The 244,727-nt window shown below is 42.1% G+C and overlaps 13 protein-coding genes across 17 annotated transcripts; 7 read left to right on the forward strand and 6 right to left on the reverse strand.

The window, feature by feature from the left end:
• Positions 1-5,962: 5,962 nt before the first annotated feature.
• LOC108115910 lies at positions 5,963-7,182 on the reverse strand. The gene is made up of 2 exons (XM_017227547.2): positions 7,077-7,182; positions 5,963-7,023 (listed from the first exon to the last, which is right to left on the reverse strand). The coding sequence occupies exons 1-2, from the start codon at positions 7,180-7,182 to the stop codon at positions 5,963-5,965; spliced, it is 1,167 nt and encodes a 388-aa protein (XP_017083036.2).
• Positions 7,183-25,159: 17,977 nt separating this feature from the next.
• LOC108116067 (calnexin) lies at positions 25,160-29,590 on the reverse strand. The gene is made up of 9 exons (XM_017227778.2): positions 29,207-29,590; positions 28,281-28,619; positions 28,101-28,172; positions 27,868-28,001; positions 26,989-27,577; positions 26,786-26,926; positions 26,310-26,438; positions 25,995-26,237; positions 25,160-25,930 (listed from the first exon to the last, which is right to left on the reverse strand). Exons 1-9 carry the CDS (start codon positions 29,357-29,359, stop codon positions 25,886-25,888), a joined length of 1,845 nt encoding a protein of 614 aa, XP_017083267.1. The 5' UTR covers positions 29,360-29,590; the 3' UTR covers positions 25,160-25,885.
• A 52,926-nt stretch (positions 29,591-82,516) lies between these two features.
• On the forward strand, positions 82,517-82,882 carry LOC108115963 (chymotrypsin-elastase inhibitor ixodidin). Its single transcript, XM_017227600.2, has one exon. It carries the CDS (start codon positions 82,526-82,528, stop codon positions 82,808-82,810), a length of 285 nt encoding a protein of 94 aa, XP_017083089.1. The 5' UTR covers positions 82,517-82,525; the 3' UTR covers positions 82,811-82,882.
• An 8,028-nt stretch (positions 82,883-90,910) lies between these two features.
• Positions 90,911-202,599, forward strand: LOC108115970 (tyrosine-protein phosphatase 99A). Its single transcript, XM_017227609.2, is given in 20 exon segments — positions 90,911-91,287; positions 96,385-96,839; positions 130,096-130,265; positions 132,592-132,718; positions 133,140-133,263; positions 137,961-138,142; positions 140,438-140,625; positions 144,771-144,885; positions 187,315-187,518; positions 188,933-189,213; positions 190,524-190,640; positions 192,707-192,846; positions 198,415-198,704; positions 198,848-199,188; positions 199,253-199,419; positions 199,484-199,854; positions 199,857-200,038; positions 200,097-200,365; positions 200,519-200,793; positions 200,983-202,599. Coding segments are annotated over 19 exon segments (4,230 nt in total). The 5' UTR covers positions 90,911-91,287; positions 96,385-96,724; the 3' UTR covers positions 201,555-202,599.
• Positions 202,600-202,718: 119 nt separating this feature from the next.
• On the reverse strand, positions 202,719-206,568 carry LOC108115972. Its single transcript, XM_017227615.2, has 5 exons — positions 205,623-206,568; positions 204,946-205,566; positions 204,556-204,885; positions 204,390-204,501; positions 202,719-203,480 (listed from the first exon to the last, which is right to left on the reverse strand). The coding sequence occupies exons 1-4, from the start codon at positions 206,490-206,492 to the stop codon at positions 204,391-204,393; spliced, it is 1,932 nt and encodes a 643-aa protein (XP_017083104.2). The 5' UTR covers positions 206,493-206,568; the 3' UTR covers positions 202,719-203,480; position 204,390.
• Positions 206,569-206,840: 272 nt separating this feature from the next.
• On the forward strand, positions 206,841-207,959 carry LOC108115930 (tRNA-uridine aminocarboxypropyltransferase 1). The gene has a single exon (XM_017227566.2). The coding sequence runs from the start codon at positions 206,920-206,922 to the stop codon at positions 207,904-207,906; it is 987 nt and encodes a 328-aa protein (XP_017083055.1). The 5' UTR covers positions 206,841-206,919; the 3' UTR covers positions 207,907-207,959.
• LOC108115931 (signal peptidase complex subunit 1) lies at positions 207,902-208,458 on the reverse strand. Its single transcript, XM_017227567.2, has 3 exons — positions 208,346-208,458; positions 208,145-208,291; positions 207,902-208,084 (listed from the first exon to the last, which is right to left on the reverse strand). The coding sequence occupies exons 1-3, from the start codon at positions 208,367-208,369 to the stop codon at positions 207,962-207,964; spliced, it is 294 nt and encodes a 97-aa protein (XP_017083056.1). The 5' UTR covers positions 208,370-208,458; the 3' UTR covers positions 207,902-207,961.
• A 195-nt stretch (positions 208,459-208,653) lies between these two features.
• On the reverse strand, positions 208,654-211,006 carry LOC108116108. Of its 2 annotated transcripts, none has more exons than XM_017227829.2 (4): positions 210,906-211,006; positions 209,628-209,988; positions 209,312-209,379; positions 208,654-209,255 (listed from the first exon to the last, which is right to left on the reverse strand). In XM_017227829.2, the coding sequence occupies exons 2-4, from the start codon at positions 209,951-209,953 to the stop codon at positions 208,894-208,896; spliced, it is 756 nt and encodes a 251-aa protein (XP_017083318.1). In that variant the 5' UTR covers positions 209,954-209,988; positions 210,906-211,006; the 3' UTR covers positions 208,654-208,893. The 2 variants fall into 2 exon arrangements, with proteins under 2 accessions (XP_017083318.1, XP_017083319.1); XM_017227830.2 differs by having other exon boundaries at positions 210,832-210,994.
• A 428-nt stretch (positions 211,007-211,434) lies between these two features.
• Positions 211,435-211,779, forward strand: LOC121530365 (protein Diedel-like). The gene has a single exon (XM_041819336.1). It carries the CDS (start codon positions 211,435-211,437, stop codon positions 211,777-211,779), a length of 345 nt encoding a protein of 114 aa, XP_041675270.1.
• A 1,933-nt stretch (positions 211,780-213,712) lies between these two features.
• Positions 213,713-214,057, forward strand: LOC108115905 (protein Diedel-like). Its single transcript, XM_017227540.1, has one exon. It carries the CDS (start codon positions 213,713-213,715, stop codon positions 214,055-214,057), a length of 345 nt encoding a protein of 114 aa, XP_017083029.1.
• Positions 214,058-215,467: 1,410 nt separating this feature from the next.
• LOC108116043 (F-box/LRR-repeat protein fbxl-1) lies at positions 215,468-219,694 on the forward strand. Of its 3 annotated transcripts, XM_017227740.2 has the most exons (8): positions 215,468-215,551; positions 215,922-215,961; positions 216,358-216,585; positions 217,719-218,043; positions 218,107-218,725; positions 218,782-218,949; positions 219,012-219,215; positions 219,274-219,694. In XM_017227740.2, the coding sequence occupies exons 3-8, from the start codon at positions 216,502-216,504 to the stop codon at positions 219,407-219,409; spliced, it is 1,536 nt and encodes a 511-aa protein (XP_017083229.1). In that variant the 5' UTR covers positions 215,468-215,551; positions 215,922-215,961; positions 216,358-216,501; the 3' UTR covers positions 219,410-219,694. The 3 variants fall into 3 exon arrangements, with proteins under 3 accessions (XP_017083229.1, XP_017083230.1, XP_017083228.1); XM_017227741.2 differs by lacking the exon at positions 215,922-215,961 and having other exon boundaries at positions 215,472-215,551; XM_017227739.2 differs by lacking the exons at positions 215,468-215,551; positions 215,922-215,961; positions 216,358-216,585 and adding an exon at positions 217,206-217,450.
• LOC108116041 (protein TRC8 homolog) lies at positions 219,596-224,709 on the reverse strand. 2 transcript variants are annotated; one of them, XM_017227738.2, is made up of 7 exons: positions 223,724-224,709; positions 222,426-222,996; positions 221,677-222,217; positions 221,440-221,614; positions 221,027-221,208; positions 220,764-220,964; positions 219,596-220,705 (listed from the first exon to the last, which is right to left on the reverse strand). In XM_017227738.2, exons 1-7 carry the CDS (start codon positions 224,139-224,141, stop codon positions 220,364-220,366), a joined length of 2,430 nt encoding a protein of 809 aa, XP_017083227.1. In that variant the 5' UTR covers positions 224,142-224,709; the 3' UTR covers positions 219,596-220,363. The 2 variants fall into 2 exon arrangements, with proteins under 2 accessions (XP_017083227.1, XP_017083226.1); XM_017227737.2 differs by having other exon boundaries at positions 221,027-221,223.
• Positions 224,710-237,904: 13,195 nt separating this feature from the next.
• On the forward strand, positions 237,905-238,658 carry LOC108115956 (NADH-quinone oxidoreductase subunit B 2). The gene has a single exon (XM_017227593.2). The coding sequence runs from the start codon at positions 237,966-237,968 to the stop codon at positions 238,602-238,604; it is 639 nt and encodes a 212-aa protein (XP_017083082.1). The 5' UTR covers positions 237,905-237,965; the 3' UTR covers positions 238,605-238,658.
• The last annotated feature ends 6,069 nt before the right edge of the window (positions 238,659-244,727 follow it).

The raw sequence follows: 244,727 nt of genomic DNA on the forward strand, positions 1-244,727 counted from the left end.
GTTCGTGTTTTCTTAGACAAATGTGTCCAATTTTTGTGTTGTACTCGGTTGTTTTCCCATTTTCTTCCCACTGGCCACAAAGAAAGTGTAGTACGCGTTTACCATGCGACCGGCATCCTCGATCTACAGATCCTCGGATCCTTGGTCTCAAGTGGTCAACGCTGGGAAAGACAATCACAGACAGTCTAATTTGTGCGCGGGCCACTTGAGTCTGGGAAAGGAAAAGAAAGGTTGGGCGTGCACCTCTCGCTGGACAAAAGTGAAGGAGTATTTATTCCAAAATCTCCTGGACCGCCAGCAGATGCATTTGGCTTGCGTGGGAGTCAATTTTGTTAGGGCCAATGTGGGCACGATGACGCAAGAACAATGTCTTCCATAAATGCACTTTCTCACGGCCCAGAGTAAGGTGTCAATTTTGGAGGAAGCAGAAAGAGGAGATTCTCGATGTGACTTTCCAAAGGGCAACTAGTTTATATTCAATGGATGTAGTAGATGAAAGACAAAGGTAATCCATTAGCCAGGTTTAACTTTAACTATGTGTATTTTTATGTAATTGCAATGTATCTAAGGTGGGAAATGAAATCTCTTTGCCATGCACATGTTACTGCCTTCAACTTTAACCTGTTGGCCAGGAATTAAGTATTATTTATGATCGCTAGCGACATTTTATGGCCATTAACACCGACTCTTCCGGTCGAAAAGGTCGCAAGGTATCGTAAATCAATGAAATCCCGATCAAATAACTGCGATATATACTTAGCACAAAGGTTCAGATACGAAGGAGATTGCATGAATGGAAAGCGGTGAAAGAAGGAATTTCGATTTGGACACGGATGTGGCAACAATGTTGCTAAGTCTGTGCAAACATTTGAAAGTTTGCTCAAAGATAAGTGCAAGCCGGGCTGTTCGATAAGCGTGGCCTGTGGAGGAGGAGCTCTGGACTCGGGGTCTCCTGAGCCGGGTCGATAGGGCATCTCGCAGATAAAGTAAAGTAAGGGTATATCAGTTCGAACAAAATCAAGAGAGAGCGAAAATGAGATTTCTGGTGTCCCAAGGAATCCGCGTTCGTTTTCGGGCTGGTGATAAAAAGAAATGTAAAAACCTCTGCTGACTGACTGCCAAGCGTTGTTTGTTCGATAAGCAAATATAAGATACGCGGACATGGCACAGATGCAGCGCAGATACAGATACATTTGGTCGGAAGATACGAGTGCCGGTCGACAGAAGTGGGCAAACATATTTGAACTTAGTTAAAAGCGCGTAAAAAGTCGATAAATGTCATTTATCTGTTTGCATAAATAATAATAAATGGTCAGGGGAGTGGATGGTAGATGGTGGGCTTCTTAAGCGACGATTTCAGTGAGAATAAGTTTGAAGTTTAAAGTTTATATGTCTAATGAGGTCATCTATGAAATATTAACTCCATGAAATGATGTTTACAATAATCTAATTTTGTTTCTCTGTAAAGTGCAGAGGAAATATGAGTCTGCGGGTTGCGCAGAAACGGAAACCGGAGCGAGTGCAGCAGAAACAGCGGCAAAAAATGTATTAGCGCCAGCTGCACCCGAGTGACGTCACCGACAATATCGGCCCCCGTCTCTGGCCTTCCCACTTTCCGCTTAACCCGCATGTGTGCGCCACTGATAAACCGAGTTTTTATGAATGGAAGAAACGGATTTTTGATTGCTTTATAACTGCCGTTTCGTTATTTGCCGCTCCTTATCAATGGCACCCCACAGCAGCGCTTCTTTTGAAGGCTGACCTTGAGGGGGATGCAGAGAAGAAAAAGAAGAAAAAAGATATAGTCATATGAAACCAGATGATATACTCCCCAGACGAAAGTGTGCAAATAATGGGGAGCCAAAAAGACATGTGTGTGTATCTGCAAATCATATTTTATCTCACTACGGAAACGACTGCGACGTGCTCCCAGTAGAATTGCTCGACTCCTCCGGTTTCCCCTCGATTTTTAGTCAACAATTCGCTACAATTCCAGTCGGAAATTTATGCAGACTTATCGCATATATATATACCATGCATATATGCACATATATACAAGCATTTGTTTGCGAATTTTTCATTTTATTTTATTTGATTTTCTGCTTCTTTCAATATTTACTAACTCTGGCGCGTGCTTTGGTTTGTGAATGAAGCGAATTATGTGCTATATATAGTTGAGAATCTGCTCCGATTGATCCATTATTCAGGCTTTTGAATACTCTATTGATTTGATTTATTGGCTATGGAAGGCCTAAGATATATATTTTGCTGAGTTGTCATTAAGTTAATCCCATACAAAGTATAGTATAGTATACTAGGAAAGGTTTCACAGATCTTCTTATGCGAAAAACCTTTTTTATTTAGGAACTAAAACTTGTATACCTTTTTGTACTTAAAAGACAGCAAGGGTATTGCATGCTTTGATTTAGGAAAAGGTAAACTTCTCACTGTTCCATATCACACAGCTGCGTTTGTATTTCAGTTATTTTGCGTATCAAAACAGTTACGGGTATATATAAAAAAGTAACCCATAAAATTCCTAGAAATAACCAAATGAATCCATAAATATCAGTCAAGGCGGCAGGCTCAACCGCATTCCGGGCTAGTCGGCTTTTATCGTTGTCGGGTCATCTCTGAATGGGATTTCCTGGCCACTCCCTGCCATTGACCAGAATCATTTATTGAATGGCCAGTGCTCTATCTCTAAGATATTCCTGGAACGCATTTGGATGACACTGGCACAGTGAGAAACGCAGTCGCAGTCGCAGTCGCGGCCTCTTCAAAAACCTTTCGAGCCCCCGCCTGGCTTTCAAGCATCCGAGGGTTTTATTATACTTAACCATCGCGGACAAAGGTTGAGTGCTCGGTTTTGGATCTGAAAACCTAGAAATTATGCCGGGACAAAAGTGTTGGAATTGCGTAGAGAAATTGTTTGGGAAATATGAATTACAAGCCTCTCGAAGCGAGTCCAAAACTCCCCGAAGAGTTACCTGCCGCGCTCTGCACGGGTTTTCCCTGTTATGCAAGGCATTGTAACAGGTTACAGGCTTCCCAACTCCGGTTATTGTTTCTATAGAGACTTTTTTAAGTGCCTGCCGTAAAAAATCATCGTTCTGGTTCGCGCGATCCTTGAAGTAGGTGTTAAACAAACGGCAGCCAGATAAGAAGCTGTGCGGAAATCGCCTCAAGAGGCAAAAATCATATCAGAAAAGGGCAATGAAAGGCATCCAATGGGGTATTGGTGAAAGGAGGAGTTCGTTTAAAGAATCCTTTATGGAAAGTAACTTCTGTTTAATTTGAGAGGCGACTTAAAAGTGCTGCCAGAAGGTATCTTGTGGTTTTTGTAAGGTTTGACCTTAGAATATTGGAATTCTGAACACTTCTGGTCATATTTCCAAGGGGTACTGCTGTTTTTCTTAAGAGAAGTCCTTAGAACTCTTGTAGTTTAAGTACTTTTTGTATTGGCTATTCAGAGGACTGACCTTAATACTCTTTTTCTTTAAGCACTCTCAACATGATCATATTTCCAGCCATTATGTTTGCTTTTAAAATAACTTCTTAGTCTCAATAGCCTTGAGTTTTAAGTATAATCAGTAATGTTTTTACAATATTTTTTAAAGAAGTTTTCACCTTTTTATTTCTCATGCCATAACCAAAAACAAATGAAAATCTTGTTACAATTTCCAGATTTATTTGTCCCGCCTAAAAAACCTTTGATATTACATACCTTTGACAGAACACGTTTTAACTATTCCTTTAATGTCCATTCATTTGGCTCGAACAAAGCCCATTTAAAAACCCATTTCATACAATTAATAACAATAAAATCACACTAAAATTGCAACAACACCGCACACCCCCAACAAGGCGGAACACAAAGGACACAAAGACCATTGTCGCAGGATCTGATCCACTTGCCACTGAGGCCGCTATTCAAAGTAACTCGTAACTCTCGTCGGCCCATTCAGAAAACTCACTATATGGTATATATATACAGCCGACTATATAGACAATGGGCGTGGCTATGCGCACTCGACTTCGAAATCCAAAGATCTAAGAACACATTGCACGTGCGTGAGTGCAACAATTGTCCGGCGACCTGCAATTGTGTCATGTCCTGATCTCCTGTTTGTCCTGCAATGTCCACCTCGTGTACTCTTTTTCCATTTAAAATCAGCGATGTGAAAATTTCTCAAAACGTGACTCTTGTGTAGTTTTTTCCTCAAAGAGTGGCACATTGTTTGCGCAGTTCATTAGTTGCCAGGACTCGAGTTCATTTCCGTGGACACGTACATGTCGGAAAAATGCCGCCAAAAAATAGTAGGGCGATTTTTCGTGCCAAGCTTTACGGCCTCAGCTGCGGTTGAGTGTCTTTCTATTTTTCTTCTTTTTTTTTTTTGGTAGTTTGGTGTTCCAAACATTAAACTAATTTATCACCAATATATGCCAAGATCCTTGGGCACAGGATGGGCTGGGAAAGGACACCCCTTTCGGTGGGAATCGCTCGTGTGTGTTGGGCTTTTGTGTCTACTTACCATAATGAAAACATTTTCAAATATTTTATGCAAAGTCCTGACATGACCTTTGCCGAACCTCAAATGCCGCGTCTCCCGTTGCGCTTGATGTCCTGTCCTGAATGGGAACTGCAACCATATATCTCCCATCCCATACCATCCCATCCCTTACCGGTTCGTAATTTGCGATCTGAACTAGTTTTCGGTATAGCCCTGTCATTATGTAGATTTTCTAGGCTGCGAGTACGCGATCGCCCCAAATCGGAATGGGAATACTTAGTGGAATGTTGTTGCTGCTAGTCGGGATGTTACTCGGGTTTACGGGGGTCATCAAGCCTGGGATTTGTTCTCACAGGAAATATGTGAATTAGACCATAAACCTTGAAAGCACAAAGGGAACCAGATAACGATCCAGCCCAAAATGTATCCACCGGCAAATGGGAAAAGGTAGAACACAAAGCCGCAATTTGGCTGGTGAAAATCATCGAGGTCGATCCATTTGCAGGACCATATATATATATATAATGTATCTCCGCCTCCGCCTCCGCCGCGATGACTGACTGCAGGGTTTGACTGTCTAAGCCGCAGGTACAGAGTGATTAACCGCCGAGCTATTGCCACCGCAATTAGGATCGCATCGGGATCGGGTACGGAATCGGGATGCCCGAGATCCCAATAAAAGCCAAATTGAATCGAGAACGGGAACTAGTGCAGGACCTGTAAGGATGCAGCTGATAATGGCAAAGAATTGCGTCGTCACAGGTTCACAGAGTTGGCCAGCCACTAGGGGGAAAAGGTAGAACAATTTTTTAACATCAAACGAATAAAGGTCGCTCTCGCACACTCATATTTACTTTGGTAAAAAGGAGCTCCTGATTTGTTGCAAGATTTCTCTGTAAATGGCATAAAAAACCGTTCGAGAAGCAAGGCGACAAGCCGTGGGATCGCTGCGGCTCTGGCTGTGGCTGTGGATCGTTGTTAAGATTGTTAATGGCACCCGACCTGTTCACGTCCACGATCACAATGTTGGACAATTAACACGGCCAACAACAAGAACAACCAGCTCTTTGGAGGCACATCCTTGGGAATGTCGGGCAAAACACAGGGGCTAAAAAGAAATCAAGGCCCACTATTTTTTCTCCTTTATGGCATTCTCTGCTCTCATATGAATTGTTCATATTTTGTGGATCATTCAAGAAGGGCAGTGCCGCCGCCATCAGCTGATCCAGGGGATTAATTATGTTGACAGGTTGCTGCAATTGGAGTGCCCTTGGGTTGTGTTAGGGTCTAAATGTGATCGGAAAGTGGAATTAACTTTTTTTTAATAATATTTTCACGTTCCTTTCAAGCAACTCCTTTGATATTTTCCAGGAATCCTTTCGGATTCCCCCAATTTGTTGAGGGTCAAGCCTATTTCATTGAAAACATTTCGTTTTTATATAATAATGTTAAATATTCTTAGAAGTTTTACGGAGATGGAAGTTAGGTAGATATTTCGCGTGCTCATGATCCACATAGTCCTTGATAGTGGGTCGATTCCGCATCTCCTCGGGCTGCAAATCCACATAGCACTTGGTCCTACGATAGGCTTCCACATTTGTGAAGCAGTGGTGGACATAGTTCTGGCCCAGAGTGGAGAGCACGAAGGAACGCAGATCTGGATTGGAAGGCACATGGAAAACTTTTGTGGGAAGAGGAACTTTGGGAGTAACAGGCAGCTGGGGAGGTAAAGGTTGGCCAGTGGAAATAAGAGGTTTTTCCGAAGCGCGAGGAGTTCCCAGATTCTTTGGTACACTTGGCTTGATAGATTTGGCGGCCCTGGCTGCCTCTTTTTCTCTTAAATGCAGTAGAATCTGCGCGGCCTTAGGAAGCCACCTCTTGTGTGTCGTCTCGACATCCGGACTTTCGAAGTATCTGGTCCATCGGGAAACTCGATCTTTTGTGGTTGCCACATAAGCATAGATTCTTTCTACTTTTTTGGGAGGCACAGATTTATGGTTGGGTTCAACCAATTTCTGAAGGCGTGCCGATCTGCGAATTGGTTGGACAGGACTCTTCTTCACCTTCTGAGGGACGCTGCCCTTGGCTTCCTCTTTCTTGGGCGTCAATACAGGTGGTTTGGGAGGTGGCTTAACTGGGGATTTTGGTTTGGCTTTATATTGACTACTTCCCTTATTTTGATATTTGGCATTCGCCTTGCGGCATTTTAATTCGTGTCCCTTGATTAGGTGGGGACTCGACTTGATGGCCTTCTCCATTGAGGCAGTTCGCGTATACAGAACCATGGCGTAGTTCAAGCTATCGGAGCCGTTCTTCACGCTAACCCACTCCAAGTCACCGAAGTTGCAGAAATAGTTGAACACATCGCGATGGGTTATGGATTGATGTAGATCCGGTATATACATCCGCCGATCGTTCTCCGGTTCGGGAGGCAATCGTTTCGGTGGTTGGACTACCACTTTCCCAGGCTGTTGCGGTGCAGCCTCTGACCTTAGGGACTGAGAACTTGCTGAGAAAGTTGGTAATACATATAGATTAACTAGTCTCTGATTGTTTACCCACTCACTTGGACTTTTCCCACATTCGTTGGCTCTAGAGTCTGTCTGCGTTTGTAGAGCATCTTCTCTTCTAGCTCTTTTAGGCACGGAACACGAATCCTGAAAAACATGTTCGTCCCTCGGATAACTGGGTAAACCCACCGATTTGTGGGGCACCACCAGAGACCCTATAGAGGCTAAGTTCCAGGAATTCTTCATGATTACCAGTTGGCAGAAGAAGTTCTAACAATTTCAGTTCTCACGACAAATTAAGTCAAAAGCTACTTTGATTGAAGGCTACATAACCATTTTTGCTAAGTAGTACCGCTGTTCTTATAGCATTAACAGGAAGTTTTTATTATCAATCACATTTTACCTGACCATAAAACCTTTCTCATAAAAAATTGCAAAATCAGATCCCTAATTTTGCTGAATTTTACCCAGAATCTAAAGCCTTTCCCTTGAGGTTTCCCTAAGACCTAAAAAGTCAAACCTTCTCACACCTTTCCCATTGCATAAATATAAATTGCATTTTCCGACCAGCGAGGCCTGGGAAAGTTCCTCCCCATTCAGCACAAGGAAATGATTTGGCAAACTCGGCACAAATATTTTCATTGGAAATTTAATAAATATTTTATGAAGTCAAAGGATGCAACTCGAAGCCCCATTCAAGGTCCCCAGAGTGTGTGCCGTGCATTGAATGAATATTCGTAACGGTCGGTCGGTCGGGAGAGATTGCCGATTCATAAAACTGTTGCTACCAAATCGTGGCCAAATGAAAGGACCCAGTAGGCCGAAAGCAAAAACTCAGCTGGAATGCGTTGGCAGTTTGAATGTCGCCTCAGGTGACAAATTGCAAGGCTTGCAATGCACAGGTTGCACAGGTTCTAAAAAGGACGACTCAATGTCGCGGCAGGTTCCGTCAAAACGAGAAAAAAAAAACAAAATGTGCCATTTCGCACCTCCATAAAAACGTGCCCCGAATGGGTTTCCCTGCCATTTGGCATCAATGAGACTGGCGGCCTTCGGTTTTGGTTGCATAATGTTTGACTGCTGGGCGGAAAGTTGCACATGGCTTCTAATGTGCGATTTGCATTTGCAATCGGTCAAGGGTAAAAAGGATGCGAGGTGATGGGCTGAATGCTTGGTGTTTACCCAACTCGCAGAAATCAGGGCACATCCTTTGCACAATCCCCGATTTTCACATCCTTTGCCACCCAAGTTACGTAAGCCATAAACAAGTGACTGGCCCTAATAGACTTGTTGCCAAGGCCGCAAGAGATCGCCTCCTTCTCACGCCTCGACTGCATCCGGGACTCTTCAATTTCCAGCTAAAAACGCGGCAATATCCCTCAGATACTCGGATACTGAGATACTTTATGCGGACGTGAACTTCATTCATTCATCCATTCTTCATTCACCCGCAGACAATAAGGACACAACTAGCAAATCTCTCTCGAGCACTTCAAGGAACAATGAGGAGCCCAAGCAAATTTCTGTACGAGGACATTCGGTGTTCTCACGTTCATTCCACTGATTTACTTCGTTTTTGGGTGTTTTTTTCGGCTCTTTTTTAATGTTGGCTTAAACCTCAAGTGACCGAGGGTTTGATGATGATGATGATGATGAGCTCACAGGGAATTTGCAAAAAAAAGTAAAAAAAGGAAAGCGGATACTCAGCCACTCACCCGGGTGTCCCGGCATCCTCATCATCCGCCGATCATCCCGGATATAGTTCGATATTTTTTGCGAGCTCGGTGCTTCTTTCACAACGCAATTCTCTGGAATGCCCCAAGAATACATAATAATCAGAAGATAATGCCGTTGATTATCTCGGGAATGTCTATTCATCGCTGGCGCTGTGTCCTTCGAGTCCTGCCGCCTCGGATTTCCTACGCCGTGTGCGGCCTGCCAAAAAGTGAGAATTTATGAGGTTTTCACAAGCAGAGAGTGGTGAGGGAGTTTCCCTAGAAAGCGATTGGAGCTGGAGCTGTGCGGTAACTGTGGGAAAACTGCATTTTCCGGCCTGACTTTGGCGTTTACCAGGAATTTCGACTTTTATCACGGATGCGATGTTGTCGCTTGTCTCCAGTCGTGAGTCTCCCATTGTTTGGACAAAACACAATTTAATTTGATTACAAATCAGAGAGACAGACATTTGCATTTAAGACTTTTCCCATGCCACCCCGGTGCCCGCATCCCTGCGATTTGGTCAAGACATTATGCAGTCGCTCGATAAGCACGAAGTCTGTGTCATTGTCGCCTGATGAAGATGAATGATGTAATAATTCCGTCATAAAAATTACGCAAACTCAGTTTGCTCGGTTCGTATCTAACTGCAGGGTGGATTTACTCGCACTTTAACTTCATAGCTTTAAGGCGAACCGGACCAAATTAAAGCTAAGAACATGGAAATCCTCGGCCAGCTGCCAGCTCAACAAGTTCTGAATGCTGTGTGCCTGTACATTTAGGTTTTCATTTAGAACTGGTTTACTCAGGCCTAACCCCATCATATCCATTTACATTTATCGCATTTTCCGAAAACCCCGAGCAGCTTTCATGTCTGATGTTTCCAAAAAAACGTCAGTTTGTCGGTTTGTCGGAGCAAGAGAGGAAAATCGAAAAATCCATTAGCATGCTCAGCCAGGCAAATCCATCATAAGCCATGCCTAAAAAAGTACTTAAATCTCCGTTCGCCTTGACCCTTCTTGCACAGTGTATCTCATGGATGCGAGTCGTGCATCCTTTTTTCTCAGAGATGGATACTTGTTTTATGTCTTCGTTTCGTCGGCTTGTTGCCCTCGCCTCACCTTTCGGCTTTCTGTTTCTACAACTCTGTTTTCTTCGATGGATTTTGTTTTGATTTCAGTGTCCGTTCATTCCCATTCCCTGTTCCCGATCTTCTATCTTGAAATCCCCCATCCCCAAACCAAGCCCCATACCCATACCTATTCTCAAACCCATTCCCCCATTCCCTTTTTCGATTCTTCTTTCTCGCTTGTAAAGTCAAAGTGTCGAATTGTAAAGATCAGTCACCTTTCGGTGGATCGCCTAGGCCTCTACATACTCGTACATAAATGGATGTGTGCATATGTAAGGCATCCCATAGATACATAAACATTTACATTCCTGCCCCCTTTCGACGCCTTTTTCAATCACTGAAAGAAAATGGGTTGTACTATAAGGAAATCTGTCTAGGTTTGCGGGTAAGGTACTAGTAATAGATTAAAGTTGAATATCAAAAAGATTGGCAAATAAGAGCTTCCCTTAAGAGCCTCTTTTTCTGACCGTGCATTGGAGCCCATCTGTACCCCTTTATTATGGCAGGAATGTCGCCTGTTTCCTCTGCGATTCCACTGTGTAATCACGACCAAGATCACTCCCTACCTCCCCAAGACTCCATCCCACCACATGGCACATCCCAGTTCCCAGTTCGGTTCAGTTCGCAGCTCTATGGCTGCACGCTTATTTGTTTGTTTGTGGGCTCCAAACTGGTACTGGCATCCGTTCCAGGGCGTTCACTGTACACGAGTACAGTCCTCTCCTGCCTTGGTGTTTTTCCTGATTTTTCTCCAAAGGGCGCACGTCCAACAGGTTTGTCTAGTAACGAGTACGTGCAGCGCTCCCCACCGATTTTAATGCTTCTGTTGGGTTCTTAGAAGGCTGTTGTTTTCCTTTCGGCTCTATCTGAATGCCGATCGAGCCCCTTTCAGCTGGGCTAGGAATCAAGTTTACTCACCTTGCCGCATCGCTGTTTGCCAACATTTTCAATGTTATGGAATAGAAACGCTGGCGGAAACTCACTGGAGGAAATCGTTTTAATAAGCCGATTTGCTGCCGGCCAAGACGGAAGGAAGTTGACCAAATGATGATGCGTGGAAAATATTAAACAGTGGGAAAAGTGTTAAAGACCTCCAGTAGATGGGTATATTTGAGGAATCATGAATTTTAATGCGGAAAAGACATGAAAATTGTCGGATAATAATGTTTTGGGGGCTGACAAATTGGCTTTCATTAATAGAAAAGCAAGGGAAAGGTCATTCAATGCATATTAAGAACCTTTCTCTTATGTAAAAGAAGAAAGTTGAACATGTTTAGGATTTCATATGTTTCCCTTATTGATTTCTAACTTTTATGGAACCTCGTTAAATTTTTTAGTACCTAATAACCGTTTTGTAAACCAAAGTAACGCCCATTTGGCCAGACGAGTGTTTCGCCCACGCCGGCGATGCCAAATTGAGATGCTGCACTTTATGGCTAATTGATTTTAATCTCGACTGCCTCCTTGGTGGTCACCAAATCAGCACTCAAATCCCTATACATTACACTTAACTACAGGAAAAGCAGAAAAAAAGAGGCCAAAGGATATATCACGATAAGGTGGACATTTTGCGCATCATCATCATCTTAATTTTGGAGAGCAGGTTCCAATAGGAGATCTCTCTTATTTTCCTGGACAAATAATTATTGCAAACGCAGATTAGTTGTGGATGAATGGCCACAGTGATCTCTCTAGCCAGTTATCAATGGCACCCACAGTGAGGTCCATTCTGCTGTATCTGAAGTTTCGGATCTCCCAGATGATAAACGCTTCAATGAACGGGACTGTCAACAATGAGGAAAAATGGAAAAACTGAAAAACGGAGAAACTGGAGGGAGAGCTGCAGAAAAGGATTTCATTTAGTTTATTTATTTTCTTTGCCAGTCAGCTGACCGAACCGAGTCTTTCAGCCCACTTGAGGTCCAGCCGTACCGAACCCAAGATAATATCTGAGTAACTAACTCCACCTCCTCGAGGATCGTTGCATGGATTTTTCGGTTTTCCGTTTTTCAAAAAATCTGTTATCTGGGGTAGAGCAAAACGGCCGAGGACAAAGACATTTTTTGGCGCTCTTTTTCTTGGGTTGGATTCTGGATTCCTGGTCAGTAACAATTTTACTGTGAAAGGATTTTTGAGCGACCTTTTTAGAAAAGGATTTGCCGCACTGCTGTTCATTTTTCGTTGGCCGCAGGACCAAAGCCAATAACTCCTAACAGTGTGTGCGCATTTCGTAGTTGGTATCTGCTAACTCACATCGGCTTACGGCTTATATTTCCATTTCCCATTTCCTATTTCGAGAATTTGCATGCGTAGGCTGAAACAATATTCCACCCACACACAGATTCGGGAATATTCATTAGGGAAAGCCAAACAAAACCAAACAAAACCTCGACCAAGTTAGTTATTCTCTCGATGCTTTGCTAGCAATATTTTCAAGTTAAAGCAGGCTTATCCCGGGCCCAAATCCCTACCCTGCTGGCTCTATTGTAAATTGATTAACTATCCACAAAAGTAACCTGTAGTTGTTCAGTTACAGTTCGGTTAAGAGTTCGACTTAGATCGTGTTCCGCTGCCTATCTAGGATGGATCTGGAACCCGAGACCAACCAACCCGGTCGGCCACACATGCCGGACCAATATGACAATGTCCATTCAGTTGGAAGTAAATGTGCGAAATGGCTTTGTTCCCATATGAGATCATCTGGTTTTTGTTGTGCAAAATTCGAGCTGGCAGATGCCAACTAGTTTTCCATATACTCCTATACCTATATGTTCTATCTACATATCGATCCATTGAGCAATCTGTCGTCAAACAGTTGCCGCCCTAAGTCCTCGTGCTCATCCTCGGACAGGTTCGGCTCATATGCAAATTATGTCCAAATTGTTCAACTTCCTGGAAGCCCGCACTCAGCCAATAGCTCTATATTGGTATTCCAGTTCTGGTTTTTGTTTTTTGCACAAGTGTTTCCAGGCCACCGGAAGTTTTTATGAGTTTTTCCGTGGAACTTGAAACAGTAGCTGACTTGCGTAATGTTTCTGCTGTCCTGAGGAATTTATTGTTTTTTGATTTTAAGTTTTATTGTTTGACAGGACCTAAGCTAGTGCAGATCCTTCAAAGCAAAGGCGGCAAAGATATATGGGGAAAATGCATAATAGTTTTTCACACTCTGCCGCTAAAATCCAAAGGTTGCTGGATTGCCAGCATTTTGACTCGAATGTAAATTACTTTGATTGTTTAAACAGAGTGTTAAGAGCTAGAAATGGCTTTTGTCTTTACGGATTTTATTATCTTTATGTGTTCTTAAACGGAAATTCAACTAGTTTGCAGGGGAAAGGATATCTCGTTTCAGGTAGAGGTAGAATGAAGATTTTTTCTACTTTTCAAACAAATTTAGTATCTCATATTCATAAATAAGAAAGCTAAATCAATTCTTTTGCTTAACAAACCAGTGTCGGTCCATTTGAGTTCGCTGTGAGCTCAACCTGAGGTTGCAACTTCAAAGATCTAACCGCAAGGATGCGAAATCTATGCAATTTTGCCATCTCATTGGGGCATGCTAATTCCCTTTGGTTAGAGACCCAAAGAAATGAGTTGTAAATGAGCAGAAGTAAGTTTCTGCAAACAAATCCTCGACAGTCATAATGTCCTCGAACAGCAGGAGTGAAGCTGTCACAATGCTTTGAGGTGGATGCGGATTCCGCTGGTCGATCATTAATAAACCTTTTTGCCAGGAGCCAAAGATCGAACATGAAACACGCCGACTTTCTAACGTTCTAATGATAATATCATCAAAGGATTTTCAATCCATAACGGTAACCAATCGACTCGCAACCATATAGATATAGGTATAAATCCTATCTTTAGATGGAAATCAAACAGTAAGCACACGCCCACGACCACAACTAACAAGCCGTGAAATTATTTTTTATTTTTCGGGTATATGTATCTAATGGGCGATGCATAAATCGGTTGGCTATGAAAAGGCAATTAAGTGAGGGCAATCAGAGAGTGGAGGATCCTTATGAAACTGGTTGAATGACCCCCGAGATGATCGTGAGAATCCGAGTAACCCTTCGATCAAAGGGACTCTGAAGAGGTTACACGCTAAAAATTAGATGACTGCGTTTTAGTGTGTCATTAAAATCGGACTATTTGTCTGCGATCTCTTTTTGAGTTTTTCCCCGTATCCATCGATTCTAGACCATTCCACTTCACATCCACTGCTGGCCGAGCTCAGTTTTTCCGTTAAGGAATCAAAACATATAATTTTCCCCCACCTCGAGAAAGGGAGAACCAACAGGTATATGGAGTGAGGGAGAAGTAGAGCTAAGAATCTCGGGACATAGAAGAAAATCCAATACATACTACCTGTACATAGAGTCCCCGGGCAGAACAATAGAACCTGTTTGTGTCGGTAAGGAGGGGAAAGTCCAACTGGAATATCGGGCTCTCATATAAGAAGACCTGCTGAGATTTCCTGCCACAAGGAAATGGGAAAAACAAACCCAAAGAGCCGAAGGATGGGCAAAGGAAAAATGATAAATGCCAAGCAAACAGGTTGAGGACAGGTAGCAGGAGGGGTAATGGTAATCTCAGTTGCCCCTTGGAGGTGGTGGAATCAGTAAACACACACATCTCTCTCTCGGTAGCCCCGCGGCCCAAGATCGAAGCGAGGCCTGCACGTGGATGCCCAGGATCCAATCCCCTAGATGATGAAGCCTTTTCTTCTCTATGCCCACTGCGCACTGCGCACTTCCAAACGTCAAAGACCCAATAACGAGTTTTGTATTCAAACGCAAAGAAAACGAGTTGAGGATCTTGTGGTTTTTATGGGGGTTTGGCTTTTTCACAGATTACCAAATTATTTTCCATTCTTCATCGCTGCGCAGGCGTTCCAATGTAAACGGCCAAACAAAGGAGCCCAGGCAATGTGTGATGTGGCTCCTCTCAGTTGGCCTGGGAAAATCTTGAAAAAAAGGCCGTTTGAGGCCGAGTTTTGGACATTGGACCCTAGACATAAAAAACTGATTTTTATATGAGCTGGACTGTATACTTAAGGCCCAAACGAATGCATTTGTAATTTCATATCTGCATTTATTATAGAGTCCCCTTTTTATAAGTGAAAGTTGTGATTTTAGGATCCAAGCATCATCAAGATAAATAAGATCTAAGAGGTGATTTGATTTTTGAATTTAACTCAGCCTCGAGACTATATGTTATTTCTAAGGCTAAGAAAGGATAGTTTTCCTACTCCTAAATCCCAATTTACTGACCTCGGACAGCAGACATAAACATCGCATTTCAGATGACCCGACCTCTTGGGAATGTTTTCATTTCATTGGCAAGTAAATAAAAGTCTCAAACACATGTGGACAATGTTGCAGGACAACGGCGGCATAAACAAAACCCGATCGCTGGGTTTAGGACTCAATAAATTGCCGCTGATCCTGCGAAGTCGCGACTTTTGACCCAAAGTCGAAGACAATTCACTGGACGCTGCTAATGAGCGACTGCTCAGTCGAAAGGTTACTTGAGATCTTATCAAAACAGGAGACACAGACTCAGAAATCTGACAGGATAACGGTAGCGGCGATCGGTTTTCATTAGATACTCTTTGGCGCTGCCGCTCCGTTTTGTTTACGGCTATGTGTTTATTAGGGGCACCCAGGAAAAAACGGAGCTGAGTTACGAGCGGTTCTTGAAATCCGAGTCGCCAGTGCGGAATCCTTGAAGTGGTCAACCGTTGGAAACCCGGCCATATGTCGTCGTCATCCTTGTCCCCGTTGATATATGCATGTTTTCATCCTTCTCGTCCGTTTCTTCGGGTCTCCACCTCGGGATCCTTTGCATGTGGTGTTGATTGAGCAATTTGTGTGCTGCTTCATGGTATTTGGTATATGTAGTGCTAGTGTGCTCATTGATTTGGAAGCTGTCAGCGTGGTTGCTCCAATTTCATGGCCGATTTGCTCAAGTGCATTCTAATTAATGATCGAATCGGATTCGGCTTAAGAGCTATTTGGCCATGAAATTTGAGGACATCTGGTGTCTTTTTAATTAAGGATCAAGGTTGCTGTTGAAGAAAGGGTTCGTGTGTTTAACGGTTTACTTAAAGGGTCGATTAGTGGATTAAGTTTCGAGGCTTTAAAGTATTACTCTTAAAGTTCATGGAAATCGCTTGAGTCTGGGAAACCTTCTCGCCTTCAGAGTATTAAGTCCCAAGTTCCTTCGAATCTGTTAATTTACGAGGGAAAACATTATCTAATATCTATGAGGCCACCCAACAATTGCTGGTGACTTGAAAAGATCATTAGCAGGAATAAGATCGTAAAAATTCGTGACACGCGAAAATAATGCAAGTGCCGCCCCCACAAAATCGGACCAAGACAAGCCCGGACAGGCATGTAATTGCAACATGGAGGAGTCGGTGCCATTACCCGCAACCTGACCTGATGGATGGACCTCCCGGGAAATCAAAACGTTCAATTGCACACAATTGCGGCTCGAGTGGCGTGCAAAAGACAAAAGGACGACAGAAGGATGACCGAGGCAACAAATTTATAGGGACACAAACACCAAACACGGGCCGACTGTCGGCGTTTTAGAATCAAATGCACTGCGTCATCGGCGACCTCAGCAACCAAAATATATCATAAATGCACACAGGTTCTTGAGTCGCCTTTTCTTCTCAGAGGTTTTGCCGCCCTTTTATGATTTTTTTTTATACTTTCGTGTGGGGAAGGGCTGCTGGTGGTCGAGCCAAATTCCTGGAAGCCAGCAAATACAAAAAAGCCAAGCGAAAATATTATGAGAAAAAACACAGGGAGTTATTAAAGGAGTTCCTGGCACTTGTTAATGCTACCCCACTGCTATTTACACATTTTTTGATATTTTTTTCGTTAATATTTATTTACTTTCCTAAAGGATTTGTTTGCCTTGAAGGCTGTTTGATTTTCAAGGGATTTTCCTGGCGGTGTGAAGGAAGGCAAGCCGATTATGATTTGCCACCACACAAGTCGAGGTCGAGGCTTGGTAACGCGGGTTTTATGGAGGATTTCGGCGCTGGACTTTGACTAACGTGTCAAATTGACAGCAGGACACTTTTTCGACTCCGATCCTGGTACAATTTCGCACGGTCTGAAGGGAATACCTGCGCCTAACCCACGCAGCGATCGGTGCGGGGTCTCCTGCTCAGCGATCCTGGTCCTCGATCCAGGCGATCCAGACATTGTGCTCATTAAGCGTTCTCCTGGCTGGCGCCTATCCTGCGGAGTCCTCTCAGTTTGGTGGCTTTGCAATTAACTGCATTGTCTTTCGGGCCGGGCACACGCGCAACGAGTGTCCTTTTTCGAAAGGACTCTGCTGCGACACTCGCAGTGTTTTTCACATTTTTTACTCCTTTGCAGGGAAATCTAATCGCGTTTTGCTCCTTTTCTTTTTTTCCTATCCACCCGCTGCTTAATTGCTGGGATTAGAAAAGTCAGCACCCAGGACACAGGACACATCTACTCCAACATATGGCTAAAACTCTTGCTTCGGCGATCAAGTAGCTGATCGCCAACGCCCCCCAGTTAGTTGGCGAAAAAGAAACGTTGGCCAAAACATGTGCTGGACAAAGTGCTCCTGTGGAAACGCCCCTCGATCTATAAATATTTTATTGATTTGCCAACCCATAAAAAGAGAGTTCGAAAATCAGGAGTACCTGATCTACCTGCCAGAAGGACCGATCCTGTGCACTTGAACTAATTGACAATTGAAAGGTGAGAGATTGCAGTTAGCTGATAGGACCAACGGACCAACGGATTTTTGCCCTTCTTTGTGCCTCGAATTTATTGCGTTTGTCGAGAGGTTCGTCCTTTTGTTTTCGCCAGAGGTTTCCCACTGATCGCACCAAAACAAAGTGCCAGTTTCTACCTCTGACATGGACTATTAATTTGATTTTATGTGCACTTGCTCTGCCCCCGCCGCCTCGATCGTTTTATGGCAGTTTAATATTTTTGCGCCTCGTCTTTGTTCCAAGGAAGCCACACAGGGACCTCCAAGGTTCCAAGACGTTCTATAGTATATGGTTTATGGTATATGCCTTCTCAGAGCGACCTACTTATAAGGTTACACATATATACAAAGATTGATGGTGTAACTCGATCGCTTTTTGGCAACTTTTCTGTGTTGAGCACATGTTGCTACGTGCCTTCAAAGCTGGAATCCCCTCAAGTGTCCATTGATGTGAGCTTCCTGCTGCTTCGACAGCTACTGGAAGGATTAAGTGCCCTTTTAATGTGGGAACATTGTGATGAGCACGTATATTATGGTTATCTTCTGGTGCAGTGCTCAAAATGTATCAAATTCAGCCAGGTTCCAGTGAATCCCCCCAAGAAAATTGTCAACAAATTGGGAAATGGTGTGGTTGCTCTTGAAACTCTGGGTTCATTAACACTCTTCTTATGTATTGAGGATAAGTGCTTTGGATTGATCGATAAACAAGCATTAACTGGAACAAATCATCTCAGTATATGTCAATGAAATTGATGATCCTCTGGAAACGTCCAGCTCAGAATCATTAAATTGAATCAAAGGTAATGGTTTTCGGAAGATATCGGCCCTTGGAACCTTTTTGACATCGTTTATTCATTCTCAAAAGGATATCTATAACGAAACTACTTTATGAAGATTTCAAGATGGCTAAATATTAACCAACTTTCCATAAGGTTTCTTCATGTTGGCCATTGCAATCCACTTGTAATTCTCCCATCTGGAATTCAAAGAAATAGATCATTGCAAACCCAAGCTCAGCCAGCTGGTGGTCAGCTAGGACCACCCCAAACGGGTCAAACTTTCCGGCCCTTTTGTGCAGCGGGCGGAACTTCCCACCGAGCTGGTTCCACTTGAAAAGGTTGCCATATGGCGGCGCCTAGATCTTGCCACTCATAGCAAGTCCTAGCCTGTTTCCGAAATTAATAATTGCAACATTTCGCGCTAAGTGAAACCAAAAGTACAGAACACGGAGTTCCATTGGATTTCGAGTCACACATGGAGTCCAGGAGTCAGTTGGTGAGTTTTATGGGTGAATTACCAGATCGGCAGGGGCGGCGCAGCGTGAACTTTAGAAAAAGGGCCGAAAAGGACAAAAGCAAACAGAGTCAAACACCCACCCATGTGTGGGCCAGATGAGAGGTCCTTGCGTGCGTGACCGTTACAAACAAGCCGGCCACCCGATGACTCAGTGCTATCTATAGTCCTGCCATACATGTAAGTCTAAGGATCAAAACGCGGGTGCGCAGGCGCGCGTCAGTTGGTCTGCAAGTCCTAACCCTTAAATGCAGCCGGCAAACGCGGAATTCAAAAGTCAGGACTAAAACTCGAGACTCAAAACTGAAACACCCTCGCCCAGTAAACCACCCTGTTCTAGTTTAAAGTAATGCCCAAAAACTACACCTATCTAAAAGTATAAGAGGGCAAAGGCAGCCGCTGCTGGCGCGCCCACATTGCCCAAAGTTGTTATCCTAGAATATTTTTATTTTAATTGTTATGCTGATGTTGGCACGAGCCAACATATGTCCTGAAAAACATCCGTGTGGAGTGTCATTGACTGGCGCTGCTGTTGTTTTTTTGGCGCTCAATTCTTGGCAGGAAAACTCCTGCGATCAACGCGCTACCGGGGGTTGTCATTTCCGAAGGAAAACTGTTAGTTCTGCCACCGCCACCGCACCACCATCCACATTATATCACCACCACCACCAACTGCAAGACACCACCGATCATCAGAGCGCGACCAAATTATGCTCAAGTCGCTTGGCTGCAGCGCTTCGCTGGGTTTGGGCCAGCGTTTGGGTTTGGGTTTGCGTTTGGACCTTCAACTTCGACTTCCAGCTCGCCTTCTTCTTGCTGGCGACCTTTTGGGCCGCGTTTTTCGTGGAGTGGGAATGGGCCAAGAGCACGCGCTTCCACAACCATTTCCTCAACTTCCTCGAGTGCACCCGAAATGTAATGAGTTGGCTATGTCAGGTGCATATGAATGATGTACTGACAGAAAAACCCTGTTGCTTGATGATAATTGTTATGAAATGAAAGTATGTGCAAGGACATAAATAGCTATGGGAAACGATCAACCATAATAGTAATACTAAAACTCCTTAAAATATTATCAAAAACCGATATAAAAAGTCCTCTATGCTAGACTTGGGAAGATTAGATCTTTAATATTATATTTTTAGCCTTCAAGACATCAGCCTTAGCAACCATTTTTCTCACTGCATCATCGAAATGACCCCGACCGCGACCCCAACCCTAAATACGCTATGAATTTTCTTATTTTCCTGCTCTCTCGTTTCCTCCTGTAGGCTTAGGCTACCCGTCTCTTTCTCGATAGCGTAATTACTGCGGCCAAGTCGAAGTTTTTCCTTATGGGCCAGGTCAAAGAGCCAAACAGCCAAAGAGCTGCGACATCGACTCCCGAGCGGTGCTCATTAGACCAAAGCATTTCCAGGTCGCATAGAGGGTGCATAGACATCTGTACGTAGCACGAGCTATGTCCTTATGTTTAGCGCATTTCGTTGTAATAATTTGAAATTTTGATCAGGTGTTTCTTTTTATGCATTTTGGCTTTCTTTCCGCTGGCCAAGGGAAGGAGGCGGGGTTCAAAGGGGAACTAGGAGCGTTGAGGTCGTCGGACCGTGTAACGCAACAGCAACTGCAAGTGGCTGGCTGTCTTGGCTCAACAATGCTCAACAAACGGGCAGGAAGCCCGACCAGCCCGGGCAAAAAGCGCGCAATTTCGGGTGGTTCTTGAGCTGGGCTATTTAGCATTTGAACCGTGTCGTGGTGGGGTCGGCTCAGAAATATGTCTAGAGTCTGATTTCGCAAGAAAGCAGGTGTGGACGGGTCAGCTGGAAATGTTCCAACGGTAGCCAAGCGACACAGAAATGAACATTTATTTGAAGTTTTAAGTTATAGTTTTAGTTTTCATTGAAAAACCTTCATATCAGCCATAATAATATTGAAATATTTCTCTTTGCTGAAACTTCCTGTGTACCCAGATACATTCTCAGATATATCCTCAAGACAATGCCCACACTACACCCATTCCTTGAGCACAATCTGCTTCGCCCACTCTCCAAGATGTGGGCACTCCTAGTCGATTCTCTTGGCAACATGCCGGTCCAACCTGATCTGCTCCTCCTTCGTCGGCATCGCTATGAACTTATTAAGCAATTTTATTTTTTGGGCGGCAGACGCTGCATAAATATAAGTATTTCGTTTGCATGGGGAGCCTGTGTGTGCAGACGATGAGTGCACTGCGAGTACTAATGAGTGCCAGATCAAAGTCAATTTCGGGGCCCACGTAAAGTCACGCAATATTGTGTGGAGGCAGGATGCCAGCCAGGATGGAATCAGAACAGGGAGCGTCGACTTGGAGAGCAAGGCAAACCACTTATTACCTTCTGCGAAAGTCTAAGAACGTTAAAATGAATATTCTCCTTGAATACTTTCTTAGGGTATTTCCCCAATCGACTTTCTGCATTTTTGATGTCTTCTTAATTTGTTCTTGCAATTGCAATAAGTTCTTTTGTTGTCTTCGGGAGAGAGGAAAGCGTGCAGCGCACGTACCTACAAAATTATGATCCCGGCAAATTGAGTTCTGGCTGAATGGGTTTTTGGGAGTGCTCACGAAAATTGCCGAAAAACGACCGAAAACGTGCGATCCAATCACAGGCACATGCAAATCGAAATTTTAAGCTCGAAAAAAGGGTTTGCGGTCGGTTCTAAGTTGAATCCTACTGAAACTGATCCGCTTAACTTTCCTGACCGGAAAGTGCATTAAAAGCTGACCAGCGGACAATGGCTAGGCATTTGGAAAGAAGAGGTTAAGCCAGGTCCAGTTCGGTAAAACAAACAACTCGAGGGCAGGACAATGGGAGTCCCAGTGCAGGCTTTTCTAATGCAATTAAAATGCCTTGTGTCGTAAGTCAAATGCGGATCGAAGCGTAACCCGTTGGTCAAGCCAAGTGTTTGTTTAGTTGCGGTCAGTTGCGTTTGCTCAAAGGATCAGCGGATGGGATATTGTGTAACTGATACGGCGGCTACTTTTCAGCAAAGGGTCAGCGAATCGGTCCGGGGCATCGAAATGCTGAAATTAAGCGTTAAATGGAAAAACAAAAGCTTAATCTCAAGAACAAGGCAATGAAAAGACAAACTAAGCGCCACACAAAGGACCCATAATTGCGAAGGGGTCATTCATGCATTCGCGGCATTGCAGGGGTTGCAACGGGTTGCGATGGTTGGGTGGGTCTGGTCAAGTTCGGGATCGAGATCGGGAGTAGAAAATCGGATCTCGATGGGGTGGACACTTGAACTCGCAGCTCTGGTCAACGGCGCATTTATGACAGCAACCGGTTTTTTTCACATTTCACAAGCTGCGCTTATTTGCAGAAGTTTTGACGGTGGCCGCGTAATGAAGATAAACGATTTACAATAAAATTTTATTGTCCTTACACCACCGGATTGCCCGTTTCGAGGAGCTGGTCAAGGATATTAATGATTGGCTGACCACCGAAAAGGGACCAAGACGCTGGCCATGCGGGACAGGACCCGATTAATAATGCATTCAAAAAGGTGTCTAATGCGCAAATCCTGTTTAGATAGGATACCCAGCATAAAGTCTACAAGTAACAGGATGTCCTTGGCTGTCAAGGATATAGTTTTGATTTTTTTGCCTATTTGATTCGCTAAGTTAAAGTTAAATGAGGAAATGCTCAGCTGTGACATCTGTAAATCTTGAAATGGGTTCTTTTCTAACTGCTTTCAGCTATGGGTTTGCGGATGATTTTAGAACTATGGCAATAGGTATAACGCCTCCTTACCTTTCTAACGATATTTTTGTAGTTCTTTGATCCTATATTTCAAGTTTCGAGGAAAAGCCATTTGCTGTAATATATTTCCCCATTATTAAAAAAAAACAAGAAACTAAGAATATATATAGTTTTTATTATAATTTTTTTTGTTTTTAACAACTCTTCCGAAGTTTACTAAGATGGTCACCTTAATTATACATTTCTACTTGACATCATGTATTGCGTTGATTAACATCTAGATATCTACCGCTTACATGTAAAATAACCCAAAAAGTACTGTCGATAGGCGCTAGATGGAGCATGCGTGTGTTGTGTAAAATTCAATGTAAATTCGCTTTAATTATTTGAAATTTAAAAAATTGAACCAAAACTGATAGGAAAATTCAGTTTTATTTAGGCAGATTTAATATTGAATTTAACAAATTTTGTAAATTAAAAATAGCAACAGTTAATTTTTTGGGACAACGTTTAACAACTGTTCTAAATTAAAAAATCTATTGATAGAAAAGGATCGTTATTTTAAGCAATCTAACAACAGATTCATAAATGGTTTCCAAAAAATTTCTTAAAGATTATCACCATTTTTATTTTGCAAAACCATTGCAGTTTCTAGAAAAGCTATCAACGTTCCAACCAAATTAAGCCACATCTTAAGAATATTATTGACCTCTTTACTAACATTTTACTTCGATTATTTTTTTTTTTTAAATTACATCAAATCATAAAATCATGATAAATTAAAGGCGTTTCAATCTGAAAACCTTTTGAAATTCAAATATTTCTTATATTAAAGCTTTTTCTTAACTTCAATATGTAAAGCATTCAGTTTGAAATTCGGAGTTGAGATGGATAATGCCAAGTCATCTGTAAGCGATAATCCCTGATAAAAATCAATAAAACCAATAACGAAACCAAATAAATCTTCAATCTCACATAATTCCTAACGTAAGACATTCAAAAACCAATTTATTTTTGTGAATTTTTATCTGCTGCACGTAATCTTTATTATGAAATTGAGCCTGCAATGCTCGTCAATTAATTGATGGATCAAGGGGGAATCTCGTGCCTGGAGCCTTCCGCGATTTCATCGGATAATGTCCGGTTTAATTGCACGGAACTTGCCAAAATAGCGGGTAATGAGGGGGACTCATCACATTTTTACAGCAGAATATTGCAACCCTCGGGGTCAACCCCAAGATTGTCAATTTGCAATGGGGTTGATATGGGGTATACTCTTCTCAAAACCCTTACATATGGCGTGTTATTTTGCTTACGCATCGATTAGCATCTAACTTCAATAAGGTCCCCCAACATTTGGGGAACTCCCTGGAGTGTCCACTGCTGACCCATGCCAAAAAGCCGGCTTTTAACCAATTCTGCTCACTCGGAAACTGGAGGCACTTAAAAGCCCTGTGAACTGGGGAGATGTGGTCTGAGATCTCAGTTCTATTTCCATTCGTTTTATTATGCTCGAAGGGTTCAGAAAGTCGCTGCCTTTGACAAACGAAAACGTATATATTTTTATTAAAATTAAAATGCTTACGCAAACCGAAGCAACGGGTTGGTTTTGTGGTTTTTACTTTTTTCTGGGGCTTTCGGGTGCAATGGCAACCCTTGGAGCCTTTGTCTATGCATGAATTATGGGGATTCCCCGGCTGCCGCGTCCTAACCATTTTATATTAATATACGGCGCAGTCTAGCCGCAAAATTTTAATCCTTTTAAGTGAGGCCGCCGCCAGACATCGGCAAATCGTTTAATCTTTTTATTGAATTGCCCTTCGAGTTTTAGGCCATCGAAGGGATTGGGCTTTTCGCAGTCAAGTTCACATCTGCTTGGCGGGCATAAATCTGATTTGCAATGCTACTCCCTCGTCTCCGGCGTATGCAAATCGTCATCGGTTTACTGTTGTCATAACAATTCCATTAACAAGGCCCGCCAGTCTGGTCTGGAATATTTATGAGCATAGGAAATTGAATTGAATAATTCAGAGCGACAAAAAGGAGGCCTCTAATGCACATGTCGATTGTATCGCTCCCGAAAATGAATTGGATTGGCAAGGGTTTCCTTCCATTTTTGCTGGCTTTTCTTCGTTTGCAAATTGTAGTTAAATGTATTGTATGCCCAACGACAACCGCCATCCGCCAGCCGGCAGTCAGATCAACCAATCAGCTAAATAATGAAAACATTTTTGGGGAAATGCCCCAAAACCGCACGAATGCAATGTGTCTGGTCTGGTCGACGCCACACGCACCATCGAGCATAATAAATCCGATTCGTATCTGATCTATCCCAACATCAGGGGTTGACATTTAAATTAACACCCACATGCTAATGTGGAGTTACTTGCCTCCTTTTGGGGGTTGAACACCAGGCCGGATTCTCCTTAGTCCTTTCGCTCAGCTGCTGGCAGTAGGTTGTATATAGAAAACGGCTGTTGCTTTGGTTTTGACATTTAGTTTTATTTTTCGCTGTAAATTTTCATCGATACAAATGAAAATGGAAACTTGAGTATAACTATCATACTATTCAATTTCGTTTAAATTACATAATATTAAACTAGATGTTTGCCATTAAATTTCTCTGCTATAGTTCCCTCTTTGTTTGCTTGCTGCTTTTGTTTTCGTTTTTTAGTTTTAGTTTTGTTTCCCTCAATTGTCTAGTTGGTGTTTTTATTTTTACACAAATCAAAAGGGTCTGATTGGGGATTAAGCACTTCGACTAAACTCTATAAAGCAGGCTGGTTCTGTGGAAGGGAAATATATATGTATATATAGAAAATATATATATGGGGGCGACAGAAGGTCGAACACAACAGAAATGCAATGATAATACAGCAAAAGTACGTACAGAGTTGACTAAACCGAACCGCGTAAACTAGTAAATTAAATTAGAGACTTCACTAGAATCTGTGTGTTTACAGTGTGAGAGTGTGTGTTTATTTCGCCATTTGTGTGGGTGTTTCTCCATGTGTGTGAGTGTGTTTGAGAGTGTTGCTTGGTTTGAGGGCGACGTCGGCTGCCTTGGCGAAAATTCAACATAAAAAAAGTATATTTGCTTGGACATTTGGTTGTTTTTCTGCTGCCGCTGGCATTTGGAATTGGATTAAGTTTTTGTTTTAGTTTTGCAGTATTTGTTTTTGGATTCGGCATCTGAGGATGCCTGCTTTACTCCTTGCGCGCCTGACGCTTGCGTGATTTTGTGGTAGTTTCCTGAAAGGTATAAAGTTGATGAATGTTAGTTTTATGAGCAAGCTATACTAGTTTATAATCCCACCTCAGTCTGTGCTGGCTCTTGGTTCTCCTCGGCCTTGGTCTCCTCTTCTTTATCATCTAAATCAGACTTTTGGTTCTTCTTGGGACTAGCGGACAGCGGTGTGCTCTCCTTGCTGGAATCTCCAGCGGCCCTTTCGCCGGACAGATCGCTCTCCTCACCCTCTGCCTCTGCCTCGGGCTCATCATCGGGCTGTGGTTCGTCGGTCTTCTTGGCCTGGGCAGCAGCCTTCTTGGCAGCAGAGTCCTATATTATTGAGAGTCGTATTAGCCCAACTGATAGAAAGAACAACCTAAATAAAAGCTCAAGCCACATTACCTGACTCTTAGCGGTACCAAATCTACAGTAGATGGTGATGGCAACCAGCGCCACAATGGCCACCAGACCAATGCCCCAGATCGAGGGATAGGCCTTGGCTAGCTCGACTACCTTATTCACGAATGAGTCCTATGAAATGAAAAAGCCAAAATAATAGCAGTAGCAGTTACGGGTGCTGGGTGCAAAGGCCAAGATGAGAGTGTTCGTGTGGGTGTATCGAAAGTATTTCTAATTTAAGAGCGCAAAAAAGACCGTGGCCAACCTCTTTGGCGCGTCGGTAGAGATAGAAGACATAGCAACTGGCTGGGATGAGCAGGTACAGGAAGTACAGGGCCCACCAGCCGGGCTTGTAGTTCATGCGGCGCATCAGGCGGTGCCAGAAAGTTTTCTTCAGATCGGATAGAACAGTCTCTCGATTATGATTCTCTGTATGTTTTTGTGAAGGGAAAAGGAGAAGGTTAGGGGACTGAACTTACCGATTCGCGGTCAATGTAACGTCGCTTGATGTCAAAGCTGTTGGCGGCAAAGTCACGGGCCACCTCAACGTCGTCGGTAATGATCAGGTTGTCGAAGAGAATGTCGCTGGACATGGACCACAGCTCCAGACCCACAGCGCTCTACATTAAACGTTACATATAGTATACTGGACAACTAAGTCTATTCAACAATTTCCACTCACAATAGGCGTCATTTGGAAAGGCTTGAGATCCTCGAAGAAGTCCGGATTGGCAATCTTCCTGGGGGCCCACTTGCCCTGGTAGTTGGGGTTCTCGATCATTGGTGCACGCCACTTGCCCTTGTACTTGGGGTTGGGGATAAGCGGAGCCTTCCACTTGCCACAGCCGGCGGCCTTCTCACAGATGGGGTTGTCCACCAAAGGAGCCTCCCACTCGCCGTCGATTTCGGCATCCCAATCATCGGGTTTGGTGGCCGTGGGATCAAAGATCATGTCGGGCTCATTCTCCAGCCAGTCGTTGGGCATGACGGCATCGGCATCCGGCAACTGTGGTGGAGCATCCTCGTCCCAATCATCAGGCTTATGGGCAGTGGGATCTGGGATCTTCTCGCGCTCATCCCAAGCTTCTGGCTTATGGTCATTGGGGTCGTCGATCTCCGCTGGCGGGTTAACTGGGGGCTTGAAGTCGGTCAGTAGGGATCCCTCATTGATAATCTTGTGGTCCACGCGAATCTCGAAGCTGTTATCAGGACGGACGACCAGCTGGTAAAGATGGGGTAGCTTGTCCTTGAAAGGCTCCTCCAAACGGTTCCTAAAAGTAGATAACCGAATGGAAGTACGATTAATATAGTCTTTTGAAAAAGTCATGGAATGTCATGGCAAAAGCAACTGGTATACAAATTTGCGAACAAAGGTGATATTCCGGGATCAAAAGCAGTCTAACAACTATTTTTTGTTAATGTTCTTTTTTATCGTAAACCTTTGAACTAACTAGTTAATGAGTGGAATGAGTCGTCACATAGAAAAATTATGACGCTTGAGTGAGCTTTCGACGCTTCATTTGGCATCTCACGAAGATGTGATTTCATTTAATGGACTCACTTTGGCTTGTTGCAATGCTTCTCGGTGATGGTGCCATTAATTGGATTGACGTGCCGGAATATGAAGTGCATTTTCACATCGTTGCCGCACTTGTCCGGACCAAACATGATGGTATAGGGTGTCTTGTCATTGAACTACAAATAAACAGATTGGGATTCGGGGGTTGTTTATGGTTTATGTTCTTTGGGGTTCAGGCGGCTATGATCTATGAGGGCATTGCCCCCCGTACTTACGGCTTTGAGCTGTTCCGTGTCTTTTCCGGCGGACAGAAGCTTTAAATACGAGCCACCGCACTCCTGACCCTCCTAAAAAAAGAATAAGCGGGGAGAACGAGAAGTGGGTCAGTAAGCGGGTATTAATTGGATTTGCCCGGCCGCTGATGCAATCCCAGAGCCGTTCGGCGGGTGACGAACCTGCAACGTGACCTCGTACTGCACCACCAGCGGTTTGTCTTGCTTGAACTCGAAGGGCTGGCGGAGGGGGGCGGATATGGCCGCATGTTTGGCCTTCGACTTGAGCACCAGACCCAGGTCATTCGCCCAAACGATGCGCTGCGGCGACTCCCAGTTCCAGATGCCGTCGTACTTCGAGATCTCCTCAGCAATGTCGTCCTTCTTGGCTTGAGACAGGACCCACTTCTTCCTGGAGGCCTCCACGTCGTCAAAGTGGTCCGCGAAGTGGAACTTCTTGGCATCGATCACTGGGCTCTCGTAGGCCAACTTATCATCACCTTCGGCGGCAGTGGGCTCTTCCTGCAAGAGATATGTTAAAACATTAGATAAGGTGCCATAGAATCCGAAACACGCGGTTGTCAGTGGGAGAAAGTGATAACGAGAGAGGAAAACGGGTGTCAGAGTGAGTTTAAACTGGAGAGCGCTGCACCAGTGGGCATACAACTAGATACAAAATTGGCAATTATTATTTTGTTGACCTTGGCTGTGGTTTAAAATGTTATTTTAAGTACTAGGATGACACACAAATAATCAAAAAAATAACGAACATTTCGTTTCGCAAGAGTAATCTCTATACAACTCTGATGTAACCTGTGGAGTAACTGATTTGAGCATTTTTAGGGCTGCCATAAAGAGAGCTATCTGCTTGACCTCATCTGTGGGTAAACATTAAATTTTCCCTCGCATTCGTGTATGTCGGTGGAAAAGTTAAACACACTCACATGCTAATTGTGGGTCATAAAGTGAAAAAGCCGGCCGCCCCCCGCCCCACGCTCATCCTCATCACTTCGCCCATGCTCATTTTTTCGTTCTAGTAGCTTCTTCCACTGACGTGTACCTTTTTTTCTCATTTTTCTTTATCTTTCGTATCGCAAAGCAGAACTAACCTGAACATCTTCCACATATCCATCCTCGAAGTCGTCGGAGTCCGATTCCGGACCCAAATCGACGGCCTTAGCCGTACTTATCAGCAGTAAACCGCAGGCGAAGAGCAACGCCAGCGTTGCGCCCCGGTTTACTCCCATCATTTTCCTCGCCATTTTCACCCACTTTTTTCCTCGTTCGTTGGGTTTTTCACTCCGCGGAAAACCAGGTGAAAGAATTAGCGTGTCTTCTCCACTTGCGCTGCTTTTCAACAGTTTTCCCGGACTGCGGACTGTTGCGGTAAAACGAGAATCGAGATCTGGCACGACGAACTATTTGTAATTAAATTATACATGTAAATTATACATTTTCTGCTTCTCGCTGCCTACTGAGTGGTCAGTGTTACCAGATTGCCGAATGCCTTTTCCACTAAAAAATCTCCCTTTCCCCTAAATTCAAAAGTTGGCTTGTGTTTTAAATTATTTATATAAAAATCTTAAATGTTAAGAATAAAAAATACAGTATATTATTTAATAAACTTTATCGAATGTCGCTTCGTTTGCCCTTTTTTGCGTGCTAAAATCTTTTCTAAGATTACAGCCCCTACATTTTTTTCTGAGCATTGGTTAAATTCATCTTAAAATGACGAACATCTCCACAATATGCGGTTGAAGGCCCTTAATCAGAGAAAACTAAGTCTCATTGCAAAAGCTTACCAAAATCAATTCAGCAACTCAAAGATGATGATTATTGAGATATATCGATTTTCTTTCCCCCAGATGCCTTTCGAGGTTCGGAGCTCCGATAAGAATGTAGCAAGGACTTGGCCCCGACCACGCTTAAACGTTGCATACTTTTTACCGCCTGTCATAAAGAAAACTCAGCTTCTTGATTTTCTAATAGGAAAAACGATATAATATTTATTCAGATCAAAAATGATAATTATTTCATTTATTTTAAAAACTAGCACCACAACTTTTGATTACTTATTACTTATTACTTACTTATTACTTCCAAGAAATCCTAGAAACTTGCCAATAACAAGAGATATATTGGTCGGCTAGATTGAAAATTGTAATGATCGAATTTCTAGATCATAAACTGCTAAAAAACACTGCAATAAATGGTGTTTGACCTTTGTTTTGGCCAAAGAATGATATCACACCTTGTAAGCATTTGCAAAAATTAGGCTCGAATTTAAAAGTGATATTTTCACACTAAACCCCTTAAAATTATTCTCATAACAAAAGAACTATTGGCCAGATTATAGAGAGGGATACATCGCTGAACTCGCCATGAAAAATCTAACAAAACTGCATTCCAGCCTAAAAATGTTTAGATTTGACCCATTTTGTCAAAAAATCATGATGTAACCCCTTATCAAAAATGCAAAAATTGGCAAAAAATTTAAAATTTCCAAATCACATTGAATTTTTTGTGGAATGATAACTAGATCATAAGCTGCAAAAAAAGGTGCCAATAATGACTTTTCGACTTTTTTTGGCCGAGTTACAGGAGGAAACTGACTAAGTAATTGTTAAATTTTAGTAAAAACCTAATTTCTACAAAAAATCCTTGAAATTTGCCAATAAGTGATGTTCATCTGGTTGTAGTTTGAGTTTGTAGTTCGACTTCCTTTTGATTGTAAATTAAACTTGCAATATTTCGATTGTTTTTCAGTTTTGGAGTTTCCAAAAGAAAGAAAACTACAAAATTACAAAAAAGTAGTATTTTCTAGAATGCAAAACAGATATCACTTTGCCTTGTTTCATCAGGGGAAATCGATCGACATCGAAATTAATATTCCTGTTAAGTGCCATTCCATTGAAATATTGGCATGCATTTGTTTTTCCAGCGGACATATCTGAATCAAACACTTAGTGGCATAAAAGAAAACTTGCATGTTGGCAATTATTTTAAAAGCCCGCCGGCTCAATTAATTCTCCACAACGGCGATTGCTAAGCCCCCCAATAAACTTGATGGTTCGCGAAAGTTTCCCTTTTGCTGTCTGTTGCTCTGTAAAATAAAGTGGCCTGCATTTGAGCATAAAATTATAATAAAAATTCCTGGCTTATTGAGTGGGTATGTGTGGGAGGAGCCATTGAATGCCACGCCTTCTTTATACAGAGAGAAAAGTGCAGCGGACGTTAGGTTTTCATAAGGTAGAGAACGTTACTGGTGCTCTCCCTTTCTTTATTTACATAATCATTACAAACTGTCTTAATATTAATAGATGTTGATTATGAAATCCAAATTGAGAAGGTTTTTGTTTCAGTGTACATCCTGTACTGTGGCAACTTATCTGCGGCACGCGCATCTCTGCTCCTCCTTCTATCGCTGCCACTGTTAGTTTTTTGTTTCCTTTTTTATTTTTGTTTGCAACTGCATACAAAAAGCTTTCTGTTTAATGGAATATTTAACACAATTTAAAAAGTTTTTTTTCTAAAGACAAACAAAGACTCGGAAGCACACACATGTGGGTGGCACATACATATACATATCTATATAGTGTATACAGTGGGTGGCTCTGAAGATGAGGCAACTTTTGTTGGAGCCTCCGGACTGAAGAAAACTTAACACGTGCACACAGACATTTCTCTTTTTTTTTATGGAAATTGTGTAATGACAGTTAATGAGGGTACTACATAAACAGACACAAGCACACCACCCACAAACACCTTGCAAAAACCCCCCAGCCCCCACTCCGCCAGTGCATAAACATCCAGTGTTGTCAAGTGTTCTATTAACAACGAGGCCAGCTTACCAACACTTGAGCTGGATTTCTGCTGACGATGCCCACTGTGGAGAAAGTGGGAAATTATAGTTATAGTTTAGAAATATTTTTGACTAGAACTCAACATGGGTACTCTACATTCTTAGTTTAAACATAATCAGATGGTTAATCCAAGAACTTAATCTTGATGTAAAAATTGTTATTAACTTTTAAGAGCTCAAATAGTAGTGCAGAAATGATTTATTCAATCTTTCTAACCTCTGTCTTTAATCTCTATAAGTAAAACTTTGAAAACTTAACCAAATCGGTGCTAATTACGAATATGTAAATCGCTTTTCAGATTCCCGAAAGCTTTCCACTTCAAGTTTAAAACTTCTGGGTAATTTATAATAACATTTACCTAGCACATAAATATCCTCGCCGGGCGAAGAAATTAGGGGCGAGCGGAGGAGCCAGCTCCCATTGTGCTCCTCTCTTAAAACAGCAGCTCTTGTCTACACGAATTACTCAAAAAACATACTTAACACACTCACCCCCTCTCAAAGGCATTAATGGGCGGGGGGTGGCGGAAAAGTGGGGCTGCGACTACGGGACATCAATGTTGATGGCATACCAGAAAAGTTTTGTTCTAAGCTTTTGGACAGCGCCGTTAGAATCTCAAACATTTTCACCTGCAAGCAAATAGCGGAAGAGAGGTGTTTTCCGGGGGCTGCTGGAAGGGAATTGGGTGGAAAATGAAGAGCGGGTGGGCCACGGTTTTTCTGAAGGGTAGAAGAGGGAGGGGAAGTATCCATGTGTGAGAGAGTATCAAAACATATGAAGGAAGCGCCGCTACAAGCGCACGAATTCAACTTAGTGTGTACTTAACTTCCGTTACATGGCCACCACTACACCTACACACACTTCACCTACACCATAGCACACACATCCTTTCACACGCATGGCCAGCATGGACTCACATATACATACACAAGGGGAAATTTGGAGGTTATTCATCAGCATTTTGGTAGAGTTAATAGAAGAACCTATTGCATATTTTAGAGAAGAAAACTCTTAGAAAACTCTTTTAGAATTCCTATAAAAATAAAATATATTGTTCAATATTATTAATAAATATTGTTAAGGCTTGGTAAAAAGACCAGAAAATCTATTTTTCGCAGTGATCGTGTTTGTTTGTTTATGCCAAAAGTGTTGTAAAGTGCGGCGCTTTGTCGGCAGGAAACGCTGAAAATTTATTACCGGACAATTTTGCCGGGGGCATAAAAAAGAGAGCCCACCGAAAAGAGGCGGGGCAATGGGCGCCCAGGGGGTCGGAAGAGACCAGACCCCCAACCCCCCAAAAAACCCATACACATGCATATGCATAGTTTGCTGGCCGTAAGTGTATGCAAACATGCCTAAAAAATCTGGAACAGTCGAGGGGAAAGGAAATGCGGTGGGGGTGCCGAGGAAAATGTGTAAGCAGGCGGGCCATTTTCCATTAAAAATTCAAAATGCCCGACGCCCGGCCCGCCATTAACACCCAGGATAGATGTGTGTTTGAGAGTATCTGTGTGTGTGTTCGGGGAAAACCCCTTCAGCTTCAGCTTTTCCCCGTTTTCCTTTTGCTTTTCCTTTTCTCCGCTTTCAACACCTCGTTTTCTCACCTTTCCAATGGCAAGAGCTCTCTGTCCGCCATTCACTGTGTATGTTGAGGAATTTGCAGCGCCGTTAAAACTGAATTGATTTGTTATTCATGTTTTCTGACTTATGGCCAACACTTTCGGCTTTCCGCCTACCATTCAATTGACGTGGCCAATGGCGCCGACTCTTCCCCATCTCTGCCCAACCAACTTCGCTCCCCTGGAAATAGTGAAAATTTAATGCAGGCACCTGACTTCAGGCACGGATCGAGGTACTATTTGGCTGCAGAAGAAGGAGAAATACCTCCTTATAATTTAACTCAGTTTTTCATCATTTCTGGCATTAATAGGTTGGTTCATTATATCCTTTAAACATTAAGTTTATTTACTGAAAGTTGGTGAAAAGGTATTACTTTATCCCCTCTAAACCGCTCCTGGGCTCCCCCTTAATAGCTGGGTTGAACTCCAGCCTTTGGCTTGGATTTTATATTTATTAAATTGCCGCAAGGGGAGCATTTAGTGCATGTTTGTGAAAACAAAAAAAGGAGAGCTAGGCGGGGTTACAGACTTATATAGATGGTTGTATACACTTGCTAAATAAAGTTTATGCCTTAAAAAAGTAGTTTTAAATGTGGGTTTTATACATAAAATAGCATGTACATCCTGTCTGTTCTTAACATATTTGTAAACCCTCTAAATATTATTTCTAAAAAACCAAATCAAATAAAGTTTTTAACAATTTTTGAAAGAGAGAAGAAATACCTTAATGAGTCACCATTTTAAGGGTATGTCGTAAAAAAGAAGGGCACTTGGGTCAGAAGTGGCCAATAGCTCCGTAATTTGAATGGCAGCGGACCTGCTCGAATGAATTAAAATTCCATATTATTTTAGCCGCAGAAAAAACAGGAAAATTTTAATGAATCAGCGGCCCGAGATGTGCATAACAAGTGTATAATTGCAGTTTAGTGCATATAGAAAAAAGGTTCTTCAATTACGAAATCCATTCAGAGAGAGGAAAAGGATTAATTTGCCGAGTGGCCTTTTAGCTAATTCGGAATGTATTCAGATTTCAGGCCATTAAGTGCCAATTATATTAATTTTGAGATTGAACCTGCGGCTCTTTGCCGCATTAAATAGTCATTCGTTGTGGCAACTTTTTAGCAGTCAACTAATTTGCATTCGTACCTTTCTCGTTTTCGTTTTCATTTGTCGTTTTCCGGCCTGACAATTCTTTCTCTCTTTTTTGAGTTGGGCTTGGGGAAAATGTCTAAATTTTAATCACCTCAGTTGACAAGTCAAGACAAATAAAAGCGGTTCGCAGTTGGGCCGTGAAAGGGAGTTTGGGGAAGGATTCTTGCTTTTTGAAATAATAAATCAGGGCATAGGCGAAAATATTTAAATTTAAATGTTACGGGGCCGAAACGTAAACAGGAGCCAAAACTCCCGGGGGCGGCAGTCACTTTCATTATTGGAAATATAAATCACTTTCCTTGCCGGGAAAACAAAGTCGGCCTATACACCCTTTGAGCGGGCTAATGGGTGGGCGGCTGTAAGGCTGGAGGTAGCCTCTTGTTTGCTCTCCATTTTTTCCCCCGTTTCACTCTGCGGTGAGAGGGCTCTGCACGATAAAAACAAACAAATTCATAGCTAATAAAATTGCTAATAAATAAACGAGAATGGCGTAAGCGCAAAAAAGGGACACACGAAGCGAAAACAAAGCAGCCGCAAACAAAATATACCAACAAAGAGTACGAAAAAATCCTCATCATCAGCCCACACACACACACACAACCACTCACCTGGGAGAAGGGGGTGGAAAAATTGGAGGAGGTGGAAAAATAATGTAAGGCTAAAGCGACGCCAACCTGGTGGCCGCATTGACCAACAGCCAGCGGGCATTTTTGGTGGGTGGTTGGGCGAACAGGTTAGCAGACATTGCATTAAACAGGTAATGGGTTAAGAGGGCGGGGGCGTGGCCCTTAGAGTCGCGTGCGCCTCTGCCAACAATTGCTGCACGGATAAAAAATATGTGGAAATTAAGTAAGAATAATGTAAATGAGAAAAGTTTGAAAGGTTAAGAAAGTTCAATTTTTAAGTCGATACAAACTAAAAATATTACTAGACTTAAGCTATATATTTATGATCCTTGCTTAAGGGATTTATATTTATGATTGAAATATATATTGATCTATACTAAGAAGGTTTATCCTAATTATCCCTTAACCAAAGTTCCTATAAGTAGAAGGGAAACCCTTATTTTAAATTGGAAATTCCTCACAAAAACATTTTTGAACCATAAACATTTTTCCCCGTGTGATCGTTTTGGTTTTTTCTTTTTTTTTTATGATTTTACTTTTTTCCTGTTCTGGCCTTGTTGCTGTTGTTATTTGCGGCGTTGGTTTTTCAAAATTTATTACCAAAAACCGCACATGCTTTTTTAACTTTTCCTCACAGCGGTTGCCGTAGTTGCCTTCCCACATTTTTTGGCTGCAAAATTTTTAATCAAAAGAATGTTGGCCACACAAATCCAATTACATTCTGATAAGGAATGCTTAGCCAATGGCCACATTTGTTCTTATGCAAATCAGCTCAGTTTATTAGCCCTTTATGGTGTTTTCCTTGGCTTGATGGTTATTTTTCTGCTTTTTATTTTTGATAGTCCACCGCAGGTGGCGGAGCATGAAAAGTGTCCAGGCTGCAAAAGCAGATCGGGATGGTTGGGATGTCAGACAACGAGGGTCGGGTCATCATTCCCTGTCCCGGCTCATAAATCTTTGGGATAAAAATCCGCTGAGGGCAGCGAAAGTTGCCACTTTGTGACCCACTTACAGCCCGCTTTTCACTGCCGCCAACTGGCTAACTGACTGACTGACTGACTGACTGGCTGGCTCATAGAGGTCATAATTCCCATGCAATTTCAGCTTTTGTCCCCGTTTAATGACTGACAGGAAGCCTTAGTGCTCGTCTCCTAACAATTTGCATTTTTATGGAATTGAGACATTTGACGAGCTCGAAAGACGCCCGTAGATTGGATATGAGCCAGAAATTAATGTGCAGCATAAAGATGGCCTCGTCCAGATTGCAGATCAACTTTTGATGACAACTTGCCGAGGACAAGTTCCCTTCTTATGTTTTATATATACTAAATATGCAGGGAATAACTAGGAAATGGCCAAAGATACAACCGAAACAAGAGGTTAAGCCAAAAACAAAAGCTTAAACGGGGAAAAACTTTTTGTTAGGTTCAATATTTCCTTTTGTCCTACCCATTAAATGCTTGTATTATTTAGGGATAGCGATATTGTGTTTAGCTCCTAACAAAGGACTTCACAAACATGTCTACTTAAAGCCTTAGCACGACCCCAGTGAGCTGTAAATAAAAGAGGGAAACCCCAAGCTTTAATGCGAAATTAATAAACCAAAATCAGCTGCTAAGCAATAAACTAAACTAACATAGCCGGCTTTTCCTTAACCCAAAGGCGACCTAAATAAAACACACACACACACACACCGCCGAACACCCAAGGTCGTTCTAAGGCGCGCAAATAAACCAACGGGGCGTGGCACGGGGGCAGAGGGGCCCGAAAAAACCGCAAGAGCAGAACGGCAAACGAAATGTGAAGGAGCCGACAAAACAAACCAAAGACAAAACAAAACACAGAGTCAAAGGAATAAACCAAGCAAATAATCCTTTAGCTTAAAAAACCAAAGAGACAGGACTCGTGGAAAAATAAAGATGGAATCGGTGGGTTTTCGAATATGAAATGCCCAGTAAACGGGATTTTACAGGAATTATTAATATGAAGGTAGTTTTTGATATGAACCTGAATCTAATCCCGAACTTCCAATACCACTAATCATGTAAAAATGAAAATTGATTAAAAATATAGGAAAGTGAACATAATCTAAGCTGTTCAGGATAAGAAAGATACAATAACTTATCTAAAACTAATAATGTGATGATTTTTTCCTTAAAAATATCCAAAAACACCATATACCCCCCATTGATGAGGACTAAAAAACTGAAGTGACAAGAAAAGCTAGGCTAGGCCATCGAAAGAGTGAGAATGAGAGATATAGGACGGGAAAAATAGGTCGCTTTTATTTTGTTTTTCTTTGTTATGTCAGCCTTCACTGGGTATTTATTTCGTTTATTTTTTTCGCTCTTCTATCTATCCAACCTTTTTTTTTTTTAAGGCCAACTCACAGAGAGAGAAAAAGAGTAAGAGTAAGGGAAAATCCACACGGCCGCATTATCCTTTGCTTATCGCGATGTTCCCGCGACCCTCGAGGTCGGTGGGTGGCATTGAGAAACGAGGGGGCGTAGCCCCATTTTCAGACTGCTCGGCATCGTCGACGCTTTGAACTTGTGTCTTTTGATTCTGATTTCGATTTTGATTCGGATCCGCATCCTAACGTCCGCCTGTACATATTTTTGGCATTAATTTGCCTAAGTGTTGTCCTTGGTCGGCGCGTTAAGATTCCTGCTGACGATAGCCGGGCTAATTTTGTGTAATGAAATAAATTAAAAGTCGGTAATAAACACAAACTGTCAGCAACAACAATCAGGCAGCGACGTCATGGCAAATGAAGCGAGAGAGAGGGCAGAGAAAGGAAGGGGTAGAAGATTGGCCGGGCAAATTGGCTTGTTAATGAATCATTACGCATACGTCACGTTGTGCATGACAAATGACACAAGGCGGTAGAGTCGTTGGAGCAGAAAAATGAAATGAAAGCGAGTGACTTGCAAAAGGGGTTTGCCCTTCTTTACTGTTAATGTTTGGATTTCATTTCTATGAAATATTCTATGAAAATCTAAATCTAATTATAGCTTTTAAATACTAATAAAAGAATGACTTTAATCACAAAATCTTAACCACCCTCAGCTAACCCAGTTAAAGGATTAAAGAAAGACTTCCATATGTGGGTGAAAACTTGGAATCAGCTTAAGGTCTCAGGAACAGCCAGAATGAAGTGGAAAATTCAGATGAGAGGCGGCAGCAAAGATAAACACAAAGTCTGCATCCAGCTCCAACTCCATATATTTCCTCTCCCAGAATCCCCCTTTCTCTCTCACACACTCTCTCCCCCTCTTTTTCACACATATGCATGAGCGCTTTTGTGCACACAATTTGTTCAAATTGGGTTCGGCCTTGCTGTCGAATGTTTAGCCAGCGAAAAGAAATGGCCGCCATCTGCATTTCCGGCTATATTTCCCGGAATCCCCTTGGTCCGTCCATACACACCAACACACACACTCTTACACATACAGTGAAATACGTGCTCGTATGCTAATTCAAAGCCAAACTATAAATTTGCGAGCTGGCCGCATATTAAAACGTTTAATTCAATATGGAAGGCGTTCTGCTATTCAAACTTTGGCCATTGCTCGTTCCGAGTCTCGGTCCGTCCACCAGTTTATCCGTCTGTGTTTGTTTAGGCAAAAGCTTAGTCAGGGACACATATGCTTAACCAGGCTGGTTACAGTCTTGAAAGATAGTAACTTGCCATCTAAGGTATGGGAAAATGATAAGGCAGATGGATTTTACTCCAAAATTATGGATTTATGGTGAAATTTCCTATACAACCATATTTTCTTATATAATAATTTGTGAAGATCATCTTAAGGCAGCTTAAAGCTATAAACATCTATGACTCTATGTCCACATACTTTTGTAAATCACTGTTGTGGCCCTACTGCTCAAGTGGCATCCACTTGTCTTTGTCCTTGGGCTGCGCTGGCATCTGCGAACGTGCCGCCCCTTGCCCGCTTATAATCTCATCTGTGACACTCGTTGAACTTGTCGCCATTTAGTTAAATCAACAAAAATAATTTCGTCCAGAGGAGCTCGTTCTAGTCACCCCTTCGACCGGCTATCTCCCGGCTACACACATGCCCCCAGCTCACATTGGCTAGAGAAGGCTCACGTACTCCTGTCCGGACGGAAGTCGGAAGTAGGAAGTCGGGTATATCTTGTCCGTCGCTCCTGCCACATTAACGTGACTTTTGCAGCGCCCAGTTTTATCAGCATAATTTAGTTTGTGTCCGGACTTTGGACTTTGGACTCTGGACCTCGGACCCGTTCAGCTGCGGCCTGCGGTCCACTGCATTAGTTAGAGCGTCCTTTGTGCTAACTCGCCCGGCTAGGCGGTTAAGGATATTAAATCGCCTCCAAAGGGCTTTAATTAAGCCTCCTCTGCTATCGCCAGTGAATTATTAAAGTTCTGCACGCCAAAAGAGCAACGAAAAATATTAACAAATTTCCCAACATGCACATTTCTGTAATTCAGTTTCGTTGGCGGTCGAAAGTCGATTTTGTCGACCGCCCGCTGTGATTTGCTTAATCCACTGAGAGAAAATGTAGGTCGTACCAGTAAAATCACAAACTGAAAGGAAAATCTTAATAGTTTATATTTTTAAGAATATTTTTGCACTGTGCTATTAGCCTTGCGAGCCACTAGCAACAGGCAATCAACGGTTGGTAACTTTGTATTTTTGAAGTAGTTAATAAGTCCACCTGGCAGGTGGGCGATGAAGGGGTTTTCGGTGCGGAAGGGGGCACTGCCAACAGCCATAAAGACGCTGACTAAGTGCAGTTGGCCAAAAGCAAAAGCGCAAAGAGGAATTTCGCTAAATATGCCAAGTTATGAACTCAATTGGCGGCCTCTTTAGCCGTCGAGAAGTGCGCAAAAGTTGGTTAATAAAATCACAGCTGAGTGTTAATAGGGATTTTCATAAGGGGGAAAAGCTTCGAGACAAAAGCCAGTGACAAAACTATGATGAGATGAAAATGGAAAGGGGGGGACTCTACTTGGCACGACAATCAAACCGTAGAAAAGGCAGTCAGTCCGGGAAAATTTTCCAACATTCATCGAATAAGAGTCGAAGTCTTGTTCCTGCACTTGCCAGAGCTGACCTCATAACGGCCCTGCTTATTAAACGTTTGTCCTGCGGCGAAATCTTAGCAAGGCTCTGGCTGCACCTACCCGCACTTTCCGACCATTTCCACCCGATTTTCCGCCTTTGCCCGCAACATGTTGGCAAGGCTAAAGCCAAAACTGTTGCGGATCGGCTTTCGCGTAATTAAAAATTGCGGCTAGCGTTGGCCAGCCGACCGTGCAACCGTTTTGCCGCCCCCTCCTCCCTTCTTAACGCTTTTCCACTTTCCCGCAGGAAAGGCAGGAAAATGGCTGGGAACAGCGAATGGGGGATCGTCCTGCGGTGGGTCCTTTTCTGCTGACGCTGCCCTTAAATGCGCTTTTTAGTTTAGACCAACGTAAGAGGTTTTAGCTCGCAGCGGGTGCCACGCCCCTCTCATCCTAACGCCTCCCCCTCCCAGGTTCTAGCCACGTTGAATAATTTGCTTGCACACAGCAAACGAAAAAAAAAAAAAAAAATGGGGGAACAAGAATAAAAAGAATATTTCAAATTAATTAACGCTAATGAAAATGTTTAAAACTTGAAAGTTGCAGTCACTCGAGTGTGAGGGGTGAGAGGAGAGGGGGCAGGGAGAAGGGGGCCATAAGTAGAGAGGAGAGGGCAGTTGGCCAGGGGGTAAGGACTGCAACTAACTTGGCTGTTTGTTTGCGCCTCAGACAACTCGACGAAACTCGGAACAGAAAACAAGTTTCCGCTTCCGATGTTGCGTCTGCACGGAGCAAAAATGGGGTTTTTAAAATTGGGAAAAAGTTTAATTAGATTTCTCGTTATAAAAATTTAATTTTAAAACAAAATCAAGTTAATTTATAAAGTAATGAAGAGCAAACTGATTATTAAAATGTACAATGAGAGTTTTTTCTTTACTTAACTTTTAGAAATGAATTTTTACGAATGATTTTTACCCTACACCTCTTTTTTCCTGTGCACCGCCACTTCGACTGCTTATTTCCCATCCACAAACTGATAGTTTTCATTGGCCGTGGGTAGGGGGGAAGGGAAACGCAAACAAAGCTCCGTGGCAAACTTATTTGTTTTTACACGAATGGAAAACGCTGCGGCTGCCCAACTGTTGCGCAATCGAACACAAAGCAATTTTAATAAATTTTATGGCACATTTATTTGCATGGCACCTGGGACGGCTCGCTGGCCCCGGACCGTTGCCTTCGAATTATTTGTCGAGTACATTCCACATTGCATTTCCTTTTATTAGAAAATGCTATAATAATTCTTGGCAAAGTTCAGTGCGCATTGTTGTGCTGGGAAAACTGGGAAAACAAAAGAAGCTTTGCGCGAAAGTTTTCTATTTTATGAAGAAGGGGAAGTGCAAGCTGAGGAAACTGGACATTGCACGAGGGTCATAAAAACAATGAGTGGAATATATATATATATATATATATATTATATAAGCAATTTTCGCCTATGAGTGCCAAGCTGAGAACTCTTTCGACCAGAAATTGATACCAGCAAGTTTTCTTCGTTTCGAGAGACTTAACAATAATTGGCCAACTCAAATGGCTGCAAACTTGGCAAATGGAGAACGAGAAACTATCAGAATTTGTTTTGCAGCATTTCTTGGATTTTTTAAGGCTTCATCGGAATAAAAATGTTAATTAAAATTGGTATTTAGAATATTTGTGTTCAATAACGATGGCTTTTGGCCAATTGTTTAATCTTAAAAGCCGATGGCCAGCATTTTTCTGATTTTCTCAGCTTTAAACTTTTCTGGAAAAGACATTTTGCTTGATCATTTAAAAAGAGTGAACCTTAGCCATATTATATTAATTAATTAAAAGCAGGGCACTCTAGTTAAGATAAATACAAATATTCAAGGACCTTCAAGAACTTTTCTCAAAGAAGGGCTTTGATGCTCACTTTAATTGCACCCTCAATGTCATGGCCAGGGACAAAGTACTGTGGCTCATATATCAAAATTTGAAGACAGCTCAGTAGAATTCACCTATTCAGACATCAAAAGGCGAACCCACACAGGGCACCGAATCCTTCTCCTGACTCGTCCAAGGAACACAGAACGTGAGGTGCGTGTTTGTTTTGCTGTTTGCTGTTAGCTGTTAGCTGGCCAGTTGCAGTTAGTTTGCCAGCTGAGATGTCTGAAGTCTGATGCCTGTGGTGGTGACAGTTAAAGTGGCGTTCCGGCAGCATCATACAACCAAATAAATGCCGTGCAAACTCAGCCAACGCTAGCGGGGATCCTTGTACAGTGGATAGGTATCTAAACTTCATTCTAAATATTATTGCTTCCAAACTAAATCGATTAACCACTTTAATGCGATGCAACCAACTCCTTTTCTCTTATAATTTTAATAAATTTATTCCATATTTTTAAGTTAACTATCACCAAAACCACCCACAGTACAACCTCCCTTTCGGGTTAAACAATGCACTTTGCCATGGCTAATGGGCTTGTCACTGTCCAACGGAGGCTGCCAGCTGTTTTGGTACCTTTCCCCGGACAAATGCATACACCGGGCACCATAATCAAGTAATTGTTGGCGGTGCACCTGCCCTAGCCCTAGCCCTGGTGAATATCGCGCATACGCCGCGTGATGCCGCGCTGGAAATAAAGGATCCGGGATTAGGCTTTATTTCTTGCTGGTTGGTCGTTCGGTTGATTTAGTGCCCCCGCTTAGAGGGCCCGACAATTGTGAGCGACGCAACCGCTGACACTTAACTGTGAAAAATTGTGAATTATTATGGCAGTTTCCTCCCCGCATCCCCCCACACAGCCCGTCACATTTTTGTAGGCAGGCGCCAGTCGGTGTTCTTTGGGATTTCCTTTGCCTGTTTATGGCTGCGATTTGTTACGCACAATGGTGCGTGTTGGCCACAAGCGTTTCATCGGCCACGGCTAAACCACAACAATCACAGGCTCAGGGGTGAGCCAGCCATCTTCGATAGGTCGGTGTAGTAATACCCTTATGTGGCTATAAGATTTACGGCAAGATAATAAACTGCAGTAAAATTTAATTGCCAACAAGCATCGCCCTCAGCCTTTTTACTTTGTATTAAATACTATTTTATTAAGCGTAGCAAATTCAGACGGAATAGACAAATTAATTCGATATTTGTTTCGATTTAATTGGGTTTTGGATTTTGGGTTGAAAGTGTTTGATAGGAAACTTGAAACTGACTTTGTAGCTAAATGAAAATATGAGAATAAAAGTGATATCCTTTTGCTATTTATCCATAACAGTTTTTATTAAACTTGATTCCTAGCCAAAATAAAAACAAGTTTCCATAATCTTACTTAAAAAGATTCTGCCACTTGTGATGCCAAATTGAAGTTTTTGGAAGATTTCCAGACATTTATCTTCGTCATAAATTTCTTCTTTTACGAGATGTCAAATTTTAAAGATTTCCCAACTAATCGAGGCTAAGATGTTAGAGTTTTTAAGGCAATGATTTTATTTTTCCCACGTTTAACTTAAGTTTCTGAATATAATCAATTACTTCACCACCATGACTGGCCAACTTCTGGCCGAAATTAAATAACCCTCTGCAAGGGCATGTAGCCTTTTCTAATGAGGGAGAGGGGGTGCATCCTTCGCTGACTGGTAACTGGTAACTGGCAGTCAGGTGGGTTGAAAGGCCAGCAGCAGGGTAGCAGGCAGCTCGGGTAAACAAATAATTCAAAGTCATTTGTGCCATGACTTGGAGCCAGTTGCCAGCTGCTCCTCCTTTGCTCCTTGGCTAAGCTGTGATATCGCAGAGGGAAAGGAGGGAAGCCAGAGCTGCTGGCCAAGTGTGAAAAAAGTGTCAACGCTTTTTGCCATGTCGGGTGATTATGACACTAAAGAGGGGCTCTGATCCGGGGGACCCAAAGACCCATTGGCCAGGTCGAGTGTTTCTGTTTCTATTTGCTTTTGGATTTCTGATTCGTTTGAGGTTCTGCTGGAAAATAAACGGATTTATGTGGCCTATTCGGATTTTCGGTATGAAGATCTAAACCTTTGCTGATGATTGGTAAGCTTGCCCAAGGATTAGGGCCTATTCGGAGTATCTATCAAGTTTTGGTAGGAAGCTATTCATAAATCAGGTGAATCTTGGCTTGCTTGCTCTTTAAAAACCTTTACTAAAACCTTTCAAAATATAATTAAAATGGTCACTTTTCGTTGTAAGAGCTACTTAAATAAATCGATAGAATACCGCCTTGACGCGTCTTCCTTTGAGCCTTTTGTATGCTTTGCATCTGCCCCTGCAGTAAGTTTAAAATATTCTTGGCCCTTTAAGAAGGACGACCTCGCTGCACTGGCACACCCATTGGCACCGTTTTAGACATAAACAGTGTTTACCTTAAAAAATGGTTCAAGCCACCTTTCGTGTTTTGGCTTCCTTTGCACCTCGTCGCCAAGTCCTTTATCCTTTTCCCGCACCCACTCCGCTCCCCTACCAATTCCTTTTTCGTTTTCTAGGCTGCTCCTCATGCTGTTGGCCTGGGCAAACAAAAAATCTCATTAATCCATTAAGTATACGCCAAGAAAAAGTTCAAAGCGTCTGCTCACACACACACACACACACACACACATTCTCGAGCTGGCAAGGACACTTCTCAGCTACCGTGTGTATTATAGTAATGTGAGTGGCTGTGTGGGTGTGGGTGTGGGTGTGGGTGTAAGTTTGTGTTCAGTGTGAAAGAAAGCCTTTTGGGAGCACTAATGAGTTTGACATTGTTTCCTCCTAACAAGCAGCAAAGTTAGCACGAAGGAGGGGGGATCCAAAATCAGAGGAAGCCGACTGCATCGCCAGACATTTTACCTTGGCATCTTTTCGGCATTTCTATTACGATTTCCGAGGCGGAGACTCGGCGAAGTCCCACAAATGAATTTCATTCCATTTTCCACATCTTCAGCTTCTACTTACGCTTTTTTCACTAATTAAAACCGTGTTGATAGCCGTTTTCAATTTGGCTTCCGGCTGGAGCTTAAAGTCCATTGGTTTTTCCGAAAGCTAGTTTAGATTTCAAGTAAGTTGGTTTTCTGTAAGCACAGGACTAGGATTAAGATTAAAGGATTATATAAAAAAGGAAAATCTGCTTATTTCTGGTTGAGTCATAATAGGAAGTCCCTCGGAAGATTTGAATTTTTCTTATCCTTGTAAGAAGGATGTTTTCCCCTAATTAAAACCCTGTTGATGGCCCTTCTCAGCTTACCCTCCAGCGGAAACTTAAAGCTTCTAGGGGAACCGATTTCGCAACCGTTTACGGTTCACTTTTTTCACTTTTGCCGGCATGAGTAATGTCTCCCTTTTGACTCATTTGGTTACACATACACACACACACACACACACATCCACACACACACATACTATATATACTACGGCATCAACTCATGCATGCATAAATATCCGGGATGGAAACTACGCCAGGGTCTCCTTTTCCGGATTCTCTGACTTTCTGCGCATATTTCGGCTCTGCCGGCGTCGATTGTAAATTACGCCCTAATGCGCCCATTTGTATGCTGCAAAAATTGCTGCTTATTGAATATTTAGCGAGCTACCTGACACAAACTTCCCGCCGTCCTTCGCCTAATGAACTCATTTGGGATTTCGCATGCGTCTCGTGCTTTAGACTGCACAAATCGCGTTGGCGTGGGTAAAGAAAGTCGAAACTTTTTGCATTTTAAATAATTAAACAACAAAAGCCAGTCGGGTTGACACGCCCCCCGCAGCTGTTTGTGATCCCTTTTTACTTTCCTTTCTATTTGTTGTTTTTGTTTTTTTCTTTTTGGCTTATTGTTTGGGCCCGATTGCGTATCACATTCGGTTGCCAGGCCAATGAAGAGTGACTGACTGGCTGACAGGCGAAATGAGGCGGGATTACGGGCCAGATAAGCGCTAAACAAGCAAATCAAGCCCGAATTTTGCCCACGGCCAGGTGACATTGATGGCAGTTTGGCCTGATTCCAGACAAGGAATTAATCTACTAGAAAAGTATCAGATTTTCATTTTGGATAGCCTTTATTTTTAACCTCCTTATGGAATTTTCATTGCCTCTTTTCGGGATTTCCTTGGTATTAATATAGTTTTTTAGTTTCTCATTTAATTGGCAATTTGCTTTAAAGTCCCTTTAAATTTACTCTTTCTTTGCGATTTCCTAGCCTTAGGGATAGAAATAGTTTTCCATTTTTTCTCTAACTTTCTTATTTATTAATGTTCTAAGATATTGCTTTAGATTTTTTAGCATCTCTGGCATTACAACCCCTTATAGAGAAATGGGAGGCCTATCTAATGCCCAGGAATTTGATTAGTTTTGAGCACTGTTCAGAGAATCACCAGAGAAACCCTTGCTTGTGGCAGGACATAATTAGAATGAAACTTTACAGAAACGCCTTTTCATTCAGTTGCGCCATTGTGTCTTTCCAGTGAAATGTCATTTAAAAATAACCTCCGCCACCCACAAACCCACACATTCTCAGCTCCCGACTCCTGTGGCCCGTCTGGCAATCGATACTTCATTAAGATATCGTGCTCCGGTGCCTAGACGCTTTCCGTTTACGTTTCCCTGATTACTTTGCATAGTTCCTCCTTTCGCTTTGGCTTTGACTTTCCTTCTTATCTGCCTGCCAGGATTCTGAACTTGGTTCTTTGTCTTTTGGCCCGGCTGGCAAATAAATCGAAAAATCGTATTAGAGGCCCGAAAATTATTTGCCACCGGATGTGTGCCCATCGTCGGAAGTCGAGGCCGTTGGTCTGATGGTCTGAGATCCCGGTTCCCGGTTCAGTTCTGGGTGTTAGTTTCAGTACCAGTTCTAGTCCAAGATCCCCAGGACAAGAGGTTCGAGGCCTGTGTTTATCACATGAACACAATCAAATTAGCGCACATCGAGTGCAAATAAGCAGAGATAGGCCCAGCTGGCACCGAACAGTCTGTTGGCGTTAAGCGTACCACTTGGCTAAAACAGAAACAGTTAAGTCTGGAAATTACTTAATTTCAATCATTTGCTTTTAGATGAGAAAAATAAAGCGTATTTGCATATCGGTCTTGTTAGTAAAGTTATAATAGAAACACAAAAAGGAAAATGCTCAGTTTTAGCAATAACACAATTTTCCCCCTAAAAAAATTTTATAGCAGAGGAAATATTTGCCAGAACATAGAGTGCCATACATCGTTGAACTCGTCATCAAAATTCTAACAAAACTGCATTCCAGCCTAAAAATGTTTAGATTTGACCCATTTTGTGAAAAAATCATGATGTAACCCCTTATCAAAAATGCAAAAATCGGATAAAAATTAAAAATTTCCCAATCATACTGAAATTGTTGTGGGTTGATTTCTAGGTCATAAGCTGCAAAAAAATCGCTTTTGGATCTTTTTTGGCTGAGTTATAGGAGAAACTTACTAAATTCATGTTCAATTTCACCAAAAACCTTATTACTTTCAAGAAATCCTAGAAACTTGCCAATAACAAGAGATATATTGGTTGGATAGATTGAAAATTGTAATGATCGAATTTCTAGATCATAAACTGCTAAAATCAATGCAATAAATGGTGTTTGACCTTTATTTATGCCAAAGAATGATGTCACACCTCGAAAACATTTGCTAAAATTAGGCTCGAATTTAAAAGTGATATTTTCACTCTAAACCTCTTAAAATATTTCTTATAACAAAAGAACTATTGGGCAGAATATAGAGTGCCATGCATCGTTGAGCTCGTCATGAAAAATCTAACAAAACTGCATTCCAGCCTAAAAATGTTTAGATTTGAGCCATTTTGTCAAAAAATCATGATGTAACCCCTTATCAAAAATGCAAAAATTGGCTAAAAATTAAAAATTTCCAAATCACATTGAATTTTTTGCGGATTGATAACTAGATCATATGCTGCAAAAAAAGGTGCCAATAATGACTTTCCGACTTCTTTTGGCCGAGTTACAGTACAAACTCACTAAATAAATTTCACATTTTACCAAGAAACTGACTTTCCTCCTTAAACTCGGGTATTTTATCAAGACAACAGAAATATTTGTCAGAATATTGAATATTTATACGTTCTTGAACTTTTAGTATAAATCTTAACCAAACAGCATTTAAATTTGAGAATTGTATTTTGGGTTCCCTTTGGAATATGGAATGTCAAGGCCTAGTCGAACTTCCATTTTCGAAGAAGTTTTTTTCTAGAATTATTTTATATCCCTTATCAATTTCTGTCAAAAACCTAATCATTGCATGAAGCATACAGAAAAGTTTTCACTTGCCCGGCCAAGTGGCTCTGCCGGCTCATTTGGCAAGTTTGTTGGGGGATCGTTTCTGAGGTGGCCCGCCTGGGGTCTGTAGATGTCTTCTGAGGCAGCGCCTCTGAATCCTGCTGAATCCTCCTCCTCCACTGCTGGTTGCCCAACGAACTTCGACGAGAGTGGGGGGTCCTGGGAAGTGAAAACTGGGAACTGAGTGACTTTGTTGCCACTGATTCTGGGGCTCCTGCTGGCGGGGATGTCAGGACTTTTGTTGGCTGCTGTCAACGGACAACTTCGCTCTGTTGCAGCTTGCAGTTGCATTTGCAGGCAGTCGCCTGACAGCTCGACAGAAAATATGAGCAGCCAAAGGGCTTGGGGACCGAGATGTGGAGCTGGGATGTGGGATCTGAGATCTGGGAGATGGTGGGGATATATGGAGTTCACGGAGTACGGGTATGCTTGTCGCCTGTCACATTGTTGTCATGTGGCTGCCATCGTGCAAGATGCCTGGCCTTCGTTTAATCAACATTACTTGTGCTTAAATCAATTAAAAACTAATTACGTTTCATGCCCTGTTGAGCGCAACTTTGTGGCGTTTCCACATTCCACGGGAATTTCGCTCGAGCCGAGAAGAATCCTTTGAGTCTGGGCGCCCAGGGGCGTTAATAGAATCTCGCCATATTCCAGTGCACCATTGCCAACCTGGCCAAAAGCCTGTTAAGGCCAAAAAGCCAGTGCATCTGCTGCTTTTGGCTTTGACTCATTTGGGGAATTGCAGCTGGCTGCTTTGGAGTGCAAAAATTAGGAGACAAAGGACGAAGGTGCAAAAGGGATCTCAGGTGCGTGTCCTCGGGTTTATGACTGCGAAATTCCAGGTGTTTTGGCGGAGAATACTAATTACAAATATTTTGTTGGGGTCTTGCAATTGCGGTTTCGTGCTCTCAAAGTGCTTATATTTCTAATTTTACAAAATTCAACAACTTTGCCCCATATTCATGGCATACTGAATGTATTTGCCTTGCAATTTCCTACTTAATGTAAAGCATATCAAAGTTAATGCTTAAAAAACATTCTAAACTAATAAACTTCTTGTTTTAAATTAGTACCAAACATTAGGAAAACCCATAACGTTTACATGACATCCGAAAGGTGGGTCCTCTGTCCCATTCAAATAACATTTTTCCTGTGAAATATTTAGCTTGTAAATTCCTGGGGGAGTCATTTAGTATGTCCATTGGTAGCCGCAATTTAGCCTGTCATTTTTCTCCCCATGCCACGCCCACCAAACATAATTACAGCCCTTCAATAGAGGCCGCCCTCCTGCCCAGAGCAACCTATCTAAACTGCAGCTAATCACAAGCTGCAAGCTGAGTAGCTCATAAATATGCATTTACACTTTTGTTCCGAGGAGTTGACGTATTAATTTTTAATATCCCACTGCCACTGCCGCTGCTGCTGCTGCTATGCCTCTGCCGTTTTCCAAGTTGGCAAGTGGACAAAGAGCGCCGGCTAATTAGCCAGTTCGCTCAATGGCCAATTGCCACGCAAAATCAGCCAAGGGTAGCGACTAGGACAACTACAACGACAACGGGGCCCAAAGACCGCCATCCGCCATCCGCTATCCGTAGTCCGCAAGTCCGCACTAAACACAGCGTTTAAAGCCAAAAAATAAACAACAATTTAGTGCAGATTAGCGCCAAACACACAGGTGAAGTGAGGGCAGGGGGTTTTTGGATACAGGTGGATGGATGGATGGTAGCTGGGAGAGAGGGGGCAGTCGGACAGGGAGACGCCCTTTGTTTATATTGTTGTACGTGTGTCGGCGTGGTGCCATTGTTTCAACGTTCTGCCCAGTTTAGGTGGAAGGCAGCCAGGTAAGTGGAGCAACGGGGAGGCAGGTGACATTAGGCTCGGGTTTGAATGGAGCTCAGGCTGCTTACATGCATTGACTGGGACTACGACTGCAGAGAGCGAAAGGGGATCAAGATTCAGGGGAGTTTCAGCTTGAGAAAATATATTAACTGATAATCTCCTGCAATTTCCATCTCCTCTGCCTTCTACAAAATACTCCTTTCCTTTTAAAAAACTTGAATAAAAGTAAAATGTTTTTCTCTCAGTATTTAAAACACCAAAAGGGATGGGCCAAAAAGGCAGGGGATCTCCCTTTAGTTTGGCTAATTGCTTGAAGAGCACACAACAATGGGAAATGGCAAATGGCGATGGTGATGAAGGCAATGGCAATGGATGTGGCAATGGCGATGACGATGGCGATGGCGATGGCAAACTTCCGTTTCCGCTCGCGCTGCTCCTCTCGTAGTTCTTCTTGTTGTTCTTGTTGTTGTTGTGCAGCTGCGTTAAGCTGGCAAACTAATTAGATTCGTGCGCCTCATTGGGCCACTTTTGATTTGTGCCCCACTGGCATTTGCCACTCGAAGGAAGTCGCAACTTTCTCCTACTAGACAGAGATTATCTGAGCAGCTGGCTGGCTGCTTCCTTGGAAACTTCAAAAAAAAAGGGGCTGCATATTTGGTTCAAGTTCGTTTGGAAGAGTTGGGCACCGATTTTTCATCAAATGAAATGCACAAGAAAACTGCGCCAGAACAACAAATAAAAGCAAATGCGACATGTGGCTGGCAGGAAAACAAGACGGCAGAAAAACCCCAAAAGAAAGTTCAAGCCAAGCCGCAAAAACAAAAAACTTTATGCCCCCCAAAAAAATGGCAAAAGCAACAAACAAAAAAAAAATAAAAGAAAAAAAATTATGCGAAATTTAATTTGACTTTTGTTGTGCTTTTGGTAGTGGAGCTCAGGTTCTTGTTGTTTTTGTTACTGGCAGCCACTTTTGCGCTTTCCATTTTAGTTTCCTGCCAGCTGGCAAATGCAGCAAGCTGCGCCCAGGGAGAGCGAGTTTTCCCTTTCCCGCCCAACTCTCTTTCCCTTCCTGAAACTCGTAATTTGCCAGCTTGGCTTGTACACACTTAGTTTGTATTATTTAGTTGCAGTCGAAGGGAATCGGAGTCGGAGGGTATGGTAGGGGTCCTTCATGTGAGCAAGAAATATGATTATCTTATGCATGCTCCGCACTGCAGTGGGGGACTTAATAAGCCAAAGGGCAATGCCAAAATGATGGCCCTAAAACGATTTGCAGTGCCCATTAGAGGAGGTTGTCCATAACTTAATATGACAGTTGGGGTCGCTAGGAAACCAACCAGGAAAAGGGAAAATTGATATAATATAAGATTAAAAGTAGAGTCCACTAAGTTATTGAGTGTTTACTTTTCTAGAAAGAAAATTAAATTCATCAAAGTGTCACCTAGTTCTTAAACCTTATGATATATCCTTTGATACTAGTTTCACAACCAAGTTAGTCCTATCTAAAGTAGCAAATTATAGCCAAATAAGTACAACTGTTAGCCGCCATTTGTGGCAGTTACATTTCTTGAACGAGTGCTGGCAAAGTGGTTTTATATGTCCCTCGTAAATGGCAAATGCATACGCCAAGTTTGGTTACACTCTCGGGTGATTGGCGTCGAAAACTTCAGGGTTTTAGCTTTGATTTATATTGACAATTGCATTGGCAATAAACGTGTTCCCGGTGATGCGACTCTTGGCTGGCTCACACTATTCACTTGACTATTTTTAGGGGAAATAAAACCGCTTTTGCTGCAGATTCTCATCCTGGCACTCGGATTTCTTTTGTTAACCCAAGGAGAGCAATCTGTGTGTGTGTGTGTGTGTGGGTCAATTAATAATTTATAAGGGTGGAATGAGCTGGCGAAGGGTTGGTGGCCGAGTGGGTGGCTCCATGCAATATGCATAATGTGTGCCCTTTGATTTTCTGCTTTGGCATGCACATTTATTTATATTTCATTTTGGCGCTGCTGTCCCTTTCGGTTTTCTTTTGCTGCTTAGCATTTCCTATTTATGTCGAGGACCTGGCTAAGCATTTCGGATACAGGATCTGCTCGGTTAAGGGCTGGGGGTTGGTTGTTGCAGGGGGTGGTTTCCCCCTGCTACGTATGGGTGTGTGCTTGGCTATGTGTGCTGCTGCTGCTGGGGGTCATTTTGTTTTCGTTTTTGCGGCCAGAGACGGTGCGAGTATAAAAACTAAAAACAAGCAGCGTCAGCAGCAACGTTTTATATTAAAAACAACAACCGCAATGGTGCACTGAAAAGGAAAACTATTTTTGGCAAAAGCTATCTATGATGATTTTATAAACTTATCTCACTCACAGAACTTGACCTTCTTTCTATTTCATATATCTTTGCCTCTCAGTTTTATCTCAGATTTTAAGTTTATAATCTGATATCAACTCTTTTTCTCTCAGTGCAGCAACAACTAGATTCTGAATTCGTTGGCGGGCAACAACAAGGTTGGCGGAGGAAAAGAAAAATAAAGTATTTACACTCGCTTTTAGTGGGTCCGATGGCCCAAACACCCGCCCCCCCGCTTTGCCCATTTCACCATTTCGCCCACCCACTTTGGGGCATGTTTTCTAATTTTTGTGTACGCTACTTTCTGTTGCACGTTGTTGCATTTTATTTTTATGTCGCACTCATACGCTTTTGACTTTTAAACTCCTCTGTTTAAGTGTATTTAACATTTTCTCTAATGATACTCAGACCGAGTAGCATTCTGTGTCCGTCCGCCTGTCTCTTTCTGCCCCAGTGTACCTGTCTCTTTCTCTATCTCTGTCGCAATAAGCCGCTCTGCAAAGTTGGTAAGTGGCAGAGCTTCCCGTTAGCTGCGGTTGGCAGTTGTCAAAGTGACCTCAAAGAACAGGGAAAGATGGAATCGCATGTGAGCTCATCTGTAAGTGTGTCGCCATGGCCCCCTGTTCCCGTCTCTATCTGGATAGACTCCCTCTCTCCCTCTCTCTCTTTCTCTTAAGAGCTTTTCTTGTTTTGAGCCTGCATATATGAGCGTACAGGTGGGGTACCGAACCACCTGAGCCACCCACACCCAGCTAATGCATTCGCTTTTGTCTGTTTATTCATCTACTTTAATGAGCCCTGCCCTCAAGGCCAGCTGTGTGTTTGACATTCGGGGAAAATGCGCTTTTCTTTTGCAATCCCATTGCCGCCTTTGTCGTTTCTTTTCCGTGTCAGACAAAAATTAATTAAGTTTTGATAGCATTGGTAAAGGGGACTTAAATTGATTTCTCAAAGCTTATTAAATTCGATGTTCGTTATGAGAGAACCTGAGACCTGAGAATAAGATAAACTTTAAAACGTTAGTTTTATTGGCCTAAGAGAGGTGTAAGTATATGTAAATGTATACCAAAGAGATACATATATATTTTCCTTTCGGAATCTAAAATCGTCAACTTATAGTTTCTGGTCCTAAGAACATGGAAAAGCTATCACAGTTTTGACCGGAACTGTAGCATCCATAGGTATAGGTATATATCCAAGGCAGCCTTAAGGCCCTCAGCGAAATCGAGCAATCACAAATGGAAATGTCGCCAATTGCAGGTGACGTTGTTGCATGGCAACAGATACAGATGCACGAAAACGGCGACAGGTGATGCATGTGAATGGTGAGTGAGGGGGGCGGCATAGGGCGGAAGAACGAAATAAGGACATTTAGCAGGAGATTCGGGAGGTGGCAACTGCACGGACGGGCTCGCGTTGATGAAGTACGCACTTGCAGCAACTCGACAACGGCAACTCATTTGATTTACTTTTCATTTCCGGCTGCCTTGCAAGTTGCAACAACACCTCCACACCTATACACCAATACAATGCACATGTGTCGTTGTCACACACACACACACTGGCACACTCGAGTCCTCGAAGCTGAGCGTTATGCAATTATAACTTTTGTCATTAGCAACTTAAAATGCAAATTGCTGCAATGAAGCGTCGTCAACGTTGTCGTCGTTGTCGTTTTAGTTGCCTTTTTGGGCACTACTCCTCAGTCCGCAGTCAGTACTTCACTCCCAACTGATTTGGTACTCGGGATTTGGGGGTTCCCAGTGGTGCTTTTCATGCTGATGCACTGTAAAAAATATGGGCCATTCATTGACCACAGTTCATTTGTATTAATCAACCATTCATTTATAATTTTATAGATCATTCCTTTGATTTAATGTTGAACTTACGAAAGTGTTTGTTTAGAAGAAATACTTTAAGCCACCCCTTTTTCCTCAGTGTATAGCTTCTGGCAGGGCGTGGCATTTGCCGTTGTTTAAAGTGTTATGACTTAAGTTGCTGTCGTTGGCTTTTAAACGTTATCTAAGTAGCTACCACAGCCCCATATCAGCCATATGGTGGTGACATGACGTCCAAAAGTCAACTGCCGCTTTACATACTGGCATTTTCTTTTGGGGGAAAAGCTGGAAAACGAACGGGGTTCTTGCCAATTAGCCATCTTCGTCGCTGGTTAATTTGTAAGAGTTGCGCGCTTTTTGTGCAACTGCCATAAAGCTGCCACTTTGGGTTTCTCCGTTTTTTTCCTGCAGTCAGTGTTTTGTTTTTCGGCGATGGCTGCGATGGCAACATGCAACATTGTTGGCGAAAAGGTGGAAAAACTATGCGCAAGTTCAACAAGAAGTAACCATAAAAGTGCTGAGTGCACCTTTGCCTTCTGGCTCGGTTGAGTGAAAGTCGAGCATCCCTTTCTTTCTTTGCCATTTGGCTTCCATTTCCCCATGGTCTTTTCCATTCCCTGGCCAAAGTCACGCCGAGGAAATTAAACAGGAAGTGCGCGGATTTTATGCACTTCTTCCGCTGAACAGTTAAATCATTAAGGAGCGGTCCATTGCTTATAAATAATTCGGTGTGTGGCCCATAAAAATGTGTAAGGGCTAAGAAGGATGTTTTACGAGGCATTTAAATGCCGCAAATTGAGCTGTTTTCCCTGGTTCACTTGGCCCACGAGACTATAGTTCATAATTGACTGACAATCCCTCATGTCTCGCCGAGAACACTCATCATTCCTCACAGATCATTGACGGCTCAATCGGCCTTCTTTTCTTTTCCACATCCACATCCACAGTCATCCAGTTCATTGGGTTTCCTTTAGAGTTTTCGGGACCCATTGTGCCATTTCCCAATCCCATTCCCAATCCCATTCCGGGATATAAAAAGGTCAGGGGGCAACTAGTGTCGAATGCTGTTGTTGAGTTGATTAAATTGGTGTTAAAAAGTTTAAGTGGCTGTCGGTACAATGTAGGACAGTAAAATTTCATAGCCTACTTTGCCGCATCTCCAGTTCAGTGTTTTTTTTGCATTTTTCCTTGCTGTTTTGGCCATAAAAGCACGCCGCTAACGCTAACGTGTGTAGTTCAAGTGCGCACTTTTGGCCCACTTAAAGGGAGGTGTTTTGCCCTATTCCCGGCGAGTCCTTGTCTTTGCCTCAACCCCTCGGATTTTTCATCCGCCCTCCCCCAGTCGAGTTAACGGTTAACGGCTAACGGTTGTAAGCTCACGGATATCCTCAATCGTCAAGCTCCCTTGAACTCCAGCAGATAAATTACACTCGCGAGCAAGGTCAAAGGATTTGTTTCAGGATTTTATCTTGCTGATTGATTGCAATGTCTAAGAGTGGTTAGCAAGATCAGTATTGAAAATAAAAGAAAGCTAAAAATCAGTTAAGAAAAGGGTAAGAAAGGGTTAACTAGGGATATAGTAACATCACTATATTTAAGATTATTATTTAAGAAGAGAAGTTAGTTAAAAATATTGCAAAGAAGCTTAGGAATCTTTCAAAGACAAAGTTCAGATCCACTTTCTTCTGTCCTTAACCCCAAACTCTTCTTATAAGGATCCCATTTATCAATATCAGGTAACTTTGCTGCCATAACTCATCCACAAAATCGTGCAGTTCAGTGTTGTTGGGCAACGCTGACTGCGGATATAAGCTTACGACACGTGTCTGGGCTGTCTAATTGGCAAAACGAATGAATCTATTTGGGAGGAGCGTTTCTCGCAGCTGACCACTGCAGCTCCATCCCCTTTCCGCCCATTTTCCACCCACTCTCTGTGTATCAATGCCCCCCTCCCCCGATGATTTCCGCTCCCCAGTCGAGCATTTTCAATTAGAGGGCGAGGTCGCTTTCGATTTGCGTATTATTTATGGCGTCCGCAAATCGTGCACATTATTCATAAGCCCTGAGAGAGAGAGAGAGGGTCGGCTTAATGGCCAAACTGAAGAGGGGCAAATTGAAGTTGGTCCACAAGGGGTGGCTATAACCATACAGCAGCTACCCTTCATTGTCGAGGGCTAAATAATCTTGAAGAGCGCGAACAGTTGGCTTAATTCCACTCCTGTTGCTGCTCTAAAACTACGAACTTGTTATTAACTGATGAGCATGAACTATAAGATTCTTTTATTAAAGTTCAATCTTAGTGGCTTTGCATTAGTTAAATGAACCAGCCAGGGTTCTCTCAAAGATCGGTGGGCGTTCAAATTAAGGGTCTTTAAACTGACGTGCGCTCCTTGCGGTCGAGTGCAACTCACCTGCATTCCGGCCCAGATGCGCGCTTATATCCGCCGCAGACTCTGCCACGGATCCACAGACAGGACCATGATATGCGGAGTTGCAACTGTTTGCCAGCCACTGGCATTCATTTCCATGTGCGGCATTAGGGATGTGCGTGAGTTTCCGCTTCGAAACTCAATCAGCAGTTGGTGGGCCCAAAACGAATGGTTTTCGATTTTGTTAAAGTTTCCGCTAAGGGAAATTTAAGACTTAAATGTAGTTGGCTCTTAACTATTGGGTAAAAACTGAATTCGTGCTATTTGAAAGGCTTTTAAATGATTTTGTAGGCAGCTCATTTCAAGTTCTAGTCTATTTAGCGATTAGAAGGAGTATTTCTAAATATCAAAAGTAAAAATTTACAAACGTCTTTCAAATCCATCAGCACCAATCGACCACCTCTAGCTGCAGGACCAACAGGTTGACAGGAGCGAATAGGATGTGCCGTGCTGCTGCCACTGCCATTCATTTTAAGGGAAGGGGAGTACCTTTCAAGCACTTAAGACGACCACACAGCCCAACCAAATGTCAGCACACAAATCCACCTAAGTCAGCAGGATATATGGCTGCGAATGGGATCCTTTACCTGGGGCTATCTTGGTTATATGGACAGTACTCCAGCCTGCAACTGACAACTGCCCTTTAGGAACTTGTGGGTTGAACTTCCATAACATTGATTGAAATTATGTTCATTCTGGGAATCGAAATTTGAATTTTTTAAATATGCTTGCTAGTAATGAGGGAAGCCGCCTTATGATTTGCTGTTTCACTTCCATGTCATTCCCAACAGTCATGTTATACTTAACAGGCTTGCGATTGCGCAAATGCTATTTGCATGCTCTTAAATGTTAAAAAGCAATGTTAAAGAACAGGGATTCAGTCCGATTCCAGGTCGTTCCCCTTTGGACTCAGAAAGTAGTGCACTAGGTAATGGTTCGCATGCCAAGTTCACATTTCGGCTGGAGATAAAATATGTGTTTCTCACGGCGCCTTAAAAGAGTTTTTACCGCCACCCACCTTTTAGCCCCGTTATTTTGGCAGCCATAAGGTTGCATGTTCGGCCACAGTTTCCCAGGCCTCAAGGAGGCCCTTAAATACCCGTACATACAGTGTATATATGTACGTACTATATGGCCGGGCACTTGATAAAACCTGTTGAAAGAGGGGTCGTTGATTTATTGACTTGGCCGGGGGACTTTCGACAATATTTTAATTAAAAACTCTTTCATATTGGGCCGAAGTTTGCCGTGATTGCACAGGTTTTTGGTTTTATCATTATTTTTTGGACTCACCGGCCGGCCGGGCCGACTCGTATTCCCTCAAGTAATTTTTGGCCAAAGATGAAGCATATCGGCCGAGAGATGCAGACACCTAATAAAACTTTTGCGACAAGAGCCGGGTTTCGAGTGTAACGAAAACAAAAACAATAATTTTCGAGTTTTCCAGCAGAAAGCCAAAAAAACAAGGAAAAAAGAAAGCAGAAAAGTCGAAGCTGAACTGGACCATCGTCTCCCTTTCAAGGATTCTCCGTCTGTCATTGGGACATTTGCAGTTTTCTATTTGCCATCTTGGGTCATTGTTGTTGTTGTTGTTATTGTTGTTGTCGCTGGAAAACTATTTGCCATCTCGACAATTTCCCGCACGTGCAGGGCATCGCAAAAGCGAAGTTTTTCGATTGCCAGAGATGGAAAAGCGGAAAAGTGGGCGGACTGGCAGGTGCAATATTTCAATAAAATATATTTACGTAAAGTAAGAAAAGAAACTTTCGATGATTTCATATTTTTCCAACCATTGAAACTAAATTGGCTGACTAAAGGAATCCCAAGACCCGAGTCTTGAATCCTAAATGTGTGTGTTTTCCTTTGGCTTGTAGCTAGCTAAAGCTAAAGCGTTTTTAGTTTACCGTTAGAATCGGCAATTAATAACAATTAGAAGCGTCTAATTGCGGATAATACATAACTCACCGGCCGCGCTTATATGTATCTATGTATCTGTGTATCTATGTATCTATGTATCTCGTACTTTGCGAAATAATTTATGCCGAAAGCGTAATTAAATTAATTAGGATTAACTTTGGCTGTGCACGCATTAAACTAGCTTTGATTAGCTTATGTTCCTGCATACATTTGACAACTTAGACATGCAGATACAAATGTATCTGTGTGTGTGTGTGTGTGTGTGTCTGGCTGTGTCTCTGTCTGTGCGAGTGAGTATCTGTGTGTGTGTGGCGCACATGTCGCACACACTGTTTAATCTGAATGTTGGCTTTGGGTCGCTTCGGTAATCATAAAGATGGAATAAGCGATGAGCTGTCTGCATGTGCCAATTTGGTTTAGTTATGCTCACGCATTGTTGTTGCTGTTGTCCTTGTTGTCCTTGCTATCGCCATTGTTGTGTTTGTTGTTGTTTTTGCTGGCTACGTGAATGAACGTTAAAGTGAATTGATCCTAGTTTCGTTGGGTATCTTTAATTCGGGGTAAAGGAAGGTTAACGTACACAAAAAATAATCAGTTTTGGTTTTTTTTACTTAATAAATGTTTAAAATACAACTATTATATCAGAAACTAAGTTGTCTCTTCTACCTTTTCATTATTTACTGAAAACAAATTGGATTATTTTGCAAATTTGTGGTTAGAAAATACTTTCTTTCTGCCCCAAATCGAATATGATTATTGGCCATAATTCCTAGCCCAAATCAGCAGTTTGTTACCTTAAAGCTATCAGATTTTTAATGATTTTTGCCACTTGCAAGCATAAATGAATGGCAGCCTCTAAGATTTATTTGAGCTTTCTGTGGCAGTTGGTCAGCTGGCTAGCTGGCCGGCTTTTTCTAGTTCGGACTAGCTGGACTGGTCTAATTTATGTCACGAATAAATGTGTCGCAAATCATTACGCGGGAAATATTTCTATTTCTTTCTCATTCCGTTGCTTTGCCATGTGATTGTTGGAGTGTCGGGGCGCTTTATTTAATGGCTTGGAAATGGAAAAAATAAACAAACAAACACGTAGAGGGTAAATGGGAAATGGGGATATACAGGGAGTGGCTGCGATGACGAGGCATTAGAGTTGGAGGACATCAGACGAACGAGCCACCTAAATATAGACACAAATCACAAAAACTCGGCAGGCAAAAGGAGCAAAAACAAGACAGGACCCATTGTTGATGTTTTCGTTGATGTTGCTGTTGTTGTTGTTGTTCCTGTTATTGTTTTTGTCTTTGGCGGTGGCAGGGAATGAGCACATTAAATCAAAAGTGGTGCATAAAGCAGAAACAGGAGCAGAGGTCACTGGGTGGGCGGTGGTGCAGAGTTTACATGGGGCAAAGAGCATCGAGTTGAAAACACAAGGATTAAAGACAGCAAAGGCGGCAAAGGACGACGAAAACGAGGCAAACGTTTAACGCCTGCAGGATATTTATGATCATGAATTTTCTTATTGTGCTGCTAGCTGCTGTCATTGCACTCAAACAAAAACATCGCCAGCCTTAGGAAATCAAATTTCAAATTTTAGTTTTCTGAGAAACTATTTCGATGTAGATAAAAAGCCAAGTCTATCTACTTAACCTTCAGTCTGCTTTAATAAGTTTAAATATGGAATCAACATTTATCTTGGCATTTCTTCGAGTGTGCTGTTGTTGGCCTTGTCTGCCGCCTTGTCCCCTTGGCCCCGAAGTCTAAACGATTTATTAAAATGTGCAGCAGAAGGAGCAGCCTGGCGAAAGAGCAGGAGACAGACTAACTGAGGAGCGTCGTCGAGCGGACAGCTGAAGAAGCCCGAGTCCTGAGGAGCTTTGAGAAAACCCCAGTAGCCTCGACCTCCTTTGGCGCTATATTTGGACTTCAGCTCGAGCTCCCAGTTCGACGGCATCGATGGAACGCCGCGCCCACCAACCGACAGAAATGAGTTATAAAACTTCAATAATCTGAGCGAAATATTTATTCATGTTTAGCACGCAGACGAGGACGAGACGGCGATGGTATGCAAAGAGGGGAGGAGTTGGTTGGCTGTGGAGGAGCCTTGGAGCGGCCATTACTTTATTTACATCATATCCTGCAGGATGTGCTTGCCACACCGTGCTCACGACTGTGTGGCGCACTTACAGCGAATCAATAACAAAATAAATCGTTTTACAACCGCAGGACATTGTATTGTGTTACACAAAAGATTGCCAGCGCCGAGCTACCCAAAGGATTCGATGGATTCGTTGGGTGGCCGGGCTTCTCATACTGCAGGGAGCAAGGAGGGCAAGGCGAAAGGATAAAGGAGAAAGCAGAGAAAGGAAGCACGGACTCCTGGCAGGGCCAATGAAAGCGAAAGAAACGAATCGAGTCGAATCGAAACGGAGCGAAACGATACGAATAAATACACAGGGAAATCTAGTAGGTTATAGTATGGGTTTGTAATAATAATAAATTAATAATAAATAAGGTACAGTAATACCTTATACAGATGGTTTTGGAACCTTTCCAACTTTTAATTACTGAGACTGCAAACCTTTTCCTTTTCACAGTTTTCGATACAAATCTCAAATGTAGAAATGAGAAATGCATTTTCCTCCAGTGCACGACTCCGACAACAACAAATAACAATGCCAGGCACTCGGCAGAGAAAACAAGCAATGAAAGGATATTATAGTAAAAGTATTTATACAGCGAAAGGGACAAAGCAGCACTGAGGACCGTACTGAGCTCCGAGCGGAGCACCTAGAACACTGAGGTGGTAGATGCACTACGACGATAAAGTGAAAGGAAGTAGAAAGTATAAATCGTTGCAATCAATTTTCGCTATGTGCTAGGAATTGATAAACTGCCCCAGCTGCAGCTCTCCTCCATCCAGCGATTGGGGCTACTCCAGATCCAGAACGAGTCCTGGTTCTCGGAATCCGAATCGGGTTCGCCTGTCAGCTGCAAGTTGCCAGTTGCCAGTTGCCAGGTTCTATTTGGGTTACCCACATACCGCAGAAAAGTGAGAACTTATGGGTCACAATGGGGTGGCTGGTTTGTTTATGGTGTGCCCCGTTCAGATTGTGCCGTCTAAACAAGCTGGGACTAATCCAGGCTTCGATTTTGATGAATTCCCTCCAGGCTTATGACGTACGCTGAATACGGAAAATCGCTTCTCCCCCACAGATTTTGATTTGGACTTGCCATGGTAGCTAAAAATATGAATTTAATTCAAGGACTCCGGGATTTAGGGTTACTAACTTCTTGAATAATAATATTTGTGGAATCTCCACTGATGAGTGACTTTAGAATCAATATAAGGAGAGGAAACTTCACGACATTCCTAATATCCCGTGACCAAAAAACGATTTCAATAATAAAATAAATTCGAATAAACTCACATCACTCAAGCATGAAATTATTTATAAAACCATTACCAAAATAAAACCAAAAGTAGACAATAACAAGTGCGATGAAATGAAAAACTAAAATAAGTATCAGTTTAAGGCAAATACAAAGAAGTTGAGGTTGGAACCTGAAGCTACTTGTACTTGGCTGTAGTCCTTCCGAGAAAACGATATGAGAAAATCACTCTAAAATGATTTGACATACGGAGAGCGGGAAGAAAGAGCAACGTGAGATGTGGACGTTGACACATCCCGGCAAAATATTGTGTATACGCCGCGTTGTACGCACAATAAAAGCTAAATTTATATATAAAAATGGCGGCAGCGGCAGCAGCAGCAGCAACAGCATCTCAAACTGCGACTGCGACGGCGAAATAAATATTTTATAATTTAATCAACATAAAAGCAACAAAGCCGGGAGACAAAGGGCGCGGCGCGACTGTTCAGCCGACGCGGCGGTTAAGTTAAGGAGACAATAAAAACGGAGTCAAGTCGCAGGCCACACACATATGCACATCTATATATATATATACTATATATTGTATGTCGCGCGATAATGCTTAATGATAAGCGGAAGTCGGCGAGGGAATGAGATATATAGAAATGCGAATACGAAATACTGGCGGCAATAGGCCAAGATGTTTATCACACGAGTGAGACAATAAAAGCGGAGGCAGCCTTCAGCCTTTAGCCTCGCTCTCATTTTGCACAACGATTTTCCACAGCCATTTCCACATTTCCCATTTCCCTGGCGGGAGGTCGTCGACTGGCGCTGACAAATGGACAATGTCTGACAGACGACAGGCCCGTGAGCGCTTCGAGTTGGACAAGTTTATATTTGCATTTATTTCTATTAGGCGCACATTTGTCAAAAGCTGTTTACGAGTATGTGGTGTCCATGCCCCGTCTACCGAAAAGAAAAACCAGATCAAATCTCACAGACGTCTTTAAATTCCTTTTTTTTTTAAGGGTATGAGGGGGCATGGCTGATAATACTTTAAGGAAGCCCCCTTCCCGGATTCGATTGCTGCTTTAGACAAACGGACTCATCAAAGTAATAAAATATTTATTCGGTATTGTTGTGCACTTTTATTTGACATCATAAACAAAACCCACAGAAGTGTAAACAAAGCTCGGAAAACGTGTTCCTCAGTAGAAGTTGCTGTTGTTGTTGTTGATGTTGTCATCCTGTGACTCCTGTTGTTGACTTATTTAAGACATAAAGTGCTCACGAACAGAGACACACACACACACTGTCACACGAGTAGAGTATCGACACGCTTACGTGTGGGCGTTCCTAAATTTAACGCCTTTGTACCGGAGGAAATTCGCAAAACACAGGCAAAGGGAAGAAGAAAAAAAGGAGGGAAAACAAAACAAAGCCAAACAAGGAACCAAGTCAAAAACGCATAAATTGTTGCCCCACCAACTGCTGGCGTTGTGTGTAAATGGTTCTTGACATTGCTCTAACTTGGCCGGGATGTTTTCCTGTTTCCTCTTTTGTTTTTGTTTTTGTTTTGGCTTCGATTCGAATTCTGGGATTGGGATTGGAATTGGGATAGGGATTCCGATCCGATTCCGATTCCGATTCCATTGACCTCGTTGCCGGGAATCTGGCTGATTCTACAAGTGCCGCAGAGGATTTTATGGGCAACTAGGCTTTGCAGCGTTTAAAATTTAATTTACTAACTCGTCGTCTGGGCTGGCTTCGGGGACTTTGGCTTACCAGAAAATATGGTTTCCAATAGAAGTCAAGGCTGGCTAAACTTTGGGCGTCTTTAAAAAATGCTAACTATTATTTTGACAAGTTTAAAGTGTGAAGTTCTCAAGGAGCCAAAAGAGAGTGAGTGCAACTCTGAACGCTAGTCCGTTGCAACTCTTTTAGGAGCATGCTAATTTGAGGCACTCAGCATGGCTGCTGCTGGCATATCATTATCCTATTTGTTTTTGCCGCCCCATCGGATGTCCTACAGACCGCAATTTGTACTGTAGTTACGTATGCGTATCCGCAATCTTGAGAGCCCGTTCCTACTGTCCTTACTTTACCAGCTCCTTACTACCTCGTAGCTCTATCTACTCCGCCTGCTGCCGTGCATTTTATTCCGCCTGCTAAGCTCCATATGGTTTAGATGAGTGAATAGATGAGGAAGCAAAAAGGAGCAGCCAGCGGTTTCTAGACGTATTTTTTCTGTTTACGTTTGCCCCTGAGCCTTGGCGTGCTCCACCTTGGTCCTTGCCGACGCTCTACGGATCCTGAGCGCTTCACACGGAACCACAGTTTCTGCCGGCGCTACTGATTCCGCTGCCGGGCGCTTACGTGCCACGCATATAAATTATTGTATCTCGAGCGTATTAAAAATGTACGAGTGCTCATCTTGTTATCCTGTTGTGTAAGCGGATTATGTCAGGCATAAATGTCATGCGTTGGAAGGACCGCACTTTTGCCGCCCTCTTTTCCTCACATTCACATTCTGCATTTACCTCGCCTTTTGTTTTCCATTTCGTTTGGGGTTTCCCCCAACCCTTGCTCCTTTATTTTGATCCGCCGATTTGTTCAACAGTGTTGTTCTGCCATTTTGAATTACATGTGGCATGTAGTGGTGTTTTACCCCCAAGCACTATTTGCCCCCATTCCGAATTCACTTTTATTGAAATTTAAAACCGCCGCCAATCGACACACGATGGCCCATAACTTGCGCTTAAAAACCGTAAGCCGTTCATTTTGGGAGGGCCATTTTGCCATTTGGCCATTTGGCAGTTTCCTGCTTCGAATTTCAGCAATTTCGGTCAATAAACCCGGCGAGTGGGTGAGCGAGCAAAAAACGTATGCAAATATTACCCCGTTTTCGTGTTTGCATTAGCTCAATTTTTATTGTCCGCCCAGAAAACGCAAACGTGGTTCGGAGTTTTCGGTTCTGCGGCGGCTTATCGCTGCCATATTCAGTTCGAAATCCAACGGAGGCCCTAATGAGTGCTATATACCTACAAATATACACCATATATCTGACGATTTGTGGGCGTTGACTATGGAGCGAACTCGAGTCGAGCGTATTAATTGCCAGAAGTGAATTCGGGAATCCAGCAGTTCTGGAATTCGCTGGCTGCCTTTGTTTGCATTACATTTGCACGACAATAATTATTCGCATTTTGATTGGATTACCTGATCGAGTCTCTCGGCTGGAGCTACAAGTTAATGCTTGACAAAGCGGAAGGAGCAAATAATTCCATAATTAACTGGGCTCGCAAAAAGGGCGGCAAGTGAACCGAAAATGTGGCAATAATGAGCCAGAAATCACAGACCGTCGTGCCGACGAGGCAGCAATTATTCTGGTTTCTGGACAATGACAAGAATATAAAGAAGAGCGAAAATCCAGGAATGTTCTGATTATGATTATAGATATATTAAATGTATATTATTATATAATTTAATATGAAAGAATACTGACAAAAGATGGAACAAAGTTAACCTTTCATCAAATTAACTTAAAAGATTTTTAAGGATGATACTTTTAAGTAGGAATCCTTTCCCTCGGCTCTATGTATTTAAATTTCTGGCCTTTGTGGTTGGTTCCTCAGTTCTTATCAACAGCAATGTCCACTTGAAGCAGAGGAACAGGACGTTCTATGGGTCTACAGATATGCCATCATGGCATAAAGCCCTAACTCTCACACAAACACACACACTGGCAGAGAGAATGGAATCGCAGGCACTTGGTCAGGCCAAGTTGTTGTTGTTGTTGTGTTGGCTGTTTGCGTGTTTTTGAAGCGCCTTTGAAATTGGCGCTATCGTCACAAAACACACACAGACAGAAGCATACAGAGGCACACATACAGACTCACAAATTATTTGCAGCTTATCAGCGCGTTGGCCGTTGTCCATTTTTATGGCCATTTTGTTTTGTTTTCGTTTGTTTTAGTTACTTAGTGGGGTAAAGGGGGACGTTGGGGGCGGATGACGCGTATGGCAGATGAACCACAAAGTGCTTACACACAAGCACACTCACACACACACACAGAGAGAGAGAGAGAGAGAGATACCGAAAAAAAAGGCTGAGGAGGCTGAAGGACCCACCCACTTATCGCTTTCAGTACAACGAGGAGCAAGGACATCACTTGAAAATTGCCTAAGTAGTTTTCTCCCCTCATTTTTTCCTCGTCCTTGTTTTTCACATTGTTTTATTCTGTTTCCTTTTCTGTTTGCTGCCTGCTGCCTTTGACCTCCGCTCACTTTTGCTTTGTTTTACGATGGCCCGAAACATTCGGACAGGCCCCGAAATTGATTGTTCCGCACATGTCTCCTGCAAAAGTTTGGCCACAGAAAACTATCAGCAGTTAACCACAAATATGTTTACCCCAAAATGCTCAGATGTCATATGTAGATTGATAAACCCCAAATGTGCTTTGTCAATAAAGTTTTCAAGTCATCAAGTTGTGGAATTTCGATTAGATTGGGTGACTTCCTCGGAATATGTGTCTAAACTACGGAAAACTAAAAACCAATAATTAAAAAATACATATCTGATGTGTCTCAGAATATTAACCATCAATTTCTAACCCATCCTCATTTAGCCTTCTCATCTGGTCTATCGCAGGCATATGTCAAAGAGTGTCATTATTCATGGACAGCCAATTGAGTGGCTGATATTGCGGTTGCCCGGCTGTTGATTGAAACCCAAAGACGCTGGCCAGGTCATGGGTCAACAGTGTTGGCCATCAATAAATCGGCCGCTGATTGCCGCCCTTGAATGTCCTTGCTCCTTGCTCCTTGCTCCCTACTCCTTGGGCCATGAATCGTTATTAAGTGTCGCCGCAGGACTGGGCAATTGCGGAAACCCTCCTTGGCAATTAATGGCGATCGATCGCAACGGCCAACGGTGCGTATGCGCGACGATGGGCAAAGCAAACGGCGCGGCGCATTAATTAAATGCGTTCATTGAGTATGAATGCAAATGCTATAGCATCTCATTATGCGGCACTTAAAGTTCTTAACTTTTTAATAATCTCAGCGTATATGTAATCTGCTTAATGTTGTCAGAATAAAACGGAAAACAACAATGTGGGGAAAGGACAAAAAAGCGAAATAACGAAAAAACGCAAAAAAACGACGACGAGAGCCACTGGCAAATAAGTTAAAAAGCATTTAATGCAGCGCAAGCATTAAAAATAAATAAAAAATATGAAAATCCTCAACGGCAGAAAGACAGCAGGCATTCATAAATTATTTGTATTTAAATGAGGCTGCCACTAGGCTGTGGGTTTGTCAACGCGCCTGTCCGCAGCCCTGTCTGCGGCGGCTTTAATTAAATTAAATAAAATAAAGGCTGCGCCGATGCTCCACGGCTGCAATCTGGGCGAGCCAAGACTATTGCCGTAACTATCTTAATGGGAGTTGTGTGAGCCATTTACGAGATTCTTGGCAGCTTTTTAACTGCCGCAACGTGAGCATTTGCCACATGGAGCGATTACAAAGGACCGGCAGCGTGTTGTTGCCAAGACACTGGTGCAGAGTGCAAACATCCCCGCAGCTGCCACCTCTTTGATAAGTAGCCGAGTTTTGATTTTTCATTTACATATGCTAATTAACCCGCCGAGAACAACAACAAAAAGCGCTCGTTGGCCAGGCAACTGCAGGAAACAACAAGACTTGAGGATTCAGGACTCAGGTCTAAGGATTCCGGGGGACAAAGATACCGAGACACACGCAGATTCCCCCACAAGATGCTGAGTGGCTTACGAATATCATATTAATTAAGTGCAGATCACACTCCAAGGTAAACACTCTGAAAATATGGAAGGAGGGTGTGTTTTTCCTCTTCCCAAAACCTCTTCTTCCTCTCCCCTTCTTTTGTGGCTTTTCCCAGATAACGAAGGATGCGGTTTGGCTGAAGGGGTGGCTTGCGGCTTGTCGAGGATTCTTGGCGGTTGTGTCGCATTATTTTTTGTCGGCCTATTTACTCAAAGCAAAACCTAATTACATTTGCATAGATAATTTCCAGAAATTTTCTTTTATTGGTTAATGGAAAATGTTCTCGCGTCGTGCCTGGCTGATGATTATTATTGTGACAATAATGTGATGCCTGATGGCCCCGAATTCGCGAATAACAACTTGTCAATCTCACTCGCATTAAGCCCCAATCAGCAGCTGTTATTCGCCTGTCTCCATTGCAATTAAATTCGGGAAAATCTCCTCAAAGTGCTGTCGGCGTTTTCCAACAATGTTTTCCTGTCGCTGCCCATCAATTTTTTAACACTAATAATTTGACTGTTTCACAGATTTCGGTTGAAAAAATGCCTGGCTATATGCAGCATCTATTATATATAAAAAATATCAGCAAAAACTTCAGAGCTTACAGTTTGCAGTAACTACATTTTGTTTATATTTTTATTTTATCATTTTGTAGCATTGAGTCGATATTAAAGTGCTGACTGAAGGCCAAAAGATTATTCAAAGGCAGATATTTCTGGTGTCTTTGGCACAAACTTTCTGGCCAGCAAACACAAACAATTGACAAAGTTTCGGGCTCAAGTGGTAAATAATACAATAAATAACTTTCCCAAATGAATTAGATGTGGCCCAGAAACAAAGCCAGCTGGAAAATTGTGGCTGGGATTGTGTACGTGCCCAGGAGGGAGTCGTCCTGGAACTTCATAAATTTCTTATTTTGCTTTAAAGAGCGACAGTTTTTCCGCCTCCCCAAGTTGGGGGCCCCGCTCCATTTCCACGGTGTTCATTGACCGCAAAACGATTTTATGGCCTCGAATGGGCCGGAGAAATCTGTGGATGGTGCCATAAATTCCGCACTCCGTCAGGTAAGACGGAGAAGCTATGTTGATTTGTGTGGAAGAGGCAATTAAATCCTGCATTCGCTTCTAATGCATCCTGTTTTCGGAAACCCAAAAAGTTTTCGGAGGCCTTTGGCATGATCCTGTGATCACAGAAAAGAACAAGAACTGTTTTCCTTTCTTGGGCAAATGAAAAAGTTTTCTCGCAACTGGAAAACTGTTTACTCATCTGCCTGTTGTTAGGCTGCCGAAAGTTTGGCCAACAATTCTGGACAGTTGAACCAGTTTGACAATCAAATTCTAGGCAAAACAAATTTTCCAAGGTGCAGTCGGCAACTGTGTCTATTCCTTCTGCCAAGCAAATTACTGGCACAAAAAGAGAGCAACTTCTGGCTGTTATTACATATTTGCATTGCCGAGTTCCGGCAACTTTTCTTCTCTCTAAAATGGCAAATTAAATGTAGAGCAAATTGAATTCAAAATATGTTTGCTGGGGAAAACAGCAATGCATTATTTACCCCTGGGCTGGCTATATAGTAGCATTTAAAAACGCATCTGCAGATTTCATTTACTTAATTAACAACTTGCCTTGCCAGATGGCCAATCCCGGATCCAAAGTCAAAGCCAAGTTTAAGCTTAATTAATATTTGTTTTGAGTTGGGATCTGGATTCTAGATTCTGGTATCCCGCCCTGGGCATTCCCATGAATTTGTAACAATTCATTAACATTCAAGAAGACCCATCGGAACCATCGTGTGTGGAACTGCAGCTACGAATATGGCCAGGAATAAATATACATTTCCCAGTCGAGGCCCCTCTGGAAAAACCCTTTCGGCACCCCGGCTTAGAGCTATAAATAAGAACAACAATGCGACATTTTCAAGGACATTTTCCTTGCCCAGCTGGCCAGTGCCGCTTCGGAATTCGGTTTGTTTTCTTTTTCTGTTCTCGTCCTTTGGGCTGGGGAAAATTTATACGACTTGCTAAAATTGCACATAAATTAAATTTATGTTTTATGAGCGTTGTCCTTGCCGCTGTCTTATTCCCTGTCCCCTTCTGCTGGGCCTGGTTGTGTTTTGTTTTGGTTTTTCCAGTTTCCTTCTTTTTTTTTTTTGGGGTTTTTGGGGCCTAGTCCTGTTTCTAAGTTTGCTTCACGTGCCGGAAAATCGCATTTATTTAATACGCACAGTAAATTTTCAGCACTTGGAACTAAATAGACGCACATTTAGTGCCGCCCCGATAGGTTTCCCTCCTTCTTTCTACTGCCGGACTGAAGATTTTCCCCCGATTTTCCGAGTCTGTCTGAGCCCCTACATGACATTAATAATTCACTTTGCGCAGTCAATTTGGCCAAATCGCTTTGGCTATTCGAGTGGCCGAAAAGACAGGCATTTTTTCACTGTTCCATCGCTTGATGTTCATTATTTTTAAACGTTGCTGACAGTTGTAAATCTGTCAGGCTTATTAACCGTTAAACGTCACTTAACTGTCATTCGTTGGCCATAACAATTCGACGAAAGCCAGCGGCCGAGGGCCAAGTAAATGGAGTCCGGCGACAAAAAAATATGTGCATAATTCTGCACCAAAAGTTGTACATAAATTGTATGGATAATACAGTGAGTGGGTGAGGAGGTGAGGAAAACGCTGGCGGCATTAAGTAAGTGGGACTTTTCCGACCCCCACCCAGCTGTAATTATTTTCCACGTCTTTATTACATTTAAATGCCAATTTATTGCCTTCGATTAAATTATGCCCCCCGGACGAGAAGCGGGCCATATATATAATATTATGGAAATGATTTACTGGTCCCCTCCAGGATCCTACACAGACTTTTATGGGCTTACCAAGGGATAAAGCCAAGGTCTGATCAAATGTGGAATATATTTGTTTGGAATGACAATCGAACTTGTGTTAATAAATACAAAACACAAAGAGTCTCTCCACCGAATCGAAGGGGGAAGCTTAAAAGGCCTTTTGTGTTTATAACATTTCAAAGCCGATTTACCCGACTGCCACAAACCTTTTAGTTGGGGTTATTTCATTAAAAGCCCAACAAATAGCATATGAAGACAGCAGAAATATATGGGGAAAAAAAGGAAAGCATTTCCCTTTGCACTGCAGAAACAAATACATTTTCATAAATCTGGCAGCACTTTAATAATTTCCGTTTATCTCTGGTAGTTGCAGCTTGTTGTTTTTATGGGCCTGCCCGACTTTTCCACTTTTCCATTTTATAAATCGCTTGACACAGCAGCAGCAGCAACAAGCAACAAGGATCGGCCAAAGTACAAAACTAAACAATGCCGGCTCAGTCTGGGAATCAGATCCAGAGGCGGAGGCTACTTTGTAGCCATGTCTGTGGCAGCAAAAACAAAATCAAAAAAACGAAATAAGGATGGCTATTCCTTTACATATATATGTATGTATGCAGGAATATGAAACATGGCAATAAATATTGTGCAGGCATTAAACGCTGCCTTATTTCATTTGCAAGCCTGTGAGGAGGCATCGAACTGCCGGCTTCTATCTGTGAGATTGGTCGAGTGTTCGAGTGGCAGGAGCAGCTTTTCTTTGTCGGGCATTTCCACACCATTAAATTGACAATGCAATAAAACAGCCTTGCTCCAGATGCGTTGCATACTAGCAGGACTTTCAGGACTCTTGCCCAGCGGCATTAATAACACAAACAAACATCCATCTCCTGGCGGAGAGCGGCCAGTCTACGTCCACCCCCTCCAACCGCAGTACTTTACACGCCAAATTAAGTAAACTAAATGGTTACAAATAGCTGACCACGCCCAGGCCCCTCTGGCCATCCTTTAAAACTCTTATGCACAGGGAAAAATAATCTGTTATTCTGGGATATTTCTGGTTAAAGTCATGTTATAAGTTTTTTTTGTTATGAAATGATTTCTTTTCCTAAAAGAGAATCAAAAATCTCTTAAACCTATATTATATATAATATATACTCCTTTTGATTTTCCCTCTGCATTATCAATAAAGCACATTTGTATGCAAAGCCAGTGCAGTATTTCAAAAGGCGATCCAAGCTTCGGCTGCCAACTCATTGCCAGATATCTCTTAATTCTTAAGTGAAGCGGAGCCATGGAGTTACGAGGACGAGGTTCTCAAAGGGAGCAGAGTGGAGCAGAGCGTCCGACTTCTCAGACTGCTTAAATATTTCAGCACACGAAACAAGCAAATCGTTTAGTGCGCCCAACTTCCGTTTGGTGAAAGGCAACGGAAACGCTGCCAGTTGGCCCCCACACACACGCACACATTCTCAGATAGCCAGGACATGCAATCACTGCTGCATGTGTTAGTGTGTGTGTGTATGTGTGTTGCACATAATCGCAGCTCACTGCCCATTGAGGCACTTGCAATATGTCAGCCCACAGGACGACGACTGGCTGGTCAAGATACCAAAACGAAAACGAGTCCTAGCACCACTTTCATGGGCCTTGGCATCGTCCATCGACCATCGACCATAGACCATCGTCTATCCACCATCCACCATCTAAAATCGACCATCCGACATCCGATGGCCAACACATTCGACGGCTTTTGTAGGCCTGGCCGACAGGAACAACAACGAGTAGTACAAAAGGAGCCGGCAAGATGAAGCCAAGCAACTTTACATGCAGGTCCAAGAGGTGTTGAAAGCAATTGGCGTTAGAAAAATGTATTCAGCACTCCTCGCACTCAATGCACTGAGGGAAATTCTTATCAAAAATCATTAATTCCTTTATTAAGAGTAGATAAGTCAAGATAAGATATTTGATTTCGAACTAGATAAGCATTCTTAACCCAAATCAATCTTAAATACACATCACAGCACTAATTTCTCGCAGTGCACTCACATGCAGAGGGCACAAAACGCATCGAGGCGTTGACAGCGTTGACGAGACTGGGGGCAAAAATGGAGAGAGTGAATGGGGAGGCAATAGAAGGAGGTGCTGGGGGAAACCAAACGTGCCTAAAAATCCAGAAATTTTCTAGCTTGCAAAGCGTGAAAAGATAGTTTGCCATCAGCACTAAAGACCGCTCCTCGAACGCCGACTTTTCAGACACCACCCCCTTCCCCCGCCCACTGGAAAAACATGCCCAGTCCACTGATTTTCCGCATTTCCCAAGTCAATCCCCCTGGCTCTAAACCAACACTTTTACCGCCTTGTGGGCGTGGCCTGGTAACGCGAAAAAAGGTAATTTCTCTTTGAAGAGCTCGATGGTATGGGGAGTGGGTGGTGGTGGTGGTGGTGGAAATGAATTGCTAGAGGCTGGCTCGCAAGGAGCTGCCGCTGTGTATGTGTGGGTAATGATTTTCCATACACAATTTGTGTGGCTCCAATATGCAAAATAGTAGACCATAAAAGTCAGCCGCCTCCCAGAGGTGTTAATTTAAAGGGAATGTCGGTAAAGGATCAAGTTAGGGGACTAGAGAAAAACTTTAGGGGGTTTTCTAGTTGACAGTTTATTACACAGAGAGAATATTATGAGTTTTATGAGACCTTTTTAAGGAGATATCACATCAAGTGCGTTATAAGAAATGTTTAAGAGGACGTCCTTAACTTTAAGGACATTCCTTTAAACAGAGTAAATCCCAAATTTAAGATATATGTTAAGGGATACTAAAATCTGAATTTTTCTTTGTGTGCCAAACATTTGGTGACTCTCAATGAGTGCAGCGGAAAGAAAGGATAAGGCATAAGGCCAAAGTGGTTCATGGAAATGCCCCCGACTTATGCTGATATGGCAACCAATTTTAGGCAGCTCGTTAGTGGGCCAGAAACACATTTCCAGGAATCGTTGGGGCCAGCTTGATTGGACACAGAGATGATTGGAGTCGGATTGATTATTTCTCAGGGCAATTTAAGTGGCAGTCAAACAGGGCTCCATCGGCGTATCCATCATCTTCGCCGGAACGGAAATGGCTCCCCATACAGTGTTTGCCGGCGAAAAGTTAACTATTCGCCATAATCGAAATGGCAGGAAAACATATTTCGCTTTCTATTTCGAGGGCCTACGCAGCCTACGCACCGGGAGCATGCCCTCAGGTATCGTTGTCAAAAATAACAACATCAACTCAACTAACTGCCAAAAGAGAAAAAAGATCAACAAACTGTGGAAAGGGAAGGAGCCTGGGAGTAAATTACAAATTAAATCATAAAACGGAAGTGACAGCGTGCACAGCGCAGAGCACAGATTTGGATTTATTACGTGACCAGAAACATTAAACGTTTTGCCATTAACACACGCGCTTTGGGCCAGGACTTGGTGTTTGGTAGAGGAGATAAGCAGGGGCAGGGGCAGGGGCAGGGGGCCGAAGGATATAGTGAACAAGGACATGCCGTGTATCCGTATCTGTATCTCTGTATCTCTCTGAGCTAGCTGACCATGCAAACCCAGTTACTCGCTTAGCCACGTTAATTGTTTTTGGCCATTGTGGAAAATACTAATATTGTTATGGAATTAGTAGGAATGGTTATCAACTTTATGGGAATTGTAGTTATTATTAATTAAAAATGCCAAAAACTATGCAACTAAAAAGAGAAAGAGAAGATATATTTACATTTTTATTTCGCCGGAATCGTTCAGGCATTTGAACATAACCGGGCGTTTATCAGGAAATTAGTTATGGTACTATGGGTGTACCTAGACAAAAGAGGGAAAGAGAAGAGAGAGAGCAGCACTAAAGTACTGCCTACTTTTAGACACCTCTAGAAGTGAGTTTAAGCTACACTTGATAAGTACTGCCTTTGATATTTATCTTATTTATTGTCTCGTCTGCTATCGATTGCCTTATCCTTCGTATTAACTCCTTCAAAGAAGTCCATTGTTTGGCTGCCAATTATTTCGAGTTGAAATCTTACAGCTAATGAATTATGCATTCGGCCAAACACTCTTTGGGCCGAAAACTTTGTTTTGCGGTTGCCAATGACAACTCGGCTCGGTGGGGGTAGCCAATTATTTTGGGCTTCTTTATCGAAGCTCCGGAAGCTCCAGCAGTCCAGCCGCTCATTATTCACTTTATGCATCAGTTAATTCCGGCGAACGAAACACGTCTGTGCCTCCGTGTGATTTGTCAAGCACAAAAGAGCACTGGCCAAGGTATAAAGTAATTTCCATTTAATTGACATAATTGCGCACACTTCACATATTTAATCAATTGTCAAAGCAGCACGCACACACACTACTTACCCGACACACTCACACACACACACTTGAAAGTACTCACACACACACACACACACACTGACGCAATTGTCTGTTGCTCACTTTGCCGTTAAGCTGACAATGACAGAAATGGCAATTTTATTGGCAGGCTCTGGCTAAATGGCCACTGGCATAGATAAATATTTGTTGGCTTGCCAAAGCGCGCTCCTCTCACACACACACACACGCACACCCCATACACATACACATACAGGGGAGGGGGTTTCCACACGTTCACACTGCTGAGCCAAAGCTTTCACTCAAATGTCACCTATCGCCTCACCGACACCACACACACACGCACACAAACACGCACACATAAACGTCCAGCACTCGAACTTCAACATCTGTTTACCATACATCCCAATATGTGTACGATTATGCACTGGGCGAAAATTATTATTAATTATTTTAATTAAGATTTTGGTTTTATGGTTTAGGAAAATGCAAATAAAGAGGATTTTTAAGGAGAATTAAGATAAGCCTTTTTACCATTATCTTTCTCTCATCACTTTTTAATTTACTTTTGTAATAACCCATTAATCGATTATTAATATCGATCAGTAAACTATCAAAAAGGGATCTCAAAATAAAGTTAAAGCCTTTACCCGCTCAAATTTCTCGTAGTGCCAATTTGTTTTGAGACTTTGTGGCTTCAAGCATTGAGATCTCCACACCGCACTGACAGACAATCCCGGCCGGATCTGGTGACTGTTCAAATATATTTAACGAGGACTTCCCGATTATGCCGGCTGATTCGAATATTTGCATATGTCTAGGGAACAAAGGCCCACTGTGCTGTTAATTACCCGGCATAAGTGCATAAATATGGCTCAAGTCGAAAGGCCCTGCGCACACAACTCCAGTGGCCGCTGGTAATTCCCAGCGAAACTCCAGGAAAAAGAAAGAAATGACCAGGAGCGGCGATGGCGGCGGCGTGCAATAATTATGCATTACGGTTCATTATCGCGACGATTGCGGCCACAAAAGGCGATGCCGGCAATTTAAGGCTCAATCAGCGAGTGACCACAACAAAAGCGGCTGCCCAGAAGGCGAAAGAAAATCACTTTAATTACGATTAATTAATGGCGCTTTAAATGGCCAATGCAGCGTAAGTCGTTGCAATTTATTTGCCATAACGAGAGCGGCGGCATCAGGATGGGCGCGCTGTCTGTCACTTGGCATATTGGCATATGCAAAAAGTTCGCTTCAGAAAAGTGTCCGAAGCAGGAGCTCAAGTCCTGACCCTTTGAAACTAGCCGAAAACTAAATTTCAAGGCTCATTGCGTGCACATAATGTGGCCAATGTGGGGGAGGTCCTGCCAGGACCCTCTCAACCTTCGGCCAGAACCCCGTTGTGATGTGCAGTGAACCTCACTAATGGAGCGGTCACACACACACACACACAGACGAACCCATTGCCAAAAAGTTTGACTTTGTTTGGACGGACGTCTGATGTTCGGTCTTGAAGGATCAAGGAAAGATGAGAGGACCAGGAGTAGGACTAGGACTAGCCGAATTTGCATATGAAATACAAAAACGTTAATGATGCGTAAAATGATTCTGTTAGCTTGTAAAATTGGAAGGCATCGTTTTTCCCCCAAAAGTCAGCCCATAAATGAATGAGCAAATTCTCGTTGGCCCCGCAGACCGGCAGACGTGTAAGTCACTTGTTAACCTGTTGATAAATTGATGTCCCAACATGCCATCGATGCGAATTTCACACGCATTTGATTATCGATTGAAAAGCCAAAAAAAAAAAAACCCCCCGAAAGACCTCCCATCAAGAAGGTGGGCGGAAGAATATTAAAAAGCAGCTCAAATCACATGCAAAATTATGAAAAACGAGCTCCAGACAAGAGGTCCCAAAGGCGTTGGCCCGACAGCCGAAACAGCTAAAACAGGTAAAGCAGGTAAAACGAATGCGAATGAGTCTGGCGGGAAGCATAAATCATTCAAATGCGAAAATCAGTTAAAGCATAATGCGGCCATAAGAATGTCTGACTGTTTGCTCGGGGAAAACAATCAAATAAAAGGCTGTGCAGTGAGAAAATGGGAAAATATTTTGGATTCTTAAATAAATAAAAGACGAGGGAATTCTAGATAAGAAATGGAAATTAGATTCAAATATTTATTACTAAAGAAACATAAACTTATTTCCTATAAGAAATTATCAACGAAAAGACTTTTCTTCCTGTGCCAAATTTGTTTATCTTAACTTTGGCTTAATGAAAATTGAGGATTATTTCATTGGCTTCTGGCCTTGAATTTTAATTACCACCTATCGATGATAATTCCCAGAAATGTAAACAAATAGTTGCGTGTTTAATTTAGCCACGATTTAGTGACTCTGCCATTGGCTTTTATAATTTATGGCTAAAAATAAACTTACCTATTTGGTGGCCTTGATTTTGGACACGGCTCGGCTTGTGACAGCGGCTACATGAATAATTTAAGTGAAAGTAGCAACTTTTGACAACAAATCCAGTGACTAATTAAAGCCAACGTCGGATTTATGTGTCAAGCGTTTGTCAAGCCAGCCAGCGCGGACTGACTGTCACGGCTGGCAGTCAAAAAGTTGCCACTAACTTTTCCCCTTTCCCGCTCTTCCCCAGGACTCTTCCCTTTCTTTCACATCCTCCTCAGGCCTTTTTCATGCTGCACACGGTACTGAAATGCAGCTGTGCGATTAAATTAATAACTGCAAAGGATTAAAAAACTAACAGCCATGGCAAGGACATGGCGCCGAGCCAGCTGCTCCTCTCCTGCGTTAAAAAAGTTACTTTCGCTGCAGCTAAGCTTTCGCAGGCTGACTTTGCCCCTTGTTGTTGAGGGTGGTTACTGGTAGGTACTGGCGGTACTGCTGGTACTGCTGGTGGGGCGGTCCCCAGGCTCTCATTTGCATAATATTTACTTATGAGCCGCCTTGAAGCCGCCCCGCCCAGCTGCCCCTCGAGCAGCAGCATGGAAGAAAATAATTTGCTAAATTATGTCTTAAATAGTTAACAAAGTTTGCACGAAAATGTGCGGACCTTTCCTGGCCAGCAGATTTCCCAGCGATGAGGTAAACAAAGCGAGTTGCACGCTCCCCGAACTTGTACTTGCACGGCAGGAAAAACTCTTTGGTTTCTTACACGTTTATTTACTGTACAAGTTAATATGTGTCTTGCCAATTTTTATCAGAATTATAATCTTGATTTCTTCTTCTTAAATATCATCTATAAATTTTTATTTAATTCATAGAATTATTTCCTTCAATGTACACCTCTCAGTGCAATCTTCATCTTGGTAGCAGATGCAGCTAAGCCCTTGTTAATTTACTCCAGCTCCCCATTACCGCCGGAGGACAAACAATGGCTTTGATGGAGCAGCAACTCCTAGCCAATGCAAACAAAGATCAGGACTGCAAACGACGTGACAAACAGTTCGCCCTTCGATGGCCATGATGGTCGAAAACTTAAACTAATTCGCTTTAAGCGAGCTTCAGATGCAGTCGACCTCTGCTTCAGCCTCTGCCCGGCTGGATCTTCCCTCTGATTCCCCTGCAATTTTCCGGCTTATCTTCACATGACGCCGGTTGGTTAAGGGAGGCATCAGAGAGAGGGAAAAGTGTGGGGCGGGAGTACTCACGTAGACCGACCCCCAAATCGTAAATTTCGCCCCGAAAACTTTCCATTAAGAAGCTCAAAAACAGATACGCAAAGTTCCGGAGTGCTCATCGCGGGGGCGCGACATTGGCCGTGCAACAAATCACGGCCCGAAAAACCCAATCCCAATCCTCTGATTTCGCAATCCCAATCCAAAGACCAGACCAGGCATAATGGAAATCCCGTTGAACCTGCCGCGCGCTGTCCGGCGGAAAATTCGGGGAAATGAGGAAAAGAAAAGAAGGCAAAAAGGAAAAATAGACGTTGCAGGAAGTGCACGCAGTCTGTTAGTCGGGAAACGAATATCATAATTTACTTTGTCACCCGCTGCGAATTAGCGTGCCAGCCAGCCATGTGTGTGTCGTCCGTACTATATATATATACAGATTTATATACATATATATAAACGAGACTGGCCACGCCCCTCAAGTGGGCAGGAGGCCGACTCAGCGTGGCGCTTAAAAAGCCGGAACATTTTAAACAAAAGCCAAGCTGAAGGCTCTCGAACTCCAACTCTCGAAAACTTTCGGCGCAACCACTTAAAAATTTTGTGTGCGCTGACTTTAACATACGATAAAGGGTCCGTCTGTGGGGAGGGAGGTGTTAAGGGGGGCGTTGGGTGGTAAGAGGGTGGCCCGAAAGACGAGCAGCCATTTTGGCATCTCCAGCCAGACAAATAAGCCACGTTGCAGGCTCAGATTGCAGTCGCTGAACGAGATGGCGGCGGGTCTTCTCGCGCGGCACTTGGAGAAAAGAGATGTAAAAGTTATGACTCAAAATATGTTTAAGAACTGAGAAACTAATTTACTTCTTGGTTATTATGAATACCATGAATACTCCCCTTTAAGAATGTGAACTTCAAAGGCAAGTCCCTCTCCTTGACCCATAATTATCGCTCAGTGCACTTCCTTCCGCTTTAGCCATTGGAGTGTGTTAGTCTGCGAGTTGGCCACAATGCAAATTAATAAAAAAGCATTTGAGGCTGAACATTTTTACCAGCTTGGCTAATAAATAACGCGACGGCGACAGCTTCATTTGTTTAAGTGCCTGACAGAGTGGAACCAAACAAAAAGCGCTAAAAACCGCGTTAAAAACAAAAAAAAAGACGGCGGCGAGAAGGAAAAGTAACGAAAGTGGAAAAAAACTGTCAGGCGGCGTTTTAATCGCTCCATCAGCACGGCTCATGCATATTCAAATAAGCGGACCAAAATATCTCAATTTGGCCGCGGACTTAAGTGCACTATTTCGGGCCGCCCCAGAAATATGAAAATCCATTTGCGTGGCCATAATTAATGGGCAACACACTTTGGATTCGGGATTCAAGGTCCCACGGAGGAGATTGGTCCGGCATTAGCAGCCAACAAATTATCCCTGATCGAATCGGAGCGCCGCTCTAATGCGAATAAAGCATCGAATACTTTTTATGATGTTAGCATTCGATACGATTACGAAACAAACACACACACATTTTGGCCAAGAATGTACAATCCATTTGCAAAGTCATCACGTATACGCCACCGCTCACAGTGAGAGCGGAGATGAGGAGGGATGAGCTGGGCAGCTTTGCTCACTCACTCACATGCATTTAGATTGCTTCGCCGGCTGATTTCATTTTTATTCTTCCATGGGGCCATTATTTCCGTTGTTATTTGCCATTATGACAATTCAGTTAGTCAAATTCCGTTACGGGCTTAAAACTAATTTGAGATTAAGTTCCGAGATTCAACCGCTGGGGGATTTTCTGCAAGCATTTTTGTGCATCAGCACACCCAGGGCAAAGGAAGTCGAAGGCGAAGTCGATGTCGAAGGAAGCAAACGGAAAGCGAAAATGTAATAAGTGATTTACATGCCTCGAAGGAATTCCACCGCAGGGCATATGAAATCGAGAAATCGTCGAGTCGATGCCAGAAATCGATACTTCATTAAGATACAACCGAAAGGCAGTATAGTCTTGATGCGATGCTATGCTATGCGATTCGATTCGATTCTGTTCGAGCTGCGGAGAGTCAGGATAGCAGAGCCTAACGACCACGCATCGTTGCCTTCTGCCGTTCCATGGCCTATCTAAATGGTTAGATAGATGACTGATATGAAAGACGGAATCATGCCGTTCGCTCTAGCCAGCATTTGCTCCTCCATCCCTGAAAATCGTGCACCCAGACTCTAGCAGCCTCCATTAAAGTCATGGCAATGTCGAGAGTTTTCCAGCCTTTTCATTGACCCTCAATATTTTGGCCCAACCAGAGTGACAAGTTCGCTGCGAATGCTGATGACAGGCTTGGCCACTCTAAAAGGGCTTATGCACTAGGAAAAATGGCTAAAAAGAACTTATTAAAAAGTCTCTCTTTTTCAAGGAGAATTGTGGGGAGTTTCAAGTTTATGTTCTCAATGAAAATGTAAACAAAAACCTCTGTGAAAGGCTTATAGCATGAAGGAACATGTTTAAACCCTACTAATTGTTAATTCATTTAAGCCAAAATACTATAGAATTACTATAAAACTATTGAATGTAACGATTTAAAATGCATTTTTTGGCAGAGTGCAGTTTTGATATCAATAAAACTGAGGGTAATAATTCACATGGGTCGACAATATCACGGATTTATCTAACTGAATTTTTCATGCGCAAATTTCGGTCGCGTATCAAATGCTTGTCGGGCCAAATTGAAAATTTGTGGCCTTTTTTAATGCTGTTGTCATATATTATGAAAATGTTGTGCTCCTGCTGGCCAGTCTGCCTCACAGCAACTGAATTAGAATGGGTTAATGGGGCGGTGACCTTAAAAGCGGGCCAGCATTCGCCTATCCCGAAAGTACGTGCATTTATGTAGAATTTTAATTATTTAAGCTGGTGACAAAATGACAACAATCGAGGGACGGGAGACCCACAAATAATTGCAGCGGAAATTGAAATTATGTTTTGCTTGGTCTAATTTTCATTTGGCTTTGGGTTTGGTTGGGGTTTTCCATTTTCGCTTGGTTAGCTGCAATTTAAATGTTTTGGTCTCTGCATTTAAGTTGGGTTTTTGGAAGGAATGAATGATCTGAATGGCTTAAAGCCGATTAGGTATGTCTATGAATTTGAGTTGCATAAAGGGCTTACACGTGGAGAAATTAGCATATTCCCTAACCCTTAGAAGTTCTTGAAAATTTTAAAGATAAATTAAATTTCCCGATTCAAGCTTGAACTTGTAACGCCCATTTGCATGTTTTCATGCATATTTGTTTTTATGTTTTCGTCATTAGCTATCTTAATATTTAAATTAGCTATGCACCTGAGACTGCATCTAAACTAATGGCAAAATGATAAATGATTTTGAGTATAAATTCATGTTAACGTGGCCTTAGTAGCTCAGTTACAAAACTACCCTCAACAATGGCACGTTGTCAGCTGTATATTGTGGTTTTCCTTATGGCCATTTCCCTTTTGAATAGCCAGGCAGTAGAAGGTTCGCTTCCTAGGATTCTGGGATTCTTCCTTCGCTGTACCAACGATGAAATGGGCTCACTTTGCACGGCCTGTGAGAGGACCTGTGGTCAAAAGGAATCCGTAAACTGTGTGTTGAGCTGCAACGTAGGATGTATTTGCCAGACAGGATGGATACGGAAGAATAACGTGTGCGTTCCAGTGGCCCAATGCGACGAGAAGGACTTAAACTAATGGGTTAAGTCAACAGGTTTTTCGTCTTAATTATGTGGAGTTAAGATTAAAAACTCAATTAGAACATTCTAACCTGGATGAGCGAAATCAAATTTCACAACTCCCGCAGCGTTAATTGAAGATTCCTCAATAAAAAACGAATGGAAAAGTGGAAAAAGGGGGAAAATGCAAACTCGTTAACCCATTAAACCAAACGCGGGACTCATGTTTGATCCCTGTTTTTCTGTTTTCCTTTCGCAACGTCGACATCGACGAGGGGAAGGGAACAGAAGAAAGACGCACATCCAGCGAAAAGCTATTAAGACATAAAACATTTCCAACACCTTCCCGGAACGCCTCCGAAAATGGAAAAATGTGGGTGGGGCTGGGGGGGGTGGTAAAACTCACACGCAGAAAGAAATAGGAAGTAGCAGCAAAATGAAATGTTTCTAATTCAACGAAACGCATTTCAACGTAATGAAAATGGAGAAAAGGACCGACAGACAGCCACGCCCCCAACTGCCGTTGACATTTTTTCGAACCTGCCGTTGACTGACAGTTGGAAAAGTCAGGTCGGGGGATGGGGGGAAATGGTGGCAAGGCTGAGAGTGCGGGCGGAAGTGGGCGGGGTCCAAGGACATGCGTCGCTGGGCGTGCAGTTTCCTTGCCTTCCTGCCATCATTGCCCTGCTCGCAACACTTTCCGCTTTTATTTTATAATATGAACAATTTCCTCAGTTCGCCTTTCCATTCGAATCGCTGCCACTTTCGTGAAAAATGCACTTCAAAACTTTTCAATTTGAGGAAAGGAGCGTCTCGGATTCATCGCTCATTGCTGTTGTTGTGTCGTCCTTCTCGCTAATGACAATACACTTGTACTTCGTCCTAAGTGTGTGTGCGTGTATGCCTGAGTGTGTATCTCTCTGTGTGAGCGCGCATTTACGCTCTTTACTTATTTGATTTACGTTTCATTTCCGGCTGCCATATGCTGCCTCGCATACGAATTCAGCCAAGGAAGCAGCGTTTAGCTGCATCTCTGCAGAGAGAAAAAGTGAAGAGAAACAAACATCTTAAGAGATTGAAAAAGTAACTCAAGTTATGGAAAACGTTAGAAAAAAATGTTAACAAAGGATACAAAAAAGAAACTAAACACTTTTTAATATTAGAAAATAAGTCATATTCCCTTTTTTGGTTGTCTTTTTTCCAGTGCATCTTTCAGTGTGTGGCACTATGTTTAAGTGTGTGAGTTTTAAGGCGACACATACTAAAAGCCCGGTCCCGCTATCCCCCCCTGCACTCATACTCATACACTAACATACACACCCATACATACACGTTATGCAATTATAACTTTTGTCGTTAGCAACTTTAAGCAACTTTAAACGTAAATTGCCGCCGTGAAGTAGCTTTTGGCGCACGCTCTCAAGCTCCGCCATTCACCCACACATACATAGACTTACACACACATACAGATAGAGGGTTATAGTTTGTTGTCGGCTTTAGAGGAAAGTGTGTGAAAGGTGTTTTATTGAATTAAGTGGGTTTAACGGGATTTCTATAATGCCAGCGACAGTCGGCAGAGCTGCATATGTATTTATTGTAACTACAGTTGCTAGTTTTCCACCCCGGAAAATGGCAGTGAGCTCGGTAGCACGGAAACTGTGGCACTTTCGGTTAAACTTTCCCAACGCAATGCATATTTTATTTAATTTTTTTTAAGAGTTGCCAAACCGAAAAATGTGCAAATGATGAGGACTTTTCGGGGGCCCAAAAAGTTGTAAATTGTTTGCCAACAGTCAAGTGGCAGGGAATAATTATGCAAATCAAGTTGGCAACACAAAGGCTAAGGTGTTGCCAAAATTTCCACAATAGATACTACAGAGACTTATTAGCTAATCAGTCCGAGTCGGTTAGAGTGGAGCCAACTTGACCACAGCTACACTTCCGACCATAAACGTGTGGGCCTTGCAGTTATAATTAATGGCAAATGTTTTCCTTTTTGCTTTCTTTTTTTCTCTTTGAAACAGCCGCGTGTGGCATGCAAACCCCATTTTGACTCGAAAGCCTGCTCCACTGCAGTTATTTCTCATGTTTTGGCCGCACTTGATTGCCTTCACCTTTGCCACTAGGACTTTTCCAGGACATGCAAAGGGTCTGATGCTCGCATTAGGTCCATTTACATTCGTATGTCGTGTTCCTGTTTTGTATTTAATTCGGGTTATCGGGGTCTCGCTTTTTTAAATATCTTTTAAATATTAATAAGCCATTTAACTGCCACAACACGTTGATGCATGGGGCTCAATTAGGCTGCAAATAGCTCGAAATTGTTTGCTTAATAAACGTCATTCATCAAATCGACACGTACTTTTTTCATGAAAGTTCGACAGCCAGCAAACACGCAAAGTTCGTGTCGATTTAACCCCAAGACCGCTCCCGATGCAGGTCAAGAGGGGGCGTGCCAGGGCCTTGACAGCTGGTCATGTAAGTGAAACACTTTCGGAAAGTGGCCCTTGCTAAGTGAATTAATATTATTTGATTTCTTGCATAATTTTCATTAATTTCTGCTGGCAGAGCTATGATCGTGCATCAAAGGCAACCTAATTTGCCACATGCCGCGGATCTCTCGAGATTTCCATTCAATGCTCTCCTCTTTGTTTGCAGTGGCACTTAGCATCGCAATTGACGTCCCGTCTGCAGGGCACCCTTGCCGTCATAAAAAACAATATAAATATTAATGCTATTTGCGTAACAATTCAATTCGGCCGAGAGGGTTCGGGGAACACTTGGCCGCTTCACACGAACTCCATTCAGACATCGAAGTAGCGAAGAAGCGGCAACGAGGCAGCGGGGCAACGAGCCAACGGGGTGTTGCATATTAATCACAGACACTGGCCGAGGTACGAATGCCTTATATATCAGCCGCCATAAATTCACATGCTACTGCACTGAGAAAAATAAACTATAAAACTATAACTTACTGAAACTGTTAGCAAAATCTTATTAAAGAAGAAACTAACTCATTTTAAGGTTTAATCATGACTAGAAGTCATAGGAGAAATGACTAATATTCCAAGGTATATCACATATTTGATTTTTCCTCTTGCAATCCCCCACGTTTTCCAGTGCACAAAGGCAGGAAAAAGTGCGTTTGTCGTCTGGAAAACCCACAGTGCAGCTCCCTGGGCGGGCCGAACTGCCGAGGGTTGCACTCGTTTTAGGCTGTAAGCCGATCGAAATACTTTAATCCACTTCACAGTGACACTGAAATTAAAACATACAAACGGGCCGTAAACAACCCCGAAATTGCGGCAAAACGAGAAGGAATCGCAGGATGAATGGGATGAAATGTGACGGGGAGGGGGGAGATTCAAATTGGCTGCCATCGCAATTATTCATACGGCGGCGACATTCATAAAATGTCCTCGCGATGCAGGCAGTTGCCGTTAGGCGGCCAGGCACACCAATACACGTACAGCTGCAAGGGACTTCCCCGGGACTGACGTCACTTTGACAGTTGAAACACAAATGCAATTATCACTTTATTTTAAACGATTTATGTGCAACACGGCAAACTCACTCTCGCACACATATAGGACATACGACAAACTCATACAGACAGAATTCAGGACGCAGGACATGTAGACATGACAACGACGACAGCGGCAAACGGAAGCGGAAATGGCAACAAGCGCAGCCACCAAACGAACGGCCCGATGTCCGCCGCCTGGGGAATGCGGTCAGAAAAGGTGTGTGCTGGTCGCCATACAAATACCTGGGATAAAAATACAAAATAGTGGAAAATGGAAAACACTGCGATCGATGTTGCGAAAGGCAAGTTCTCTGTTTCGCGGTTTGTCACTTCGACGGAGTTTCCAGTTTATGCTGTCATTCCGAACTGGGTTAAATTAATTAAAGCATTAATTTCAACAGCTTTCAAATTTGGAAAATTGATAATTGCAAACGAATCATATTTCTGTGTTTGTTCTATAATCATAGAGATAAGCCAGAAAGTAATTTTAAAATCCATGAACATGGCAGGCACAGTCAGAGGTATTGAAAGGGCAAACTAATATTTAAAATAATCACAGATTACAGGATTATTAATATATTTTAGCTGAAAGGAATTTCATTTTCATCTATTGAATTTTATTTCCTAAAGGTTATTACCTCAAACAGATATTGTCTATATCTTTTCATCGCCATCAGTTCATTGAAAGCTGAAACATATTGCTTCTTTCTTGCCCATTCAAGCTTGAAGTTTAGAAAACCTTACGAAATGAAAATAAGAAAATAATATTCAAAGAGATGGAAAGAAGCGATATGCTTGTGCAATAAATAAAACCAAATTGCTAAGAAGACTAACCGAAAACATTCTCGTTTCTCTTCATTTGGAAAATGAAATCCTACGCTTGGCTTGTCTAGAATTTCAACAGCCCATCAAGTGCAGAGTTTCGACTTTAAAGTTTTTGGGCATTAACAATGTCCATTTATATTCGAGACATCCCTTGAGGTTTTTTTGGCCAGTGATGTGAGTGTAATTTAGGACATACATGTCCAACTTGACAAGCTGGAATGTGGATTTGCCTTCCATTCTGCACTCGGTCACTTATATTCCTGCTTATCAATATTGTATTAGGCTTTGATCTGGCGTGCCGGTCTGCAATTGCAGCAGATTTCCATGAATGGCAGTCAGCTTTTTTGCGACGCTGACTTATTGAAATTGACAGAAGGTTAATGGCGTTGAATGACGCTGAAATTGAGGCAGCAGCGCCGGCAATTTAACACCCCGCTGGGCAGTAGCTAGGGGGCGGGAAGCGGTAAGCGGCAGGGACAGGGGAGGCGGGGCAGGAGCTCGCCACATGACAGCGATTCGCAACAGCCGCTTAGAGTTGTGATGTGGAGAGCGGGAGATTTGCGATAAAAAATGATTGCACATGCGAGCGTTTTGGCTCGAAATTGCAGCATTTGCGGCATGGAAATATATTTAGAGATATATATATGTAGATAAATTGGAAACCAAAGGGGGTGAGTCTGCTGCTGGAGAGACAATCGGGCACCCTATGCCCTGGATTTGCACTTGCCGCTCGGCTTTGGATTTGGTTTTGGTTTTGGCGGGTTATCAGTGGCCCTGGCCATAAATCACTGTCAAGTGTCATTCGCCCTCGAAGCAGCAGCAGCTCAGTATCCGTATCCTTTATCCCAGCCGAGAAGGAAACTTTTTCCACACACACACACATCCATAGTCATAGCCGTACTATATATAGATATACGTGGATGTATGTATGGAGAGCGGTATCAACTTACCACGAACATGTGCCCGGGGGCAAAAAGGTGCAGCGCCGGAAGCTGCAGCAGCCACTCAAACGCGACCGAGGACATGGAAAATGCCTGGATGTGGAATGGCAAAAAATCGAAAAAGTTGCTAATTAAAGTTTGTGTTTGCGCCGGCAGGGGCCATGAACTTCGCCCCCATGAACTTCCGACCCCCTCGGCGAAAGTGTTATCCCCCAATGTCATCTGCAATTGCTCGAACTACTCCTTAAGCTACACTGTAAAAAAGATTTTATAATGGAATCCATGCTAGGTCTCGGTGAATCAGAACTTGATTCTATCATGGAATTTCTGTTTCTGTGCACTCTGCCCCATGTCTTTGGACGCAGCTTGCGTTCGACACGCTTTGGTTGGCATTTCGCTGCGCTGTCAGTTGGCGAAAAACCGCAGAGCGAGTGACTTTCCCTACCCTCCGAAGCCATGGCTAATTTCCGCTATTGTTCATAATTTTTATTGCCCTTGTTGCGAATTAGTTTCGGTTTCGAGCGATGCCAGATCCCGATCCCTCATCAATGTTGCACTTTTTTGCAATTTAAAATTTGTTATAAATCGTCGCTGGTTTCGTTTAGGGGTTGATCCTTAATGTTTCCCTTTTGCTCCCTTTTCAGAGGCGTTGACAACGGCAGCAACATGAAGAGCCTGCGATTACAGGATTGCGAACACGATTGCTCTACTGACTTCCTGGGGGTGGGTTTGCAGTCATGGATTCGGAACTCGAGTTGCATCAGGATGTGTTGGTGGGGGTAAGTACATTTGCCATTCTCATAGCTATTAAATTGTGGGCAATTGACTGACTGGAGGGGGCGTGGCCATCGTTAAGGGGCAGGTGCCTGGGGCACCAGGATAATTGCGGAAGTTGCGGGCTGATCGGCACAACAAATTATTGGGTTCGATTGGCAGTTATGTCTCAGATTGCAAAAATATTTTTAGAAAACAAGAAGTGATTTAGTAAGTCATAGCTTTTAAGTCTTATTAGTTTATAAAAAATATATATTATTAGGTTATCTTTCTAACTTCCTTAAGTAGTTAATTCATAAACTATGCAATCTTAAACATTGTGTTGAAATCATAAATCGATCTATTTATGAAATGATCTTACATATAATCCATCTTCTATTTCATAAAAGGTCTTTGAAAGTAAAGGTAAATGTTATACTTTAGTACTTTAGCAAAGCTACAGAATATGTTACCTACAACATATCAATGTTATGTTTCTATTTCAGAAAATGTAAGTTCAACATTCCGAAAATACCAATCGAAACTGTAAACGGAGAACAGAACACTCCTGTTAAGCTAAGCATTCTATAGCATAGTCATGTCGACAGTAATGTTATTAGTTCTTTAAACGTTAATGTTTACGTTATCGAATGTTAGCTCTAGAAGTTTTCGTATGTTACAGAATGTTACAGGAACTGCCAGGAGAAAAATCATGGCTAGTCTCTGTAATTTCAGAATTTGTTTCGGCTCAAAATATTTTTAAATAATATGTTATCTCTCAAATTTTTAAAGTAGTTTAAATAATTAGGACAACAAGTTTAAGTAATTTAATCTGTCTGTAAAGATAAAATTTAAGCAGAGCCTTATGACTTAGCAGGCTAACAGGTTTTAAAAGTCAGACTTCATTGGCTAACACTGCAGACTAAACATAGAAATTAAACAGTCCAGCCACCCCTACCTTAACATGCTAAATTCGGTAATAGACCTGTGTTCTGTTTACAGTCGAAGGCAATAACTGATAAAGGACTCGATTCGTTATGTTAGCAGTTCACAGACAACAACATTCGCAAGGATTAAGGGGTTGTTCCTGTTATGGTGAGTGAGTTTCGAAATGTTAAGGATTTGTGTCTTTAACAGTTCCTGCAAAATATAATTATGTTCGAAAAATTCTCCTTTAACATAGTTTAAGGCTCTGTTAATGTGACTCAATGTAGGACGCTTAAACCAAAACAGGACTTCGGCATCACTGCTAAAGAAATTCAGGGGCTAACATGACTCGGAATCCATTAAATATTATGTTACATATTATTATCATAATTATTTTCAGAAAGAGAATAGAAATAATGTGCTCATAATGCCAAATCTATGTGATTATCTGCCAGATGTTTATATAATTGCTTAGGATTAATGTCTATTAAAACGCTGATTAAATGTTTTCGGTATTAATCAATAATTATTACTCAAAATAACGGAATTATATATTTCATAAATTTAACAAAAAAAAATAAAGCATTACATTATTAGAAAATAATAGAAAACAATTTAAAAGAAAATAACGAATACAAGCTGAGGTCCAAACATTCTGCAGGACTTTCTTGTACTGCCTCAGATTATCCTTAAGCACTTGCCGCCTCCATTCCCATTCAGTTCGTAGCGTCACCTGAGAGGCTTGAGCAGGTCGTGTCTGCCAAAGAGCGGTTCTCTTATCAGTGATAAGACCACCGTTATTCGGAGTGGAAACGTGGTGAGTTTCGGAGTTGAAAGTGGAACAGCAGCTCTCTCGCACTCACTATCACTGGCTCTCTGAGAGAGTTCTTATGCTCTCGGCAGGACGAAAGCCGAAGCGTCCACCCGCGCACAAATCTAGGCAACAGACAGCAGAGGTTCGGCACTTACGAAGAGAATGCCGTGTGTGTGGTGAATGCCGCTGGAAACCCGAAGGCGGCCACGAACCAGCGACCTTATAGAGGGTCTTCTGGGCGGTAGTGGTGGTGGTGCAGCGGCGGCTTCTGGCTTTCAGCTGGGAATTTATTTGCGCAAAAACGAAGCGGCTCAGTTTCGTGTTTGTTGTGCGCTCGTAAGGATGTGTCCGCTGGCGCTGCCGGACTTCGTGCGTTCGCGTCGCGTGTGTGCGCGTTTATCCTGACGCTGAATATACCTCAGCCAACGAGGCCAAAAGGGCCACGAGAAAGTGCTTCGAGCCAGGCCAGTAGCCAGAAGCGAGAAAAATCGGGCAAATATATATCTCTAGTGAATGCCAGAATAATCATGCATATTTACAAATGATCGAAAATCAAAGAAAATGAGGCAGTCGGTGTCCAGTTCCGTGTTAAGTTTTTATTTGTGTTCGAGTGCTTGGCGAGTACCAAGATCCCAAATACCGACGATCTCGAGGATAAACCACTAACTTAAAGAAACACTTGTGTTGCAGAGAATAAAATATAGCGAAAGGTGCTTATCCCCAAGATTTCCTTTGATTTTCTGGCTGACCCACAACCATAACTAAACGATTTTTAATCGAGGCAGATAGTAAAATAAAATTCCAAGCTGGTACTGCAGCACATATTTAGCATTTTCGGGGGGACGACGACTTGCTTTTGGATTTATGTTGACCCACTTTGCAGAGCGTTTTCCCTTTCAATTTGCGCCTTGCAGCGAGTTGGCCAAGACATTTTTGGGCAACTTATCCCTCGGCCATCTCAGTTAATTAGTTTAATTAGTGATTGTCGTGGGCGGTTGGTTAGTCGGTTGTTCTTGGCCAGGCCGAAGAAATTGGTTTGGCATTTCGAGGGAAAATAAAGACCCTTTCGGAAAAAAGTTTTATTTTAAACTGCTGACCCAGGATTCGGTCATGCCCTGCCGCTAATAGCCGACATTATTGTTTGGGACTTTTCGGCAAGGGGGAGGGCCCAAACAAAAGGCCAAAACACCCGATCGACTGTATATGTGCCATTGAACAAACACCAAGCTGGAGAACCCTTTTTGCGCCATTTCTCTTAATTCCATTGCTGCCATTTGTTGGGGCAATAAAAGCCAGCCAGCGACTTGAGACATTTCGTCGGCAAAAAATATATATAAGAAAAATAAAAATCAAATAAACAACAATGGCTGGGAAAAACTAAAATAAATTTATTTGCTTTGCCACTAAATTTGCACTGATTTCGGGCAACAGCGCGACTACACTTTCGCATTATGTTTGCCCCACTCAAAAAGTGTTTGTCAACACAGCCAGCGGAGCGCAAAAATGGTTCTTGGACCTCCAGAAAAGCCATCCTGAAAAACGAGAGTGTTTGTGTGCTTAACCTTTCGAAGGAGAAGGATTTTTGGCCAGAGTGTGTGTGTGTGTGTGTGTGTGTGTGGCACTCACACGTTCCACTATTTTGGAATTTGCGGCACGTGCCCAAATTGCAAACATCAGCAAATAATAAAATAAATTCAGCCTGCACCCGGGAATCTAAACCGAATTAGTCGACTCGAGTGTCCTTTTCAGTGAGTTTACAGTAATGCTTACACGATGATTAGGCGTATGTGGCTGGCATGTGATAAATTCCGTTGAGGGGTTTCGTGTAATAATTTCATTGTTGCAGCTCTGCAATTTATATTGCGCTTTCATGGCGGCAACAATTGCTGTTGCACTTGCAACAAAGGCAACTTGTTGTTGGATGAGAGTGGGGTTGGCTTGCTTTCACCACCCTTCTCTTTGTGGCAGCACTTGAGTCATGCAGCCACTGCAGTTGCAGTTGCACTTAAGCTGCTGCTGCTGCTGCAGTTGTTATTTCTATTTATATTTTCCTCTCTATTTTTCGCACACCCATTGTGCAGAGTCTGGCGTTGTAATCTCCATCTATATGTGCCACCAAGTGGAGACAGTATTGTTACCACTTGACACGTGTTTAGCAGACTTGGTCTTAGAATGTTTCGTAAGAAAATTTAAGCTGACTTAGTCTATATTAAATGACGTCCTGCCAGGACATCGCGACACCTGTAGCCGTGCTAATTAACCAAGTCCCAGCATTCCCATTCAGCTGACTGCTTTCCTTTCATGTCAAAGCATTTAATTATATTCCTGCATTTACCAGCTCTAACTTCAAGCTCCACTCTTTCACTTTTTTTTACATATATTTTTTACCTTTTTCCGTTGGACTTTGCCTGATTTATTTATGCATTTACCTTTTGCGAGTTGCCCGCGGAGGAAGCTGCTGTCATGCCGCTGGTTCGTTGTCTTAATTCATTTTTTATTCCAACGTAAATAAGCTGTAAATTACAACTTCTGCTGCTGTTCCAGCTGATGTTGCTGTTGCTGTTGCTGCTGTCCTGTGCATATTTTGTATGATTCTACTCCGGCAATTCCCGGGCTGCTTGTTGCCTTGCCTGCCTCGTGCTGTATGCCGCGTGCCTCATGGCAAATGCAGTGCCATATTTTTTCGCTTTTCACAGCCGAACTGTTTTTTCCTCTGCACTTTAACAAATTTTTATTCTAGTAGCTTCACAGATTTATATTATTTGTATAAATTTCTAAATCAGTTTATAGTTTAAGTCAATTTATAAACTTTAAGTTTTCGTATTAAAGTCATAAATCATCCTCATTTCCGCTTCTTTTTGCTTATTTATTTCATTTTTACTTTTCTGTTATTAAGACTTATGTGATGTATGGAAAATTACCCTTCAAAGCAGTATAGTTTTTCACAATGCCCGTTTGAAATTCAATGAACTAAAAATCATTCTCGCTCAAAAGGCTTTCCTGCGGTGTAATTTTAGAAGCATTTATGGCGGATATATAAATCAAATAAAAGGCAAATAAATGTGGAAATCTATATGAAAGATTGATAGATATTTCATTTTATATTTAATAAAAAAAAATATATATCATATTTGATATTTTTTCTCCGTGCTGGCAATCACATCTCCCGCTGCTTTCGGCTGGCAGCTACTGCCTTTTGCTACTGTTTAATTTAAAGTTGGCCCCCGAAAGGGGAGCCACTGCACTTGGTAGTGGTGTTGTCATAACTGCAAATCGGCTACTGACATCCAGCTACTTAACGCTCCTCACTGTTTTCCGCTCGCTGTTTGGGGCATTCGGGCATGAAAGCGGCTCGGAACTGTCTGCGGACCCAAAGGGGACTAATGGCCAAGAATGGTTGGATGGATGGTAAGGAAAGGAAAGGAAAGGAAAGGAAAGGCAGGGAAAGGGTAGATGGGTGGCCTGGTGGGGGAGTGCGTTTGGAATTATGTGGAAAATTGAGAAAATGTTGCTCAACTACAACTACTAGTTCCGAGGCACTTTAATTGCCACCGGGCACATTGCGCCACTCTGCAATCCACAACAGGTCATTACGAACTGGATTTAGGGTGGTGGCAGTCGAGGAAGAGCGCCCCCTCTCTGTTTTTGTATTTTCCGGAGGTTTGGCCACTGACTGGCTGAAACTTGTTGAGTGACGACCGACCACTGACGGACTACCACCGGAGATGAAAATGTTTTTCCAGGGGGCAATTGTCGTTAAGGTGCTTAGCGTAAGGCGTTGACTATTTGAGGTTGTCTAGCCGCGACTATTAATGGGCTTCTCGGTTCCATGTCTTCATTAGACCTTTACTTTTTCGAGCCTCGTTGGGCCTGGGCCTGGGCCTGGGCACTAATAATAGCGATTAATGTGGTATCAAGAACAGCAATGCCATTCCAATTACATATTTTTGTAGGTAGTTCTTAATTGTTTACTAAGTATAGTAACTGTGTGCTTGGATATTTGCATCTCAGCAATAGAAAGTTTCAGCCTGAACATGATTTTAGCCATGTAAAATAAATTCAAAAATTAAACATAAATAAAAAGAAATTTGAATACATTTAATGAGAAATATAGAAAAATCAAATAAATCATGGAAGTTGTGGTTAAAATTTAACTGGAGGCTTTGCAAACCTCGTTGGTTCTTGTGGGAGCAACCGCTTCTTAAGCAAAGGAAATATTTTGTATGCACAAAAGTATGCAACGATTTAATATTGCTTTCGTTTTTTGGTTTTTTGGAGAGAACTCAAACAAACTTACGTTAATGTTGTTTCCTGGCCACGAACGAAACCAAACAACAACAGCAACGCTTTCATAAAAAACTTATTTACACAAACTGGGTTTTTGTGCACGAATATCCAGCCAGGCAGGCTCACTTTCACACACACATTGTGGTGTTCGTGAAAAAGTCAACGTGTTTTTCTGCCCACGTAAAAGCCGAGGGTGTGTAATATGGAAAATAAGTTCAATTACCACCTGCGGCAGGTATAATATTTTGCCGGGACTCCTTTGATTTTTTTGCGAATCAGAGTATTGTTGAAAATGAAATAATATCGGGAAAGGGCTCAGTCCTGCTGAAGAGTGCTGTTGGAAAATTAAAAAGTGCTTCTGTTAAAGTTGAGAGATATCTGGGAAAATCTGTGGTGGGAAAATCGTTCTGTTTTCATTGAAACTTGCCGTGAAAGTTACAAATTTGAACTTTAAATTTTAACGTCAACACAAAAGGGGATCCCCTGGGTGGGACGAATGGGCGAAGGGGGCTAACGAAAAATAAACTTGCAGCCTGCAGCAAACACATTAAAACAAAGTTTTTAAAAGCAACCACAACATTTACGTCATGTGCAATGTGCGGCGGGTAGCGATGTTGTGTCAGTGTTTGTTGCAGTTGCTGTTGCACGAGCTGCTGCCAAAGTTGAAAAGGGGGGCGCACTGGCGGAGCAAGGAGCAGGAGGCGTGGCAGCTTTAAGGCCAACTCTTCTCAACCTCCCTTACCATTTTTATAGTCAAAAGCCAAGTTGTTTGGGCCAACAGCAATCGCCATTTGCTGCCACATGTTGTAACTGTTGCCGCATTAAATGTGCAGCCCGCCTCCGGCGCATTTCACTTTTACTATGAACAGCCCGTTTTTACAGCCCACCCACTCTCGGTTGCACCACCCGCTGCACCATCCTCCGCAGCACCCGCGCCAACACCCACTTTTTGGCTACATTAGTTGACTGCACACCACCAGCAGAGATTTCACTCCATTTTATGCTGTCAGACTTCCGAGAGCGCCGCTGTTCTCGCTTGTTGTAAAAATGCCAAATTCATTTTCAGCATATAAACTTTGCCACACACACACACACACACACATAGATGTGAACACACATTCGCGGGCTTTATGCTCCCTGCTGTTCCGGACTGACATCTTTAGTTAATTTCGCAGCCGCAAAAACTAAAACGAAAGGGATAGAGTCTGCGGGGATTTTAGGAGACCGTAAAAGTCCCTTGAATGGAAAATTGAAAAAGCAGCCGGGGCATATGTTATGTACAAGATTTGATAGAAAACCAAAGAAGAATCTTTCACTTAGCTTAGTTTAAGTAACAAATGTTAGTTGACTCAAAAAATGAGGTCAAATTTAAAAAAAAAGAACAAAAAATGTTCCCCAAATAAAGTTTCCCCAGCAAATACCCTCAAATTGATTGAACGCAAAAATCAATCGCCAGCAAATCAAATGTGATCCTATTTGCACAGAATTTAATTTTCGTTTTCCCTCTCTCGTTTTTGCAGCTCGTTCAAAATGATCACCTAAAGCCAAAATCGGTGCAAACAGAGAGAAATATAAAGCAAAAAACCGAATCAAACTGGAATAACTAAAAACGCAACAGCTCATAACGCAAACATAGTTTAATTGGCATTCGAAATAAACAAAAAACAAATGTAAATTGATTTCGGAAAGCCCAAGGGCAGAAAACTAAAACAAAATCTAACTAAATTCAACACACAAAAAAAAAAACAAAAACGTAACTCAAACCACCGCAAAAATTGCTTTAGATTAAAGAGAAAAGAGAAAAATAACCGGAGAAATCGAAAAAAACATAAAACCTACACCCAAATCGCATCAAACAAAATGACGCTGCGCATATCGGCCGAATACGGAAATCATCGAGGGCTCATCATTCCTGGCTTTGTGCTGCTCCTGTTTCTGGCCACCTTGCCTGCCTTGCAAGCAGGACGAATCTTCGGTAAGTCCTGGAGAAATAAATGTGAATTTTGAGGGGATGCCATCAAAATTTCTATCACTTGTTGTTTGCCCCACTAATTAACGCGGGCAGTTTGCAGCTAATGGAATTTTTAATGCCACTTTGTGAGGGGAACCCACTCCTTCCAGCAGTACTTAGCCACCCCTTCCTGCCCAGGCAGGACCTTCTTGACTCTGTTCCTTGTATTGGTTTCGGGTCAACGGAACTCATTGACACGGCAAACGGGACACAGAGAGCTCATGTTCTTTTCGTATTAATTATAATTACAGAAGGTCGCCTTCTTTTTTATGCCGGCAGTCGGCAGTCAACGTCGTTTACATTAATGAGGGACGTCAATGTCAAAAATAAACAAAGGCCTCGCACTCTGGCTTTTTGTATTGGAAATGCCAAAGCCATGTTCTTTTTTTTTGCCATTGTTGTCTTTTCCTTGGTTGTGTGTGTGTGTATGTGTGTGTGTGTGTTTGTCTGCATTGTTGATGTAATGAAAATAATTACATTTCTTGTACGTGGTTTGTAATACCCAGCAGAACAGGAAAAGTCACCAGATTTCGGGCCACATTCCGAACTAATTAACTGGCAAATAAATAAGTAAACATGGCAACAGTTTTGTACACATGGCGATAATTTACATTTAATTATGGCAGCATAACTAGTTTTCCGCCAGAGCTGCCAGAGAAAGGGTTGCTCTGCCCAAACATATACCCAACTTTCAGCTGGAGTCTCTAATTGCAGGCAGGTTTTGTCTGTCCGACTTTTCCGCCTTTCCCTCCAGTGTGTCATTAGATTCGGTCACAGAACAGAGCACACCAAAGCACAGAATACAACAATAGTGGCAACAACAACAGTTGCTCTAGAGAGCAGTGAAAGCGGACACAATTCGGAACTGCAACTGGAAAACCAAAACTTTTGTTGACACACATTTTTTCACGGCCCCAAAAAGTGTGCTTCGAAAATGTGAACGCAAATGAGCGCAGTTCGCTCTTCATCAAGAGCTGCAATAAAAAACCGCTTACAAAAACAGTCGCTAACATAAAAAGCCACCGCACAGACTAGAGATGACTGTTTGTGTTTCAGCAAACATTTTAATTTTTTTGGGATTATCCTAGACTTGAATAGAGTTAACCATTGCTGGCAGGATACTCTTTATATTAGGCTTATCAACCAAATTCAGGGAAAATATATCTTATTCTTTTTTGTAATTATGTACAAGTTAGAAATCTTATTGATAATGAAAGCAACTATCTAAAAATCTATCTACTAAAATATTCAAAATATTTAAAATGATAATTTAGGCATCACTGGCACACGCACACTAAGCCAGAAATGAAATCCCAATTGCAGATGCGAGTGTGTGAGTTTGTGCATTGGCATTAGGTTGCCAGTTGGCGGCGCTTTTTGTCAGGCATTTTAATGTCTGCTTCAGCCGCAGTTGAAACAGAACAGCAATAAAACTGCAGGACAAACACACACAAGCACACACACTTATACACACTCAGCAACCGCACACACACAATCACACATTCATATATAGATAGATCCGACCATGAAAGCGAAAAGTTTACGCGCTTGTTTGCTATAATTTCGATTGTTTTCACTGCAGCAGCAGCAGAGGCAAAAGCAAAAGCAACAACCATTGCAGCAGCCTGCCACGCCCCCAACCCCCACACACACACACAGATTCAGATTCCAACGCCTTTCAGTTCCCAGGACAATTGTGCACCATTCTGCAGCAATTTTCGTTTTATTGATGTGCATTGCCGCCATCGCAGCGAAGTTTGATGCTGCAACTGCAACTGCAACTGCAGAACACACACACACACACACACACACACTGACACTGGAAATAAGCTGTATAAGTAGAGCACACTTTTACTTTACTTTTGTTTGCGTTATGTACTTTCGGTTAAGTGCGAGAAAATTTATGAAAAACTTTTGAAAATGTTTTCGCAATTAAAGTCCCGACGACACAAACAAAGCGGTCTTCGAACAAAACGGAGTGTACTCGGTCTACTTTTCACTGGCATCTAACGCTTTTTCATACAACTGGCTTAAGTGGGCGTGTAACTGCAGCTGGATGCGGCTAATTGTTGGCATAAACGATGCCACCCAGATTGTGTTTTAGATGCAAAGGAACAAAGGGCCTTCCTGCTGAATCCTATCTGCGGTGCTGGGGTAAAAATCAACCAAATTGGCCATCTTCTGGGAACTTTTTATCTCGAAAATGAGAGTCTTTAAGAGAGTTCTTTCTAGAATATTTCACTTGTTTAAATAACTTAAGATCTGATATTAGCAGTAGATTTAGTGTGAAAAGAACAGTTTATCTTTTAAATTGGTGACTAGAGGGAGAAGGTAACTAGAGAGGTGGTATATTTTACATTTACTAATGATTAAATACCTTTATTTATGATAAATAAAGACCTCTTAATATGATGTATAAATAGGAAGTAGCTACCTGTAAGAAAAGTCCCTCAAGTTCCAACTTAAAGCTGGTTTTATGTTTACTAATACCTAGAAAATGCCCCATTTTTCTTCGAGTGAGTGAAATACAGATCCACTTTCCTATCAAGCTGATGTCAATACAACATAAACTTAATGGGTAACCAATAAAAACAATGGAGGCAGAAGCGCCCATGAATAAGTCAGACAACTGTTTGGCCATCTCGAGCATGCGAATAAGTTGAATCGGCAATTCCTGGCATCAGGACATATTTATCGGGTCTACATGGAGAAGCCACGTGTGCTTGAGTTACCTGGTTGTATTTTTTTTTTTTGTGTGTTAGCCCCTGGGGACCAGACACATTGTCTTTCGGCCATTTAGGAATAGTCAAGCATTAAGCGCAAATTGGTGAATTGAATGCTTGAATGGCGACTGCCATTGTTTGCGGCTATTAGCCGGGTTAGAATGTTCTTTTTGGCCAAACCCAAGGAAAAAAGCCCAACTGCCAGCTCCTTTTCACACATCTGCAATTACATCGGCAAAGTGTATTAGGCGCACGTCGCAAATCGTTTCGCCTTTGTTTTTAAATTATTCATGTTATGGCTAAGAGCAAACAGCGATTTAGGACTCCCCCGATTCGAGGCACGCACTTTATATTCAGCTCATTACGACGACGCCGAGCCAATGGCGACATCGTGGGGCTAAAAATGCCGAGATTTTATTTAGTGCGGGCGACGTCCTCGGCGGCTATCCTGTCTGGAGTAATTTCTTTATTAGATTCATTCAGGCCCTCTAGGAAATTCTCACTTGCCCGGGGCCCGAAGCGAAAGCAAAAGCCAAGGGGAAACGGCGAGCAACAGAGGCTAAAAACAATTTTCTAAATTAGTTTTTGCTATCCTAGCTCCCAGCGAACGAAACTGCAAAATAGCAGAAGAAATTGTTTAAGAATTACATGGAGTAGCCCAGTAGCCGGCGGATAAAAGTTAGTTCTGCATATCCTTTAATAACATACAGAATGCTTTAACCCTGAGAGCTTAAATTCCAGCCTTTGCCATACATTTTACACTCGCAGATAAATCAACAAACCCACCAGCCGATGGCCTTACCTTACGGTTATGAAATATTCAATAAAATATAAATAAAAAGACTCGAAAATTTGCGGCTATTGGGTATTTTTGCTCCTCTTTTTTTTTTGCGAGGGACTCGCGGGCGCAGCTTTATGACAACAAATTTTAATCATTATAAAATATACAGGAGCGTGGCAGCTCTCGGGTGGCCCAAAAAACACGTCCAATCAAAAAATGCATCGAATTTTCACCTGCTTCCATTATGCAATGCAAACAACCGCCAGTGTCTGAATATATTTCACTCTCTCTCTCGTAATATTTTATACACATTTTAATTAGTGTATAATTAAGTAAGTAAAAACGAGCACGAAGCGTGTAATTTCCAAAATAAAGTTAAACTTTTGAGTTGATTTAAATATCCGATCTCTCTCCTGTCTTATTTACTTTCCATGTCGCTTTTTTAAGTAATTAATTTGGAGTTTTTAAATCAAGTTCATCGGAAGTTCCCCTTTGACAAGCTCAGTTTTTATTTACTGTTCCCCAACTGGTAGCTCTCTATAAGTGTGCTAAAATAACTTACAGTTTGCCTTGCACATCGGCAAGCAAACAGAAATGGCAAATCCATTCGCATTGACAAACTAAAAGTGCAAACAAGAACTGCTTTGACATTTGTTTGGTTTGCCACAGCAACGAGTACATGGTAAATAATGCGGGATATTTGACTTTTCCAAAAAAAAAAAAAAAAGAAATAGAGGCAACCCAAAATGGAAATAGAAAATAGAAAACTGAAAACATAAAACAGAAAATAGCTCCCCCGACACGGACATGCCATGCATGTCATCAAAATATGCCAGAAACGGGGGCCTTTTCATAATTTATGCGGACAGGGCGGCCACAAACACAAAATAATACAATGCCCATATAGGAGTTTAGTGAATGTGGAGAAGCCATGCACAATATGGTTGGCAATTTGATGCTGCTTTGTTGCACGGCCGCCTGGCCATTGGCATTTTCAATTAATGGAAAAATGTCAGCGGGACTTCTCTAGCCAGCGGCCAAAAATAATGCACGAAATTGCAGCGCAGCCCATGGAAAACGACACATGCATATCAATTAGCAGGGTGCAGGTGGGGTCTACGAATCAAATTTGATTATTTGCCACGATTCATTGCAGGGGAAAAATCTGAATCAGAAGAGAACCAATCAAGCGATCAGCGTACTTGAAATCCGATATTATGTATACGCCGAGTGGACGAGATTTCTGCTTGTTTGCTTCGCCATTTACTGATTCTACGGCTGGCCGGTCAACTATGCCAGCAAATTCAATTAAAAATCAAAATGGCAAAGTCAGAACATGCAACTGAATATGCATTTATATCTATTTGAATGATTTGTAGCTAAAACAAAAAAGGGAAGAAGATATCTGCAAAATATTGGCAAATAATAAAGCAGCAGTAAAAACCAATGAAAACTATTTCAGCAATGTGAAAATTAAAAAATCTCCTTTGCAAAAAATAAAGCAAAATGTTGTCAGGACGAGAGAGGGGAAACTGCTTTTTTTTTTGTCCTAGCCATAGTGTAGTTTCGCAGGCGAAAATTGCAAATAATATTTTACGCTTTTTACACAAATTTTCTAGGACGCTGGCTTTTGTCGGTGTTGTTGCCGGGTTTATTGTTGGATTTTCTGTTCTCGTCGTCAGTGTCGTCATCCTCATCCTCGTTATCGTCGTGGCTAGCTTTGCATATCGAAATAACTGAGTTACAAGTTTAATTAAATTTTAGTAGCAGTGGCCAAAACAGCATATTCTGGCTGGCCAGGGATATTTTTGCACGACTACAATTAGTAAAGAATATCGTTATCAACAGCAGAAGGCATCTCTAAACTATATATATATATATAGTGGACATGACAGACTACATCAGTCTCTAAGCCAGTTAAAAAATATTCCATTATGTTACCAAACAAGCGGAAATTAAATTTTCATTACAATTGTCCTGGGCAAAGAGACAATTAAGCCATTGGGAAATTATGAAATTTATGCAGGTCGTAAATCTTTAACAAAGTTTCGGGACATTTGCCGCTCGAAAAAGCAAATATAATTCCCTCAATGTGGGTCATTAAGCAATTTAATTGCATTTAATGTTTATTTAGGCAACATTTCCAACCGAACGGCAATGAGTTGGGTAAACAACAATAATTGATTAGACAATCAAAATTACATCTGTAAATATTGATGGCTAAAAATGCATTCGACTGGGAATATTCATTGCGAAAATAATAGAAAACTCTGTCAGTTTTATATAAATTTCATTTACGGTTGACTTTATTCCTTGGCAACTTTAAGAGCAGAAACCAAACTAGCCAGGCCATGGACGCAGTTTCCTTTGTTATTCCTTGGGCATCATCATGGGCCCATTATAATCCCGGCTAAGCTGCAGCGATTATTGTCTAAAAAATTCATGTATTTCATTATTAGCCAGGTTGCCGGCGGCCCAGCATTTCCGGCCAGCTCGTCCGCCCCACCTGCGGCTGTTCATTTGCTGTCATAATTTAATTTTTGCCACCAGTCCGGAGACCGAACTAAAACTCACACAGACAGACAGGGCAGAGGGAGCAGGTAGTGGGGGGCACATCCTGTGATGATGTCCGACTCGTCCTTTTGCTTTTCTGCCTTCGGTTCCTACTGCTCCTGTTTCTGCTTTTGCTTCTACGGCAGCATTGTCTGCTGAAAGTCAACATAATCCACAGAGTCCCAGGCTCCGAAAATCCCAATGTGGTCGCCGCTGTGGCTCATTAATCCATGCAGCCGAATGGTAGCCCTCCACATGGCTTGTTTTGGTTTTGGTTTTTGCCCTCTCACTCCTACAACTACTAAACTGCACTGGAAAAAACTAAGTTAACTTTAATGTTATGGAAAATAAACTTAGTTTATATCCTTTTAAGAGTATATCACATATCCTTGCCTTGGAATGCCTTTAAAATTCCCGCAAATTCACTACTCTTTTCCCAGAGTGTTCACTGCTCTCCCATCTGCGTTCACCCATAAATCAGCTGCCCGCGGGCAGTTCATCATCATCATCATTATCGTCGCCGCCGAGCTCCGGCAAATGAGCGATTCCCCATCTGGACTCCGAAATTAGTTGCGTTGCGCGCATGAATGTCACCATTTCTGTCGCTCAATTTGCTACACAAATTATAAACACCAAATGGAAATTGTAATAAAAAATGTGACAGAATCACGGACCGTGAGCCGTATCCTGTCCAAGGATCCTTGCAATAGCCGCCGGCGCACGCAAAAGGCTGGGCGGGCAACTTAAACTTTGCCGAAATTGAAATGCCGCTGGCTTATTTAAGCATTTATTTCGGCGACGGACGTCGAGGCGGAAAGTCAATAATGAATAAACTTCCTCCAAGCAGCCAGCGCACAGCTTTAAGAGTCGGCGGCTAAGTGTAATGAAATTCGCATAAAAATCATTTCGCCACTGCCGGAAAAAAGAGATGTTGACCGACTTCAAGCTGCGAAACAGGACAATGGCAATGGAAAATGTACAGAAAATGAAGAAGTTTTCGATGACTTAAAGTTGCCTAAGGATTAAAGGGATGGCACAGAGTATCCTTTTCTCTTATTTTTGTTTTTGGCTTACAAATATTAACAAAATATTTAGTAAAGGTAGTTTAATGCTGTATAAGATATGGACATTTCTCACTGTGCAATTATAAATCACTAGGAAATTGCAGCAAATACCAATCGCTCTCCTCTAGTTTTGGCCACTGTGCAGGCCGACTTTGGTGGCCATTGCAGCTGGTTGGCAAGTGGCCCAGACTTTGCGTTTTTGCAGACGGATAAAGCTGGCTTGGCCAAGAGCAAGACCAAGAGCAAGAGCAGAAGCAGAAGCAGGGCCAGTTCGTGATGTCGCGCCTATCACAACCAATTTACTAACGAAGCAGATAAATCCAATTTCTGGCCGACAGCAGCTTAGCTTTCCCACTGCAGCAGCAACGGCAAAAGCAAAAGCAACAGCAAAAACGGTCTTGAAAATACAGCAAATAATAAATAAAAAAGCACTTCCGTTTGCTGGGGACAATTTCCGTTTCCGGTTGACCGGCGCCTCAGAATATTAAGGGGGTGCTGTTCGGCTTATTAAGCTCATCACCGAGAGTTTATTAGGCTCTTAAAGCGTTTAGCAGAGTGGCTGAAAAAAGTTATCAAAAAAAAAGAAAAGAGCCGCGGTGGTTTTCTTTGAGGCCTTTGTGTGGCAAAAACTTTGATCAGACTTTAAATTAATGAAATGAAGTAATTACAAAGTGCGAGAATGGCCAAGTCAAAGGAAGCACTCTGGCAGATTGGAGTGCGGTTGCCGAGATGAATCCAACTCTCGACTTCAAAACACCTTTGGCAGGAAACTGCAGCCAACAAAGAACGGAGAAGTTGCATTTTTCTCCATCAGCCACAGCCGCAGGGGGCTGGAAAATGCCAGCCAGGATCTGAGGAATCCGTTCTATTTGCAGTTCATTGCCGAGAATTTTAATCAATTGCAGCCGGCAGCAAGGCCCGGCTCCTTGACCGAAGCTCTTCTTGCCTCTAAAGACATTTTAATTTCTGCTACAGTCATTCATTATTGTTCTGCATTCGGATTCTCAGTGAGTTATTATGCAAGTTGCAAAACAATTTGATACTAAGTAAAAGCAAAAAGCGCAGGCAGGAGCCGGCAAAGCAGAGCTCCAAAGGAGCAACACATGGCCTGGACATGGCACATTTATTTTTGGGCCGAGGATGGAAAATGGAAAGTTTTAAATTAAATTTCATCTAGCACTGTGCGTGCAAAGGCCAAGATGCACCAGCTGCAGTCTGACCCAAATACCAGGCCAACTTCCCTTCGCCACTCTTTCGGTCCTCTTTCAAGCCGCTCTCGATGGATAGATAGATGGAGGGTTTTTGAATCTTTGCCAAGTGCATGGTTTTCAGTCTGCTTTGGAAGCTAAGAGGGCTAAAGAAGGGACAATGGGATACCCTTTAAAATGATTTACTTTACTAGAAACTGGTATACCCTTCTATCTTTGAAAGTTAACAGATTATCATTTAGTAGGCGAACTGATATTTTACAGATTTAAATCGAACATAGTTTAAGAGCAATGTCAGAGTTTTCGATTTCCCATCAGCTTGGCTTAAAGCCACATCGAAAACGAAACCAAAATCGAAATCGCCGCTGGGCGCTGACTTTCATCATAATACAATTTTTATAATTTAATCAAGCTGAGAGCTGCATGGCATCATCGCCCGATGTGCAAATAAAAATAAGTGCGACAATAAAACAAAAGCCAAACAGAAGCGATGCCGTGAGTGGAGATTAACAATGGAGGCGTCGCAGTTTTTACGACCGCCGAGAATGAAGATGGGGCATGGGGCATTGGGATGCCATGGCATCCGTGGCACGCATTTGTCATACACTTTTCGGGGCAATAAAAGGCTGCCGACGAAGGGTTCCCCGTCGGCGGTGAATTTTGCTTTTGTTTCCCGCTTTTACGGCCGTCGCCTGTCAAAGGGAATCCCTCAGCTACAGATACAGATACACATTCGCAGATAGAAACACACAGATACGAGCACTGGCAGGCGTTTTTAAAGCGCTCTTTTGAGCTTTGGCGGGTCATAAATCTATTAATTTTCATTACGCAATTACCAGCGAGCTGTCAGAAGGTCAACGTGTGTGTGTGTGCTAATTACATGACAGCTCCCCCGATCAATCAAATTCCGGGCATATAAACTGGGCCAGAATGGCCTATGAATGTGGTGATTAATTGCCCGTGGATATGCACAAATTTATCATATAAATATTAAAGTGGAACTCACGATTTTTCAGGGGACACGAGCACGTGGGCTCACAAACACAAAACCAATTCGACAGTTAGTCGGCTTAAATCTCCCATTCCTTCCTATCATTCTATATATATATGTAATTGTTTGTATCAAACATTTGATACCCATGAATATTTTAAAAGCATTTCGAAAATTGCTAACAAAACAGAGCCAGAGCACGAGCACGAGCGGAAATAAATGCAATACATTTGAATAAACAGGCTTACACATACTTAAACAAATGCACATGTTACCATACATACGGTTGGGTGGTTATCTCTGATCCAGTGAGTGTGTGGGTGTCCCTGTGCGTGTGTGTGGGCCATGTCAACCACTTGTTATTTCCAGGATGAGAAGGATGTTCGTTGCTGTGCGTACAATTTATATCCGATTTTAATATTGAATTTCTGCTAAGTCAAAGCCAAATGAACTTTGTTGTTTGGCTGAGAGGAATCGGGAAAAGGGATTTCGCCAAAATGGGTTGCCAAGGCAACTGCAACAGGGATTATCTGCCAGTGTAAGCCCGCAGTTAATGCACTTGAAGAAAATGCTTTTAATTTTTAATTCAGTAAGTTTAATCTACTCGAAAACTGAAAAACTTTACAACTAATGAGATTATCTTTTAAAAATATATTTTAATATCAGTTTAAAATCAGTTTTATCCCAGAAAAGGCAATAAAAATATGAAATGATATCATTAAGCTGTAAATTTTGCTCCGTGTGGCTTTTCTTGTCATTGTCGTCGCAGGGAAATCGCAATCGGATATGATTTATAAAACATTTATTCACATGCCCGACAATGGCCTAACAAGCTCAATCATTGTGCCTATTTACCAGCGATATATCTAAATCGGGCCGATAATGTTCACATGGGCGGGCCAGTCGCGTTGCCAACGAAATTTGACTAATTAAAGCGCCATATGAATGGGCCCATGGCGAATCGGAGTAGTGTGCCTTTCAAAGGAGCAACTTGCTCACGTAATTGCCGGGGAAATCTAATCAGACTTTCTGATGTTGTGTTGCCATTAGGGGCATGCGTATTTCCTTTTTCCCAAGTTAAACTTCTCGCATGTTGGGCCCACGCATGGGCCACACAAATGGAAATGCATAAATCAAATTGTTAGAGATTGGTAACCAAGCAGAGATAAACGCGTATTATTATGCCGTCAGATGGGGACTGGGACTGGGACTGGGACTGGTTCTGGGGCTCGAGGAAAATGCCTGGCCGGGTAAGGCCGCTGATTCATGTTTCTTATCATCCATCAATCAATCGGCAGGGCAAGGATATTGTGCCATTATTAATAGTCCCAGCCTATGGATGGGATGTATTTAAGCAGCTCGAAGGAGGCCCCAGGCTTTTCCTGCTGCTCAAAACTTGCGAAACAATTTATCGAGCGGAACACAAACACACAAATAAGTGGCCAGAATACACGTACTGTATGCAGAACTGCATGTTCACTAGGGTGCCTCATAATATATAATATAATAAAATTTAAATTAAAAATTACTTTAAGCTTAACAACATTTAAAGGTTAACTTAATAATGGTTAATAATTTTTAATAATAAGATAAATAAGAACTAAGAACTTATAACTCTAATAGCCACCCTATGATTTCCCGACTGCATCACATAAAATTTCGCAAACATCAGAGAGCCACCCTACTGTACACAGATGCAAATTGATGTCGACAGGCAGCCCAAAAGGCGTTGTGTTGGCACAACTGGAAAAACTTTTCCCGGGCATCAGAATGCCGAGTGCCAGGCCCAGATTCTTAGGGATCGAAGGGGAGAAGGGGCCCAAATGGAAAATGGGGGTAAATGTAGAAAGGAGTAAACGGGGTGAAAACCTCACAGACAGCCCGACCGACCGACCAAGACCAAGTATTGTCCTGGTGGCCAGGCCACTTGGCGCATTCCAGACAAGTGAAAACTTGATAAACTGGGTCAGTCCGTAAAGGGGGAGGGGGAGCGGTCGAAGGATGGGGCCCCTGCTTATGCATGAAAATCAATCTAAATGCAGGCCACAAAGCTGTGCCAGCTTGCTTTCCAATTAATGCATTAAGAGCTCACCGGAAAGGCTCACAGGCGGAGTGCATCGACTGCCCATTAAATTGCCGATTAGGTGTGACTTTAGAATGTGTGTCGCGGTGCCGGTAATTTGACTCGAGTCGGTCAACCGATATCGCACCCACAATCACTCCCTCTCAGCCACAAAAGTTATTCAAGTATTTTCTAGAGTCTATAAAACAAGCTCTTGGTTTGGGCGTAAAAGTGGTTCCAATATTTAACAAGATTAAAAGTGCAATTTCATATTTTTCTTAAGTTAAATACTATATATTTTATTTACCTACTTTTTAAGGAACTTTTTCTTGAATTCGAACAGTAGTAAAGCCAATATTTTCCAAGTGCATCCTCACTAGGGGGTCATGCAAATGAGCCTGTGGCGAAATGCAGACCGAAATATAATACAGTTTGCACGTTGACCGCAATGCGCTCCCCATTCTCTCTACCATTGACCCCCTTTCTGATTTCTACTTGCCGGGTGGGCGTTTTGGCCAAGTCAAAGGCAGCTGGTGGCCCGCAGTAAACGTTGACCGCATGATTTGTATCTCAAATGGGCCACAAATGGCCACAACACACACTCCCAAACACACACAAACACAAAAACCGGAGAGCTCATAGAGAGTGGCCAGTGCAAACATTTATTGCTAATTGCCGAAAGGACATTTGCATAAACTTAACAAAACCCAAAGTTTTCCATGTAGGCAAACAAACAAACGAACGACAACTTGACCACACACAAATGCACTGGCCATCAGGCCATCAGACCAGGCCAGGGCGTCTTCGAGGCGGTGGGCGGTGGCTTGGTCGCCGTGGGCGTGGCACGTGCAATTTGCCAGCCAATCGAGGAAACCACCGCCATCGACACCCCCCAAACATCCACACCCCAGAACCCACAGCTATAAACATGATTCAATTTGCGAGCTGCACAAACTTTAGTCGGTCCCTCAATTACCAGTTTATAATTGATTTCCCCTAGCAGTTTTGCAAGCGAACGCTTTTAAAACGTTTAAAATGGCCAAAATGCTTTCGTTTACCGATGATGTCGATCATTCGAAAGCCATTTGCCGTCAAATAAATGTTGGAGAATTCGAAGCATTTGGCTGCCGAATTTAGTGAATTGGAAATGGCCTTTTGCCTCTATACCGCCACCCCCATCCCCCCTAAAACAGCAGCTCAGCAGTTGCGTAATTATAGCCGAGTGCAGCGGCACTTGTGCATTTTATTGGCTTTAATTGCCGGCGTCACACGCGGCGTATGAGTAATGGCAATTTAGAGGCGCCTCGCACGAACATTTTCAATACACACTCCAGCTATTTGTTATGCAATGAATGCCTGTCCTAAATAGGTGCCGAAGAGGGGTTGAGTGATGGTGCAGGGAGAAAAAATATCTGACTTTCAGGGACATCACTAATACCTAACAACCAATGTGATATCTATGAAGGGAGAAAAGCGTGTGACTTAGAATATATTGTAGCATACATTTGGGAGCCTTTGCAAATGATGAAGCACATATTACTCTCTCTCTGCCTTTATCTGAATAACATTTCTCTCAGTGTCACTTTTGGTTAAAGGAATAACTCCATCCAATGCCTGTCCATTTGTCCTTTTATCGCACACGCACATAAATTGACCAAATTAATGCGAAAACTGAACACGCGCCGAGAATGGAATGGAATGGTGGTATGGTGTGAGTATATGGAATGGATTGGAGAAGGCAAAGGTTGGAACCGGCATGTGTTTTAATGAAGAGCTTGACGCTGGCTCCTTTTTCAGACTTTCCCTTTGACTTTCACTTTCGCCTAACGATGACATCAACGGAGGCTTTCCCCTGACAAAAGATTTGGCTAAGTGCCCTTATCAAAGTGACAACAGGCGCAACATCGTTTTGCCTTTCTGTCTTTCTTCTATTAAGCCCCTAAAGTGACGATACAGTGGTCATAGGTTATAACGAAAAAATATCCCTTAAATTCGCTAAAAAATAAATGGTAATCGTGTATGTAGATAAAGGAAGAAACTCTCAAGTAGAACGGTTTCTAGAGGATCTTTTTTTTGAAATAAAAATTCTTAAAATTGCATTTATTTGCTAGAACACCCACTGTATCGCTTAACCTCATTTCCCCTTGCTTTATTCTGTTCTTTTCTCATCTTTCGACAGCCCGAAGCCATGCAATTTCAATTCCCATTGGATTATATCTTGCATTTCAGCACGCACTATGCATCCTGGGTTATTGATAAAACTTTCTGGGCTGCTTTTCTCGCCCACCCACAGCAATTATAAGGCCAGCAACAATTTGTTTATGTGGCAATAGGCTAACCGAAGAGCGGAGAACAAAAAACTATTAGCATAAAATGCAGCGCAAAAATACAAAATACGAAAAGGAGCTTTTATAGGTTTTGCAGAGGGTCGGGGAGGAAACGACGCTATACGAGTATAGCCATGTCTGGCTGACTTTGCCCCACATAAAGAACAGGAAATTGTATTTTTATAGAGATAGAGGGAGATAAGCAGGGGAAAGCGAGTAGCAGGGAAATGAAAATCTGCTTATGAAGTCATTGTGCCGCCAATGTGGATATCAAAACCACTGAAAACCGATGTTGCTGCTGCTGCTGCTGGTGCTGCAGTTGCAACTGCAAGATTGCCGGCCTGTTTTAGCTGCTTTTATTTCCGAAATTCCTAGCACAGCTTTCTCCGGCTTCTATTTGCCATTTAAATGGAAAATTTCGAGTGGCATTTGCAAACAAAACGTGGCCGAAAACGCGGCGAAAAGTGGGTGAAAATAAGCCACGACGTCTGGCCGGAAAACTCGGGAAATTACATCGGGGCAAAAGGAGGGAACAGGAGGAGTGAGAGTAGTGGGGTATGGATCTGTGCCCTCTGCAATTTTTGCAATTACAAGCCGGCAATTTTCATTGTTATGGCCGTAATGAAAATGGCTGAAACCATTTTTGGCTTAGCCCGGGCATTTTATATTAATTAATATTAAACATAAGCAGCGAAGTGCAAAGGGGGGGAGGATGGTGAAATGAAATTTGCATTTTGACGCTGCAATTTGATTGATGAAAAATGTAATTAGTTGGCTGACAAACCGAGGGTGTGTGGGTGAGAATGTGTATGTGTGGGTTGGAAAAGCAAACGCATAATTGCGAAAATTCCTCGCATAGCTAAGTTCGGAATTCTCAGCTTCGTGGCAAGTTCCAAAAATTAATGACAAGTCCACCAGCTGGCTGAGTGAACTGTCAGCATTTGTCTTGGCCACAAGTTGCCGCAATTCATTTGCAGAAACGGAAGTTTCGTGGCACTGACCGCAGGAACTTTTCCGGAGTGCCCAGACTCCCGGGCACTTAAACTACGGAATTTTCTCCACTTCCATATTGACATTGAGTCCGGTACGGTCCGGTGGCAGTCTACTAAAAGGCAAGGCAAATAAAACTCTAGCTGTTTTGTGGTCATTTCATTATCGAGTTGCAGCTGCAATCAAACCGAATGCAACAAAATAGTTTAACACCCCGGCGCCGGAGTGAATTGCCACGGAAAAATGGCAAAAATGGCTACAATGCCACTCGGCTTGGCTTTGTCCTGTTTAATGCTGTTAGCAGGGAGCTGCAGCATTTGTTTACTTCAATGTCATTCAGGCTGACAGCCTGAGAAGGATGATGCAGTGAGAGAAACATCCTTTAAGTCAGTTGGGTGATAAAATACTTAGTAATTTTGATAATATATGGGAAGTTTCACAATATAAAGGTAAAAGGCATTAATAACTTAGGATAAACATTGAATTTTTCCATATTTGTAATGGTGATGACTTGACTTACAACACATATATTGCTACCAATATCTCTAGTTCCCCATTTCTCTCCGTGTAGTGGCCAATCAGTTGACTTGGCTTCTTCTGTGCTGGCGAATAAACAAGCCAAAATCACAAAAAAAAGAAACGACAGGACGACGACAGACGCAAACATTTTTGGACTGCAAACTTTTTCACTTTTCGCCTCGTCTCGTTTTGTATCTCGCGTTGGTTTATTTTTTAGCGCCATTCGCATTTCATTTTGATAAATGGCAGCGAACCGCCCACAGTCACCCACAGTCGCCCATGGCAGCCCATTAAGCCAACTTGGCTGCAGCTTGCTCGGCTGACCCAAATGATTTCGGTTCGAACAAGTCCGGTCACTGCAATTTAATTACTGTTTATGCATAATGATCGTTAGTTTTGCCTAATTAAGCACCACTCGCCTGGCAACGATAACATTTTGCGAAACAACGAAACTATTTTTGGGGCCTCTCTGGCTGTCAGTTGTCGGGCAACACCTCAAATTGAAATGGAATGGAATTGCATTTTGGGGTGGACAATAAATTATGCAAATCAAGCAATTACCTGGGTGGCTTCGCCTCGCCTCGCTTCGTTTTCGTTTTCGTTTTTCGAGTATGACCAGGACATACTCTGACTCTCCATTAGTCGGACTTTGTCACCTGTCAGGCCGCTCGGACATGCAGTGCAAAAACATTTACCAATTTGCATAAAATTTGTATGCTCATTTGCTAAATTCACAAATTAATTGCCGTCACACTTGCACACGTTGCGCATACGACGCGTGGCCGGGCAGTAAATTTACCACTGCCTAATGAGGCAGTGACCAGGCCGACCGCACATGGCGATAGTTATTGAAAGTTTGAGAGCAAAGCGCTGTCATGCCAAGCCACACCAAACTCGATCGAATGGAAATTTGCACAGGCAAAAAGAAACTTTAGTTTCAGTCAATCATTTGGATTAAGAGATAGCAATCCTTACTTAACTTTAAACTAATCAAAATCAATTAAAATCACATTACTTCTTTACTACTTATGTTCGACAAGTATCACATTCATATCTCTCTAGTGTTATTATAAACAATAACCTTTTTATGTTTATTCTGCTGTGGCTGTGATTATTTAGTTAGTAGACCAATTAAGTAAATTACATATTCCAGTTTGCAGTTTAACACACAAACTGTTAAGGTTTCCCCTTTGTATGCTTTGGACTCGGACTAAAACTTAAGCCACTGCTAAGCTGCTGCTTAAATATAAAGTAAATACCACCAATTAATTGGAGCAGCAGTGATTTTAAGCTGGCTGTCACCTGCTGGGCGTCCCATTCAAGAACCGCCTCGAAATGTAATTTCCTGAATTGCAGTTTTGAATACACAATTCGCCCATTCAATGGGGCTGTTCCACGGCAGACGACGTGCTTATTGGAGTGACTATGGAGTACTTTCTCCTTACCTCCCACACACACACTCTCGTTTCGGAAAAGGACTCTGAATGCTCGAGTGGACAGGTAATGGAAGCTGTCAGAAACTGCGACATCACCGCTGTCAGTGGCTTGTGTTTTTTTTTTATATTTTTGTGATATTCCCTGGCAAACAAAGAGCGGAACAAGGAAAATATGAAAATGCGTGGAAGAAAAGAAGAACTTATTTGCCCAGCCGTATGCAAATTTATTCACTTGGACGCAAATAATACAATTTCAATGGCATTAATGAAAACAATTTTCATAAATGAATGAAACCAACAAAAAGCGAGAGACATTCAACGAGCCGCATCAAATTTGGCTGCATGCGAAAGTAGCTTAATGCTTAAATGGCAGACACTTCCTTCTCGTATTTTCACTCAAATTTCATTCCCATTCGCAACTGTACGCAGCAGTTCAAGGAAGTACATTTGTCATAATGAGAAAAATAAGTATTTAAATAAATCTCATTGAATGTAAATTCATATTAGTTTATGATTTATTGTGATTTTCTCTGGCATCTGCAATTATTCAAATGATATTTATGCCTTCTGATGCTTATTAATTAATACGGCCCAAGGTGTAATTATTTATTATGAACATGTTTGGGGAATTAATTATCTGAATGTAATAAATATTAAAGCTAGAAGTCTGTCAGATAGCTAAAACCAAAGGATAAATCATAAAATTAGCAAACTTCTCTTAGGAATATTAACTCGCTTTAACATGGCTTAATATATGTTAATCTAAAATAATAAATTCAAAATAATATTAAGAAAAAATCCATAAATCATTATTTAATTGAAAGATATATTGATTTCAATATTAAAGTTATTTTTCCACGTGTTTGTACACTTTTTTATTTGGTGCCCTGACCAAAGTTGGACACTTGAAATTTTTGAGTATTCGAGGCGGCGGGAAAGTTTGCAGACGAATATCGAACGGCAGCTGGATTAGAAGTGGGCGGCGAAAAACTGCAGCTCATTGGGGCGTTTATGGGCGCTTTGGCGTAATTTCTATTATTTTCCATGGCCGGCTATGGCGCACTCAAAAAGCAAACAATTAAATGTCCAGACTGCGCCCGTGGGCATGCTGTGAACAGAACAAATTGAGGTCAGAACGGGTGAAACAGTTGGCAGGCAGGGAAAACCAGCGGCGCAGGGCGAGAGGAAAACCCAAACAACAGTTAAAAGAAAATTGGCTACCACAAAATGAAGTCGACTGGGAGCTGGTAGCTGGTAGCTGGAAGCTGGAGACCTCAAGGCTGTAGCTGAATGGGAATGAGATGCTGGAAGAGCGGAAAACTGGGACCTGGCCATGGCCACACGCCAAACACTTGTATTTTGGGGTCATAAAAGCAGGGGAAAATTGTGCTAATTAACCCTAAAAGAAAGCTTTTTCCCAGGCGGACGTGTGTGTGTGTGTGGTAGCCTGTCCTAGTCTGTGTTTTCCTCTGCTCTTCAGCGACTGCATTTAAAATTATTTTGCACATTATTGCCGCTCATTGTTTTTATAACCCAATTATTATACAACAAACTGGGCGGCTGCTTAGAGGCCTCGACTGTTGGCAATGCGAAAATAGCTTTTATTATTATGCTGGCGCTGTCAAGTGGCCATAACACGCATACGACACGTTGCCCTGGCACACAAACAGTCCAAATATGAGTAATTAGCCGTAAAAATACAAACAATATAATATTTAGCATGTGATTACAGGTTGCTATCGTTATGATAGCCATGCAACAGCAATGAATCACAAACAATTTGCCGACTAACAACTTTTAATGTGTGTTGGCAGCAACAAAATAAAACCACATACCCAGGACCCTCACGAAAATAAACAAAGGACCTATGCAAAAGCCTCGGCAAACGAAATTCCGGAAAAGAAACCGTACACCCGGGCCAAACACCTAAACAAACAGCACGTGGTCCCTCTCCTGAATGGCCCTAATATTGTTTTTCGGCAGGAAAAACAGAAAACAGAAACAGAAACAGAAACTCCGGTGCCCAGGACCCAGGTCTTTAATAATTTCACTTGATAGTTCTGCGGGGGCAGGCAGAGAGAGAGAGAGAGAGAAAGAGAGTGGGGAAAGCAAATATATAAAAGTGCTTATGCAGGGAATTACTATCAAAAAGGCATTAAGCAGCCATATGCGGCAACGATAAATGCGAGCAACTAAATTTAAATTTAAGCGGTTGCCAGGCACCGCCAACACAGCAGTAACACTTGAGTACACTTGGGGAAAACGGGTTGTACTTTAAATAATATGAAATATACAAAAGATGAGAAAAAAGAGTAGTAAACCAACTTTATGGCTCAAAGTACAGATGTAGTTACTATAATAAATACAAATTTCCAAACAAATTTCCATTTTAAAGTTTCTCTGCGTGCCTTTCAACGTGGGCAGGTAGATAGGTAAGACATACGTGTGCACTCACAGCGGATGTGCGTGTTTGGCAACTGACTGGCTGCCACCTTGCCACCTCGCACACCCAACTTTCCAACTTCCTAATGCCGCAAAGTCATTTGGCGGCTTATGTTGCGCCTTTCGCAGAGACCGACCGACCGACAAGCAAACAGTATTGAGTTAAGGTGAAAAATATGCAAAAGGCAAACAGCAGTGCCGAAAACAAAACCGAAAAACGGAAACGGAAGTGGGGGCAAAACGGAGAAAAAAGAAACGAAACGGGGGAGGCGGGAAATCGCACGCACAACGCAACTTGCCGCCGATCATTTATAATGCGTTTGCTGTGGCACAACACGGCGTATGGGTAACACGATTTTTCCCCCCAAAGCCCATAAGTTGTATTTGGTGTTTGTTGTCACTGCTGCGTGCGTGGCTGCCATTAGCAGAGGTTCGTTTAACGCCTGGCCAAATAGGCCCGTGTTGTCCTGCAGACAGGTGAACGCCCGATTCTCTGGATTCTAGGAATTAAATAAGGAGACTGTCTGCTGTTCATCAAACGTTTCATTTTTGCCCGCCCAAATTCAATTAAATGCATACAATGTCTAATAGAGCCTGTCTACATCGGCAATTTTAAGGAATTTTCAGCTGTTCAGGTAGAAAATTCCAATAAATTTTAATTTCTAAGAATTGGATTTAATGGTTAATGAAAAATTTGCACACCACTTCATAACTGCTTTGAATATTACTTCTAACGTAAAATAAAGTAAATACGAGTATATAGTAAGAAAGACTGAAACATATCGCATTGCTAAGTCAATTTGAGTCTTGCAGAAACATCCAGAAAGGATGTACCTTTCTCGGCTTCTCAACTTACTCCATCCTCATTATTTATTTCTCCTTTGACTTTCCTCGCCTGCAGAGCTCATAAATAGACCCTCTCGCATTTCAACCATTTCCAGACCCAGCAGAACGCCAACGCGTTCGCGCTTTTCTCCTCGTCACTTCTCGCCGACGCTTCGAGACGATGATAAATTAATTGGTTTTTTATTTATGACGCCATGGGAAGCGGGGGTATTGACACTCGACATCCCTGGCTTCTGAGTATTTTGGCAAATTGTCGCTGCTTCGTTGCTGTGTTGATGTGTGAAAGGCTCCCCTCCCCTGCCTGCTTCTACTTTTTCTCATGAGTTCATTTCATTGCCTACTAATTGATTTACGCCCAGACGCTGGCTGTCATCGATTGATTGGGAGCAATAAACTGCTGACCTGGTCCGGTGTTCAGGGCCAGATTAAAGACGGCCAACAGCTGCGCCACTTGCCTCTGACAATTTATTAGCAAATGTAATGAGCAGAGTTTATTAGCCAGCCGGCTCGTGTTTGCATCTAATTGAAATTTACATGCACACCGGACATTCGAGCATATCCTGCCAACCACTCCCCTGTGTGCGTGTTTGTGTAGGCAGAGCAAACAATTGTCATCATTAAAATAACGGCCAGGATGCACACTCTCTTATATACACACACACACACACACTATGGTGTATAGACCACACAAATGAGGCTAGTTCATGAGCATCGTTCGTGTGCATCTGCCGAACAATAAATAAAGACAATTTGCAGCTGCAATTATTATGAGAACCGATAAGCCAGCTAAGCAGTTCAACATGTGCTTCACATGGGGGCCATAGAAGCTGGCGATATACACATAAAGACCCCCATCTATGGACAAATCTGGGTCACAGTGTCCCCGGAAATGTTAAGCAGCTGCTGGAATTGTTTGGCCAATAGCCACTTAAAGGCACATGAAGAAAAAATTACTTAAAAGTTAAGAAGTTTAAGGGTTCATAGAGTTACCATGAGGAAAAATGCAAGGTAAAGGTGTGGAAATTATATAAAAAGGGAATTTTCATTTTTAAATTTTAAAACACAACTTAATTCTAGAATGTCTAGAATTTTCCCTTCGTGCACTTTCCCATCAACTGATGAAGCTGCAGCTTTAAGCTGTCACCATTGACAGCTAACTCGATTCGTATGAGCAAACAGGCTGCGTTCAACTTCAAAGTGCCTCGAATTAGTCGGCAGATGCACAATTATTTAAGGCCTGTCTGGGAGAAATGTTAAGTGCTCTGTGGTCCGAGATGGAGAACTTTGAATGCCAGAGTCTGGTGTCTCTTGAATTGCAGGCGAGTTTGGCATTGGCCCGAGAACTTGTGGCCTTTGCCTGTGGCCGACCAATTTCGAAAACCAATTTGGCCAAAACCAGGGGAATGCCTTTGAAAATACCGGTAGAAGCAGAAGCAGCAGCAGCAGCAGAAGCAGAAGCAGCTGTTCAAGCAGCATATATGACCATTCAGTGTCATTAGCCTGAGGCTAAAGCTAAAGCTGGACACAGAAATTAGACTAATGAAAACAAATGGATATCTAGATTAATCCAATACTGTCGCCTTATTTATAGACACAGGGGAAATAGAACGCCAAAAAACGGCTCTGTCACTGCGACCCACTTGTGGGGGGATTAGTTTTTCCAAGGCAAACCACTTCATTAGCAAAGCCACAAAAAGTGCACATCATCGTTCGGGTTGAGCCAAAAACGAAATCAATACCAAAGTGTTGCCATTAGTGGGACGATCTTTTCCCTTTGTTTTTTATGCCCCGCCATCACGCGAGCTCACTCCCCTTAAAATGATGAACTCCGCACCAGCTGAGCTTATAAACAAATAATCATGGCGCATTTTAATGAGCAAACCAAGCGCTTAATAGTTAATGTTTGTAGGGGAGGACCCGCTGGTGTCGCTATGTTGCAACTATTGCTGCTGCCTCATCCGTCTGGCAGCTGCCACAGCACGCGCAGGCAAACAAGCTCCAGATGAGTGCCAGACAAGAGCCATTTGCATCTGAAGGCATTTAAGTTTCGCATGCTCTGTAATTAAAATAATAAACACGCGCAAAATGCATTAGAAAATTTAGCCGAGAGCTTAACAGCCATGCCCCCACCAATGTTGCGTCCCTTTAAAATCAGCGGCAATAACAACAGTATGTTTTGCCTGGCGGCTGAAAAGCTAGACAGCGGCTCACGTTGCGTATACGCAACGCTTGACATTTGTTTGCTCTGCTAAAACGAGGAATCTCAACGAACGAACGGTCTGTCGTCCTTGTGTCCTGATGTCCCGTCTATTTGCACAGCAAGAGCGTGCTATTTGTGTTGGCTGTTTCACTTAGAGCGCGTTTGCAACCTGGCCTCAGGTGCACCGTTCCCTTATCCCCTTTGACCCCTTCGAATGGGGCAAAAACAGCAGCCACAATGCGACGAATGGATGGATGGAAGGGTGGGTGCTTGCAATGGCCCATTGTGGTGGCATGCACCACACACTTGACCTGCAAGAACAGGTACAATGGCAGGTGCACAGCGGGAAAATATATCAAATAAGCTGAGATTTCTAAGACATTGAGCTTGTACTATGTTTTACAGACAAGTTGATTGATTTCATTAGAATAAGTGATCACATCACAGTAAAGCTAAGCTAACTAATTACCCACTTAGTGATTCATTTGCTTAGCTATTTCTCTCTGTGTAAGGGATAGAAAACTAGGCCAAGAGCTGAAAATGCGGGAGAAATCAAGCATGAGGTGTCGCTCTTCTTGCTCTTCGATGTTTGTTTGTAACAATTCGCCACAAAATTCAATTCTCGCAAGTGCAGCGGGCATCTGCACTCTTCCTCCGCCTTACTGCCATTTACCCTCTTCGCAATTTCAGCATTTAAATGTTTCCAAGTACTTAGCAAAAATGTTGCTGCCAGGCCAAAAAAGCCCGAGGGCAACACAATGAGACACTTTTGCATTTCCGTCAGTCACACGCAAACGCACACATACAAAAACCAGTGCTTTTGCTAAACACTGTGACGAAACAAAATATAAAAAATTACAACAAGTGGGTGGATGGGTGGAGAGGCTGCAAGAGTGGATGGGGCGTGGCCGAGGTTGACTGAGTGGTTAGCTGCCTGCTATGGGGCATTACATCTGTAGACGTCAACTGTGTCAGCTAGCTGATGTTGCTGCTGTTCCTGCTGCAGATGTTGCCGCCGTTGATGCTGCAGATGTTGCCGCTGATGCTGATGCTGAAGCGATGTGGAGGATGTTGCTGCTGCGGCGTTGAGTGCGTCTGTCGACGCTCGAGTGTATCAAACACAACGCAACATCAGCTGCATACTTTCGCAGCGAGTGTGTGGGTGCACTTAAGAGTCACTGTGTCAGTAAACAACTGACCCACTTCGTGATGAACAGGCTGCGCCACCACCACCACCATCGTTGCTACCACCAAAAACCAGTAATAACAACAACACAGATGCACACTCTATTTATCATATTGCACGCTGCGTAGTACCCACAAAGCGTAGCATACTTTTTTGGGCAACAAAAAAGCGAAACTACGTCAGTTTGAAATAGGAGGGAAATAAATAGAAGTGCTGACACTTTGGCTAGAATTTAAATATTCAAATAAAGATTTTCATTTACAAATATATGAAGCCATATCAATTTCCCATTGCCAGTTAGAAATCCCTCTAAAATGGAGAATTTCTTACTAACTTAATTAATATATTTTAATTTACTTTTTACTTTTTATGTTCGCCAAATGTGGCAGCACTGATGAAAAACAGAAAGGAGAATTTTAGATGCATAAAATATGCGGCATTTAAATAGCGCAAAAATATCTATGAAAATATTTTTGCTGGCCAGACAAGCCGTTCCGCCGCCTGTGTTTGCATTGTTTTCATTATTTTCATTCGTGGCAAAATAAATACGTTTCCCATTATTTTCTCTCCGTGCGCTTGTGTATGTGTGGGTGTTAGTCGGTTGTAGGAAAATTTTTGAATTTTCGCTTTTGCCAGATAACAGGGCATAAAGTGGAAAGCCGGAGTAACTGCTGTGATCCTGAGCGAACATTTTCCTTTTGGCATTTTGGCAATTTGTCAGCGCTAATTTCACGTTGATTATCCTGCACACACATCTATATACCTACATATATATATATATATATTTATATGGATTTATATTTGTATGGGTGCTTTTTGTATTATATAATCATGACTGCTCCAGTTTGGCTGTTTTCTTTGGTTTTGCTTTGGCAAGCATTTTGCCGCTGACAATTAAATGAATGTAAGATAAATTGTCGCATTTGTTTACAGTTCAACTTGTCGTTTGTGTTTAATTTAAGCGGAATTTGTTGGGTTTTGGCTGCTCAGCGGGAGAATTGGTTAAGGCGGAGACAGAGGAATCGGGATCGGGCCAATCGACAAGATATATATATAAATATAGCTGCCAGTTAGCTGCCTTAATTTATTAGGCCAGCCGGCTTCGCGGCATTCGCCTTGCCGCAAATATTTCGGCAAGGATGAATCCCCCAGAGTCGGGTAATTTGTTGTTCACTTCGTTGCCCAATGCCAGTGGGCGATGGTTAGAAAGAGGCGTGGCTCTTGACTGAGAGTGTGTGTGAGTCTTTCTAAGTTACGAAGCGAAAGTTTTGTTTAAGTTTGTGATCTGAAGATTGCTTTATCAATTTGTTTTTACACTTCAAAATTAGTCTTGATTTTATTAGTTATGAAAATAGGTAATTTTTTAATTTGAGCTGGATTTTTAAAATGTCCTTTCAAGTCGCCATGCTTGGCTGGCTAGCCCGCATTCTCAAATTGCAAATTCAGATGCATGCGGGCATCCATTAGCATAAACTTTAAGGACATCCGCAAACGCGCAGTGACACGTGAACCGGGGCGGAGAAATATTTTTAATATCCTGCGGCGGCAGCAACACTTGCAGCACGTGGAGAGTAGGTCCTCGAAGTTCACGGAGCATGGACTGAAAATCGCGTAAAAGCCAGCGGCGGGCCAAGCTCTTTAATGACGACCGGCAGTTAAGTAATTTTCCTTGTATTTTCCGGCGGCGGCCGCACGCTAGCGCCTTTGGCTTAATGCGCTTGTACCTGTTCACAGATCCTGTTTCTGTTTCAGTTTCAGTTTCAGTTTCTGTTGCCGTTGCCGTTGCTGTAGCTGGTTTTGGTCCGGGATCTCCAACAGCTGCAGCCCGCACTTTGCCCCAGCTGTTGCTCCTTCGGCGTCTGCCAATGGCCTTCGGTGTCATTTGACTCGCAATTACCACCCACTACTGGCAGCCACCACTCCACCACCCACTCGAAGAGGCACCTCTAAGTGGCCCACTACCACGGCCACTCCCACTTCTTCGTTTTCTACTTGAGCACAATGTAAATTTGATTATCGCTCAGGCAAATATTTGTCAGCCACTCACCAAGTGGCCGGGGTGGGGTATGGTGTGGGATTTTCCTCGGGTAATGGGGGCAGCTGGATTGGCTGCCAGCTTTGTTGCTGACATATTTATCTAGACGTTTGCCACTGACATTTTTGTTCACTGCCAGCCAAGCTTTTGCCCTTCATTTACACGGTGAGAAAAAGGGTTGCTAATGGAATTTTAATTTAGATAAAGTAACAGATTAACTTGGTTGTTACTCTTAAATGAAAAGGAACTATCTTTACGGGTAATAAAAGATATTTTTGATGATAAATTTATAAAAAATATAACAAAAATCATGTCATCTCATTAGACATTTTAGTTTTTATCTTACAAATTAGAGCAGAAAACTTTCTTTCTGTGTAGTAAAACCCGACTTTTGTTTAGCTCGTCATGATTAATTAAAACTTGCTCCCTATTTTCGGATGTTGTTGTGGCATTTGTTGTTGTGCTTGTATTTGTTGTATATCCTGTCTTTGGTGTTCTTGTTGTATTGGTGTTTGTTTTGTTGTTTGGAACACTGAACCGGCCAGTGTGAACATGTTCCTTTTTTACCACGCAGCTTTTCAACAAATTACAGCAAGGCCTCTCTTGTCAATTGGTGGGGTGAGACAGGGAGGAAGTGGGGGGGGTTTGAACGGTAAAACTGGGCGGCAGATAAAGGCTGTGCTCAAGTGGGCGGGTCAGGGCTATCGTATCTGAAAAAGAGGCGTGGCAGTGGGAAAGTTGCGGGCAACGGATTTTGGACTCATTAGGCTCGTTCACTGTTGGTGTGAAAATTCAGCAAATATGTATACAACACTGCAGGATGTGTATTAATGTGTGTTAGTGTATATGTGTGTGTGGGGGCGTGCTCTGTGTGTTGGTATGTGTGTACGAGTGGGCGGGTGTCTATGTGTAAACACAGGGCTTAATGAGAAAAGAACTTACTCTGCTGTTTGAGTTTGGTTCCTGGGACTGGGACTGGGTCTGGGTCTGGGTCTGGGTTCCTCTGTTTCCGCTTTTTCTCTGTCGCTTTTTGTTTTCGGTGATGTCGGCGGGTTTTATTTAGTTTACACAGGTGAGGTGTTCGTATACCACCCACACACACACACACACACACGTGTAAGTGTGAGAGGTGTGTCTGTGTGCGTGTTTCAGGTGACAGACATGCAAACACAGCATTGTAATTTCTTTTCGATTCCTGCTCTCTCCTCACTGCGGTTTCAAATTAAAATCCAATTCATTTCCATTGCAAATAGCGCAGCCAAAGATAATTTCCAAGATAAAACCATTCACTATGCCAGAGCATTTCCCTTTAATCTTAAAATTATGGCGAGTTGAGAAAACAATAAAAGCTTACCGCCGGAAAAGCATAAAACAATGGCCGATCCATAAAGAAAATAACTGGCGATTTAAATTAATTACCATGAACTCGGCGTAAATCACGGTTTTTTAATGGCCAGCAGTAAAAAAAAATAAAAATAAACTTAAAATCGAGCTTTATTCTGCGTAGATAAACTAGTTTAATGGAAAATTACTAAACAATCGAAGCACGGCTTATGATGGAAAATCTAACAGAAGGCTTACGACAAAAATGCTGAAATCGTAAAAATAAAAAAAAAAGATTATGCCTTTCATGAAATTAATTATGCTGGGATTGTTGCGTTTTTATTTGATTTTTTAATGCAAATAGATTACATTAAATATTGCATGAAAAATCAAACACAAAGCTTCTGGATAACAAAATGTATAGAAAACAGGAGCTTTACTCTCTTACTTTTTTTACGCAATTAGTTTTTACATTTTTAATTTGATTATAAGTAAGGCTAGAAAAAAAAGAAGATTGATTTTAAATTTCTAGCAAGTTTCACAGGAAATATATTTATATTTTTATGGCTTTTATTTTATTTTCAAACTCGTATAGATCATGTTTAGGAGGGGGCCATGAGAGGAAATAACGAGCAGCATCAACATTGCTAATTACTTTCTCATTATGCAGGCTATTTAGCTTTAATTACACTAAGCTCCAAGCCACGACACACACAGACAGACACAGACACATAGAGACAGGCTGACAGCAAACCCCACACACACACACAGACACAGGGACACATGGAGAGCTCTTCTAAACTAGCAAAAAAGCGCTCAAATGCTCGAAATTCGCCGGGCAAAAGTGGCAACAGCATTTGAGCCTTTCACTTTTCACCTGCCTCGGCTTACGGCCCTCGGCTTTAGCCGCTGGCAATTCCAATTTACAGCGCAAAATGTTCAGAATTTTCCATTTGAATTTTCGGTCTGTGAAAGCTGGGAAACCTGGGCTGAAAATGGGAGAAAAGGTGGGTAGGTAGTAGGTGGCTGTGTGTGTGGCCCGAAAGGGAAACGCTCTTGTGCGCCAAATTGGCGGCTCTCGGCTGCGAAAAATAAGGAACATGGCTGCAACACACACTGGGCGCGAAAAGTATGCAGCCATAATGAGGCGAGCTGGGTATATCCAGTGTATTCTTTACGATCAATTTTCAGGTTTTCAATCCCTTTTCAGCTCGCCGGGGGTTGGTTAATTATATCAATTTAACAAAGATACCTGCAAGTGAGCTTTCCCACACACACCTGGTTAAGGGAAACTCTTTAAATATCAATACAGAAGGAGAAAAAAGGTCACAGAAATAAGGATAAATATTTAACAACAAATTGTAGATGTAAATGCTAGGCTTTAAGTACTATTTTTGAACCTTTTCTTAACTTTTTCTGTAGATCTTATCTTAAAACCCATTAAAACAAGAAAAACTCTTAGAAAACTATAATTTTTTCAATATTTTGAAACTCAAATGACTTAAAATAATATTTATTTACGTTATTTTAAAGCATCAGGTGGTATGTACATTTCCAACTGCTGACCAATTTTGTTTACTTTCTCGCCGTGCATGTGGGAGTTGCTGCCTTTGGTTTATTTGCATTTTAATATGGCCCGTTTATTATGGGGCTTTCATATTGTTGTAGGTATTTATAATATATTTCCCCTTAAGCCGCATTTGTGTAATGAAACGGAAGGGATTACCGCTGGCCGCTGACTGTCGGTTGCCCCGCAACCCGAAATCCGCAATCCTTGGGCCTTTTGCCCCGCGAACTACCCGCCCACTCATATGAAATCGCCCCGAAAAAATAAAACCCCACACGTAACCCTTAACCCTCTCCACATCTTGTGGCCCGAAGTTTAACGAAATTGAAACACATTTGCCTGACAGTTGCCATCAGCTTGGCTTCAATTTGATGTCAGCATTATTGACTGATCCTGGGGGGGCCTTGCAGACAGGGCTTCTCTGCCGTCTGGATCGCATATACATATGTTTACCCAAGGCTGAAACACTTCAAGTTGCCTAGTTAAAGTTAAGTGTTCGTGGGCGGGGAGCTGGAGGAACAGGGCGTGGCCCTGCTCAATCATATTTCACATTCGCCACTTGTCAGCTTTTATCTCGTTTTCGTCATCCCAAGAAGTGCCCATCTTATATGCCAGCATCCTCTTCCCTCAGCTTCTCCATCCCCTTGGTGGGTTGTCATAATTTCATTATTTGCTTCGTTCAGGCATAAAAAAAGGGATATTGTCTGGCTGCCTGTTGTGTGTGCAAGTGTATGTGTGGGTGGTTGGGTTGTCATGAGCACGATGATGCTCGCATGTCCTTCCCGTCGATGTCTGCACACGCATTTATTCCTCAGCTTCTGTGGCAGTCGGCAGTTGGCGGCCATCGCAGGATGACAGAAAATGTCTATACAAACAGCAGACAGGACGACAGGACGACAGACAGACGGATAGATGGGCAGCCCAGCCCAGATACGCACCCACACGTCCCAAAAAGAATTGCAATTGATTTTCGGAAATTCGAATTTCATTTTTTCAAGGTCCTTGAACTACGAATATCAATGGGACTGGCTAGCCAGTCACAAGAGCTTAAGCCATTTAAGTTCGTCCTGTAATCAGAAATCCTCTTTGAAATTTATGATTTTTAGATAAATGATACAAATACCTAAAAGAAATAAACAATTCCCTTGAAGTTAGACCTAAAAAGTTGTATCTTTGAAGGATATCCTGAAAGTTATATCAACTATTTGATAATTATTTACATTTCCCTCTTCAAAAATCCTTTAAAAATATTAAAATATAAATATTTCCGATTTATAACAATTTAAGCTCTTATTCCCAGAACGTACCTCTTTTTTTTTGAAGTGCCCATATGCCTGGCACATCCTTTTTCAGCCAGTTGACTGACTGACGCGCTTGCCACGTGCCTCAAGTTATGAGACTCGACGGCCAGGGAGTTGAGTTGGGCTGAGCGGCTAGCCAAGTGTTGTCCACCGCCCAACCAACAGAAACTTCAATTTTAATTGGATAATTACTCATCCAATCCGGGCTTAAATCCCGCCTGAAATTGATGCACCGCACCGGGGTGGTTAATGTGGGCAGGTTAACTGCGAGCATCCTTATTCAAAGCTCCCTTTGAACCCGTGCCGTTTGCCCAAGTCTGCGGCTCAAGTGGCTGGCTGCCTGGTATTTTTCCCCCTTTTCGTTTGGAAAAATGCATCGCAATGGTTTCCAAATAGATGCACTCGAAAGTGCAACTTGTTGGTGGCACGCACGTAACCGCCTCCACAGACCATTCACAAAATGTACGAGATATTCTCGTACAGAGACAGACACACACACACACACACGCAGAGATGACACACAGGAATGTACAGAAATTGAAAGCCAAATACGGCAAAGTTGTTGCCAAAAGGGTTAACTGTCGACCGACTGCCAAATGGCTTTCCATTCACAAGCTTCCCTGGCATTAAATGTTCCCCAAATCGATGCAGTTGCATGCAAATGATCCCTCAAATTCGAGTAGTTTGCAGATGCAGATATAGAGGAGCAGCAGAGAGGAGCAATATTATAAGGGAGATACTTCTGTCGAGTTCCTCAGCCAAGCTTAGCCATGTACCACAACATCGGGGAGTGTTTTTACAGACAATTGACATGGCAACGGGTCAAAGGAGCTCACGAGATCCCAGGACAAACAATCAGACGCGGCTAAGTGCTGTTATATTTGTACTGCTGTTACACAGGGGGAAATCTTTCAAAGAATGTGTACTTCTACTTTCTATATAGGAAAGAGTTTTCATGAAATAAAAATCAATCAAGGCCATGTTAGGCCCATCTAGTTCTGCTGTTTTAGTGATTTAACTATATCTAATATACTAAATCAAAGTATTTTACAGTGCACTTAACTAAGGGTGGGGGTTGAAAATGTTTCCGTTGAAGATGAGAGCTACGAGCTGCGAGCAGCGAACCATGAATTCAATATTTTCATCTTTTATGCGCTCCGGCGAGTTTTCCGCTAGGATTTCAAAGGCTCGGATACTTCGCCATGGCAGCCAGCGAATCGCAGTGGAAATCCCACTGTCTGCCCATCCGTTGATTAGAATCAACATAAATAAAATTAATTGTTGCCGGTCGACTCGTCGGGGGTTGTTGCATCCAATTTGATTATTAGCTCAATCCAAAGCGAAGCCAACCCGGAAACCGAAGGGCGGTCCCATTCTGGTCCGACTACTTATTTCGATTTTGTCGTTGGCTAATTTTCCTGTGGTCGAAACCAAGTCCCTTGGGCACTCGCTTCAATGGCACAAAATAATTATAATTTATTTACAGCGCCCGTCTGCCTGTCTGTCTGTCTGGCTGGCTGGCTGGCTGGCTGTACGAGTATGTCTGCCTGTCTCTAGGACAGTTTGAATGTCGCTCTGTTTGCTGCTTAATTGCCAACTTCTACTGCGAAAACGGTTTCGGGGCAGTCGTCAAAAAAGCCCTCCTCATAAATTGTGTGCAATTGTTTCCTGAACTCGGGGCCATTGCATCAGGAAATTAAACAGCGATTCGCCCTCTGTTCCTGGCAGTCCAACTCATCTGCATGCAGCAGGCGAAATATGCAAAAATCCCACGCCCCCATTACGCCACTGAAAGAAACAGGGGGGGAACTTACAGAACCAAAAGATCTAACCTGATAGATTCTGAGAGATGCATTTTCTTGCCCAGTAAAGGTTTTAATTAATATTTTGGGATCCTTCATTATTTCAAGATTTTTCCCTTTTCTCTCTATGCAGCCATTGAAAGTCCTCAGGCTTCCATGCCGCAGTCCAAAATCATAAATTACACAAAAACTGACCCAACAGCGAATGTCGTATTTCGAATTATGCAAAATTCCAGCAACTTCGTTCGAAACTGAAATATAATTTCAGCTGCGAGAGTGCCAGAACTCGAGAGACAATGAATCGATAATTTATAAATACTCCGATGATCGTGGCTTAGGGAACAAAGGCAGCACTCATTTTGCCAAACTCGTAATGGTACCAAGGGGCAAAAGGGTCCGAAAGTGCATCAAAACCGAAAACCGAGAACCGAAAACCCATTTGCTCGATGGAGAGGGTGGTGCATGACCAGCTAGCCCACTCGAAATGCAGTCGTTGTGGCAACCAGTTGAGTTGCAACTGCCACTGCCAATGCCAGGGCTAAATGGTGGGTTTTTGGCTTTGGCATTGGCAGTGGAATCGGTTGGGTTTTCAGCATGATTTCTCAATTGATTGAAAGTGGCATCGGATCGGAGTCAGAGCCAGAGACGGAGACGGAGCAGGAGTCGGCGTCGGAGCCATGTCATGCCATGCCTAATGCTTATTACCAACACTTGGACGCTTGGCAATTTATGCAGATGCAACTGGAGATGCAGATAGAGATGCAGATGCGAATGCAGATTCAGCTGCCAAAGCTGCTTATGTCCGAGTTGCTTCTTGGCCAACTGCCCAGTGGGCAGTCGATTTGTTGTTTCTATAATTTTAATTGGTGCTCCTCCTCCGTCCGTTCGTTGGGCGGTGAGAAGGCCAGGGCATTTTTGGCAATTTCCAAAACAAATATTGCTCGAAAGGATCTGCTCCGGCATGCATGAAGTAGTGCCCGACCACCTTTGCTCCGGTACCTCGGCACTCAGGTGACCAGCTGGGCAGCTGAGCAGCTGGGCCACCTACCAAATAGTTTAGAGCATGAAATTGCTTTCACCACTGGCAACTGACACACAGTGCATGGGGATTTTATATATGCTGCACGATGGGAGGAGCAGACTGCTTGGTTGGAAGTGAAGCACAAACTGTGAGCACTGCTCCGTAAACATGTTATGTAATTAAAATGCCTTGCAGATATTTTGCCCAAACATTTTGCGGCTGCTTTTCGCTTTTGTGTGCCAAAAATATTCCTTTCCAAATAACTTGAGCTCCTCTTTTATGAGCGGCTGCCGCTCGCTCACAGCCCCAACTTTCTCAATGGAATGCCCCAAATTCTGGCAAGCTTTCACCACTTTTCCTTCTTCTTGGTGCATGCAACGAGTACATGTTGAAAGAAATCTACTACTACCTAGTGGGTAAATCTTCCTCTCTTTTTGGGTTAAAAACAAAACAAGATTTCCAATATAGAAAATTCAAATTAAATGTTAATAAATTGAAGATCTGATTGACAGTTAGAGAATAACAATTATTGAATCATGGAAACTATTTAATTTCATATTTCATGTTTTTGCAAAACAACACAAATATTTATTTGCATTGATTTTAAAACAAAAGCTGGTTTAAACCTCATTTAAAGTCAAAACAGAATAAATACCAATTTCATTTCATTCATCAATGGTAAATCGTATAAATTTCCTCTCTTGGCTTAAGTTAATAACCAATATTTATATAATAAAATCATTAAACTAATCCATTTGGAGTGGCTTTGGATAGCCTTCTCTCATACTTTTTGCACCTGTCCACGCTGACGTTAACACTTAATGTTTTATTTATTCCTTGCAGACGTCGCAAATCGGGACTACGTTAAGGTGAATGCCGAGGCGGGCAAGAACGTGACCATTCCGTGTCCCGGGGTCAACGAGCACTCCCTGGTGGACACGCTCGTGTGGAAAACGGCGTCGACGACAATCGCCCAGTTTGCCAATCGGATACCCCTGCTCCACAGTCCAAGGGTGAGTGTAAAATGATATAGTATGTACTGAGAAAAACAAGCTTTGGGAAAAGTGTTATAGGATTTTTCTACATTTTAGATAAGAAATATTAGCTTTTAAAGAAGATAATTCAGATTTATTATAACCCTCGGAATTAAAAAAAAGATTAAAGTGTCAGCTTTTAAATTTTTTATATTTTTTTTTAAATAACAATAAAGTTTTAAGTGCAACTTTTTACTGCCTGCGATTATCAAATAAGATTAGCTCATTAAAGATTCAAGATTTATTCTGCTTCCTGCAATTTTCGCTCAGAAATGGCCCTCCAGTGTCATATCAGAATTCATTTCGACACTTAGAAGGAGCTCTGCTCCCCCTGGACAGGCGAACACCCCTAATATATAGGGCCCTATGCTGGTGCAAAAACGAAGCTGTTAAAATAATTGATGGCCGGTTGCCGGGCGGCTGTTTGAACTTCGCCATCCGCCGTCGACAGCGGCGATGACTACAAGAAAGTGCAGCGAAAGTCCCGACAACTAAGTGGCCATCATTGGAGGAGCACAAGGGGATCGGGGTCACCCAAGTGCAGTGCAGCCGGCGCGGCTAATATATTTTAAATGTTTGATAGTTGCACTAAAACAAAAGCGACATGGCGCAAAAAAATGTTCAAGTGGCTGGCAGATGGCAGAAAAAGGAGGGCCAGCTAAGGAGTCGAGCGGGCCAAAAGTGATTGCAATGGCCTTAAACGCACTCGGGGGGCCATTGAGGCGGCGCAAACAGAATGATGAAGTTGCCCCCTTTCGTTGAGAACAAGATGATGGAGAATCCAGAGATGTCTGCACAGTGAGAAAATCTCGTTTAAGAAAATTAAATATACCAATATGAAGGATTTCAGATTTGCTTCGATTTGAAAAGAAAAAAACCATAAATTTTAAATAATATTTTTCCATAATTTATTGAAGATTCTCAAAGAGTAGGGTAAATTTCTTCCCAGTGCATGGAAAGGCTTCTCCTTGAGCTGCAGGAGAGGGCTAGCCCAGCTATGTGTTAAATGGCGGACTGGGACACTTGAGCTGCAGCCAAAGTTAGTCCCAATCCGGCTTCGGAGCTCGGTTCGCATTTCTTGGCCCGAAGTTTCCTGCAAGTGCGGCGGCTGCTTCTTGGCCCGGCTATTATGTGTATTAAAAGTTTTTCACCTTGGCACAGTAGCTGCTTCATTTTATTACAGCTGACACATGACCCCTCGCACACACACACACACACACACAGACTCAAAGAGAGAGCTCTAGGACCCTGTTGAGCTATTAACTTTTGTTTTATGGCCGAGACTAGAAATGATTCATGTTTGCCCAAGCCAAGCGGACTAAGGAGATCCACTTGCCCGAAGGACGAAGGATTTGCCTCTACAAGTTTCTGTTGTTTTTCTTCCCTCCTTTTTTTTCTCTCTCTAGATTTTCTGGTCATGTAAGGCCAAAAGGGCGATGAATGTAATTAGAGTTTACTGGGGAAAATCGCATAGGAAATTAAAAATTCCACATGGTAAATTTCTGGCAAATATTTTTCGTCCTCTGTCTAATAATGCCTGTCGACCGAACCATTCAGCAGAATGCAATCGACCGAAACACATACACATATGCATATGGAAGCCAAGGCTTTAATTTGAGGCCAGGCAAGCGGCAAAAGATACAAAAGTAAATAACAGGGTCAGGCATGCGAAGATAAACCAGATGCACTCCATCTTACTGCGATAGATTGCTGGCCATGTGAATGAAATAATTTAGTTTTGCCATTCGAAACGGAAACATAAATTCACCAGAAATACATTTGCTGCATCGCAGTAATCTGTGATGGAAATCCTTATTAAATTTGGCCCAATTCTCTGGTAGAGACAGCGGGCAGGTATGCCTTGCAGTTGCTGGCAAATTATTTTCGGGCTCATGCAATTTCCAAATTTTCTGCAAATCACAATGGAAAAACAAACAAATCTGGAATGAATTTACTGCCAATGCAACTGGCTTTTTACTCAAGTTAGGAAAGACACATAGTTCAATTATGAGCAAGAGCCGGCATTTCTGGGCAAAACAAATTTGCCAGAGACAGGAAAAACTTTTAGGCCGGGTCGATGACAGAGTTCCCAAATTTGTTTTCGTTTTTGTTGTCTGGTCGGTCAGACACACATATATGAGGTATGCATGTATGTAAGTCTTCTGACTATTTAAAAGTTTTCCCTGCCCGAAAGTGGAAACCCATGTCGGTCGTCCTGTACGTTGTCACAGGCCTTGAATATCTAGATTTTAATTTTCAGATCAGACAAACGGAGTTCTAATTAAGTTCCCTCATCTCGTTGCAGATACAACTTTTATCGGACAACTTCGGCCTGCAGTTTTCGCCCTCGTTAGCCAGCGATACCTCGGAGTACACATGCCTAGTTAACGATCGGCATATCCCAGAAGCCATTGTCGATTTACTGGTCCAGGGTGAGTTTTTTATATTCATTAATAAAAGAGAGAGTGTCATGGAAACCTCTTGATTTTTTTGATTTTTTTTTATGTTGATATTTATAATCCTGACCCCTTCTCAAGGGTTTCATTACCTGCAAAAGATTTCATTTAAAATTCCATTCTCAAGAAAGTTTCCATCGATTCCATTGAAATTTGCACTCTTCACGTTCATTTACCCGCTGCCTTAATGAAACGCTTAACTACTTTAATGATTTTTCCGGTTTACTTGGCCAACATCTTCATGGCCCCCCAGATTCCATTTCCCGATATGTCTTCGCTGCTCTTTATTTCTGCATCGATGCCAGACTCTTGTTTTCATTGTTGTCGCCCTCGCCTTGACATGATTTCCATTTGCATTCCACTGATAGCTGGCACTTTTCTCGTTTCTTCCCTGCAGATGTGCCCGATCCGCCGGAGCGGCCATTGTTGATAAGTTTCACATCACGCTCGGTGAATTTATCCTGGGCGCACTCCCAGCATCCGCGGAATGCGCCCGTCACGCATTTTATTATTGAAACGCGGTAAGTGTTGCCACAGCCAAGAATGAAGCACCAGCAGAGGTGCCAACTAGCAATATCAGAGCTAAGTCTTGAATGCAAAATAAAAACTAAATAGATCTTTGATTTAAGATAAATCTTTTAAGTCAGAGCTTAAGATTTGATTTCAAATTTGATCACTATAGAAATTTATACATTTTATTTTAAGACCCTTTACCAATTACTTTTCAAATATCAAGTTTTTTTTTAAACTTGTCATTAAACTAGATCTTTAGAGATATGGAAACAAGCTAGTGGACCACCTCTTGCCCGCTAAAATGGTTTGTTTTAAGCTGATGAAGTGTCCGTTGGTGGGGTGGTACTTGGGCGGTTGTTTGAATGGGTAGCAGTGGGTTGTTGAGTGGGTGGCGAAGGGCGCCGAAGAGCTGTCTGTGGCGATGATGGACGCGCGGCCATGATTGACACATGCAAAGGCGCTTTGCCAAAGGATGCAACTGCGGCTGACCCCATTGCGCTAATGAATTAGCGAGCAAAAGCGAAGCTCTGGATGCACACCATCGCCATAATGCGCCCATCAGCGTTATTGGGATGCTTAGCAGTTGGCCACGCCCACAGCTTTGACTTCGAACCGCCCACCTGATTGCCTCGTCTGCAGGACGAACGCATTCAATTAAATTCATGTGTTTACGGCTGGCTTAAGGGTACACCAGCGGTGGAAATATTAGGATTAAGGGTGACAGGCATAGCTGGCAATATGTTATACTAGGAGAACTCAATTTTCTATTCCCGGCAGAGACTATAAAACAATATTCTATCGTAATTTAATGAATACTATAAGCCACCATCAAAGTACAGCTATATTCCTGGCTTCCACTGTAAATCTCGGACCACAAATTCCGCCCACTGGTCCGGCGGTACTTTAATTAATATGTAAAAGGATGGCGACGACATGCATGACTACGGGGATACGCACTTCACTTGTGCTCCATTTAAATAGAAAAGAAAACACAGGCTCGTGTATAAAGCCATCTGTGCATCAGAGAGAGAGAGTCTGTGTGAGGGTATAAAGGGGGGTTTCCCCGGTTTAAGTCGAGCATATACACCCAGGCACATACGCCAGCCATTGTACGGCACTGGCTATTTTCCGAATAACTTGAACTCAATGCGGGGCATGAAATAAAAAGCGAGCGCCGCCAACGCGGTACAAAGGCCAAGCGAAAATGTGGAAAAAAAATACCAAAAAGCGAAACTTTTTCAATAAATTTCCATCAACTGCAGTAGCGCCGGGCCAAAGAGGCAAGGGGGTTGGGTGGCGGCGGTTGGGGCAGGGGCGTGTCCTCGACAAGACACTGCGTTCTCGGCACAATCGATGACAGCCAACTGGAAAGCAGAGCCTGCGGTGCATTTATGCAAAATAAGAAATAACTGCACCCACACAAACACTGAAGGAAATGTGAACACGCGCCGCCGCCTGCCAAGTGTACATACACTTGGAGAAACTTTAGGAAACTTAAATATTTTATATTTTTATGTTAAGACCTTACAGCTTTATATTAAAAATTTAGAGTTTAAACATGAGTTGTTATTAAAATGGGGAAGTATATACGCTTTTTCTCGCAGTGCATGTTCAGCTTATACGCAGCGTAGCATACTTTTTTGGGCAACGCGTACACAAAATGAAGCTGCCCCATTGCCATCTCATTCTCCGGCGACGTGGAGCTGTAGACTGCATTTTATGTAAATTCCCATCGACATGGGAGTGAGTTGAGTTCTTGATGCTGTCGAGGACCCCCTCCCCCACTCCCCTTATTTCACATCGCCTCTTATTTACATTTTCGCTTGATTCGGTTTATTTGCGCATATGGAAAGCGGGGAATGAGGGGGTGGTCGGACGGTCCCTGGGTCGGTGGTTCAATATGCACATGAGCTCCTATCGAAATTGAAAGACGCCAACGTCAACGAGATGATGATGATGATGATGGTGATGGGGACATCCTTACGCTGGATTTGCCGGCTTGCTCCCATGCAATTGAAATGGGCCGAGGATGAGGACCAGTTTGAGTATGAGTTGTCCTGTGAAGCGTTAAGTCTATCCATAAATTGCTGCCCCTCAACTGTTGCACAGCCAGCAGGCAGGATAATGTCATCAGTTGGCGGATCTCTGTTTGCATATATGTGCGAGTACATATACTGCAATACTGGTATACTCTTATGCATTGATGTTTTGTATTTCGCATATTTCAGTGGCATAACTTTCGGTCAACCGAAAACTGGGCCAAACTCTGCGGCCTCTTGCCACTCCGCAACTGACATGTTTATCAACTGCTGCGGATACTGTTTCTGTTCAATTCCCCATTCACCAAAAACCAAAAATAGTGGCAAAAAAAGGAAAAGTGTCCATATCATTATGCGATGGTTGCTGCTGATGATTCAGATATTCATTTTTTTGCCCACGACAACTCGCTCAGCTGCATTTTCCGTCACCTGATTTCGATTCGATGTTTATTCAGTTTCTTTTTGCATTGGTTACACGAATAAAATTAATTAAATCTTACGCTTATGAAAACATTTCCATTCGCTGGCTATTTTTTGTTTACTTTATCATAATGTAAAATACCTTTAAAGTTATAAGGGAATGGGAAACGTTATCGTAATGGAAACAAGCGAAAAACAACACTGCTTAAAATAAGTTAAATAAAGTATTTGTTTGCTTAAGTCATTCAATAATAATCAGGAGATTTAAGCCTCACGTTTCCTTCTTTAAGTTACTGGAAAATACTTCGCTACTATTACATAAAATACAAAAATATTATTGATACTTCTTAAGTCTCCAACTCTTGTGTTGTCCCCATAAAATGTATATTTAACAGTCCTGCCTTCAGCACAAAAAATACAGGCATAAATTGTGGCTTTTTAACCAAGTTCCTGACTTATCTGCCAAGTGCTACGACCACTATTTGTCCATTATCTTTAAGGACTCGTGCGGCAAGTAAATTGTCCTGTTTCAACAACTCGTCCATGAACCTGGCTTGGCCCAGAGCCCTCGGCCGTGTAGAAGCGATACACCCCGGGAGGGCAAACAAACACAAACTCTCCCAGATGCATAAATAACTCATATTCATTTGCTTAATATGAAAAAAGTAAGCAAACATTTTTAAAGCAGCTTACCAGCAGCGAAGAAAAACAACGTCAGTGGCATAACAGCAAAAAGCATTCAATACATGCCCGTGGAAAGGCCGCAAATTTATTTGCCATTGTGGTTACTTTGCCGGCGAATCTCTCCCCCAATTTTTTGTTCTTTGTTCGGTCGGGGTTTCAGGACCAGGTCCAGAACATTTTTCATATGTTTTTCATTCGGGCCAGTTGATGGGAGGTCCAGGCCTGCCATGCTTCATAAAGTCGCCAAACAATGTTTTTTTTAACCGAATGCAACGTGTCCGGAGGACCGATGTGTCCCAATGTCCCGATGCCCCCGATATTCTTCGATATATATAGATATATGCACTATATATATGCACCCACTAAATGCCCATTGGCAACGCAAACAGATGTGCCCCACTCAACGCGGAAGCTGCTCGCACGCATTTATTAATTTTAATCATTTTTTTGACACAATTTCCGGTGGCCGTTTTTTTTCGGGGGGTTCCCATTTATTGGTTGTCGCCATTCATGAAATGTTCAACATTTTTCATCGGCTCATATTTAAACAATTTTTAATCACACCATAAAAGCCGCACCGAATCGGTAAGCCCCATTAAAATCAAACTTTAGACGACGGCTCGCAAAATTTATGTACGAGGCCCCGAAAAACTGAATGTGCCAAAAAATATGCTAAAATTATGTGAGTTTAAACCAAAATTTACTACACTTTGAAATGTGCCATGAAAAATGTTCATTGTGCGAGCGGCTGCCAGTAATTTATATGCGCAGCAACAACAATATCAGCGGAATACGAATATATATATTGTCCTTTTTGTTGTTGTTGTTGTTGGGTATATAGGGTATATACATAGGTGGGAGTGTGTACTTTTGTATGGCAAAAAGGGGCATAAATATTTTAGTGCCTATGCGCGGCACACATTTCAGGAACGGATCCCAAAAAGGGCGCAGCCACCCGCAAGTGTCATGCAAATCCGCATCCGTTTTATATAAATTTTCATAATGCATTTTATGCCCATGGTTTATGTATATTGGAACCGCTCTCTATCTCGCTCTCGCTCTGTCCTTATTACTCATTTGGCTGGCAGATGGCAGACGTAAAATATAGATTTCTGGGCTTATTTATATGGACGTGCTTGTGCGCGGCAATTGAGCTGGTAATTGCAATATAAATGCACAATAATGAAATGATTCGTTCAAATAATTTGGCCGTTTCAAAATGTTTTGTTTGCTCGCGTCCAGTTTGCTCGATTAATTGTTCATTGAATTTCCCCCGCTGAATGACTCATCAGCATCCACTATACATTAATGAGGTCAATAATAAGCCTTTGAAACTGCCAAATTGACGCAGTTTAAAGGTGCAAGGTAAATACAATGGAGTTTAAGCTAAGATTTACTTTAAATATCACGAAATTCTTGGTTTTAAGTATTATTTTTATGAAAAAGTAAGGTTAAGTCTGTTAAGTTCTCAATAAGATGGTTTAATAATCATTCTATATTCTTCAAAAATATTCTTTTTATTATAAAATTTCTAATTTGATGATTGATTCTGGCATTTTCAGAGAGGGCGAGGACGGCATTTGGGAGCAACTGGCCCGGATCTACACAAAGACAAATGCTACGTCATATCAGGTGACCGGGCTGACGCCCTTCACCGTCTACAGCTTTCGTCTCCTCGCGGTCAACAAGCTGGGAATCAGTCCGCCGTCCAAGGAGTCATACTACATAGTCACGCTGCGTGAGGGTAAGTCCTTTTTCTTTGGGTCCTTACACACTTTATTGGCGGCAGGATCATAAACTATTCGCGTAGGCGGTTCACATAACATAACGTAACGTATAGCTGTGGGCAAAATTACGCGACACATGACATAACAATTTTTACAATCGCATTAATTTTTCATTTCAATTCCAACGACTTGGCCTGACTTTTAAGTGCCGTCAATGAAAAGTTGTCACAGGCTCGCCCAGTTTTTCACCCACCTTTCCAGCTTTTCCGCAACTGCCAGCAATTACGGCCTCATAAAGACGAAGTCTCCTCACGTTGTATACGTTTAATTATTTTTCCGCTGACGGTAGGCCATCCCCAGGATCTGCTAGGCCAGGTGTGTCGTCATTTTATGTGGCTCCTCAGCTCCTCAGCTCCTCGGCTCCTCTGGCTGGGAAACTCCTCCCGCATCGCATCGTCATGCTGGCAATGACATTAACTGCGTCCGCCAGTAACCCAAAGTAAGCTACAAGTGCGGTCATCAGAATAGCTACCGTTTCATAAGTTAAATCAGTGATTACAAACTTTTCACTTGCTTTAAATCAGCGAGTTTCTAACCCTTGAAGTTGCTAAGGATCTTTGCTAAGTCAGAAAACGTTTTCCATTTTTATTTACTTTTTCCAGATCTTCTTTAAGGAGGTGACCTATTTGGTTTCCCCCAACTGTCTTCTTGTGTCACTATGCCACGAACACTTAAATTTTAGAGGCAGCTTCCATTTCATTAACATGCGATGACAAAGCCTAGAACTCCACATCCTGGAAGTTGGAGGAACTACAGTCGAACTATGGGTTAACCCTTGAGTTCCGTTCTGCTGGATGCACTAATTTTGTGGCGAATGCCTGAGAGAGCCGTGTCATTCGGCTGACATTTCACCTGCCGCTGCCGCTGCTGCTGCTGCTGTTGCTGCCACAGACAATGATTAATCGTAAGGCCGTGCGTGTCCCACATATGTACGAGAATAGTATATGCCCCCCGCATATGTATAAATGGACTCCAAAAAGTCACAAACTTTCCGTAGGCTTTAAGAGCGCGAGACACATTAATCAAAGGCAAAGTAGCAGTAGCAGCGGCAACAGCGACAAGCTATTAGCAACACATTTGTCTTACGAACATTGGAAATGACTTTGCTAATGCACAGGGAGAAATAATAGTTGAGATTCTTAAAGTTTCTAAGTCAGAATTCATATATGGTTGCATAAGCTGCACTTATAAAGAAGTTTAGAAATAGTTTTTCCTTTTCTTTATGATAGCATAAAGACAATTTGACTCCATGACCCAGTTTTCTTAGATTTCTCTCAGTGCAGGCTGTTCGGTTGGGTGTGAAATTCCATTTATGCCGCACCCACAATGGAATGCGACCCAAGCTGCCGAAGCTGCAACACATGCGGTTACAAATTAGTCAATAGTGTGTTGCTGTGTCCTCGTCTTCTGAGCTCATTAAGGACCTTTTGGCCCTCCTAGAGAGCTATGTATGTATGTGTATGTGAGGGTGTCCTGCGGTCGCCGGCAGAGTTGCCAATTTGTATAAATTAAGCCTGCGGCATGCATAAATTAACCAACGACACACATACCGGCTCTTTTCGGCTGGGAAACGCTGGGATACTGAGCAAATCCTAAATCTAAGCAGCGGAAAAGCGAAAAGTTTTCAATTTTCAAAGCAAACTTTGGACGCGGCATCAATGTCAAGCCGAAAGACACAAAATATCTTTTAATTTATTTATAAATTCATTGAGGTATGCGAGGTATTTCGCCCTTCTTTCGTTGCTGGCAAACTGCCAGATCATCCTTAGCCGGGCACACCTGCTACACTGAGAAAATATGACATTTCTGGAGAAAACAAACCCAATGGGACAAGCTTTTCAGTTCTAGAATATATCAAATGAAGTTTCCTAAAGAGATGAACTTTTTCTTTGAGTGTACCTGGGCGACACACGCATCATTTAACCTGCGAGTAATTCCCGTAGACAAGGCCAAAGAGGGGATGGTTGCGAATAGGAAAGAGGTCCAAAAACGTAGGCGCAGAGACCCTGAAGCCCACTCCCAATCCCGGAAAACGGGCCGTGGCACTTGCAACTTATGTTGCGTGACAGTGACAACTTGACAATGCCACAGACAACGTTCCGCTTTACATGACAGGTCAGAGAGTTTTTGGGCGAAACTTTGGCGCAGCGTTTTTAATTTCGAATTTTTGAGTCCTCCGCTGGAACTTTTCTGCCAGCCAAAGTTTCTGGCCTAGCCTTAGCTCCTTCATTAACCAACTTAATCTCTTACAGCTCCCACGGGCAAGCCTATACCAACAACGGCCCACAATACGTCCTCCACCTCGGTGTACATCTCATGGAAGGCCCCGCCGCCGGATACTATACTGGGCGAGTTCCTCGGCTACCGCATAACATATCGACCACGCGATCGGGATCCCAACGATACCAAGGAAATCTATATCCGCGACAACACCGTCGAGGTAAGTCATGAATATGTTCCGAGGCGTATTTAGTTGTACAGGCCAAAGATAATTGAATTTCACGATTTCTGACACTTTGCTGTATTGTGAGCGAAAGCCAGGGGTAGAAATGCAGTGAGAAGAATTTGAATTCGATTTATTAACTATTTTTTATATTAATATTAGCTTTAAGTTGAGTCAAATGTAATTCAAACAAACTATATTTACATTTAAATATTTTATTTTAAGTGATTTTTTATTTCATTTAAGCCCACCCATTTATTTACAGTGCCGCAATAGAGGGGCCACATTTCGTGTTCCGCCTGCAGCGTCATTCAATTTCGCTTTGGTTTCGGTTCGTGTCTGTCTGCCTTGCCACGTGCATATCATTTTCTTTGCCACAAAAACTCGAGGATTTTCATTGCGATTGCGAATGCCAGCGTTCGAGTTCGGGCTTAAAGCTGGTCGAAAAATGTGCGAGTTTGCACCCTGTCATTCGCCGGCTTAAAGTCACATCAGCGGCGTATTAAAAAGTAATTTACACCTGGAGACAAGCAAAACATTTCCCACACACACACACACACCTGCAAGGAGTGAGGGGTTACAAGTGTTTTTCGTTGGCCATGGCCACCTGTCAAGGTGTTGCCATATCTCGTTTGGGGACCCCGCCATATCAGTGGCAATTTGTTAACGATTAGTTCTCAGCTGGGGCCAGTTGCTACTTGTCTAGGCCAAAAACCCGAAACAGTGGGTGTGTTCCTCCATCTCCGCGGGTCTACATTGTATCCTTCGGTTAGTTGGGCACGCAAGTTGGCTAATGAACTAGGCAATTGGGGGAATGTTCGGACAAAATGGGGCGGACCCAATACAAATAACTTGGGAATACCTTTCAATAAAAGGAAAGTTTGGCCAAAAGCAAACCAAACGCTTAATTTTAGTTCGGTAAATTATGCAGTGGCCAACTGTCAACTTGTTAAGTCCTCTTTGGGCAGTGTTGAGTCTTTTAATTTAAGCTCAAACTAAAACTAATTCTTGGTTTTTGCTTTCAAATAATATTAAACTAGTTTCACCTTCTTGTTAGATACTAAATCTAAACGATTTTTGACAAGAATCGCCTGACTTTAGATAGACTGTTAGTCAGCCCACGGGCATAATCCGAACCGCTGGCCATTTCCGGGGCTCTTTGAGCCAAATTCTAAAGTCGAGCTCTGGGAATGCATTTCCGAATTTGCAGCTGCATTCCGGATGCACTCGCCAGCTGCGAGGCGTTTGGCTAAAATATGCAGAAATTATTAGCGATAATGCTCACGTACGACACTCGGCGCGACGGACTTTTCAAAAAACCCAAAAAAGAAGCAGAAATAGAAGTAGGTGGCTGTAGGGGAGATGGGTTTCGAAATAGGAGGACGCTTGATTGCCACGAGCGTGGCACGCTTTTGTGCTCGAGTGCATATTTTGTCCTTATCTAGACGCAGCTCCCCGTCTCTGTCTCCATGTCCTCTATTTTTCTCTCTTTTGCATGTCGCTGGCATGTTGAAATATTATCCTTGCAGGCAGAAACGTGCGACTTTAGTTGGACTTCTTTTTTCGTAGGACTAAAGGACACGGAGAAAAATGTCTATTTTCTTATGTGATTCAATCGGAAATATACTATATACTATAATGTCAAATATATAAATAAATTCAATGACAAATATTCGCATCACTTTCCGCATTTTCGAAAGTAAGAAGTCCTTGGCTTTAGTAGTCGAACTACCGAACTACTTTCTAGCATTACCGTCATCATAACATTTTAACAATCTTGATGACGTAATATTTATATATTTAAACTTCCCTTTTAAACTTCTTCATTTCCAAACTTAAAATTTAAACTCTCTTTTTCCCGATGTGTACGTGTTTTTTCTGCTCAAGTCATTTTGGTGGACTCCAGGACATGGCTTTCTGTTATTCCCATATCGCAGCATCAGCATTCAGGAGCCTGCGGCTTCTGCCGACCTGCCACACCCCCATTCTCTCCACCGCCTCCGTTGGCCAGCGGCATTCACATTGAGCTGTCACGTGTGAGGTGGAAAAGCGAGGAAGGTGGCGGTGGGCGTTGGATTTTCCAGCGCTCGCCTGCAGGGCTAAATTTGCCAATTTTCTAATTAAAATTTCTGCGCCGTAAAGCATAAATTTCGCAACTTTCACGCAGATAAAAGCCGGCAAAGTCGAGTCACCCGAAACCTCAAAGGAAGTTTCTGGCCAGGATAAAAAAAATGCAGAGGCGAAAAAGCGTAGTCCGACACTGATATTGTTGATGAACAGGAAAAAATATAACAGTCCAGCAGATATAAAAGCAACTTCAGTTTAGGGAAAAGTGTGGAGTTTTTTGTTAAAGGCATTGAGAACTCTATGACAGGCGAAATATGCATCTGTTTGTAGTTGCAAAAGTGGTTTCCTTTTTGCTACCAACTAGATCCCTTCTTTGTTCGCCAGTTGGCACTAATTAACGCAGAAGGGGCGAGAATATTTAGATGCTTATCCCCCTGCCCAGCTTCACACTTTCGAAAGTTATGCAATATGGCCGGAAGTTGGCAACTTTATCAATTACATTATATCAATTACGTGGCCCGCCCTCGGGCGGTACCAACTTTCGCCTGACCATAAAAATAAAAGCAGTTGTAAATTTTCGGCCTCATTTACTGGCGACTAAATAAAATGGAATTATATGACCGCCCACCATATAGAAACACTAAATCCAAGCTCTCTGTCTTATGTACGCAACTAGAAATACAGTTGGGGTGGCAATATTAGTGTTCGATGAACTATTTTATGAAAGTTCTTTGTCAAGAAAAACACACATTAAAACCTCATAAAAGAAGTTCTTATAACTAATATTTACCACATGAACCAACCTAGGAAAGTAAAGTGTTGAGCAAATTTATCATAAATATAAACAAATCCTTGCACTATCACTTTGACCGCAGCTGTAAAAGTCTGCCGGCCGAGAAAGATATCACGCTTTTGGTGGAAATAACTGCGATAGAGGCTGGCGCCGTCTGAACAGCCAAAAGCAGCCACTTAAGCTGTTGGCATGGCAGTCAATCCGCTGCTAAGCACAAGCCTAAAGTTCGCACAGTCGAAAACCCGTTGGTTTTGCGGTAGAACCGCAGACGTACACAGATACAGCTAAGCACACATACCACACGCATACAATCGCACCAGCAGGCAAATTCAGGCAGGCGGCGCTCTAATGTATACTACATAATTTGCCCAAGGCAGCTGACCATTTGCGAAGTACACTCTCACACACACACACATACACACACTTATACATATGTGGTGCTTTAGGCAGTGAACCACTCTAAGTCTGCGGCTTGTTTTATGGTTTGGCAGTGCTTTTGACCTTTGGTTAAAACCTTAATCAGCGCCTCGCGAAAATCATGGACAAAGCCAGCGGAACGGACTCACTTATGACTAGTCCTTGGTCTACACGCATAAAAATCAAAAGGATATGTGATGTATAAAGAGAAATGCGCGTGATTGTTTCTTGTTTTATTTCATTCTATATTTTCCCTGTGCACGGATGTATATGCTGTGGCAATTAAGGCAAAGACTACTCCTCGTTGCCCAAGCAACTCAATTTCCTTTTGCACCGACATCCCAGCACTGCAAATCAATTTTAAGTGCTGCAATTTTCATATTTGCCAACGGCAACGCACAAAAGTATGCAACGCGCAATTTCCGCTCCAAGCATGCACAATACTGATGGGCAGAGAGAGGTGAAGGGAGGGATTGGGTGGTTAAGGGGGTGGTGCTGCAACTGCTGCTGCTGCGGAGGCACTTGCTGCAAGTGCTCCACTTTATTTTGTTATGCGCCTTCAACGGCCAACAAATGAAAAGTCCTTTGGTGTACGTGCACAGCCAAAAAAAAAACACAGAAATTGGTCCTTAATTGAGAATTCTTTCATAAAAATCATGGAAAAACCTGATAACAGACACGGAAAAATGAATGTATGGAAAGATCGAAAAATTCCAAAATTTATAAACTAGTTCTGGTTTCTAAAACACAAAGAAATTCCATTAAAATATTTTAAAAACCGAGTAAAAATATTTTCTTCTTGTGTTTAAAAAATTACAAACGAAATTTCACTGATTTCCTCAAAAATGTTCCCTTTCCCTTGCAGAGCCATGAGATACAGAATCTGCAGACATACACGCAGTACAAGGTGACGGTGCAGGTGTTCAATCCCGAGGGCCTGGGACCGGAGACCACCATTCTGGTGATGACCGACGAAGGAGGTGAGTACCAGTTCCATTTCACTGGGCAAAAACGCAATGCAAATTCCCCGGATGCCCCACATTATCAATGATGCATGCCGCATAGTGCTTGCCCCGAGGGAATTCCAACTGTCAGGCATCCGAGCGATGGCCACAAGTCAATAAGTCGATCGACCAACTATTTTTCACATATCTCACAACCGCAAAATTCCAAATATTACGGCTTATTGACATGCCAGACAAGTGACCAACCCCCCCAAAAAACCAAGTTATATATTGTGTATATCGCATATCATATGCAATACAAGATGCAGATGCAGATGGAGATCCAGATCCAGATGGAGATGCCGATGCCGATGCAGATGCAGCAGCGTCAGAAACAAATTCGCCTTTGTGTGCACTTTTAGTTTTTCATCCTCCTCTCAAATTTTTCATGGATGCGAGGGCAAAGCAAAGCAACTTTGAGATTCGCTCAACCACAAAATGCCTCCACCATGCAATGAAGCAAACAAATAAAAGTTTAACTCCGACCAGAGGCTAAGGAAAATATGTTGCAATTTTTCATATTTTTCTCACCCGTTCCCTGGCATCATTTTCCATCTGGCTTTTCCTCGCCAGCTCGAAATCCGCTGCAGACCGCAGTCGGTGTGCGAACTGTATTGAAATGGAAGAATACTCGCCCAAACAAATAGAAATACAAAATAAATATTGCTTACTTAAACTTTTGCCATATGCTGCTCAGTCAGCAACAAAAACTGCCCAGGCATGTCCTTTCTATTTCGGTCTTTTCCCCTTTTCTCATACCCCTTACTTGAGAGCTCTTTCGGGGTATATTATTGCTAAGAAAATTCTTTTAAAATATTTTTAGCATATCTTTAGTTGGTTTTAAGGAATATGTGGGTAATGTTTGTTAAAGGAAATTGTTTTAATTAAGGAAAACATTTCATCACTGTAACAGGCAAAGAATATGTTAAACAAAGAAAGGAATGTATCGTTGGACTAAAGGACCTATAATTAATCTCTGATTTCTTTGATGTTCATACAATTTAAGCTTATTTCTTGTCCTTCTTCCTTTAAGGATATCCCTTGTTGCCTATACCTCATTATATTAGAAAATACAAAAATAATTGCCTCTAACGACTGATAGACGGGTATCAAATGGTTGCAATAACCGGCAAGCAGGCGCCCCCATGCCGTATCCTTTTTCTTCTGCTTCTCCATTGTTATATCCTTCGATTCCTGGACCGCCACGTGGATTTCCGGTGGCAGCGTTTCAGTTGGTATCACCAGACGCCGCCGCCGCCGCCGCCGCCGCTGGCGGAAGTGTTGATGCCATAGACGCCGGCCGGCTGAAGTCGGCGGAACGTAAATTATAAGCAGTCGGTCATAAATAAATCTGGCTAAAATCGGGATAAAAAACTCCAACGTGTGCGAATTTATCGAAGTAAATTTGAGATAGGGATGGGGGATTTAATTTCCTGCAGTCAGCGCAAATCTGTTTGCATAAGCGCGCAGCCGAGATGTCTTGGCCAAATATTGCGCTCGTCGCTGGCGATGGAAGTTTTTTAAGGCGCGCTAAGACTCGAAACTCTTTTGAAAGTTGCCCAAGAGCTTAGCGGTATAATTAGCATAAAATTCAGCGGAAAATCCTTTGCCGGCGTGGTGCGGGATTGGCCGGAAACGGAATAAAATCAGATTCGATAAAAACGAAAATACGATGGCACTCTCCCGTATGGATTTGCCTGTCTCCCGGGGAGCAGGTATATGGATATATATATATATAAGCTGCTTTCAGCGAGAGCGAAAATATAACTCTGGATTTTTGCGACAGCTGGCATAACTCAGTAATTTCCGAATTTTCCACGTTCTTTTCCATTTTTGTTTGGGATGTGCGAAGGTAACCTGGCAGGTGCAGACGGGCGGAGCTTTCTGGGGATTTGCAGCGGCTTAGGCAGCAACTTTGGCCAAGGCCAAGACCCATCTGCTTTGCTCTCTGCCGTTAGGCCCAAGCCTAATAGAATTCTGCCGATTCCGGGAGGGCGTGGCCAATGCGCGTGGCAGTTGATTAATTACCCCCGAATATTTGCCGCAAAACAGCCGCAAATGGGAGGCATAATCAAAGCCAAATCCCGGCACTCGAAGAAAATCATTAGCTGACATAAGAATTTAAAGTTTATGTTTCTATTTATCATCATTCAACTTTAGTATTTTCAGTGTTTTATCTTCCTAAATGGAGGTATACTTTTCCCTAATAACTTTCTTTAAAGAAATTCTTAGACTGTATTTGAATTGAATTTTCATCTTAAGGAAAGTAACCAAAGAACTCTGCAACTCGACCACATGCGGTGAAAATTATGAAGCCTTGCAGTGCGGCTTAGCTGGAGTTCAGGGATCCATGAAATCCGGCAGTTCCTTTGGAGGAGGGTCGTGTTATCCACCCAGATAATGTCCTCAGAAGGAACTCAACGATTGCAAAACAATTCTAGGGCTTCGCCGGCTTTGGCCTTCGAGTTCTAGAGCAGCTCGACAGGCCGTCTTTGATTAGATATTTTCCACTTTCCTTCGGCCAGCCTTTGTTATTGCGTTTTAACTTCTGACATTGGCCCGGACGGGCTTAGAGGGCTCCCAAATAGTCTTGTCTCCGTTGTCTGCCTCGCACGCACTTGGATTTCATTTGGCCAAGACAGGGGACCTGTGGCCAGGCCAAGAATGGAGTTTTTCCTTTTCCTTTTACCAGCTCAGTGCAGTGCAGACAGCTCAAGGGGACCCAAACACTTGTCGCTTTCGAGACAAAAAGACAGACAGACAGTCGGACAATCGTAATGGCTTTGTGCCCTGTTTCTTGATAACTTCGTTTCGTTTCATTTGTGTGTACTGTGTACATGGCAACACTTGATGGTCTTGGCAACTTTTGACTTTAACGCGTCCTGTTACCCCCCAAAGGCTTGCTCCTTTGACACGGCCTCTTGCACCTTGAGCACGAGGAGGTTACCAGGTTCAGATCGGATGAAGTGAACTGGTTAAGACCTTGGTCGGACTAGCAACTGGAGCAGTGAAGCAATTTAATTTGTCTACTTCTCGAGGGCGTCTGGCGAAGGGCTCTTTAAAATCAAATTTATAATTCAAACAACCTGCAGCATTTACAAAATGACTTTGAGCGCCTTTTCTCTCTCTCTTTTGCCCAAAATGCAAAATCAACGCAGCCAAAACAAATGCTCCATTAGACTCGTTGTTAGGGGTAACTGAAGCAGAAAAGCAGGGAACACTGAAAAAAATGCTGAGAAACCTATCTTTATATCATATAATAGTCATTAATCACTCTCTAAAAGGGTTATTTTTGAAATTTTACCAAACATTAAAAAGACCAAAAATACATTTCCAATGAAGTCTTCTTGGGTTGCTAAACTAAGAATACTCACAGTGCAGATTCATCTGGTACATCCTTGAATACTCCCCTGAACAATTTATCACCGCCCGTTTGTCAACGCCCTTGAGGGGCGTGGCACGTGGCTGGTTTTCGCTGCTGTTGCATCCAAGAAAATTAATAGACACACGCACAGATCCACCTGGTGGAATGGAACAAAAAAAACGAACGAAATCGCAGATGCATTTTGAGGAAATGTTGCCACTCATTCCGAGGGGGAAACTAAAGTAAATGGAAAATGGGAAATCCATTTACTAAGAGAGCGCGGACTGTCAAAAGCTTGCGGTCGTCTAACCAGAATTCGGAATCCAGGATGCAGAAGCCCGAATCCACCGGCGACTAAGTTCTGCAGTTGGACCCTCAACTTGTAGCTGCAAAATTAATTACCTTTGGCTACTTTCAACTAGCTGCGGTTCGGGTTCAGCCGTTTGCATGCACTGAAAACCCTCGTGGAAAACGGCCCGCCCCCTGTTACAAAAACACCGCCCACCTCTAAAAGATGGTTCAGTGCATCCGCCGACTGCTTTTAAAGCGCCAGCCGCAGAAAATAGAAAAAAAAAATCGCACAGATAGTGGAGTATAACCCAAAACTCTGGGCACAAGTTTCCATCGCAGAAAACTGCGGGCGGCTGGCTGGCGGAAGTGACAAGCTGCATTTCGAGGGGGTGGTGGAAAATAGAGGGCGGCGAAAAAGCTGCAACAACAACAACGAAAACAGATAAAACACTAGGGAACAAACTTTTCTTGGCCACGATGAATAGTTAATACACTCGCAGGTGAAACGCGGCGATCTAATTGAGGAGGAAATTTATAGAAAATGGGGTGCATTATGAGAGGAAAACTGGGTCAAAGGTCTCCCTCTTGAAAAGGAAATCTTTCAGTTTTGTTGAGTTTAAGTATATTTTATAATAATTTTTAAAGTTTTTAGGTTTTAGCAATCATTCCATTAACTTAAAGCAATGCAAGAAGAATGTTATTTTAGTAAACTTAAAAATATGTCAGAAAACAAATATGAAAATTTTCTCTTCTGGATAAATTTTTAAGAACAGATAATTGTTAATCCCATCGAGTCTTAGGCATTAATCAGAAAACTCTGAAAAATCGCAGTATGCAAATGCATAAGTTAACCCTTTTCGACCAAGCCATTTCCCGAGGAAGGGTAGTAAGATGCCCGCAGCAAACAGCGGTAAGACAGTCGGGAGTATTAAAGAAAGAGAGAGGGCGGTTGGGGCAGTAGCAGAAGGACCAACCAGCAGCAGGATAAGGTACAACGTGAAAAGTATGTTTTAATAAAAGCGGAAATGAAGCAGCGTTACCGTTATTTCCTGTTTGCGCACAGTTTTGTTTGCGGCAGAAAATAAAACTAAAAAAGTAAAAACACAAAAAAAAAAGCCGAAGGAAAAGCGCACTAAGGCCAGCTGCATTTTCGCTCCTTGCAAAACCAAAAATGATAAACCGCAAACCACTTAAAAAAGTTCTAGGCAACACCAACGCAGGCAGCAAAAACTTTTCCTAAATAGACGAAATTAATGAGCAGCAACACGGGGGCAGGGGAAGAACCCTGCCGCCGGTTCAGATCAGATTCTCAGGACTCTCAGGAACTTGCAACAAGCAAGCTGAGTCACCGAAAGTCCAAGGAGAGATTTGGCAGATTTATCGATTTCGCTTTTGGACTTTGTTTAATAAATTACATAACATTGACAAAGCTTTAGAGGATTGGGTTTACGATTATGTAATTTGATAATAATCTGTATTAAAACCAGATTTAGTAGTTCCTCCAAACATTTTTGGTAAGGTAAACATTAAAGTTAGTTGGCTTTAGTCTTGAGTGCGATCAACAGATATGTTCAGCCCACCCCTGACAATAACACCCCCGGCATTACCATCCTATTACTCTGGAAGACCTCAACCTCGTATGGGTATTGGATTCTCGTTCTCAATCCCATTTTACCTTTGTGTTTTCCTTATCCTGCTCCACATCTCGGGCTCATAATGTGCAAACATATCATTCCAGGGATAGGGAGGTGGGCGTTTTCCTTTCGGAAAATCAGGCTAATAAAACATTTGCAAGCAATCAGAAAGTTTCAGCGCTTTCTGCGATGGATGTCATTGCATGTCTGGGCCGCTCCTCCAACTTTTGCTTACTCTTTTGGCCGCTGGCAGACGGGACGAGAGCTGTAATGCAAAATGAAAGCCAAAGAAAGTCGCTTTCCCGCTTTCCCATTTTCCAACGAATTTTAGGGGCACTCGAAGACTGGCAAGTCGCCTGCCAAAATGAAAACGAAATGAAATGTTCGGAAAGTTGTTGAAAATGGCATTCGGCGTTGACAAATAATTTCATATCATGTCTGCGCTTTTTTGGCAAAGGATGCCCCATCCTGTCCTTGCCTTTGATTTCCCTTCATTCCGCTTTGTCTGTGGCATCAATTTCATTTGATTTTGAGCGCCTTTTGCGGGACATGAGACTATGCAAGCCATGAGTCTATTAAAGCGACCACCTAGGGTCTCAGTCTCAGCTCTTTTCCTGTCATGCACTGCGGAAAATTCCCAAAAATCTTTGAACCGAAAGTCAACTTAAACTCAGATGTATTTCAACTTGATATTGATTAGAATCATTTTCTTTCACTGTATTCACCTGTCGCCTCCCCCCTTTCCTGCGAATCATCCTTGAAATGTTTTTTTTGACAAATTCCCTGCTCTCGTTGCGACACACGCTCAATCACTTTGGCCTGGGGCGGATTTTAAAGTCTTTAACTTTTCTTTTGACTTTTTGTATTTTGATCCGGTGGAGGGAACAATCTTTTTTCCTGTTCGATTCCTTTCTTTCCTCCTCCACCTCCACCTCCTCCTCCTCCTCCTCCTCCTTTCCCGTTTTTTGTCTGCAGTTCATAGTCAAAAGGATTGCAATAACAACAAGGGCAAACAGGGTAGCCGGCAATCTTTTTGATGGCACCTCAGTATCGCTGCGAGTGTGTGTGCGTGGGCGGTTTGGATATCTGTGTTAGTGAGGGCGTGGCAGCACTCAGGCGTGCGTGTCTGTCACCGTTCATGTTACTCTGCGTGCGAGTATGTGTGGGTGTGTGTGCGTTTTGGCCTGGGGGCTTTTGCCGCTTTTGGCTTCGGCAAAAGTGCAGAAAATTTGTGCAAGTTACGTGCTTGATTACATTTTTCCAAACTTTTTTCCCTGCCATTTTCCTCCGTTCCATTTCGGCCATTGACGGGTGTTCGATAAGGTTAAGGTTCGCATAGTTTGGCCATCACATGTGCAGGCACTCGGAAAAAAGAATGCCATTCAAGGATGACTTTCGAAGGTTTGACTTTATTTTTGGTAGAATTATGAAACCATAAGGAGGGCAAAAGTCACTTCAAGATCGTCTAGTACTGTAACTATACTTTTCCCAGGTTTTTCCATTTTTCACTATAATGTTGAATATTTCTCAGTGCTCTGAAAAAACCCACTAAAGCTGTGCTAAGCAAACACGCTTTTTTCCAAGTGCACAGACTTCCCAATCCATTTTTCAAACCCAATCCAATGACATATCGATTAATGGATAATAGACCTGACACCTGGGCGTCAGGCAGTCACAGTCACAATCGCAATCGCACAGGGAAAGCTTTTAACAAATTGTGGTCGTGTATAATCGGCTTAAATTAAACAAATCTAAGCAATTAAGTGCCTGGCAGCCTAAAATCCCCTGAAAACAAACGGAAAATGCAGAGCAAAGCCGGCAATCAGAAGGCAAACAAAGTAATCAACCTAGGGCCAAGATTGCATGACAGTTTGCCAGGGAGATCGGCTTAAATCACATTTTCAAATTTCCGAAATCAAATGAGACAAGGCAGAGGAGACAAGCAAGGAGACTTTCACCCTTCGAGCTGTATTTTTGAACGGAAGCTAAAGAGTTTTTGCCTAATTGAAGGCTCTCTCTTATGATTAACTGACTTGGCCACTAGTTCGATTGGTTAATCAAGACGGAAATGAGTCGAAGTTTGTCGTAGTAGTTGGCAAAAAGGAAAGCTCTACCACAGGGCGTATGATCTATTTCGCCTGGCAACTTGTCTCTGTGTCTCTGTGTCTCGGCCACAGGACACACAACATGTTGCAGTCACGGCTGTCTCCTTCTGTCCCTCGCACTCCTCCTTCGGTTCACTCTGTAAAATTAGTTTTGCACTTTGTACATTGTCAGTGGCATTCTTTACATTTCTTGTTTGCCCCCAGCTCGGGGCTCCCTGCTCCTCGACTCTTGGCCACCACCAATCCTCGAATCCTCCGTTCCTGAACTTTCGGCAGCTCTAACTCAGTTAGCCTTCCCAGCTGCGGTCCATGTGTGTCTGTCTTTGTATCCATGTCGGCGTTTGTATCTGTATATGTGTCTGTGTCTGTCCATCGTCTCTCTAGCCGCATCTGTGTGGGTGTGGGCCACTCAACTTCAGCCTGTCATGTTGCACATCGTCTCGGTCGGTGCACTGCAAAATATTAGCCCCTAAATCAACAATGTTTGTCACAGCCAAACAAAATGCTGCAAATAAGGATTACAAATGTTGGACATGACAAAAAGTGTCCTCAAATCAAATCAACATCCTCAAAGAGGGCACTAACTCCTCTTTGATTTATATTAATTAGAAAAGAAAGAAGTTTTCAAATAATCTATCCTACTTAAAAAGTTATTTTTATAGAAATAGTCAAAGGAATAATCCCTAAATCTTATTTAAGACTCCTTGATAATGAAATATCATCACTAGTTTTGTTCTTTCCAATACCTATTAAAAACTTTATTTAACTTTTAATAAAAACTTAATAAAGACCAAAATGAAACCCATTTTATCTGCAGTGTTCCCCTTCTTCGTGAGTCCAGGCTGCTCTGTATTAGTTTCCGCAGGCGACTTTCACGTGGTTAGTTTCCCGCCGCAGACAAAACTATGCACATTTAACGCTAAATGTGCCGTCTGCCACTCCCCCTTTTTGGCAGGGCGCTCTTCAACCGCCGCCGTTGCCGCCCCCCGGTTCGTAAATCAGCTCTGGCCAAAGCTTTGAAATTTATTTAAATGCCCAAAAGCTCGTAATAAAAGAGACGTAGATTTATGCAGCCAGCTGGCAGATGGCAAGTGCCAAGTGAGGCTGAGACCGAGTGGCAAGTAGGCGAAACATTTTGGCCAGGCCTAAAGTATAAGGCCTTAAGCCCATGTGTGTCTGGCACTGATTGCCGTAGAATATACGAATATGTGTCTATGTTTGTATGTGTTCTATGCACACATGTGTGCTTGCATTTTCATTTGCAGTTTTGGCCCACTCCCCACGCACTTAGCCAAATTGCAGTCGGCTTGGCTTCGCCGCCTGGCAGAATGTCTTCGCGCAGTCGCCATCGCAAAAGCGTTAAAACCGCATTTGCAAACTAACACCAACACCAGGACCACATATGCAGAACTCTTTCTCTTTTGCCACGAATTTTCTACCATTTTCCCGTAGCATTTTCCTTGGCTGCTGCAGCTTTTTGTGCGTTTTTAAAATGTAAATCCTCGGAAATTTTATGCACATTGTCGTTGTTTTTCTTGTTGTTGCTGTTGTTGTTGTCCCTGTCTGCTGGCTTATATAAAATTTTGTAAAATTGCATTTACACCACAAACACATTTGCATTTGAAATGCGCCCCTCGTTGTTGTTGTTGTTTTTGTTGCTGTTGGCCTTGTTGTTGGTGGTATTACAACTACAAGAGCACCGATTGCAGAACAGCGGAAATGTCCAAGCCACAAGGTGCACAGTGGGGCGAAACATCAACAAAACATAAGAAATCTGGTAATGCTAAATTCAAGTTATGAAAGAAAATCATGAAATATTGATAACAATTTATGTTTGTTATTAACAAAATAAAAAATTCCTTCGAAATGTTAGAGTACTTTCTCTACTTAACTTAGAAATTTCAATAAACCTTAACAAATAAAATTTATTTGCCAAAAACTTTTCCTTCATCATCCACCGTTCGTCTGCTGTTGAGTTTGTAGTTTCTTCTTTCATTTTTTGGATTTGTTTAGTCTGCCGCATTTTGTTGCAAATGCCTTGTAGCCTGGAAATCCTGTTTGGCCATATCCTTGGCACACAACATGTCAGGTTCCGCATTTGCAGGCGGCACATGACCAGGACTTTAACTCGCCTCCCCTCGAATTTGCAGTCAAAGAGGCATTAATTGAATCAGAACGCTCATTTGTGGGAAAATTATATTGCCGCTTTTGATGTAGTCGAAGGCAGAAAACCTTTGACACTCTCCAAAGGCGAGAGGGGAAAATGAAAAGCGGGGCCGTGAATGGGTTAAACAGAGAAATGGAGGAAGGGGCTTAGCAACCGGCAACGACGACGACGACTGAGAACTGTGATTACAGCTTAGGACGCAATTTAATTATAAATAGCGCCAATTAATCAGGGCTTTCTGGCTTGTTCGCCGGCCTTAAGCCGACACAATGACGACCTGCAATAGCCCAGGATCCTGGCCATTGTCTTCACCTATTTCCCTGTGTATTTTCCCCCGCTCCGGGCAGTCATTCTGATTTGCAGCCATTGTAAGGACCACGCCCAGCGTTTTGCATAACTTAAGCTCTTGCCAACGGGTTGTTCTTCTTCTTCTTCTCATACTACTCTCAACCGCCAGGACTCCTTCGTCCTGCGCTTCCTGCGTTAATTTGATTTAAGCATTTATGGCATGCGGTTGCCCAGCGGAATCTTCTGGCATAAGGTCAGATTTTCGCACTTTTGGGAGTGGCACTTTTGCGCAACATATTTGCAGGACTTTGCCAAAGCTGTGGCCTTAAAAAAAAGGCAACGTAAGTCCTTGAAACCAGCTTTTGCTTTAAAAGGGGTTGTCATTTCTTAACCCTTAACCCCTTTTCTTCACTTTTAAAGTATTAAAATACTTAATAATGCTAAAGCTGAACTATAAATTCAAACTATAGCTGCGTATCAGCCTCTTGTTATGCATTTAACCTACAATGGGAAAACCCAAAAACCGCTGTCAACTCTTTCCAAAAAACAGCGCGGAAAAGAAAACATTTCGCGGCGAGCAAACATCAAACGACCTTCGCACAAATTTCAAACCCAAAATTGCTACAGCGGAGGTGGAAGGTGGATTGCCAACCGCCAATATAGACAGAAAGTTTCTATTTTTTTCGGTTTTTGCTGCTATACGCTTTTGGGACCATGCGGGTTTCCTATGCGGTTCCACCTACGTCGCGAAAAACGCATAAATTTTATTCAATTTCTGTCATTTCACGAAATGTATAAACACATCACGGCGCCTACAACGCGACTGCCACGCCCCCAGAACCACATACCGCACCTGGGCCGAGCATCGAACCAAAACCAGACTCGAACCGAAAACCAAACCAGACCAAAGACCAAACCAAACCAGAACAGAGCAGAACAGGCTTCCCTGCCTGCATTGTACATTTGCGGTTATGTGGGATTTTTCGGGCCTGGCGCACAGTCAAGTTCAACTAAATAGAACCTGTTTCAAGGAAGTTCTTTTATAAATCAATTTTAAAGTATTTTTATAAGAATATAATTTCACTTTTTATGACATTTTAAATGATTTTTATTTATTTTAAACATAACTACCATGCTGATCTCTGCTGTCATTATGTATCCGAGTGTATGTGACCGTTTAACCTGAGCGTTACGTATACGCCACGTGTGCCGCATGGCCAAAAAGCACGCGCCCCGAATATTATTTTCATTTTTCTGGCACTCGAACAGCGGAAAAGTATTTTGCGCTTAAAGAAGCGCCAGGAAGCGACAGCGGATGTGGCCCAAGGAATGCAAATAAAGCAGGAATAAAATAAGGAAAACACAGTCTTGAGCCGGGCACAAAGGATATGGCATAAGAAGCTGCCTGTCGAAGCCGCAAGAGCACCCAGTGAAGACCCAACGAACCCCGGGTGAAATCCAGGAAAGGAAAAAAGGGCACTGTGGGGTTAAGGCGTGGGCCACTCGCTAGGAAGCCGGGCTAAGTAAATTTTCAAAACATTTTGCTCGTCGTTGCGCTTTTGTCGCATTAGCGTACGTGATAACGTCATGGAACAACGGCCCCAACAATAGCGGAAAAAAACATCCAGCTAAGGCAACCCATATGTATGCTAAGATCTAAGGAAAAAGCCAAGCACGAATATGTATAGTTAGGCACTGAGAGAAACGCTGAATAAGGGTCTTCTTTTTGTCATTGAAAGTATAAAAAGGGAAGGCAAAACAAGAAGTCCAAGGAATTTTTGACTAAAATAAAAGATTTTAAAACCTTGTCAACTTGATTTAAGATATTGTTGATAAAGACAAGGTACAGATTGGTAAAGATAAAGTTAAAGTCTATTTAAAAACTTAACTAATATACTTTCTTCTTCATATATTTAATACTCTACCTAATCTGCTTAGAATAAAAGCTTTAAAAAATATTAAACATACCGAACTTTTCCCTTTGTGTTTGTTTGCATCTGCTTATTTTGCAGACTTCGCTCTACTTTTTTTTTTTGCCATCTCCGCTAAACGTATTGAATTTATTTTTCTAGTAGCTAAGGAACGCCTTCATGAATAAGAAGGACCGAGAAAAAACAAGCACACTGAGGAGTCAAGAAATCCCGATAATATCGGCACAAACATAAACTTCAGCGAAAAAGTTTTAAAGTTGGTGGAAAAAGAAATATTTTCGATTGCTGCGAGTGAAGCTAAAATGCTGCACAAATTTCAGCGAAATTTCCCCATAATTGATGGCTTTGGTTAAGCTGAAAACCCATCGATGCCCCACTTCGAGCCACTTGACTGAAGCATTAGAAGAAAGTTTCCAACTGCTGGGAGAGCTTCTATATATATATGTATAGATATGCACTACATATACGTATATATATCGACAGTCAACGTTCCGCCACAAATCAATGTAAATGGCATGCATACATTACTCATACGCAGTGTGGGGCGCGACGAAGGATTCGAAAACTTGCAGCTAATGATGCTTCAATTGCTGCTTCTTATGAGTTGCAAAACGTTGAATGAATGAGCGCCATTGCATTCAATGGCCCACAAGAGTGTGTTTTTCGGGGGAGGCAAGTGGGGTACGAAGCCAAAGGATCCCAGGACCTTCGAGTGCAGCAGTCTAAGTAAAAGCCAGCGGTCGGAAAAGTGGGTGGGATGATGACGACGACGACGGCGACGACGACGTTGCTGATAATGATGCATGCGGCAAATCAATTTTGTTGTATTATGCCAAAAGTGTGCACAAGTGCAGTGGCAGGGAACGGGGTGTGGCGCTGGAAAAGCGGTTGAAAAACTGTGGGTGGCAAGCGACATTAGCACTAAAGTTCCACCCAGACGCTCAGCTTTTATGTTGTGCCCTCTGCTCGCTGAATGATTTTCAGCTATTTTTTGTGTATTTTGTTTGGTTTGCTGGCGGGTTTTTCCTCCCCTTTTATGTGTCACGCCCCCACAGCAATGCCATTTTTGTGTCGTAATACTTTGGGGGCATGTGGCATGCTCCAACGTACCACTCCACCGCATATTTTTTTCACTCTACAGTCCTTAAGCGACGCCTCATTCAAGGAGCTGCTCTATTGGATGTGTAACAAATGTTGCACTCTCTCTGGCTACAGTTTTTCCGGCTTTTCCGAATTAGTTACATTGGCATGAGGAAAAACCAAATATTTAGCAGTTATGGGGAAAAGATTTTCGATGATTCGTAATCCTTGAAACGAATTAATAACATTCCACATTTGTTTTGAGGATTTATAGGGTTGCCAGCTAAGATCGATTGGTGGCTTAAATAATAACAATTTTCATTGGTTTCTTTTCTAAAAATAAATAAATAACAAGCCAATAGATTATTTTCAGCTAAACCCTCGTTAGATTTAATAAGCTTTATAAACAATTTAAACTCTAATTCCTTTCAAATAAATATTTCTCCTTTATTTCTGTACCAACTGAAATGTAAAAGAAAACAATAAAGCATTTTTTTACGCTTCGTTAAAAATTCCGAAAGTATGCCATTTTGTAATTGATTTTTTAACTGCTGGCAAGCAATCCAAACAATTCAGTCGTAATTAAAACAAATTATCATCACCACACATTTTATATTAAAAGTGTTGTTATTTGTTCTCTGGCAAAAAATCAGAAATGATATTGACAAAACAAAAGTGCAAACAATTTGATTAACCTCCGTACAAGTGCAGACAAAATATGTAAAGGCAAACAGCACGCAAAATGCAAACAAATAACAAAATGAAATATTAAATTTTTATTACGGAATGCTGCAAATGAAAATCGAATCGATGTTGGGTTTCATGACCCTTAAACGACTTTATAATCGAAAATCAAACACAGAAAGTGAGGAAAGTATAAAAAGCAAATGAGGCCGCTTCTTCGATTTTTTGCCTGTTCGATTTGGACACTGCCAAACTGTTGCAACATTTTCATTTTGATCTTATTAAAATGTTACACGCTCCCTTTGCCCCACTCCTATCTCTCTTTCTCTCTCTCTCTTTATAGCTTCTCTCCATCACTCACTGTATTTGGGCACAATTTGGTATTGAAATAAGTTTTTAAATTAATTTTTTGTTAGCTAAAGTTGGCCAAACTGAGCTGAATTGGACGAACTGCTGCCCCTTCGCAGCTTCCTTCCTCTTAACGATGTTTTTCTCCTCCTTTTTTAGAGGAGACTGAGAGAAATGGGCGTGTGAATGGACCAATTGTGTTCCGTATTGATTGAATCGAGGGGACAGTGCCTGTGCCTGGTGCCTGTGTGTATAAACAGCAATTGTTGGCTATTTGTTGCTGCAAAATTGAAAAACTTTTGCTTCTGGCCTGGCCTGGCCTGCCTGCTGCTGATTGACAGAAATGTTACAGCCAAAAAAAAAGGAAAGAAAAAATTGCAATTAAATTATAATTGTTGCCTGACTGCCTCATCGACCCGATTTAAATGTGGAAAATACATTTCGGCACGCCCCCACCCCGAAAAAAAAGTATCTTACGGAAATTCCCAATGCCACAATTGCGTGTTTATTTATGAAAACGCTAGTAACGTGCCACCACCCAGTGCAGCAGAAAATGCCGAGGGAAACCCATTTTCCCGCTTTGCACTCCCCCAGAGCTTGTCTGTTCGAATTTCGTGTGCATTTCATTTGCCACATTGTTGAAGCGCTTTTAACAGGAGGAGCTCCCAACTTTCCCCTTTTTGCGCACTAGCGCATAAATCACATAAACAACGTTCTCTGATTTCTCGCATATGATATTTGTGATTTCCGTAGAAGGAGTTGTTGGATGGATGGCCATGCACCGAGTTTCCCGGAACACAGTCCCCCAAAAAAAAAAAGAAGACATTCATACATACATTCAGCAGGGAAACAAACAGAGTAGAACAAATAAAAGATCCAGCAGAAGATAGCAAACCGAAACTCCTCCGTGATGAGCAATAAAAATCAGAATACAATGAGACGACAGCTGAGTTATTACATTGCCTTTTTGGCCATGATTTGTTATGATTTCTCCTGAGCGACTGAACGACTGAACGACTGAGCGGCTGCAACAATGCAATGCATTTTATGCTCCCATTAAAATATCCTTTTTTTTCTCTTCTCGCTCTTGTTTCACGCTCTCTTCCCTCGTCGAATGCATCTTGATTTTTCCCGTTGATAAAGTTGCCAGGAAAATAATTTAGAACCCTCGACATGTCAAACCTCGCACACAAGTTAGTTCCATGTAATCCGGGAGCTCATTGCTTATATCTCTCTGGCCATTTGCCATTTTTATTTCACTTGCCACACTTTTGCCTCCCAGTCCACTGAGCTACATTTTTCAATTTACTTGGGGACACACTCAGACCTAGACCCAAAAAAAAAACATAAAGGAGAGGAAACCAGAAAACCAGGCAGCCGGCAAAACTTCTGAGCTCCCTTCGACGTAAATTTACACATTTGTCTGCCACATTAAGCGGCCCAAACCGGGCTGGTCTCACCCGAATTGGGTTGAGTTGGGTCGTGTTTCTGCTGGGAAATTCCCTAAAGTGCAATAAACATGCGCGCTACAGTCCCACACATTCGTATATCGACACTTTCGATGGCCTACTTAAATTCGAAAAGACAAAAAAGGAAGAGAGAAATTGGATCTGGCAATTCTCCTTTAAGCGTCATTTTAAAAAGTGAAATATGGCTCGGCCTTCCAGCCGCGCAAAAACTAATTTAAAGGCTTGTACTTGCACTTTTTTCCATATTCTTGGACATGTCACTGTGAAGGATTTAAGCATTGTTTAAATGGTTTACTTTTTCTTGCAATTTGAAACATTTTTCAATCAAAATAAATACCATTTAACTCTCTTTGTCAAACAAATAAGGCTTTAGACTTTTAACCTTTTTTGAAGCAACTTTTCCTGTGAGCACTTTAAGAGAAATAAAACAGAAATCTCCTGGCCTCAATCTTGCAGCGAAAGTTTTCCATTTATTCTAGTTTCCATCCATATATAAGTTTATAAATATATATAAAATATATATATATTGCATCGAACATGCAGGCTTGGTCTTGTTAAGCACTCGACGGTTAAGGGCTGCACAAATATTTATTGTGTCATTGATTTTGCCGCTAAGCCGTCGACGGGATGCCGTTCATACGACTCCTTCGGGTCCATGGCCTTTCCTTTTCGCTTTTCCGTATTTATCCAGCGTACTGCAGCAGTCAGACGGAAGTCACAGTGGGAAAGTGGGAAAGTGGCGGGGCAAATATTAAATATCACCCAGCGAGGATAAGGAACAACAGCGGACGAAGCCAGCAGGACTTGCCAGCTGATTGGATGTGAAATTAAATTCCACACAAAGCTAAGGAAGGGCGCTCTCTTTAATTTGGATAATGTTGGAATATTAAATATTATATAGTAACGTAAAACTTAAAGCAGACTTAACAAAAAGAATTTATATTTTAAATAAAGTTTAGCAAAAAATAATTGCTGACTCGATTGAGTTACACTTTTAGCACAGCACTAAATTATTTGATTTAATTCTATTGAAATAGCAACACTCTTGGCTCGTTAATTAATTAAAATGTGAACTCCCTCCTCTTCTCCACTGGCAGGTAAGTCGATGCGTACTGCAATTTATGCCCGGGTATGTCAATATATCAGCCAATAATTTGCGTATGACTTGTCAGTGGTTTAATTAAAATGAACTGCAGCATGAAGAGTCCACACACAGCCAGCCATATACCATATGCATACCCGTAATATATATACCTTACTCGTACATCACATGGGTAATGGCAATCAAATATAGAGAGCTTCACCTGCCGGACAGCCAATGGCGTGTAAATAAAACTAATCCCGAGTTGAGCGACCGCATAAATCAGCCGCAGATCGAAATGGTGAAATGGTGAAAAGGGGAATGGCTGCTGAACCGGGCAGTTTGATTCAGTCAGGCGAATGTAATTATAAATCATCGGTGCTCAGCCACACAAATGCAATATAAAAAGGTAGCTGCAGGCCTAATTGGCTTGCCACGAGTGAGAATACACAATATGCATCAATAATTCATGAAATTAAATAGCTTCCTTTAGAGAGCGACGGGGGAGCAGGGGGAGCACTTGATAGACTCAACTGATGTGACAGGTTCATATCACGTCACTCATCCGCCCCGTTTTCTGCAGCTGTCACATAAAAAGCAGACGGCAATTTACATATTTACCCATGTATTTGTTTAGACGCACACATCCTGACGAGAGCTGACAACATCATAATAATAAATTAAAATATTAGCGCTTAATTAAAATTATCAATACAGCCAACCCCAAACCACTCGGCTATCTATCACTAGCGAGTTTGAGGGTCCCATCAGCGACATTTTCCCCAATCTCTCTCTCTCTCTCTCATAACTCAACGCGCCTTCTGACAGCATTTGGCGTGTTTCTGCGGCCCGGCTTAAAAATAATAAATATTTTCATCTAAATCCATATTTATTGAATGGCATTCCCGGGCCGCACAATACAATTAATTAAGTGCGGGGCTTTATTGTTTATTTAACGCTTCGGCTTCGCGGCTAGCCCACGGCCTTGTCTCATATGGGATTTTAAAATCCTGACAGGGGGTTTTAGCCTGGCAAAATATTTGCCAAACATTCCATTTCGTTTGGGGCGGCAAGAGCGGGGCATAATTAAATATGAAAGTAAAGTTTAGGAATGCATGAAATGATTTAATTCCAGCGCTTTAAAACTGATCCTTTGAGGTATAATAACTAAATAATAACTTAAGCTTATGGTATTCAAATTGAAATCAATTTATTATCCCTTTCTGTACTCAAATACTTCAGCTCGTTAATATTAGATTTCATGTCAGAGGGAAAAACTTGCAAAAAATGTCAGCTAAGAGAAGGAAAAATGTCGAGGAAATAAAATTCAAATTTCAGAGATGTTTAATCTCAAAGATGGCACTGCAGGAAAATCACCCAAACGAACTTCCCTGGACATTTGCCAGCTCATTTTTCACCTTAGTTAACTGACTGCAAACAGGATTCGATTGCAGGACGCCTGGCATATCCGTACGTGGATATAAATCAATCAAGCTCCCAACTGCAACGGAGTTGTCCTTCGGTCGCCGAAGCACTAATCACAGTCCTGGCAACTGGATATGGAGAGGTGATGTTGTAATGAGTGCCGAGGATCGATTTCCGTTTGCAATAACTCAACTTCAAAATGTGAAATCCAATCTATACGGCAGTCCCGTTCCCGTTCCATACCCAATCCTCTGCCAACCGCCTGAAACAAGTGTTTACAGTTATTAATCTGATTATATTTAACGTGCAGAGCCACTGGCAGAAGGAGTTATCTACAAATACGGAATTTCCACGTTATCTGTGAGGGATTCTCACAGGCTCCGGCCTTCCCATTTTCCTTCTCGACTCTTGACTGGCGCACATTTCACTCGAAACTTTTCAAGTGCCCATATAAGTAATGACATATCAGTCTGACGACGTCGACTGTTCTTGGATGTGTGTGTGGGCGGTGAGTTCTGGTGGGCTCTGGAATATGGGCGGGGGTTGAAGGTTGAGTGCTCCGAGAAGCTGGCTTCTTGTCAGTCGTTTTGCCAATTGACAGCATGACAAGTGAGCAGCAGGAGAATTCCACTCGTACATACGGAAATATGTAAAGTTAAAACAACACAAAAAAAAAGCTGAAGAAAAAAAACAGTGAGAGCCAAAAAATGTTTGCTATAAAAAGTTTTCAGCTGCGACAACTTTTGCTTAACTTTTGCCAACAAAATGTGCAACTCTCAGTCTGTTCACATATCTGAATCTATATATATATATCTATATCTATATATGTTGCATAGAGAGAAATATATATGGACTTCTAATGAAAGCGGGAACTCATATTAAAAATGGCAATTCATTTAAATAGCAAACTAATTTCTTTAATCCCTCTCAAAGTACAAAAAACTAAACCTAATTGGTTCAACTCTTCATTTAAATTGGAATACAAAATCAATTTAAAGCCTTGTTAAAAGGTAATCCCTTTTTCACTGTGCATATATATATATTTATATCTATGTAATGTATAAATTTTGTGCTTTGTTTCATACTGCGTGTCCTGCTCAATCTTGCCAGCAAGATTTAATTAATCAATTATAACGATAGCAAACTTTTTTCGCCCAGCTGGGGACATGACAGTCGAAAAAGGAAGCCGGAAACCACAGATAAATCCAAATGTCACAGGCTCTTTAACAATTTAAACTAAAAAGCCTGATAGACCATTATGCCATGGCACACATTTTGCATATTTCGGGGCGTGGCACTGTGCAAATTGATGCATTCCAAAAACGAAGCAGCGAGTGAAATGCAATAAATATGCAGTCAACATTATTTATGTGACAGCTGTGATTCTTTTTTCGGGTTTTTTATATTTTGGTTCTGGTCTCTAATACACTTGGGCGGCATAAATCCAAATTAGAGACTCTTGCCAAATGCATTTATCAATTAATGGGAAGGGAGATTGAGAGCTTTGCGGCCTGGCCACAAAGGCTTTATTTAACTGACTTCGGTAGCTGGTTGCTGGTTACTGGTTGCTGGTTATTGGCTGGTTACTGGCCAGGCTAAACCTTTTAGTTGATCAATCTCAACGAAAACCTCTTGACAATTAATTGAAAAATGGTTGGCATGTTGGAAAACCTCAAAACTATTGAGAATCATGCTCTGTCTCTCTCTCCCTCGCTCTGGTCCGCTCCTTCAGTGTCCTTTGTGGTGTATTGCATAAAATATGCCAATGTTCTCGGATCTCCAAGGGCTTCCAACGACAACGCATTCATCACCATTTGCTTAAAGTGACGCCTCAACACCCTCGCACAGTATACACTGGGAGAAAGAAAGTAAGAAAAAGAGGAAAAACAGGGGAAGCAAACATGGTGTATCACACGCAAAGCCCAGTGCAACTCGGATTCAACCGGAGTGAGCATTTTTTAACACTCATACGCCCCTTTGGCCATGCAGCTGCACACACTCCGATATGCAATACCCCCTCTCACTCTTCTCTCTCTTCCTCTCTCTCTGTCATATATCCTTTCTATATTTTGTCATATTCCCTGTTGCAACTGGCATTGTTGTTGTCTTTTAAGGTTCATCAAAGCTTCAACATTGTTTGGTCACAGTTGTTGGCCAACATCTCGTCCCCTTTTCCCTTTTCCATTTCCCATTTTCCGACCGCCCTCTCGCTCTCGTTCGTCATACTTCCGTAGCTGTCTTGTGAAATTTTTCCTGTGGGAGTTAAAATATGCACAAACTGATTCCCTTTGCCAGTTTCCCCTCTGTTTTCCTCAACTCCTTCGGCCCCTCTCCACTAGTTGTTGGCCTGACTTTTTCGCTTTGGCCCGAGAAGTTACGAAAAAACACTGCGAAAAATACAACAGCAAAGTCTTAGATATATTTCTTATCAACTTAGATTCTTATTAGAAAATATTAGAAGTTTCCGTTTTGTAAGAAAAACTTTTTTTGAATAATATCTAGCCAAAGTAAACTCGAATTTTCCCAAGTGTAGTTGGCCTGGCAGCTCTGTGCAACCGAGTAGTTATGCTCCAGTGCATGTGCAACTTGTCTGTTGTTTATGACGCCCTCCGCTGCCACGCCCCCTCGGCACCTCGGCACCTTGCCGCCCTGCCTTGTAGACCATATGAGGTGGTATGCGTGTGTCATCATCATCATCAACATCATCATACGTCTCGGTTTCGTGCTGAAATCGCAGGCATAACATCTACACACACACACACACACACACACACTCATGGACAACAACAAATGCAAGCAGGCGAAGGGGAAGCGCAGCAAAGGGATAAAGGATATATGGAAAAGGATATATGGAAGCAGATCTCAACACTTGGCTGGCGCACCAAATGGAAACCACTTTGACGCCCCTTGCCGCCTCGCAGATTTAAAACTTAACCTTTAATTTTCACCTCTTATCTGACCCAACTTTTAAACTCCAAAGTCCTTTTATTTTCTTTTCTTTTTTAACGTACTTTTATGGCTTTTCGTCCTGGCCATAAAACTTGACCACACCTGCTAATCAAATTTGACTTTATAATGTGCTTATCCAACGTTTTCCTAACATTTTTTCTGTAAAACCTGCAAATTCGTTGATGTTTTTTATACAAAATTTAAGGGATTTTTTAACCAATTAATTGAAGGTGTCGAACTATCGAAAAAAGTACCAAGAGTAATTGTAAAACACTTGGCTTTCTAATTAAATACCGGGTATGTGTGATCACTTCCAGCTCCTCCGCTATTTATCCTTGTCTGCTCATTTTGTGCTTTTGGAAACCCGGGGAAAAGCCAGCTGAGGCAGCCCAAAGAGAGCAGCAAATATTTTTCAATAAAACTGCATTTTTCCATGGAATTTATTGAAGTTGCAGGCAGAGCAGAGTGCAGTGGGGCAAAGGCAATGCTCCTCCCAGTTTACGAAGATTGTTTACTGTGAGTAATGGCCCAGACAAATGGCAACCAACTCAACAGACTTCTCGGTGCTCCTCGATTTAGAGCTGGTGGTGATTCCATTGTGAGGACGTTGGCATGCAGATCATTGCAGCGACAGAAATATTATTATGCCAGCATTATGTTCACAATGTTGTCTGCCATTTAGTCAGCTCTTTCGACAACTCGGTGGAGACATGGAGACACTTGCTGTAGAAGTGGCACCCCCGACAAAAGTCCACACCACACACACGACATCTATGCGAGTGTCGGGGAGCAGGCGGCTCCGTAATGGAAATCATAAATTTCACAGTCTGTCCCCGAGCTCTTGAGTCTTGATGCCGCCTGCAATTGATATGTCTGGGTACATGGACTGATCATCTGACAGGCCAGCTGATGGAAACCCAAACGAACAGGTGGCCCAAAAACTGAGCTTCTGTGGACATGTGTTCGGGCAAATTGCAGGGTTATAAAGCAAAGATAAAAACTTGTAACAAGCCTTTGATGGCAACTTTGAGCATAGTTTTCTCCCTCTTCTGGGTTTGCTTAATGGTTTTGTTAATAAAATTAACATCTTACTTCATAAAAGCTAGCTAAAACTGCTTCGTTGCTAACTGGGTCTGAAATTATGAGCACAAAATGGCCAAAATAACTCACAAACTAATGAATTATTTGGTTAAAAAATAGATTTACTAACTTAAAGACCAACTCTTTCTCTGAAATATGAAACAAACTAAACTGACACCACTCAAACATTATAATGTCAGCTCTTTTCATATCAAAACTTCAACTTTTATGTGCTATTAACTTTTTGTTGCTATCGCAGAAACCCCTGCGTGTGAGCATAAAATCCTCGGAAAATGATTAAAAATTACCCAAAAACTTGGACGACGTTTAAATGCGATATTTTGCACTTATTTCAACGGCACCCAGCGAGGATAATTTCCGCTGCTTTGTAACGGCAACCGGCAAATTGCGATGAGTGTGTGAGCATGAAATTAAATTCCGTGCAAACAACAATAACCCTTTGAGGCAGCTAGAAGCTCTGGCAGGATGATCATCATTTTCCAACGCCACAACAGCAATAACAGAAACACTTTTCGGAGGCGGAGTGCGGAGTGTTGGGTGGTGTTTTTGTCTACTTTTTTAGAAGAAGAGCCGCTGGCCAAAAAAGGTACGGCTGCCAAATAAATTGAATCGAATTTAATGTCAAAAGTGCAGCATATAATTGGCTTAATGCTACGGGTGGCTGCTACACGGTGTCACACGCAATGCTACAGAATAAAGCTGCAACTGCAAGGCACTAACACCAACACTAGAGCACTGGAAGAAAATGGGATCAGATAGTTGGAAACTGAGAACTAATCAGTTCTAAACCAAAAAACCACATATTGGCCATTAGAATATTTTCTAAGACTTATTCTAACGAGCTAAAATATATCAATTTTTGGTCAATGTAGAATAGAAGACTATATAGCACTTTGTGTAAACATAATTCAATATTTTTTCTAAGTGCACACCTGCATTCGGTGACCTGCAGCCCCTTTTTTCGCCGCCCTCTCTCTCTTTTTCAGTTATTGCCTTTGTGCGTTTGGCGTTAAAAGCGCAAAATTCAATTTTGTTTTATTGTTCGTTAGTTAAACAACGGAGGGAGCGAGGGTGGTGCCAGGTGAGCGAGTAGAACTGGGCGTGGTAATTGCATTTCGCCCACCTGTGACGCTTGGTTACCTTTCGGCACAGCAGCCGCAGCCAGCCAGAGAAGGAGAAGGAGAATTCGGGGCGTATGAGCAACGCTTATACGCAGGCACAGCCCACAAAGGATGTTCATAGCAACAGCACTCACCACCGCCCCAAAACAAATCATAAAACAATAATTAACCCACTGCCCCGGGAACCTGAATCGAATAATGACCGAAACCGCTCTGATTCCAGTTAGCAGTTCCAGCAAAAGGCCAAAAGGCCAAAGGGGAAGCTGTCAAAGAGTTGGTAACCCAAACAGCCCTCCCACTTCGACTTGAGCTCTCCTGCAGGAGACTGGCAACATAATTGACCCACTTAGCTGGGGGCACCGGGTTACCATTGGCTTTGTGGTTCTGCCAATGTCCATGTGACATGTCTCCACTTGACTTTGATATTGGCCATCCGCAACATGAGCTCGGACTTGGAGTTGGCTTGCAAGTTGATGGGTGCAATTGTTGCCCGGAAAGCCATCCGGAGGTTAGGCTCTCAAATAAGCATTAACACAAATCGGGATAATGCCAAGCAATGTTGGTTTTCAATTGAAGGAGTTTCACCTTCCAAAAGCAGGTTTATTGACAGGTGAAATATCTTAAGAAGTCTAGAAATATAATACCACTCATTTGCATTTCTCAATAAAAATGTTATTCCCACTTAAAATTCCATTAAAACACACTTATTGCCGTTCAAGTGAGTTCCATTTTTAGAATCACCCGGCGATAATGTATTCATGGCTAAATACGAATAGCAAACCACACAATATCCCCTGGCAACTTGTTTATCCCAGTTCCGCACAAAGACCTTCAGTGACAGTGCTGATGAAGAAGCCCGGGCTCCGTCTTCGTCTCCGTCTCCATTTGGCATTTATCGCCTTAGCAGGGGGAATCTCTTATTCATATGGTATGTGCTCGCCCAGCTCACCTTCTTGGCAGCGTTTCGAACATAAATTTTCCAGCGTTTTTGTCACAATTTCTTATCTCATAAGCATAAAATTAACAACCAACAAAAATGGCGACAAAATCAAGCCAAGAAGGAGGGATTTGGTATTTGGGCACTGAGCGTTATTTAAAATCGACGCCTGCGGCGCAGCTATAAAAATTTTTGCGCGATAAAACGGAATTATGAGGGCGTCGAAGGCGGCAGGACTAAGGAGCCAGGACAATGATGAAGCGGGTGCGAGAGGGCGACACGTGTTCTTATTAATTTTAATGCATATTAAAAATCGAATCCCTCGGGGTATGCCTTTAAAACGAGTGCCAACCGTATCAATAAAGACCCCAAAAGAAGGTAACATTATGGCTCCCAAACTCGTAAAGCAGCCAGAAACCACACAAACCATACATATATATACTCCTATATACACATCCTTGTATTGTTAAGGACAGACTTATGTTTATTAGATTTTATGGCGCTCATCTCGGCTAAGCTCGGTGGTCTTGCGGTCGTCTCTCTCGGCCCACATTTTTGTTTCTCTGTTAAAATATCTTAATAGAAAACAGATAATTCATAAAATATTTACCAAGTGGCTAACAAACACACACACACTGAGGCATAAAGGCCTTTAAATCAGCTGCAGGAAGGGGCCGAAATGCCGATGGCAATGTCTGCCCATGTAAAGTGAACCGAATTTCAGCCACAGTTGTGGTTATGATTTTTATAACCACCATATCATGCCCTCTCCTAAAGTCTTTCGGCTCTGAAAGGGTATCTTGGCTTTTTAAGCATCTAACCAAGATTATATTTATATTTTTCACTTTCAAAATGTTTTTAGATTTGTAAAGAAGAAGAATAAAGCAAAATCAAATCAGTTTTCAATCAGCATCCAGCAGATCTTAAAGTATTCCTCATTCGACTTGTTCACATCATCGAAAGACTCTGTCTTGTTCTCACTTCTGCTCACACTTTACACTGTACAGATAAATAATGCACAAAAGTTGTTCATTTAACTTTGCTTGTTTGTTTCATTTCATTTGGTCTGCTGGCTCCGTTGTCTTGTTCGCCAAGCTTTCCTTCTGGTTTTTGGTTTTCGGATGCGGCATTCGGATTTGGCCTGCCATGTGCCGCGAATAAATCTCGGGAGACGGGAAAAGGGCCAACAAGAAGCGGAGGTGGCGGAGGGAAGAAAAAAGTTAAGAAAACTCATTCACATAATTTTCCAGTTTATTGTGAGCTGCTGCTGCTGCTGCTGTTGCTGTAGCTGCTTTTGGCCCAAAATACATACACACACCTGGCCAAAACGGAGTGCGGCATAAACCTGCTCTAATTACCAGGACCCAAAAACGGCGAAAAAAAAACCATAAAATATAAATAAAAATCATTCATTTTGTGCACGTTGCCAGGGCCTGGGGCAACACCCCTGTCTGCCTGCTCTGGCCCTTGTATATACGAGTATGTAGTAGTAGATCCCTGGGATCCTTAGGCTACGCCGTGCGACTCCTTCTGTGCGTTAAATTTTTATAGCCTACACTTGGGCGCCCGACCAAGTTACTGCCACTTAATGAATTAACATTATTTTGATGGGTTTTATGCTTTTTTCATACTTCGGCAGCCATACTTCGCCGCACAGCAGCTGCGGTTGCCATCGGCTATTGGTCATGCCCGGCAACACCTAGCCGACTGGCTTTTAACTTTTTAATAAGCCACAAATAATAAAGAAGCGAAAAAAACATTATTATATTCGAGCATAAGCATAATTCAAATCATTTCATTAACATTTTTTGGGGCCGCGCATCCCTTTTTTACTGGCGGTGCGAGGGAAAGGAAATTGCTTTTTAAGTACTTAACTTCAATGCAGCGGCAAAACTTTTGAGGCTGCAGTAAAGCTGAAACACTGAGGGATAAAGCAACTTATAAACTTGCAGAAAAAAAAGAATGGATTAATTCTTGGATTTTATGCCTTCGAAATGTGGTGCCAACTGCCAGCATTTGTCCTTTTTTACAGGCATTTTCTCTGTCATTTTGCACATTTTAATCATCATTTTCTATTGCAAAAACAACAAAACTTATGTTCCGTCAAAAGCAATAAGTTGTCATAGAGTAAAATATATTTTTTTCTCAGCGTAGAAAATCAGAAAAAGAATGAAGTACAAGCGCCGAAGTGAAAGTTTTTATTAAATGCATAAAACGAGTCAAAGTCCTGGACTGCCAAAGGCTATATGCCACATACCTATGTAGATCTATATACATATACGCACAGGATTCCTATGTGTTTGTGTATGTGTTTTGGGTATGGGCGTGTTTCGGCTGTGTGTGTGTGTGCGTGTAGGGCCATAAATCTAAGTGCTTTAACGCCTTTGGGGCGACTTGGCAACGCCTACTTTTGCGGCTGATGTAACTGCCAGTTACCAAAGTCTGTGTCTGTATTTGTAAGTGTGAGTCTGTGTGGGTGTAGGGAGGGAAGATGTGCGTGTGTGTGTGTGTGTGTGTGCTGGTTACCCGCTACCGTTATAATGAGTTTTCAAGTGGTTCCCTGCATAGGCAGGTAATTTCATTCTAATGCCTAATGATGTATCTTCCGTGGGCGGAAACTTGCACAATGAAAAGGGACTGACGCGAAAGGAGAACCCTGAATTTCCAGCCCAACTATGTTAGTTAAACGGCTTTTAAGTGCAGCGATCGTCGAGCAATTATGATTTCACATTTAGAACTGTTTTATGGTTTTAATTTTGTCGTTTGTGCTTTATGAGGCAATGTAAATGTATGTTAAAGTAGAAAAATGTATGATGGTTTTCAAAAGAACTAAGTAAGTTCTAAGATATATATTCATATTGTAGATCCTTAAATAATGTGGATTTTCATCAAGAGAGGTAACACTGTATTTTAATTAAATATGAACACATGGTAACTTCCACTTCTAACCAGTACTATCACGTTGCTTATAATCAGGGTTATCTCAAGGCAGCAGCTCTACAAACTAATTACAATCGATAGAGGCAATATCTAGGCTATTAATCCCAGATATAATAAAAACAAGAGCATGTACTTGCAGCGTCTGCTGATATGCGTTATCAGTCTGAGCGATAAGGAAATATATTTTAATTGGGAAATGCAATCAGAAGTTAATTGAAAAAGACACAGCGAATTCAAATTGCGCGCCAAAAGCAAGGGAATTTCTGTGCCATGAGTTAAAATTTCCCCCTACTCGCTGGGATCAAAAATTGAGCGAGTTCATGACACACACCCTCTCTTTGTTGTTCGCTCCAGAGAGAGAGAGAGTTTACTATCCCTCTCTCTCTCTGTTTCTCTCCGAGAAAAGCAGCTGCCGCAATTCGACGGCGAATTTATCTGCACGCCGCAAACGCGGCGAATGTATCCGTCTCTTTCCCTGTCATCATCATCAGTCGCCGTCGTCGTCTCGTCGCTGTGGTTTTTATTCCGATTGTGGCCATGCAAAAAGAGGCAAATATCCAGGAAAATTAAACAAAATCCATAGTGAAACAATCTAAAACTTGAGTTAAATAGTCTGTGATGTGAAAGCCTATGAAAAACAAACAGAAAACAGTGAAAAACATGTGGAAAACCAAGTGTTAAGCTGGTGGTCAGACTGAAAAGAACAGGCTTCTCTGTGCGCAGCAGCCGCCTTTTTTTCCCGAACCCAAAAACCCATAGGCAATCCATAAGATACTTGTGTATCTCAGCTCAGAAGGAAAAATACTCGAAACTAAAGTGTTAAATCAAGTTAAAGCAGCGGAAAAGAACGGTGGCCAAAAACAAACAATAAAACCATAATTTGTGTCACATAAAAAAGAGAACTTAAAAAAAAAAACCAAAATAATATAATGCCATATGAATGAGAAAAAAGATATAGTTCCAAATGCTGCTGCCTCTTCTTCAGCTTCTTGTTTTTGTTGCTCCCTTTGTTCGCCTTTGTTGTTGTTGTTGTTGTTGTTGTTGTCGTTGCTGCTGTTGCGAATAGCATTTTGTGTACCTTTCAAGAAATCAATAAAACAGAAAAAAAAAGAAGAACTCAGCTCGCAGAAACGAGTATTCCTCTCTTTCTCGCTCTCAGAGAATTCTCCGAGACAAACTCCCTCTCCCTCTTTTTCTCAGTGTGCTTCGCTGTGTTTTGTTGACATTTTACCGCTTTGTCTGCGGCGAATGAAGCTCAACGTGGAAAACCATTTTACCAGGCAAATTATGTCAATAATTTAGCATATTGAGCGGATAAAAAACGTAAAAAAAATGGAAAATAAAAACCACCGGATGGCGAGGGAAGAAACAAAGAAGAACCCCTCTGAAAATTCCAAAAAAATTATAAACTGCGCAAATTCGCTGACAGTTAAATGACACAATTCCGGCTCAAAACGATTTTTGTTTCTCATTTTTGGGGCTGGGTCGCACATTTTCTGCAGCGAATTCGCTTCCCTTTCTTTCCTCTTCCCTCTTTCTCATATTCCCATCCGTATCCGTAACACGTGCACTGCGACTCCGGCTCTATTGATTTTTCGCACATCCCACGGGCGCCCATTTTCCGTATTTTCCGTATTTTCCCGTTTTCCCCCATTTCCATTTCCCGGTTCCGGATTCTCGCTGCTAGCTGCATTTGCGCATGTTCGTTTCAGGCATTTTCATCTATTTTCGCAATCGCAGTGCACTGACCTTAGCCCATGACTGTCAACATTTTCGGACACACTGCGGGAAATGGTGAAATAAATCCACCGGATAATTGATGCACAGAAAGAAATTAACTTCGATTATATTCATGGTTAAACCAGTTAAGTAAGCCCCCTTGTAAGATAAACAGTTAAGACGTTAATAGGCCTAACTGTTAGCTGAAGTTTCGTCCAACGTTTAAATATATTTTAATGATTATTTATGATGTAAAAAGAGATTAGAAATGCGTGACTCGATTCCCAGACATTTTACACAGAACAAAATTTAAACTTCTAGTGAAATATATTTTTCCCTGTGCACCCACATTGAAGTCTCAATTTGGCTTACAACTTTTTCGCGGTGCACTTTCCCACACCTCCCCAGCCGCTTTTCACTCACTTGACTGCATTTAGGTACACATTTGTTTGGCTTACAAATTAACGCCATTCGAAGTGTTGGCTGGATAAACAAACAAGTGATTTTATTTCATGGCTTTCACAATGTGGGCCATTCATAAGAGCCGATTGGGGGCTTCTACGTTGGGTAAACAAACCGCCGCTGCTTCCCCGCCAGCTGAATCAGAATCTGAATCTGTAGCCGAGTCCCAAACAGATCCCCAAGTGGGCCAACTCCACCTCGGATGCAGATGTGGAAGTGGGTTATCAAAGAATCTCACGCTCATTACGAGGTGGGAGGAGTCCGGAGTTGGGATTTGTTTGGATTGCGGTAGTGGGATTGCAGCACGCGAGTGCTTCCAGGAAAATGCAGCAAATCCCTTTGGAAGTTTTGGGGGAAATTGCTAGCAATATTAGGACTAATAATAGTTTAAAAGAAGACCTGTGCTCAGGGGAACAGCTTTTTCTATTTGTTTTCCAAGCTGAAAGTTTAGAAATGTTCTGTTATAAATACCTTTCATTATTATTTGATAAAAAAGAAGAGAATCCATCATTAAAACCCACTTTCAGCCTACTGCTTTTCCGGGACAATCGTCTTAAGTTCATTTGGCCAACTAAAACCGTACTAAGCCCTACTTCCGTTGACTTATAGAGACCCTCATCCCACGCAGTTCTTCCGGTTACCTGAGAAATGACTACCCATTCCTGACATTTTCACTTTTTATCAAAAAAGAAAAAAAGTCGAGACAGACAAATTGTCTATTATGTGAATATTTTTGTATCTACGGGCATTGGATAATGGAACCCATGCGGGGCACCATGTCGTCACGAATATGTCAATATGTCCAGACTTTATGAACACGAAAATACAATGCATCCCACTGAAAAGTCTGAAGTGGCGACTTCCCACTGGTTTTGGCCTGCAGTTGTCAGGCAATTTGCCCTCCGCCAATTGATTTCCCATTTGGCCCGATGTATTCCCAGTGATTTTCAATTATCTGTCAGTTGTTCTCATAGACGGGTCAGCGGATAATGCTAATCAGAGTAGAATTTTAGAATCCGAGCTCTCCACTTAGGAGTCTTTGACCCGTTTAGCGTTATTAAGCACTTACTGGCCACAAATGGCCGACAATTGTCGCTTGATTGGCCAATTTCCATGGTCGGATCAGCGACTTTGGACGCGACTTCGACCCGCTTAACCATTTCATTTTATGGTTTCCCCCCTTTTTTTTCCCCTCTAACTGCACCCTTTTACCCGCCACGGATTCAATAATCTTTTGTGTTTCTATTTTTGTAAAGGCCCTCTTACTTGTGGCACTCCAAAGCCAGCACATCTGTGTCTGTCTGGCACGGAGAGAAATGGGAATATCAAATGTCTTTATCCACTAGCTTATGTCGAAGCGGATGGGATTAGTCAGGCAATTTGTAAACAAGAAGAAAAGATGCAGAACTTAAGTGTAACTAAAAATATTGTCATTGTTTTCAATTAGTTAGGAAAAGGAAGTCTTCCCTTTAATCTCCTAAAATAGTTCTCATATTGAGACTTAGCTCATTACCTTGAAACAATCCATATTTCTTGCCTTATTTTTGGCTGTGTAATTCTGAAGACTACACTCAAAGCTGCGGCTCGTTGGCTTACTTTTTGCATGCGGCAATTTGATGAGCTGCTAATTAGCAGCTGCGCCGACTGCGACTGCGATTGTGGTTGTGGTTAGCTGGCCAAACACGGGCAGGCAACAACAATGCCACACTATAGCATGTATATAGTATAGTATGCCTCAACCGACAACCGACTCTGAGACCCCGAGAATATAGCGTGCTGAGGCTAATTCTGAATGAATCAGCACGAGCTCCCTGTAATTTGCACTTTGTTCAGTGCAATTGGAGGAACAAAGAAAGGGGTGAGGGAGCGGAAAATGGATGGAATGTTTCACTTATCCGGTGTCGTTGGGGTTCCGTGCGAGGGAAAACTCAACTGGAAATTGTAGTGCTTAGGCAGCTTATGGATTGAGATCGATTAGCTGGGTTTATGTTTGGCTTTGAGGATCGTTAAGAAAGAGTTAAGAACTTTTTACAGTTTTGCATAATTTCTGACTTGTTAAGTCAGAATCTAAAGCATATACTTTTTTTATATATATTTTTTTAAGATTTCTTCTCTTCGTTTTCTTTAAGTCTTTAAGCTAATCCACATTTTTCGTTGAGATTTTTCCATAGCGCATTCGATAATCGCCTTCGGCGTAATCTCTACGCCCAATCATTAATTTTACGCGATTTTTTGTTGGCTTTTTGTGTCCGCCTCATCCAAGTTAACCCCTGCTAGCTCATCGGATAATCTTAACCCACAGCTGGCGCACACATGTCGTCAGAAAGTCGTTTGTGGGCATTGCCAATTTGTTGGCAAGCTCTTCAGATATGGTATATATATGGGCATATACTTATTTATATTTATATACGCGCCCTGCAAGTGTGAGCTCACTTATGGCGGGGAGTGTATTTTTAATGCGGCTGCATCTTCGTCGGCGGATGAACCCCATTGAACTCTTCTCGTTCGGAGGGATACGAAAACAATAAAGCGCAGAAAAGTGTGAAGAAAATGCGAAAAAGGCGGCAAAGAACACAGAGAGATAGAGAGATAGAGAGAGAGAGAGAGAGAGCAAGAGAGAAGCAGAACTGAAACAATGGCAGAGGAGTATTGAAAAAATGCAATAAATTATCATAAATAAAAGTAAAACAAAAAGAGAGCTTTGCTTGATGGGGTTCAGCACGGGTTCAGATTTTTTGTGTTTCCTTCTTTTTTTTTTGGGTTGGCCCGCTTTGAAAAATGTGTTACACAAGGCAGCAGCAGCAACAACAACAAAAGCTACTTTTTACAACCTGGGCGGGGTATTGACAAAGTGAATCATCGCAGAAAGACTTAAGTTAGACGCTTCGTTTAGTTTTGTATATGAGAATTAATAAACTTAAAAATAAAATATTTAAACGAACAATTAGTCACTGCTTAATCACAATACTTAAAGCAACAACAATCGGAATGTTTTTAAGCCTAAAAACAACTCTCTAAGTTTAATCACAAACAATCCCCATTCATTTATAATTTAAACCCGAATTTCATGTGTATGTTTAGTGCCAAAATGGAAATCATTTAAGCCGAATCAATCAAGAACTAATCAAATATTAAACAAAAACAAGCACAAACTGTAAAACAACGCACAAAAATGTTGTAAACGAAAAAGGAAACTTTGAAAAAAACTCAAAGTCCTACCTAACAGTGGGACAAAAACGCACAAAAAGTGAAAACAAAAATCGAAAATCGCACAAAACCGTGAAACTACAATCCGAAAGCATCAAATTTTCATCGAATCAAGATGCCACGCCCCCAGCACCACGCCCTTCTGAGAGCAATGCTGAAGCTGTTGCTTTTCGTCAGCATTGCGGAGCACTGTGCCACCGCCCTGCCCACCAACTCCTCCAAGGCCCCATCCTCCCCATCGCCCTTTACCGCTGCACCCACTCTGACTACATCATCATCATCATCATCGGCGGTCATCAACGCCAGCTCTTCCGATCGCACTCTGGCCGATCTAGTCAATCCGGAGGCCGAAACAACCGGATCCGGTTGGGAAACACTTGAGACTGAATTCAATCCGGGCACCACGGTTGCCACCACCCAGAAACCGGTTAAGGAACCACCGAGCACCGCAGCCACCTCCATTGAGCAGCAGGATCAGCCGCCGGATGTGCCTGCCACCACATTGGCCTTCGTAAATGCGTTTCCGGTTCCGGTGGCCGGCGAAATGGGAAACGGAAATGGCAACGGAGTGGGCGGTGGCAGCTATAACGATGCCACGCCTCCCTATGCAGCGGTCGATGACAATTATGGTAAATAGTTATGCAATTTCTATTAACTTTGAGTGTAAGAACTTGAAAGTTTAAAGTAAACGAACGGTCACTCTTATTTCTTGGCTGCCGAGCAAGGTCACATTGCTTAAGTTGACATCATCAACTTAAATTTTACATTTAGTATAGATTTTAAATGCATAAAGCAAAAGCTTTAGAGCAGAGTGAGTCATAAATGAGTACGTGCTGTACTGTAGTTTTATTTTATTTTTAGTTTGGGTTGCGGATTTAAGTCGACATTCAAGGAAAATTTCCATTAAGGGAAGCTATATAAAGGCAAAATTGAAATATAGATTTCCCCATTCCTTCTCGTTTTAATAATTTAATCAACAATAAAGTTGCCCTAGGCCTGCCCCTAAAAAGAACTCCGTTATCAACGACAAACAAAAACAAAAAGTTCGATGGGCTTTCGACAAGAATTGGCAATTATAGTTGCCCAACTAGGTTCATTGACACCGCACTTTTCCGAACTTTCTCAGACCCCTGGAAATCCTTAACCCCCGCTCACCTCCTTTAACCCGCTTAGGCTCTTGGCGAAGAAGAAGAACTTGTAGTTACTCAGTTATTATCTGCTGAGGGGAACAACAATAAAACACACAGATAAATCCAACACAACAACAACAGCAATTGCATACTTCAAGGCAATTAAGAGAGTTTTCATTTCCGGTTTAGCACGCAGCCCCTTCCCCGTGGGCGGAGGCCAAGGAAAAGAAGGCGGGGCAACGTCAACAACTGCCTGCCTTCCTGTAATATGGCAAAATTCTCACGCAAAACTTTTGGCTTTGGCCAAATGAATTATTTAACATTGTTTTCGCTGAGCCCAAGCTTGTGCAGAGAGAAAAATAAGAAGTAGGAAAATCACTTTCTTATAATTATGATTCTTAGGAATAAAAACCAGTTGCTATATTCATTAAGTATTTAAGAAGATTTCTTGAAGAAAAACAATCATTAAAAACTTAAATTAGACCAAGAAAATGATTACCCTTCCAAGTTTTCCTAATAACATATTTATTTCAGGACTTTTCTTTCTGTACCAACTATTTCTTGCTGCTATTTTTATATACTGTTTTTTTTTTGGGCTGGCTCATAAAATATGTCCGGGGGAATTGACAAGCAGCCGTCTGTCTGCTCGTTAAAACTTGGCCAGCGGGTGCCAAACAGCAACAATTCATTGGAAGTGAGCCATGTTTCACAAGCCCCTACCGGAGTTTCCCTGGCTTTCCTCGTTTTCAACACAACGGGACACGCGATGCGCCCAGGACACAAAACAATTAACAACTTAACTTTTATGGCCCACAATTATTTGGTATTTTATTGTTAAGCTGCAGCCAACTATTTTTATGGGCATGTCATTAAATTGGAGCGGCCAGGTCTTAAATAGGTCTTAGGAATATCGCCAAAGATGAATTTGCATGCCACCCCCTCGATTTTCCCCTCCCAATTTGCGTGTTCCTTCTGGTCGGTCAGACTGACAGTTGGCAAATTGCAGAGCCATGTCCTGAAAACGGGCTAAAAGCTACCTGATTTGCTGACCACACGCAAAACTTATATTAAGTTGCATTTCGAGGCAGGTGCTGTGACCACGCCTTCTCAAATAAATAAGGTAATATGGGGCACAGGGAGTGGCCACATCAAAAGGAGTTACACTGTATTTTAACGGGCTCAAGGTTCCTTTTATGATTTATGGAACCTTCAAGGGGCAGCTGATTGCATGCAGGGAAAAATCAAAAATATTAAGTTGCCTTTCGAGTGACTGACAACAGTTTACCCGTAAAACCAAAACACAGCAGTAAAGTTTTAACATTTTAAACTTTGATTTAAAGTGAAAACTTAAAAACATGCCACACAAATTTATAATTATGAAAATAAAAGCTAACTGCCAATTAGCTTGTCCAGTCAAATAGATCAGTTTGAAATGGGTTGAGCCCGACGAGCGAAAATTAAATAAATTTTATATAAATTGCCGGACAACATCGTCATTTGAATGCCTCGCTGGCTGCCAGTAATTACTATTTCAGTCAAACGAATTCATTAGTTTTTTCCTCAGAAAATACTGTTCAGAGAATATATAGTATCGGTGAGTATTCGTTATGGGAGATAATAAACTGGAATGGCTGTAAAATTTAAATAATTGAACTTTCGATCGCCTCACTTAACAAAGCAATCAATTGGCGAGAAGTGTGAAGTTATTTAATGCCTTCTGCTGTAATTACAGTCTCAGTCTCAGAGTTTTGTAGACTCATCTTTGGCGAAACACTTTAATTAATAAACCTGCTGAATCGAGTTTTTCACCAATCATTTTTTTGGACCACCCTCGAACGAGATTTCCACCGAGTCATTAGTTTAATTAATTGTTTGGCTCAACTTTTGTGCAGCCAAGTGCCACGAGCAGGCTCCTGCTGCTTTTCCCAAATACACTTTTCGCCGGGTGTCGAGTTAATTTTTAGTAAATTCATTTTCACTTCCGAGGCGCAGCTGAGAGCTGTCACAATTCGGAGCAACACTTTCGGTCTCGTGGCCGTGATGAAAACTGCAGTTCATCAAGAGCCGCCGCCCACCCACGGGCTGTGATTTCACAAGTGCTCAGCCCTTGAGCATTTTCGAGGGGCTTGAAATGGGAATTTATTGAGAAAGAGGGCCAAGAGTACCCCAATTCGCTGTCGAGTGAGTGTGCGAATAATATCTGTCAGATACTCGCAGTTTCAGTCAGAATGTTGCCGGCATTTTGACAAACAGCTGTTGACAAACTATTTTGGTAGTCACAAACTACTGAGAACATTCAGAATTAATGGTTAAAATGTAGTTGGCATTTAAGAATAACGAATAATATTTATCTCTCAAAAGGTTAAAGTAAGTTAAAACTTATTAAAAAAGAGCAGAAAGAGGTTTGCCACTAGAGATGTGCTTTTCTGATCTGATTGGCTATTACAAATAGTATTTAGTGTGGCTTTGCTCTACTAAAACCGCAACGCAAACAATTTGAACTTAAATATTCCAGTCGCAACTTGAACTTTTAGCAAAGTGCTTGCCACATAAACTGGCCCCTGTCCATGATCTTTGGCTATATCCTCTGGATATATATATAGCCGCACTCAAAGTCCAAAGTCGGACATGTCGCAGGCGCAAGGAAGTTTCTAATACAAATTGGCACAACTTTCGGCTTGTCAACGGCAAACAGGCAGCAACTTTGCTGCGTACTCTCGTATTTTGACAAATGATTTGCGTCTCTGTAGAAAAACCAAAAAAAAAAACCAAAAAAAAAATCTAGAGAAAAAACAAAAAGTCTTGACGAAAATAACTACGTAAAACCGAGAGGAGCTGAGAAAACTTTGATTTTGAACTTTATCCAGTGAAAACTTTCTCTCCATCGACCCATAGAAATTTCACAGGACACTGAGTTATGAACATGACTTGTCAAAAAATACATTAAAAGTGCAAAGTAGTGGAGCAGCCAGGCAGCCTTCTTAGTCGAGATGAAAACAATCATTTAGTAGCCAGCAAATTTGGCCCAACTGAAAAGCATAAATCATTGAACTTTTTGCCAGCTCGCTCTGTGCTCTATGGTCTATGGTGTATGGTCTGTGCTCCATCTGAAAAACAGCCATCAATCATTTAGCTGGCTTTGCTGCTGTCTTGATTTTAATTTGCAACATGGCTCAAACACACGCTCTCGAGGACTTTCAGGACTTTTGTTGCACAACCGAAAGGCGTGAATCGTGCTCAAGGCGTCCTTTTCCATGTCTCAGATATGATAAGCCAGCTGACTAGACTTCCCAAGGACCAAGGAGGTGTCTTGGGGAATGTTCCCACCTTGATTCACTTTGAGTTGCGCTTTTCACGGCCTGTCACTAGAGCTTTTCCTCTGCGGTTCTTACTCCCTTAGGTTGAGGAAAAAAGCAGCCTGATATGCACACAAATGTGCTGCCTACTTATCGGCTGCAACGAGCTGCCGCTAATTTATGAACTCCCTTAAGGACTTCAGATAAGAAAAAACAAACAAATGGATTAAAAAAACACAGCAAAAAGGATTGGGATGTTGTTTGTGATGTTTGTGCTACAAATTTTGTATACTCTTACATTGATTTTTGTAAAAATTTAGTCATTTTTAAATGTCTGTAAGCTATTAATATACAAAAACTTATCTTAAAAAGTTAACAAAGGTTTTCATGGAATATCAATAATAACTTTTGATAACCGATAAAAAATTTTACAAAATTTTAAAGAAAGGTATTGAACTGTTTAAAGTTTTCCCAAAAATTGAAACTTTTTTATTGATCCCCCAACATACTTTGGGAAAGAATAATACCCTCTTTCAGTAAACGAAAACATTTTGATAGATGGCCTCTGTCACGGGGACAAACAAAGCTGACAAAGAAAAAACAGAAATCAAAATCAAGAACATAGATAAGCCCTTTTTTGCTAGGAAAATTCCCAGCTTTTTATCGCTCAACCACGTGCCAACCCGCATTTAGACACGCCCACTCCAGCTGGGTCAGCGGGCGGCGGGCATTGGGAGGGAGATAGAAAAATGTTGCCTCGGCGACAACTTCCGCCTAACTGCACTTCAACATGTCAATTTTTCTTGTCCCCACCGCCCAGATGGATGGATATGGATACAAAAAAAAAAAAAAAATAATAAAAAAGGACAGAAAAATCAACCCTCTAACCGAAACGCCTACGAAAAATGGCATTCGAGAGGAAAACTCAGAGCTCAACTTGCATGTGAGTGCTGGCATTTTTCCTCTTTCGGCCGCACTCCCCAAGTCACTTGTCATGGAGGCCTTTTGTCTGCCGAAAAGCTTTAAATCATAAACACCTTGTTAGTGCAACAACTCGACACTTTGAACGTGACATTGATGCCTGTTTTTGTGCCGGCACCGAAGCCCAAAACAGTTTCCGTGTCTCAAGCATCGAAAAAACAAGCGAACTCCGGCCGGAAGGTTGGGTTTTCGATGTGGATGTGGCTGAGCATGTGGATGTGGATGTGGATGTGGCCGTGGTGAGCCCGAGGTGATGGTGCTTCCATGTGCAACTTCCTGCCGATAACCTTTTGCACACACACACACAAACACATGCCACAAAAGCCGTCGCCATCGTGTTGGCCTTATCGCTCTACTCTTGGCCATGGAGCACAGGCAAATGCAGACATCAGCAGAACCATGACTCCGGACCAGACACTCGCCCTTAATTAGCCAACGAAACCTGGAGAGTCGGGTTAAGGTTCGGCTTAAAGTTGGCGGTACAGCAGGTTTAACATGCAAATTAAAAATTTACTTAAATTAGGAAAACCCTTTAAAAATTTCTAAATAATTTGCATGTAAAAAGTGTTCTGCAACAAGTATTTTAGCTCCTCTTAAAAACCTTTTTTTTATATTTCCCAGTGACAGCAACATTTTAGAGTACTAACCCTTTAGGGCCGCACACGAGTTGTCTGGCTTTGACCCAAAATAGACACATGTCAAAGGTTTTCAAACGTTGCAAATTAGTGAGCATTAGAGTTCGGAATAAAAATGCGAAACAAAAGGATCATCGGTAGATTTCGACTGACAAGCCGAGTGGCAGAAGCACTTTGAAACAAATATGTTATGTCGTTTGTCCATTTGAGAGAGAGAGAGAGTCAGTTTGAGTATTAATGTGTGTGTGTGTGTGTTTGGCCCATTTGAAGTGTGTCAGTTGTGTTTTGGCCCTTTGTATGTGCATTTGACAGAGCTTTGAGTTTGAATAGGGCCACAGGCATTATGGCCAAATTCCAGACCCAAGACTTGCCATTACGAAAATTACAGCAATTTAATCAAAATGCCTGTTCGAATGACGTAAATTATAAGTCATATCATTAGAGTTCAATGGACCTATCAAAGAAATTTGGTAAGTAATTACAGGACATTCTAATGAAAGAGTGAAATTTGGAAGGAAATATATACTTAAATAAGGAGTAATATTTTCAACTTTTTTTATCAAATTTTTTAGGAAGTTTTCATGAAGTTGTTCTTTATTTTAAAGCCAGTTTCGAACCTGTTTCTCTGTAATCAAAGTTCAAAAAGGATCTCCCACACACACACACACACACTGTTACACCCACAGCCGCCACTCATACATATGTGCATTCAAAATGGCCGCCACGTTACTTCCGCTAAGTGCCGGAGCCTTTTGGTCCATTCACTGTTTGCTCTTGGCCATCAAAGCTTTGGGGGACAAAACTTTTCAGCTTTTTTATTTTTTCGCAGCTTGTTGTCCCTGCCGCTGCTGTTTTTTCACCACTTTTTTTTTTTCGTTTTCGGGCTTTATTTCGCATAATTTTTGCGCCTTTGTGCGAATTCTCGGGGCGGTGGAGCCTTTGACGCCTTTTGAAAGGCAGTCACCTGGGTTTTTGCCTCCTTTTTGTTATGTGTCCCATGTGTGTGTGTGTATTCTCTAATTGTTTGTTTGTTTGCTCGCTCACTCTTATTTACTCCCCGTCCGTCGCCTTTTGTTTAGTTTTTACGTCTGGCCAAATCCGTAAAGCAGCTCGTAAAGTTAAGCAACAACAATAAAGCACGAAGAGCAACAACTAAATAAGGCATATGGCCAACAACAATGGCGCCCCGCTCTTAACTTGTATTTATATATCTTCATGTTCGGGCTTAGTTTTTCCTTTTTTTTCCTTCCAACCTCCATCCTCCATGCGCCTTGCCGTTCAAGCCGTTTGTTGTTGTTCCTCTTATATATATATATTCGTTTTTTTTTTTTTCGAGGCTCAGACAACTTAATGCTATTTGCTCCACACAAACACACCTTGAAGTCCTCGAGCTTCTGCCTGCTTTTGTTTGGAGTTTTTAACAACTTAAGCACGTCGTCGGTATTGGTTTTTCCAGCCGCCTTCTCTCACTCGCTTTCCCACCGATTTCCCACCGACTACATTTTCCTAGTTATATTTTTTCTACTTCCTGCCTTTGCCTTTGTGAAAATAATCACGCGCGCGCTTTTGAGTGAGCAGCCCCTGGATGGGTGGTGGCCCCCTAGTTTTTCTTTCCTTTCCGGATTTTCCTTTGCTTTTTCACACTTGGTTACTTCCGGCGCGATGGCTGAGCAAATAGTGTGTAAGGCGCATCTATTGTTTTCTTTTAATTTGCCCAGACATGTCAAATGTGGAGGATCTTTCTGTCGATGAGTTTTTTAAGATATTCTTGGGTATATGACTTCCTTATGGCTGCTTTAATGTAGAAAAGGATATTTCTGTTTCCAAAAATACTTTATAAATTAATTTTTCTCCACCTTTTCCCTTATATTTTTAGCCAGCATTCACCATTTGATTGATTCGCTTTATCAAACGGTTTCTGCTCTCAATTATTTATGTTATATTTGCCAAACAGAAACCAATCAGGAGCACTAAGTGCCCACATAGTCACCTGTCGGGTAGGTGAGTTTGCCAGCTGTCTTCTGCGAGTGGCAAACCTATTAACTTTTCTCTCCCTTTTCCCTTCTAACCATTTTCCCCATGTCCCTCTGCAAGGACATTTATCGCAGCAGAGTGTGAGTGTGTGTGTGTGTGTGTGTGTTGGTGGGGGGGAACACTTTGTTGCTTAATTGATTTTAATACAAGTACCCCGCTCCTTTTCGCCATCGGTCCTCAAGTGAGTCGTTCGCTTTCATAGTTCGAGTTCGAGTCTATAAATTGGCTTTTTCCTTTCCCTTTTTGCAGATGCAGCAGCAGCTGCCTGTCCATTTCCCATTTCCATTTCCGTTTGCAATTGCAGAGAGCCCAGGCCAAGGATGAAGTACAAGAAGAAATTGGAGTTGACTGGGCTAGTGGAAGGGGCGGGGAGGCGGTGGGTCCAAAGGGGGCACACAGGCAACAGCAAAGGAAAAGGCAAAGAAAGTAGAAATGCCATTTATTGAATTGTATAAATTTCTATACATTGACAGCGACTGTTTATTCTGCCCAGCCAACTGTTCATGTGTGTGTGTGTGTGTGGGTTCCACTTTTTCTTACTGGTTTACACAGTGAGAAAAACAAGAGACTAGTCATAGTTCTTGACAAAAAGGATAATGTAACTCTAAAAGTTAAGAGCTCATTAATAAAATTGAAGCATACTTCTCAGCATTTTAAAAATTCATAAAAATCATATTCAGCTTAATCAGCAAACCACTTAAATTGGAAACTACTGAAAGAAGTTTCAGTGTACAAGGGTACTTGGGGTGTGTGTTTTGTTAAGCTTTATCGCATTTGCATGGCAAAAGTCTCAGGCGGAATGGGAGTAGGGTCAAGTGCCCGTTCCCGCCCTCGGGTCACTCATTTGTTCTTTTGATTGCAGAGGGTTTTTGCTCGTTGGCCGAGCTTTTGTTGTATTAGTAAAATAAATTACCATTTAGTGCTTTTTGCCACTTGCACACTCACACAAAGAAGTAGTCCCAACACATATATACAAATACAAGAACCCTTTGGCTGTCACACATGGTCGAGTGTTGTCCTTTGGCTTGCAAATGAAATTATTGCCAGGGCTTTTGCATCCGCTGGTTTGCTGGATTATAAGCCACCATCTGTAGCTGTATGGGGTAGGAGTTTCCCATCTGTATGTACACATGTGTGTGTGTGTGCTTTACCCTACTGGCAAGTGCAGGCCATAATAAATTGCTAGCAATCGCATTTCCGTTTCTTTATGCGCTTCGATTACGTTGCGCTTTACTTGCGCCAATTCTTTTCCTCCTTTCCCCCTCGTAATTGAATATATAATTTTTTGTTCCCTCTTCCCACACACACTCGTACACAAAGAGACTCGCTCACACATACACATGATTCGCCGCCTGCCATTTGAATATAAATTGTTTTATCTGCTTCTGAAAAATATTCATTTCAATTTATTTTACTTTTCTTCATTTGATGCGATTGCTTCGCCTTCCTGCTCTTTTTACGATTTTCTTTTTCTTTTTGTTTATTAAATAAATTATTTATGCATTGTCATTTGGAGTCATCCGACTTGCCGTTCCCTATGAGCACACGCCGCTAAGTATGCAAGCATTTTGTTGTTTACAAATTCAGGATTACTTTGTGGAGATTTTTTAGGGGGACTTTTTAGGGACACTTTTTATACATTAAACAGCTGCGACGACTTTGATAACTCAAGAGTTGGAAATCAACTTCCTGAGCCCATAAATTACACAATTCCAGGGTATATTTAGGATATCATAAATAAAAAAATAAAATAAATACAAATTTTCCAAGGGAAATGTTAGATATTTCTATTTATATGATGAAGAAATGTTATTTGTTCCATTTTTGAACAGCTTATTATCCCCTCTCGAAAAAGGAAACATCAAAGTTGGTATCTTATATTCCACACCCTACTTGGAAATAAATCTGAACTCTCTTGTTTGCTTAACTTTGTGGTTCTAAGCCGAAGATATGGCCCAAGAACATGAGCAAATTTAACTTTTGACTTTTATACTCATCCCCGAATTCTATTTACTTTTCTTTGCAGTGCCAAGCAAGCCCCAGAATCTCACCATCTTGGATGTGTCGGCCAGCAGTATCACGATGTCCTGGCATCCACCGAAGAACCAGAACGGAGCCATCGCCGGCTACCATGTTTTCCACATCCACGACAATCAAACGGGCGTGGAAATCGTGAAGAACTCTCGCAATTCAGTGGAAACCCTTATACACTTTGAGCTGCAGAATCTACGTAAGTTCTATTATATTTTTTGAAAATTTTCCACAAATTTATTGATGAGCTGAAGGTTCAATAGGCTTTTAATTCATTTACCTTCATTGGTCGATAAAATTTTGCAATTTCGAACTTCTCGTCCGATCAAAGGATTTTTCAAGTTGTCCTCGTCGATTTGTGACCCCCGTCAACTTCAGAGCTCGTCATCAAACTGTCAACAGTCGAACGCCCACGTTGTGAAAAGGCGCGCATACTTTCCCACCCACTCCGCGAATGGAAATGGAAAACCCCTTGAACCTGGCCAAGGACCTATTATTACCTCTAATTGAGGCCCCAGTCAAATTGTTTGCCAGCTGCTTTGTAATTAAATAGTTTCAAGTGCTCGCTGCCACTCGCTTGCCACTTTCTGTTTGCCAACAACTTTTGACGCTTATAATTGTACACCCCAAAGTCGGCTAATTTTCCTGATTAAGGCGTGAGGTGTGTCTTTCTGGGCTAGAGAACACCATCCGCCTTTAGAAGAAGATGGAGAAGAAGAAGCTACTTAGCGATGCTACCAGAAAACTGGCAGAGTTTTTGGAGGTTTTTAGAGACGCCCCTCGAGCCATGCAATTAACTTGCTACAAAGTTATGCGCCGCATTCCACATTCTCGTGCAGCCACATTGTTTAATTTAATTACACGACTCAGGATGCAAGATGCAGGATACGGGATGCAGGATGCATCTCACCTTCAGCTAACTTCGACGATGCCACGCTGCACGGAAATTCCAAGGGATCTCCTCCTTTTGCGGCATGCTGGCTTTATTTCCCTGGGCCGCCGCCATGGCAACGTTTAATTATTTCCAAATTTAATCCAAGTAGATGTCAGCAGTTTCTCTTGTTAATTAAATCCAATTTAAGCTGACAGCACCGCTTGAAGGACTCCCTGTTCTTTTTTGTTCCTCTCCCCGTGCATGAAAAATCAATTCATTGTTATTGTTGCCACTGTCGCATGCATTTTCCGCGGGCAAAATTTAATTATAAAGCCGAACGGAAACCGCGGTCCTGTTTTCCCTTCTTTCGCGTCCAGTGACATGCGGTGACGTTTCTCATAATGACCAGGCAGAAGATGCCCGCGTGCCGCTCAGTTTAAGGTGGCAAGGGGCGTGGCAGGTGCTCTATATATATTCCCGGGAAAACAACTGACATCCGCTGGAAGTATTTACGACCAATAAAAGCCTCAGCTGTCGCATCAAAACGTCCTCTCAACAAGGAATAAAGCGAATTAAAGGGTCACAAAGTAAAGATTTTCACTCATTTATCGAAAATAAAGTTCAGTCAACTTATAGGCAAAGTTTCTGGGAGAGTATCTACTAGATCGATCAAATATCTATAACTTAAGACATTTCCCACTCTATAAGTGCCTACTAACCTATTAAATATTCATTGCAGGACCCTACACTGATTACCGCGTGATAGTAAAGGCATTTACCACCAAAAACGAGGGCGAGCCCTCCGATCAGATTGCCCAGAGGACAGATGTCGGAGGTCCCAGTGCCCCGGCGATTGTGAACCTCACTTGCCACTCCCAGGAATCCATCACCATTCGCTGGCGAAGACCCTACGAGTTCTACAACACCATTGACTTCTACATAATCAAAACGAGGCTGGCTGGACAGGATACGCACAGGGATATAAGGATCAATGCCTCGGCAAAGGAGCTGGAAACTGCGGTGAGTTACAAGTTTTAAAAATATTTGGCTGCGAGAAGGATATTTTTCAATACTAAAGTGGATTTTTCTGCCTGTTTTGCCATAAAAAGTCTAATTTACAAAAAGTTTTAGAAAATAAATCCCTCTGGAGTCTGGCGGTAATATTTCATTCGCAGGTTTTCTATAAAATAGAAGTATTTTCCGCGCTGTTAGCAAGCATTTTATTGGCCTGCCAAGTTGGCAACATTGTTGTCCGCCTTGTGATATGTCAATCGAGTCGGCTTATCGCGGCCATTTGGCCCGGTCGGTGCCCCATAAAAAAGGAAAATTTCTATGATAAACTGCCTAATACAGACAGATATTCAGGCGGGGAACCAAAACTAAAGTAAAAAGTAAAAAAAATAAAAATCCAGCGGTAATAATTGCATTTTTATGCAGCAAACAACACAAACGGCATACAGAACAGCCCACCTGCCACGGCACCTGTAAATATTTTATAAAAAATGTTCTATACCCAAAAATGCACACACACGGGATGCATACTTTTCCGCTGCATCGCAACCACACATATACAGGCAGCACACGTGAAAATCCGCCCACCTGCGAAAATAAATTAAATTTATGTTGTTTTTCCTGTCCGCCTTTGTGCCGCGTCTTCCCTTTTTATTTAGCGCCCCAAAAACTAAATAAATAAAAGTAAAAAATAAAAGTTTGTCGTGGGGAATGCGGCGAGGCAAACAAATTTCCCAACAATAAAATGTTATCATACACATAGCTGACTTTTTCCATATCTGAAACTAGTTTGGCTCTTGTTTCGTCCTGTATTTTTATATTTTTTTTGTTTTGGTCCTTCCCCTCTGAAATCCTGTATCTTTTTGGGATCCCTGTGTCGCCTCGCTTTTGTTTTTTAGCCAGTTGAAAATATTTTTGTAATTGAAATATTTTGTAGCGGCAAACAAGCTTTTTGTTGAACAACTAAACAACAGAAATGGCAATAATTTTAGCTTTGTTTTTCATTGTTAGTCTGCGAATATGAATGCCAAATATTTAGCTTTTCCTGGGAAGGGGACAGAACTCTGTTAAAGTTAGCTGAAAACTAAATTAGAAAATATCCCAGCTCTCAAAGCCATCCTCGGCTTAGATAAACTGTCGAACTAATATGGTTAGATATATGCACATCATGTTGACTTTAACAAAAGAAAATCTTAAATAGACAAACAATAAACTACGAAAACTAAGTTAAACAGAGTTACGACTACGTTTTCTTTTATTAAAATAAACATTTCTTTCAAGGAAAAACTCCTTACTAATACTCTTGTCTTTCCTTTCAGATGATTCTACAAAATCTAACAACCAACTCGTACTACGAGGTCAAAGTGGCAGCGGCAACGTTCAGTGTCATAAATCCAAAGAAAATTGTGTTGGGCAAATTTTCGGAGTCAAGGATTGTAAGTAGCGCATAAAGATATCAAATGCAACCCACAGGACAGACCAACACCTGCCACAAGGCGGAAAAACTTGGCATTTTGTTGCGGGGCGGGCCCCAAATGCAGGGCGGAGATATAAGACAGAGGGCGTGGCATGCCATAAAGTTGGCATCCTCGCCGTTGTCAGTTTCCATATCAGATTACATGTCCAAAAAGGAAGCAGGCTGCTCCTTTTTTCTGCTTGTTTCCTACACAAAAGTTATTTAGTTGCAAAAATTCTCCTGTCTTGGGGAAAATATTCTAATAGTGTGCACTGTAGGGAAGGATCTTTGACTTGTGTTTCTATGCATTATTGAGTTCTTAGCTAGTGGACCCCGGGGCGTATGCGTAATGAGAGGCTTATGCGCATTTAATAAGCCCGCAACAACAATGAACTTCATCAACCACTCAATTTTGCCAGGCACTTAGAGAAATAATGGGAAAGCATATAAAAGATTCACTATCAATATTTGCAAGCTACCGAATGACATTAAATCCAATCTTGAATGTCCTGGCAATCCTAAGAAAACATTTCAATCAACCTCCCTTTAAGATCCAAAAATAAAGAAGACTTCTGTTATTGTTTTTTCCTGTGCATCTGCGTTTATTGACATTTGGACCCGCACAGCAACTCCTTCAACCTGTCATAACAACATCCTTAATGATTTTCCACACAAACGCAGACACACACACACACACACACTCACTCACACACCGCAAACTTTGTTGCATGCATAAAATATAATCCAAAGTTGTGGCAGAAATATAGCAATTTAGTTGACCTCAAGTCTTTGGGCATGGGGATGGGGCCCGAAAGGGGAAGGCAGCCGCAGCGACACGCCCTCATAAGTATGCAGCAATATTTTTTGTTGCTCTTGTTCTCTCCCTCTCTCTTGCTCTCCCTCCCTCTCTCACTCATTCATAATTCATTGCCATTGTTGTTGCTGCTGCTGCTGCTGCTGATGTTGTTATTGTTGTTTTTGTCGGACTGCCTGAATTTCAAGTGGCCTGCACCTTTTGGCCGCATTTACATGGCCCGCTGCCATTTTCCGCCCGGCGCACACAAACGTCCCCATATCCCTGCAAAAACGGCGCTCATTTAAATCCTTTCTTTTTTCGGGTGGCAGCAAAAATCTTATGCAAAAAGCGGAAATAAACAAGCGCAAATAAAGAGTGCGCGAAAAGCAAACAAAGGGAGCAAAAATCAACAAAAATAAAGCTCGAATATAATGATAACAGAGGCACACACACATTTGTAACGCATACACTTCATGTCAGTACAGTGAGGCAAAAGTACAGCAAAAACGAAATATATATTTTGATATGATGAAAGCAACATCTCTTTAGGTCTTAAAACATAAACCACTTTTTTGAATAATATTTAAAAGATTTTTGTTTATCGAATGTAAAATCTACAAACTCTAAATGAATTTCATCAACTAACTTAATATACCGGAAACGGAAAGTATTTAATGTTATAACAAGCAGAATCAACCTTGTCAAGTGCTAATCCAAATGTTTCACTTATGCAATACTTAGATTGCTATATATAGACCTTTCGTTCGAAACAAATCCATCCAGCAACCGCATCAAAATGAAGCTCTTACTTTCTACTCTGGCTGTTCTGTTTATCATAGTGCCACACCCTAATGCCAAGTATCCCAACAATAAGTACTTTCCCCTTCCCAAGGCCAACACCACAAGGATAGGATCGGAAATGTTGTATAAAATAATAAACTTCTTTTACTGACTAAAATCTTTTATAAACCAAACAATTTAATAAGGGGATACAACTACGAAATCAGTCATAGGAAGGAATACCTTATTTTATGTAAGATTCCCTCTACAAACCATAGCTAAAAGGCATTACTATTTCCAAATTGATTAGGGCTTCTAAAATTTCCTTTATATAAAGGGTTTATGTTTCTGACTTAATAGAAATATATTACAAAATACACATAACTAAAAAATACAACTTTGGTTTTAATATTTTTGATCATTTTAAGCAAAGCTTAAACTTTTCTAAAATCGATTTTCTCTCCAAACAGATTCAACTGCAACCGAATTGCGAGAAACTGCAGCCGCTGCTGCGCCAATCGCATAATGATTACAACCTGGCAGTTTTGGTGGGCATTATCTTCAGCTGCTTCGGCATCATCCTGATCATCATGGCCTTCTTCCTGTGGAGGTAAGTGGCGCTCTATGCTCTTTGGCCCCCATTTAGTAGTAATTTCAGTATTAAATCCAAAAATAAACATATAAGAAGAAACAAGTGCTGAGGTAGCAGCTGCTTTTCTTGAGACAGTCGCGTGCAGTTCCATAAATAAAACTGAGGAAACTGAGGAAAAGTGTTGTCAAAGTGTTGAGTGCAAAGCGCTGTCCACCCACTCCCTGCGACGGAATTTAAAAATAACCCAAGTCGACCCGTTGCAGCAATAGGAAAATATGTTTTCAAAAATAGTAGCGAAACAAATAAAATTCTCAGAATTTATCCGAATGAATTTAAATCGTTTCGGGTTATTAATATAATTTTCCACGCTGTCCCCTTGTTCTGTAAATTATCCGTGAGGCGTAGCTAACTTCATTAGAGAGCGCACTTAACCAATTATGGTCTCTATGACTTCAGAGCTAACAAAAAACAGTACAGAAATCCTTTTGCAATGTCCTTTCGTACCAATCCATAATTAAGGAAATAACTCGAGCATATCTATCTGCTTTTTTGCCCTCAAAACGGCAGAAACCAGATACCACAAACTTGAAAGGGGAGGTGGGCCGTCCTCATATTCCCTGGAAATGTTAATTAAAATTCAAATCGCAAAAAAAGAAAGCACGAGAGTCCGAGGCGAAGCCAAAGACAAAGACAAGCAAAACAATTTTAAGTTACTTAAAATCTTTATTAAATGTAAAAGTGGTTAACCCATTGCCCAGACCCCAATTGAATCCCCTGCCCCCCGTATCCCAAACCCGATCCCAATTCGCATTTGCCGGAGGCAACGGAGGCAAACATTTGAGACGACAAAATGTGTTGGGGAAAATGAAAAGCGTTTTTATACCCAACTTCAATGGAAAGAATTTTGCATATTTTCTGTCGAAGCGATTTTTTATGCTGCCGCGAATATGCCAAATGAAAGTTACCCCCATCCTTACCCCTTCTCGGGTTCCCTAACAAATTAATGCCATTTTATTTATTTTTTACAAATACCCCGAGCAGAGCTCTGAGCAGAACGCATAACAGCGTGAGAGGAGATGGAAAAGCCGAGGTTGGAGTGTTGCCATCCCATTTTTCAAGTTACCCAAGTTTTAGAGCGGAAAAAATTATATTTTATTAAGCAAACAAAGGCGAATTTCTACAATTTCCTTTTCAATGCAAACAAATATAAAGTGGGGAGCGGGTTGGCTGTAGCCAGAACAAAAGTCAGGGAGAATATGAAGAAGAAAAAAAAGTAACCGAGAAAAACCAAGGGAAACAAGAAAAAAGGGTTTTCCGTTTTATGTGAGGCGAGAGAAAAATCTTGTGGCAGAACTCAATTCGCGGCTCTTGGCGAAATCATTTACATTTACATTTACTTTTGCATTTACAGAGCACTAATCAGCGTTTAGTGGCAGCCACTGTGGCAGCTTGAATGGCAAAAAGTCAAGGGGCGTGGAAGTTATTTTAATAACTGCTGAACTGCTGCCGCGGCTTGCGGCAGGTTAACTAAGTCCTAGCCACACACTAGAAAACCAACTAGAAACTTGTGCGCCAACCAGAAATACTTTTGCAATTTCTTATGGCAACAATTTGCTGGCAACAGCAACGATAACCATCTCTTGACTAACTTTTTTGCAGAGAAAGGGCTGAAATAGTTAAGCGAATAACTTACTTGTGATAGAATAAATCATTATCTAGAGTTCACAACCTAAGGTGTATCATACTTGGTACTTATTTTCTACACCCTTTTATATAATATTAAGGTCGAAAGAAGAAAGAATTCAAATATTTCTAACTAAAAGGGTATCTAAGTTTCACTCTTTCCCAAAACTGAGTTCAATATTATTTTCCATTTGCATTCCAACACCGAAATAGAAAAGGCAAAAGACAGCAGGCAGAAGCAAAAGCAGAAGGAGAACACTTTTCCCCTCTATCTGGGCCTCACCGTATGTCGACTTGTGTGTTACTTTTTCATATCTGATGCAGTTGGGAACATTGTTTTTGTGTCGACGGCTTTATTTGCCAGCCAATGTGTGTGCTCGTGTCTGGTTTTTCCTATAGAACTTTTCCCTATGCCAAAAATAGAAAGGCAAAGAGTCCAACAAGAAATTGTTTTTGGTCAACGCATTGGTAACTTTTGCCAAAAAAGTTCCATTTCATGACAGCCATGTTGAGGGGCAGGTTCCCCCCTCAGTGTTACCAATTTTCCTACCCCTGTATATTGACTTTATCAACGATATCAATGAACCAAATACCAACGTTATCAGCGCTTTTCCAAGGGTACATTTCTCCCAATGCAAGTTTTATTGCGGAAGTTGTCTGGCCCAATCGAACGATTAACAAACATCGATTCCCAATAAGGCAGTAGATATTTTTTAATTGATTAATTGATGAGCCATGGGGCTAGGCAGCAACAATAGCAAACAAACAACAGTAGACTTAATTAAGCAAACTTGGAGAGAGAAAACAGTGCATTAAAATTGTAAAAAATATATGCAGCTGCAAAGGTTAAATCAATGTCATATGTTGATAAGATAAGTACCAGGATTATACAGTAACTCAATGGGAAATGTCACAGTGGAAAGTGCCTAATGGGAAGAATGCCATAAAAAGTGACTCATAAAATAAACTATTAATTTGGTTTAACTTTAAAGCTATATATTCTCATATCTGTAAAACAGATTTATAGGTTTTTGGTTGTGCTAAAAAGTTTTCATTTTTAAACCACATTCATACTTAACCCATTATTACTGTAGCAAAGAAGGCAGGGCAAACTGGATTTCAGCGAGTGCTAGTAAAAACGTGCCAGTGTTGTTATCAAACAGCTGACGCAAAGCTCTCAAAGCTCGCTCTTTGCCTATATCTCTCAGTCGGGTTAAAGATCGGGGAACTGGGGAAAGCTCTGGCACCGCGCTGATCGCCAATTGACAAGACTTTTCATTTGTCCAAAGCACGCGCGGTCATAAGCACGTTAACTTCAAGATTTTTCTGCGCCGCCAAGCCATCGACAAATAAAATAAAAACAATAATAATAAACCTTATCACCAAGCAACTTCGAGAGAGAGAGAGAGCAAAGAAGGCGATAAGTGACAAGAGGCACCTGCTAACATATTCCGTTCTTCATTGTGAAAACGTCACAACGGCTGCCCCATTGAATACGTTTATGCCACAGTGCGGGTCCGTAGTTATTGCGTACTATTTTTGCAAGTGAACTGGCGACATTGCTGTTGCCAATATGACGTAATTTGTGTAAATATGTGAGCAAAAGTCGCGAAAACACATTGGGAAACGAGCAATGCAATTCTAGCGAAGCGCCACATTATGTCAGGTGGCAGGGAAAAGCGCTGCAGCAGCCCCATGCTACCAGCAACATCAGAAATTGCAAGTGCAACAGCAACAGCAACAGCGTCAACGCCAAGGCTGTTGCGCCGTAAATCGCAGCGTGGAAATTGGTTTACGTAAGTTTTTCGCAGCTGCACCCCCGGGAAAATGATCGCCGCACACGTCACGTGTTTGCCAAACAAAAATCAGAAAAAAAAGATATGAAACAACCCAAAAGGCAGGTTGCATGCGACAATATCAAATGGCTGGCAACTTCGAGCGGAAGTTGACAAATATAAATAAATAAATAAATACGCTTTTTGGTGCGTAATAGAGGGGCAAGAAAAACAAGAGTCTCCGTCGATAAACAACAACAGCAACTGAAATCAAGAAAAACATATGTAAATATATGTGCATACATAGAGGAAAGGAATTTCTTATTTTCTAGTTGGTTTTCCCCCAATTTAGGTATTTATTTACTTTTTTTCAACGACGGCAAAAGTAAACAAACTCGAATCGCCATCTCCCGTTGATAAGAATTATTGAAATAATTATCAAAGTTCTCGATTCTCGTTTCTCGATTCCCCAGAGAGTTTTGTTTATGCTGCCAAACTTCGTAGAGTAAACAAGAAACGAATTCCGCCGAATTTCTTACAGCGACAGATCAGTATCGCTTTCAATATATATGTTTATATATTATAATAGAAAATAAAAAGCAAATTTTGGGAAATCAACTTTTTATCAGTGCTTTCAAAGTAGCCATTGGGTTCCGGCTGGGCGAGAGGAATCACTTCTCGATAAGAAGTCTTAGATTTTTAATGGATTTATTAAAGCTTGGAATTTCTGCAAATATTTTTAAACCTTCTTATCAAAAGTCTAAGAGTTGTTTGAGATTTTTTTAAATATTTTTAAAAAAGTACAGTCAAGTGCTCAGGGTACAGCTTAAACTTTTTGTAATCAAGAACTCTAAAAGAAAAGGTTTAAATCAAACTAGAAAAACCTTTAAGAATAGTTTCCCTTAAAGAAAACCTATCACAGCTATGTACTTTACATTGAGAAATCGATTGTCCATCAATACAAGGACTCAGATCAAGATTATTTCCGCAATACTTCTTGGGAAAGTGCAACGAGCCACAACAATGCGAAACAGAAGGAAAAGTTGGCAGTACAGTCTGGACCACTCAATTTCCATTATGTCGTGCACTTTCTCCCAAGGCAGCGAAATCCCGCAATAAAATCAGCAACAGCGAGTGGAAAACTTTGCTGGTAAGTTGCCAAGTTTTGCTGGTTAGTCGAGTGCACTTGTAGGCGAAACTTGGTGCAAAGTTCTGGTACTGGGCTCCTTGTAATCGCTTAAGCCAATTACAAGAACTTAACCTCAATTTGTGTATAGAAATTGAACAGGCAATAATGTCCACCTTTTCTCGTTATTGTCACTCATTTAAAGCAGCTTTGGGCAAATATTTGCACAGTTCCTACTTCTTGTATGAGCTTCCTGCCAAAGGAATCCACAGACTGTCACAAAATTCAAAATTACTTCCTTCTGCCTGGGTGGAACTGAATGCCATTAGCACTGACCTGACCAACCACCCACTTTCTGTTATCTATCCACCAGGGCAGCATTTTCACCTGCTCTGCTCTTCGGCCACCTGCTTATTTATGCATTTTGATTTTGTTAAGACCTCTCCTCTTGGCCACGGCCACGCCCATCTGACACCTTTCGCTGATTTCGCTCTAACTGATTGCAGCTGTTTCATAATTTCCACAGTTCACAACTTTTGCAAAGAAAATTATTTTGCCTGCGTTAAATAGAATTTGCACTCCTTTCAAAGTAGCCTGTCATTTGAGAGGCAACGGGAAAAGGATACTTTTGTGACTGGTCAGTGGGAATTCTGCTCTAGTTGCTGCTGCCACACCTAATAGGATTGGGCTTAAAGAGGACTGGACACCTTCTACAGCAAGAGTTCAGTTAGCTGAATATATATTTTGATATATAGGTTAATAAGGATGGAGAACTCTTAGACTTTGTCATTGAGTGGAGAGACGAAAGTTGTCTTTTAATTAAAGGAATTTATATTAAGTAGTGGCAAGAAAGCAAACTCATTCAACATTCTGACAAATGCAATTTTGAATAATCTTTCTTTATTCTACAAGCGAACATTCAGATTTCTTACGTATATATCCATAAATATTTTCTATCAACAACCCTTTGTAACACTCGAACTTTCCTTAACCTCTTTTCAGCAGAAAGTGCTTCCATGCCGCCTACTACTACCTGGATGACCCGCCACACCATCCGAATGCCCCCCAAGTGGACTGGGAAGTGCCCGTGAAGATCGGCGATGAAATCCGAGCAGCTGTGCCCGTGAATGAGTTTGCCAAGCACGTGGCCTCCCTGCATGCTGATGGGGACATTGGATTCAGTCGGGAATACGAGGCCATCCAGAACGAGTGCATCAGCGATGATCTGCCCTGTGAGCACTCCCAGCATCCGGAGAACAAACGGAAGAATCGCTATCTCAACATCACAGCCTGTGAGTCAAAGTTACATAAATCAAAGGGAAAAGCCATTTCAGTTTTTATGACAACCACCTATTGAACAGCAGTTAAAATTTAATGGCTTCTACTCGAGAAATAATGATCCCTCGCTAATTGAGAATTTATTTCTAACACGCAGATGATCACAGTCGGGTGCACTTGCATCCCACACCTGGCCAGAAGAAGAACCTGGACTACATCAATGCCAACTTCATCGATGGCTACCAGAAGGGACATGCCTTCATTGGAACCCAGGGGCCCTTGCCCGACACCTTCGATTGTTTCTGGCGGATGATCTGGGAGCAGCGAGTGGCCATCATAGTGATGATCACCAACCTTGTGGAGCGCGGCAGACGCAAGTGCGACATGTATTGGCCGAAGGATGGAGTTGAGACCTACGGAGTGATCCAGGTCAAGCTTATCGAGGAGGAAGTGATGTCCACCTACACGGTCCGCACTCTGCAGATCAAACACTTGAAGGTGGGATTAACTTCGTTTATCTCATTAGTTTCTTTAACTAACTGTTATTTGTTTTAACCCCCAGCTCAAGAAGAAGAAGCAGTGCAATACTGAGAAGCTTGTCTACCAATATCACTATACCAACTGGCCCGATCACGGAACCCCCGACCATCCTCTTCCCGTGCTGAACTTTGTCAAGAAATCCTCCGCTGCCAACCCCGCAGAGGCTGGTCCTATAGTCGTGCACTGCAGGTGGGTTAATACCTCGATTTAACTAACTTAAAGGAATTAACTAACATTTCTGATCTTCTTATAGCGCTGGCGTTGGACGCACAGGAACCTACATCGTCCTGGATGCCATGCTTAAGCAAATCCAACAGAAATCGATTGTGAACGTCTTTGGATTCCTGCGTCACATTCGAGCCCAGAGGAACTTCCTGGTCCAAACCGAGGAGCAGTACATATTCCTCCATGACGCTCTGGTGGAGGCCATAGCCTCTGGGGAGACCAATCTGATGGCCGAGCAGGTGGAGGAGCTGAAGAACTGCACTCCCTACTTGGAGCAGCAGTACAAGAACATCATCCAGTTCCAGCCAAAGGACATTCACATTGCCTCCGCCATGAAGCAGGTGAACTCGATCAAGAACCGCGGAGCCATCTTCCCCATCGAGGGCAGTCGGGTGCACTTGACCCCAAGCCGGGCGAGGATGGCAGCGACTATATCAATGCCTCCTGGCTACATGGCTTCAGGAGATTGAGGGACTTCATAGTCACCCAACATCCCATGGCGCACACGATAAAGGACTTCTGGCAGATGGTCTGGGACCACAATGCCCAGACAGTCGTGTTGCTATCATCTCTGGATGATATAGTGAGTATATAATGATTGCTCTTAGAAAGTAAATACTAATTAAGATTTTTCCCTTTAGAACTTTGCCCAGTTTTGGCCGGATGAGGCCACGCCCATCGAGAGCGATCACTATCGCGTCAAGTATCTCAACAAGACCAACAAGAGCGACTACGTCAGCCGGGACTTTGTCATCCAGTCGATACAGGATGACTACGAGTTGACGGTCAAAATGCTTCACTGTCCCAGCTGGCCGGAGATGTCCAACCCCAACAGCATCTACGACTTCATCGTCGACGTCCACGAGCGTTGCAATGACTACCGCAACGGACCTATTGTCATTGTAGATAGGTGAGTTATCAGAGCGTTTTTCTGTGTATCTATGAAGCTAGATTACAAGATAGATAATAAGTCATAAACTCTATCAACATTCAGCTTTTCTACTAGTATTTACCCAGAACTGTGAATATTTTCTGATAAGAATATTGTAAATTTCCCTCCTAGATATGGTGGCGCCCAGGCGTGCACCTTCTGCGCAATCTCGTCGCTGGCCATCGAGATGGAGTACTGCAGCACGGCCAATGTGTACCAGTACGCGAAGCTGTACCACAACAAGCGGCCCGGGGTGTGGACATCCAGCGAGGACATTCGCGTCATCTACAACATACTTTCATTTTTGCCTGGCAATTTGAACCTGCTGAAGCGCACGGCGCTTCGGACTGAATTCGAGGATGTGACAACGGCCACGCCGGATCTCTATAGCAAAATATGCAGCAATGGTAATGTTCCACAGCATGTCATACTGCAGTTGCAGCAGCAACACCTAGAGACACAGCAGCAGCAGCAGCAGCAACAGCAGCAGCAGCAGCAGCAACAACAACAGACTGCACTACATGATACAGTCAGCACACCACCAACCGATACTAATCCAAGCCTCTTGCCCATTCTGTCATTGTTACCGCCCACAGTCGCTCCACTCCAGTCCAACTCATCCACAACACCGCCACTACCACGACCTACATCCCCACAACAAACCATCCAAATGTCATCGCCATTAGACCTGTCCCATCAGATCTCACCCACAGTCGCCAATGCAACATCACCAACAACAACAACAACAACAACGACAACACCGGCAACACCAGCTTCCGCTAGTGCAACTGCAACTGCAACTGCAACACCGACAACTCCAACCACACCAACAGTCCTACCTATTATACCACTCGCAAGCTCTAACAGTTTAACCCTTACTAATGCCAATTTCCATACTGTTACTAATAACGCTGCTGACCTGATGGACCAACACCAACAACAACAAATGCTGGCCCTGATGCAACAACAAACCCAACTGCAACAACAATACAACACGCATCAACTTCACAACCTGAACAACGTTGGTGATCTTCTGATGAACAACGCGGACAATTCACCAACCACTTCACCGACGACCATCATCAACAACAACAACAATAACAACAACAACACCGCCGTCACAAATACAGCAGCGACAGATGCTCAAAACTTAGATATTGTAGGCTAAACTAAAGATAAATTTACAGAGTACAGAGAAAGGGAAATTAAATCATTTTATAAATGTTTAAATATAAATATTTAACTTTAAACCGTACTCTTACGTATATACATAGCGATGTATTTATTAACATTTAAGTCCGTTAAGTCCTTTAAGTCCTTTACGTGAGAACAGGGCGTCTAGCGCCTTGACCATAAATTATTCATTCGCCGTGTAAGCTCATGTTTTACTTTTATTTATTCCCCTCAGTTAATCCCCCTTAATAATACCATCTAAGTTTTTTTATAAACTATACTTTACCTACAGTTAGTCACAAGGAAAACGAAAGAAAAGTCAAAAACAGAACAAGTATAAAATTTGAGAGATCAAATCTTGAAAGTGAAAAAGTTGAAAAGTAGAAAAATGCACAAATTGAACAACAAGTAGAGTTAAAGAGAAACGTATTTGTCTAATCATTTATAACATATAGCTAACGTTAATGCAGGTTCATTCTGCACACACTTGTGCCATGATTTTTTAAGCTCCTATTAAACTCCTATTAAAGTAATGATTATTAGTTACAAAAACCGAAGTAACCTAACCTAGTTGATTGAGCACTTCTTGCATTTCGAATCGATTCAGTGTCCGTCCTAGTATCTGTTATTGTTTTTTGCCTTCTTATCACTTTGTTCCAGTTAAAAACAAAAAAAAACACCAAAAATAATAAAAACACAACTTAGCTACAAATTAATTGCGAATTTAGTAGGCAAAGAGAAGAGTTATTGGCAAATATTCCGAGTTACCGAGCACTTTACACGGAGCACCTTGCATCACCGCCACTCCCACTCACCACACATCACTGTAAATCCCAAACTAAAACTAAATAGATCACACAGTTTTCCGCACAAAGCACGAGAGCATCCCGAAAAACAATTGTAAATAGAAGCTTAGGCCGGAAAAACCAGGCTAAAATACTGTAAAAATAAGCTTAGGCATAACCTAAGACTCATCATTCTGAACAAGCTAAGAATATTGTAAAAACTAAACATTAAGCAAAGGCGACAACTAAGTGTAAATCTACAAATAATCGCAAGCAAAGTATTATTAAAATATACAATTCATGTGGAAAGTGAGATAAAGATAAAGATAAAGATAAAGATAAAATGAAAATGAAAACCCCAATGAAAACTCAAGTTTAAGTTTCGTTTTTCTCTTATCGATGCACAGGGCGTTACCACATTTGATATAACCCGAAAAACAGCGTAATATTAATCTGTACAGTTCTTAAAATTAGCCTCGAATGTGGATAAAAATAAATATAAAAGTAAAGTTAGCACTCTGAATTGCCATAGCCAGGGCCTGTGTGTAAGTTAGCTAAGGATGGATATACGGAATTGTCCACATTTAGTCAGATATATCTCTTACAAGAACAAACACACACAAGGCAAGTAGAAAGCAAGTAATTTAGTGAATATTTTTACATTTTATATGTAAAATGTGAAGAGAAAGAGGCAGAAGAGGAAGAAACGATAAACAAACATGTTTTAAAGACTGGTTTTTTGTACACTTTAACTTAAATAAGCATGTATACTGATTATGTAAATGAACGAATGTCAAAGGTCCTTCAGTTTCCTCTTAGATTTATCCCGTGTCCACCCACAATCGAATGTAGTCAGACTACTTGAGGATGATATAGTAGACGGTAGATAGTAGGCTTCTGGTGGGAGCACCCTTCAATCTTGATCGTATCAAAGCGAGAGCATTTCAATCCAATCCAATCATTTGTTAGCTGATACCAAATAGGCGGCTCTACATATTAACCAACTAATGACCAATTTTTGTGAGATTATGTTTCTTAGGCACTAACCCGACGTAGACTAAGACTACTTATATAGTACGCTAGAAAGGCTTGTAAATTTCTCATACTGACACCGGCAGTGGTAACAAATGCTTCATCTGTAATATAACAACAAGAATCATATTATTTCGATACAATATTGAGAGGAAAACAAAACTAATGCATTTTAACTGTTAAACACATAAATAGTAGTATGTACGATGAAACTATAGGTGGATATTTCTATACATTATGTACATAATGTTGTATGTGTGTGTGTGTGCGTGACCTACGTCGCAGCCAAAAACGAAAAAAGGAAAAGCTTAATCAACAGCAATAAGTACACAGAGTTCTACAGAAAATCCCCCAATTAAAAACTGCACCCACTTTTCGAGCAAACGGAAACCTTTCCGCGACTAAACTACCTTCACACATTAACTAAAGTAAATGGAAAGAGATACAAAGCAGCAGATACAGCAGATTATCTAATTGACGGTGTTATGCAATTTATAAATGTGATGAATGTCAAAGTTAAGCGTAAAAAACAATTTAAAAAGAAACCACAGAAAATACAAAAAAAAAGATAGAAAGAACAGAAATATTAAAGAAAGATTCGTAAGAACGAGCTGAACGTAGCCAGAACTTAAGTAAGCATGCCCACGATTTTAGAGCTAAGCAAATAGATGAAGATAAACACCCCTAACCCAGAGGCAGACCATAGATTTTAAAGAAAGAAAAGAAAGAAATTGCCCCCGCCCCTAAGGACCCAGAATGTAGGGACTTTCCCGCAGCTTGTAGAGGCCATTGAAGAAGCAGGAGGATCCGATATCAGAATCGGTAAACGTCTCGCGATAAACAAAATTAATGATATATACAGATAAAGATAAAGATAAAGATAAATTTATGTATGTATATGTATGTACACCTAAGCTACTCGTAAGCCAATGAAAAGTTGAAATGGACTAATGATAAATGGAACAGACAAAATTGAAAGCGTCAAAATAAAGAACATCAAATTGCAAACTTACCTTAGCTGGGCGATTGAGTTTCTAAGGTGAACTCCACGTGCATCAGCCCGAAGTGGCTGCGGGGCAAAACATCCGGGGTCCAGGTCAAGAGGACTCCATTGCCAGAATGATCCTACAAGGGATTGAGTTATTATATATAAATATTTCAGCTCTAGTCTAATCCCACCTTCGGAGCCGTTTCGAAAACAATCTTTGTCATATAAAGCCGGAGTCTGGGGTAGACTACTCGCTTTTTGGGCTGTCCCGGGACATGTGGCTCCACAGGTGGACGAACATAAGGTACAAAATGGCCTTCTGCATGCCGCTGGAAGGAGCATTCCAACTGTAGCCCAATATTTGGGGTACTGAAGATGCGCTTCACGGTGTGTAAACTAGCGAAATGCCAAGTGTACTTTTTGAGGCCTTTGTATTTGCCCGATTCTATCACAGTCAACTTATCTAAGGGTCGTCGTTTGATGCCAGTGCTGAAGCTTTTGCAGAAGTGCGAGAAGGTGTCCTACAAGGCATGATAAAGAGTTAATAAGATATTAAGAGATGCTAAACCCTAACTAATTACCTTGTGCACATGGAAGTTGTGTTGAACTAAGCGCTTTGTAAGCCCAGCACCAGGAGTTTCTAATGGCTCAAAGGCGTCGTTTAGGAGCTCTATCACATGATCCAGCCATGCTAGGTAGGACAATGCCGGTTGAACCGAAGGATCTAGACATACTGAAGCTGCCGTGGCTGCATTATTCACTATCAAATCCCTTCTAGCTGGCAGTGGTGGCTGCCTTACGGACTTCACTTCAGTCACAATTTCTGAAAACTTAACCGGAGTCTTTTTAACCACTGATATGGTGGCCAATTCAATGGGCAGTTGTTCGGTGACCACAGAAGGCGTGGTCTCGGTAAAAATAGGCGGAGCAGCTAGTATGTTATAGGGTTCAGTGATCAGCGGCAGTTCTATATCCTCACTGCATATATCCAGCTGATCAGTGGGCTGAAACTGATCCATTAGCTCAATGTTGCAATCGGTTAACTCTATGGGCTCGGCGTAGACATCGCAATTGGACAAGAGCTGCGAGTCATTGGCATAGTGGATCAAGGCATCGTTGGTATTTGAGGTGTTGTGACTAGAAGTTGCTGCCTGCATGTTGTCCAGGTTAAAGACACCGTCAGTCAGATCGGGTAAGGGAAGCTAGAATATATCAAAAAGTTAATCCATAACGTCTACAATTGGATGATTAAACTCACATCTAGCTGATCCCCGAAGACAAGAATGTCCACCTGTGGATCAAAGTCATCCACCATGCTCAAACTTAGCCTCAAATCTTCGGTGGCGACTTCTCCCAATGGAGTTTCCAGCTGAGAGGGCATCCAAAAGCTCTGCAAGCCACTGGTAAAGTGACCGTAAACCCGTTTTCCCTGCGGGGAACTGAGTATTCCCGCCAGAACCAGCAGCAGATGGTCGCAGATCTCGTCCTGCATCACCAGGGAGTTATCTGGCTCCACTATGATCTTTAGTTTCCGGCAGGCACAGGCGTAGATTCCCTTCTTTTTGTTCAAGCCGTTGGCCAAAACGGTGACATGTAGCCTGGCAGCTGGAAAGGATTCGGAGCGTTCGCATTTCACAGCAAATGTGGAGTGATTCAGTCTCTGAACTCCTGGAAGATGCTCCTCTTCCTCTGCAAACTTGTACAGATGCCAGAGATGCTGCTTTTGCTCCTGGTTTATATTCAAGTTCCACAGGACCTCGCGGGACACTCGATAAACTTGGGCCTTCGGCAGTTCCGCCCCGGATTCCCTACAAGCCTTAACATGGACGCAATCTACGGATTCCTCTCCACTTTTCTTGCAAGACTCCACGTAGCACTGGGCCTTACTGGACACCACCGCAGCATCCGGTTGCAGGGACAGAGTTACATCCTGTATGACCACAAAATTTCGCGGCTGTTGCTCCTTTTCCTTAGTCCTCAAGGAGTAAACAGTAGAGCCTGGCCGCAGGGAAACCAACTGCACGGCATCCAGCACATTCCTGCGCTGCGGGCACTCGGAATTCCGGCACATCTGCGCCCGATTTCCATTGATGGCACCACAGTGAACACACTTCCGAACGCCGCGCATTGTTTTTCACATTTCTTCCATCGAAAAACTTAAGTTTTACTTTCGCAAATTTCTGCACAATTTTGCCGGTTTTTGTTTTGTTTATATGAGTGTGACCGTTTGAACTTAAGCTAATTTAGGGCTGGGTACTTCCCCTTTCATAATTTTAAATCTTTTTGGGGGTTGTTTTGTGCTTTATAACTGAAAATTACATTAAGATAACTATTTATTTTAACTATTTTTATTATGAAAATGAAAAAAAGTATTATACAAATTTGGATTATCTACATGGATTTTACATCTCGTTTGGGATATTCCGCTTCATATGTTTTGCTTGTAATTGCCAGCCCTGGCCATATCAGCTGTTTGTTATCGATAAATTGTTTGCTTATTTCTATTAGAAATTTGTTATCTTTATTTTGGATATTTAGTTGGGATTTTCGCAAAAATGACGCATCCTTTGGAGGTGGAGCAGCGAACCCGCAAGTACCCCTTTGTAAATATGCGGATTTCAGACCATTCGATATTGGATACCATCGAGGGACGCCACAATTGCAAGTCCTGCAATCGGTCCCGGAAATTCTTCTGCTACAGCTGCTACATACCGGTGGGGGAGCTGGAGGATCAGGACGTGCTGCCGCGTCTTGAGCTGCCACTGAAGATAGATATCATTAAGCACAAGAAGGAAATTGATGGCAAAAGTTCGGCGGTACATGCAGCGGTTTTGGCGCCGGAACACGTGCGGATCTATACATTTCCGGAGATCCCAGATTACCGGGAAGAACCAGGAGTGGTTCTTATATTTCCCAGTGCCACTTCCTTGACAGTTCCCCAGCTTTTCGAGAGAAATGTCCAACTGCAGATAGGAGATAACTATGGCCTGCCAAAGGGTCACCATATGGGCACCATGCTACGCAGAAGAATGGATGAAGTGGAGATCCAGGATCCCCATTCAAAGGATCAGGAACCATCCGAAAAGAAAACCTGGACCCTAGATAACCTGCCCATCCGTCGGGCTGTCTTCATAGACAGCACATGGAACCAAAGTCGTGGGATCTATGCGGATGAGAGGATTCGCAGCCTACGAACTGTAGTTCTACAAAATAGATTATCCCAATTCTGGCGACATCAGAGGGGAAGTCCACGTTGGTACCTTGCTACTATAGAGGCCATTCATCAGTTCCTCCTGGAAGTCCATATCAATGCCTGGGGCCTTAATAGGGAGTACAGAGGACTGGATAATCTCGAGATCACAGAAGGCTTTCATCAACTGGCGGAGCCTTTGAAATCAGTAGCTCCCATCGAGGATGTGGGCAGGGAATCTCCCTACAACGGACAATATGACAATCTGTTGTTCTTCTTTGCCAATATGTACGATCTCATCCACAAGTACTACGATCATAATGATCTGATATCCTACCGGCGACCCATTTAGTTTTTCTAAGTATTTATATTGGATAGTGAGAAATACACGTTATTGTTGGCTAAGACTACTTCTTCTTCTTCTTGCCCTCGTCACCGGACTCGGAACTGGAGGACTTAGCATCCGTATCGATGGGCTTTTGCCATTTCAGGGCGTTGCGACGGTACAAGGGCCAGGGTGGAATGGTAATCTGGGAAGAGGTCATTATGCGGTTTTACAAATTAAAAACTAAAATTATACAAGATCTCACCAAGGAGGAGAGCACAAATCCGGCTCCCAGAATGTAAACCGTTTGCGAAAATTGCTGCACAAATGCTCCGTAAATCAGTCCAACGACTCCGAAGAATGTGATGATAAAGCGGGACCAACGCTCCGCCTTTCCCTGACCAGCAAAGTCCTGAGATAAGAATGTTTATTATATTGATTTAATATATTGAATATCACCACTCACCATATGTGTCTGAATATCCAGCATTTTGAGATAATTTATCCTTTCAAATTATCAATTTTCACGTAAACAATTCGGTTTGCGGCACGTCAGCATATAAATAGTGTGACCGTTGCTATAAAGGAATACCTCAGAAACGCCATGCAAAATATACCAGATTTTGTACTTTCTGATTCTAACTGGGTACAAATACCAATCAGATTTAACTTAAAATTGTACCTTATTGAGGAAATTGCCTTAATTCGAGTTTTAAATGTTAATAATCATCTTGAGATTATAAACCCATTTCAAAATTAAACACAAAACCAGAATTTGAAATGATATCTCGATTTAATCAATCGTTCGTTGTTCATACATTTATTTGTACAATGTTTTTGAATGGCGGTTTGAACCGTGGACGTAATCGATATGTTTCTATCAATAAATAAGTGGCTCTTCGTAAGGCTACGGTTAAATATAAGGCGAATGTGCGAGCGGAATTTGGGTTCCTTTCCAATACGATGGGAGGCAGGATTTTCCAGCTCCTGTTGCTCCTGTAGTGCATGGCATCCTTAGACTCTGGCGTCCTTTGTGCGTCGCAGATGGACGATATTGATCACGCTGATGATCACCCAGGCCACGAAAGCTATCCAAGCGAAGACCAGAGTGAAATATAGACTTGCAGCTGTGTTGATACGGCCATAGCGCCTCCGTTCATAGGACACGCTCTCCACCAGATAGTCCATGAAATCGAAGATAGCAGCACACGAGAGGCGTGACTTGATCACGGGCACTATGTTGCCCACTCCCTGGATTTCCTTCAGAAGAGATTCCCTGTACTGCTTGCAGGTCACCTCGAATCCGTCCGTGAAGATGGCAGAGTAGATCAGTTGGTAGATGGCCATTATCACCGAGATCACGGTGGCAGGAAGCCCTGAAAAACATATTATCATTACTATCATATATTAAGGTTTATTTCAAGATACTCACAATAGTAGGGCGAGAGGCCGTCTGGAGTTAGTTCGGACTCGGTGGTCACTACAATCATGTCACCAGAGCTATTGGGAAGAAAGGAGTAGTATTAATGGAAGTAGTTATGGTTTCCCAATCTACATTAAGTATTCATTAAAGAATCATATTCTTTGAGAAACTTTGCCATTTTTTAATTGTTTTATTGGGGCATATTGCATATAACTGCGTTACTCATCCGCAGAGTGGTCATCATTAGCATAGACGCCCCATGTTGGCGAGCATGCCGATTAACCCACTTGACCCCCAGACACCAGATCGGAATTAGAATGCTTACCGCTGCCGGATGGTGGCCGTGCCCGCCTTGGGCTTGCCACGCCCGATGCACATCCGATACCCGTGATAGAGGGCCAGCACCACGGCGAACAGGAGGGGCAGCACGAGTCCGTAGGTGGCATAGTGGCAGTAGGCGATGTTCCCGCCCTCGAAGCTGTTGTACGTGCTCCTGCTGTGCAGTACACATCCGCAGTTGGTGTCCGGACAGGCGTTCAGCACGTACTGCCAGTGCACCCAGGCCACTGCCGACGAGATGCAGCAGATCACCGAGGACACGATGGCCAGAGGGTACAGATAGGACAAAGCTCGCTCTGCGTAGTACGACATATTGAAGACTGGTGGACCGATCGATCGTGAAGTTCCTGAATATAGTAAATAAGTATAATATAAAGATTACGCCATCCAGCAACCAGTTTCTTAAATGTTATTATAAAGCTACTCCTAAAATGTCCAAGCTTTATTTAATTTTGAAATAATATTCAAATATCTTCAGTCTTATTAAGTAATTTGTGGGGTAGTCAGTCAATTGGGTTAAACCTAATTAATTGCCCACTTTTCGAGCTCTCTAATTCCACATAATTGTAATTACAGACAATTCGTGTGCAATTGCTTAAGAGCAGGTCGAATTTCATTTTAAATTTTCTTAAAGGGGGAAGACCACTTTTTCTTTTAAAACTTCTATTACTATGATTTTTAAATATATAAATAAAATGTAAATATATAGAGAATTACAGACTTTAAAATGAATGTGCAATAACGAGTATTGTACAATGTAAATGTAAATTATAGATTTTAGTAAATTATAATACATAATACCATAATACATGACCACTCCTAATTACTTAAAATCTCAGCTAGATCGTGTTAAAAATCTGCTAATTGCAACACTTTTGTCTTTGCACAAAATTAAGAAAAGATAAATACCTAAGTTAAAGCGTTACAGAATATTGTTTATATTAAAAGGGTTTTGAAATGATAATAACAAAACTCCAAAAGCTATCGATTTTACAACAACAACTCGTTGGGCGTCTGTCTTCAAAACACACAAACACATGCACAAAATGGGTTGCAACGCGCACTGTACCAAATATAAACAAACTGTATTGTTTCTCTAGTTATTCTAGATTTTCAGTTAGACAGCTCACATCCAGTTAGCAATAGTTGTTAAATGTTTATTAGACGGTTTTTGGTATCACATTTCTTACAGGATTTAGGTATTAATAACAAAACTTCACTGCTGACACACGCCCGCACACAGGCGCACTGCAGTCACACCTACGTTTATCGATATCGCCGTGAGAGAGAGAGGCGCAGCTGCAGCGCGTAGAGAGAGAGCAACAACAACCGAACGGTTGAGAGGTAACTTAACGACTGAAATAAAACTGTTGTTATGGCAATGGTTTCTGATCAGAACTGGCATTCTGATTGGGGAGCGCAGTGGCATTACCCTGAAGGCGGGGTGTAGCTTTAGCCACTAGCTAAGCGCATCTGGCAACGCCAAATCGTTTGAATTCAAATTTTAATTCCGTTAAAATTAATAATACGTTAAATTAACAGTCTTCCTTGAAATCGAGAAAAGAAATGCTGATTTAAGCTTCATTTTCGCTTATCTCAGTTTAAATCAATGCTACATAAGTTTCCCCTCTGCTATATTTTATATTTAAGAGCAATTCCTCGAAACTTCGTTGTTATCAATATTCCGAAAACTTTTTCTAATTTTTACAACCTTAGCAAAAAGTTCCCATTTAAATCATATAAAATCGCCATTTCCCGAGATGAAATTATCAGATTTCTGAAACCACCTAACGATGAAATCATCAGCAGTTACTCTCCTGCTCATCGGGATCTGCTTCCTGGCCCTGGTAAACAAGTCCAACGCTGTATGTTGTGTCACCAAGGAAGAGCTGACCTATAAGATGAGCAAGGGAGAGTGTAAGGATGTCGGAGGATATGGAAACAATCCCCAAAGGTGTACAGTCCTGATCTGCGCCGATGGGATGGCCCAGGTGGGCATGTTTTGTGGCCGATCATCGTGCAACCTCTTCGGCTGCAGCTGCGATGGAGGATGCTTGGAGGGCAACTGGAGCCAGAGCTTTGTCTATAAACACAGTTATTACGGAATTGAAATAATTAATGTTAAAAGATATCTTTGATGTGAGATCTATGTGCAAATTTGGAGAAATAAACATATTTTTGATTTTTTAACAAATATTTTCCACCTTCTCAAAGTTGTGGTATCTTGAACTGGAGCTAGGGTTTAAATTATAATAATCTTTAATTCTAATTTTCCTTATCTCAGTTCTAATCAAAAGCTGCATAAGCTTTGCAGTCTCTATATTTCCTATTAAAGTAAAATACCTAGGAAATGTGCTGTTATCAATATTCCAAATAACTTTTTCATTTTTTGCAACCCCTGCAAACAATTTCCCAATTGAAATCATATAAAATCCCTATTTCCTGAGATGAAATTATCAGTTTTCTGAAACCACCTAACCATGGAATCACCAGCAGTTACTCTTCTCCTCATCGGGATCTGCTTTCTGGCCTTGGTCAGCAAGTCGAACGCTCAAATCTGCTCCACAATGGAACATGTGACCTTTAAGATGAGCAGGGGAGAGTGTAAGGATGTGGGAGGATATGGAGAAAATCCCCAAAGTTGTTCAACTATAATCTGCGCCGATGGGAAGTCCCTGGTGGGGAGGTGCTGCTGCCGATCATTTAGCAGTCACTGGGGTTGTAGCTGCGATGGAGGATGTTTAGAGGGCAACTGGAGTCAGAGCTTTGTTCTTAAAAACAGTTATTACGGAATTGAACTTCTTGATGTTAAAAGATATTATTAATCTATGCAAAATTGGTGAAGTATACATATTTTTGGTTTTTCGAATAAATATTTTCCACCTTATCAAAGTTGAGTTCTTTTGAATCGGAGTTAGGACTAGGATAATATCTGTATGGACAACGCCCACTAGAGATGTGCGCTTCTGTTGGCCTGCAGCCACGGGAAGAGCCGTTTACTGACTGCAAAAGTCTAAAAATTCGATTTCTAATAAGCATTTGGGAAATAATACTGCTTAAGAGCAGTTTCATTTCACATTTTCTAAAAGGGTTAATATTTCAAAATATAAATAAAAAATTATATATAAAAACTAGCATTCTATGAGTACCTCCTAAATAAAGAAAGATAAAGAAATGTATTAATTAATTATATATCCCTTGAGCTAGAGAAAGAACCGCATCTTTAAGTTTGATTTACCTTATCTCAGTTTTAATCAAAATTTGAATCAGCTTTGCAGCCGCTATATTTCCAATTAAAGTAAAATACCTAGGAAATGTGCTGCTATCAATATTCCAAATAACTTTTTTCATTTTTTGCAACCTCTGCAAACAATTTCCCAATTGAAATCATATAAAATCGCTATTTCCTGAGATGAAATTATCAGTTTTTTGAAAGCAACCAACCATGGAATCACCAGCAGTTACTCTCCTCCTCATCGGGATCTTCCTTCTGGCCTTGGTCAACACGTCAAGGGCTGAATGTTGCTTTACCAAGGAGGAAATAACTTATAGGATGGAACAGGGAGAATGCAGGGATGTCGGAGGAAATGGGAAAAGTCGCAACGAGTGCACAATCATGATCTGCGCCGATGGATTTGCCAAGGTGGGCACATATTGTGGCCAATCTTCTTGCAACATTTTTGGCTGCAACTGCGATGGCGGATGTTTAGAAGGCGATTGGAGCAAAAGCTTTCTCGAGAAACACAGTGATTACGAAATCGAAATCCTAGATGTTACCAGATATTTTTGATCTGTCAGATCTACCTACATATATGAGAAATGGTTAAATAACCATTAGTTATCGTTTCGATTTTCCAATAAATGTTTTGATTCTTAAAAAAGTTGTGTTTTCTTGAACTAGAACAGCTTTAATCAACAGCTGAATCCGCTTTGCAGTCTCTATATTTCCTATTAAAGTGAAATACCTTGGAACTGTGCTGTTATCAATATTCCAAATAATTTTTAAATTGAAATCATATAAAATCGCGATTTTCCGGGATGAAGTTATCAGTTTTCTGAAAGCAACCAAAAATGGAATCACGAGCAATCACTATCCTCCTCATCGGGTTCTGCTTCCTGGCTTTGGTCAACAAGTCCGACGCCGTATGCTGCCGCGCTAAGGAGGAATTGATCTTTAAGATGAACAAGGGAGGGTGCAAGGATGTCGGAGGATATGGAGAAAATCCGCACAGGTGCAGAATCGTAATCTGCGCCGATGGATTTGCCCAGGTGGGCATGTACTGTGGGCAATCATCTTGCAACATCTTCGGTTGCAACTGCGATGGCGGATGCTTGGAGGGCGATTGGAGCCAGAGCTTTGCCTACAAACATAGTTACTACGGAATCGAACTCATAAATGTAAAAAGATTCCTTTGATCTATCTAAGATCAAAATGAGTAATAAATGAGTAAAATATACTTATTTTTTTATTTTTGAATAAATATTTTCTGTCCCATTAAAGTTGGTTTGCTTGAACTAAAGCTAGAATTGTGCGGAAAGAAAATCAATTTAAAAATGAATCAAATTTCTTAATATATCAAAACCAGCATCTTTCCTCTTACGGAATTTGAAACTTTATATTTGCCAGTAGTTTCTTACTAGTTTGAGACAGTCTGGCAACGCTTAATCGTTTGAATTCAAAGTGAATTTCCGTTAATCGTAAAAATAACTTATATATCAAGAGCTTTTAACATTTAATAAATAAGGAAAAATTAATAAATTCACATATGTGTTATATAAAACTATACTCAAGCTGGAATTACAGCCTATCTCAATTTTAATCATTTCTGCATATTTGACATTTTCGAATTAAGTACAATTCCTCGGAACTGACCTGTTATCAATATTCCGATTCTTTTGATATTTGAAAACTTGGCAAATTACAATTTACAATTAAGTACAATTCCTCGGAACTGACCTGTTATCAATATTCCGAATAGATTCTTGGCAATAAGTTCCCATCTCAAATGTTATAAAAGTGCGATTTCTCTAGGGAAAAATCTTTAGTTCTCTTAAAAATTCAAGTCATGGAATCATCATTAGTTACTGTCCTTCTCATCGGGATGTGCTTCCTGGCTTTGGTCAACAAGTCCGACGCCGTATGCTGTCACACTAAGGAGGAAATAACCTACAGGATGGAACACGGAGCATGCAAGGATGTCGGAGGATACGGAAATGATCCCGACATGTGCACAATCCTGATCTGCGCTGATGGATTTTACCAGGTGGGCATGTACTGTGGGCCAAGCGATCTTGCAACATCTTCGGCTGCAACTGCGATGGCGGATGCTTGGAGGGCGATTGGAGCCAGAGCTTTGTCCAGAACCACAGGAATTACGGAATCACAATTATTAAAGTTAACAGGATGCTTTGATCTGTCTAAGTTCTGTACAAGAAGCGGGTGAAATATTAATTACTAGAAGCCTTTTTTGATTTTCCAATAAATCTTTCGTTTCTTATCCAAATCTTTTGTTTTTAACTATACTACAGCTATTATGTACGTGATACATGTAATATTATAATATCTGTATGGCCACGCCCCCTAGAGATGTACGCCTCTGTTGGCCGGTCGCCATGGGAAGAACATTTGCCATGTCTGCCGACTGCGCCAAATGACGCCTGCACTCGCTCTTTGAGCAGAGATCGTCCCCCAATAACCCCTCCATGTCTATATATCCACATCCAACTATCCCCTATCCCCCTATCCACCCATATAATACGACCAACTAGCCGAGTGGATTTTGGCATAAACTATTTTCCGCGGACGCCTGATTTTCTCAGTTGCCAGAGAGTTGTGGAGCCGTCAAGAACGCGGAAAATTTCGACCAATTGATGCCGTAGAAACCAGCGGTTTCCGCCGGATTCTTGCCAGTAATTTGCCATCGAAGAAGTGAAAACTCAAGTGCAATTTGCCAAGTATTCGCGACCCCCGTCATTGTTGTGCGAAAGTTACGAAATTGCATTTTTTGTTCGGCGATTCTCGAGCATTGCACTTGCATCCTCATCATCAATTTGCAACCAAAACCAGGCGAATCCGCCTATCGCCTATAAATAACCCAGGCAAAAAGGGTGAACACAATTTTGATGTGTACCTCTGCTCGCAAATCAAAAGATCACCACAAAAATGTTCACTAAATTTGCATAATTCGCCTGTGCAAATTGTTGTTATTTCGCTATTTTAAACTTAAGGCAACAAGTAATTAATTAATGGCTTTTGTTCTCGTGTTCGTTTATATTGTAGAGTGGGTCTAACGATTTCCTTTGATCAATTAATCAAATGGGTAATTACGTTCTTGTATTCTGTGTAGCTTTTAGCCGGATTTCGATAGTGCTTGTGGCTTAAAATAGTTTCTGTACTTGAAAAATATGCTCATGGAATGTACATATCTGTTGTCTTTTCGGCATTAAACAAATAAATATTTTCCCATATTCAGTTTGCCAAATTAAACAAAAATAATTTCAGTCTATAATGTCTATCCTAAAATTTGAAAATCATTGAAAATTTTGAAAAAATGTAGGGGAACATAATCTTTTAAAGTTGCTTTCTTAATAAATATTACTTATTAAACTTAAAAGTCTTGTAAACTAAATCCTTATAAACTAAAAAACTGCATGACTAATCGGGGAAGCCTCGCAGAAATCGCCATTTCATGAATGAATGCTCGTGCTACTTATAGAAAGCGCCTGCAAAATATTCCCACAACGACACAAGCCGGCATATTTCCCATAGATAGAACCAGAGCCACACGGAACCAGACAAACTATATATTATAGAACAGAAAACACACAAAGTTTCCAAGGGTTAGAAAACAGTGCCCACGATGGATAATTGGAATGTTTTGGCAGCGCAAACCTCATCCCAGGCCATCGGACTCCACGACTCGGGGGTGGTGAGGACGCGACTGGTAAGTGCCACATACATGCATAGTGGATGTACATAGCTATAGTAAACAAAACAAACCCAGCCGACCGATCGCGTATATATAGAAATCTTGGCAACAAACAACATGCGTCTTTACTTGCACTGAGAAATAAATATATAGAAAGATACTTTTTTGAAACATTTCTTACTTAGAAACTTTTTGGATAAGGGCTTAGGAATCAATTAATATCAATATTTGGTTAGTTATAAACAATTTAATATATACTTTTATAAAAGTTTATAAGGAAAACTTAATCATCTGTAGTACTTTATATCTCATACATCACTAAAATCTTTCCAACCTCCAAAAAAGGAAAAATAACAAAAACTTTTGTCATAAAGCGTTGCCTACTTTTTGACTCCCCTTAAAGGGACTTTTAATCTCTAATGTGTTTCTCTTGGTGCACCACTGGGTGGGTGTTTTGGTGGTCGGCTGGTTCTGGGAGAGTGCGTAAGTGGTGCGGGGCCGGCGAACAGCTGATGCATCCGAGACAGATCTGCCACTGCTCTCGTTACTAGCGCTCGTCTATAAATAGGAACCTGATTCTCTTGAGTCTATTGCCTGGCGGTTCTTTTGGAGATTCCGATGGCAATGTCGATGGGAATCCGTCTCGCAGTAGCGCGAAAGTAGCTCAGTCCGACGGATATTCAGCTGGCGAACCAGACCACGCGTAGTTTTCCCCCCATTTTTTACCTATATTTTATATAAGTGCTTTCGCATCACCTCGATACATATTGAAGTGGCCTAAGGAATGGATATTTCCACCGATATCTGGGGTCAGCTGGCCGTCGAGGCCTCGCAGGTGTACCTTTCCGATGGCACAGTTCGCAGTCCCTTCGCCGATACGGTACGACGATTTGGAGCTATTACTTTGAGATTAACTCATCTGACCAAAAACTAGGAGAGAGTACTTCTCTGAGAAAAAGAAAAGCACTCGAAGTGAAAATATTTATAAAATATGTGATCCCACATGAACACATATGTTAAATTATATAGAAGTGGATCAAAGCGTTTCCTTCACAGCGATCTTAATTATTTAAACTTAAAAATTAATGAGAAAATAAAATTATCAGTATATATATATTACACCTTTCTAATACATTTCTCACCCGCAGACCATCGAAAAGCTGCCCGACAAGGTGCTGCTGCACATCTTCTCGTATTTGTCGCACCGGGAGATCTGTCGCCTGGCCCGGATCTGTCGTCGATGGCGCCAGATTGCCTACGATACCCGACTATGGAAGAATGTGTCCCTGCGCCCAGAGGTCTCTGGACTTCACGTGGGCTCCCTGGAGATGCTGCTTCAGCTTATATCCGTGAGATTCGGTCCAACGCTGCGCTATATTGAGCTGCCCATTGAGCTCATCACGCACACGGTACTCCACGAGCTGTCTGCCAAGTGTCCCAATCTCACCCACATGCTGCTGGACTTCTCCACGGGTGAGTATTCCACTAATTCAGTGCTAAATTTTAATTATTAATAAATTTATGAAATATTTTTAGCCATGCAGCTGCACGATTTCAGCGAGATGCAGGCCTTTCCCACCAAGCTGCGCTATATGTGCGTCTGCCTGTCGGAAGTGATCTTCATGGAGGGCTTCATGCGCAAGATCTACAACTTCATAAACGGCCTGGAGGTGCTCCACTTGATTGGCACCTATGAGAAGTGCGAGGAGGAGGAGGAGGAAATCTACGAGGTCATCAACGTGCATAAACTGAAGTCGGCCACTCCTAACTTACGTGTGATCAATCTGTACGGCATCAACTTCATCGACGACTCCCACATCGATGCCTTCAGCTCCAACTGCATCCAGCTGGAGTGTCTGGCTGTTAACTTCTGCAACAAGGTCACTGGCTCCACTCTGAAGACCTTGATCCAGCGATCCAAGCGACTGACCTGTTTGCTGATGAATGGCACCAGCTTGAAGTCGGAGTTCGTGATGCAGGCCGAGTGGGACAAGTGCGCCTTGCAGGAGCTGGACATTACGGCCACGGACCTTTCCCCGGAGTGTTTGGTGGATATGCTTACTAGGATTCCTAGCTTGAAGTTCCTATCAGCCGGACAGATCAATGGATTCAACGATAGTGTACTTAAGCAGTGGATGGAATCGGGAACTACCAGGTGGGATGAAACTTTTTACTCCTAGTATCCTTCTTTCTTAACGTTAATCCTTTTAGATCCCTCATTTCCCTGGACCTGGACTCATCAGACAACATCTCCGATGAAGGTCTTCTTAAGTTTATACAGCGCCAGGGTCATCAGCTGAGCGCTTGCTGCCTCTCGGGAATGCCCCACATCACAGATCAACTATGGATGAGCATCCTTCCTTTGCTAGGCAACTGCAAGTAAGTTAAGTTAATTAATAATACTATTACAATATTAATCCCATATTATTCCTATCCTTCAGGATCATTGTCATGGGCACTGCTGAGAAACTGGGCGTCAATATCCATGTGGACCAGTTGATGGACACCATTGCCTCGAACTGCGGCAACTTGGAGCGTTTGGAATTGCGTTGGGATCCGGATAACCTGCGATTCTCAGACAAAAGCCAAAAGGCGATCGATATTCTACGTGTCAAGTGCCTCAAATTGCGATGCATGGTGCTCAGGTGAGTTTCCTTAGTAACTAATTCTATAGATTTTTGTGTAACTTTATGGAACTTCCAGCGATGGTCGCTATTATGAGACGGTTAAGGCCAACTTTGAGCGTGCCGATCGTATCACCGTGGTTCGCACCACCACCTGTTGTCGGGTGTCACCTTACCATCTGCTCCGCAACTACAATGATTTGATTTTCAACTAAGGAAATAATGTGGACTGTAAATATAGAATGCGTTTCAAAGCTGAAAGATGGTTAAGATGTCCAAGAAAACGTTGGTTACTCTTCCAGCTTTGAAAGGCACTGTAAATCGTGTTAACCGAAACAGCCACAATTCTAGTCAAAAGTCAACACAAAAATTGTTTCTGTGTGTTTTCGCTTACATTAGACTGTTTTTAATGTTTTCTGTATTTTCCGCTTCTTTCGTTTAATTACATTAAATCTAAATAAACGTACATAGGTAATTTAAATAAAAAAAAACAAAACAAGGATTCTCTTATTCAAGTTATTTTTACATTACAAAATTATACAACGCAATCATTTGTTTCGCTCTCATTTTTCATCTGTGCTGATTTCGTGTTTTGTTTTTAACTAGATTTACTTGGTAACTTGATTAAATCATTTTCAGACTTCACCACATAAAATGTTTGTTTATCGTTTTTGTTTTTTGTTTTTTTCTTGTTTTTTTTATCCGCTGATGGTATTTTTACACTGCTTTTATCCGCTGCAAACTTAGGGCTACATTTTTTTGTGTGTGTTTCAACATTTTTGGATCAACTTTTACCATAAACTTAACGTACATAGATCTCTGGTTCAATTATCGTCTCATTATCGATCAGCGCGCTATTATATGCATGGTATATAATTTAGTTAAGCATGGCTGCGTGTTTTATATATATATACGTAAATGTCTGTGCATATGAGGATCAAGGGTGTGTGCTGTTTGGTTGTCATGTGTCTTGTGTGCTAGGGAGTGTGTGTGTCTTTGTGTGATAGGAATAGATTGCTCTTTAAAGGATTAGAGAAGCCTTGGTTTTCGCTACAAAGATTCGCAATTTTTACATAAGTACACTAACACACAGAACATTTCCAAGTAGTAAGATATATAAGAAAAACAAGGTACGCCGAGCGCTCCAGTTTCCGTCGATCCGATCCGATTTACTGCTGGTCCTGCGACATCCGGAACATGTGCGTCGTATTGCTGGCCGCAGCCGTGGCCACAGCAGCAGCGGATGTGGCCGTCGGCGGAGGCGGTTGGGCGGATGCTGAGATATAGCTGCTGTCACTGCTCCCGCTGGCGCTGATTCTCTGCGTGGCGTTGCTGGCAATGCTGCCCAGAGATCTCGCCTCTCCGATAGCCGCTGCTGACTCTACGATGGCTGCAGCTGCCTCGCCTCCGATCCGCACTGCTGCTGCATTGGAGGAAGTGGGGGCCACATCAGGCATCTCGACTGGAATTCGCTCAGGAGAGCGTCGCGGCGCACCAGCATTGTTTCCATCCTGGGGGATTAAGTTTTATATAAGTAAATATGTACATTATATCCTTTATTGTACTTACATCTCGCGGGTAGATACGTAGCGGCTGTTCAGCTTGGGCATCCGCCGCTGGCTCTGCATCATGGGCATTTTCTTCCGCCTTGTCTGTATACATCATGATCTCATGGCACAAGGGGCAGCGATCCTGGACATATAGCCATTTGCGAAGGCAGACGCCATGGAAGAAGTGACGACACCGCGTGATCTTGGCAGAATACATTTCCTAAATGGTAAAACGAAAGCTTGGTTAAATGCAAGAAATGGGTAATATAAATGGAAACTCACCTGATAGCAAATGGCGCAGACATCATCAAATGCCTGCAGCTGGGCAGGAGTTGCCTCTGGAAGAGCAGAGATCTTGTGGACCGCCGAACGCCGCTTCATGAAGACCGACCAGCCCGCCCGGGCCTCGCACCAGATATTAAAGTAGGCATGGATGCACATCATGATCGCTCTGATGGCGCCGCCTGTAGCATTTTGGGCTATCAAGTTATAGTTATCGATACACAAAATCAACCAAATAAAAATATTACATGCACACACAGAACAGAAAAGCTGGACGCGGAACAAGGTGGATCCGGATTTGGACTCGGATTCGAGTTCCGAGTCCGATGCACAAATGCCAATTTATTGCAGCGATGGTTTCGCTTACTCATGTGTTAATGTAACAAGGACAGGGGCGCTGGACGACAACTTACCCGATTCGAAGATTAGAATCCAAGCTCCATTGATGAACAGCAGGATGCCGAAGCAGAACTCCACCGAGTTGCCAAAAGCACGCACGTAATAAAGGTAGTCATCCAGCTTCTCCCAGAAGAACTGGCGCCGGGCATCCAGCAGGAAGAGTGTATAGGTAGCCAGCGAAACGAGCACCTAAAGAAGGTTATATTTATCATCTATCAATCTTGTACAGAAGATATCTAATGTTCACCTACCTTGACTATCACTTCGACGGAGAAGGCGGTAACCGCCAGCAACCAGGTGGAGATGGATCGCTGAGACCATAGGTAGTAGAGTAGGGACACGGGCATCACTACGAGGAAGGCGCAGACAGTGAGGGCGCGCACATGGCGTTTTCGTGAGGGATTCCTTGCCGCACTTAGCGACATTAAAATGGGTGAGACGATGTTGTGGAGGAAGTGAAGCAGAGCAGTCATCAGTAAGCACAGGTTCCGGCAGAGTCTTATGAAGCGTTTGTCCGGCGATAGGGAGGTTAAACCCGTCTGCAGAGCAAGGATATAGAAAAGCACTGCTGAGACAGTGCCCAGCGACTTCTCCTCGTCGTTGTCGTAGGTCAGCAGATACCACTGGAAGCCGCGTCCGATGTAGTGGCAGATCATCGAGATGACGCCAGTCATTCCTAAGACCGCCGTCAGGGTTTCACAGCCATCCACGAGCAGTTTCTGCGTAGCTGGCATCAGTTCCAGGGGCTCATCCGTCTCAGTGGTGGCCAAAGCATATCCGCCTTGAATTATTCTAGAAAGTTATGTTTATTATTAGATCAATATTTATTTCAGGAGGTTAATCAATCTATGATAACCTGATTGCTAAGCCATTAACGACTATCGAAATACAATGCGATTAATGGCCTTGTTCGACTGACACATTTACGGTCTAAATGCAAAAATTCGAACGTTCCATGTGCTTGATTAACATAAATTAATGAACTACCTCGGAAACCCACCTGATGGTCCAAAAGACCCTCAAAACATTGGGAACATTCAGGCGCTGCCATTCATTTTCTATGAGCGCCGACAGTCCAAAGTTGGACACAAAGTTCATGGCGTACTGGTATCCATTGTAGACCGTTCGACTGGCCTCCATGGCGCTATGCATCAGCGTGATCTTCGTGAGTATGATGGGTGCGAATCCGGCTACAACGGGCAAGTGCTGCGCCACTTTCGGCGGCAGTGGAAGCATGGCCACCAGAATTGGACTAGCGAATATGATGGGCATTGATTTCTGGAGCATCTCGAACCTTGGACCCAGATGGATGTAGGCAAACAGCATGCCCATGAACCACTGGGCCATCAGATGAGGCGCCAGCGACATGACCACCCCGCCCGAATCCAGTAATCTCGTGGTGTTCAGCGACATCAGATCCTCCAGTATGCTGGGACTCCGCTCCATCAGGGCCAGGGCACTGACATTGGACCAGTAGGAGAGGAAGGTGAGGCCCAGCGAGGTGAGGAACATGTAGACCATCACCAGGTGGCGGGTCCACAACATGAAGATGCAAGCGGCGGACAGGAAACCTGCAAAACCACGAAGATAATGAGTCAAGTATTTACGTTTTATTGGCGTCCAAAGTGCGCCCGATAAGCGGCCCTTGGAATTCTAGACAGTTTCGTCAGTAGGTCGAAAACAACGAACTTCCAATAATTTATTTGTTTACGTTTCGGGTTCGAGCTTACTGAAGGGAAATTATTCAATTATATGAAATTAATTATAATTAGTTGCATTTAATTTAGCTCTGCAAAAACTTTTTAAAAATCACAATGATAATTCTAAATGATAATTGAAAACTTTATGATAATTTGTTATCTCCTGTGGTGTGCTATCAACTTTTCCAACTTTAATTATTTTAATCGCTTAATTTGCTAAAAATACTCTAAAATTTTCGTAGCTAACGATGACTTAGTAACATTTTTCATAGTAAGGGCTAATTATAAAACATTTTCAATCAAATTTCGATCTGTAGTCTCTATAAAAGATAAACTAAATGTATACTTTCTACTTTGACATACTGAAATCGATGATGAAATAAAGTCGTTATTGTACATGGACTGGGCTTTTGATACTATGACGTGTATGTAACCTTTTTGGCAATAATTTTGGAACGGAGAAACTTTTATCATCTCTAGAAACATGAAGAAAATAAGTAAATTCCAGATCTTGAAAAGTATATCCCAGAAATGCGAGTTTAAAAAGTCCTAAACGGACTAGTAAGATTATATTTGTTCTTGGCTCACTCGAACTCACCAAACAGGCAGATGACGAACTTGACCGTGGTGAGGCTGAGGACTTCTGCCAGTGTTTGGTCATGGGACAGTTCGTCCATTAGGGTATTAAATCCGGAGCTGAGCATTCCATGAGTTTTAGCGGTTTTGGAGGCGTTATCGATACTCTGTTCGAGGGCAGACTGGACTGATCCAGAGGCGGATGTACTCATTTGGCCAAAGAACTCCTTGATGCTGGCGAAGGGATCTGGGTTGGGTGATGTACCTGGTGGGGGTTCCGTTGGCGGGGTATCGTTGGCAACTGTTTCTGGGCCACCCTTATCCGGATAGAGCCGCGTAGGCAGGCCCATGCCGATCTTTAAGATCTCATCAATGACCATCACCGGTGGAACGCGCATCATCACGTCCACCAGGCCCAGAACCTTTGTCCTCACGGACATGGTGGTATGTTTTTCCTCGTCTTCGACAGCTGTGATCTAGATCGGCTATAGTTTGCTGATCCCGCGTGAGTCGGCACTTATCGTGAACCAATCAAGCTCCAATCTGCATTTGTTGTGGATTTAGCCTTCGTCTTGGATTTCGCAAAAGTAAAAAAAAAAAGGGGAGAATGACGATTTGCGTTCGTGTGTGTGTCTCTGTGTGGGTTAGTTTGTAAACCGCAGAAAAAGCCTAGTTTTTAAAGGTAGGTTTCGTTTCGTTTAGTTTCGGCAGGTGCGTCGTTGTGTCCTCCGTTTTCTCTACACAATTTCCTTCGATTTAAACTTTACACTTTTCCTTTTCACAATTGGTTTTTGTTTTTCTCCTCTGCTTCTCCTCCTCCTTCTTCGACCCAGCTATCGATTGGCCCTGCTGTTTATCGGTGCCGCCAGTGTTGTCTAACGGCTTTCCCGTCTGGCTATCGATATCGATAGGCCTGGCCAGCTGTTCCCTTGGCGCTTTGTGGGCTTGCTGCTTGAATTTCCACTGGCATTCAAAGACTAAGATGGCGCGATAGAGCGTGTCGGTCTGGAGAACTAGAAATTTTGGTAATTTTACTTAAAACTAATTTCGAAAAGGTCTGGCATAGCCTTCTGATTGATAAGTTTACCATATTAAAATCAACTTTCACACTTCCAACTTAGGTTTTGGATAGCCTGGATTTTATCCGAATGTTAGTTTACAGAAATGTTAAAAAGTCGCAATGCCTACTGCTGCTGCAAGACTTATCGATAGGTAGTGTCTATGTTAAATTGGCGCGCTGTCTACGGAATTTAAATTTAATCAACGGCCATGGGATTGGGAATAGATAAATATACTTTAAAATGATGTATTATAAACATCATATGTTTGTAAGGGAAATTTATTTCTGTTTTTTAAATTTTAATTTACTAAAATATTTTCAAAACGCCTAAAGAAAAAGCAGATACATCGTTTCATATTAACATCTTAAGAATTTTTCTAAGCTTACAAGTTTTATGGAAATATGTAAATTAAATAGTGCGTTTTGCAGGAATTCATTTCCGTTTCTCATACTTTTTGAAACGACCGCAGTTCCTAGTTCTGAAAACGATTTCCGGTTAAACAATTCCTACATTCCTTCGAATGTGCCCAATTCTAATCCCCCCAAGTCATTTACGTGAATTTCCTCAATTGTTCGGCCATTAACTTTTGCCATTTGGAACCTTAATTGTTGTTCTTTCTTGTTTGTGGCACAAAACCACTGGAAAATGCCCCCATCCCTTCTCTTATGCAAATGCACAAATTGAGGCAACGGCAATGCAGTCCGCAGTTCGGTTTCGTTTTGGTTTCGTCCCCAACGCAACGCTCGTAATTATGCGCAATTGTTTAGCGTTTAGCTCAGAAAGTTCAACTAACATAATTGATTTTTCATGCCGCGCCACAAGAATTTTAAACAAACTGCACAGGTCATAACAAACTGCCAAGTCGCCGAGTGCATGCTTGTAGATTTTTTCGAGTTGAGGGTTTTAAGGGGACTAAATTTTACGCTAAAAGTTGATTTTAAAAATTATAATTTTGATTTTAAAACTATTTTTTAATAGAATTAAATGTTATACGATAAACTAACATGTATAAAATTAACCACAAATTTAATATTTTCAAATATTTTTTGATGTTCTAACAAAGTGCGTAAAATCCTTTAGATTTGTATTACTTAAAAATTGTTCCTTATTATTATTTATAATAATTATAAATAAAATATTGTATAGATTAGAGTGTTCAAAGTGCACTCTTGTTATCCCCCTTTGCAAACCCCTCCTACTAAACCTTATTTTAGGCCCTGCTAATTTGCATGTTTTTCCAGAGTTTTCGGCGGGCAATTCGTGTTGCATACTTCAAGGGGCAGCAAATTGCACAAAAAAAATCACTCGAAGGCGATTTTAACTTTTATTTTTCAGGAGGAACAGGCAAACAGTTAACACTCCCAGAGGCATTGGGCTCCCAATATGGATCTCATATATTTAATGTAATCAGTGTAATTGTCATTGCGATGAGCCGGGGGAATCAGGACCCGGGTCCTCCATATATACTCGCACAATATGGAGCCCAATCCGATCCAAGCCGATCCTCTCTCTTTGCGGTCTCACGCATGGCAATTGTATAATTTATCGCTCCAGTTCTAATCGGCAGCTGTCAGGAGGATAGCTGACCAGGCTGGCCGATCTCGGGGGAACGATTTAATTCGCTGGCCATATAAGTCGGAAATTTGTACGTTGATTAACGCGCCAATCGTTTTACACAACAACGTACAAAGTGTCGATGGTCTCCATGTCTCCATGCCCCCATGCCCACTTCGCCACGATTTTGCCACTATTTTGCCCACTTTTTCAACGGCTCCAATCGCAGTTTCATTTTGCCCGTCTATGTGTGATTTCATTACACTTGCAGCTACACAGAGGGAACAGTTTGATTATTTGTTTGATTACTTATCATAAATTTATCTAAAAAATCTATGGTAATAATAGTCAGCAATAATAATATAATGAACAAAAACTTTGTTACCTTAAAGATCCATACAGTTTTTTAATAGCAACTCAAATCTTAGCTAGACTATATATCTTTAAGCTCATTGATTTTTCTATGTGCATCCAAGTGGCCAGGAACAGGACCTAAAGGCGATCATGTGAACCAAGTGCAATGCGTTCCCAGCGTGATTACCACTCGCAGATAATATATAGAAATAGACAGCTGGAAACCTGCTGGGACGCCAAATGAATTAGCTGCCATTAAAACCGCCGATGGAGCTTTTTAAGATCAAGGGTAACGAATGAAGAATACCTGATAAAAGTTTAATTAAATATGTTTGAAAAGCTTAAGATATATTAGTATATTTCATACTTTTGTTATTTTTAGGTAAGCTTAACTTTCGATATTTACTTTGATTTTATTTTATAAATGAAAGAAATCCTAAAAATATACCCACTATAATATTTCAAAGGGTATTAGAAGTCGTCGAAAGGCAACTTAATTTAATAGATAAAATCACATAAATGATAGTTAAATACTAACCAAAAACACTGAAATAAAATAATTGAATATTAACAAATAATTACTGCTAATAATTTTATATCTTTGAGAAACTTTTTTGTTTATTCCCAAGAGAAGTTAAGTGAAAAAGTGAATGTTTGCTTAATCAGATTTATCAGAATAAAATATTAATTCCACAGTTTAATATATAAACCTTCCTTTACAAATCAAAAGTAACATATTTCCAGCTAATGCCTTCATATTTTGTATAACCCAAAGAATATGTCAACGGATTATCTTTGGCTTATCCCTTGCCTTGTTTTTCCCTTTGATTTAATTGGATGCCACTTGGCCACTGCAGAAGGACTCCATCAGATTTTTGAGTTTGTCATAATTGCCTCCACACAGAACCCTTCTCGTTTGTTATATTGAAATGGCTTTTGGGCCAAAAGTCCAGTTGTTGGTAGCAGCAGCAGCAGCAGCACAAGCAGAGCCCAAAAGCGACGGCCCAATTATCTTTTGCATTCGGCGAATAATTAGGAGCTTGATTGACATGCGGATAAGGAGACATACACTTGGAATGCCATAGCAAATTATCGAACGGCTACTGTGCTGCTCCTGATCCACAAAAATCAAAGGCCGTAACGACAGCGACATGGAGGATGGAAGTTAGTAGCTCGAGAAGGAGAAGGAGGAGCAGGCGGTGAGGATCGGGATGCGGATCGGGATGCCGTTGAGGACGACAACGACGCCTTCCATTTATTGGCTGATGCTGATGCTGATGATGCTGCGCCTTTGTCTGCACATAGAGTGGTAATCTGATGCTGGGACGATACAGAAGCCACTCCAAAACAATGACCAGACTGCCGGACCAGGCCGTTGGATGGAAACCCGTTTGTGGCATCGCAGCAATTACAATATGTTTAACTACGTCAGCGCCTTATCTGAGGCTCCAAGGACCTGCACATGGAGAAATAATGTGCCATAATAAGTTAAGTGATTTTATAATAAATTTAACTTTAAAAGAACAAAAAACAACTTACTTTTGTAAAGCAAACTACTTGATTTTACTTAATTTATTCAATTTACTACTTAAATTTGAAAGAACTTCCGATTTCTCTTCCTGTGAGCTTGGACATTTTGGGACCCGCTCCCTCGGCCATCGAGAATTTTCCCCCGGCCATGTCAGCGATTAATCCAGCCGACTGGGTGCCCCATCAAACCGCTTGTTAGCCTGGATTCGGGCTCGGAATGGACCTGGGAGCCGCCTCATCATCGATTGCGTTATCGATGGCGTTGCCGGCTTTAGCCTCCGCTTTTGGGACTCCAACTGGCCCGGAATCTCATTTGCGATTAAGTTCTTATGGCCACTGTGCGCATTTCGTGGAAAGTTGGCCAGCAGATCTTTATTGTTCGATTGGTTTATTTATAATAATTAGGTGCGCTGTCCCAGCGACTTTGTTTTGCCTGCACGAAGAGCTCCTTTTGCGGTCTTCGATTTTTCTTCTCTCGTTTTATTTTTTATTTTATTTTATTTATTTTTCCTGGCTTATCGACCGCTGGCTGGCCCATAAATTCTTTAAGCTCGCACCTTTTTATTGTGCGCATTCACACACGCTGCTATTTTCTGGTGGCTTCCTTCGGCGCAGATTGCAATCGGCGGCTGCGGCTGCGCATGCGCGAGGAGCACAGAAAATCCACAGAGAAGTAAAACCAAAGACTACAGAAAGCTGCAGAGGAGCAGCGGGAGCGGGAACAGAACCTGCACCACCGGGTGGAGCGCGTTCCTTTGGTAAATTGCTCACATTAGCAGGTTGTACGACTTATTAAGTAAGCACAATTTGCGTGGCCGCCGCCCAAAAAAAAAAAAAAAAACAGCAGGGTAAAAAAAAACAAAACAAGGAGCATCCGATACTGGATACTGGAAATAATGGGCAGCCGTTAAAGGTGGCGACCAGGAGCCGCCTATCCCGACAAGTGATTGTTTTATAATTGCAATCGCAATTGCAGCTTGCAGTTCGCAGTTCGATCCGCTAAATTGGCCCCGAGGTATCGTATGGTATCGTATGGCATCGCAAGGCATCGTATGGCATCCTATCCACTGTTGTTGTGGGCTGGTCGGCGAAATTGGCAATCCATTTGAATGAATAATTGCTCAATTACGAGCTGAGCCACCGCCGAAGCGCCTAACGAGTCACACTTGCTGGGCGGAAAATTGTTTTCGAAATTTGTCTGGCCGCCGCGGTCAGCATGGGTGCAGGTAAAACTTAATTGGAGCAGGCTGGGAAAAATTGTGGGCTTAACTGGAGGCATTAGTTGGGGTGTCTAAGGGGTTTTCTTAAGATATACCAGTATAGAAGATCATCTAGTAAACTTTTAATAAGGAAAACAATTCTTAAATAAAGAAACAAAAAGAAAAGAAGATGAGTTTTCAGTGTTATCTCTGTTTTCTGTAAATTAAACAAGCTTATTAAACCAACAGTTTATATAAGAGTTAGTATTACTATAAACCATATTGCTAATAAAAACTAAAACTACTAATTAAATCTGATTGCCAGTTCAATCGCTGATTCGAACATCTTAGAATTGAATTTTTGTGAACACACTTCTCGTATGGAAAGAGGCAGCGAAGCAAATTAAATACGAAATATTTGCGGATCGGGCGATTTAAGCAGCCAGATTAGCCAAAGTCAGGAAAGCGCGACAAAAATGGCGCTAAGTCCGCGGAGAGACAATAAGAGCCATAAGATATAGTCGCGCTGTGTTGGCTGCCTGGCATTAGGGTGAAATCGAGAAATGAAACTGGACCAGTTTAAGCGGAAGCAAGCGATGGCTTGTGATGAGGATGGAGCTCTGGAGTTGCATTTTGGTAGCAGGAGGAGCAGGAGCAGTAGATGGGGCATGGAGCTGGAGCTATGGAGCTGCTTCTGGATCTGCGACTGCGACTGAGGCCGCTGTCTGCGGGCACGTAAGAAATTTCATACTAATTGGCATAAATACCAAGTGTTGGGGAGAGAGACGTTGCTCGCTTTGGCCTGGCGACACTGACAGACTGACGAACTGACAAACTGACGGACTGACATTGAGCTAAGGCATAAGAAATGTATACAGTCGAACTTCGATAAGGCTATCCATATTGAGATGTCGATTATTGGAGGTTTACTTTTCAAAATGGAAAAGAAAATGGAAATTTTCTCATTTTTTTAAAGCTTTAAAATTGAAAAGGCTTGACTTGGATATGTGATGTTGGGACCAATAATATTGGGAACTCTTTTAATTTTTATATTTGTAATATTTCTTGCTTGCAATATCTTCTTTATAGTGACTCCCCACTGTACATAAAAACAAAGACCGAGGGGCAAACGCTTGTCGATGAGATCTTCACCTTGGCAATCATTAATCGTCTGCCAGCGACATAATATCGATGATGGAGCTGTGTCTGCAGAGTCTCTGGTCTAAGCCAGTTTTTATTTAGTATTTTCCCTGGCTTGGCTGTGTCTTGTATTTGTATTTTGTATTTCCTCCGATCGCTCCGCTAGTTGGCCGCGTGCAAGGCTGGAATGCTCATCGAACCAATTGAAATTGCTGTGACAACAATAAAAATTCAACTTTGGGGCCTCTTTTTGCTGCAATGTTGCTGCCGTGCCTTGGTTGATGTTGCTGCTGCTACTGTTGCCATTGCCATTGCTATTGGCATTGCCATAGTCGAGTTGTTGTCGACGTTTTCCCGTCTGGTTGACTGACTGACAATTAGACGTTGCTAAAATGTTGACTGATCAAGCGATTTGTAGCTGTAAATTCATCTCTATTTCGCTCTGCGGAGAGAGATTTCATGTCTGCTGCTTGGGAATGCTGCTGGCTTTCCTATGCCTTTATTTTTCCTCATTTTTCCAAGCCTCCCTCCCCAACGCTTTTTTTATTGCCTTTGTCTGGTGGTGTTCATTGGCTCATTGGCTGACCTGCTTGGCGGCTACTTGTCGCTGTTAAAATCCAATTAATCGAACAATTTACTTTGGTGCGTTTAGCGATGGTGTTGCTATTGCCCGGTTATCTGGGCACGGGCTTGGATGAGAGATCGCTGGCTGTGGGGTATGGATAGGCAATGGATATCCATAGCTATGAATAACATACAGGGTACTCTTAGGGGTGATGTTATGGGTATGAATTAGCATAAATTTGAATTTGTTGCTTTAAAGATGCACTCATCTCCTAATAACTTATACTTGCCTGGATCTGAAATCAACTTTAAGTTAGGATTTTATATAAATAACACATACGAGGTGTGTTCAAAAAGTAAGGTGACTCTTCAAATTTCGCGAATTTCAAATTTTTCGATTATCGATTTTTTTGTTTTGTTATATTGGTACACTCTTCCCTAACATCTGTACCAAGTTTCAATGGAACATCCTCTTTTGTTTGGTTGTGGAGGCGTAAAGTTCAAGTTATTTTGCGAGCTCGGCGATTTTTGTATCGAAAATATGGATCAAAGGTTTGGATTTTTGGCCAAAACAACACCACAATAATGCCTCGACCATATTACCGGTTTGGCCATGTGCTTTTTCTTGTTCCCAAAACTGAAGATAATCGAAAAATTTGAAAATTTGAAATTTGAAAAGTCACCTTACTTTTTGAACACACCTCGTATAACTTCTAAAAGGTTTCGATAATCGAAAAATTTGAAATTCGCGAAATTTGAAGAGTCACCTTACTTTTTGAACACACCTCGTATAGTATAGAATAGATAATGCTACTAGTATGACTTAAGAAATACATTACCAAATCCACAACATGTGTTCATATTTATTAGCTAATTATCCCCGCATTGCATACGATCGCTTTCCAGCGAGTCCTCTTATTACTTCCCCGACCTGACCCTTTCTATTCCGCTAACGATCTGTAAGTGTTAAGACATAAATTACGTGCCGCCTGGAACATGACAGCGCTACAAAATGTGGACTCTTTCGACCCGGCCCCCAAAACAAATGGGCGGCCACCCCTTTGGCTGGCATCCAAGCATGATTAGTGTCAATTTTTGTCACTTTAATAGCCTCGTTTATGCGCCTGGAGCAGACCTGGGCCAAAGACTTTCCATTCGCTTTGCCAGCTCCCAACTCGCAACTCCGAACTGCATTAAAAAAGGAAGTGTGCCCTATAAAATAGGCCAAAAAAGGCCGCACAACTGCAGCGCGACGTTTTCATTAATAGACGCTCGAATATCAAAGTGAAAAACTTCAGAAACGAGCCGCTACGCCCGCCCCATTAAACCACAAAATTTATTGCGCCAACTAAAACGAAATCTCGGCATATCCCTGACATCCAGAATGGGCAAGGGGAACGAAGTGGCGTTGGGAGTCCCAACTCCAGCGTGGCAGTTCGGCAGCCGAATCCGCGATCTTAAGGATCCCAGGGAACAACTTAATTCAAGTGTTGTCACTTTGTCGTGTTCCACAAAATGCTGAAAACTCTCAAAACTGCTCATTAATTTTCAAGTGTAACTTTTATTAGGTATTTAAATGCGTGTGAGCATCAGGCCAATGGCAACATGCCATTACGCCGCATCCCATAAATTCGTTGGATGGTGCATCTCTTTTTATGCCACTTCACATATACAGCATTCGGCCACATGTTGCAGCCTCCCCAGCCAGCGTGTCGCACATACTTGAGATTGCATTAGTCGGTTTACACCCCCGAAAAAAAAACATACATATAGATATGTGGGGGAAAATCTTGGGAGGGAAAACATTTCTGGGGAGCGGAGAGTGATCAATGCCGCCTCATCTGCCCGTTCACAACCCATTGCATTAATAATCCATAACGCCCAGATCCGGGGGACTAGAGATGAGAGCGTGAGTCTGGAAGTCTAAAATCTATTTAAAAATATTTTAAGGAAATTTTATTTCTAACAAATTAAGTAAAAATATGTAAGGCATAAGTATATATTTTTGTTTTTACCATTATTAGTATTAGGATGGTTTTTTCCTCTACCTCTCAAAAAGACTGGATGATCATAGTATATATATCCCATCTATTTCATCTCTAGTTGCCACCCACGGCAGAAAAGCATCTGAACTATCCTGGCCTAGTGTCGATAAATCAAGACTCCGAGTGGATGGAAGCAAACGAGATGAGACACCTCCACTTCACTTCACTTCAGTTGGGAATATGGCGAGGGCCTACTCGAAAATCGGGTGAAATATTGTCGCTGCTAATGCTGTTAATGAAACATCGTAATTATGTATTAGGAGGGGATATATAGAGCAGCCTACTTAGGGGAAACTCCGGGTCGCGAAGCACATTAATTATCCGCCGGAGAGCGGGAAAAGTGAAAGTGCGGTCGGGTCGAAAGGAAAATCGTACAAGCCAAAGGCAAACACACGGAAAACAAAGACAAATACAAATGTTTTTGGGGTAAGTGATGTGAATGTGACATTATGTATTAAAAGGATTTTGTGTGTTTTACATAACAACCACAACAAGCGGTTCAAAGAGGCCGACTTGGGTTGGTTTTTTTTTTAGTTTTTTGGGGGAAGGTTGTGGAGTAAAAAATAAATACAGTCTTCATTTCCATTCCATTAAGTGAAAGCTAAGAAATGTATTTACAAATATGCCGCCGCTTCGATTTCTCTTTTCCTTGATAGTTGCAAGTCAATAAAATTTTTAGTTCGTTACAGTAATAAACTTCTAACTTTTTAAGCAATATCCACTGTAGAAACCCCTCAGAAAAAGCTGTTGATCGAATTATTCGCAAATTAAGCAGCACAGTTAGTTGAGAACAGCAGGCGGTCGCCACGCCCTCGAAAAGAAGGCGGAGGTGTTATGGTTGAACTCATCTGAACTCGAGCGAAAAGTCGCCGAGTGGAGCGTTCCGTCTGTTTGGCTTTGTTTTTGCTTTTGCTTTTTCCCCCCCGCGGCATTTGTCAAGCGCTTAGATAACATTGTCATTAATCGTTCGTAATTAATTATCAGCTCTGGTCGGGGATTATTTTAAAGTAGTTATTATTATAACGAACTGTCAACACCTACTTATAAAACAAAGTAGAGCTAATGCCCCTTCCCAAGCTTCAGCTGCCTCCTGCCTAGTCAGTGTTGGCTTTTTAGATATTTTTTTGATATAATCTGGTGGTTTAACTAGTGATTTATATGGTATTATCATGTATATGGTAAATAATTTTTGAAATTGTTTATTGTTTATTGTTATTTTTCAAAAAAAACAAATATTTAAGATATATTTTTAAGCTGAATACCAATTTCTGTACCTTAAAGTTGTTAAATATGATTTTATGTCTTAATAGCAAAAGATATTTGTTATTAAAAATCACTTACAATCTTCACTACTTTTCCAAATTTGTTGTAGTCCGTTTTTGTCATGGAAATTTCTTTACTTTAGTTCCTCCCAAAGCGACATCACTGCCTCCCCATATCTCCCATTTGGGTGGTCGGTCACTCTGACTGACGGTGGCCCGCCTCGAAAAGTTGAAAACCCGTTTGCCCCGCTCTCGGCTCTCGGATCCCCGGCATGTGTAAATGTATGTTAATTTGCCGATCGTTAAATACGAAAATTTGTTGGTTTTATTGTCAGCTGGGCTCTGGCTTTTGTCTTTTGCATCTTTAATTGGTTAACCATATGGTTTCGATCTGATTTGTTAGCGTTAACCTGTAACTCTGCGCTGGCTTCTTGTGTGGGGTTGTTAAATTAGCGATAATCGAGCGGACATAAAGGCTTAATTGTGGCTTATCGTTGCTTATAGCATGTTGGGGGACTCCAAATTAAGGGAGTACTAAAAAATATTCTTGTTATATATCACTTAAGTTGCTCTGGTTAGAGTAGAAACTCTTTAAGAGGGGAAAGTAGATCTCACTACATTGTTGCAGCGAAGCATCAACTTGGCCAACACTTGGCATTTGTTTTGGCCTCTCCTCCCCCAGCTTACAGGAACATTGGCACAATTGGAATTTAATGGAGTCAATTTGGTGTTTGGTGATGCATAAACTGGCCAAAACCAATGGATTGGCGCGAGTTCTGGTGAATGCAAAGAGAGATCCAAAAGTCACAATGAAATCGGAATGCTGGAGATGCTACTGCACAGGGAGAATATCTGCAGTTCTATCAGATATTAAATAGTTTTAAAACTTAGGGTTTGTCATTTTATTATTAAGAAATCAGTGACATTTTTTCTCAGTGTTATGCTGGCAAAGTTGCTCCTGTTGCTGATGCTGCTCCTGCGGATGTCGCTGCTGCTGGCCGCTAACAATGCAGATCAAGAGATGAGCGCGTCCATTTCGGTCTGCGGATCGGCCATTGTTCCATGTGGCATGTTGTTTTAGGAGTCTGCTAAAAAGACAAATGTGGTGTGCGGTTGCGGGGGAGTGGGCCGAGTTTCGGTTAGTAAAACAGCCAGCCAGCCAGCGCGTGTTAGTTCCACTCGTTAAGGATTTACGAGCAATTTTTATCACTTTGAGGATCGCTGACAAATCCGGCAACAACAGCAGCAACAGCAGCAGGCCAGGACCAACAATGCAATGCAACATGCGCATAATAATGGCAAGTTGTCCGGCTCACACAGATATATAGCCATATATATATATAGTGGGCTATATATGCTATATGCTATGAGCCATGAGACAGGAAGCGCACTCGGCTGTCTCATCGTTGTCGCTGATGTGGCCAAAAGTGGCCAATAAAACCCCAGCGACGATGTCACCAAACAGTTGCTGCAATTGTTGCAGTTGCAGTTGCAGCAGGCAGCAGTTGCAGCAACGATGACGACGAATTATAGCAAAGTAATCGCAGTGGACTCTGCAGTTGCAACTCTCCAGCCTTTGTCCATTTTTTGTCATACCCTTCCTTGAAAAGGATAACTCTAACTTATCTCTGGGTTAAAAGTTAGGTTACTAAACATTTTAAAACGAATTAATGTTTAAGCAGCAAAAAGACATTATAATAAGCTTAAGAAGTTAGAAGTAGAAGAAGTTTCTTAAACATTTCTTAAACATTTTCTTTCAAAGAAATCACAACTAGAAGAAGTTTTCCAAAATATAAATAATTTTTTTTCCCGATTAAGCTTTAAGGGCATCCAAACTTTCCCAGCCTTTCCTTTCTTCTTCTCCTTTACCTATTTATTTCGCATCTTTCTTTTCCGTTTTTTTCGTACATTTTCCTTGGCCAATATCGTTGGCGGCTTTTGGCGTTGATTTCCCTTCCAATTTATGTGACATATTGATTTTAAATTGATGATAGTCTATTTTGCGTTGGCCAGCCATCGGAGGAGCGAACAAAGCCGAACGAAACCAATTTATTTTAGCCATTTTAAATTGGCATTTTCGCTGGGTACGCAGCATTTTCAGCGTTTGCTGCATTTGGCCAATGCGTTCGAGCCGGGCTTATATGACTTCATCAGCGGTTTATTGTCGAGGCAGACGAGCTGGCTAGCTGGTTGGCTGGGAAAATGCCAGTGGCCAGAGGTTCCTGCTCCATTCATAGGTGCGCATTTAAATGCAAATTTAATTCAATTAATGATGCATCAAATGCAGCCAATGCCTAATTGCCATGCGATGATCGTCGTCAATGGCTGTTGCTGTTGCTGTTGCTGTTGCCTGTCTGCCATCTCAGGTCTTTGTGTTTTTTTCTATTGCTCGTCCTGAAGGATTCTCAACCCATCTGCAGAACCAGCAGCTGCCGTTTGACAATATTGATGATTTAGTAGTTGCTGCCGTGTCTGTGGCACCAAAGGCGTAATTAGACAAGCATTGTGCAAAAGCGTTAATTAAAAACCGCAAAAAGACACAGCAGCAGACGCGGTGGCAGTTGCCATTTTTCCATCGAGTAGCGACTGCCAGCTGTGCCAGCGCCATGACTCCAATCTCACACTTGGAAATATATTTGCAGAAGTCATTAAGTCTAAGAAGTTAAATATTAATTTGAAATGAATTAAGTAAGGCGATCAGAAGGAGTATGAATAAGATGAGAAACTCTGTTTTATAGATTTTTAAGTTAAGGTTGAGATGAGATTAACCTTCTGAGATTGGTGAATAAAAAGATATAATAAATTAATATTAACATCCTTTCCACCAGTGCATCTCCTCAGTGTCGATTCCGTAATGAGCTCGAGCATCGATTGCGTAAGTTCTGCGCGGATGCAATTGCTTCATAGCCCCTGTAACCTAACCCAAGTCCCAGGCCCAGGTTGCATGTCCCCAGGTCCTCAGGTCCCATTAAATACCCAAGTACAGCAGCGGGTTGGCGCTGCCGCAATCAGCTAATAATTTCCTTTTAAACGATCTCCGTTCGAACTTGCAGCATGCTGCATGAATGGAGGCTCCAGCCTCATGCGTATTTATGAGCCCAGTGATTCCTGTTCGCTGTCCGCCCAGCATTAAGTGCCTAGCTTTTCGGATTGATTTTGACGCCAAGCGCTGGCGTTAAGGGGATCTAAATGGGATTTTGAAGATAATATTGGAGGAATATATATCTTTAACAGGGTCGGGGCTGAGGTGTAAACGTGCATCGTAAATTATTAATCGCATCTTTTATAATATGGCTAAAAAGGCAATAAATATTAAAGGCAAAGTTGGTATAAAAATAAAACGAAAAATGTTTATTTTTATGTTCTTGAAACCTGTGAGGGTAATTTATTAACGTACGTACTTCAAGTTAACTATGAATAAGGTTAATGAAAAGATATCTTAGAATATCTTGTCAAACTTTATCTATTGCTAACAATATCGAGAAACAGAAATAAGTTTTCATATTTTCAAGTTGCAACCACAAAAAGTAAATTAAGATACAAAATCTTGTCAGGATGATAGGTTCCTTGATGTTAACCAGGAATGCTGGCAAGTTGCTGCTTTCCAGTGCCCCAGTGATCCAAGGCCAGTGGCTGCGTGGCCAGAAGACCATGCCGGTTTATGGGTATCCCTGCCCGGATCCTCCGAAATGGGGTTACTCGGCCTTTGGAAGGGATCAGAAGACCTGGGGAGAGTGGACCTGTGCCAGGTTGGATGACCTTCTGAACTGGGGTCGCAAGGGTTCCCTCTGGCCGGTGACCTTTGGCCTGGCCTGCTGCGCCGTGGAAATGATGCACATCGCAGCTCCTCGATATGACATGGACCGCTATGGAGTGGTTTTCCGGGCTTCACCTCGTCAGGGAGATGTGCTGATCGTGGCCGGAACGTTGACCAACAAAATGGCACCGGCTTTCCGGAAGGTTTATGACCAGATGCCGGAACCCAGGTGGGTCATCTCCATGGGCAGTTGTGCCAATGGAGGTGGCTACTATCATTACTCGTATTCGGTGGTTCGTGGCTGCGATCGGATTGTCCCGGTGGATATATACGTGCCCGGATGTCCGCCCTCCGCTGAGGCCTTAATGTATGGAATCCTACAGCTGCAGAAGAAGGTCAAGCGCATGAGGACCTTGCAGATGTGGTACAGGAAGTAACTTTATAGACTTTTTAGAGAGTTGAGTAAATAAAAGATAAGGGAGCAGCGGTAACAAGTACGTGCTATGCTTTCTGCTAAAGATACTTCATAGCATGTAGTATCTAAAGTGCTGTAGGGTTAAAAAGATACTCTAACCCGTAACTAGAGTAAGGGCTTCAAGGGCTAAGGCTCTTATCGTAAGCCGATCTGCCTAACCCAAAACAAAGTCAAAGAGTTAAGCGCATCAGTTCCAGCAACTCAAGAAGATTTTCAGTTCAAAAAGTCGCTTAGTCAGCGAAACAGGGCTCGTGCTCACCTGCACTTGAAGAAGTTCGAGGATCGGTTTCAGATCTCGAAAAGGATCTCCGTAGAGAGTCCTCAGACAATGTCCAGAGACAATAAACACTTCTGGCGGCACTGGGCACTCTCAAGTGTCGATGAAATATGAAGGGTTCTTGAAACATATGAAAGGATTTCGTTGTTTCTCATTTTCTCTAACAAAAACCGAAAATCCTTTTTGCGAATCTGCCGACACGGAGCACTTGAACTTGGTGGGAACATCATTAAATCCTCGCTCGAGTGCTGCGGTGAGTGCATTAAATTGTGGGACAACTATCGCATTAGTGTAATCCCCGAACGACACACCCACAAAACTGGGAGATCTTTTTTCGGGCTGAATGGAAACTCTCGAGAGTTAAAGACATGAATGAAGGACCTCGTCATTCATTGAGATCTCGGGTAGAAAAAGGACCTGCGCACTCTAGGCTACAGACAAAGGCCCAGCAGGCAGCCCGCCGATCCTCGGGGATCCTGGGAATCGGTTCGTGACTCGGACAATTCCAGCGAATAAGAATGGCTGCATGGAGAAATTAACTTGTCTCAATCGCACAGCAATAAAAATTAATAACAAAGCCACTGGCAACATGTTTGCCTCCATTGTGCAGGCATTAAATAAATTTAACAGCTCAATGACTTGTCGAAAGGTGCAGGGAGAATCTGAGCTCTGGACACCGGACTTCGGGCTCTGAACGGTGGACTGTGGACTCCGAGGAATCGGAATCAGTGGAGCGTTCGCGGCCAGGCAACCATATCTTAATTAGCAGACCCCGGCCTACATTAACCTTAATTTTTGCTCTTTTTTATTTTTTATTTTACCGATTTCTGCTTAATTGCGGCGCCGAGGCGCCAACGAAAAAGCTTCGCAAGTGCACAGAAAATATTTTTGGTTTCAGAGAATTTTACATATTTTTTAAACGGATTTTTTATTAATAATAAAAAAGAAAATTAAGATACATATTAATGAATATTATAAATATCACTTTTTAATACTTTATTATACCAAACTTTACTTGCTTTTTTAAATATTAAATCAATTTCGAAAGGTATTAGAATTATAAATAGAAAGAGAAGTATCTAAGGATTACATTTTTCATCAAAATGATTGGTTGGGCTAGAGTACTTCTATCCATATCTATCCATTATAGTTTCATGTTAATCAGGAATATAATTTCCTTTTTACATTTTCAGTGCATTTCCAGTGAACTTTTTCACTGAGATTTTCAGTGGAGTGTCCAGCGGCGCATGCTCAGGATTTGCACTTGAGTGAAAATCTGGTAAAATCTGTAAGGGGACTCGACCACCGAGGTGGGTCCTACCTGCAGATCCGCAGCCCTGCAGTTCGTCAGCGGTGTTAACCCCCTTTCGGGCTCTAGCAATGTTCCACGGGTCATAAATTACGGCAGACAATTTCGGGCAGAAATGCCCAACGAATTGTGTGTTTAACACCTAATCGCCCGTAATGCTCTCTAACCGATTGTGAGGTCCTCCAAAAAATATAAAAAAAAAAACAGTGACTCGCCGCCAAAATGGGCCCAGCAATAAATCCAGAAAGCAGCATCTAGTTTTCATTCATTCATTGAGGCCCTCAGAGCTGGACCTGGTTCATTCATGGCCTCATAATGAAATTGTTGGATGTGTCTGCTTAAGTTCTTTCTTATTTTATTCCAGCATTGTGCTCACTAAAAAGATTTATGTTCATGAATGTAAATGCCTTCTTCAAATCTTTTTTATTGGCATTATGGGGAATTGATTTGTTGCCTCGCTGGACTCTTTCATAAAATTATTATCACACCTTGGGAATGCCGAGCCGAAGGTCTGATCTGCTTTCTTCTGGGGAGAATTATTAAGCTGATTTTAATTGCGTTCCATGCGTTCTGGCTGCTTTGATCGTGGATCGTAAATCTAATTTAGTGTTCTTCGGAATTCAAAACGAAATTTAGACGTTTTCTAATTATGCAACGAACGATCTTCCTCTTCGCCTGAGTGGGGCGATGTTTTGTGTGTTGTTTTCGATCGGATTTGATTGAAATTTATCGCCAGTGCATTGACTACAGATCCGTAATCTTCTCCTCTAGGGCGTTGTTTGGGTCTCTTCCATCTGGCTTACATAAATATCTTGGCCCTCGGTCTGTGTTTTGGCCAAAAGTTATGGGAAGTCGTCAGCGCGTTAAGCCGTTATGGATACTTTACAAAGCCATAACGATAGGATCTTGATATTAGTTTAGTTTTCGGTGCTTGTCCGCTTCGCCCTGCGATCATTTGTTAATAAAAGTGAAAATTTGTTATTTGTTGCACTCGGTTTGTCGGTGTTTCGAGCGATAAGAATCTTGATTTATCTTCCGAGTGTGGCTTATGTAAGATTAGCATTGGTATTTGAAACAAAACTAATAAAAAAATGTTTTCATTTCAGCTAACAGGCTCATGGTGATCTTGATTTTTTGTATTTACTAAATAAGATTTCATTAAATTGCTAATAATTCCCTTCATTAATCATGCTGTTGCATGAATATTATGAAAACATTATCGATTAAAGAAAGTACTTAACCCAAAGTTGACTAATGATCAATATTTCGAGCCCCTTTTTCTGACTTAACTTCTTCGTAATGATCATCATCAGTGTGTTGGCCCAAATTAGTCGCCAAGCTGCCAAAACGTTTAGTACGCAGCTCTCACCAGAGAGTTTCCCAGTTTCTTTCCCGGCCAATTGTCCATTTGTCATGCGGACAATAACGTTGACATACATTCGAGCCAGGTCCTTTGTTTTTGCAAGTCCCAAAGTTCGGGTTCATTTTGAGAGGGGAAAACAGTACCCAGATCCGCTGCTCGGCTGCTTGGCTGCATTGCGCAATAAAACAAGAGTCGCCAAGGAATTGAGGAGGAGAATCCATCATTAATAAGCCCTAAAGTGGCTGCCCGATGGCCGCTCCAGGCGGGCAATAAAAACAATGGCCAAAATGGGCAATGAGCGGCCAACGCACAGCAGCAGCAACATGTGCACTTGTTGATCTTGTTGTAGTTGCTGATGCAGAGAGAGAAAAGAGGTGGACTTGTTATATAAATTTAAGGATATTTAATATATGTAGTGGCATACATACTGGCCTTCCTTAGTGAACTCTCTATACTATTAGTCTTTCATGCAAAAATTTTAACTATTTCTCTATCTGTAGCCATGTTGCTGTTGCAGCTTGCAAACAAGCGAGCAGCAAAAAGCTGCAACAGGAGGCACCGCACTGGAGGAGGCAAAAAGCCAAACCGCTTTAGGCCATTTAAGGCAACGCAATTAATTATTTTTTAACTGTTTTGTCATTTCGGAATGCAGCAAGCAGCCATCGTTGGCCATCGATTGGTAGTGGTCCTCCTCCTTCGGCTTTTAGCCTTTTTCCAGTTTCCTTTGGGCCTTCCTGCTGTTTTTAAAGGACTTTGACATGGCCGCATCACAGCAGTGCGCAGCTTTCGCTCGTTTGATCGCTTGATCGGTTGATCGATTGATTGCTGCAACCTGCAACGTGCAACGGGCAACGTGCAACCTGCGGACCGGGGCAAAAAATGCGCCGAGATTGTAAAACGCGTCTGTAACAAGCCGTTGCGTTAATTTGCCGCTGCCGATTGGCTACCGAAATAAAAAATAAAATAAAATAAGTGCCAGCGCAAAGGCAGACATCGCAGACCTCAACGAAAATAGAAAGTTTTCGTTTTTTTCCTTTGGCTTTTTGGGTTTATATATTTTATTTTATTTTTTATCAAGGCACGACAGAGGGGCAAGGCAAGACGAGGCGAATAAAAAATATGCAAAATGCTGAGTATATATAACAAATTAAACAACCAGTTGGCCTGTGGTGGTGCTCGTGGCCGGGCAATAAAGACAATAAAAATTCATACATTTTTCAAGCAACCTCGAGCAAGTTGTTGGCCGCCCGAACGGGCTTATTTGCTTTGTCTGTTTTGATTATAAAAAGCATTCAGCTTTAATTTGTCAATTTCTTAATTGGCGTTTCGTACGTTCCACATGGCCATAGCCGTCTCTTTCTGTATATCTTTGGCTGTCTCACTCGCTCTTTGAAGACCCACACACACGCAGATATCAAGCAGCCTGCTCAGTGATAGAAGAATTTTAACAAGCTTCGGTGTTTTGGAATTTCGTACGTGAAGAATCCAAAAATGTTTTACGCAATTAAAGAATCTGATAAAATGTCTACGAGCGAGGATGCCAGGAAAGCTAAAAAAAAAAAAAGAGTCAAGATATAAAGACCCCCACTCGATCCTCCCGATTTCGCCAGACTTCGGCGCATATCGATCACTTGTCCGTCGGTAAATATGACAAATTTCGAGGAACCACCATTGGAAATACTATAAAAAAAGAGGCGAAATCAGAAGCGAATGCACATCAATATCAGATGTCGTGTATCTGGGGGCTGCATCTGTATCTGTTTCTGTATCTCTCTCTCTCTCGGTTTTGTTGTGGCACAAACCAATTAAGCCGAGATTAATTGGCCATGTCAAGTGGCGTAATCGAGCGCGAACACAGGTTTGACATTTCATAATTATTTCAACTGCCTCGTTTGCTCTCCGTTCAGATTCAGTTCGAGAGACTGTTCACTTTATAGAGTGAACCAATCTGGTCCCGTCTCTCATTCTCATGATCGATCAATCTGTATCTGTATCTCTTTTTGAGTCTGTTGGCCTGTGATAGATACTTTTGTACCTACGGGTTTTGTTTTGTATAATTGTTGTGTTTTGATATGTTGATTTCAGGCGATAACCGCATGTGGCCACTTTCGGATTATTGATACTTTTATGTAATTATCTTGTCAGGTGGGTTCAGTTTGGGTTTTCTGGAAATGCCAGAAGATCTTACCCCGATTGTCGCTTAGTTGGGGGCAAGAAACGTTAATGGATTTGCTTGCTAATTATTTTTTATCCTACAATCATGGGTTTGGGTTGCCTTTGGAAGAAAATGAAGTAAGTTTAAAAATAAATCATTTAGCATGATAAGCAGTTTGTTTATAACGTTTTTTGGTAAGTTTGCTATACTTATTGGTATCTAATGAGTAGGGAAGGTATGTATCTAATATTGTGATTGATTTTTGAAAATAAAACCTTTTAATTTAACTAATCTTATTGACCCTCGGCCATCTCCTCATGAACCTGTTGATCTTCAAGCTCACTCTACTTTACCCATCAGAACTTTCCATCTTTTTTCCAACCTTAGCATTCTTCTGCAGACCCTGTTGATCTTCCACCTCTCAGCTGATCATCAATCAGCGATGATCTAAACTCTACCGACTTCTTATGGACCCATTCGATCTGATCGCCTCGGAACCACTTTGTTACCAGGGTTCAAACTTTCTCTGGGCCACTCCGCACCCAGTTTTATCACCTATCGGCCATCGCTCATCCCATCCAATCCCGTCCAATCCTATCCAGTCCTATCCACACCCACTCGAGCATTCGAGGCACCATTTCGCCATCCCTCCCGCTCATTTTGCCGCTAATTTGACAACAATTTACTGTAATCACAATCGATTCGTGTTTGCCAATTTTTTAATTGTTTTCAATCCTCTTTTCTTTGGCCAGCCCCAAGGCCCGAAGCCAACTCCCGTCCTCACCAGACACACGATCGAGTAATTTACGATGGCCTCATGGTGATTGGGTTCGCTGGCACAGCGCATGACACCCAAACCCACAGGCCAGGCCAGGAAGAAACTCAAACCCAAACCCTCAGCCGTAGTCAAAGGCAAAACCCATACCGAACTAAACAAACGAACTCCATTAGCAGATCTTTACTGGCCCTCTCGGTGGTTAG

This window comes from Drosophila eugracilis, unplaced genomic scaffold (assembly GCF_018153835.1).
Source record: "Drosophila eugracilis isolate 14026-0451.02 unplaced genomic scaffold, ASM1815383v1 contig_616, whole genome shotgun sequence".
Taxonomy (NCBI): domain Eukaryota; kingdom Metazoa; phylum Arthropoda; class Insecta; order Diptera; family Drosophilidae; genus Drosophila; species Drosophila eugracilis.

Bases quoted from the DNA above. Each gene is read 5' to 3' on its own strand.
- LOC108115931 (XM_017227567.2), bottom strand. From the start codon at position 208,369: ATGCTGGATATTCAGACACATATG. The intron at 208,292-208,345 runs GTGAGTGGTGAT...TTCTTATCTCAG, and splicing joins TGGATATTCAGACACATATG to GACTTTGCTGGTCAGGGAAA. The intron at 208,085-208,144 runs GTGAGATCTTGT...ACCTCTTCCCAG, and splicing joins GATTTGTGCTCTCCTCCTTG to ATTACCATTCCACCCTGGCC.
- LOC108115905 (XM_017227540.1), top strand. From the start codon at position 213,713: ATGGAATCACGAGCAATCACTATCCTCCTCATCGGGTTCTGCTTCCTG.
- LOC108116067 (XM_017227778.2), bottom strand. From the start codon at position 29,359: ATGGCGAGGAAAATGATGGGAGTAAACCGGGGCGCAACGCTGGCGTTG. The intron at 28,173-28,280 runs GTTCGTCACCCG...TTCTTTTTTTAG, and splicing joins AGTACGAGGTCACGTTGCAG to GAGGGTCAGGAGTGCGGTGG. The intron at 26,439-26,785 runs GTAAGTTCAGTC...TTCATTTCATAG, and splicing joins GTTACATTGACCGCGAATCG to GACTCATTCGTGAATAAGGT.
- LOC108116108 (XM_017227829.2), bottom strand. From the start codon at position 209,953: ATGTCGTACTACGCAGAGCGAGCTTTGTCCTATCTGTACCCTCTGGCC. The intron at 209,380-209,627 runs GTAAGCATTCTA...TCTTCCCAATAG, and splicing joins ACGGCCACCATCCGGCAGCG to CTCTGGTGACATGATTGTAG. The intron at 209,256-209,311 runs GTGAGTATCTTG...TATGTTTTTCAG, and splicing joins CGGCCTCTCGCCCTACTATT to GGCTTCCTGCCACCGTGATC.
- LOC108115930 (XM_017227566.2), top strand. From the start codon at position 206,920: ATGACGCATCCTTTGGAGGTGGAGCAGCGAACCCGCAAGTACCCCTTT.
- LOC108116041 (XM_017227737.2), bottom strand. From the start codon at position 224,141: ATGTCCGTGAGGACAAAGGTTCTGGGCCTGGTGGACGTGATGATGCGC. The intron at 220,965-221,026 runs GTGAGTTTCCAT...TTTACCATTTAG, and splicing joins TCTGCGCCATTTGCTATCAG to GAAATGTATTCTGCCAAGAT. The intron at 220,706-220,763 runs GTAAGTACAATA...TTAATCCCCCAG, and splicing joins TACGTATCTACCCGCGAGAT to GATGGAAACAATGCTGGTGC.
- LOC121530365 (XM_041819336.1), top strand. From the start codon at position 211,435: ATGAAATCATCAGCAGTTACTCTCCTGCTCATCGGGATCTGCTTCCTG.
- LOC108115910 (XM_017227547.2), bottom strand. From the start codon at position 7,182: ATGTTTTTCAGGATTCGTGTTCCGTGCCTAAAAGAGCTAGAAGAGAAG. The intron at 7,024-7,076 runs GTGGGTAAACAA...CAACTTTCTCAG, and splicing joins TGTGGGAAAAGTCCAAGTGA to CAAGTTCTCAGTCCCTAAGG.
- LOC108115972 (XM_017227615.2), bottom strand. From the start codon at position 206,492: ATGCGCGGCGTTCGGAAGTGTGTTCACTGTGGTGCCATCAATGGAAAT. The intron at 205,567-205,622 runs GTGAGTTTAATC...GATATATTCTAG, and splicing joins TCTTCGGGGATCAGCTAGAT to CTTCCCTTACCCGATCTGAC. The intron at 204,886-204,945 runs GTAATTAGTTAG...CATGCCTTGTAG, and splicing joins ACAACTTCCATGTGCACAAG to GACACCTTCTCGCACTTCTG.
- LOC108116043 (XM_017227739.2), top strand. From the start codon at position 217,355: ATGGATATTTCCACCGATATCTGGGGTCAGCTGGCCGTCGAGGCCTCG. The intron at 217,451-217,718 runs GTACGACGATTT...TCTCACCCGCAG, and splicing joins GCAGTCCCTTCGCCGATACG to ACCATCGAAAAGCTGCCCGA. The intron at 219,216-219,273 runs GTGAGTTTCCTT...TGGAACTTCCAG, and splicing joins TTGCGATGCATGGTGCTCAG to CGATGGTCGCTATTATGAGA.
- LOC108115956 (XM_017227593.2), top strand. From the start codon at position 237,966: ATGATAGGTTCCTTGATGTTAACCAGGAATGCTGGCAAGTTGCTGCTT.
- LOC108115963 (XM_017227600.2), top strand. From the start codon at position 82,526: ATGGCACGTTGTCAGCTGTATATTGTGGTTTTCCTTATGGCCATTTCC.